General features: G+C 40.5%; 3 protein-coding genes and 32 non-coding genes across 36 annotated transcripts; all 35 read left to right on the top strand.

Annotated features, from left to right (window-relative positions):
* The first annotated feature begins 16,266 nt into the window (after window positions 1-16,266).
* On the top strand, window positions 16,267-23,629 carry thpo (thrombopoietin). Of its 2 annotated transcripts, none has more exons than XM_041995047.1 (5): window positions 16,267-16,511; window positions 17,013-17,134; window positions 17,322-17,411; window positions 19,141-19,305; window positions 22,263-23,629. In XM_041995047.1, exons 1-5 carry the CDS (start codon window positions 16,499-16,501, stop codon window positions 22,428-22,430), a joined length of 558 nt encoding a protein of 185 aa, XP_041850981.1. In that variant the 5' UTR covers window positions 16,267-16,498; the 3' UTR covers window positions 22,431-23,629. The 2 variants fall into 2 exon arrangements, with proteins under 2 accessions (XP_041850981.1, XP_041850980.1); XM_041995046.1 differs by having other exon boundaries at window positions 17,316-17,411.
* A 2,048-nt stretch (window positions 23,630-25,677) lies between these two features.
* On the top strand, window positions 25,678-102,556 carry zgc:153039 (uncharacterized protein LOC767698 homolog). The gene is made up of 13 exons (XM_041994998.1): window positions 25,678-26,244; window positions 29,418-29,552; window positions 31,408-31,545; window positions 32,595-32,921; window positions 34,676-34,783; window positions 34,860-34,971; window positions 58,865-59,022; window positions 63,927-64,009; window positions 81,050-81,174; window positions 89,753-89,945; window positions 96,598-96,772; window positions 98,256-98,402; window positions 100,640-102,556. Exons 1-13 carry the CDS (start codon window positions 26,025-26,027, stop codon window positions 101,590-101,592), a joined length of 2,874 nt encoding a protein of 957 aa, XP_041850932.1. The 5' UTR covers window positions 25,678-26,024; the 3' UTR covers window positions 101,593-102,556.
* A 9,675-nt stretch (window positions 102,557-112,231) lies between these two features.
* Window positions 112,232-112,305, top strand: trnai-aau. The gene has a single exon. It is a non-coding gene; the product is annotated as a tRNA-Ile (tRNA).
* Window positions 112,306-113,172: 867 nt separating this feature from the next.
* trnar-ucg lies at window positions 113,173-113,245 on the top strand. Its single transcript has one exon. It is a non-coding gene; the product is annotated as a tRNA-Arg (tRNA).
* A 450-nt stretch (window positions 113,246-113,695) lies between these two features.
* Window positions 113,696-113,769, top strand: trnai-aau. The gene has a single exon. It is a non-coding gene; the product is annotated as a tRNA-Ile (tRNA).
* A 743-nt stretch (window positions 113,770-114,512) lies between these two features.
* Window positions 114,513-115,993, top strand: LOC121645538 (putative nuclease HARBI1). The gene is made up of 2 exons (XM_041994029.1): window positions 114,513-115,282; window positions 115,363-115,993. Exons 1-2 carry the CDS (start codon window positions 114,993-114,995, stop codon window positions 115,991-115,993), a joined length of 921 nt encoding a protein of 306 aa, XP_041849963.1. The 5' UTR covers window positions 114,513-114,992.
* Window positions 115,994-117,155: 1,162 nt separating this feature from the next.
* Window positions 117,156-117,229, top strand: trnai-aau. Its single transcript has one exon. It is a non-coding gene; the product is annotated as a tRNA-Ile (tRNA).
* A 1,414-nt stretch (window positions 117,230-118,643) lies between these two features.
* trnai-aau lies at window positions 118,644-118,717 on the top strand. Its single transcript has one exon. It is a non-coding gene; the product is annotated as a tRNA-Ile (tRNA).
* Window positions 118,718-119,593: 876 nt separating this feature from the next.
* trnar-ucg lies at window positions 119,594-119,666 on the top strand. The gene has a single exon. It is a non-coding gene; the product is annotated as a tRNA-Arg (tRNA).
* A 463-nt stretch (window positions 119,667-120,129) lies between these two features.
* On the top strand, window positions 120,130-120,203 carry trnai-aau. The gene has a single exon. It is a non-coding gene; the product is annotated as a tRNA-Ile (tRNA).
* Window positions 120,204-121,618: 1,415 nt separating this feature from the next.
* Window positions 121,619-121,692, top strand: trnai-aau. Its single transcript has one exon. It is a non-coding gene; the product is annotated as a tRNA-Ile (tRNA).
* An 877-nt stretch (window positions 121,693-122,569) lies between these two features.
* On the top strand, window positions 122,570-122,642 carry trnar-ucg. Its single transcript has one exon. It is a non-coding gene; the product is annotated as a tRNA-Arg (tRNA).
* Window positions 122,643-123,101: 459 nt separating this feature from the next.
* On the top strand, window positions 123,102-123,175 carry trnai-aau. The gene has a single exon. It is a non-coding gene; the product is annotated as a tRNA-Ile (tRNA).
* Window positions 123,176-124,052: 877 nt separating this feature from the next.
* Window positions 124,053-124,125, top strand: trnar-ucg. Its single transcript has one exon. It is a non-coding gene; the product is annotated as a tRNA-Arg (tRNA).
* Window positions 124,126-124,589: 464 nt separating this feature from the next.
* Window positions 124,590-124,663, top strand: trnai-aau. The gene has a single exon. It is a non-coding gene; the product is annotated as a tRNA-Ile (tRNA).
* Window positions 124,664-126,068: 1,405 nt separating this feature from the next.
* Window positions 126,069-126,142, top strand: trnai-aau. The gene has a single exon. It is a non-coding gene; the product is annotated as a tRNA-Ile (tRNA).
* Window positions 126,143-127,560: 1,418 nt separating this feature from the next.
* trnai-aau lies at window positions 127,561-127,634 on the top strand. The gene has a single exon. It is a non-coding gene; the product is annotated as a tRNA-Ile (tRNA).
* An 877-nt stretch (window positions 127,635-128,511) lies between these two features.
* Window positions 128,512-128,584, top strand: trnar-ucg. The gene has a single exon. It is a non-coding gene; the product is annotated as a tRNA-Arg (tRNA).
* A 460-nt stretch (window positions 128,585-129,044) lies between these two features.
* trnai-aau lies at window positions 129,045-129,118 on the top strand. Its single transcript has one exon. It is a non-coding gene; the product is annotated as a tRNA-Ile (tRNA).
* Window positions 129,119-129,995: 877 nt separating this feature from the next.
* On the top strand, window positions 129,996-130,068 carry trnar-ucg. The gene has a single exon. It is a non-coding gene; the product is annotated as a tRNA-Arg (tRNA).
* Window positions 130,069-130,528: 460 nt separating this feature from the next.
* On the top strand, window positions 130,529-130,602 carry trnai-aau. The gene has a single exon. It is a non-coding gene; the product is annotated as a tRNA-Ile (tRNA).
* Window positions 130,603-131,493: 891 nt separating this feature from the next.
* trnar-ucg lies at window positions 131,494-131,566 on the top strand. Its single transcript has one exon. It is a non-coding gene; the product is annotated as a tRNA-Arg (tRNA).
* Window positions 131,567-132,030: 464 nt separating this feature from the next.
* Window positions 132,031-132,104, top strand: trnai-aau. Its single transcript has one exon. It is a non-coding gene; the product is annotated as a tRNA-Ile (tRNA).
* Window positions 132,105-133,526: 1,422 nt separating this feature from the next.
* trnai-aau lies at window positions 133,527-133,600 on the top strand. Its single transcript has one exon. It is a non-coding gene; the product is annotated as a tRNA-Ile (tRNA).
* An 877-nt stretch (window positions 133,601-134,477) lies between these two features.
* On the top strand, window positions 134,478-134,550 carry trnar-ucg. Its single transcript has one exon. It is a non-coding gene; the product is annotated as a tRNA-Arg (tRNA).
* Window positions 134,551-135,022: 472 nt separating this feature from the next.
* Window positions 135,023-135,096, top strand: trnai-aau. The gene has a single exon. It is a non-coding gene; the product is annotated as a tRNA-Ile (tRNA).
* Window positions 135,097-135,973: 877 nt separating this feature from the next.
* Window positions 135,974-136,046, top strand: trnar-ucg. Its single transcript has one exon. It is a non-coding gene; the product is annotated as a tRNA-Arg (tRNA).
* Window positions 136,047-136,505: 459 nt separating this feature from the next.
* On the top strand, window positions 136,506-136,579 carry trnai-aau. The gene has a single exon. It is a non-coding gene; the product is annotated as a tRNA-Ile (tRNA).
* Window positions 136,580-137,456: 877 nt separating this feature from the next.
* Window positions 137,457-137,529, top strand: trnar-ucg. The gene has a single exon. It is a non-coding gene; the product is annotated as a tRNA-Arg (tRNA).
* Window positions 137,530-137,988: 459 nt separating this feature from the next.
* Window positions 137,989-138,062, top strand: trnai-aau. Its single transcript has one exon. It is a non-coding gene; the product is annotated as a tRNA-Ile (tRNA).
* An 877-nt stretch (window positions 138,063-138,939) lies between these two features.
* trnar-ucg lies at window positions 138,940-139,012 on the top strand. Its single transcript has one exon. It is a non-coding gene; the product is annotated as a tRNA-Arg (tRNA).
* A 459-nt stretch (window positions 139,013-139,471) lies between these two features.
* Window positions 139,472-139,545, top strand: trnai-aau. Its single transcript has one exon. It is a non-coding gene; the product is annotated as a tRNA-Ile (tRNA).
* Window positions 139,546-140,422: 877 nt separating this feature from the next.
* On the top strand, window positions 140,423-140,495 carry trnar-ucg. Its single transcript has one exon. It is a non-coding gene; the product is annotated as a tRNA-Arg (tRNA).
* A 459-nt stretch (window positions 140,496-140,954) lies between these two features.
* On the top strand, window positions 140,955-141,028 carry trnai-aau. The gene has a single exon. It is a non-coding gene; the product is annotated as a tRNA-Ile (tRNA).
* An 898-nt stretch (window positions 141,029-141,926) lies between these two features.
* On the top strand, window positions 141,927-141,999 carry trnar-ucg. Its single transcript has one exon. It is a non-coding gene; the product is annotated as a tRNA-Arg (tRNA).
* The last annotated feature ends 107,169 nt before the right edge of the window (window positions 142,000-249,168 follow it).

The following is a 249,168-nucleotide window of genomic DNA, read 5'->3' as shown; positions in this document are numbered from 1 at the left end:
GCTTAACCAGGACAAAACTGAAGTTTTAATTATCGGTTCCGAGGGCAAGAGAAAGATCATTTAATCAAAAATACAACATTTTAATCCTACTCAGTGTGTGAAAAATCTGGGTGCTTTTTTTTTTTTTTTTTAGTCTGAGTTGGATTTTACTACACACATCATAAATGTAACAAAATTTGTTTTTTTTATCATCTTAAAAACATTGCCAGAGTCCGCCCATTTCTTTTTCTTGTCAGCACGGAGATGCTGATGCATGCTTTTATTTTTGGTAGAATAGATAATTGTAATGCCCTGCTCTCTGGTCTTCCCAACAATTACTTCAGAACTCGGCGGCATGAGTTCTAACGAGGACCAAAGGCCGGTTTTAAAAACGCTGCATTGGCTCCCCGTGTGTTTCAGAATTGATTTTAAGGTTCTTTTTACTGGTCTTCAAGTGTCTTAATGGTCTTGGGCCTTCTTATTTATTATACCTGCTTTTAAATTATGAACCCTCACGGATGCTGAGATCCTCTGGTACCATCATCTTAGTTGTTCCAAGAATAAGGACCAAAATATATGACGAGGCCTCTTTCTTCGTCTGTGGAACAGAGACTGTTCATGTTTTTAAAAAGAGACTTAAGACCTAGCTTTTTAGCTTAGGTTTTAACTGAATTTTATTTTATCTTAATTTATTTTTTTCTTTTTATGTTATTTTATTTTCATTTTACTCAACTTTCATTATTTTATTAAGTTCCTTATGTGTATTTTTATTATTGCTGCTCTTAGTTTATCTTGTTGTTTCTTATGGTTATTAAATCTTTGTTTTAACTCCAGTGTTTTTCCTCATGGGGATCCTCCACGCTGGGGTTTTTTACCTGTTTGGTCTGTGGTGATCGCCTTTTTCTGGGTGGCTGGGGCCCTGCACTGCAGCCTTACGGCTGTGGTGTAGACTGCCCTGATCAGGGTGATTGCTGTGGTGGTGGCCTCTGTGGACATGGGTGGACTGGCTCCTGGTGTGGATGAATCCCCATGATATTGTTTCCTTGTAGCAGCATCAAGCCAGATTTTTATCACTTTTAGTATTTTATACCTACATTCAATTTAGAGTCAGAAACTAGGGAGTCATGTTTGTGCAGAATTGGGGGGGACTGCTTTGTTTGTATGTATGCATATGTGTGCATGCAATTGTGTGTGAAAGAGACTTTAATGAGTGTTTTTTTAATTGCTAAGTAATCTATTTTGATGTGTGTAAAGGCTTGTTTTATTTTTAATATGCACAAATAGCTTTTTTTGTCATGTAAACTTGCCTTCGGCAAGACAAAGTTTGATTTGATTCATTAATGACAGATAATCGCACTCTAACACAAACCAATATTCCTAGACTCCAGCAGCAGGAGCTTCAGACTCTCTCTTTGCAAACCACCACTTTCTTCTTAACCTGGCAGCTCTCCTCTGGCTGACCTTTGTGTGCTGCAGTAAGTATTTCAGTGGTGGTTGGATTCTGGGGTAGCCACTGTTCCATTAGGATGATCACCATGGTTCTCCCTAGCTCCTCCAAAAACAAGCCCTGTCTGTATGTGGCTGTAAAATATTCAACCTCCTGCTCGAGGAGCTGCTGTCTAGGGTAGAGCTGGATGCGGCCGGCTGATGCAGCAGCTACCCAGAAATCAAAGCACTGTTGAAATTGTAACTACAGTGCATGGAGACCAGCTGAAGGAAAACAAACAGAGCGTCCGGCAATTATGCCCAATGGAGGCAAAAGTGATGGTCTGCAGAGAGAAAGAGAGAGTCTATAGCACCTGCTGCTCGAGTGTCGGACTGAGAAATATCAGTTTATAATATTCACTTTGAGACACAATCGCACCACCATCCATCCTAAAAATATATCTACTCCCCTTAAAGAACCTGCAGTGGTGCGGAAGGACAGGAAACTGTCTGCTCTCTGATTGGACAGTTTGATTAGTCACCATTCAATCAAATAGACGTAAAAAGATGGAAAAATTTCACAACCGCAACTTCAGAATCTGTGGACAGGATGATTGCAAAAGAACTTCTATTATTTTCCTCAAATCCAAATCTTTTTTACAACCAAGCAAACCCTTGTCTGCACAATCGCCATCTGAATTTTTCAGGCAGATTTTTTGTTTTTGCAGGATGACAAACTTGATTTATAAATACAAACTCTGAAATTATGTGCAAACAATCATTTACAGCTGCAAAATCTTTATGACTTTACACTGAGCCAAAATTAATATCCCTGCAATTGCAGCTCTTGAAAAATCTTTGTAGAACATTTCTACAACTCAGTTGAAAGTGACTCACACATTATACATATTCAAAAGAAAAAGAGTAGAATAAATGAGCATGTGTAAATTTAACTAAATAACAAGATGCAAAGTGAATGAATGCAAGTCCAGATGAAATATTTTGTTTGTAGCTCCTGCAGGCACAGACCCAAGGCAGCCCACATCCACCACGACATCTTTCCATTCAGTTAATGTTTGGAAAGCAGGAATCCACCCAGAAGCTGCCAAATCCACATACACATGCCACAACGCCTTCACTATCCTTCCTGGCAGACCCCCCTCCGCCTCCCCCTCCTTCTTATGTCGGCACTTTGAAATCTGCATCACTCAGTTCTCATTCCTGTTTACAAGAGTCAAATTGCTTCCACACACTTTATTTGTAAGAGCTGATAAATCTCCAGATAAAAAAAAGCAGTCAAGGCACGCGCAGTTCTTTACCCATGTGGTAAATACTTCCACCGTTAAACATCAACACACAGTCATCCTGATGAGGAGCCTGAGAGGCGACAGTCTAACAGACTTCTTTCTGAATCATTGCTTATTATCCGTCTGAGTTTACTAATTTCACAATTCCACAAAATGAGAGACAGGAAAACTAGAAATCTGACCCAAACTCCTCAAAACAAATTACCATCATCATAATTATTCAATTTAGTTGTTCTGAGTAAAAAGTAAAAGGTTAGTCACTGAGACTGAGCTTAACCTTTCTGTTAGGTTGCAGGTCAAACTGGCCCATTTAATAGGTGTAATCAACATATAGAATGAAAGTGCTCATGCATGCTACAGAAAAAGCAGTAGAAGTCAGCAGGTCGGTGTAATTTCAGTGTCAAAAGAAGATACTCGAAATGCAGTGTGCAGTATTTGCAAAGTCAAAGTGATGGAAGGAGGATGCCATGTCAAATCATTCAACATCACAAATTTGATGTGCCATCTGAAAAACTACCATCCTGAAGCTCACAAACAATGGTGGTCGCCCCTAGTGTTTGCATCACTTTTACTTTGTACAGAATTTGATCATCTTTAACCTTTTGTAATGAGTTGTCAAGAGGGGAACCCGGAAATTCAGCCACACACAGGAGTATTAAACAAGAAATGTGTTTATTGAAACAGGGGCTCCAAGGCAATATCCAGAGACAGTCCAGCAGGGAGTGACAACAAGGTCCTTATATGCTGTGGGGTACAGGATCCTGAAAAAGGGACTCCAGACATGAACAGGGAAAATCCAATAATCCAGAAGAGTTGTAATAAGGCAGGCAGGGTCATACACGGAAAGGCAGAAACAGGTTACTTATCAGTTACAGGCAAGGCTCAGTGGTCAGTCCAAAGCATGGGTCAAAATCCAGAGAAGGCAGACAGCAGGAAAATCCAACAGGGAATCAGGCATGGGGAAATCCAGGAGATGTGGCAAGGTCGGCAACAGGAGTCTAGAAACAAGAGATAAACGCTGGATATCAACAGGGTTAGAAATATTGACCATCTGGCAGGGAAGCAGAGACTGGAGTGTGTTTAAGTAGGACAGGGAGCAGGTGAAGAGAGTGAGTAATCAGGGCAGGTGGAGCAGATGAACTTAATGAGGGAGTGGAGGTTTCTGCAGCGCAGTAATCATGACACTTTTTAAAACAAAATATGCATATCGACATTGGTAAATGTCGTTTATCGGCCATAACAGCAATATTAATATCGAATATCGGTATTGGTCAAAATTTTCATATTGGTCCATTGCTAACTTCCAGTAATGCCAGGTTGAATGGATAGTCTTAGTTACCAGCTGACCGAGGTGGTGAGAAAGAACGAAAATGAATACAACGCTTGGAATATAACATGGACACTATTACGTGCTCAACCCTGCTCTGCCACGGACAATATTCCTTGTTAATTATGAAATCAACAGGTTAGTTATTCATTGCACATAAACACACAGGTATGGATATTACTGGTTTATGACAGACTAAATCAGAACCTGCTGATTTCCACAACTCAAGTACCCGATTCTATTCTTTAAGTCCAACGTGTTAGACTGTGTTGACATATTCCCAAAAATGAAAAGATAAAAGTAATTTCTAAAAAGCATTTTTTTTTTCCTCTTGTGGATGTCCACCACAGTTTTTATTTCCTCATTTTTACCCATTAAGATAACTACTTCTTATACAGGATTATTATGTTTGAGTCTTATTTCCTTTTAGTTGCTTCAGATTTATTTTGTTTCTCTTGTTGGTTCATCCTAATCATCCTGTAACTGGTCACTGGGAGACTTGGAATGCTGGTTTTATCTCAGGACTACATTTGTTAAACATTTGGTACGCTGTCTTTGTGCTATTTTCTAACAGGGTTGCATTCAATGTTGCTGTAAGATGACTTCTGAGGAGCCCCGAGTTGGTTTATCTGTCACAACTTTTTGACATGACAATTGTTTGGAATCCCCATTCAGCTTATTCCATTTCCCCAATTCATCACCTGCTGTCATGCATGCTATTTTTTCTTTCTCCCTCTCCGTTCTCCTGCCTTGTCTCACTCTTTTGATGTCTTTGGGAGTCCTGCAGTTTTCAAGGGGTCACGGAGGGTAGCCCATACTGTCCTAGCGAAGACAGACCATGGGATAAATGCATGCCAGCACCTGTCCTTGCTGCTCTGTCAACACTGCTGGTGTCGCTGTACTCCTCTCACCCCCTGCCACACCAAAATGCATGTGAGACACAGCAAAAGCTCAATGCAGAAACTTGTGTTTCTACAGTGTGGGACCCCTACTGTACGACAACCGTCACACTGAGACAAATCAAGACGTCCAGCTGCTACAATCCCACCCTCTCCTTACACTTCACATGACAGAAGCTCCTTCTATCCAAAACCCAAACCAGCAGGGGTTGTTTAGCTGAGAAAAAGAGCTGCATCCAGCAGAGAAAGTCAATTGCAGGCTGGGTTCAAGCAGAGAGCGGCGAGAGGCAGTTAAAGTCCTTAAAGCTAAAACAGAATCTGCCTTTCAAATGAGAACCAAAGATGAAACCACTTAGATAAGGTTTGGTTGTGTATTTAATGATCCCACTGAGGAGAAAGTTTCAGAAGTTCTTCTTATTCAGCTTTTTTTTTTCTCACTAGAAATGAATGTCCCAGGAACCCCCCACACACCTGTGGAGCAAAATAATCCAAAACTGGACACTAGGTCCAAGTCCGACAGCACGAACATCTCAAAAGTCTGGAAATAGAAGGATTTCTCTATGCTGAGTCCACACGAGAGGGAGGTGGAAGGTTGTAGATCAGGGTTTTCCCTCCAAAGCTGAGGAAAGCCTCATAATCTGGTCCACAATTCCTATCATACACCTACATACAGACAATCTGTTCCTCTCTGATCATTGTCTGAACTAAAAAACATACCTGGAAAGACTCAGAAAACCTATGATTGGATGGATTTGGATGAGTCTTCAAGGAAGAATTTAGCCCATTAACTTTCTCCTGTAGATCTGCTGATTTTAGTCCTTTGGTTCTACAATGAATTATGGACTATTTGAACTCTGGTGAAGAAATAACCCTCAAAGAATAATAACTTCAATCATCTTGCATCATCATCATTATGTCCTAAAGTAACTTTTTTCAACACTATTATGACCAAATACCTGCAATTTGTATCCTGATTGTGTCTTAGTGTGTTTTAGCACTAAGCGGCAAATCCTAACCTGCAGGAACTTGACCTGGAGAACATTACATCTACCCATACTCCAACATTTAGCTCTGTTTATGATGGAAGTGATTAGGTCTGAGCTCCAAACACCTAAATACTGAAGTGTGGTCAGTGGTTGGTAACATTGTTATATGTCAGAAGAAACCCATTAAGTGTTACATTTTGTCCCAGTTTAAGTCAGGAGTTAAGAAACAAAAAACTTTAGATGAAAACACTTGATTGCTCATCTACACATGAAGTTTACTGCAGTTTAATATAGCTCAGAATTCTGTACATCGGATCCAAATCAGTCAAAAATTTGTTTTCACAAATTCACCAAATCTGTAAATATATAAAAGAATTATAATTAGGACAGTCAATTTTTTTTAAATCAGATTAATCACAGCTTACAAAATAATTCATTATAATTAATCAACATTCTCAACTATGCCTAAAATTTGCCTGTTTTTACTGTATCGTACCGACAGAAAGAGCAGGCCAGTGCTCACTTAGGTTTTTCTTTGTGTTTTTACATTAGATGATCACTTTAGTTGTAATAATCATTTCAGTAGTACATAAAATCAAGGCCTTAAAAAAAATCTCATTTGTGCCAACTGGCCAGTGTCCCTGCTTGGCGCCCCATCAGAACATTTCTAGACCCGCCCCTGCATATCTGAACTATAAATCACTTCTACCACCTGTCAGCTACTTTGTTAGAGAAAGGTCCTGTTCTGATTTGTATTTTAGAGCCTGTTCACAATTTCTCTTACCACACAAATGATCAGCCCTGTCTCTCCAACATCAACAGACGTCCCCTTGCTTCCTTTGCTGTTTCACTCTTACTAGATATCTGAACCTGATCCGTCTTCACTGATGTGTGCATGGCTGTCTTATGAGAGGTAGATTTTACAGCTGGCAGCACATACCCTTAATACTGAAAAGTTGTAGGAAATAAAGGCAAACAATACTTGATTGAAATAGACTTTTATCAACATTTTTCCTTCTTCAGCTTCATGTGACAGTGACATGGATCTGAGTGACATGAGACTGATAAATGTTGATTACTTTAGCTAGCGCGTCCAAAAACAACACATTTGGATAAATATGTGCTGACGTGAACCATGAACAGCTAGTTTCCTCCTTCTCAGCTGAACGATAAACAAATGGGAGAGACGGTCTAGGTACCAGATCTGCTCGCGGCCCTGCGCCTGCTGATGAAGTCACACTACAGCAACACCATTTCGACAAACTATATTATGCCCCAGGTCTCTGTTTATCAATAGATATGTTTGCTTTAATTTCACATTTCCTGTGGTAACCTATCCTTCTTTTCCCCATGCCAACTGACCACTTTTGAATGTGCAGATGTACCAGTTTTATTTATTGTGTTAATGGTGTGGGTCTGGCACTATTATTTGTTAGAATAATAATTATATTGAATGTGAATAATTTAAGTTAAAATGACTAACTTAAGCTTTTACCAAATGATACAGACAAATGTTAACCACTGAAAAAGGTACATTTCCTGTAGATCACTGTTCTACTTTTGTTATATGCAGAACATTTAGATTAATGTAATCAGACAGTCATCAAGTTTATCTACATTTTTTTTCTGCTGCATGAAAATAAACCCAAACATACAAGAAAGAAGAGGAACAATGAGTCCTGCAGCAGCTGGTGCAGAGCCCTGATTATAACATCCTGGACTCAGTCTGCGATTACTTGAAGAAAAAAGACAGATGTCAAGTTAATTTTCCACCATAGTATCATGCAGCTAACCTTCCAAGTGCCTTGGAAACTTGTGTGCAAAGGTATTGAAGGGAAACAGCTCTTCTGGACTGATTTGATACATTTTTAAAACTCTTGGTAACAATTCTTTGCACTGTTTTTCACTTGACTTTGCAAAAAACCCACAATTGTACTGTTTTAAGAGCTGGGTGGAAATCACCTTCCCAACATTGCTTAACCAATGATCTGTAATCTTTCAGTGTTCTTGCCAGTTGGTAGAAACATGACCACTCATGATGGGTGTTTTAATATGTGGGTTTAAACAAGCAGAGTCTTGCTGACTAACGGTGAGAGTTTCTGGAAGTAATGAACATGTTGGCATCGACCCAATCCAAACCAGAACCAAGAGTTCTGACTAATGCATGTAGCTGAAGCTGATCCAGACGTCGACCTTTCAGCAGTGTTTTGTTCCCCTGCAATGACAACACCAGTGCACGCATGTTGTGAGAGTTTGGATGACTCAAAATCAAAATATTTCATTTATCATCTATACAGTTTTGAGTGGAGCAACAAAAGCATCCAGTATGAGTCCTGATTTCATTCCTTCCTCTTTGTAGGTCTACAACACCATCTGCTGGTGTCACTAAGGATCTGGCAGCTCTGCTTAACATTTATATTAAAGTGGAGCTAAAATGATCTCTAAGAGGCAAAAAGTGAGGATGAATAATAATTTTAACAATTTGAGATAAATTCTGAGGAGCTAGATGCAAAGAAAGGCCTATTGTTGTCGGCTAGCTTTTTACTTCTGCTTTTATGTATTATTTCATTATGAGGTATGGGAGACCAGTAAATTTTGCACACCTAGCTGCAAGAAAGTTAAATTAAAAACCCTCCATGGACTGTGGAAGAAAGCCTGAGTACAGAGAAAACCCGCCCATAAAAGAACATACAAACTCCACACAGAAAGACCACAGTTCTAACCCCTCCCAGACCTTCGAACCTGCTTGAACTAGCGATCTTCTTGCTATGAGGCTGCGCTGCTAACCATCACATCACTATGCACCCTGACTTCAGATGTTCATGAAATTAATGTTCTAATTTCACAGATTTATCTCTTTGCATTAACACATTCATTTTGACAGCCCTGATAAAAAAGTACAAATTTATTTGATAAATGTAGGCTATAGATATGTATATATTTTTTTACAATGATCTGTCAACCTCCTGAAAGTATCTTGGGACCTCTAATGGACTTGGGACTAAATAATCTTCTTGAGCTTTAATAATTCAGATTGACCAGTAATTGAAACACAGACTTTTACCTACGGCCACAGCATTTATTTAGCTCAAATAAGAAATAAAAATATTTATTTAATGAATAAAAATACATTTTTATATACTCAGTATACTCATCCATGTCACACACACACATGCAAACCAAAAAATGCAAAGAAAGCATACAATTTGTGCCAAACACAATGTGCCACACTAACTGCAAATAATAAAGCAAACGAGGGGGAAGAACAACCATGGTGAGCAACTCCACCACCACCATCTTTTAGGTCCACAAGCCCTCTCTGACCAACCAATGTAGGTAAACATCGGCGCTACAAGCAAATAATAGGAGCCCAGTCTCCCACTTAGCTCCCAGTGACTCAGATGGCAGCAGCTGGTGGGACCAATCAACCAGTCAAAATGTTCCAGAAGCCAAACCTGACACAAAGGACTGCAGGCTACAATTACTGATTAATGAAGACCAGTCACAGCCACAACTTGCTCCAAGAGCCACGCTTCTTAGCATGTCCTACATATACACACACCTTTATATGTGGAGTATGAGGAGATAAGACCTATCTATCATATAGAAGCTCAAGAGGAACATTTTACCAGTGGCTACATTTAAAAGTCCACCTCAGTCCTGCTGCTTGAGCCTTATCAGAAATCCAGTGGTGGGTCTAGAGAATTTTTAATGAGGGGCCCGGGCACAGACTGGGACAAGGGTGGCACTTGTAAATGATGAACCTTTAAAAAGAAATGTTTAGATTTCGGTAATTAATGATGTGACTATTAAAACTGAGATGTTTGAATGTTTCTTAATTTCCTGTGTAGCTAAATAATTTCTTTCCTTATTCTTTTAAAATCCTTTAGTACATTTTCCTCTGACCTTAGTTTTTGCTGTCTTTCTAATGCTTTCGATTTATTTTCCATGTCCTCTTTTTCTTTATCTTTTATTTTGTTCTTTTGTGATGCAAATGCTTTAATTTCCCTCTTGGCACAGCTTTTAAAGTTTCCCATAGGATCTAAGACGAGACACTGCAGTAGTCATTGAAGTCTATTTAAAAGTTAATTTATCTTAATTTATTTTTTTAAATTGAGAATCATGATGTAAACTGGAATTAAATTTCCATGTAATGTTCCTTGGTTGTAGGCCAAATTCAACAGAAAAGTAAGGCGAGGCAAGTTTATTTGTATATCACATTTCAAGTACAGGACAGTTCAAAGTGCTTAAAACAATAAAAGCATTACAGTTGGTGCAAAGAAAGCATTTTAATTACATTAAAATGATTAAAAGCAAGATGAGTTAAAAAGTTACCGTGCAGGTTTCATACATAGGCGCATGAGAAAAGAGATGTTTTTAACCTGGATTTAAAAGTGTCTGCAGTTGGTGAAAGTTTAATCTCCAATGGTAGTTTATTCCACTTGTTAAATACTGCTTCTCCATGTTTAGTCGGGATGCTGGTCTGGACTAGCTCACCCTAACCCTTGGATCTAAGAGCCCTGCTAGGTTTATATTCTCTGAACATGTCGCAGATTTATTCTGGATGTAAACCGTTCTAGGATTTGTAAATGATCAGAATGGTTTTAAAATCTATTCTGTGACTGACTGGAAGCCAGTGTAAAGATTTTAAAACTGGTGTGATGTGTTCAGATCTCTGCAGATGAGATGCAGGGTCATTTAAGTCTATTATCCCAATTTCACAATCACTCATTTTATTTTTATTCTTCCCAAATGTCAAAAATTAATCTATCCTTGTGTACATTATCATCATTTTCTACCATTTTCTGAAAAAAATAATAATAATAAATAAATAAATAAATAAAACAAATAAAAAAAAAAAATTACCTCCTAGAGATGTGTATATATTCAACAAAGTAGCATACTAGAAATAAGTATGGCAACTCTTCTCCTGTGTCCTGAGCTCAATGATGAGAATAATAATTTGCACGAATCCCGTCAAACTAGTTCGTTCAAATGGCAATGAAATCCAAGATGGCGGCACCCCGTTGCCATGGCAACAGGTGCTTCTATGTGCTTTTGCAGAATTGCAGGCGAGTAACCCTGGTCAAAATATATCCTTAGCTCATCAAAAACACCTTCCTTTTCCCCATGCCCTGCGCAGAACATCCTCTTTAACTGTGAAGCAGAGAAACTTTATTATTATCAACCTCTGTCTGGATCAAGCGGCAACCTGCCAAGGTAAAATGTGAAGCCTATGTGGAAGTGCAAAAAATTGCAGTTCATCCCTCATCGGCTAGGGGCTGGCTCCAAAACAGAGTCAATCCCCACAGACTGTATATAACAGATGGACGGAGTCTCACCCGTAGGTTTCTAAAGAGATGAATTTAAGCTCATCGGGCGGTTCCCACCATCGCCATCTTGGTTGCATTATGCAGATCGTCATTCCCGGAAAATCCAAAAATGGGCATAGAGGTGGAGCTGAGTGGTGGACTGTGAAGGTGGGGGTGGATGATTGACGCCCATCAAACTCCGAGCTGCCTGTAGCTAAGAGCTAATGGTAGCTAACCAGCTAATGGAGGTAGGTGGGCTAAAGCTAAAGCTAAGGCTAGAAACCGCGGTTGTGCTGCACTCTTCCTTCTTGCCATGGATATTGGATACATGTCAATCTAAAGGACACGCCCCCTAATTATGCAGAATTTCAAGATTAAACATCTAAACGGATGAGCTAGAAAAAAAAATTCACCCCCCTCACAGTTGTAATGAAAGTAAACTTGACCTATTAATTCTAAAATACATTTTTGTACCAGGCTTTAAACGTGTTTATTTCTGCTGTGAAGTTGGTCTTTTTAACATGGGAGTCTATGGGGATGGAGCCAGCCTCTAGCAGATGAGGGGTAAACTGCAATCTTTTGCACTTCTGCAAAGGCTTCACATTTTACCGGCGGAGGTTGTCACTCGGTCAATCCCCATAGACCAGGGCTACTCAATTCGGTCCTACGAGGGCTGCAGTCCAGCAGGTTTTCCATGTATCCCTGCATCAACACACCTGAGTCAAATTAATGAGTCATTGTGTAGAACCTGATTGGCTGTTAGAGCCACCATAGACTCACTCTGCTGAACTACAAAAACAAAACCAGAAACAGAAATGCAGCAAACAATGAATAAGTAGATAATAAATGACTGACACTCTAAAATAATGAAGACAGGAAAACACAAGGAAAACAAAATTACATCACAAACTATACTGAAAGAAAAATGGCAAGTGTAAAAAATACAGTATCAAATAATACATTAGCAACTACAACTAGTGCAAAATACAATAATAACAAATAATAAGTTAGTGGCTAAAAACAAGTGCAACGATTGTAAGAATTCTTTAAAGAAAGAGTTAGGGATAAATGTACTTAATTTCAGAAAACTGAAAAGAAAAACGACCAAAGGAGGTGTGAACTTTGGGTATGGGAGATTAATAACACTACTAGGCTGCGATTCATGGAGCTACTATTCAAAAGTGACTCAAGGTATAATTGAGATTTCCCAGTTAAAGTTTTGTAGATGAATAATAACCAGTGAGTTTGCCTGTGAGACTGGAGTGAAGCTCCAGTACAACAGAGAGTACAGGTGGCAGTGGTGGGTAGTGAAAGAAGCCCCAGTCATGAAACGGATAGCAGTGTGGTAAATTATATCTCTTTTGAGAAGAAGAGTGTTTAAGGCACACCTATAGACAACGTCACCATAGTCCAGAATAGGGACTATGTTAGGTGAAAATAAAATACAGAAATAAATCATTTTGAGGATAAGAAAATGTAAAAGAAAAATAATATAGAAATAAATACATAGAAAATTAAGGAGAAAAACAAGTATAAAAAATTACCAAATAAATAAATAAACTGAACCAAAAATTACATGGAAAAGTAAATAAACAGGAATATTAACACAAAGTTCAATTAAAACTGTTGAAAATGACAAAAGAAATATAAATTTGTGTCCTGTTTTACAGGCTTCTTCATGGAAAAATTACTTTTTACATTTTTTTTGGCATAATTTATTGGTACATCAGTTTGTTCATTTTAAATTTTCTCTATTTATTTTTACTTTTGGCAGTTTTGGTCCACCATACATCAAACTCTTGTTTGAAAGAAGGAGGGAGGGAGATCTGGGTGAGTAACCTTGTTGACAGAAGAACAGGTTGGGGTGCAGGAGTTGTTGCTAAAGACACAGCCAGCTGTGACAAAGTTTTTTTTAAGGTAGTCTATTAATTTAGATTTGTCAATGATAATAATGCCTTTATTTTTAATTGAGATCGGTAGGCAGGTGGAAAGGCATATTTCTATTTTACATTTTTAATGGTGTTCCAAAATTTAGGGTCAGAACTGTTTGCAGTCAGTTGTTTGAATTAACTTGAGTTTGCCTGCTTAATGGACTAAGTGCATAAGTGTCTCACTTCCCTGTGAAACTGCCAGTCAGATGTCAAACTGGAAGATTTTGCTTTACCCCATAGAGTGTATTTTTGGCAAATAAGCTCAGACAGATCAGGACTCTTTTTATTCTCATCTTTTTGACAGGGACATCTTTATCCAGCACAGCAGTGAACAATTCCTTAAAACACACACAAGCCTCCTGGACATTTGGGATAAGCCCAATTCTGTGCCACTCCACGAATGCCAGGCCAAGCAAGAAAACCTGCTCACTGAAGTTTTTGAGCAAGCAATGAGAAAAAAAATTTCTAAACCTGGTGCCCTTGCAAACAAAGACTATGCCACGGTGATCACTAAGACTTAGGCAGAACATGCCAAGTATGTACCTGTCTGGCCTTTTGGTGAGAATAATGTCTATGAGTGAACCAGACTTTACTAACATATATGAATGTAAAATAATTTTTTTCCACAGTTTGTTTTTCATTTACTCATTCATTCATTGTCTGTACCGCTTTGTCCATTATGAGTCGCGGGTAAGCTGGAGCCTATCCCAGCATTTTGGGGATTTGTTGGGGATTTACTGTTGATCATAAATAAAACAGTTGGTTTGATGATGACTGGGGGCACTCCTGATCAGCACTGCACCTTTGAGAGGTACTAAGAGTAGGAAATATCTCCCTCATGTAAGTAAAAAATATACAAGTTTACAGAGGCTTTGATTATTTTAGTTCCAAATCATCGATTAAAACTTAAATGTGGAAGACATGCACAGACAGTGTACGGCAACATAGACTCTTGAACGTCTGACACCCCTTGGCATGATGTCTGGATCTCATCATGAGAATTCGTGTGAAAAACACTGATTGCATGGTTGCAGCATTGCACAATATCTTACCAGAGAAGTCTGCGACTGTCATGCCACTGAAAAACAGAAATGGGGCAACTTTCAGGAACATGCCTACTCTGAATCAAGACAAGATCACATGATGTGGTGCTGGCTAATGACCAAAGTTAACCCCTGGGTAATCTATTACTATTATTATATTATTATTATTATACTATTACGATCTATTGTGCAGTTGTAGCAATGTGGTGATAACAAGGTTTTGTCTTTGTTAAACCCCTCAAACAGGTTATTTGAGCTAGTTTGGGGATCTCAGGAGCAGTCTCAAGTTTATCTGTACTAATGAGGACAAGTAGAATGAAGACAAGAAGAATAGCAGAACTCACTACATCTAACTACTCTCCCTGCATACCAAATAATATGAGGATTATTAAGACTCAGCCAAGGATAACCTAGCACCAGTGGGAAATTGCGAGAAAGGAAAAGATAGAGAGTTATGTCTTCCAAAAGATTACCAGATTGCTGAAGTTTAACTTGAAGAATGAGTTACTTCAATTAAAGTTCTACCATTAAAAACCATGACACTTCAGGGTTTCTGCAAAGGCACCACTGGAACTCCAGTCTGAAAAGCAAACTCATGATCTTAAAAGTAAACCTTTGTTCTCGAATTGATCCAAGTAGAAAGGGGCTATTTTTACTGACTGAATGTTAAAGGGGCATGAAAAGTAAAATGACAAGAACTGAGCAGCTGACCAGTACCCCCACTGCTCACCAGTAGTGGTGAACAATGTCTTTTGGTTGGTCAGCTAGCTAATGCCTAGAGGCAGCACTGCCTCTCTTTTGGGGTCAGTCTGGTGTGTCTCAGCTGCTCGAGGTTCTCCTTGGGAAGAGAAAGCTTCCTTGCAATGATCATGGTAGTAAAAATCCTAACTTAATTCGGCTGTTAAACTGGATAATGTAAATGTTGTCATGGGAGCTCTGAAGATGAAAATATCTGCCCACTCAAGAGCCCAGCCTTTAAGGGTCTGAGAATGTAGAATACCTCTGAAGTTACGGTGCTACTGAATAGAGGAAAACCCACAAGATTTCTCCAAAATACAAACAACAACAACAAAAAGGTTAAAGGATGTAAGAGTGATGAGGTGACACTTACTGAAAAACAAGTTTTGTTATGACACTGGAGATTAAGACTATTCTGTGGAGATTACACAAGATGAAGCTAAACTAGGAACTAAAAGAGAAACTTGGGTGACATGTTGGATTCAAGTTAATCCGTGACTGGTGGAATGGCTCATTCCCAAGAAGTATTCCAAGACAGGTAATTGCATAATGCAGAGAGCTTGTAATTGAAGGAATTTCCTGTTCATTGTCTGTAGGATCCATTTCCCTTTTGGCTTTTTTAATACTGTCTGTCTTTCTATCTAAACTCAGAAAACAAAGCAACTAGTTGTACTCTAAGGTGCATCTAAACGTATCTTAAGGGTACAAGCAACTGTCACTGTGGTGGTACCCTCAAAAGTACTACTATTGTACCCTCAACAGTGGGTGCTTCTTTGTACTCTTACCGTTCGTACACTATAAAGACCAGTATCATACCTCTGGGGTTTGTCTTGTACTCAAACATTAACTCTGTTGGCCTTTATAAGATACAAAATGCAAGGGTATGAATAAGTTTCCACTATTGATAGTTAAACAGTGGTACCTTTGAGAGTACCCCCCACCCCCACCTCACCCTCCGCCCACCAAACATCTTCTGATGCAATTCCACTTTTTGGTAAACTGGCCAAAGCCATTTGTTTGCTGGGTTCATTAAACACTGTGTTTATAATCAGCGGGAGTGTTACTGTAAGTGGACGGAAATGCTTACTTGGCTTTGAGCATCATCTAAGTTTGTGGCATCTGAACCAACAAATAGAGCCATCTGATGGCCCCTAGAAAAGCCTTGTCAAAACCAAAATGCCTCCTACAGATCTGAATCATCATGTTATAACTGGGTTAGTACACGCTGGGTCTTATTTGCTTTGAGTATCCAGGGTCAAACATTAACTTTGGGGCTAAATCAAACAAAAATCCTCTGACAAACTGGGCAGCCACATGTTAAACTTACCACACGCACTGCAGTCAAAGAGGAAGCAGTAAAGAAATCTGTCTTCATCCAACCTTGTAGGTGGGATTCAGGACTTGGAATTTACAGACTAAAAACAGATTTTTAACAGATTTAATGATTTTCATATAACTGTGATGTGAGCTCATCTAAGGCTAAATGGAAGAGAGAGATGAAGGTTGAGAGCAGACACCTGAGAGACACCATGTATCCAGGAGGAGCGGGTTATGGCTTATAGCAGTAAGTTAACTTCCTCTACTCATGACCTGCATTAAACATTTAAATAACTGGTTTCACTGTGGTTTGGATATCAGTGGTGTCTCAACTTTGGCACAATGTCTCAGTTCAGTAGGAAATTCCATGCACTTCTTTGACCTCTCAGTGACTCATGTAAATTCCGTTTAAAGAAACCTTTTTGATCTATTTCTGGAGCATTTATCTCCTTTCAGCTTTCACACATCAAAAAACAAACATGAGAAGTTTCCTATATGAATGAATTTAGTTGTAAAACCTGTTGGGGCATGGCTTGTGGGTGGAATTTTGGCAAGAAAAGTAAGCGATAAGGATTTGAGTGGGATACAGTTCACACTGCTGACGTTTAAAGACAGGAATACGATGATCACAAATAAAAAGGGAAGTAGGATTCCCAAAACCAAATGTGGGCGAGTTAAATTCTGTCTGCTGCTGTGTCAAGGAGCTTGATGGCAACTCCTCAGTCGTCTCCGTCATGCGCTCCTACAGGACTCCTGCTGCTGCTGATAGGAGTGATTTCCACCAACCTGCCTGAAGTCAACACCAGACCTATAGACTTTTGGTGCAATCTGAACCCCAAGCAAAAGATGATGGAACGGATTAATGTCATGGTGAGGAAAAAAAGTGGTGCTTTAGACTCATTTAACAAAGTTGAAATATGGCTAGATGAGTCAAGAAGTTATGAAAAATTTTATTAAATGAATGTTGTTTTTTTTTCCAGCAATATTTAATAAAAGGAATGTGAAACCTGTAATGAATGTCCTCCCATTTCTGTCTTTTGGACGTGCTCAGGCTCAGGCTCAGGCTAACTGCTCTGGCTTAGATGTGCTGCCCTCTCCTGTGCAGCTTCCATGTACGTGGATTAACACGGAATGGAAAAATAAACCTGTAAGTACCACATTGCATCCATCACTAATATTTCTCATTTTTCTGTTGAAAGGCGAATGTTCTGCATATGTTGAATTGGGTGTGATTCAGAGGCACATTTATTAGTGACTTACAAGCGGCATAACAAAACAGTCTCGTAGCTTGAAGGTGCCTGACAGGTTTAGCGTTGTCTATTGTAAAAACATGTGTGTTTTTCATGGGTCAATAAAGACTTCCAGAGAAGTTGCAAAACTTCTTACCTTACTTGCCAAAATCTGCCTATCATGTGGTCTAACAACCACAGTGATCAGGTTGGGAAACGTTTGTAAGACAGTTATATTGCTTTTGCAGAAAAAATCTAAAAGTGCTGAGAAAGAAGCCAAAGACATTAGTTTCTAGTTTTTCAGTACATCTTTTATAGATTAAATGAGTAATCTGCTACGCAACGCCTGCTGTCTCGCTTGCTTAGAGGACCTCCTTAAAATAATCAAGGAATTTAAAACCCGTACTCACCATTTAACCACCAGCAACAGAACTGATCTTTAGTTTTAATTAAGTGCTCTGTCTCTCTTCTCTGGACAATTTCTTTGCTTTACTGAATTTAGAAAACCTGTAGATAAACATGGAAATTTAGTCTGATTTGTAAATATGCTTTTAAAATAACTTATCCAAGAGTTTTTAATACGTACAGAATTCCATCTGGACCCACAGAGAAATTTGAAATTGAAACTGCAGTTCAAAGCATTTTTTCTTCTGAATGTAAAGGACAGTCAATATGCTGCACCAGGTCTACTCATTTTGGTCCCATGAGGGTCACAGTCCAGCAGATTAATGAGTCATTGTGCAGAACTTGACAGGCTGTTTGATCCATTTAACCACTGCAAGTGCATTTTGTTTACCTTTTTTTCTTTTTTATACACAGAGTAGTAAAGGCCAGCCCAGTGGCATATTTAAGTGTTTTCATGTCAAGCCTTCATGCTATTGATTGTCTATAGACAATCAATTATGAAGTCACAACTCAAAGTTCTCAAAATCTATAGAATAGCATAGCATAGAATAGAATAGAATAGATCTTTTTTGTCCACCAAATGGGAAAATTGTCTTGCTCAACAGTTTGGTTTTGCTCAGGTGAATGCTGCTGGTGTTTCATTATTGTGGATCATGATATCCAGGAGTCACTGTGAAAAAAAATCTCGAAACTGTTTTATACTATCTCATCACTGAATGAAATTCTGTAGAATTCAAGCCCACACAAGTTCTGATGGAAGTTCAGTGAAATAAAATGAAAGCAGCCACTGTGTGACTGACAAGACAGGAATGTAAACTGTCAGATGTTGGAGTGACAGAGGTTTCTGTCAACAAAGTGATTAACGAGATCTGGAGATTAAATGAAAAACTTTACTTGTGAAAAAAATGGTTTGTTTTTTACAAAGTTTTTTTTTCCTGTACTAAATCAAATTTTGGACCAGACTTTCTTAGGCTACAAGCTGCTTTCATATTTTGTTGTGTTAACAGAGCTGCTCTGGTCTTTAATCTCATTTTTCACCCTCTATAATTATCTAACGAAAATTTAATTGCCAGGAGAATGTTTAGTGAGCAAACACCTAGACACTGTTGTCAGGCTCAAGTGGCACTTTGTGCCAACTTGCTAGCATTAACAACATGTTGATATTAACCCTGTAAAGAACCGCAAAAATCCTTTTGTTCCAGACATTTGACAGATTGTGCATGTATGTATGTGTATATCAAGGCCCAGGAAAAGCACGTAGATGTGTTGGAAACCCTCCAGGTGTTTCAACATGGTGTTCGACATGTCAAGAACGAGACCAGTCTGCAGTGCCACACATCTATGCTGGAGGGCCTGGAACAAAGCATCAACCATCTTGTGAATATTGTTACTCAAGCTTATATAAAGGTGAGCTTTTAAACGCCACATGCTTTCAGAGAAATGCAACTCTATGCAAAAGAAAAAGACCATGACAAAAAGAGTATGGGTACGGATGTAAGCATATTGAGGGACTGACCAGAAAAAAATGAAGCAGAAGATATTTAACACCTATTTTCTGTTGTTTGTTTGCATAAATCTAACATACTGTATATGTTTTGCATCCTGTGCTTGGCAAAATATAAAAGATGTTTCTTTTTCTTTCTTTTCTTTTTTTTTAACAACCATTACTTTTATACAATTTAAAATGTATGACCTTTCTGACTTGCCAAAATCACTGGAGCATGAGTAGCTGGGATTACAAAAACTTCAGAGTTGTTAAAAACAACAGGAGAAAGTGTGCATAAGGTCACGCAGGCAAACAAAAGGCAAAGAAAATTCAGCATTGGCCAGCATAATTGAGGACAGAAGGTCAAATTTAATGATGGAGATATTAAACTTATGTGACTTTTTCTGCTGAAGTTTCTGCTGAGTATGTGTGAATAAGCCATAGATCCAGTTTACCTGAACCCAAATATGATGCATGGAGGTAGTTTTATCTCTTTACTTTGGATATTTAAAGGTCCCATATTATACATATTTTCAACCATTCCAAAATCTGGCTCTAGTGAGCTCTAATAAGAACAGTTAAATGTGGAGCAAGCAAGTGAGAGACGAGACAGAATTTTCTCATTTTTGGGCCTCATACACAGGGTATGAGGACACATATGACTGTTAGAAAATATTTAGAATGTGAATGTTGCATAATATGGGACCTTTAAAGAAACTCTATTGAGCTTGAATAGATATTCTCAGAGAGCGATCCCCTAACAAAGGCTAACTCTGCATCCACCTTTTCCTGTCTCTTCCCTGAGATCTCTCCACCTATAAAAGTCAGTCCAGTGTTGACAGAGGCGGTCCTGGCTAGTTTTGCGCCCTGGGCGAACCACCCATCGGCGCCCTCCACACCCGACAAACCACATCTAACCAACCCCATCAACACCCCGACCCACCCCCCACCGACCGACCGAAAATTATTATTATTTATTTATTATTAAATACGAAAATTAACAAGAATAGATAAAACAATAAGATAGATAAAATAAATAGTTTGTAAACACCAATGTAAACTGCATAAATCCTTCATCACACAAATACAAATGAATAAAATAAAATAAATAAAAAAAAAATAATAATAACATAATCTGAATTCAGTGCAGATTTTTGCATCTGGGTCTTTCACCCTGTTTACACCTGGCACACACACACACCTGCACAAATCCTGCAAAGATGTGGCTGCAGAGGGAGGTGGCTCTTCATTTTGGCCAGTGGAAGCTGCTCCAAAATATTTCAGAAGTGCCCCTGAATTTACACTTAAGATATAATATGTACGTTAGATCACACTTAACATGCATCAGTTACCCAATTAAAATAAACCATAATAATGCACAAATTATTATAATTTGTTAACATCTTATTAACTAAGCATAACCACTACAAATTATTTAAAAAACTAAATCACATAAAGCTTACAAAATGAATGTTATATAAGTTATTAACTTAGCATTGACCCATGTATTCCACAGTCAGGATGTACTATTGTTTACCAACTTCCCAGACTAATGGGCCAATGTGAACTTGCACTTGTTGTGTTGCAAACACAAACTAGCCTATTGGTGAAATTAACTGCATGATTTCATGCCTCAAATTTTAATAGTTGTTTAAATAAAGCTAAAAACCAAATACAGTCGTCTTCTGTGGCTAAGTATCAACATATTAGCAAGATGTCAATGTGCCACCAAAGTGAGTCAGAAGCACAAATTTTAATGTCAGGACGGAATATTGTTTTAATATCAGTTTATTAGGGTTTGCTTCTAAGGAGTATATACAAGTTTTGTTTCTCAGTGGTGGTGCCATCTTAACTGTCATGAAGACTAAAGCAGTCATAACAACATTAGGATTGACCCCCACAAAGATCTTAACATGATCGAGCATCTCTCAAAAGCTTTAGTTCTGCAAGTCCAGCATATCTGAAGGAGCCGGTTCAGTGTGAACACATTAAAATTCTTCCAGCCATTGTTCAAAATTTGTATGACTCTTTTCATTGATGTATATAAGCTGTCACTGCTGCCAAACCAACATCAACTCAATATAAGATAGAATTGCTAATTCTCATGGAGTTTCCATTGGTTTGTCCTACCCCTGCATGCTTAAATGTTTTACATTTTCTGCATACTTTGTTATGTTTATTCAGTAAATCCAGAGACATGACTTGTAGATGCCATCTGTCGTAGAGGGATGATTCTGTTTTTTAAGGTGGGCTTGTGTGTCACACTTAGGAGTATTTTTCATCTGACCTGCAGTAGACATCTGTCAGACTGGATCAGATGGTTCCCTGAAGCTAATCAGCAAAACTCATTCTTCACCGCCTAAAACAACTCAAAACTAAAACACTTCATAGCAGTTTGTGATATTTACACCATTTTACTTTTGCCTCAGTTACTCTGACAGGGTTTGTTTAACATGGTGTGTGCTGCTGTTTTTAACGCTTCACTCAGTTTGTTTGGGCTTCCTGAAAAATGTAAACAACTTTTCTGATGCAGAAATGAAATCCTTTCAACCTCTGCAATCTCTTGAGGTTTTAGATGTTTTAGATAATGCGTGTTTCCCTGTCATGAGTAATGTTTAACGCTAGCTAGCCCATCAGGAAAACATGTGAATCTCTAAACAGTCTGTCTCATGTCATGTAAGACAGTTACTGCTCATAACTACTTTATACAACTCTAATAAGAAAGAAAAACACACAAACAAACAAACAAACAAACAAAAAAAAAAACTGAAATACCCTTTTAACCCTTTTAACCCACAAACACCTAAAGAGTTTCTGAAAAACATGTTTGTTGAACCACACTCCCAAGCATGTGTTTAACTGACTCTACTTTTTACAGGGTGATGAAGTGACGTCTTCTCGTCCTTCAGGAGAGATCTGTGGCAGCGAGACCAACTTTACGAAGGTGGTGAACAGTTACAAACAGCTTATCAAAGGAAAGCTGCACCACCTTAGTGTGGACCTCTGCTTATCAATGACACAGGACAATAAAGGCACATCTAGCTAACAGAAAGGACACTGTGTGGACTGGGAGGGTCTGTCATGTTAACAAAGACCCAAGAAGAAAGAACTGGGATCAGCCTGCTTATAGAACATTACTGTGCCGGAATTAAGCTTTGGATTTGTGGTTTGCATTGGATTAAAGGATGATCAAGACATCACCCAAAAGCAAAAACAACATGCTTGAACTACAGACTGAATACAAAGGATCTGACCTTTGGTTGTCACCATGTTGGGTTTTTAGACCCAGAAGCAACTTGCAAGAGATCAATCTGACTGAAAACTATGCTGCACGAGAAAACTGTTAGTTAGTAATCCTCACTTTAGAAATGTCAGGGCCAAAGTGCTTTAGGAGAAATCCTGTGGTGGTCCCTGCTGATGCAATTATGCCAACAACATGCTGCCAAAACAGTTGCTTCACGTGTGTCGACCACTTTTGCTTTCTGTGATAGCATGCTAACATTGCAAACCAACAGGTTCTGTAGTTGGTGCTAGTCCAGCCTCAGTGTTGCACAAATTGGAATTTTGACCTCATGTAGATGCTAGACCAAAAATAAAAACAGGAATGGTTGAAATTAGCTGGCATGAACACCATGAAAATGCTGTATATACAAAATGGTCAAACTTGTGTAAAAAAAATTCAGACTGAATATGGAGCCACCAGCCTCCTGCTCTGTGCTTCAAAGGAAATTATTTATCTTTATATACTGAGAGGTTTTCAGGGTTGTCTCAAAGAAACTAATCTGATAGGAATAACATTCTCATATCTATGTTTTATACAATATCCCACTTATGTTAAGTAAATCTTATAGCATACTAAGATGTGCAGAGGGAGCCACACTGTAAAAATGAGCTCTTAATATATAGGAAAAATACACTTAACTTCAGAAGATTCAGGCTATAGTCAGGTGAATACATCTGCCAGTGTTCTAAGATTAACTGAAATAAGAAAATTTTAAGGTTTTAAAAAAACTAAGAAATAGTTTAAGACAAGTTGTGAAATACTCATTCCAAGTAATTTATTAAGCAGAACAAATAAACCCAAAAAACTAGCAATAGATTTTCTTTCTTTCTTTTTAATTTACTTAACTGACTTGGCACGAGTGTTTTACTTGATTATGGATAGGACCATATTTGATCTAATATGCATCTAAATGACTGACTGTAGGATTTAGTAACTAAATAAAAAATAAAAGACACATATTTTCAAAAAATGATAAATAATTCTGCTATTGGCTAGTGTGTTACACCCAAAACTTGATCAAAAAGACTTTTTGGCTGGATATAAGATTGTAAGACAGCTCAGTGCAGTGATTTTTTTCTGCATCTTATTGTAACGTATGATCAAAACTGTGACAGTGGCTCCCTCTGCGGGTTCTGGATGAGGACTGCTGTGTGCTTTTAAGTCTTTATATTTTCATTCTTGTCCCAAAGGAAAGATTTTCATGATTTTTAGTAACTGATCTCTGTGAGAGAGATAAGCTATTTAAAGTGTGTAAAGACACAGTTTAAAGTAAACATGGAGATATTTTCCCTCCTTGCTCACTGTGATGTGGTGAGCTCAGTAAACCACAGCATGCAGCTGCAAAACAGGAAATCTGTCCGTACACATTTATGTTTTAACATATTTTGATATATCAAATAATAGAAAATATCTTTGTATAGACACAGAATTTATTTGTGTAGAACTTTTATGGTTTAGTTGATTTTATGCATATGCTGTTACTTATGCATGATATGTAATATATGTACAGTTGTAGAGCGAGTATATAAAGTGTAAAGTTGTTGTGTATTGAAAAACCTTTCAGACTGATACTAAGACTTTTATGTGATATTTATTTCTTTGAAATGATTGCGTTGCCCTGCAGTGTATTATTTTTAGGGATTGCAGAGTGGTGTTGTTGGTGTGTGGTGCCCTCACAGCAACAACAACCTGGGTTCAGATTTTGGAGCCTGTGGGACTTTGGGCTTTGTCAAGACAAAGAGATTACCCTTGCAAAGGATATCTTGATCTCAATGGGATTTTAATCTGATTAAGTAGAGTTTAATAATGAAAGAGGATGTGCCTCTGTGGGTTTTCTCAGTAAACTCCCTGTATAATAAAAAGGCTGTCACATTTAAATTGTGCAATACTGGTATTAAGAGGGCCAAAGTGTGCCAAGAGCATATTCCCCACACAATTACACCACCGGTAGTTTGAAGCTTTGATACACGGCAGGATGGATCCATGCTTTCATGTTGTTTCCACCAAATTCTGATCCTACCATTTGAATGTGAAGCTGAAATGAAGACTCATCAAACCAGGCAACTTTTTTCCATCTTCTATTGTCCGCATGTTGTGTGTTCAGAGATGCTATTCTGCATACCTTGGTTGGAACTGTTGCTTATTTGACTTCCTGTTGCCTTTCAAACATCTCCAACAAGTCTGCCCTTTCTCCTCTGACTAAGACATGTCAGTCCAGACAACTTCTGCTTACTGGATATTTTCTCTTCTTCAGATCATTCTCTGTAGAGATGATTGTGTGTGAAAATTTCTGTAGATCAGTTTCTGAAATAAAGCCAAGTACATCGGTGCCTTTCTGATGCTCGCTTAGGACTTTGGCAAGTTGTCTTTTGACCATTTCTACATGACTAAATGAATTGAGCTGCTGCCATGCCATCTGCAATATTATGTAATAAATCTTTTTTGCAATCTCACAATGTACTGTATTCTTAAATATTTCACTTGTCATATTATATGCTAAAATAATATATATATATTTTCTTTTTTTTGCCTGTACATTTAATAATAATAATAATAATAATTATTATTATTATTATAATAATAAATTGATAGTCAAAAATGAGAGTTTCAAATGTGTTATAGCTGTCAGTAGGTAAGGAATGGAAAGCTACTATTTGTAGAGCCAAGCTGATCACATGACTGAAAGCAACAGGCTGGAAAACAGGAACACTTCGAAAGACAACTGAATTTGTCAGGTTACATATATACACACACGATGGAACCGGAAGTTATTCTGTTATAATAAAGTCTTACAAACTATATTAACAAAATAATTTAGTGTCTTTTCAGCTTTTAAAAGTTCGATAATAGACTAAAATATATTAACTGTGTATGACAATTCTGCCTTTGTTTTTCTATTTATATTGTTTGGAAATCATAAATAGTTGACAGCGCTTCTATATTGAAAGGATAAAAACGGAAAGCTTAGCTGCGACGGACGTCTCTTGACGTCTGTGTGTCACATGATTTTTTGTCCGGAGCTAATCACTGAACTAACTCAGAACCTCAGTGACCACACGCTGGTGGACTGCCGGCTTTTGTCAGACATCTCCAAAACGAAGAAACTTCAGCCAGAGACATGTTGTTATGTGGGTTATTTTAAAAGTTATTTTTAGGTATTATTTACATATTTATAAACAAACCACTTCTTCCATATTCTGCCATGTAGCCGGTGAAGTTGATTCTGCAGCAGCTGACAATCAGGATTCGCCGCTGCTGGTACTTTTATTGACGAGTTGTGAGAAAGAGCTGGATTTCTGCGGTAAATCTACGCTGACACATCATCCATCTGTCCAGGACGCTTTTTAAGTTTTCACAATGACAGAGCGGACCCCACTCCTTCACTACCGCCTCTTTTCCAGCGTTAATGAATCTGATCAGCGGGCTGTTCCTGCCCGGGAGGCCCCAGAGCAACTCCCGGGCAGCCCGGGGCAGAGGTCGGCCCAACAGCGGCAACCGAAGAAACTGTCCGTGTTCTTCGGGGTGGTGGTTCCGACCCTGCTGTCCATGTTCAGCGTGGTGGTCTTTCTGAGAATAGGTGAGTGTTTGTGATGACAGACGTCAGCTCCAATCACTGCACACGGCTTGTGTGGGTTTTTAATATTTTTTTTACGTGTTTTTGTGTGTTTTTTTTTTTATGTTTTATTTTTTATTCTGTGTGTGTGTGTTTTTTTATATATGTTTTTATATTTCTATTTTCTATTACATTATTTAATTAACTTATTCACTTTCGTTTTCTGTGTTTTTTGTAATAATATATATCTGTTTATGTTATCTTTAAATAATTTTTGTCGACGGTTTTGTGTGTGTGTGTGCTGTTGTGTTTCTTTATTTTCATTATTAATATTACCGTTTTTTATATAAATATACATTTTAGTTACTTTCTGAACAGCAGAACCATTCAGATTTCAGTCAGTGTTGCATTACTTGTTAGTAAAATATGAATCTGTAACAGGATATCTGAATACTGTTGCATTGAAAGTGTCTATAATTTAACTTTCTAATGTAATTTTATGGGGTTGAAATCTGTATAGCAACAGATGACACTAATGAACATCACTGAAACTTACTGAAGTTGTTTTGTATTTTTTTTATTATGCATTTAAAACCAGAGCTGTTTTCTGTTGATAGCTTTGCTTCATTTCCCAACTTGTGTCTCAATAAGGAAATCCTTTTTAGACTTTTACCCATATTAAAATCACCACATCTCCATGTTTTCCTATGAATTCACTTCTGCTCTGACACGATAACTTGAGGTTATCTGCTGGTTAAAATAATAACTGATAATGAAAAAAGTAAAGGGAGGAGTTGAGAAGGACTCAGATCTCTGCAGGCTTAAACTTTCAAGTTCCCGTCATTGATGTGACTCCGTCTCTGATTGTGATCAGTGGAGTAAAGTTTTTTTTGTTTGTTTTTTTACTAATCAGAGTAAACTGGTAATCTTAATAGCTCCCTGAAAAGTTTGCTGCCACACAGGCCACAGATAAGTTTCATCTTCTCTCTCTTCCAGTCATTCAGGTGCTTTACTTCTCTAATCTTTCTTTTCTCTTTTCCTTACAAATGTTACCTTTCATGCACTCCCTACCTCCGTCCAGTCTTGTGAGATGTCAGCTGCTGGGTAGTGAACACACACACACACACTGTTTTCACACTTGAACATGTTTGACTGAACAGGATATGACGGCAGTTTCAGTGTGGATGTGAAACTGCTGCACAGTCGCGGACAGATGGCGAATTTTCTGCTTCAGTCAGAAGAAAAGCATGTTTTACCCTGTTAAAAAATCTCATCGGGATTAAAGTTCATTGCATTTAAGAACTTGCTGCCTTTTTAGCTGCACTGATCACACAGGCAGACATTATGACATGCTGCTTGCTGAGCGAAGATAAATGTACAGTTGAAAGTCCCAGCAGAATATGATGATGTGGAAAACGTGTCCGTCAGTGCAACATGATCATTAGATCTTATACACATGACTTTGTTCATCAGAGGACAAGATGTTACTGATGTTTTATTCCAAATATTACAAGGAAATATGGAATAGTTCAGAGTGGAAAGTTTTACGTTGAGCTGTGTTATCTGTGGAGGATGTTATTGACAATGCAGATAACAGCAAATACAGTAAATACTCACTTCTTCCAGGTGTTCAGAGAAAGCCGAGGAGCTCTGGAGAAACGGATCTAAAGTTAGCGTACATATTGTCCTTTCTAGTCTACCGTAGAAACATTTGGGAGAGTGATAGAAACTGTTTGTTCTGTGGTTGAGAAAACACAAGGAAACCGGAACCTGGAATTTCTGTCTAAGCGTGATTCTAGTTTTACTTTCTGCAAAGCTGAAATACTGTGATGACTCAACAGACAGCTACTTTAGTTTTCGGTTCCTCAGGGATTTTCAGAATGTTTTACAATAGAAAACATGGATGTTCAGGGATCTGATCAGTGATGTTGTCCTGTGCTTTGTGTGAGTGAGTGGACGCTGATACTGGTGCTGCCTCCCAGATGGCGGGAAGCAGCTCTCACCCAGATGATCTGGTGGCATAAAAACACAGGAAGGGAATTAGTTTATTGGTTTAAGTGTTATAATATCCACTGTAGCTGCTATTCTTGGTCATTTTTATATTTTGAAGTCTTTTTCCAGGTAGTTTTTGTTTCAGTTTTCTACTCTGGAAAAGTGCTAAATAAATAAAGTTATTTCTACATATTGTGTACAACAATCTAAACATAAAAATAAAAACATTGTGTATCAGCTGATCTGATTCCTAAATATCAGAATCGATCACATCGCTCATATATATATATATATATATATATATATATATATATGTGTGTGTGTGTGTGTGTGTGTGTGTGTGTGTGTGTGTGTGTGTGTATGTATAAAATGTTATTTTGAATGAGGTCAGTCTTGTCAAAACCAGACCATTTCCAGAAGGCTACTGATGTGAATCGATATTAAATCATTAGCTGAGACAAAATATTCCTGCATATTTCCTTACGTTGTGCTTTGGATGCCGCCGAGTTGGTATTCTGAATCCTGTGCACTGATTGGCTTCGCCGAGTCACAAGACTAAATCCTGTCTGCTGATTGGCTTCTGAGGCACGCATGCATGAGGACTTTCATGCGCCTCTCCTTTACCGTCTGTACACCATCTGTTTTTTTTTCCTCGAGACAGTATACTCGATAATGTAAAAATTGCACATCGTCAAAGCAACATTTACGATACTATCGTACGCGATATATATCGCCCATCTCTAATAGAGAGGATTCTTTATGATTAAGTAATCATGGCGGTATTAAACGCCATTATTAATGAGTGATGGTGGTATTGTGCAATTAAGTAACCGTGACATCACTAGGTGGTTGTTCATGTTTTCTCGGTCTGTCTTCCTGTAGCTGCTCCTGTTGGTTCTTTGCTTTGCTTTCATAGGATATTTTCCATCAAGTTTCTTTAGAGATGTATTAGCAGGCTGTCTGGTTTTTCTCTTACGGCTGAACGTTTGTTGCTGGTACTTTCTATTTATTGTGTATCTCCTTTTAGTTTGTGTTGGACTTTTTGTGGTTGACCTGTTGCATCATAATTCAAAACAACTTGAGGCCAATTGGTAGCATGTTTTACCATTTAAAAGTTCTGTTTTAGTCAGACTAACTCAATAATTGGATTTTAACAAACTTGTAACGTGTGTTTTAACAGACTTTGGTTCTGTTTGTCTTTTCAGGATTTGTGGTGGGACAGTCTGGACTGTACCAAGCCATCACTATGTTCTTGGTGGCGTACTTCATTATCTTTATGACAGTGCTGTCAGTGTGCGCCATCTCAACCAACGGAGCCCTGGATGCTGGAGGAGCCTATTGTATCCTCTTCACACACACACACACAGACACACACACACACACTTCCCGTCATATGATGATCTACATGTGACAGTCAGCTCTGTATAACATTGTCATGTATGAAGCAAACCCAAAGAGATGTGTGTTAAACAAAGATGATCTGTTTCTGGGTTTTACTCCAGTTTTGTGTGACGTTTACTGAAGCTTGATTTGATTGTCATCTGTGCTGCATAAATCACATTTGTTTGGACTTCTTGTCTTGTTGGAATGTAGGCATAAACTAGTTTGATGTGTTTTTGGTAAATCTGCCAGTCTGGAAGTGAAATGATCTTTTTATGTGTCTGGGAGGGAGACCAGCGTGTCTCCCTTCTATAATTTCAGAAAATTCCTTTAGTCACCTCTATTAAAATCCTAACTGACCATCTCTGATCTAATTATGGATGAAAATGCCTACTTTGACACACAGTACACACACACATACAGCCCAAATTTATCCAGCCTTCTCTGTGTGCTGGTAAAGTTGAGCTTTTGCAGGCTGAAGTTTGGGGATGTCCACCAAAACAGTGTTCACATTTATTTGTGAGCTATAACCTGTACAGTACAATCGGGGAGGTTAAAACAAAAAAAAAAAAAAAATGTACAAGTGCATAAGTGTGGACACCTTTAAACTAACACTTGGTTAAGGAAACCTTTAGTTATAATTTATTTACCACATTTAGTCTTCTTGGGTTCACACCTGCCATTGTCACCCTAAATGGATGAAAAGACAACATATGATCATATAGGTAGGTTACCAGAAGACTTACAGCAACACTCCAGGAGCTGCATGAAGTTCTGGAAGTATGGTTATGTACTAAATGTGACAACTATCTCCTGTGTTCTCCACATGGCTGAACTACAGATAGAAGCTTTTACTAATAAAAGAAGTCTAACTATAGTCTGCAAAAAATACTCCAAGTCTCCTAAAAGCATGTGGGGAAAATGTGTTTCAGGCCAACACTGACCAACGTTGAACCTTTTTGGCCACAATTGCCCCCCCCCAAAAAGAAAAAAAACAAAATTGCTCTGCATCACCAAAAGAACATGATACCCATGGTGAAGCATGGTGGTGGCAGGACCATGCTGTGGGGTTGCAAAGTCACTTTTTCACTTTTAGCCTAAAACCTTCAGGCGTTTGCTAGAAAGCTGAAGCTGAAGAAGAATTTCCCCTTTCAACATGACGATGATCCAAAGCAGACATCCAGCCCACCTAAAGAACGGCTCCACCAGAATAAAATGGAAGTTGTGGGACTGGCTCAACCAGATCCTGGTACCTAAATCCAATAGAAAATCAGTGTGGTGACCTGAAGAGGGCTGTTAACAGGAGATATGTGAAGAAAAATGAGAAATTTCACCAAGTATAGATGTTTCATGCTTAAAGACTCCTTCCCAAGAAGAATTAAAATGTTCTTCAACACATATTTACTTAAAGGGTGTCCATACTTCGGTAACCAGATTATTATATGTAGTTTATTTCCATGCGTTTTTCTCCTTTACAGATTTTTTAGTTTTCACTTGAATTATACAGGTTAAATGTTAAATTAAAGGTGGGGAAAGTTGGGAAATGACTTATTATGGTTACATTTTTTAATATGACAAAAGTTTGTAATATTAAAAGGGGTGTGAATAATTTATATCCACTGTAATCCTGCCCAGCAAGGGTAGACCGAGCCAGCCAAATCGTTTTTCTTTTTTTACACAATTAATACAATTAAATAAAAATTAAATTAAAACCCGTTTCCGGACTTATCTGGAAAATGACCTTGTGACTGAATGGAAACACACATTTAATGTTTCCATCGACAAAAGTCAACCTGACCTTGACGTACGCCTCAGACATGATCAGCCGAGCGTTGGGTCCAGAGTTCGGCGGCAGCATCGGCCTCATGTTCTTCCTGGCCAACGTGTGTGGCAGCGCCCTCTATGTGCTGGGTCTGGTTGAAGCCATCTTGGCCACATTTGGAGTCCCAGAGGGTAATATAAAGTTTTACAAAACAACACACAACATTTAAACTTGGGTTCTGTATTTTAACTAAAAAATGGAAAATGTCTTCTAACATGTGAAGAAAATCTAAACCAGCAGCCTTAACCTGCTTAACCATCTATTAAACGGAAATGTGCTGTTTTTCACTTCCAGAGCAAAACAAATATTAGATGCCTCGTCATATCTTATGGTAATTACGATTACTTTTTAAAGGTGGTGTTTACAGAAGCGATTTGGTTTCCTTTTGAATCTTTTTTTTAATCATTCTGAAGTAGACAAAGCTTCAATAAATAATTGATTAGTATGTAGGTTTACTTTCTGCTGTATTTCAAATAGAAAATGTTAAATACTTACTAGCTTACAACATTCACTTATCAGCTTACATATGACAGAATCAGTTGTTTTTTATCTATTTATATTTTTTGTTAAATATTTCAGAGGCAACAATTAGAAAAAAGCATCATATAATGCTAAAGTAAGGACCCGGCATTCAGTGCAGCCATGTCCAAAACGTTATAAAACACCACAACAGGCAATCTTCTAGTTGCAGCTCCAGATGAAAACTACCACTGCAACTTGTTAAGGATGTCTAAACTCGGTCCTACTGTAGTAAGAGGAGCTGATCATTTCTTCCCTATCTGAGTCTTCCTCATCCATTTGTTGGAGCTTAGCCAAAGATTATTCTGCCTTCATTCTTATGCTTCTGTTCATTGTTTTTGTTATAGCCAGGATTTTTTAAAAGGATTCTTTACTCATGGGAAATGGGGAAAATTTGGCCTTTACAGTTTCTAACTTATTAGATAATTCCCCGAATCAATGGCAAAAAAAGCAAAAAACAAAGATAAATTTACATGACATAATTTTAGAAGTTATAATCCAACACTAAGCCGGAAATGCTCCTCTTTCTGTAACTGATGACCCTAACCCTCAGACGTTTTATGCTGTGAATGTGACCTGTTTCTCCAGTCATCTTCTCATTCTCTGATATAACAGTGATAATTTTTTAATTAAATTAAAAAGCATTTTGTCATCTCCCCAGACGGCACTGTGGCCACGTCTTCCTCCCAGATCCTGCCGTCAGGTTACTGGTGGTCTCTGCTGTACGCCACCGGCATCTCCCTGCTGTGCCTTCTGGTGTGTCTGGTGGGAGCCCACATCTACGCAAAGGCCACCTTCATCATCTTCCTGGTGGTCATGTTTGTCCTGGGCACCGTCTTCGTCAGTTTCTTTGCAGTAAGGCCTCGAACCATCGTGCTGCCGAGCTCTGCGTTTTTCAACCCAACGGCCAACGGGACGGGCCCGAGCTTTCCCACCACGGCCAACTTTACTGGTTTCAAGCTGGACACGCTGCTTGGGAACCTGCGGGGTAGGGTGACTCGTGTTCAGCTCAAATTTAGTTTTAAGTCAGGCGTTTTTATCCATTTCATGTGGTTAACATGATAAAAGTTATTCAGTTTCCCCAGAATCCAGTTAAGCTGTAATTTCAAATGCTCCACATCTGGAATATTTCTAGGTTTACTTTTTGCTTACAAACAGGACAGTGATGATTCAGCCTGTTTTATGCCGGACTTGACCTGAACCATCCATAAACCCGCTTACAGACAGCACAGAACCTTTGTCCTCCTGCTGGCAGAGATCCCAGTTTTCACTCCATCTTTAATTAGATCTTGTGCTCTTTGGATCTCAACGTCCATGAAAACCTGACTGAGCACTTTGCTTTGTGTGCAAGGATTTATATTCAAGCACATGATTACTGAGCTAACTTCTGCTACTCAGGCATGTGCACGTGAAAACTATTACATACACGCAAGCTTTAAGTCAAATCCTGGTTTAACTGGATGTATACACAGACATGTAGAGATAGTTTGGTTTTATGGTTTGTGAGTATTTAACAGAGAAATTGCAGCAGGAGTTTTGCTTTATCAAACATTATTTTAAAGGGGAACTAGTTAATAACTAAGGATTTTTTAAAAGGAAATTAGTGTGATAGTGGAAGTTAAAGTTGGTCATGTTGGACAGATCTGGAAAAGGCTCAGGTTTCTGAACCGAATGCTGAGCACAGATGTTTCCTCTGTAAATAATATGATTTAACAAAATACACCTGTTGTGTTCAGTCCTGTAAAAGATTAGCAAGGTGCTATTTGAACACCGTCCGTTTACATTTTAGCCTTTCTTTCCTGTAAAATTTCTGTTTTATGACGGAAGATTAAAAATCAAATATTTCGAATTTGAATTGAAACAAAGTGAGGAGATGAGTGTTTGGTGGATTATTTCTTTGTTGTAACAAAGCTTCTTGGAAATGAATCATTTATCGTTGTAAAATCTGTAAATTTCCCTTTTAAATGGAGCCACATTTGTAAGAAAATGTATTTGTGAGATGAGCAGCAGAGTTAAATATGTGGGTTGTGTCCATAAAAATCTTCTCTGCTGGAGCCAAACAGGTGATTCTGCTGCCTACTTTTGTTTGATGTCATTTATTGGATGATAGAAGTCTGAGGCAATATGATTTATTGGTAATTTAACAATTTATTCAGTGCCACTACTGAACTTTAGCAATTTTTCTCACTTTGGTGACCCAAAGTGATATACCAGTTCAGCATCCACCTTGCATCCCGTATCTTCTCATTGCTCCTCCTCTTCATGCTGGTCACACACTGCTGTGTGACAGCATCCCATTCTTCATCCAGCATCTGTCACCAGTCAACCAGTGTGCTTGTATTGGTCACTTTGGTATCAAAACCAGCCCAAGATGAACAGTTCAGTGGGGTGAGGTTAGGACTGGACTGCAGGCAGGTCATCCATCTTCTGGAGGTGGTCTCTGATGAACTCCACTCTGTGGAGACCGACGCACATACTCAACTCTGCTGGCTCCATTTGAAAGGAAAATTAACGGGCTTCCATCCGTATAAGATTTATTACCAAGTAATATTGTTAGAACAAAGAAATAATCCACCAGACTCTAATCTTCTTATTTTATATGCTAATTTGACGTAGATCTAAACTCTGTAAGCTTTTTCAAGCCGGCTGAAGTTGTGGTGCCAACAAACTGGAGGAAAGTTTCCTGTGTTCAGCCTGGTGATGTTGATAAAAGCACAGCTTCAGTGTTGCTTCTTTCTGCAGCCGACTACACCATAGATTACACAACAGGAACAATGATGACCTTCGCCACGGTGTTTGCTGTGATGTTCAACGGCTGCACAGGCATCATGGCGGGTTCTAACATGTCAGGTGGGTGAGGGAACGAATAAGGGGAGCTTATTTTATCTGCAAAGGGACGTGATGTTAAAGCTGCCTTCTCCAACAGGTGACCTGAAGAATCCCAGCTACTCCATCCCCCGCGGCACCATCACCGCTGTCATCATCACCTTCATCATCTACAACTTGCTCAGTGTTCTTCTGGCCTGCTCCTGTGATCGGTTTGTAGCAAGTTCATGTTTCTTCCTGTTTTCATTTCCACATTTGTCTTAATGTTCTGCTGTTGCAGCAAAAAGCGGAGGAAGGACCTTGAACATCAGTTCACACATCTCTGATATTAAATGAAAACCTTTAAATACTGATGTAGAACAATTAGATGTTAGCCTGTTGTGTATTCTGCAGATGAAATCCACCACTTAAACACCGTCAGATAATGGATACAGGATTGATTTCCTGCTTCACTGAACACAACAGAACTTTAGAAAAAGATGGTTATAAAACCATTTACTCCAACTAAATGTGATCTGATGCAGGTGTCTGTTAATCAAACTAAAATACATTTGTGAGTGAAAGAGTGGAAATGGCTACACTGTGTGCATTGAGCCTTTAGCTTATTTTAAACTTGACTGACATTATTGTAGCAATATCAGATGTTATATTCGTTACTCAGAAGTTCACTTTTTAAAAATACTTTGTTCCCTTTCTCACAACATTTAAGTCAGGTTGAGGTCTGAATTTTGATCTGTTATTGTGTATGGGATCATTGTCCAGCTGCATGAAACAGTTTCAGACCTATTTATCTGTCAGACAGATGGTCTCACATCTGACTCTAGAATACTTTGGTTTCCAGAGGAGTTCATGGTCTACTCAAAGGGCCTGATCGACTAATGGCTTGCGTGTTTAAAAACATGTCCAAACTTTATACCGCATGCAAAAACACTGGGCTCACCAAGGATTGCATTTGTTAAATGGAAAAAATAATGCGGACAATCCATTTAGCGTGTTTGCCTTGATGAATATGCAACATGGGCGTCTCTGCCAGAAAAAGCTAAATATTGGAATGAGCAGATGCAAATAGATCAACATAGCACACACAGTGTGATTTACCAAACATAAAAATGATTGCACTGGATAATTTCGGGTCTACGTCTGAATGGCAGGTATTACGTGGTAGAATTTTACACAGAAATGGCTGCAGGAGGAGGCTAGACACCTCAAAGGCGACGGAGAGAACACATCTTTTGTGATAGTTTAAATATTTTTGGTTGTGTGTTGAATGCTATGTTATGCAGGATGGGCTGTTGCTGCTGCGTTCTGGGTCTGCTGACATTGAGAGCCCTCACCACCACCTGTACCCCATCTTCCATCCCTCTCTTAAGGGCATAAATGAGCATCATCAGTAGTACAGCACTGACCAGCTGCTGAGCATGCGCTGCAATGCGCCCTCTTTAGTCTACACAGTGTACAATAATTTTGTACAATAAAAATGTCTTGGGCTGAAAGTTTTAATTAGTCGATAAAAACTATTGTGTTGTCACATACCATGCTCTGCAATCAGCTCTAGAGCGTCATACCTGGTATTCCAGCCATCTGCTCTTCACAGAAAATGAACTGCACCACTTGTAAAATACTGGTCAGAGGCATTTCTGTGTGGCCCCCGTTTGTATTATTTGCCAAAGTTTTATTATAAGCAATTTCTTTTAAAGTTTGTCTTATATCTTTTCGCCTCCTCTTAACCTCATCTGGTGTTCTTGTGTTTTGTCAACTGCATTTACTATTTAGTAAATATTCTTCCACATTGAAGTCATTCTAGTGACGTTTAGATTTCTTTGTTGGAGCTCATTAACATTTTTATTTGCCTCATCCATTAATATCTGTATCTCAAATGGGTTGAATTTAATTTTTTGTTTGCAACCTTCCTGCTCTGCTTCTAAACTGTCCATTGTGAAACCATGATTCTTGCTAAATCCTCATGTGAATGCTGCTGTTTACACCTGTTATAATTGCGCTAACATTCTTAGTTGATCACCTGCAAATTTTAAACCACACGTGCAATCTATTTGCATCAGCAAGTTTAGTAAATCAGGCGCTATGACTGCAAAGTGTCTAGTTCCAAATCATCATCCCTCCACCACCGTGCTTGACAGTTTGTATGAGGTGTTTGTTCTGATATGCTGTCTTTGATTTTCTCCAATGTGCTGCTCTGCAATCTGACCAAACATCTCCACTTTGGTCTGGTCTGTCCAAAAGATAATGGGTCTTATTCACTCATATCTTCTTATAAATCTTCCTAAATTTCTTCTTAAGTTGTACGTAACAAGTTTTTTAGTGAAAACCCTCCATCAGATTCATGAACGTATTCATACACAGCAAAACTGTTTGCATCTCTCCTCTTAGATTTCTAAATGCCAATGTCTTGTGAGTTGAAAGGACGGACCAGCCGGCCCTACTTCACATGGGTAAACGCCCAAAAAATGCCCATAAAAGGTCTTGAGACTGATGGGCCCTTTGTAAACAGACAGTGGGATTAATTAACCAATACAATGTCAAAAGAATGAATATAAACAAATAATAATAATAATAGTAGATATGTGCACCGGAACCTGATTGTCTCCATTTTTAAATTGTTAACTTGGTTATAAATAATCAGACAGTGAGATTCAGATCATATAAAATCAACTTTATGTACAAAGGGGTCTTTATTTTCTCCTGAACTTGGACATCAGCCTGAAGTCTGGTCCCATAAATCAGGCGAACATCCTGGTGGTGTAGTGGTTAAAGGGGAAGGTGGTACACTACCAGTCAAAATTTTGGACACATTTTCCTATTTAATCTAATGGGAAAATTACTTTTGACTGGTAGTGTACACCAAAGAATGAATGTAATTTCATAGCCCGCTGAACCTTCTATAGTAGGTAAAGCAAAGGATCTCCTGCTCTGTCCAAACACATGCAGCATCCTTTTAAGATGTGGTGCATCTAATGGTTGGTCAGTGGTGTTACTGAAGGTCAGTGTATAACCATGACTGCCTTATAAAACGAATCATTATAATGAAAATACAGTGTTGTAGTAAATGTAGTAAAGACCACAGTCAGCAGGTGTATCTGGGAGTTGGACACATGCAGTAACATTCTTGCAGTGGTGGTTTCAGAAAGACCAGAAATAGATTTAAATCTAATGAAAAATAGAATAATTTTCCCCTGAGGGAAATTTTTTGTAAAGTACATGACTGCAATTTTATTAACAGTGGAAAACAACAGAAATGCTGATTTTGTTTAAATATTTTGACAATCAAATGCTTATGAAAGTAGTCCTGGGTGTTTGTAGAATTTGTTTATAGCTAAGAAGAAATTAGAAAAAATTCTTTCTCTCTTTAGATTTTTTATTATTTTTATATTGTGTAAGTGAAAGTGGGTGGACTTTTTTTTTAGATATGACATGAAGTATATTCAGAACTAGGTTTCGGTTTTCAGCGTTGAAAGCAGGAACCTATAATTTGTAGTTGAAATATTGAACCGTTGGCTCACTTCTAACAATCTGTGAGGGACATTTACTTCAGTATGAGCATTTTCACTCTTATGATCAGAGCTGTGAAGTCTCTGATTCTTTGATGAGGTCGTTGATGTTTATTTTTTTTCCATTTATCCCCCGTCTCCCTCTAACAGTCTCTCTCTACGTGTCAGCTGCCAGACTTCAGTATTGATGTGGCTTTAAAGTAAGTGTTGCCAAGGTGCTAAACTGAAATGTCAAGGCTGTTAAAGAGCATTGGAGATCAATATACCCATCATTTACCCTGCTCTGTGTCCTCCTGCATCTGCCTGCCACACCTTCACTGATACGTTTCTCTACACAGTTTGTCTTCTGAACTATAATACCAAATATTTTTCTCTGAATCAAACACATTACTTATGTTTTATGTCTTTATGTTAGCCTTTTATGGATGTGTTAAAATGCATTTGTTCACTCACACACTCTCACACACACACACACACTCACACACACACAACTAAGCAGCACTAATGCGGTTGCTGTTATTAAGGTAAAACTGTATTAAGTATTTGTGATGAATTAGTCCACGTGAGCTCCATCTTTGCTGGAGATGTTTTCTCACAGGTGGAATCGTCACGGTGTGGATTCTGGTCACAGCTCAAAGGGAGTCGGATGATGCAGAAAATGCAGCTCACTTAAAATGCTGCAAGAAGCTGCAGTTGACTGGTTTTGTGTTGATATTAATGGCAGGTGACAGACAGAAGAGCAGAAGATTGTGAAGCAGCACACACACTTAGTAGCTGTAAATGCTGCTGTGTTCATCTGGCTGCTGGCTTCATCGTCTCTTTAGACCTGGATGCTGGCCATCCAGATGTGGCCCCTCCATGTCTGCAAAATCAGGACCACACTGTATGAGAGAACGAAATACATGAAATATGAAATATGAAATACTGTGAGTGAGTAAGTTAGTAAAGAGGGGAGTGGATGAATAAAATCAGCAGACTTTTTTCTAGTTGTGGAAATAGTGGCAGAAATTATACATGAGGTGGCATCAGGTTGCGTTACAGTTTTTGGGGCGTGGTATCCTAGAGGGGAATTTGGGTTTGGAAGATGTGGTTGTGAGTCCCCGACCCTGCTACTCTCTAGTACATGCAGAGCTGACATTCCCTTCCTCTGATCCTCTGCAGCTTCCTGTCTATGATGTTTCTGGAGAAACTGAAGCAGGAACGTGGATGGGGTGATTATAAAATACAGAAGGCGTGAGCACATTTGGTCTTAAAGCCTAACCTTTACATTTAGACGAGTCATTTGACACTTTTATCCAAGTCAGCAAACTTCAAGCTTCTCGTCTTCAAGTTGTTTGAGTTTGTTTGGTTTATCTGGATCACTGCAGCTGGACTGATGTGTCAAACGGTCACTCATTGAATATTTCCTGCAGTTAATCTGAGAAAACAGTTTATTTAGCTTTAAATCAGTTACTTAAATTTGGTTGCTAACTGGAATTTGCTGTTTGGACTTCCTGCAATTTACTCATAAATGTAGTTGTGCAATGTTGGGAGAAATCCACCAGATGATCATTTGAGAGATTTCTCAGAAGAAGCTGTTCAGTAATCGGCAAGCAGCCACAATTAGGAAGTGATAACTGAGCTGTTTGCCTGTTGTATTGCCAGCCTCAGTTTTTTCCCTGCTTTAAATTTCATCTGCTGCTTCCAGACGAACATTTCCATTCGCTGCCGTTTCTGCTGCATTAAAGCACCAGAAAATATGAGCAGCAGCATCTAAAGTACGTCATAAACTTTACTGAATGTCTGCAGGGAAACTGAAGATAAATGTTTACTATGGAACAAGAATTGAAGGAAAATTTACTTTTTACTAATTTCTGGTTTCAGAAGAAAAACAACTTATTTGTTATGAATGGAAGATCACTTTATGACATTTTGTTGTAAATTCAAGCACATAGGCAGATTAAACAGTAAAGAAGACTTAACTAAAAATCATAGATTTAAATGTGATGGCTTTACTCTGCATGTGTGAAACAAAACTCCAGGTTTGCAGACAGGATGTCACTGTTCCAGAGTAAAGACCCAAAAAGAACATTTATATCTTCATATTATGAATAATGAACATATTGTAGCTGTAATTAATCATATTTAATGGTATATGATCACAGAAATGGATACTTTATCAAAAATGCACAATTATTTTGCTTTGCAACAGGTTGAATGAACTGTTTTAGTGATACATAATTACATATAACTCATTTTCATATTGATACAATAATTGATGTTAATTCAATTCAGCTTTATTTGTACAATTGCAGCAATCTCACGTCACCTTTACAGACAGTCCAATTTAGTCTAACTCATTATAATCCACTAAAACAAATCAATCATATGATCCACATTTGTCCAGTTTATGAGTGTGGAGTGCTTTCTCCAGGTCGGGAATGAGGTCCTGCCCCAAGTGGAGGAGTTCAAGTATCTCGGGGTCTGGTTCACAAGTGAGGGAAGGATGGTGCGGGAGACCGTCAGGCGGATCGGTGCGGCGTCTGCAGTGATGCGGACTCTGCACCGGTCTGTCATGGTGATGAAGGGGCTGCGCCAAAAGGCAAAGTTCTTGATTTACTGGTCCTTCTACATCCTACCCTCACCTATGCTCACGAGCTGTGGTTAGTGACTGAAAGAAGGAGATTGCGAATACAAGCAGCCAGGGTGGCTGGGCTCTTCCTTAGAGATAGGATGAGAAGATCGGTGATCTGGGAGGGGCTTAGAGTAGAGTTGCTGCTCCTCCGCATTGAAAGGAGCCAGATGAGGTGGCTCAGGCATCTGGTCAGGATGCCTCCTGGACGCCTCCCTGGTGAGGTGTTCCGGGCACGTACCACTGGAAAGAGGCCCCGGGGAAGACCCAGGACGCGCTGGACAGACTACATCTCTTGGCTGGCCTGGGAAAGACTTGGGATCCCCCCCAGATGAGCTGGTGAATGTGGCCGGGTAGAGGGAAGTCTGGGCTTCCCTTCTTAGGCAGCTGTCCCCGCGACCCGACTCTGTATAAGCGGAAGGAAAAGGATGGATGGATGGATGGATATAACTGTTAATATAAAACAATCAATAAATATAATGGCCTAGCCAAGGAAACCAGTGGATTACATGAAGTTTTCTCTTTCATTCAATCCTTCATCCTGAGCTGCATGAGGAGGCAGTGGAGAAGAAAACCTCCATCACACCCAGAACCAGGAAGGAAAATGGATGCAGTTGGTGTTGATGGTGTCTGGTTTACATGTTTGATTCCAGTTTGTGGCACTCCTGTAGTTGCAGGGTTTGTCCACAGTGTGGCAGTCATGCTCTGCAGCTGCCAGGTAAAAAGTAAAGTAGTCATTACAAGTGAGAGGTGGGAGAATTCCCACAGATAAGGGCCGAGGGAGCATTTTCCCAACAGTCTTTGTGTTGTCAACACACTATAACCAGGGATGGGGTCATTTCACTCAGCTAGTCCATACTCGCTCTAAACGTGGAGTTGTTGCTGATTATGGAATTCCTGGAAAATCATGTCAATCTGCTCTGCTTCCCAACACCACACCTGTTTTTAGTGAAGTGGGAACAACAACGGCAGATGCAGCGACAGGACTGTGTGTGTGTGGTGTGTGTATGTCTTCAGTGGTATTTGAGTTTCATATTCATTAAGTCTGTACAGAAAATGCAGCTCATTTGCATCCTGCAGGTCACTGTTAATGCAGCAGCCAAAGATTGTGTTTGCTCTCAGATTGGTCATGTGATCTCCTGATTTGGTAAAAGGGCTACAGATGATGGTGATGATGATGCTGATGAAGGCTAAGGGGATGTGAGATCGAGGCCAATCTATTAACCCTGTGTGACCGACCAGCCAGCCATGACAGATTACCCTGTCGCAACTTTATCAAGATCTTTGGGTAGTGTGTATTTTAATGTGTGTGTGTGTCAGAGGATGCATGATGATTAATTCAGTTGTTTTATAGTTATGTTTTTTTTTTTTTTTTTTAATTATGGTCATCATTTACGAAATGGTTTCATTCTGGAATGTGATCTACCCGAGCCTCCTCTCTCTGCTTGAATGACTTCTTTGTGTGTATGCGTGTGTGTGTGCGCGCATGTGGGTTGGTGGGTGGGTGTGTGTGTGCTGATCTGCGCTGCGCTATAGAAGCTTTTGTATTAACAACCAACTTAATAATTCTATTAATTTGGATCTTCCGGGCCTTCTTTGTCTTGCTATCTTTGACATGCAGCTCTGTGAGTGTGTGTCCAATCTGTACATCCCCCGAAGTGCTTCTGTCATCTTTATTCACATGCCCCCACGCAAACACACACAAGCACATTGAATAACTCACAATGAATTTGACTGTACAGTTTTTCTTGTCTTTGTTCTCCAGAAAACATGTTAGTTTTTCTGTGCATGTTTCTTTTCTTTTTGACTTATTGCAGATTATTCTTTCAGCTTTAGTCCCTTCCTCTGCAAGATTGTACAAAAATTCCCGACTTCTTTCTGTGTGCTGAAGTTTAAAGTTTCCACCTTCACGTCTCGTCCTTTCCATAAAACGTCCCTGCAGCTAGAAGATGGGCCACATTTTTAGCTCTTCTTGTTGTTTTTGGCCCTGTCCCATCCCTCCCTCATCCTCAGGATTCCCATCCTGCTTGTCAGTTTGTAGTTAGTGGAAGGCAACAAGTCCAGCATCCACCCCTCCTTCATCCAATTCTGTGGCACTATCACCCCACAGCAGCATCCTTGGCTTCCACTTCTCTTTTCTCCCTCCACTCCCCATCTATCATTCAGCCATCCATCCACCGACCGTTGTTATTCACCTCCTATCGCTTCGTTGCAGAGATCCCAGTCACTCTTTTTTAACCCCCTCTCCCCTCTTTTTTTCCCGCTCATCACGGTCCCATTTTGTTTTTGAGGAGGGGGTTTAACAATGGCAGCAGCACAGGCCAAGCCTGTAACAGCATGTCCTCCCTGAATGAAAAGCAGCAGCATTGAGTTGAGGAGAGGAATTCATTTAAAATGGCTTGACAGACACTTAATGTTGTCCCAGTAAGATATGAGGCAGTTTATTGATGGATATTTCACCTGTGGTCGACAAGACACACTAATCCTGAATTCTAATTTGAAGTTTTGATCAGATTATACAGAAGGGAGTCGACGTCTTGATGTCACTCATCATTTTGTTATTTGGTGCAATCTCTCATTTAAAATGTCTTTCCATCTGCTTTTCTGAGCAAAGGTAAACATATGTCTGGGATTTTAGTCCAATCACATGATCTACTCGGCAGATGAAATGTGTCATGGACATGGATGTTCTTGAAAAATAATATAAGAAGAAAAGCACAAAGATTATACAGTATGTACAAAAACATTTATGATTAGCATAATTAATGGACTGGTATAATTGTTTCTCAAATGACTGAATATTGAACAAATTAATAAATTTGGAAATTAATTAATTAAATACTAAATGAAAAAAACACTGACTGTCATCCATCCATCCATCCATTTTCTGCCGCTTATCCGGAGTCAGGTCACGGGGGTAGCTGCCTAAGCAGAGAAACCTAGACTTCACTCTCCTCGGCCACATTCACCAGCTCATCCGGAGGGATCCTGAGGCGTTCCCAGGCCAGGAGATGTAATCCATCCAGTGTGTCCCGGGTCTTCCTCGGGGCCTCTTTCGGGTGGGACATGCCCGGAACACCTCACCAGGGAGGCGTCCAGGAGGCATCCTAACCAGATGCCCGAGCCACCTAATCTGGCTCCTCTCGATGTGGAGAAGCAGCGGCTCTACTCTGAGCCCCTCCCGGATCACCGATCTCCTCACCCTATCTCTAGGGAAGAGCCCAGCCACCCTGCAGACAAAACTCATTTCGGCTGCTTGTATTTGTAATCTTGTTTTTCCGATCACTACCCACAGCTCGTGACCATAGGTGAGGGTAGGAATGTAGATCGACCGATAAATCGAGAGCTTTGCTTTTTGGCTCAGCTCCTTCTTCACCACGACAGACCGATGTAGAGTCCGCATCACTGCAGACGCCGCACCGATCTGCCTGTCGATCTCCCGCTCCATCCTTCCATCACTCGTGAACAAGACCCCGAGATACGTAAACTCCTTAACTTGGGGCAGGACCCTGTTGCAGACCCGGAGAGAGCACTCCTCCCTTTTCCGGCTGAGGACCATGGTCTCGGACTCGGAGGTGCTGATTCTCATCCAAGCCGCTTCACACTCGGCTGCGAATCGCTCAGGTAAGAGCTGAAGATCACAGCCCGATGAAGCCAACAGAACCACATCATCCGCAAAGAGCAGAGACCCAATCCTGAGGCCACCAAGCCGGATCCCCTCAACACCTTGGCTGCGCCTAGAAATTCTGTCCATAAAAGTTATGAACAGAATCGGTGACAAAGGGCAGCCTTGGCGGAGTCCAACCCGTACTGGAAACAATTCTGATTTACTGCCGGCAATGCGGACCAAGCTCTAACACCGGTCGTACAGGGACCGGACAGCTCGTACAAGCGGGTCCAGCACTTTTTTACTCCCGGAGTACCCCCCAAAAGAGTCCCCGGGGGACATGGTCGAATTCCTTCTCCAAGTCCACAAAGCACATGTAGATTGGTTGGGCAAACTCCCATGCCTCCTCAAAGACCCTGAAGAGGGTGTAGAGCAGGCCCACTGTTCCACGACCAGCACGAAAACCACACTGCTCCTCCTCAATCTGAGGTTGGACTATCCGACGAACCCTCCTCTCCAGCACCCCTGAATAGATCTTACCAGGGAGGCTGAGGAGTGTGATCCCCCTGTAGTTGGAGCACACCCTCCGGCCCCCCTTTTAAAGAGTGGGACCAACACCCCAGTCTGCCAGTCCAGGGGAACTGTCCTCGATGTCCATGAGATGCTGCAAAGGCGTGTCAGCCAAGACAACCCTACAGCATCTAGAGCCCTAAGGACCACATCCACCACCGGGGCCTTGCCACCGATGACCTTTTAAACCACCTCAGCGACCTCAGCCCCAGAGATGGGAGAGCCAGCACCAGCTACCCCAGACTCTGCTTTCTCATCGGAAGATGTGTTGGTGGGATTGAGGTCTTCGAAGTATTCCCTCCACCGCCTCACAACGCCTAGAGTTGAGGTCAGCAGCCCCCCATCCCCACTGTACACAGTGTTGACGGAGCACTGCTTTCCCCTCCTGAGCCGCCGGATGGTGGACCACAATCACCTCGAAGCCGTCAGGAAGTCATTCTCCATGGCCTCTCAAAACTCCTCTCGTGCCCGAGTTTTTGCCTCAGTGACTGCTGAAGCTGCGCTCCACTTAGCCCGCCAATACCCATCAGCTGCCTCTGGAGTCCCACAGGCCAGAAAGGTCCGATAGGACTCCTCATTCAGCTTGACGGCATCCCTTACTGCCGGTGTCCACCAACGAGTTCGGGGGTTACCGCCACGACAGGCACCAATGACCTTTCAGCCACAGCTGCGGCTGGCCGCCTCGACAATAGAGGCATGGAACACAGCCCATTTGGACTCAATGTCTTCCGCCTCACCCGGGACATGGTTGAAGCTCTGCCAGAGATGGGAGTTGAAACTCTTTCTGACAGGGGACGTTCCCAGCAGACCCTCACAACACGCTTGGGTTTGCCAGGCCTGACCGGCATCTCTCCCCCACCATCTGAGCCAACTCACCACCAGGTGGTGATCAGTTGACAGCTCCGCCCCTCTCTTCACCCGAGTGTCTAGAACATGCGGCCACAAGTCTGACGACACGACTACAAAGTCGATCATCGAACTGCGGCCTAGAGTGTTCTGGTGCCAAGTGCACATGTGGGCACTCTTATGTCTGAACAAGGTGTTCGTTATGGACACTCCATGAGGAGCACAGAAGTACAACAACAGAACACCACTCGGATTTAGATTAGGGGGGCCATTCCTCCCTATCACGCCCCTCCAGGTCTCGCTGTCATTGCCCACATGAGCATTGAAGTCCCCCAGCAGAACGAGGGAGTCCCCGGAAGGAGTGCTCTCCAACACCCCCTCCAAGGACTCCAAAAAGGGTGGGTACTCTGTACTGCTATTTGGTGCATAAGCACAAACAGTGAGGACCCGTCCCCCCACCCGAAGGCAGAGGGAGGCTACCCTTTTGTCCACCGGGGTAAACCCCAAAGTACAGGCGCCAAGTTGGGGGGCAATGAGTATGCCCACACCTGCTCAACGTCTCTCACCGGGAGCAACTCCAGAATGGAAGAGGGTCCAGCCCCTCTCAAGGACAGTGGTTCCAAAACCCAAGCCGTGTGTCGAGGTGAGTCCAACTTTATCCAGCCGGAACCGTTCAACCTTGTGCACCAGCTCAGGCTAGCTTTTGCAGCCGAGGATCAGACTGCCAGGGTCCCGCCTCTGGCAGCCGCCCAGCTCACACTCTATGGCCCCTCCTGCAGGTGGTGAGCCCATGGGAGCCCACTGACTGATTTTGATAAACAGGACAGAAAACTCTATATTTTGCATTTCAGTCTTTATAGTAAATGCATTGCAAAAACACAGAGAAAGCAGGAATTAGTTCACATTTTATCAGATTTTTCATTTCTAAGTGGCTCATTCACCTCTCTCACTTCCAACAAAGAGTCAGGACTCCTGACACGCAACCTCATTTAAGCCATTTCTCCCAACATTGTGCTTAAGTTGGCTTCTGTAATAAATTAACTTTCTTTCGACACCTTTCCAGCTGCGTTCAAAGATGTTCAGTCAACTTCTCTTTTCAGAAAGTTTACTCTTAGACCTTGTCAAGTTCTAAACTATATGCTATTCTTTTCTAAGGTTATTGAAAGTGCGTTCTTTAAGATGGTCCAACATTTCTTCTCAATGATTGGCCTTCTTGATCTAAATCACTCTGACAGCTTCTCTTCTAGTGGAATTTGACTTCTCTGCACCTCTGAATCCACAGTTCATACTGTCATAAGAGGAAATCTCTGGTGATGCGCACTGGTTTGATTTAAAGTATCATTACCTCTCTACAGGTGTACCGCAAGGCTCAGTGATTGGCCCCCTCTTCTTTGCAGTTAAGTCCTCTTCCCTTTTGGGCCATATCTGACTTAGTATACCACTCAGCTACAGCAACTGGTAGAGGCTGTGGTTGTCTTTCACTCCAACTACTGCAGTGTTGTTCCAGCGGGTACAGTAAACAGCAGCAGATCTACTGTTTGATCAACCACAAAGGTCACATCACTTCTCTAGACTCCATCCATCCATCTAGGCTACAGGCTTCTTCCTATTCCTGACCACTTTGTGGTACAACCAGTGGTTTCATGATGGTGGAACAAGCTGCAAATGCTGTCAGAGCTTCAACAACCTCTGAAGACTCATATCTTCAGAGAACACATAAACACTTAAACATAGTTTTCACTTCTTCACCTGCTCTGCTTCTACTGTGGATTTTTAAATGAATTTAATTTTTAATGCGTTTCTGTCTTAAGGATTGAAGCCAGTGTTCCTCTTCATTTTTAAGTAACTTTTTGTACCCATCCTGTTCCACGTATTTAATTTGGTCCCTTCTTGTTGCAGAACTTTCTAGATTTAAACATTTTGTCCTACGAGGGCTGCAATCCAGCAGGTTTTCCATGTATTCCTGCTTTAACACACCAGAATCAAATTAAATGGATCTAACAGCCTATTACAATGACTCATTAATTTGAGTCAAGTGTGTTGGAGCAGGGATACATGGAAAACCTGTTGGATTGCGGCCCTCATAGGAGAATTGAGTAGTCCTGACCAAATGTGTCTAAGACCCTGTTTACATGGCGTTTCCGCACAAAACCCAAAACTTTTAACTTTTCATTTTTTTGGGGGGGGGGCGCATTTACACAACTACAGCATGAAAGCTACCTTCGTGCATATGGAAGACGCAAATGGATCTTGAAACAATGTAAGGTACATGCCAGGCCTGTAGTAGGCAGTAAAGCTTTGCAACGACACGCTCCATTTGTGAACTACATCATGTTAAGACTGAAGCACAACAACTGAGTAATTATCTAATGCATGTAAACTATGTGTTTTTGCTGAAGCCGTTAATGTTGCACCAGAAGGTTTGGTTTAAGTGACCAAAAAACTTAAAAAGCAGCAGAAACAGAACATACTGTAAGTGGGTATAAACAGGGCCTGAGTGAACAGATGCAAGACAACATGACAGACATTATCATCGCCAAAAGACTCCAGTTAACGTTTATACAGGCAGGATTCACCTTGGTTTGCAAAGAAAATTCACTCTACAGCCTGTTGTCAAACCTTTGCGGTTTCATCCACCCAAAACTTTTTCAGTGTAAACGAGAGACTTTCATTTTACTGTCTCAGCATCATTGTGTAACAATAGGGCCCAAAAAAAGTTTATTTCAGTCTGGAGCAACCGAATCATCCTCATGCTGGTAAACCAAGTGGCTGGAAGTTGTTTCAAAAAATGACTGAGGAGAGAGGCTGTAGTCCAGTGTTGTTCATTTGAAAGCATTCACAGAATACGTTAATTTTTCTGTGAAAGCTGAACTGAACGCAACACATTTGTAAATAAAGAATATGAATGTGGACATGAACTTGTTCAGATTAAATGAGGTCCTGTAACAGTGACAGCCTGCATTTTCACCGGCGCTACACGACTTAACACTACGCTAGCCACCATGCATTGCACAGATCTAGCTTAGCAAACCGACAATGCAAAATGCCCCACTCTGGCAAGTGGAGGTGAAAGGAGAGGAGCTGCAGACGCAGCGTGCACATGTTTCCTGTATTAAGTACTATCTGTTCATCAGTAAAAATCAAACATTTCTATCCAAGTTATGTTTGCACTTAAAAAGCAAGTTAGAACGTCAGCCTCTTCTAATTTGAAGAGATGTGGAGTTGAAGCATCCATCCAGTTGAGAGGGTATCTACAAGTCCTTGCCATTAAAAAACATAAAAAAAAAGCCACTGGGAAAGAGCAAGACCCCTTGCCATCAGCCCACATGACCCAGATCACACTGCCTGCAGCCTTCAGGAGTGTGACTTCCTAGGAACAAGTTAGTTGGCTAGTTACAGGTTTCTCAAGTTCAGTCTTTCATTCTCACTTCTAACTTAACCCTTTGGAGTTTTTAACACATGCTATAAATGAGAAATAAATGTTGATTATGAATCAGATTTTAATGATTATTCATCCAATTTTTATATTGTGGCATCACAGGGTGGCAGCCATATTAGATTTCATTAATTTTACTACGAACTATGACTTTAAATTTTATTTTATTTTTACTGTATTTTTATGATTAAAAATAAGGTATTGACGGTGGTAATTTATTAAATTAATTGCGCTACCATTTATAACAGAATTAACACACCTAAAAAATAAAAAATCCCACAGTTTTGTACAAATGTTGCTGCTGCCTTCTCCTCCCCCCTCTTCTCCTCGACCTCCTGTTCCGTGAATCATAACACCGGCTGTCAGTGATCAGCTGATCGGCGTTTCTGTTGCTAGAACCATCTCTCTAGTTTCGCTTGTATATAGTTCAGCTGAGAAGGAGGAAGCTAGAAGTTCATGGTTCACACTGTAACATATTTACCTGAAAGTATTGTTTCTTTTACTGGCAATAGTAAGCTAAATTTGTCAGTGTCATGTCTTATTCAGTACTGAGTTGTGCCAAAGTCTTTCTAACTCACTGACGAGTAGAAGAGATTAAGCTAAGTGCGGAAATGCTCTTTAAACTGGTGAGTCTTTAGTTTGCTCTTAAAAGTGGATAAGGATAATGTCAATCAGGCCCATGTCACTGTCACAAAAAGCTGAAAATGAAAACTGTTAGTAACAGCAGCCGATTTTAGTTGGATATTGTTTGCATTTATTTCATGTAACTTTTCAGTATTAATGAGGTTTGTTAGTGACACAGCTGTAAAATCTAGTAAGAAGCAAGGGGAGATCTTCTCTAAACCATTGATGCTGTGCACAGGGCTGATCATTTAGGGGCCATGAACCCTTCACAACCAAGTAGCTGACAGGACCTTTTTAAGGTCTAGACTTTATGAAATATTGAACCAAAATATTACAACTAAAATGATCCTCGAATGTAAAAAAGTAAAGAAAACTCAAGTGAAGTTTAGTTAACATTAAATATTTGTTAGCAGCTCTTTCTGCAGTAAAAACAGACACAGCTGAGTTTTGTGTTGAGCATTGGAGAAAAGATAAACAGATCCCAAAGAAGCTGGGATATGCAGAGATGGGTGGAGGGGTGATGGAGTAAAGGAAGGAGAGATGGTGGTTGGTGGTATGTTTGCACAGAGCCCTTGTTAGTTATTTAATAATCCTTAACTAGAATCAACTCCCCTCTTTCCCTCTTTCTCTACCTTAGTTTTTCCTTTCCGTTTGCCTCCGTAGCTACACACTAGAAGTACCTGCTGGGTGAAGAAGAAATGAGGCTGAACACCAACACTTAATCCCAGAGGTAAAAGTGTTGGTGTATTTGCTTTTATGGAGTCAGTTTAGATGTCTCAAGGTCTGAACTTGCTGAATGCAGCCAAATCCAGGCTGAAGGTGAATGTGGCTCTTCATTAACAGCTCTACATGTTTAGGCTGTTTCTGCTCAGACTTTTTGAAGTGTGTTCTGAGGGTTTTCATACTGGCTGTGCTTGCAAAAAAGATTTCTTCATTGTTTTTTTCCCCACTGGCACGGTGGAAAATAGTCACTTTTTCAAGTCTTCTGGCTAAGCTGTTGTATTTTATATCTTACACATGACATTCACCAGTGGTTAGCTAAGTGCTGCATTTGTTTTAGTTTTTATGTGAAATCTGATATAAAATGTAAACTGTGGAAAAAGCTAAACCTGATGTCCTAATGTTTGTTTTCTTTTTTTTTTTTTTTTTGTGATTATTCCATCATGGCCTTCAACAAAGCGCTAGAGTTGAATATAAGGTGTCTGAGTTCAGAAAGAAGTTTATTTAGTAAACAGAGGCTTTAACTAAAGTTTTCAGGATCCTGTGTTTTAGATATTTGATCCATGTCAGAGGCTCATAATTAGAACAGATACATCTCAGTAATCTTGTCATTTGTCTGTCATCCTTGTTGATTTCAGTACTGAAGTATTTTATCTAGAATTGTCATTAGTTTTATTATCTGTAAATGTTTGTAACATTGGTAAAATTCAACACATTGTTCTGATGGGTGGTGCACCATGGATGATTCATCAAAGAAACGCAAAAGGACATTAGAGAGAGAGAGAGAGAGAGATAAGGAAAGAGAACGTAACAAAGCACAAGATAGAACAAGAGTCACAATCGCACTGACTTCTGCTCGCTAGTACCTATGATGCAGCATTGTTCCTTCCATTGTTTACCTTCGATCTTACCATGTCCCGGCTCCTCTGGCGCAGAACTGTGATATCGGTCTCACTTCAATGATGTAAAAACTGGATGAAATACAACGTGAGCATTTAGACTGAGATCGCTTAGAAAAAGTTTGGATATGTATCCGATGTAGTCGCACATATGCATGTGGCCTGGGGCGTATTTGGAAAAAAAAATGGATTTGTGCTGTTTTGACTGTAATAAAAAGATCCGATATGGGTCATTTATGGGCAAAAAAGTCTGATTTGAGTCATCTATCACTGCAGTGTGAAAGGAGCCTTAGACTTGAGAATATTTTAATGTTGGCTTACTCATCTAAAAATGCTCGAGTCATTACAGAAAACTACCTGACATCATTTTCTGGTTTTGAAGTAACCAGGAATTTAACTAAGGAAGCTTTTTACAGTAAAAATAAATAAATAAATAAAATATGGTTCTTATGTTGTTGATGGAGAGGTTTGTTGGAGTATTGATTCCCATGTTCTTCAATTATATTTTCCAGAGATATGAATGGTCTCTTACTGGTGGAGCGAGCATGACAGTGATGTTAGTCACGAGCTACTAACATCAGCTACTAACACCCCCTGGCAACTAACTTTGATCCCATTTGGGCTTTTATTAGCTGTTCTGTTGGATCATTAAGCTGACAATCCCAAATCGTTAACTTCAGTGCTGATGAGGTCTGACCTTGCCCTCCAAGAGCAGCACATTTGTGACGGCAGTGTTCATAAACTGAAACACACACACCTGGAGTCAGCGCTTTATTTTTCATCTCATTTGAAAAATCACACGTAATTAATCCATAATGTTCGACCAAAGCGCAGGTGAATTATCTGAAGCACAAGCACACGATATGATGGATTAAGAGATGAATATGCATGAATACACAGTCGAGGGCAAGAATTAAAACAGTAAACAAATGCTCTGCTGGACAGAGCGTCAACAATCGACCGAAGCATCTCTGTGCAGTCCAGCTGTTTCCTCCTCTTCTATTTGATCTGTCATTCGCTCCCTCACACTTTTCTTCTCCTCTAATTTCAATAACAGAGCTCATTTCAGCCAAATGATCTGATCAATAATTACTATCCAGGCCACACGCACACACCCACCCACACACACACACATATACACAATACTGTTTTTGTACTGAATACAGCTTCATAAGATTCAGAATTCAAAGGCATAAAATATTTTATTCTTCAGTATTCCAGCAAATTGGTATTCTTTATCGCTCTCTCAAACACACACACACACACACACACACACACACACACACACACACACACACACACACACACACACACACACACACACACACACACACACACACACTTACCCTCATACCATTTGTCATCGGTGCTGCCCAGTTTGCAGCGTCTTTGTTTTTGAGAGCCAGTTTGGAAATGTCAAGCTTTCAAGATTTATTTACGTCCTGCTGCACTTCAGAGAAATTAATAATCAACCAACAAGTTTTGACCCACATCATCACTCACCTCTGTTACACACACACAAACACACACACACACAGATGCTTAATTTTCTTATCGGAAAATGTCTTTGTTTTTTAAACATTTGGACTTATGATGGCACGTCAGATCATTAACCCTTTAAACTCCAAGCTATTTCTTTGCCATTTCTGGTCTGCCAAGGGTTTTCTTTTTATTTATGTAAAAAGACACCATAAAGCACCATGATAGCCGCATAAAGGCCAACAAAAACAACAAAACAAAATTTATTACTAACCATATTTTGCAGAAATAGCACACAGATTAACAGTGACCAAGCCAATTTTCTCATCTGCAAGTCATTCTCTAAAGTCTTGGCCTTCGGGAGAAAAAATATTGGCATTGAAACAAACACAAGAAACACAGAAACTATTTAAATATTTACACTTTTTCCTCATTTCCAGTAATTTCTCCTACTATTTACCTGCTATCCTCAGAAAACTAACTGTAGTTCAGCTGCTTCTTGGCGCCACCATGCATCCAAAATGTCTTCTTGGCTTTATTCCAGCATTATTTTTCTTCTTTTCAGACAAATATAGAACTTTATGCTCACTTGTTGATCTTTGGCTGCTTCTGATTGGACATTATTGTCAATCTAAGCTACCTGTGTGATGGATGTTTGACAGGACGTGGCTTCATCATCATTTCCAGGTCACTTATTGTAAATTTACCATATAGAGTCTCTGAATAAATACTACATTTTGCAGCTAGATTGTAAACGTCCTGGATGGGATATAAATGCCTGGAAAACTTATGTAGATCACCTACACTATAGGGTTAAGCTATTTATTACAATTTACCAAAGAGTTACACACTACAGTTCCTGAGCAATTGTTGATAATATCAGCGATAGCGCTCGGGGGCTCTGGCAGTGTTTTAAGGGTTAAACAACTTTATTTATTTTTAAGCTTTTTTTCTAGCCTTTATTTAACCAAAGGTGTCTTTATTAAATCAAAGATCTCTTTTTCAGGGGAGACCTGGCCAAGAGGGCAACAGCATAGTTACATGAAAACAGTAAACATACAAAGTTTACAACATTAACACTTGCTCACATAAAACACATGCACACAGACAAGGCAATGATTTCGCCAGAGCTTTAAACTCATTCAATGTAACAAGGGCTTTAAACTGAACTTCACACTGTAATTTATTCCAACTATTAGGTGCTAAAAACCTAAATGCTGTCTTGCCCAGGTCAGTTCAAGCTTTGGGGAGAACGTATTGCAGAGCATCCATAGATGGGAGATTGTGACTTCCTTGTTTGCTTTGCTAAAAGACGAGACAAATAGGATGGAATGATACCCAGAATGGTTTTGTAAATGAACACATACCAATGACTGAGGCGTCAAGCACATAAAGATGTCCAATTAATAGAGCATACAATGGTGAGTAAAGGGTCCACAGTTGGTAATGGATCTTAGTGCCTCATGGTACACGCCATCTAGCATGCAGAGACAATGAGCAGAAGCATTCATATACAACAAATCTTCAAAGTCAGTAACAGGGAAAAAGGTTGCGTCCCCCGGTTTCTCTTTCACATGGAAAGACAAGTAAGACTTATGTTTAAAGTAAATATATTCGGACACATAATGTTGCTGAACTTAGACCTGACTAACTGCAGCAACCCCAGATCATAGACTGTCCCCACTGGTTTGTACAGTAGGCACTAGGCATCACTTCATCTGCCTCTTTTATTACCCTGATGCTCCCATCACTCTGGAACAGGGTAAATGTGGTTTGATTTAATTTTCACTAAACTAAGATAGTGGTCGCCGATGGTTCCCCACTATCTTAGCTTTTAATGTGCTGGAAAGTTCTTTACCCATTTTTAGTAGTTTCTGCAATCTCTTCAGAGGTTTCCTCTCCTCTATGATTTGACCTTTCTCATACAGACTCACATCTTTTATATGACAACAGGATGTGTCTTTTGACAGAGCTGTTTAAGAAATGAGAAGCTACTCATTGCATCAGTTGTGGTTAAATAAATTGTTGCCAGCTAAAAGATAATCGCCCATGCAGGAATTATCTAATAGGAGCTCGTACCTAAATACTTAGTTAAATCCAGGTGGTGACTTTTTCTTTTTGTTTTGGCCAGGCAGTGTGTTTTTACAATGTAAATATAAGCAAGTAGTGAAGAAAAACAAAAAAAACACTGTATTGCTGTAGTGTGTTTATATAATAAGGAGACAGACTGGCTGAAGGGGGAGGCAGAAGTGGTTTCAGTGTGTCCTGTGGAGGAAGGTGAGGCTGTATTAACTTGTTATTTATTTAAACATATAATAGATCATTTGCTCATACCAAACAAATCCTGATAGTTTTTCTAAGACTTTGATCTTGTACTTAATGTGAAAGTCTGACACACATTTTTAACTGAATTCCAGTCTAGCAGGTATCTGTTCCCACAGCTCTGATGCAAACCTGCACACTCAAAGACTGTGAAACTTTATCAGTAGATTAGATAATAGAGGCTGTAATGACCTTCAGCCTCTTTGAGTTGTATGTCAGTATCTTGTCTGTAGTAAATGAATTTATACTGAATGCGTAACAAAAAAGTTTTGGTTGGTAAGCTCACTGGTGATCTTATTCATTATAGAGTCAGAAAGCTGCTTTGTACCAAGTCGACAAAGCAGCTTTCTCATTACCTGACCCATTTTAACCTGTCTTCAACTTAGCAGGAAGTAGTAGTAGACACATGTAGATAAACTATCACATGTTGTCTAATTTCAGGGTTTTGTTCACGCCTCTACAGATCATTTGTGGTAATTCAATAATCTGTTAGTGTGTGAGTGAGTGCCTCCTGGGCTCCATATGAAATAATAGTGTTCTCAGACATTTGGATGGAGTGAACAATACTTAATGGGGCCATGATAATAAGTATTAAAATCAGTGGACCTGAAAGAAAATGTGATGAGAGTATTAATTAGAGGAGAAAAAGAGAGAGGGAGGGAGAGAGCGGTCACTGGTCCAAATAGAAATAAAATGAGGGCTGAGACAGAAAAGTAAGAAAGACCTGCCAAACATCACAATGAAGGCGAGGGAGGTGATACAGGAGGGGTGTGGATGGATCGAGTGTGTGGGGTGGGAATTGAGCCACAAAGAGAGATTGAGATGGATCAGGAGATGGAGAAATAGTTTGTGCTTTAATTCTCATCTCTTGCTGCTTTGTATTGAAAAGAGGTGGGGGGCAGGCCTAATCATGCACACCCTGCTGTTATTTTTTCTTCTCTCTGATCTCTCCTTTACCATGGATACTTCACTATGTCCTACACGTCCCACACACACACACACACACACAAAGATATTTGGTATAATGGACCATATATTTCAGGATCTCATTATTAGACGCCCTGGCAGAGTAATCATCACTTTCTCTTCAGTCATCTTCTTTTCATCGGACATGAGGACGTTTTGTCCCCCAGCATGAAGTAATTTGAACCTTGTTTTTTGTTGGTATCCTGTTGTAAATGTGATAAAGTTATAAGTATTTTCAGTTTGAGGTTGTAGTTTTCATAAGTCTGTCTATTATTTGATCTCTTTATTTTATCTTCTGTTTAAGTCTTATTTATGCTCCAGATTTCACTTCGGTTCTGACGTCACTGTCAGACAACAGCAAACATGGTGACAACGGAGGAGACAGTGTGGTAGACAGCGGCGGTCTGTGCAGCCACATGACACACAAGCTTCTTCTTCTTTGTTCCTTTTGAAGGTTGCATATTAGCTGTGCTGGTGGTACTGCTTTGTTTTTACATCTGGCTTCACATCCAGAAAATCTCTGAAAACAGACCAAAATATACACATAAAGGATGCAGAAGATGAACAGAAAAATCCATGTTTTTGTGTATTTAATGTAGTAAATAAATTGTTTTACACTAAAAGTGTTTACATTTAGAAATATTTATTTTAATTATTTGTTTTTTTAATTATTCATTAATTATTTTAATTATTTATTGTAATTGTTAATTTTTTTTCAATTTTTTTTGTTTACAGAAAATATTTACTGAATAATTTACTAGTATATGTAATATGTATGTATGTATGTATATATATATATATATATATATATATATATATATATATATAGTAGGGCTGGGCACATTATTGCGTTAACCACGTGTTATCGCGCTAATGTGCCGGTCTTAAAAAAATATATATAATATATATATATATATATATATATATATATATATATATATATATGTATGTATGTATGTATTCCTCCACATCGTCCATTTATGTATGATAATCGACACCTGGAAAGGCATTATCCTGCTTATATCATGGTCACTTACGAAAGAAAAAAATATTAAATAAATTATTAATTTTTTGTTACATGACGCAAACATTTCAGAGGGCGGGTGAAGGTCTTATAGCTTGTGTGTGTCCAGAGGATGATGCAACATTTTGTTTCAAACAGTCAAAGTCCACAGATAGTTTCCTACATCGTTCAATAAGCCTTCAGGCTCCTTCCAAAGCGACGCCCTGTCACAGACGTGATCTGGTGTGTCTCCAGCGGCGACTCTGAACCGGCTCTGACACAAAACCTGCAGCTCGGCCGGCAGCAGCTGTTGTATTAGACCTGATCAGTGGAGGGAAGGGAGATGATTGCTTAACGTCATGTTACGTGACACAAAGTATCATTTCAGAGGGCGCACTTTCATCGTAAAATGCTGATTTCCCGGGTCTCTTGGCCTAGTCTGCTTTCAGCCTCCGTAGAGTTTGTGGTCGCTTTTGCACTATCACACTCATTGCTGATCACTCCTCATTCCTCACACTTTGCATGCTGGCAGCCACTGAGTTGTCCAGTGGATTAATACACTATGAGCTGCTTTTTTTGTTTTATCTTTTAAGAACTCCTGATGATTGTCAGCTTTGGTTTTTTTTTGCAAAAGTTGTAGGAAATTCTCTGTTGTGCTTTTGCACAGGTGTAACAGTTGAAGGGTCATTGCCTTCTAGCTGTTTTATCTTTGTCTCCTCTTTCTTCTTTCCTTTTTACTTCTCTTTCCTATTCTCCTTCTCTTTCTGTCTCCTCCGGTCAGGTCCAGCAAGGCTACATAAATTCCATAATCCAAAATAAATAAATAAGAATAAATAAATAAGATTACCAAGAGGAGCCTTATACCCATTAGGCTCCTCTTAGCAAAGCAAGTTTGTTCGGCACAACACAGCAGTCAGACCATCATTCTGCTGCTACAATGCTGTACAGGACGTTTGAAAAAGAAGAAAACTGAGTGAAATATACACCAGGAGGCTGCCAGTATCTGTCACAAGTTGGTATCTTCATAACAATGACAGTATGTCAAATATTAGGAACTGTAGTTCATCTTGATAAAACAGAGTACATGCAAACACACATCCTGCTTTCTAGACTGAAGATAAAACATCTGACATGCCAGGGTACCTCACTGCATTAAAAAAAACCATCTTCATATCTGATTTACCTTAAAACTTCAGTGGATAGTTACTGTAACACCAAAAAATGATGCCACAATCACTTGGGTTTTACTAATTTCATAGTGTTGACCTGTGCTGATTTGTTTATTAAGCAACATAAAGTAGGATGTTACTAAGACAACCTTTTGTGTGACTGCTGTAGCTCATCTTTAACCATCCTTTCGCTGTCATATCATCATTTCACAGAAAATTATGACTGTTCTTTGGGTCGGCCTGCTTCTTACATTGAAAACAAAGCTTCTCTGTTGTGTCTGTGAAAATGTGAAAGTGTTGAAGACATGGGGATTAATCTGTTGGTTTTGTTCTGTAAATGTTGACAGCATCCTCCTCCAGAGGGATTACAGTTTCCTGAGGGACATCAACATCTGGCATCCCTTCGTCATCATCGGGGTTTATTCCTCCACTTTTTCAGCTGCTATGAGCAATCTGATCGGAGCCTCGCGGATCCTCTACGCCCTAGCCAGGGATGACTTGATTGGTGGGTAGCACTACGGTGGAGTGTGAGGTCAGATCTTTTTGAACACTGGTGTCTTTTCTGTAGCTTCTCAGTGAGCAGTAGGAGATCGGTCCACCACTAGAACACTGGAACCGGTCATGTCTGATTGTGAATGCTGATCTCTCCCATCATTAAAGACATTTATGATGAATATTTGTATATTTGACAGTCTTAGCTGAAGTCATCCACTTATCAAGTGGCAAATCTCCATCTTACTTCCATGTGGATCCATTCTGTTTGCTGTGACAGATGTCACCATTATAGATTTTTTTTATATGATTATTGTCAGAAATACTCACGATATTATGATTATCATGATTATTATGCATTCATTTATTTCACAACACTATACATATATAAAACCATATGAACACTCCATAAACAGATGTGGACAATAAAAGAAAGACACACAAAAGTCACTGAAATTACGGAAGCTTAGAGCTGTTACCCAATAATCCAATCCAAATGCAATAAACTATCACGTTATAATGTGATAGTTATAGTATAACTAATGGTTTATTTTAATATTAATAATGGAGTAGATGAGAAAAGATGAGCCACACCCTCACTTTTTCCGCCTTCTTTTTTAAACTTATCCTGCACCAACGTTTGCACCAATGTGTCTGCTCAAGCGGCTCTCTGGTCGTCTCTGTTTGTCCTCCTCATCCTCTCATGACGCTCCACGAATCATGATCAGCTGATTGGCTTTTCTCTCTTGTAGCGTTTGTTTATTGTTCAGCAGAGAAGGAGGAAACTAGCGGTTCATGGTTCACACGGTGCATATTTACCCAAAAGTATTGTTTTTGGCAGGACCTTCTCTAACACAGTAGCTGGCTGTGGGTAGACAGGGTTTATATTTCAGCTATGCAGGGGCGGGTCTAGAAAGGTTTTGATAGGGGGCCAGGCAGGAGCACTGACCAGGAAAAGGGAGGCTAAAATGAGACCTTTTTTTAGGTCTAGATTTTATGAAAAATTGAACTGATTATTATAACTAATGTGATCATCTACTGTAAAAAGAAGTGAAAAAAAGACCTATAAAACAAACATCAGCTTTATCAGTTTCTTCATCAATGTTGGCTGTTTAACATCACATCTGGTGATTTTATGACAGAAATTTTCACCATGGAGACGGCTGATGAGATGATGATATATGAATTCTGAATTATGATCTAGAACATGGTAGAAATTATTTAGAACAACATATACATTACATGCTGTGTTTACCGACCATCTGTTTACTCAAGGTCAGTTAACACAAATTTTTTGTACACATAGGCTCTTCCTGTTGATACAATGCAATAAAAACAGACAACTTTTAGGCATAGTCGCAAATGGTAAGCATGATTAATTTATAAGCTGTGATTAATCTAGATCAATTAATTTGAAACCCATGATTAGTCTGATTAAAATTTTAATTCATTTGATAGCCATAGTTATAACAGGATAGTTAATGTAAAAACATGAAACATTTCATGTTATAATGTGATAAATATATATATATATATATATATATATATATATATATATATATATATATATGATATTATATATAATATGATATAAAGTTTTATTGTAAAAATGTGAAACTTATTACGTTATAACGTGATACGATTTGTGGTGAAAACGTGGACTATAAGCCATATTTGTCTTTGTATGGTGAAACTTTGCATGCTATGGTTAGAGAAATGTCTAAATTCCCAAATGGGATGAAGTTGTACTTCACTGGAGAGATTTGGTGACGCTGTGATTTTGTTGACGTTGCAACAGGTCCTGCAGACAGGACAGCGTCTTCGTGTCAGCAAATTATTTCTCCCAGTCCTTGCAGCGCATATAGCCTTTATAAATTTCATTTTTATTTTCAGAAGACAGCCATAGGTACAATCACTAGCACAAGTTATTAACCAAAAGCAGCACACACACAAATATTCACTGCATGCAGGCAGTGACGTACTGTGTTGCTCATAGCTGTCCCACATTTCTGCGTGACCAGCATTAAATCAGAGTAGAACAATTAATCCCTAACAACAAGAAGTGAAATATTTTATCTTGACGAGAATAATTTCCCTAAAATGTATTTTGCTCCAGTATCTCTACGTTGCAACACCTGCATACAGTAGGTACTTTGATTCATGTTCTTAGAATAAAATGTGTAACGTTATAATGCGGTCCGTTTCACATCTTTTTTACGTGATAAGGTACCAGTTTGTTTTTGTAGTTTTTTTTCGGGTGGCAGTTCTACGCTTCTGTTCTGTTACAACTAAAACTGATTAAATAAAATAATAAATAAAAATTTCCTGAAAATGAACCAATTTGCGTTTGAATTCTTCAAAAAATAACACCTTGATTCTTTTACTTCTATAAGCCAAGAAATCTGACAAGGATAAAAGATTTGTTTGGAGGGAATAACTCTTCCTCTGCTATACTTTTCCACTCTGACAGTGAATGAAAACAAAGCAACACAAATGGTTATACGTTACATGCATGTTGTGTAGTTTTCTTTTAATCCATGTGCGAGTTGTGTGCTGATCTGCCGATATAGTTCAGACATCATCTTTTATGGAAAGTGATGATATTGAGGGATCTTTACGATGAATTAATCGTACCGTTTAACACTGTGATGAATTGGGAAATCAAGTAATTGGGACTTCGATACCAGCTGCACAGTCATTATTAACGACTCAGCAGTTTCCTTTTCCCATCCTCTCATTCTTTTTTAAGTATATTGCAAATTGATTTGCCCTTTTTCTGTCCAAGCCTGGGGTAAGGCAGTGTGTGTCAGGAGGGATTAATGGCGATAATGGCCCTGTCTGCTCACCAGCAGCTAAAGGGTTAACACAAACCAGATTAATCTGTTTCAATAAGACTCTGATTGTGGAACCTTAAATGTGTTGGGCTGTTATGGTGGAGAACAAATAGTTCAAACAAGTGGTTACTATGACAACACTGTAAGTATACAGGTGTGTCGTTCACAATATTAATGCATGCAGCTCACTACTTAACCTTCCCACTGTCCTATGCAAACTGACTGATAGATGTGTCAGCTTCCCAACACACACACACACACTCAGGAGTTTTCTTCTCACACTCCTCCATCACTTTCTCCTCAATAACTCACTAATCTGTAACTCCTTCACCTCCGTCCTGCCTCTCTCCATCCTCTCCATCACTCAGCTGCATTGACCGACCTGAAAGTCTCACTGATTTAATTCGTATCCTTCATCAGGTGTGAAATTCACTCTGAAACTCTGGCTCCTCTCCTCCATCCATCTCTCTTCCTCCCATCCTCCCCACCTGCTCAACTGCTTTTTGTCTCTGTTGTTAGGTGTGTGCGTATGTGTGGAAAAAATGGGTCAAATTTGAAACTTCGCCTGGGAAAAATGCATGAATGTATACTGCCCGTCTACACAAATAAAAGCAAGCTGGTATATCGTGCATTACAAAGGGGTGCATCAAATTGTTCTCCCTTCATAACTCGTTGCCTCAAGAGCTCCACGAACCTACTTCACCAGTTATCAGAGATAAGAGAGAGGCTGAAGTTGAAGTAATCCACAACATCGGCACCAAGCTGATGGAGGAAAGTAGTTCAACACGCCAGTTCTTCATTTTGATATTAGGCTCATTTTTCTCTTGTATGCATTAAGAAACCAGGGGCTGTCTTCATAAAGAATCTTCGGGCTAAACGTAGCTCCTAACCTGCTGATTTTGGAGTGACTCGTAGTTAAAGTGGGCATGTTGGTCCTAAATGTAGGACTCCTAAATTTTTCACCTGAGTGTATGTCACAAAACATTTTACCTCACTGACGAACAGAAATAACGCACTAACACCGGAGATCAAAGTTGTGACTACATTACGTTATTTGGCTTCAGGAAAAACTGCAGCTTTGCAGCGCAGATGAACTCACATATCTCAACCATCAGTAAGCAGATTTATTCATCAAACAACAAACGCCCTCTGCAGACCCCACATCATCCGACAATTTCTACGGTTTCCGCGGCAACTGTTCTGGCTCAAAACAGAGTTTATGGCCATAGCTAGACTGCCCGGTGTGATGGTGCTATAGATGGAACATATGTCAGAATCATTGCACCATCAGCGGACGAACATGCTTTCGTCAGCTGTAAAAAAGTTCCATAACATTAACACACAGATAGTGTTTTGATTAGTGTGTTGCACTTTGTTGAAGACTGATGAATCGTCGCTGAGCTGTTAATGAAATGTACTGTATGTTTTTTTTTTTAATTGAAAATCAAACATAAATGTTGAAATAAAAAAAAGACACTCACAGCCTACATTTTAATTCATATCTTTGTTTGGATCCAGCATCACACCTCCTGAAGTATCTCTGTCATGAACCAAGACCTAAAACACCCAAAGACCCAAGACAGCAAATCAGTGTCAGGAAACATGACGTCATCTAGGGAGGTCACATCCACCCTTTCTCTTAGCTCTCTCAGTTCCTTAGTAAACGTTACTCTCAGCTGCTTTGTGAATAGGTTTTAAGAGGGAGCACTTAGCTTAAAAACTTTCACTGCTGTTTAGGAGTCCTCCTAGTGGTGAGATAAGATCCTCTGTGAATACAGCCCCAGTATTTTAGGCTAAAAACCTAAACCGGTTTTTACAAATCGGTTAAAACATCTAGAAACTCAAACTCCAGTACCTTTACAACAAGCGACACTAGATGAAAAAAAGTTTAAACTAACTTTGGAAACTACACCACATCAAGAATTGTCTCTGTGTAGTTAAACTGTGAACTTCCGAGGACAGGTGTCATTCCACCTGAACCAGCTCTGTCCATGACTGTCCAGCCTTTTCTAACTGCAGATGCTAATTAGTTTTTTCTACCCATTTTACTAATGTTGAATGTTGTCTTTCTTCATTCCTGCAGGTAAGGTGTTGTCTCCAGCCAAGAAGACGTCCCGCAGTGGTAACCCCTGGGTCTCTGTGCTCATCTCCTGGTTCCTTGTGCAGGTTAGTGGAGATCCTGCTCCTCTATATTTAGTCTAAAACCTTTTTTTCTGAGTTGGGACAGCATATAACATCTACACAGTTTTCCTAAAATATAAAGCACAACAGATCAAGAACTCAGTTACATGAACAAAAGTTCATGAGATTGTATAACCAGGTAATTTTTTACTGGTTTATGAAAATTTTAAGGAGGTGTTTTGTCATTTCTGGATCATAGATAAATGTGATTTTGTGGAAGTGGTGGCCTAGTGGTTGCAGAGGTGGAGTTTAGTCAGTCAAACCTGGGTTCAAATCCCCAGCTTGCCAACAGAAGCGACCCACTGCTCTCTGGCACATCTAGAGATGGGTTAAATTCCAAATTTCCCAGTTGGGACCAATAAAGTATTGTTATTATTTATATTTCATATCTTTGTTTTTGTGACTTCTTGCTGTTTCTGTTGATTCTGCTCTTGTGTTTGACAACAGCATCCATAACTGGTCATTTTCTGGATAAAGATGTGTTTCTTCACCGAAGTGTGTTGGGTTTCAAGCCCCTGCTCAGTCTTTTGTGACCATGTCCACCTTTTTCTGCTGGTGCTGGAGTTGAACCCTACAAACTTTAGTACGACGTAGGGCTGGGCGATATGGTCGATAACTGATTTTTTTTTTTCTTTTCTTATCCCGATACAATATATATGTATCTCGATGTTTTGAAATCTCCTTTAAAACACAGTGTAAATAATAAATTCAACATTATCCTTCATAAAAAGACACCAGTAGGATTTAAGTAAGTTCTGCTTAATTTAACTTCATTGTGATTTTTCACTTTGAACAAACTTTTATTCTGAGCCAGGAACCTGCTCTAATAAACTTAATAAATGCCAGTGTTTCCCTGACCATCATATTAGGGGGTCACCCCAAACCCCCTACATCAACCCCTGCCACCGGTAAAAGATCAAGTTTATTTTATTTTCTATAATTACTCAATTAAAATCTGATTTTTTTTTCATTCAATTATTTTATATTCAAATATTATCATATATTTTTTTATTGGATTTATTAAATTTGAATTGATTGGGAACGGGAAGGTGAGAAAAACAGCAGGTCCTGAATTTGGTAGTTGATGGAGAGTGCAACTGAGGTTTGTAACAAAATTAAGGCTGGAGAATACGAAACTAAAGAAAAATAAAAGGAAAATCAGACAAGGATACATTTTAAAATTGTTATAAACTGAAAGTAAAGAGATGAACTTGTGTGCTGTGACAAGTTGTAAACAACAGGCTTAAATCTTGAACTTCAGGATTGAGACGACACACCTGCTCCACGTTGCCTGGTCAGACGAAGCTGTTTTTCAGGGACAAACAGCAATTCTTTCAGCAAAAGTTAAGCAGAAAACTACTGAAAAAATGTGGTGAACTGTGCTGTAAAGACATTTGTCCTTATGGTGTTGTTGGTGTCAGCCATCTTTAAACTTAGAGACCTTTATGTTTCTCCACATTTCCTTTTGCCAGTGTACCAAAGCATCATCTAACCCTTCCTAATGTACTGCGCCACCTGTTTTTATAACATGCTCTCTGTTAAAAACAGGAGTAGACTTACAAACATAACCAGCACTGCTGCAAAAGTCATTGGTATGCCCACATCCAACTTTACTGAACTCAAAAATAAGGCCACTACATGCATTGCAATCTCAATAGCACACATCAGCTACATCAGCCTTTCCCAAACTGGAGGTCCCATGATCATTTTTAGGGGATCGCCAGATCACTGTAGAAAAAAAAATATATATATATAACCTACATTTATCAAATAATTTGGGATTTTATTTGGGTTTGCACAATTAAGATTAATCTGTGAAATTAACGTGTTAATTTTTTAACATATTAATACATAAACAACAAAGTTATGACTCATGCCATGTTAAAAATCTGTATTTAGCATCATCTCTGAGAGAGAAATTGATTTTCGACATTTAGGTGTCTTGTTACAGCGGTTAGCTAAATACATCAATAACCACTTTATCCTCCATATTCATGAAGTTATATTGGGTGTCATGACTCAGAAAATGTGGGAACCACTACACTACATGAACACCTCACCCGATTGCCTTCAGGGCATAAAAATAAGACATTGCTGTGCAGGAAGGCTCATTTTAGAAAAAGTCTGATTCCTGCAGTCACAGCTGTCCAAAGCAACAGGCCTTGCTCAGAATGCCATGGACTGGTTTTGTTATATAGTGTTATGTGCAGTATTGCCAACTTGGTGATGGGAGTCCAGGGGCTTCGGTCTGTGGGGAAGAATTTCCTCTTGGGGACTAAAAGTCTGAAAAAGTCTAAATAAAAAATGCTTCTGTCTGGAACACACACATTACCACATTTTATAATTTCACCAGAAAGTAAAGTATTTTTCATTTCATTATTGATGATGTCACAGTGACGTCACGACTAGACAACTTATCAGTTTTAACTGGCCTGACTAGTCGACTAAACAAAATCACTTAAAATGCTCATCCCTTAAAAATACCAAAACATTACAGTAAGAGTTAGTTTGTGGAATTATTTTATAATATGTAAAACTACACAGAATCCTATACACACACACACACACACAGTCCTGCCGCTGCATCTGCAGTTGTTCCCACTTCACTAATGTGTTTAGTCAAGTATATATATTTATATATATATACCAATAAAAATACTATAAAAAGTTTCCTGTATGTGGGCAAATTTAATCACTTCATCGTCCCTTATCAGTGTTGTTTTCGTCAACGATGACAAATTTATTTAGTTGACAAACCTTTTTTTCATGACGATAACGAGACGGTGACGAGCTAAAAATGGCTCTCTGATGACAAAAACATGAGGAGACGTTTGTGAGATTTCGTTGACGAGACAACAATGTTCAAGGGCTGATTGTCCGACATTAAAAATGCACGACATTTCTGCCTATTGTGAGCGCAATCTGTCAGTCAGCAATACTGCTGCACCTTGGCCACGCCCACCACCAGATGTGCAGCGCGCAAACAGACCAGCAATTTATTCTTTCTTAGACGAATCATGGGGTCAGTTTGGACGAAGGGGTTTGGTGCTCGAAAGCAACAAAACAATACATAGACATATTTTAACTATAATCCATCATAATTTCACTGGCAGACCAGGTCAAGTTGAGCATGTGTTCCTCATCCTTTGCTCATATTTTGGGCGTGTGCATGTTCAGGGTGGAGTATTGCACTTAAGAAAATTCTCAGAAATAAAGCCACAGTTACCAAAGTGAGGATGTTGTTGCTCTTTGCTTTTTTGGAGTAATTGATTCCACAGTTAGCATTTTATCAGTGCAATGCATAACCCAAAGTAGGTCAGAAAGTATTTGCTGTTGGCTGGGAAACCTTCTAAGTCTTAAACCATTCCTTTTAATTTAGTAATTATCAATCAAAATAATCAAACAAGCTCACAATGTGTTGCTATATGTTGCAGTTATAGATCTGCTATTTTCTTGTGTGACATTTTTATATGATGAAGTAGGGCATCACTTCATGAAAAATGTTGAAATATAGAAATAAAATGTTTCTGCCAAACGGCAATTAAGTATCACCCTGTTGATGGGAAAGTCTATGCTGAAGCTGTCAGTCTGGTAAAGGATCTGGTTATTATGCAAAAACATTAAGGTTAACTTCTTTAATGAATTGCAATACTTATTATAACCTGTCAACCTTGATTAACTTTTTAATAAGTATTATTGACCTAAATTAATTTGTTAAAAAACTACTTTTTTTTGTTTGACTAAAACTAGACTAATATCTTTTTGAGTTTTTGTCGACTAAAACTTGACTAAAACTATCAAACTTAGAAATGACTAAAATGTGACTAAAACTAATAAGACTTTTTGTCATGACGACTAAAACTAAGACTAAAACTGAGATGCCTGCCAAAAACAACACTGTCCCTTATTTCCTTTCCTGAGATTTCCTGAACATTTTTTCAAAAGCCGTCAATAATTTTTTGAGTTATGTTGCTGACAGACAGGCAGATAAACCAGTGCTGCCAAAAACATGACCTCCGCCTCCGAGGTGATAAAGTTAAGATACATAACTTTACACAGGTGTTTAAGGGCGCGTTCACATTGGTGCTGTTTGATGCACTTTAAGCGAACCCTGATGCTCATTCATGGATAGTCTGTTTGGAGTAGTCTGAACATGCATTCAGACTCTGATGTGGACCAAAGAAGCTAACTCTGGTCCGCTTGAAAACCGGGGGTTTTGGTCCGCCTGAACTTTGGCTTGGTGTGCTGACAGCAAATGGACCATCCAATGAACCAAAGAGGAAGTGATATATGAGACAACGTACTGCAGCATGTTGGACGGGGCTGGGTTTCACCACTAATTTGCTAAATTGATTCGATTTAATTTACAACAGCCTTAATTAATTTGATTATGGTTAAATCCAATTCGATATCAATTCATTTAAAGATATTTATGTAATACCAATTTTTCTTGATATCTGGGGGTAATACAACATATACGTATCATAAATGTACCATTGCTCCATTATTTACTTGTGGTAATGGGCTGTTTTCAGTCCTGGCCTATCGCTGAGCTAGATTTTCTTCTTCTTTCTTCTTGGTCAGCAGTCATTTCATTAATACTGCCCCCAGGTGAGCAGATGTTGTAAATGCATTAGTCCCTGGACTATCCTGGTGTGAATGTATTCTTAGTTTACTTGTTTTAAATAAAAATCCAATCCAATCTAATCTTTTTTTTTTTTTTTTTTTTTTTTTTTTTTGCTGCAGAAGAATTTGAAGATGCTTCTGTCTAATAAGCAATCTTCTGCATCAGGTTGTGCAGGTTTGTGATTGAGGGAAAATGTAGAAGTTTGCTAAAAAAAATGTAAGAAGATGAAACACAGTGTCATCTCACTTCTTTCACTCTGCCCAAAGAAAGCAAGAAATGTGGTTGTGGTATTTTCTCCTCTCTTGCCTACTAAATGAGTGGAAGGAAGTCAATTTATAGCGAGGAGAAAATATTGGTAGAGGATAGGAGGCTGGGGATGGAGAGACAAAGAGGAGGCGGAGGATTTTACGAGCACATAGTCCTGACTAAACCATTATTATCTGAGGTGAGTGTTAAAGGCTGAATGGCTTGTCATTATTTGCTCCTTCTCTCTCCTCATCCGTTGCCTCTCTCCAGGAGATGAAGACAAGCATTTAGATTGAAATCGTTAGCTGCTTTGCTGCTGCTATCAGAGATCATTTACTGTCCTCCTCTTCCTCTCTATGTCCTCCTCCACCATTTGAGTGATTAACTGATGACAAAGGTCTGATTGTAATCTGGCCTTGAACACTCAAGACTCTGCGGGATGGAAAAGGAAGGGATAGATCTGTGTTATTGAAGCTCTTAGTTAAAGAAAAATTACCAGACTACTCTGAAAAGAAAAGACTGAAGAAAATCTGGTTAGTTTGAGTTTTTTAGAAGGGTTGTAACAATAAAAGAGTTAAAAAGATCTACATTGTTGTGGCAAAGTAAATAAAGATTCAATCTCTACTATAAGTCTGTCTCAGTGAAATTGGCACTGATTTTACCTTCATGAATTCCCTCCATTTTCCACCTGGGATCCAGATTGGAATGATTGGTAGTAAAAGAAGTACAGCTTTTGTTCCTTATCACTCCTTCTCAGACAGTGTTGAATTTAGGTGAATTCAGAGTGTAATCTGCTCTGAGCTGGACATGTTCAGTCTGTTGATGTTGATGGACAAATGATGCTGCCTCTTGATTGGGCAGACTGGGGTGGTGGTCCTTGTCTTCAAAAAGGGGGACCGCAGGATGTGCTCTAACTACAGGGGTATCACACTCCTCAGCCTCCCAGGTAAGGTCTATTCAGGGGTCCCAGAGAGGAGGGTCTGTTGGAAAGTCAGACATCAGATTGAGAAGAAGAGTGTGGTTTTCTTCTTGGTCGTGGAACAATGGTCCACATGTGCTTTGTGGACTTGGAGCTCCAGGAATATGGAGTGCTTGACCCCCTTCTATGAGCTGTCTGGTCCCTTTACGACTGGTGTCAGACCTTGATCCGCATTGCCGGCAGTAAGTCGTACTTGTTTTTAGTGAGGGTTGGACTCTCCCAAGGCAGCCCTTCGTCACATTTACTGTTTGTAACTTTTATGGACTGAATTTCTAGGTGCAGCCGAGGTGTTAAGGGGATCTGGTTTGGTGGCCTCAGGATTGCTCCAACTCTCGCTGGAGCGATTCACAGCCAAGTGGGAAGCGGCTGGAATGAGTTTTTGGATCATCTATAGTTTCCTGTGCTTCATCATCAAAATCCTAGATGCCACTTGGCTTTAGCTCCTCTGTGTTTGTTTTGCATTTGGGTCTTCTTCAACACCTCATTCCCCTTGGACCGTGACATGGGATTCTGCTGAATTTCCCTCAGCTGCATGTGAGTCGAAGGATCAATAAATCAAAGAATCAGGAAAGATGTGAGTCAAAGCATCGGAAAACTGGAAGCTGTGGTTCTCTGAAGGAAAATGAGTCACTGCAAGTAACATGGTTCCGACATCTAATGAGGACTTCTAGAAACTTTCCTGTGGAACAATGAAGAACATGTTCATCAAACCAGATTATTCTAAATTCACTTAAATTAAATGCTGTCTGAGATAGACTGAGGAGGAGCAGAAACTGTGCTCCTCTTAGCTCCTCCCAGACATTTAAACCTGGATCCTAAATGAACCTTGAATTAAATTAGGTGTAATTGGGGCCAAATTTCACTAAACATCATGTGGTGTTTGGCGAACTGTTGGCAGAGATTGAGTCTTTTTTTCTTCTTGTCTTTGCCACAACAATGTTTAACACTTTTACTGTTAGAATTCTTGTAGAAAACTAAAACCAACCTGAATCACTTCAGACTTTTCATACATTTCTGTGGCCATTTTTCCTTAACTACAAGTGCCAGTAACAGAGAGCTGCCCCTTCCTTTTCCATCCCACTGAGTCTTGAGTGTTGAAAACCAGATTACAATCAGACTATCAATCAAACTTAAAGTGAAAAACTGTCCTCTTGATTAAGAACAGTCAAGTACCCCCATAAGTGGCAAGAGGTCAGAAATGTTTGAATAAGCAATAAACATGCACATTCATGTCAAACAAAGGAGCGGTGGACAAACCATAATGGCAGAAACCAGACATCTCATGCTCTTGTGGCCACTTGTGCTTGTAAGGTGTCTTGAAATAACCACTAGGGGGCAGTGAAAATGTTGTGCTGCAGAATACAGATACACAAATCAAGTCACTGACAGTGCAGCATTCTGGCACAGAAAACATGGAAATTGTTGGACTCAAATGTTTTTACATGTGTGAATAAAGATGATCATGATGATTTAGAAAAGATAATTTGAATTATCTCAAATAATCATGATCAGAAGATTACATGATAATTGTGACACAGTCATAACAACATAAACCAGTTTAATAATTAACAGGATAAAGAGCCAGGAAGGATAAATACCAAAGGGTTTTAGCAGGAAAGCTCAGACTCTTCTTTAGTGAACACTTGTGTTACCAATCATTAAAACGCTGCCTCATATTTTGGACCAAAATGTCAGGGGCTGATTTTGGCCACCCCTGGTTTACTGAATCTACAGTTATGATTGTAGACTAGAATGGTATACGCCATTCACATCTCAAGAAACTTAGCTTTCCAACAGTGTATAACGTGTGGGTACTTGAAGGTAGACTGAATCAAGTACATATTTTTTTGTCTTGTTCTTGCCTTGTCCAAGAAACATCTGGCACCAACAGGTTAAACAGGGACATGACAGAAGTACACAAAAATAAAGACTGAAAACACAAACTGACAGTAGTATTGAAACATGATCAGATGGAATTATATTATGTGCTATGCTTGACATCAGGCAGTTGTAGGTGTATGGATGGCCTTTTCTTCAAGGTGCTCCATGAAAAAACTGCTCATGGTTGCTGAAAGTGGATCTCCCATTGTGAAGCCTTGTTTTTCTCATTAGATTTTGTTTTTGAATTAAAAATATGTGGATTCTGCAACAAACTAGGCGTGTGGTCTGTGCGTTTTTTGAGTGTCCTGTCATTCCACAGGTGTTCCTTTATAATGTGTAATGTGACGTTGACGGGGGCTTTTGTGAATAATGATAGTAGATCGTGTGAGATGAGTATTTTGTCTGCTTAGACTTTCATGTTGTTTAGTTCTTGTGCCATTTATTTAAAGTTTTTGCAGTAACGTTTTGTTGTACCAAGGAGGGGTTTTATTATTTCTACCAGAGCTTTTGAGAGGTTGTAAGTTACTGATCCAATGCTGTTTACTGTAGGTTGGAGCGGGGTGTCCTTCTTGGGTATTTTGGGGTAGTGATGGGGTAGTGTTGTAGGAATTAAGTGATTTCATGCTTCCTGTGTTATTTTTTGGCATCCTTTATTGGTTTTAGTAGAGATTTTATTGTTCTTTTCTTTTCTCTTTTAAATTCTTAGATTCTTAAGATGTTAAACATATATATTATAATTTCTCTTCTACTTACCTGTTTTAGATGTATAGGCAGTGCTGTGTAGACAGATTTTAGCATGCTGGAGTCACTCTGTCCTGTAACCTGGAGCAGAGTTTGTGGTACAAAGCATCACCAAAGTGTTTCTTTTTATTTAATGGTGTGTGCATGTGCATGCGTGTGTGTGTTTATGTGTTAGTGTGTGTGTGCATGTGTGTGCACACATATTGCAGTGAAATGTGTGGGAGGTAATGTACATGACTTTCCAGTTAAGTCTTTTAGATGGGTACACAAAAATGTATCTAGGAGAAATTTACTGTGTTCATATGCATACACACACACGCACACACACACACACACAGTGGGTGTGCTGTCACTGCGGCCGTCCACGCTGGCCCGTGTCTGAGTTAATGACTAATTAATGCTGCAGTAAAGCCGACTCCCCGGGGAGTGCTGGAGAGACACCCACTAACTCTGACTGCCAGAGGTCAACGATGCTCCTTTTCCTTCTTTCTCATTTTCATTTGTCTTTATTTCTCTTCTCTCCTCTTTCCTCTTCTTCTCCTTAGCGCTCCCTTGGTGTATCTTGTGGAATTTTCTCTCTGGCCGACTGATGATGATACGTCACTTATTCCTTTTTTAATAACAGAAACAGAAAATAAACTAAAAAAAAAACAGATATGGGATTCAACAAGAGGTGCCACCATTAAAAAATGACTAATAAACCTTTTCTAACAAAAATAATACAAAAAATTTAATCAGATACATTGTCACAGCTTTCTGAGAGGTATATGTCCCACTTCTTCCAAAAGGCATCACCCTATTCTTTTTCAATCCTTAAAACCTGAAGGTCAATCACTTCATACTTCAAATGTTATTTACAATGGCTTTCCACTGGCAAATAGTAGGAGGGTCCCTGTTAAAGCACCTTTTAGTTATGGCTTTTTTACTAGCTGTCATAAAAAGTTTTAGAAGGTATCTGTTAGCTTTGGGCAAGTCTGATTCTATGATCTCCAAATAAAAGGAAAGACAGGTAAAGATTATGTCATAAGCCAATACATCTCTAACTATCTGGTGAACTCCTTCCCAGAAAGGACTGAGAGCAGGACAACCCCAAAAGATATGCGTGTGGTCTGCAGTGCATTGACCACATAACCACCAACATACGGGCAAGTAATGAGTTTGTTTGGCTTTTTGATTTAGGCTTATAAAATATCTAACACAATTTTTCCAGGAGATAGTTTCCCACTCTTTAGATGAGACCACAATTCCTAATTCCTTTTCCCATTTCTCTTTAATGTAGAGTGGCCTCTTAATTTTACAATATTCCAGTATAACTCGCCAATAGTTTCCCTGAGCAGTTTAGAATGATAAGCCTTTATAAACATTTGTATGACACCTGATATATTCTTGAATAAAAGGTTTTAAATATTTTTTTTCATAATAATGGTTGAGCTGAAGATATTTATAAAAGTCCTGTCGACCAAGGCCAAATCTGTCAGACATAGTTTTGAAGTCTATAAAATCTTGGTTATCAGAATTGTGGGACTTTAACAGGTAAAGACTGGAATAAGTAGAGCAATCTGGGCAGGATATATTTTAATCACCACTTTTTTATTACCTAGTCCAGAGTCTATCTAAATCTTATTTTATATGTGTGTTAATACGTAAATCATTTTTATCATAGAGTTTTAGTGAATCTTTTCTTAATCTTACACCTGAATATTTAATAGAGCTAAAATCCCAGTTAAAGTTGTATTTTAACTTAACCTGTTAAGGCCCGACCCATGAAAAAATGGTAAGAAAAGTCCAATTTTTTAAATATGAGGTCTTTATTTGGCCTTTTAACAAAATGTAACAAGAAGTTAACATTTTTTGGGGGGATATCCACCATTTATTACCATGTGATATATTAAAAAGATTATAATATGGTTTTCTGCTTCTGGGTATCTATTAGGGGATAGAAGACGAGTATCAGATTATTTAATCCTGATTTAAAACACTAGTAGGTCTATAAGATCCTCATTGTCAGGTCTTTCCCCTCTTTGGGGAACACAGAGATCGTAGCCTTCTTCAAAGATAGAAAGGGGACTCCCTCCTTAAATATAAAATTGAAGCTCTTTGCGAATATTGGGTGGTCAGATAAATCCTTCTGTCCTTTTTCACATTCATTTAACATATGTCTCTAAGAATTATACACAAAACAGAGGATGAACGAAAGTCCTTGTTTCTCCTCAGCAGAAGATGAAGCTCGTCCATTTTATTGCCCAGTGAGCGCACATTAGAGAGAAATATTCCATCATCATTTACCCTCAGTCTGCACAGAGGAATGATCAATTATCAGGGATAAGTGGTGTCTGTATTTATGCTTCACCGAGTCATGGCTGTGTGGGAACATCCCGGACTCCGCGCTACAGCTGGATGGATTCCAGCTTCACCGAGCGGACCGTGATACGCGGCTCTCTGGCAAAACAAAGGGTGGAGGTATTTGTTTCTACACCAATGCTGGCTGGTGCAACGACGTAACAGTGATACAACGGCACTGTTCTCCCCTCCTGGAAACTTTTATTATCAACTGCAAACCATTCTACTCCCCACGTGAGTTTGCCTCCTTCATTCTGGTCGGTGTTTACTTCCCGCCAGAGTGCAACGTGCAGGACGCACAGCGCGCACTCGCCGACCAGATACTGGAAGTGGAGCGGACCAACCCGGACTCTTTGGTTATTGTCCTCGGGGACTTCAACAAAGGCAAACTCAGTCAGGAATTGCCTAAATACAAACAGTTTATTAAATGTGCTACCAGGGAGGGGAACATTCTCGATCACTGTTACACTACCGTCAGTAACGCATATCACGCCGTCAGCCGCGCTGCACTGGGACACTCCGACCACAACATGGTCCACCTGATTCCTGCCTACAGACAGAAACTAAAACTTTCTAAACCTGTGGTGAGGACATCAAAGAAGTGGTCTAGTGAAGCTGCAGAAGACTTAAAGGCGTGTCTGGACTGCACTGACTGGGATGTCTTCAGGGCTGCTTCCACCAGTCTGGATGAGTACACAGAAGCTGTAACCTCATACATCAGCTTCTGTGAGGACTGCTGTGTACCAACACGCACCTGGGTGACTTATAATAATGACAAGCCCTGGTTCACATCCAGACTGGGACAGTTGAGGTCTGAAAAGGAAAAGGCTTTCAAAAGTGGCAACAGAGCAGAGTACATAGAGGCCAAGTACAGGTTCAGCAGGGCGGTGAGGAATGCCAAACAGCTGTACTCAAAGAAGCTCCAACATCAGTTCTCCTCTAACGACTCTGCTTCTGTCTGGAGGGGGCTCAGGCAGATCACCAACTACAAGCCAAGAGCTCCCCCCGCTGCTAACGATTGACGTCTTGCCAACAACCTCAACGACTTCTACTGCCGCTTTGAAGACCACCTGGACAGCTCTCACACCTCCCCCCACCACACCTCACACCGGCTCCAGCCTACCAGCCCCTCCCCCACCACCACCACCACAATAGAGACTGTACACCTCTCACCATTACAGTGCCCCCTCCCCACGTCCCCCCCACCGTCACCTCTCTCTGTCCTTGAAAGAGATGTAAATAGGCTCTTCAAGAGACAGAACCCCCGCAAAGCTGCTGGGCCAGACTCCGTGTCTCCAGCCTGCCTGAAGCACTGTGCAGACCAGCTGTCTCCTCTGTTCACGGACATCTTCAACATCTCACTGGAGACATGCCATGTACCAGCATGTTTCAAGGCATCCACTATCATCCCAGTCCCCAAGAAACCAGGACCTACAGGACTGAATGACTACAGACCCGTCGCCCTGACCTCTGTGGTCATGAAATCCTTTGAGCGCCTGGTTCTGTCCCACCTCAAATCCATCACGGACTCACTCCTGGACCCCCTACAGTTTGCCTACAGAGCCAACAGGTCTGTAGACGATGCTGTAAATCTGGCCACTCACTTCATCCTCCAGCACCTGGACTCTGCAGGATCCTACGTCAGGATCCTGTTTGTGGATTTCAGCTCCGCATTTAACACGATCGTCCCGGCTCGTCTGCAGGACAAGCTTTCACAACTCAACGTGCCCGACACCACTTGCAGGTGGATCACAGACTTCCTGTCGGACAGGAAGCAGCGCGTGAGACTGGGAAGCCACACTTCGGACTCCAGGACGATCAGCACCGGCTCCCCACAAGGCCTGTGTTCTTTCTCCCCTGCTCTTCTCTCTGTACACGAACAGTTGCACCTCCAGTCACCAGTCTGTCAAGCTCCTGAAGTTTGCAGATGACACCACCCTCATTGGACTCATCTCTGGTGGGGATGAGTCTGCTTATAGATGGGAGATTGACCGTCTGATGGCTTGGTGTAGCGAGAACAGCCTGGAGCTCAATGCTTCCAAAACAGTAGAGATGATTACGGACTTCAGGAAGAGCACAGCCCCCCCCTCCCCTGTCATCCTGCGTGGCTCCCCAGTGGACACTGTGGAGTCCTTCCGCTTCCTGGGCACCATCATCTCCCAGGACCTCAGATGGGAGCTGAACATCAGCTCCCTCATCAAGAAGGCTCAGCAGAGGATGTACTTCCTGAGGCAGCTGAAGAAGTTCAATCTACCACGGACAATGCTGGTCCACTTCTACACTGCCATCATGGAGTCCATCCTCACCTCCTCCATCACCGTCTGGTACGCTGCTTCCTCTGCCAAGGACAGGTGCAGACTGCAGCGTATCATACGTTCTGCAGAAAAGGTGATTGGCTGCAGCCTTCCTTCTCTCCCAGAACTCTACTCCTCCAGAACCCTGAGGAGAGCAGGGAGGATAGCAGCTGACCCCTCCCACCCTGGACACCATCTGTTTGATCCTCTCCCCTCTGGCCGGAGGCTGCGGTCTATCAGAACCAGAACCTCCCGCCACAAAAACAGTTTCTTCCCCTCTGCCATCAGGCTTTGGAACTCACCTAAAGACTTACCTGACTGACAACGCATTAACACACTCCCCCTTCATTGGTCACTTCAATTTGTACATTTTTATTTTTATACTACAGACTGCACATTTCATTTAATGTAAATACACTACTTTACTCTTATTTATTTTTATGTACATCATTTTTATTTCCACTCTTATATAGTTTTTCAGTCTTAATGTTATATGTTCAGTTGGCTTGTTCATATCTTTATGGTTCATATTTATCTATTTATTTATATGTAGGCACCGTCAAATCACAACAAATTCCTTGTAATGAAAGTTACTTGGCAATAAATCTGATTCTGATTCTGATTCTGATTCTGATTCTGATGTGAAGTAGGTGTTACAGTTGTTGTAAAAGTGCAGAGTGTATTTATCATGAATTATAGGCTTTTGTTTCCTGTTAAGATTATTAAATATTATTTAGTTTCAGCCAAACTTGTTTCTGAAATGAAAAAGACAAAAAGATCTACTGAGCACATGAAGGGAGAAATTAATTTAGATGCTAATGTGCGACAATAAAATGTTAATCATGTTAATCCGACATGAAAAGATCTGCAGTGAGGATTAAAAAAACAAGTCGAAGACATCAAAGCTCTCAGAAACAACTGCTGATTGTTTACTGGTCAGATATAAAACAAACAATTTATATTTTGATCTCTGGCCTTTTAAAACAAAATGAATAAAATGCGGTTTTGATGTGATTTTTGATACTTTGTGGTGTCTTTATGTGGTGGGAGATGTTTAGAAAAAAGAGAAGGTGTTTGAATGACATCTGAATATCTTCTTATGCTACTGAAGACATTACAGTTTTGTTCTTTAAACCAGAGACATAAAAACCTTTGAAGTTCTGATTATTATTTGCGGATATGATTACAAATGTACAAAAATCTCTTTAGTTTTCTGCAGATTTGCTGAGTTCTTTGCTTCTTTTAGCTTCTCAGAAAATTCATTGTCAGTAATAATAAGAATGAGCTTCATCATCATAGCCAAATGCAATAAAACTGTTTGAAATTATTTTCCTGTACAGAGATGAAACAAAACAAAAGCGATAACTTTTAAACGAATCTACTCCCCTTTACGAGCCTGCAGCGGACAGGATGCTGTCTGCTTTCTGATTGGACAGTTTGATTAGTCACCATCCAATCAGACTGACGTAAAAAGACAGGGACAAAATTTCTAAACTTCAGAGTCTCGCACGCAGTTTTTTTGCTTGGCGTCTGTGGACAGGACGTTTGCAAAAGAACTTCTATTAGTTTCCAAAAATACACATCTTTTTTTACAACCATGCAAATCCTTTTCTGCACATTCGCAAACATAAATTTTGCGGGCAGATTTTTTTTTGCAGGACAAACTTGATTTACAAATACAAACTATGAAATTATTTGCAAACGTTCATTTACAGCTGCAAAATCTGTATAAATTTATTCCAAACATCAGACCAGCAACGTTTCTCCATTTTCTATTGTCCAGTGTTGGTGAGTCTCTGTGAATTGTAGCCTCAGTTTCCTGTTCTTAGCTGACAGGAGGCACCTGGTGTGGTCTTCTGCTGCTGTAGCTCATCTGCTTCAAGGTTACTTGTGTTGTGTGTTCAGAGATGCTGTTCTGCAGATCTTGGTTGGAACCAGTGCTTATTTGACTTCCTGTTGCCTTTCTATCGTCTCTAACCAGTCTGCCCATTCTCCTCTGACCTCAACAAGACATTCTGGTCCAGACAACTGCTGCTCGCTGGATATTTTCTCTTCCCCAGATCATTCTCTGTAAACCTTAGAGATGGTTATGTGTGAAAATCCCAGTAGATCAGCAGTTTCTAAAATATACCAATAAACATGCCACAGTCAGAGTCACTTAATCCCCGTTCTTCGTCATTCTGATGCTCAGTTTGAACTTCAGGACGTCGTCTTTATGTGTTTGGGGTTGGACCTAGTAAACTGGCTGGTGAGTGTATTTAAGGTTTTAGTTTTGAACAGCTAAAGTGGCTCCGACAAAAAAGCTGGATTTGTGTTAAACTGGTTTTTATAAACACATCAGTGTCGTTTCCATCTCCTCTGGATACATAATACATAACACATTCAGTAAAGCAACTTTAAGATGATTTGTATTTTCACTCCAAGGACCAAATGAAGCTTAAAAACTTCCAAGATGATAATCTTTTACTTATTTAATAATAAGATAATCTTATGTTTATATATATATATATATAATTCTATAGAATTTTAGAATGATAGTGCTTTAAATCATTTATTGAGAAGTATAAACACACCTCTATTAGCTGCATGTAACACAGATCATCTTCTCTGACATGTTAACTTCTTTTCTTTTTTTTAAGGATTAAAAATAAATAAAAGTGCTTAAAACCTTGCAGAGCCCCCTGAGCACTATTGCCTGCTTTGTCAAAAACTGCTCAGGAATGGTATCGTACAACTAAAGGTGGTCCGATGAAATATTAGTGTGACTTTTTATTTATTTTTTTGCCAGGCAATGTATATTTTGTATATTTTTAACAGTAATTTGCTGGTAACATCATATTACTGTATTAGATTTCTGAAATGCAACTTTTAAATGTTTTTTTGGCAGCTTTCACTATTTTTCTACTAATTTCTAATTCATTTGTTACAATTTTCGACTAGAAGACTTGCTGTGATAAATCGAAACATGAATTCTGCTGTCTACCGAACAATCCTGAAGGACATTGTCTGGCCATCTGTTTGTGACATCAAACTGAAACGAACACGGGTTCTGCAGCAAGACAATGATCCAAAACACACCAGCAAGTCCACCACGAAGACTTAATAGTGGCCTAGTCCTGACCTGAATCCTATTAAGGTGCTGTGGCATGACCTTAAAAAGGTGGTTCATGCTCAAAAACCCTCCAGTGTGGCTGAATTACAACAATTCTGCAAAGATGAGTGGGCCAAAATTCCACTGTTATCATTGCAAGCTATCACAAACACTTGATTGCAGTTGTTGCTGTTAAGGGTGGCCCAACCAGTTATTAAGTTTAGGGGGCAATCATTTTTTCACAAGTAGGCCAAGTAGGTGTGGATTTTTTTTCTCCCTTAATAATGAAAACCTGACATTTTGTGTTTGCTTGAGTTGCCTTTGACTAATATTAATTATTTTGATGATCTAAAACATTTAAGTGTGACAAACATGGAACAAATTACGAAATCAGGTAGGGGGCAAACACCACACACCGCTGTATTTGCAGCATAATGCAGGACATGAACAGTTTTCATCAGCATAAAGCCAACTACAGGATTTTTACCCTGGCGAGATAGGGATAATTTTGCCATTACAGCTTCAAACTCAAAAATAATGCCCACAATCACTGGCAAAAACAAATTAGAATGTGGAGGTATGAATCTATAATTCCAAATATTTATGGTGCTGGTTTGGTTTGTGAGTCCAGTGGTTTAAATCTGGTTCAGAAATGGAAAACTCTCAGAACTGTTCGAGCTGAGAGTCCAATAAAAATCTCTTTGGCTGCAGGTTTACATGATTAATCTCCTTACATATTTTTCCATTTTAGGGCCTGAAAGGAGTTGGGTGATGGAGGTTATTGAACGCACCGTTCATGTTAACCTTGCCTCTGTTTCCTCTGTAGTTGGTGCTGTTTGCAGGGAAGCTGAACACCATCGCCAGCATTGTGACCATCTTCTTCCTGTTGGTCTACGCGGCCGTGGACTTGGCTTGCCTCGCTCTGGAATGGGCCTCTGCACCTAATTTCAGGTAAAGATATCACCATCTCAGCACACACACACACCTCCTTTTGTCTCTTCTGACTGTGCCTTTGTGTGTATGCTGTTGTTTGCAAGCTGGAAGCCTGTGAAGTGACAGGATGCTAATTAAAGACATAAAACTGGGCCGTGCATACAGCCCTGTATTGGACAGGGACTGACAGTAAAACAGTGACTGTTTGTTTTCGTGGGGGCACAGCCTGAGCTGGATGTTGGCGTAACGGTATGTGGAGATGCTCGGAGATTAAAATTTAAAGTGTTTGCGTGTGCATCTGTGAGTGTGTTTGTATTCCTTGGACACTCACAGTAAGCCTAATTTATAAAAACTATAACCTGAGGACAGCGTTTATGTGGCTGGGCGACATCATGACACAGCCAGATTTCCACATTTGATTCACTCTGCACCTTTTTATGAGTCATCCCACACTTTCAGTCTGAGCTGCTGATAGTGTCACCCACTAAATATCCTCCAAAATCCAATAACCAGGTTGTTTTCTAGCAGCAGCACTGAAATACATCTCAAACATTAAAACTGCTTCTGTTTTATTGTTTTGAAGCAGGGAAAGTGTTTAAATACCACACGTTGCTTCATTGTTTTGACAGATTGCCTCCAACACTGTGTTTACTGTTAGATATTCTTCTGCAGCTGGAAATGAGTCACATGGCCTGAAAAAAGCTTCCCGTATCCCAGACACATCACTGGCAGGAACGAGGATCCAGCAGCAAACAGTGTAAACATGCTGCATGTCTGAGAGCCAAAGAGGCTGATCAGTAATTCAGTTTGACAAAAGCCTTCTGTAAGGATTTATTTAACAGAAGGATTCATTTAACTTCTCTGAAAGTGGAGATAGAGGCTGTGGGTGGATTAAGCTGATATCTGTGTATTGAAGCTGCAAAGAACAACTGTAGTCTCATCTCACTCCAACAGGAGATCACTTAAAACTACAGATGAAGCAGCTGTTTCTTTAATATGATGCTGAAAAAATGTATTTGAGTAAAAAAAAAACACAGAAATAGCTGAAGTTAAATGGTGCATGTTTGTTGTCAGTGGATGTTTTTATCCAGGGCTCTGCAGTCATATTTGGTGCAAAAAAGCCTCTAAGAATGAAATAAAAATAGACTTAGAAAAGAAAAAAAGTCGTCAAACAACTCATACTCTAGAATAGACTATTTTGTAGTTAACAGCTCTTAAATGAATATTGGAAACTAAAATCCATCCCATCACTATCAGTGACCATGCACTGGTCTCATTTACTTTAATTGATAAGAAAATTAAACCACCTTTTAGAAACTGGAGATTTAATACATCATTACTTGAAGATCCTAATTGTATCAGTTACCTCAAAAGGGAATGGTCTTTGTAAATAAAAAATGACCTACCACGGACATCAGCATGTGTTCTTTGAGAAACAGGAAGTGCAGTAATGAGAGGGAAAATAATCTAATTTTCTAATGTTTTTTATTACTCTAATTATGTGTTTTAACAGGAATTCAAACTTTGCAGTAAACAGGTTCTGTGTTTTCTTTTCATTTATTGATTTATTTCATTAAAAAAATGTGTTGCTTGCCTGGAAAAAATAAGAAAAAAGCTCAGTTTAACTGAATTAACAAGACAAGTATGAGCAAGGACATCCACCATGATGAGTCGGGGGTATCCACAGTACCGGAGGCTGCAGGATCAGAACCAGCAATGACTACTGTGTAGAAGTAGAAATTATTATGTGCTTCTACCCTAACTATTTCACTCTAACAATTTGTGTCAAAAACCGAATATGTGTGGGAAGGTGTTAGCTCAACTGGTTGGCATGAACCATATATACAAAGACTGCAGGTCCTTAATGCAGCCGACCCAGGCTTGAATCCAAGGCCTGGCGCCCATTGCTGCATGTCAACCTGTTTTTGATCCCTGTTCTCATCAAACAACTATCTACAAGATGCCTTTGGAGCCCAAACATTCTTAAAAAAAATAAAAGAATTGAATGCGCCGTTCTTCACCAAGTTAGACATATTGAGCTTGTATGAATGAACCCATCATAATAAAGCAAAAATGCACTATATCCTTTTCTATTCTATTGTTTTTTTCTAAACTAAATTTTTTATTTTATTTTATAGGTGCCACACCATCCTTTTTGTTTCAGATTTTTTTTTTCTTTTTTGTATTAAAAACTAGTAGTACCTGAAAAACTGAAGGGAAAATAAAATTAAGATATTTTTAAAAAGACCTGAAGATTTGATTTGAAAAGAAATGCTGCCATATGACTGCTGTGCATGTGTACATATTAAGTAGTTTAAATGTGGTTTCCTTGAATTATTTATTATAAAACATCAGTTCAGCTGAATAATATATTTTGCTTAGTCACAGTGCAGCCATGGGGGTTCAGAGAACAGACCCAGTCCCACAGCTTAGTAATGGTTTAATCTGATGGGGGCAGTATTGATCGCAGATTATATTAATGAAGACAATCTCAGTCCTCAGCAATATACCAAAATACTTTCAAGCATACTTGCTTTATTACACACAGAAATGTGCTGGAACTTCAGTCTTATACAGCTGCTGAAGAAAACCTTTTCTTATTGTGCATGATGCATCATTTTCATACTCATCAAACTGTTCAGTGACCCTTTGTGCTCTATTGACAGTCATTTTCCTGGAAGACACGACAAACTTCAGGTAGAAGTGTTTTGCAGGATAAAGGTGGTCAGGTTGTTGGATCTGTCTGCAGTGACGGAGCGAAGCTTCGGTTGCCTTCCTGCAGCTTAGTTTAAACATATTCATCTTTCTTTATCCTTATGTTTCAGAAGTTTTGTGGAAGACATCATCTTGGTGGTGTGTGCACGTACTTTATAATTATCCCTCTTTGTGTTTTTGTCTTGCTGACCGAAACATCTCAGAGACTTTCTTGCAGACTTAATTTAAACTTAATTCAAATTTCTAATTTGGTCTTTTCCTGTAAAGCTGATCACGCAGACTCATAAATATGAGGAGTATGCAGCATTATTCTGGGACAACAAAACACTAAAGGAAAACTTAACCAATAACTCAGCACTAAAAGGCTGCAGCAGAGGTTTAAGCACACGTTGGAATTCTGGTTTGAGTGCATCATCGTTAAAATGCAGGTCAGTCAGTGCCTGGTCTTTCCTCTGGTTTTTTCCTTCAGTGTCCAGCGCTGCGTACTATCTCCTCCTGCCTCATTATCACTGTATGACCGCTGGCAAAGGCTGACTTAAAGTCGGTTGCAAACTTTTTCTTACTGTCCCCTCCCTGTTGGCTGAGGGACCCTGGGCTCCCGGAGCTGATAAGGCGGCTTTTTGTCTGGCTGGCTGCCTGGTTCAGGGCCTCCTCCCTGAGCTGTTCATTCAGTTTGTTGATTGTTGCTTTGTCACCAGGCAGATTTTAACGCCAGTTGTTTATGTGTTTATTGGTTTAATTATTTTTTTCTGTTTGTTGTCTGTGCTTCTTTCTCTGTGCTCTCTGTCTGGCGCTCTCACACATCTCTTTCCAGGCGAAAAAAGAATTAAAAGCCATTTAGCGCCTTCTCTCCCCCTGAGAGCTGCTCTGTAATTAGCATAACTAATTTAGCAGAAATATTTCCCTTTTCTTTGAATTTCCTGTTGTGTATGGGAGGGAAGGAGCTGAAATTATGATGTAGCGGAAAAGATGCCTGCTTGTTAAGTGTGTGTGTCTGCACAAACAGTAGATGCATCTACACAGCTCTAAAGACTTGAGTGTTTTGACTTCGTAGTCACCTTTTTATTTATATGTGTTTTTCCATCCTCTGAATGTGTTTGCATTTTTATCTTTACATGTGTGTGTTTTGGGAAGAGGCTGGTGCTGGCTGCAGCTTTATCAGTGGTGGTAGCAGCAGCATAGAGCATTCCTCAGGGGTAGATTTACACACACATTAACACACAGTATATAAAGCGCACTCACAATATCACAGGGTCACTGGCCAGCATTCAAGATACAACTGAGTGCTCGGCATCGATGCCAAATAATGTTTGTGGGAAGCTTGAAACTCGGGAGCTGCAGTGACCTTCAGTTGAAGTTAAACCGGCAGCTCAACACAAACACACGTTTTTTACTTTTTTTTTAAATTATTATTTACTATGTAAATTACAGCAATATTCAGCTCAGCCTGATTGTCTCTGATTGAGCTCCACCATAATTAGCTTAAAAACCTAAAGGTTTGTCCTCTGCTGCAATTGTCCTTATCCAAATATGAGTCTGGGTGATTTGGATGGAATGTGTTTGTAAATGAGATGGTGGGTATAAAAATCCAGATGGATCATCAACCACATCTGGATGGATGAGAGAAACGGGTTGTAAAAGACTTATTATCTGTTACTGGAGGGTTGTGACCTAATAATGGCTACAGATGAAGTGATGTGTATCAGTTCTGACCAGAAATTCAGATCAGGTCTTTATGGTGTGTCCTATGCTGACCCTTCACTTCAGCTCTGATGGTGTATGTAAAATATTTGTTAAAAATGTTCTAGTTTTAACCTTGTTTCTAAGTCTGTTGTTCTGACTCTGGAGAGCAGTGTTTATAGTCTCAGAAAGGTGAGATGAGAACCATCCGTATGTTCCACGTAGACCATTTGAGGATGCGATCCTACCTGCAAGGTGGGACTGTACAGGAACTGATGAGCCCTAACTACCCCCATTAATCTGCATGACTGGACAGGTTTAACTTGCATGATGGTCCTGATGTGTGATAATATGGGGCTTCACTGTGGAGAAATTTAGGTGTTTGCATCATTTTATATTTTTGGGTTTTAGTCTTGCAACTCTTGCAGGCTCACATGCTTAGTCAAACAAACCAAAGAAGCTAATGTTTGGCAAGAAGATGTGAGATTTTTTTACAGCTTAAAGGTGAGTTAAGCACTTTAAAAAGTTGAGTTATGTGATGTCACACATCCTTCTATGTCATCCAAGATATAAGCTTTGAATTGGAGAAATACCAGTCAGTTCAGTTCTCTGATATCTGAAACAATCTGCTTCTTCAGTCCAGCTTATACAAGGCCAAGCAGATAAAACAACAGACAAAGCAGATTCACAACTAATTGATTCGGATTCAGAACAGGTTGATCCATAATCAGGTGATTTCAGGTTTCTTGAAGTCTGAGTCCTGACGTAATGTCTCGTAGACTCACTAACCTCTCACCCATTGGCCGTATCTCTGTGTGTGAGGATAAAGGTTCCCACTTCCCCTCAGCATGACGTGTTTTTTGGCTGCAGTCTTAACCTCCTCTCTCCATCTTCATTGCGCTCTGATTCTTTTTCTAAGTGTCTCTGAGGACTTTATTTTTTTTCCTGGAGGAGCGTTTGCTGTGTCAGCAAAGTGACATCAGTCGCTGGAGTAGCAGGAAGTCTGGAGAATGGGTGAGGTGACCGTGCTGCTGATGATAGAGGGGCTACAGAGACAAAGAGGATGGTGGGGAGGGTGAACTGGGTGGGCAAGCTTTTATCGTAATTACACCCTCCCTCTCTTTGATGGGATGGAGAGAAGGATCCGATTAAAGAACTGTGGGCAAACCTTGTGCTTAGTGAAGTTTGAAGCCTGTATTGTTCAGCTGAGAGTCAGTGTGTTTAATTTTCCTCTTACAGGAAGGTTTTTACTTGATTGTCTCAATGGTGTTGTCAGTGTTTTGTGTAGAAAAAACGTGTTTTTACATTTAATTCATTATTGCAGTCTCTGTGATCTTTGTGGTCCTTTAGAAACTGGTGACATGACTGTTCATGTAACATATCTCCATGTTGTAGACAAAAAACACACCAACTGTCCCATTTATCAGGTCCACCTTGCTACCGGCTTAATTATTAGTGTTCATAGATTCAACAAGGTGTTGGAAACATCTCTCAGAGGTTTTCTTCCATATTGACATGACAGCATCACACAGCTGCTGCAGATTCGTCGGCTGCATCCATGATGAGAATCTCCCGTTTCACCACATCCCAGAGCTGCTCTGTTGGATTAAGATCAGGTGACTGTGGAGGCTGTTGGAGTCCAGGGAACTCATTGTCGTGCAAGGAAGCAGGTGGAGATGATCTGAGCTTTGTGACATGGTGCATTATCCTGCTGGAAGTAGCATCAGAAGATGCTACACTGTGGTCATAAAGGTATGGACATGGTCAGCAACAATACTCAGGTAGGCTGTGGTGGTTAAACCAGGCCACGTTGGTACTGAGGGGCCCAAAGTGGGCCAAGAAAATACCCCCCATACAATTACACCACCAGCAGCCTCAATGTATCCATGTTTTCACGTTTCTACCAAATTCTGAGCCTAGCATCTGAATGTGGAGCTGAAATGGAGACTCATCAGACCAGCAACGTTTCTCCATCTTCTCTTGTCCAGTGTGGGTGAGTGTGTGTGAATTGTAGCCTCAGTTTCCTGTTCTTTGCTGACAGGAGGCACCCGGTGTGGTCTTCTGCTGCTGTAGTACGTCTGTTTCAAGGTTGAATGTGTTGTGTGTTCTTCATACCTTGGTTGGTGAAATATTAAGACACCGCTGCTGTTGGTTAGTAAAACTGATTTGATGCATAGATGATTTAAATGTCTGTTTCTTCCTAAATATGTGCTCCATCAAAGGTGTTTCTCCACGTATAAACTGATATGCACATCTACGCTCTGAGTAAAGGAAATTAAGCTGTTGCACTAAATTGTATATTCACACACACACACACACACACGCACACACACTGAGAAGTCTGCAGTAGTGAGCAGCTTGTTATCTTCATTCTGTTTTAACTGGTCTTGTCTCAGCATTAAGTCCACATTTGTTTTGATGCTGCTGTGAAATTACACATTAGAGATGTGTGTGTATGTGTGTGGGTAGATTGTGGGGGTGGATTTTTTAATTGTCATCTGTCCAACATCCCATCCATCCATCCATCCATCCATGCATCCATCCATCCATCCATCCATCCATCATGTTCCCTCTGGATGTGTGATCTCTCAGGCTGAGCCTGGCCACCTCAGGAAGCTCATTTCAGATGCTTGTTTTCATGATCTAATCTTTTTTGGTCACTGCCCAGATATTGTAACCATACATGAGGGTTGGGATGTAGATAGAGCAGTAAATAAAAAGCTTCGCCTTTCAGCCCAGCTCTTTATTCACCACAAAAGAGTGGTGCAGCACCCTCATTGTTGCTGACAAACCCCCCACCCGTCTGTCCATCTCTGGCTCCATTCTACCATCAAGATCACTAGATACTTAAACTCCTCTGCTTTAGGCAATGACTCATTCCCAAACTGGAGGGAGCTCTCTAGTCTTTTCTATTAGAGAACTATGGTTGACTTTCATCTCAGCTGCTTCAAAATCAGCTGAGAACCACCCCAGTTCATGTAGAAGATCTTGGTCTGAGGAAGCCAAAAGAACTACATCATCAGCAAAAAGCAGAGATGCGGCCATACACCCTGCTCTCCCTGACTGTAGCTTGTAGCCACAAATGTTTTATTGCATCAATATGAGCCATTAAGCCTTTTTAATTCATCTAAGAGTGATTCTGTTGTTTGATCTGCTTGATAACCTATCAGGAAACCGTTGGAAACAATAATTCAGGCCTTTATATCAGCATGGCTGGATTACTGTAATTCTCTCTATCTTGGAGTTAGTTAGTCCTTGGTATGTCTGCAGGTTCAGAACACCGCTGCATGACGTTTAACAGAAACCCTGAAAAAAGAGCAAATAAGCTTTGTTCTGGCTTCTCTAAACTGGCTGCCCGTGCACTTTACAGTCCATCCTTGTGTTTGTTTTAAGTGGACTTTCCCCACCTCATTTATCTATAATTCACCACTACTATACTCCGAGTCAGTCCTTCAAGTCACCAGGTCAGCTGCTCCTGGTTGTCCAGGAGCTCAGGAAAGACGTGGTCCTGAGACGCCCTCAGGGCCATGCACTCTATCCATAATAAAACCCATATTAACCATTGGTCTTTTACCCAGCCTGAAACTTGATCTTATTTTTCTTTTTGTTTTGTTTTTCATTATTTGTAATTGATTTAACCTGTTTCATAACTTTTATTCCTTGTACTGATATTTAATTGTTTTTATGCTTTCATTTTAATCATCTTTGGCCAGTATTAAAGCACATTAGAAATAAATTGATGATGATGATGATGATGATGATGAGAACCTGTAAACAAACACATTCTGTTATAGACTGAACACATTGGAGCTTCGCTGATTAAAAAGCTGTATGATTTAAAAGTTCAGCGTCAGATGCTCGTCAAACTTTTTCCCTGTTCCTGTTTAGAAGTCAAAAGAAAAAATATGCTGAGAGAAAATCTAAACAAATTAAAGTTATCAACTAATAACAACTCATTCTGCAGATGAAAAACATACAAACTCATTTAGAGACAAATATCCTCTGGGGAATTTATATTGAAATGGTCTACAATACTCTGGGCTTCACCTCTGATATAATAAAACCTACACACACACCCATGATACACACATTCATGAACAATCAAGCCTGCCATCCTGACTTTTTTTTTTTACCCTGTGTTTATAGTTTCCTCCAGCTTCTCCTGTAACATTCACGCCTCTACCTCTCCCCTCCCTCCCAGGCCCACCTTTCGGTACTTCACGTGGCACACGTGTGTGTTGGGTATCATCGGTTGCGCCATCATGATGTTCCTGATCAACGCCATCTACGCCTCAGCCAGCATCGCCTTTATGCTGCTTCTGCTCCTGCTGATTCACTACCTCAGCCCCACCTCCAGCTGGGGATACATCAGCCAGGCTCTCATTTTCCACCAGGTCTGACACACACACACACACACACACACACACACACACACACACACTCAGTACTGCCCTGTCATTACTATAGCAACTAAAATCTCATCCCTTCTGCTTTACAAGAGCCTGTACCTCTGCCAAGCAATCGTTCTATCAGGTTTATAGAGAATCACTCACACACACACACACACACACCTCCTCAGCCAGTCACTTTGCATTTATCAGGCAAAGACACACATTTTCCACTTTTTTTCCCTCTTCCATAAGCATTTACCATGCCATCCTCACAGCAGCTATCTATCAAGTTTATATCAGGTTTACCAGATGCAAACACACACACACACACACTCATATTCCTCAGCATGTATGGCACAGATCCACACACAGAGAGCTTTGTATCATCCAGCTTTCTGTGTCCTCTATCTGGTGTGCCTGTTGCTCTCAAGGAGAGGGGCCACTGCTGCCAGGAGGGCTCACAGTCCAGGAGCTGCTGCCAAGGCTGCAGGCTGGCAGGGGTTAGGGGCAGGGAGGGTTAGGCTGGCTGGGTTTTCCTGTAGCCTGTCAGGAGGCAGAACATTATTATAACCACTTAACTTATTGTGCTTTTCCTCCTCATTCTTCCCTTTTTTCTCAGTGTGTTTCCCCTCCACCTCCTCCACCCCATGCAGCCTTTCTCATCCTCAGACAGAAACCACCATCTCTGGCATCCCTCCCTGACATCATCAGGGGGGACTGGGTTTCAAATGAGTACCCAGGCCAAATCAGCCAGATTGACTGTCAGACTCTCGGTCACTTTCTGAGTTTTGTTGATTTCACTTATTTTTGATGAAGACTGGCAGAAGATTCTGAGTATTTACATTGTGTGGACTTAAGTTAAGACGACTCCTCTTCCTCCTGAGCTACAGCCACCCACAATAACAAGCTGTTGGATCCACTGAATTTGAATTGGGTGTGTTGGAGCAGGGAAACATCTAATACTTTCATCAACTTTGACTGAAGCTCTAAAATGTTTCATAATTATTTTGCAAATGAACTTCATGACTTCCCTAAAAATCTCTACTTATAAACCTAAAGCTTGTTTGGATAAAAGTGTTGGACCTGGATAAAACAGAGCACATATGTGCATGAGCGCTGTACAACATATGTAAGCTCGAGCTGTGCTGCAGGCAGAGTGCCAGGTGGGAGACACTCCGAGATGAGAGACACAACAGCTCATCACAACAAAGAAACACAACTGGAGGTGGAAGATGATCAGCAGCAGAGTTCAGGAGAGAAAAGAAAAGAAAAAGACAGAGCAGAGCAATACTGATTCGTATCGTGGGAGAGAACGGGATGCAGGATATCAGCAGGGAGAGGGGATGAGTGATGGATGAGACAGAAGCAGCATTGAAATGATGATAGCCTGATGGATGAGAAGATGGAGGAATGGAGAGATAAAGAGAGACGTATGATGAGATGAGTGGAGGCAGTTGGATCTTGCCTCTGGGACCTTGTTTTTCATCTTTTACAACAGTTATGGTGATTATGACTGTAATAATGTTGGCTCCATCTTTATTTTTGATGGATCGCCATGGAGACACACAGCAGCTTCAGGAGATCGAGCTGAACTCGGATTGTTAAATCGGTCATTATCAGAATGATTTTTCGGGTCTTTTCAGGCTAAATCCTAAATGGGAGCTCCAACACAAAGAAAGTGTTTTTTTCTTTTCTCTCTCTAACAATACAGTATCATTACCAGGAGCCAATAAAACACACCCTGAAAGTGTTTTCATGTGAAAAATCATTTTTAAGTATTATAGTCATTCTGAAGCTCTTTATTTGGCTGTAAGTACCTAAGGCTCTACCACCCCCTCCTAACCTCTCAAGTTTCCTTTTCCACATCACATCACTGCTGTTCCTGCCTCTTCAGTTACACCAGTAACATGAGTTCCAATAAGAAACAGTACTTCACAGAACACCACCCCTACCTCCAGCCCACCAGACCACACACCCTCTGTAAGCCCACAGCTTTCCTGTCACACCTCCAGTCTCTGTCACCCTGCAGCTCAGTCATGGACTTGAACACATCCTCATCTCCCTCATCTTCAGATCATACTGAACATACCTCTTCTGCTTCCACCTCTAGCCTGTCTATCTCCTGCGTGAAAAAACAACTGGAGAGACTGAACCGGAACAAAGTGGCCGGTCCAGAAGGTGTCAACCCCAGGGATCTGAAAACCTGCTCAGAACAACTATATTGTATTCTTCAGCACCTTTTCAACACCAGCCTGAATCAAAAAAATCCCTGTGCTATGGAAAACATCCTGCTTTGTTCCAGTACCTAAAAGATCCCAACCATCTGAACCAATCTCGCCTACAACCTTTAACCCTTTTTCAACTCATCTTTTGTCCACTGAATTTCTGCTACATTAGGGGTGCAACAACACACAAAATTCACGGTTCGGTTTGATACTTTAGTGTCATGGTTCAGTATTTCTTTGGATACATAAAATAAATTTTAATGCTTTTTTAAACTTGTAATTTATTGAAGTTAAATACAAATATTTGTTTAAACTCAAAATTACAGTTGTTAAATTAAATGTTGGTGAAACAGCAAAATGATAAATGAATAATAAAATAAAAGTTTCTGATCACCCATCTTCTGTAGAAAACAGAATAAAGAATTAATTTATAATTAAATAATATTAAATAATAATTCAAGTCAAGTCAAGGAGGTTTATTTGTCACATGCACAGTTATACATAGTACAATTGTACAGTGAAATGTGTTTTCTGTACCTGCATCCTTTAAGAATAAAAAAGAATAAGCTAAATATTTATAAAATAGAATAAAAATAGAATAAAAATAGAATAGAATAAAAAAGGTAAATCTTAAGAGTTTTAAATAAGATAAAAAGAATAGCAGCATACTTATGCATATTTACAAACATATTTACGTGTACAAATGGGAGTGAGAAGTGGCTTTTTGTTTTGTTCAGTGCTCAGAGTTGAGCAAGCGGACAGCCAGGGGGAAGAAACTCTTCTTCAGCCTCTCAGTCTTAGTCCTCAGGCAGCGGAAGCGCCGGCCTGATGGCAGTGGAGAGAAGAGAGAGTGTGCGGGGTGGCTGGGCTGACTGAGGATCCTCTTAGCCCTTGACCTGCAACGTTCCACATAAATGTCTTGCAGGTTGAGGAGAGTTGTTCTGGTGGTCCGCTCAGCTACTCTGACCACCCTTTTTAGGGCCAAGAGGCCCTGCTTTGTGCAGTTCCCCATCCCCATAATTAATAATATTAATACATTTTTTAAAAAATAGCACTGCTTTTCATCTGCCATTCCGGATCAGTATAATGTGTGGTGATGGTTAGGTTCTTTAGTGGGGATAACTGTGGTTCTGGTTCTGTGCTGGGGATAACTCTGGTTCAGGTTCTGTAGTGGGGATAACTGTGGTTCTGGTTCTGTGCTGGGAAGAACACTGGTTCTGGTTTTGTGCATGGGATAACTGTGGTTCTGGTTCTTGCTGGAGATAACTCTGGTTCTGTGCTTGGGGATACCTCTGGTTCTGTGCAGGGAATAACTGTGGATCTGGTTCTGTGCTCTGGATAACTCTGGTTCAGGTTCTTTGCCAGAGGGAACTCTGGTTCTGGTTCTGTGCTAGAGAAAACTGTGATTCTGGTTCTGTGCTAGGGATGACTCTGGTTTTGGTTCTGTGCTGGAGAGAACTTTGGTTCTGGCTCTGTGCAGGGAATAACTGTGGATCTGGTTCTGTGCTCTGGATAACTCTGGTTCGGGTTCTTTGCCGGAGGGAACTCTGGTTCTGGTTCTGTGCTGGGGATAATTGTGGTTCTGGTTCTTGCTGGGGATAACTCTGGTTCTGGTTCTGTGCTGGGAATAGCTGTGATTCTGGTTCTGTGCTAGGGATGACTCTGGTTTTGGTTCTGTGCTGAAGAGAACTTTGGTTCTGGTTCTGTGCAGGGAATAACTGTGGATCTGGTTCTGTGCTCTGGATAACTCTGGTTCGGGTTCTTTGCCGGAGGGAACTCTGGTTCTGGTTCTGTGCTAGAGAAAACTGTGGATCTGGTTCTGTCCTGGGGATAACTCTGGTTCTGGTTCTGTGCTGGGGATAATTGTGGTTCTGGTTCTTGCTAGAGATAACTCTGGTTCTGGTTCTGTGCAGGGGATAACTGTGGTTCTTGTTCTTTGCCGGAGAGAACTCTGGTTCTTTACTGGAGAGAACTCTGGTTCTGTGCTGGGAATAGCTGTGATTCTGGTTCTGTGCTAGGGATGACTCTGGTTTTGGTTCTGTGCTGAAGAGAACTTTGGTTCTGGTTCTGTGCAGGGAATAACTGTGGATCTGGTTCTGTGCTCTGGATAACTCTGGTTCGGGTTCTTTGCCGGAGGGAACTCTGGTTCTGGTTCTGTGCTAGAGAAAACTGTGGATCTGGTTCTGTCCTGGGGATAACTCTGGTTCTGGTTCTGTGCTGGGGATAATTGTGGTTCTGGTTCTTGCTAGAGATAACTCTGGTTCTGGTTCTGTGCTGGGGATAACTGTGGTTCTTGTTCTTTGCCGGAGAGAACTCTGGTTCTTTACTGGAGAGAACTCTGGTTCTGTGCTGGCGATAACTATGATTCTGGTTCTGTGCTAGTGATGACTCTGGTTTTGGTTCTGTGCTGAAGAGAACTTTATTTCTGGTTCTGTGCAGGGAATAACTGTGGATCTGGTTCTGTGCTCTGGATAACTCTGGTTCGGGTTCTTTGCCGGAGGGAACTCTGGTTCTGGTTCTGTGCTAGAGAAAACTGTGGATCTGGTTCTGTCCTGGGGATAACTCTGGTTCTGGTTCTGTGCTGGGGATAACTGTGGTTCTTGTTCTTTGCCGGAGAGAACTCTGGTTCTTTACTGGAGAGAACTCTGGTTCTGTGCTGGCGATAACTATGATTCTGGTTCTGTGCTAGGGATGACTCTGGTTCTGGTTCTTTGCTGGAGAGAACTCTGGTTCAGGATCTGTACTGGGGATAACTGTGGTTCTGGTTCTTGCTGGAGATAACTGGTTCTTGTTCTGTGCTGGGGATACTTATGGTTCCGGTTCTTTGCTGGGGATAACTGTAGTTCTTGTTCTTTGCTCTAGAGAAATCTGGTTCTGGTTCTTTACTGGAGAGAACTCTGGTTCTGGTTCTCTGCAGGGGATAACAATGATTCTGGTTCTGTGCTGGGGATAACTCTGGAGCAGCTGGTGCTGATTGTCCAGAGCAGAATGCTGCACAAGCTGCTGAAGATAATGGATGATTCTTTACATCCTCTACAAAACACAGTGAACAAACATTAGTGAGTTTAGTGTTAAGCTTTGTTAAGTACACTGCAAGACAATGACTATTTTAAATTAATTATTTTTATTTAATTAAAAAAAAATACCTACTAAAACATTGTAATTTCCCTCTGGAATAAATAAAGTATTTTTCATTTTATTAAAGCCATCAGAGCTACAAAGTGAGTGTTAATCTCTCCCTGCAGACAGTAGATATAGATGTGGTGTTCGGTTCAGCTTGGTTACGTCTCTTTGCTGCTACCTCGACAACACGCTGAGAATCCTGATGATGGTGTGTTGTAGTGTGTTATACATATTAATACACGCTGGTATTTTTATGTACATTCATAAGCTGTAACACACGCACATTTGTCATCGTGACAACCTGAATGTACACACACAAACACGCACACACACACACATTACCATGCTCATATATCTTTATTCATATTTACATACACACACAATCCTGGCAGTTTTAAGTCCTAATGGTTACCAAACAACAACATGAATACAGAAGACACACAAAAAAAGATTGTGGGGAATGTGATATATTGTTAGTAAATAGGCTAGTCAGTACGATTAAACTGAAGGTGTTTTTAGGATGAGGATGGACATTTAAGGGATTTTTGAAGTCGACTATTCAGGCCATTTAAAATGGATTAGTCATAACGTCTCCATAATGAAATTGTAAAATGTGTGTAAAATTTCTAATTGTATGAGTGTGTTTTGTTTTTTTTTTTAAAGTGTGTTCCAGTAGCCGTTATGGTACAGTAGGTAGATGGGAAAGGGGTCAGGATTGGAAAACTAAAGAGAAGGTGCAGTCAGAGTAATTTTTCAACATCCTTCAGTTTTAATCAGCCAGTCAGATGCAGTGATGACCAGGAAAATCTTCAGACTTGATTACAGATAAATCTTAAATAAATGTGTGAAACTTCTTCTCTGAACCAACTTCAGACATCAATTATTAAAGTACTTCTGAGCAACAAAGATCAGGCCATGAAATCACCCAATTTGTGTCTGGAGAAAAGTTTTTTTTTCTTTTTAGCTATTTGGTAGAAAAAAAAACTTTTTCTTTCAGTCCTTCTTAATTCTCATAATATTTTTCTAAATATTGATGTGTGAAATTAATTTAGATGAATTACTCCGCCAACTCTATTCAGCAAATGTCACTAACAAATGATGAACATGTTTGTTATGTTTCTTTATTGTTTAAATCATACAGGCATTACACTCATTACAGCATTTATTACAGTTGAGTGTTTTCAGCTCTGTCTGCTCTGATGATCAATAACACTTTTTTACTCTTTCTGTAACTTTCACTGAATGTGCACACTTCTTACGCAGTAACTTTGTGGTTTAACATCAGACGTCTTTCTTCCTGCCCGTAGGTGCGTAAATACCTGCTGATGCTAGACGTGAGGAAGGACCACGTCAAGTTCTGGAGGCCTCAAGTCCTTCTAATGGTTTCCAACCCTCGCAGCAGTGTGGGCCTCATCACCTTTATCAACGACATCAAGAAGAGCGGCCTCTATGTGCTGGGACACGTTCATCTAGGAGACCTTGGTAAGGACATCGAGACTGATGGGAAACTGGGACGGACCCTAAATGGAGTCCCCTGAATCTGAATTCTCTTCATAGTTCCACAGTGGGAACAAAAGATATGTTCATTATCCACTGAAGAGCCCTTTTCTCCATTACTTGGAGCTCACATAAAGGAGCCTTTCTTTCCCACAGGAACACAGAAGTGGATTTTCTTGTTGAGGATTCTCAGCTACTTCCACATTATCCTCCTAATTTATTTTATCTTCTTCATTTATTCTCTAAGCTTCTATGTCCATTTGAACAGTCTTGTTAAGAGCCGAGGTTCTTAACAGCTGAGTGTGAGAAGTCTTGAACCAAACCTCTTTGTATTTATTGACAGGAAAGTTGAAATGGCTGCAGCAAATTATTAAAACATAAATGTAAACACATGCGTTACAGGAACAATTGTCCACTTCCTGAAGACTGAAAGTTTTCAACAATGTCTAAACCTTTTCAGAAAAGACCTCTCTTTATTTTTTTAAGTAGACTTCAGGAATATGTCTCCAGGCTTCTTAAAGGACTTTTCAAAACTCTCCTTTAAATGTTTTGGCCTTTTGTTCCATTGTCTGCCCAGATGATACCACACTGCTTCAATATTGTTGAGATCCGGGTTCTAGGGAGGATCCATCAGACCTGTTGTCACAGATTTTAAGTCCAGTTTTTGTGTCATGTGACATACCTCAGCCTTTTTTTCCCCTGTTTCCCTTCCTAAAGAATGGCTTCTTGACAGCCACCCTTCTGTTGAGACCATTTCTGATGAGGCTTTGTCCAACAGTAGATGGATCAACTGAAGGTCCAGATGCATCTCTCAGGTCCTGGTTCAGATCTTTGCTGGATTTGTTCCCATTTCTTCAGGACATCACTTTCACATCTTGTTTATCTGCTGTAGTTAGTTTTTTTTAGTACTGAAACTTCTTCTTTTGTCCCCATTTTTTCAGGTTTGCTCACGTTTTTAGGACAGACTGCATGTCATGCTGACATTCGCTAAGTTTCCCGCTAACAGCTCTTTGGGAATCACCTTGTTGCTGCTAATATCCTATTTTATGTGAAATGGTCTTATCTTTGCTGTTTGGAGTTGAAACTAAAGGGAGCAAAGGATGTGTCTCTCTGACAAGCTGCTGGTAACAAAGAGTCTAATGGTCCAGTTTATAACTGGTTCTTCACTAAGTAGTCTGTCATGTATCAACACAACACTGGTTCATCTCGAGTTAGAACCGTTTTTTATGCATGATGGATTCATAGGTCAGTGTGCAAAGTAAAACTCTGAAAGACTTTCATAAAGCTGGAGAATTGTTGGTTTGGAGTATCCTGATGTTTCTGAGGATGGCTCCTCACCTCCAAGTCTGTTTACTCTGTTTTTTTTTGTTTGTTTGTTTTACTTCCTCTGTGTTTCAGTTGTTTTTCGACAAGAAGTTACTACTGTTGATCTTTATTTCTGACCCTTTTGTCTCCTCCTGGCTCTCAGACACGTTACCATCTGACCCCCTGCAGTCCCAGTATGACTCCTGGTTGTCCCTGGTGGACCATCTAAACATCAAAGCCTTTGTCAACCTGACGCTGGCAGACTCTGTTCGTCATGGTGTCCAGCATCTCCTTTTCATCTCAGGACTGGGTCAGTACCACTGCCAACAGCACACAGTCCATTTAAAAGCCTGTTTTTATTTTTATTTCACCTGCAAATAACATGTTTGTACTTTCTGATGTGATTTAGTCATTTTCATCTTCCAGCATTAACACAGCTTATGCAAATACCCATGTTTAAAACATTTTTTTCTAAGTCAAGGGTTTTACCAGTAAATCCCTGACAAAATCCACTTCCTCTCCTTCAGTGTTAAAAAAAAAGTTATGTGAAAGTACTTAATTAGCAAAGCTCAGCTAAGCTAGCATCACGATGCTAACTCCACTGAGAATGAGCTTACTTTAACCTGCAAACTGACTTCTGATGAACCCCACAGGAGCATGTTCAACCAAACAAAGATGTCTACATCTGATTACAGTAAAATGATCCTTTAATTTATTTATATGTAAACTGAATTAAGACCATTGATGTTTGATTCAATGTGGCAGATGCAGAATTTTTGTGCTAAATATTATGTTAGAAATGTAACTTCTGAGGACAGTTTCATTTACACCCACAAAAATGAGGATAGTACACAGTTGCTCTCCGTTAAACTACATATCAGTCAAAAGTTTCCCTTTCCCATTACAGTGGTCCCTCATTTATTGCAGGGGTTACGTTCTGAAAACATGCTATAAATAAAATCCGCAAAATGACGACCTTATTAATTTTTCACAATTCAAATGCATGTTAAGGCCTAATTATCCGTCCTTGGAATGTTTATAGACCTTTCCCAAACTATAATGAACATTTTCAACATTCTCACACACTTTATACACTCTCAAAAACTTGCATATATTTAACAACGTGAATCTCTTAATAATTATTCTCCCCATAAAATATATTACAGCTTCTCTGCGGGCGCTGCATCCCCACCCTCGTCTGCAACGTTTTTCAGAAGAACACGGTTATTGGAAGTTGCTGGTGCTCCTTTTTTTCTGGGCGAGAATGTTCTTGTATGCATTGATGTTTACCGACCCAATCAAAAAACAAAGCCCAGTGGGCTGATTCCTACAGTAAAATTTGCACATAAAATGGTTGAAATAGGATTTAGATATACTTAAATATGCAGTGCTGCATACAAAAAGATCTTCGACACAGCGAGACCACAGAAGATGGCGAGGGACCACTGTATATTTAATGCGTTAAATCACATATGAATTTAAGTATCTTGATAGTTGTGTGTCCGTGGTCCAGTACTCTATAATACTATGTACATATAACAAGGACAAATCTAAAGAACTCCTAAAAACAGTGAGAAATTAACATGAACTAGTTCATTGTGGGACTGTTAACTTAGTTCAGAAGAACAAAATTTGGGTCAGGTCCAAAGTCTATTTTCTCCAGGAACCTTCTTCACTGACCTGAATGTTTCCAAGCAGCAGCCATGATAAAACTCAACAAAAGGAGCTCAGGTACCTCCTTTATTATCTCCTTCAGGAAACACTGGAGCATCATTTATGAAAGAAAGGGGTTAATTCTCTCCCACGATTCCTTGCTGCTTTTGAAACAATGCTGGATTATGGTAAACATGAAGACAGAAACTGAAACATGTTTCACTTTTCAGGGTTTTTCTTTATAATAAGTGAGGCTATTCAGAGAAGCAAATTTTCAAAAGTAAATTTTTAACACCAAAACAGAGTTTGCAGCAGCTGCAGATAGTCCTGAAACTTGTTTTTTAAGTGTTTAACTTTTAAATCATCCTGCTTAAAACAGGTTTTTCTGCTAATTTAACACTAAGACTAACATATCTACTTTAATTTTAAGTCTCAGCTTTTTGCATTTAATTTTTCAGTCACGTCATGTGCTTCATGTTCTGCTGGAGTTTCTCATTTTCCACATTTTATCACCTTCCACTTTAACCACCAGCTCAATGTCCAGGGGTCATTTCCTTTTACTGATGGCTTTTACAATCCTTTCATCTTTCTGACATGCAAATTTATATATAAACATTTCCTAGACTGGTCATTAGAAATGATTTTTTGCATTTCTTGATGGTTTTTAAAGAAGCCTTTTTAATTTGTTTCTTTATTTTTTCTTTTTAACATTTTCTTAACTTGTATTTCAAATTTAGATTTTACAGAAACTAAATTTTAGCTGATTTTTTCTCATATGTAACAACCAGGATCAGTTTGATTAATATCTGAAAAAATCAGTGATGATGATGATGATGAAAAATTTGTCATCTCATTTCTGTCTTTCTATCATCTGTTTTTCTTCTCCTCTTTTAGGTGGAATGCGTCCCAACACCTTGGTTCTTGGTTTCTATGACGACTGTCTTCCAGAGGACAGGCTGATAAATCCCTTCCAGTCTTCCATCCAGTCCTCAGACCCCCTGAGCTTCTCTCAGGAGCTGGAGCAGCCTCCTCTCTTCCACTTTTCCTCCCTACGAGGGTCCAGTGACAGACCAGATGGTGGTGAATTTGGGGATGGGAAGGTTTTAGGGCCTCAGGAGTACGTGGCGGTCATTTCTGACGCCATGAAGATGCTAAAAAACGTGGTGCTAGCTCGATACTTCAACAGCTTTGACCGAGCACAGGTCCTCTCGCCACCACCCTCGTCTTCAGGGAAGGGGGTTGTGTTTGTTGACGTCTGGCCGGTGAACCTCCTGCGCCCAGACAGCTGCAACTACGTGGACACCTGTTCTCTGTTCCTGCTGCAACTGGCGTGCATCCTCAACATGGTGAGAGCCTGGAGGAAAGCGACGCTGCGTCTCTTCCTGTGTGTGGAAGATGGGCGGAGCGTCAGGGCCTCCGAGCAGAAGCTGGGCCAGCTGCTGAAAGATCTGAGGATCAAAGCTCACGTCTGCTCCGTGCCCTGGGACCAAGTAGCGGCGCTACACTGGCAGCGTCAAGGCAACTGGAGCAAGAAGCAGCCGTCTCCAGATGCCACCACCGACGAGAAGACGGCGAGGGCCGATGATCAGGAGAGTGAAGACGACTATGTCAACAGCTTTCCGAGCAATGCCACTCGTCTGTCTGATGACTACCTGTCAGCTGTCAACAGGGTGATCCTGGATCAGGCCCGGCCTCCTCCGGCTGTACGTTTCCTGTACCTGCCGCGGCCCCCAGCCGACACACGCCGCTACACTTCCTATTTACACCAGCTGGAGCTGCTGACTCGTGACTTGGGCCCGACGCTCCTAATCCACGGTGTCACGCCCGTCATCACCACAGACCTCTGACCTCAGACATGTTCAGTGTGACCTCACGCCACCACCAAGAGTCAAACGTCTCCTCACTTAACTTTTTCTTTTTTTTATCTATGCTCCTAACTTCCAGCAAATTTTCCTGATAACACTGCTGGTTGATTCCTCGAATCACACAGTGCCTTGTTGATCAGCAGCCTTATTGATCAATAATAGCAGAGGTGCTGCTCCTGAATGAACTTGAAGGTTTTATCCCAAAATTTCATGTTGGATCTCATGGTGACATTCCTTTAACTCTGTTTATCCAAGTGCACTTATTTCCTTCCTCTGACATACTGCATGTCATGCAGCTTTTATATGTTTACAACCACAGAGACGACAGTGATCGTCCTCGATTACATATTGATTTGTTTGTAAGTCAGTTAGGTAGTAACTCTGTCACTTTGTCACTCTGTTTTCACTTTGCGGCGACCTCGCTTCTCCACAGGCCTTGTGTTAAATCGTCTGAACAAATTTAAATACCTGTTTGCTTCTGCAGCTTTTAGTCATTAACGACCTGCAGCATTTAAATTAATTCCTGTAAATTCTGCTCAACAAAGCTGCTTTTGGGGGATTTTTATACCAGCTGAAGTGCGGCCGACAAATCATGTTTCTATTAATTGATTGTGCACTCTGTTTCCTGTTTATCAATAATCTGAAGGTGTACGATTAGTAATTTTCCTCCTCACGTGGATGTGAAGACGTCTGTGAGGCTCAGACTCGGATAGCAGCTGGTGTTTTTGTTGTGGTTGAACTTGACTTCTTTGTTCAGAATGAAATGTCTTTATTGGGTTTCTGCAGATCTTTGGACACTAAACTCATCACACTACTGGTACAACGGTCCTTCACATCTGGAAACACTTAAAGAATAAAACATTCAAAGTTCCTGTTGAAAATTTCAATATGTATAAAATGTAAACTGAAATAATAGAAAAAATAAACATCTTTTTGTCATTTTTTACTTTTTTCTTTTTTTCTTTTCCTGAACGACAGCTCTGGGATTCTGGATTTTGTGCATCTCCAAATAGAGCCGAGGGCTCTTTCTGTTTGTTTGAGGTAAACATGGGGAATCAGGCCTGAGATGGCTCAGCAGCTCAGACATGGCGATACAAAATGGAGCCTGCCAACCAGATTAGCTCGTCCTGCAGTGTCCCTAACCGACAAGCAGGCAGAAATGGATTCCATCTCAGCGCCAAGGTGAACAACAGATTGGAGAAATAAGACCAAATAACTGCTGATATTTCTTCAGGAGGAGGGTGGCTGACATTTATCAGTGAGTGATAGACCCCAACCTGGAGAGAATTTGATGTGTGTGTGCACCGATGGGTTCAGGTTTTCTGGAGTGTTGGTGGAGATTCTTCTTTGAAAAGAATCTGTAGAAAACCAGTTAAAACAACCTATGAAAATTATTATACATTAAACACTAGGTTACCCAAATTTAACTCAATTTGAACAGAAGTGGCTTAAAACTTTAACGCCTGGTAAACTTTGGGGCTGGATTTATCCGAACACCCTCAGCTACATGTATTCCATTCATTTACACAACTCGGGCCTTTGACAGTGCTCTTAAATAAAAAGCCTAAATATACAAGGACACAAATACACACACCTTATCTGGGTCTGTCCTCAGAAAGTCTTCAGCCTGCTGATGTTGAACTTGCAGTTATTCATGAAAGCATTCATGCTCCTTTTAGCTGGACCAACAACTTGAATTGAAGGGATGTTGCCTTCTATCGGTTCTGTCTCCTCTTTCTTTTCTCTACTCTCCTTTTCATTTCTGTTCAAGCTTCTCTCCTTTTTTCTGTCCCCTCTGTAATATTGTTTTAACAATATTATTTAAATTCTGTAATTCAAAATAAATTATTTAAATAAAAGATCTGATTATCAAGAGTAACCATAAAGCTCCTCCTGGCAAAGCATATTTGTTTGGCACAACACAGCAGCCAGACCATCATTCTGCTGCCACCATGCTGAACAGGACAAGTTAAATAAATAAAAAAAAGATGGACTGGCAACCCATTGTCCTCCTGAAACATCTTCTGTTTCTTCAGGGCTTTGTTCTCCACCTGCCGGTGCGCAGAGCTTTGATATGAAAGATATGCTTTGCTGTTGGAGTGCAAACATATGTCTGTACATCCTCGCTGTTAAAGCTGTTAAAGATACGATGTAGTAAAACGCTGGTTGGAGGGGCCCCCTTTGAAATTTTGCCTAGAGCTGCAGAAGTCTGTAGAATCAACTCTGACCAGAGGTCCTGTCAGCTAAGAAACAGGAAACTGACTACAATTCACACAGACTCACCAGAACTGGACAATAGGAAATGGAGAAACGTTGCTGGTGTGATGAATCGCCATTTCAGCTCCACATTCAGATGCTAGGTTCAGAATCTAGTGGAAACATCATGAAAACATGAATCCATCCTGCCTTGAATCAATGCTTCAGGCTGCTGCTGGTGTAATGGTGTGGGAGATATTTTCTTGGCTCCTTAGTACCAACGTGGCCTGGTTAAACCAGCACAGCCTACCTGAGTATTGTTGCTGACCATGTCCATCCCTTTATGACCACAGTGTCACTGCTATTTCCAGCAGGGTAATGCACCATGTCACAAAGCTCAATAAACAAGTTTAATGGTGGAACAACAAATTAAAAACACAATGAACATCAGATCCAACAAAAGTCTGCAAAGCTGTTCTGATTTAAGTTAAAAAAAAAATGCCTGTGGGATTGTCAAGGAAAATATTCCAGACTTTATGTTCCTGGTCTCTGATATCTACAGGGATGCTTCAGTTTCCCTTTAGCAAAAGCAAATTTATCTTCAGAGACTACTTCTGCAGACATTCCTCAGTCAGAACCTGATGAAAGAAATAAAAGTTCTCAGTTAAATCTCAGCAAAGAACAATGAGAACTGAGAAAAACAAGTTATCTAACAAATGTTTGATCCGTTTTCTGACAATCTATGATTTTACTTTTAAATAAGAATTTATAAAAGAGAAATTATTTCTGTATTCATGGAGTGAAAGATACACTTTAGAATTCTTTATCAAAACCACATATCAGTGGTTTTGATAAAGCTGATAACTTAAAGATTTAAATAAAGTTCATTTGGTTTGTTAAGAAGTGAAAAATACTAAGTTTTAAATATTTTTTTTAGTTTCAGCTCAAACAGCTGAGTTTTGATGGAAGAAAACATCAACATTAAACTACTGAGATTTATTGACAAAAAGCAAATCTTTAGTTGACATTTGCATCTGAAACAGTTATCACTACAGAGTATAAATGATTTTGCTGCTGTTAGTAGTGGATTTTGAGAATTTTAACATCTTTAAATGTAAATCTGAATGCAAACTCCAACTTTCTGCACATTTAAATGAAAAACATGATTCACAGGAAAAGCCAGAGGTGTGTTTGGTCGAAACGTCTAATAAAATCTGGGTGTCACTGAGACCAAATCCTATTTGACATTCCTACCTTCATCTCTCTCCCTTCATCTGATGACTCTGGCGATCTGCATGCCACATACAATTAAGTGGATATAAAATTAGGGATGGAGATGAAATTTAAAGTGCAGCAGAAATTCTCAGCGATGACGTGTGTGTGTGTGTGTGTGTGTGTGTGTGTGTGTGTGTGTGTGTGTGTGTGCACCGACAGCATCCCTGCTGGTTTTGGACCTGACGAGCCGTGGAAGTGGCAATGTTGTGACAAGGTTCCTCTGATCAGGCTCCTGACATGACAGAGCAGAGTTTTACACTCTGAGGCAAAAACACACCCATGGTTTCCATCTTAATTTTCTCTTCTTCACACACGCACACACACACACACACACGTATATTTCAGAAATCCCCCATGGGGTAGCGGCTCTTCTCCTCGGCTGCACTCACCCTCCACCCTCCTGTCATCATTTCTTGTTCTTTTTGCCTTGCAGCTTTTTTTTTTTTTTTTTTTTTTACAGCAAGCTGAACACTTAAAAAGCAAAACTTGTTTCTTGCTTGAATTTGAGACAAAAATAAACACTTCATGCAAAATTATTGTTTTGATTAATAAAATCAATAAAGTTCAAATTTTAAATGTTTGATGCAACGGAAGTTGTTCATGAGCGTGTGTATGTCAACACAGGTGGCCTCCTGCTTTCCACAAAAAGGATTGGGCAGGTCTGGATGGAGGATTGAATCAATGAGAAGATTTGATGTAATCTGTTGGTTTTCTTAGCATTTTAAATTGCGGTGATTAGTAAAACTAAATAAATAAGCAAAATTTAAATGTGCAGAGAGTTAGCATAGCAGCTAATTTGCATCTGTTGTCTCATGACATATATGATAACAAAGTACGTATGTACTAGTCATAGACAATATTGTATAAACCAGGGGTTCTCAAACTTTTTGAGACCAGGACCCCTTACAGGGGAGAAAATTTGCCAAGGACCCCCATCATAATCCTGACACCAATCATAAAATATTTAGTGTCATATGAACTACAAGTAAAACACAAAAAACAAAACAAATAATAATACATATAATAAATAATATTATTTATAGAGCAATTTGCAAGATACGCTACAATGCTTGACATACGAAGTTGGTTGGAACTATTACATTTTAGAATTTAAAAATTTGACCTCACTGCATTTGTCATCTTTATCTAACAGATCTGAAATCTTTCAGGAAAATGGACAATAAAAGAACCGGCAAAGTCCAGATAAACTTGATTCAATGTAAGAAAAAACACTGTAAAGCCTACTAAACTATTCAGCTCTAAGATTTTTTATTTTTATTTATTTATTTTTTGCAAATTAGGGTCATTTTTCTGTTTTACCTTTTCTTTGACTGATGCATGGGAAACTCAGATCATCCTCCACTTGTGAGAGAACTCTATTGATTTTTTTAGCAGCAGAAAGAGAGGTGGGGGTATTCTTTGTCAACCACATGGGTAGGACATCAACGCGATGACAAACTCCATCACAGATACCATACCATACCATCCTTTACATTGTGAATCCATTATTCATCCACTCCTCACTCATACCTGGTGATGGTAAGCTACGTGTGTAGCCACAGCTGCCCTGGGGCAAGCTGACGGAAACGTGGCTGCCAGTCTGCGCCTACAGCCTCTCAGACCATCACCGAACATTCATCCACACATTCATACACCAGCGATGCCAACACTGGAGGCAAGTGAGCTGTAGTAATCCAAATGGGATGTGATGAAAGCATTAATTAGAGTTTCCAGGTGATACAACACCTGGATACAACAGGTTTTATTTTAAACAGAAGCCTGAGATGGAAAAAGCAGGATTCAATCACTTCATTTACATATTTATCCAATTTCAGATCAGCATCTATTTTCACACCTAAATTGGTGATTACAGGCTTTTCATAGGGAGCAAGCAAAGAAAGATCAACACTGGGTGTCCTGCAAGTACTTCTGGGTCTAAAGGAAATTACTTCAGTCTTCTTTTCACTAAAATTCAAAACATTCAAAGCAATCCAGTTCCTAATCTCTGAGAAACAATCGAAGAGGGGCTGAACAGAGCAAGCACCTGTACGCATGAGAGGAAAATAAACCTGACAATCGTCAGCATACAAATGAAAACAGATGTTGTGCTTCCTGAAAATTGGACCCAGTTGCAAAAGGTACAAAGAAGAAAGGAGGGGCCCCAGAACAGAGCCTTGTAGCACCCCCCAGGGAAGGTTGACACTGGAGGAGCTAAACTCCCCAAATCTTACAGAGAAACTCTGCTCCGGGAGGTATGACCTAAGCCACTGGAGGGCGGATTCTGTGATGCCCACCCATTGTTCTAACCTCAATATGAGGACCTGATGGTCCACAATGTCAAAAGTAGTAGTCAGGTCTAAGAGTACAAGCAGAACACTATCACCAGAATCCGTTGCCAAGAATATATCATTAAATACTCTTAACAAGGTGGAGTCAGTGGTAAACCTAGACTGGATTATCTCCAGGATATAGTGTTCTTCAAGAAAAACCATCACCTGACTATAAACAATCTTTACAGAGAAGGGGACTTTAGAAACAATCCTGAAGTTGGCCAACACTGAAGAATAAAGACCAGATTTCTTTAACAGGGGATGAACAACTGCTTGTTTAAAGTTTTTAGGTACCACACTAGAAGACAAGCTGCTATTAATGATGTGGAGAATAAAAGAACCTAAGGTTGGAAAGACCTCTTTAAAAAGTCAGAGGAATAACATCATATTGAGAGCCAGAGGGATTCACACTATGAGTCAGGTTCTCGTGAGGTCAATGGCCTCAAAGTGATCAAAGGATATCAGAATGAGGATTCACAATAGATAAGTCAAGGGAAGGAGGTCAAATGAGGGCACTATTGTTAACAACTTTGTTCAAAAGGAAAAGAAGAAATTTACCAGACAGAGTTGAGTGTGTTAAACAGAATACAGGAATTATGGGAGTTCACTGTGATAATATTAGGAAAATACATTGCCCTGCAAGCTTTCACTGCTCCCTTATAGCAAGACAAGCTTTATCTAAGCATCTGCAAAAACACCTGCAATCTGTCTTTCTTCCTCTTCTGCTCAGCTCTCCTACACTCATGTCTAAAAGCGCGAGTGTTATCATGTAACCATGTTTCAGTTTTGAGTTTTTGTTTCCTACTTTTTAATGGAGCCACCGTATCCAGAACAATACGAAGACAAGATGAAGTGAACTGCAGGGTTAATTCCTCAGTATCCGAGGATGTCAAAGAATGCAGAGGACATTTATCATTAAAAACCATACAAAACCGAGCAGCGGTAGAAGAGTTCAGGGTTCGGTAGTGCCAAGCAGAGATGCATGGTTTTACAAAGTTAGCAAGACTAAAATTAAAAAAGCATTGGCATATGGTCAGAGAATACAACATCAACGATTTACACAGTGAAAACAGATAAACCATATGATAAAACCACGTTCATGCGTAGGTGTTTTGACAGATTGAAAAAGGTTAAAAGAGTCCGCCAAGTCTAAAAAGTCCTTTACCAGAGGCTTCCAAGGACAGCAAATGTGCATATTGAAATCCCCAACAATTAAAATTTTGACATACTTTGGCATAAATTCAGTCAGAAAATCTGTGAATTAGAACTAAATCCACTATTTGCCAGAGAAACCTCAGGTGAGCAGGCCAAGCAGTCCCTCAACTTCACAAGATCATTTGCATCTGGATGGTGATGGCAGCACTTTCAGAGCCATTTTCTTTGATTTCTCTAATGCTTTTAAAAACCATCCAACCACTGCTGCTGGGTGAGAAGCTGCAGTCAATAATCTGGGTCAGATTGTATTCAGGATCTGACAGGCAGGCCACTGATGTCCGTCTGGGCAACATCCTATCTGACGTGGTGGACAGTTATGAAAGCTGGATTCATACTCGTGTAGTGTAGCTATTTACTACGTCACCACCATAGGCACCGCGTAAGTCCATGGAGGCCCAACGCACATCTCATCCAGACCTGATGTGCACCCCTGCTACGCAGATGGGTACGTGGAAACACTTCCTTGTGACTGGCTATCCATCACAGATGCTTTGTAGAAGAAGGGCATTAGCAGACTTTACTTCTTGAGACAGCTCAGATCCTTCAATACCTGCAAAGCAAGTTTATTCATGCAAAGGACAATTTAAAGTGTTTTAAAATGCAATAATTTATTTTAAAGTGTGTTTTACTGCACTTGTTATTAAGTTACATTGTAGGGAATTTAACAGTTGTTTTGATAATAGATAACAGAAATAGAACAGAAGGGTTTTTAATCTTGATTTAAAGTTTCAGTAGACCTGCAGTTTTCTGGGAGTTAGTCCACATGTGAGGAGCATAAAAGCTGAACGCTGCCTCTCCACGTTTAGTTCTGACTCTGGGTTTAGTAGTTTACTCAGAAAGTAAAATTGACCCTGATGACCAGAGGGATCTGGTTGGTTAATAACAAACCAGAAGATTCTGAATGTAATTCGGTCCTAAACCATTCAGTGCTTTGTAAACTAACAGCAGGATACTGAAGTCAACTCTTTGAAGAACAGCAAAATGCTAGAGATCTGTCCCCTCCAGTGTGCTTTTCTTTGCTGCTGTGTGCTGGGGAAGCAGCATCGGAGCCAGCAACACCATCAGACTGAACAAACTTATAAAGAAGACTGGCTCCGTCACTGGGTACAAACTGGACAAACTATTTGAAACGATGGTGTGGTTGTTGAACAAACTGGTTTCCATCATGGATAACACCAACCACCACACACTGGTCAGACAGCAAAGCTCCTTCTCTACCAGACTGAGACGCTCTACTGTCATGAGGACAGATACGGGAAATCTTTCCTGCCACATTCCATCATTCTGTTCAGTAAGTCATCTCTGGCAGACAGGGAAGAGCTGCAAACACCACCGCTTTTATCCACTTGCCATTTTATTGTTCTTTTAAATTCTACTTTGGTTTGTAAATTGTTTTTCTTACTTTTGATTTTGCACATCCTTATTTAAATGCATATACTTCTATAGCCTATTCTACTTACTTATTCTCTCTTGCACTGTTGATTCTATCTATCTATCTATCTATGAAACAGTAAATTATTAAAAGTATGTTTTTAAATATTATCATACACCTCTGCAGGTTCTAATGTTTGTTATAAAACTGCTTAAACAATCAGTATAAATCCCTTTTATTTGTCTTTAAAGTTGCAACTCAAACAAAGGAAAAACAACAACAACAACAAAAAAACAACTATTACAGTTTAGTGCTCTGCTCATTTTGGTTTTGTCATATGTCATCATCTTTCATGTCTCTTTTCACCTCCTGTCTCCACCTGCTTTCTCCCTTCCTTCATATAACTCCCCAAAGATTATAATCACTCCTTTTGAATGAAGATTAAATTGCCCTTCATCTCCTCCTCCACCCACTCATTTTTGTTGAATCGTCGTTGAAGGAACAAACAACTTATGTCTTCTTACATAGTCAAGACAGGAACGATTGCTTGGAAGAAATCAGGCAGAGCAGAGGGAGCCCAGACAAGACAGCTGCAGCACAGTAAAACCAGTTAATTGTTAGCTGTGTTTGTGGTTACAGCCGTAATTAGGAGCAGAATGTTCACGCTAGCATGCAGAAGGAATGGACGAGTAATGGAGGGTTTCCTAAGCCAAAGCACACCCACAGCATTCATTTAGTCTGCACAAACGAGTACAGTAGTTATGGATGCAGTCACAAAACACAGAAACAGAATGTCACACAAGCTAATTGTGGGGTAAATGACCGAATCTGTGTGTTTTATCAAACTTTTAAGGTTTAGAGAAAATTTAAAGCCATGTAAATCATGAAATGGTTTCTGCAACAGTGAAGTAAGGGTCAATGAAGAGATTAACTCTTTTTTAGGGTACAAAACTGGCTCCAAATGAGGCCACTCAAGCCAAAAATTGATGCACTAATGGCTTGTAAATGTGAAAGGATGAAAAGGGTCATTTGACCTTTAAAACCAAGCACAGACAGTATCCACAATGCTTCCTGGAAGTGAAGGACTGGTTGACTTTGAACTTTTTAAAGCTCAATGAATCCAAAACATAAATTGTGTGTTTTGTAAATACTTTTGATTGATCTGTTCTGCCCATTGAGTCACCACTGCCACCAAGCTGACAGAAATCTTGGTGTGTTTATTGATGGTTCCTTGAAGTTGGATGAGCAGAGGTAGTAAAAAAGCTTTTACCAGCCACGCCTCCTTTACCTTACCCCCCGTGGGCTGATCTGGAGCATGTAATGCAGGGGTCTGCAACTGTTATGATCCAAAGAGCCCTTTTCCCCTCAGCTGAATAAAACCTGTAAAGAGTTTGTTACAAGAATGTTTCTCATGAAATGTTACTAACTTATAAATTTTGAGAAATACCTAATATTTGTTGTCGTGTTTGAAGAACAACATTTTTATTTCTATTTTTAGGTTTTTTAAAAAAAGTACATCATAAAATTTTAAAGCCAAAAGAGGATAGACAGACGTGTCTACGGGAATTAGATATTTGTAGAAAATGATGCCCATAGTTTCCAAACTAATGGCAAAAAAGTTCAACTATTAAAAATAAAATATAAAGAAATATTACTAGTACTTTTAGTGTCATTATGTTGTTGAAAATCAATGCAATTACTCCATGAAAAAAAGACTGAAAAATTGATAAAACCCTAGGGTTGTTATTATATCTATATTTTAAAACATTTAGCATTTTTAGCCATGTATTAAGAGCCATTGAGGAAGATCCAGGGAGCAAATTGCAGCTTGGGAGCCTTAGATTGCAAACCCAAGGTTGGGGGTTAAAGTCCCTTCATGGTTAACTGTTCAAAAGATGTTGTTATTGTGAAGATAGCTGTCCATTTGGAGAGTAAACCTTCAACCAGTCATTAATTAGAGTGTAGGTAATATCCTATCACGTTGAGCGTGTTGTTACTTCTGTTCCATCTGTGGCAAAAGGTTTTTATGTAAAACAAGAGATAACAGTGTTACCGCCTACCTACCTATAAAGGAAGAGCCCCTTGATTTGTTCTCAAAACATTGTACATGGGGTAATGTTGGTTTGATTGCAAACTGAATTCTGCTGAAGTATATTTGAAGAAAGCTATTTTAAGGTGTTGTTCATTGGTGTCAGATCTGGCTAAAAAATGCTCTTAAAAAGGTCCACTCTTGGGCCGGTTAGCTCAGCTGGTTAGAGCGTGGTGCTAATAACGCCAAGGTCATGGGTTCAATCCCCATACTGGCCATGCCATGTACAGTTTTGCGAAGACATGTCTATGGAAAACCATCAAAATATTAAATAGGTAAGAGCTAAGTTTGCTAATTCCACATGTGGCCGAAAACCCTCAGAAAGTCACACCATTCAAGTCAGAGCAAGCTTACTTGTGTACAATGACAGGAAGCTTTACCAATGACTATGTGGATGTCATGACTGCAACTTCAAGCTATCTAAAATGAGAAAGCAAAGTGTGATTGCCTACCTGCAAAGCAAGAGCCACTATGATTCTTCATCCAAATTCTCTGAATAGCCTAAAGCTGATTTAATGGGCAACTAAATGCAGTCAATTGAAAATGGAGCCCTTAGGTTGATGAAAGAAACCTATAAGAATGAGCAACCCTGGAGGAGATCAACATGTCTATGTCATGACATGTACATGTCTTCAAATGTCTATGAATTACAGTCAGTGATGGCAATCATCTCCTTGCAGTGGAGTTCCTAGTGAACAACAACTTGCATCAAAAGGTTTGGTGGTCTATGCTCCATAGGGATTGAGCAAGGAATACAACTGCAATCTTGCTCAAGGTCTACAAAGGACATGCACCCTCCTGGGTTCTGGGAAAACTTTTAAGCTGTTCAAGTGTCACCAGGAATCCACGTTTGACATATGGCCAAACACTTCTCTCTCAGCACTCTGCCCTTTGGAATAGATTTAGTCTAAAAAGTGAAACCTCCCTGTAGTATGAACATGCCCTTTGGGGAATACCACTGACCTGGTCTGCCAGGTCAAGGGCGCATTCAACAATGTCTGTGCAATGTTGTAAAGGCGTGTGAACACCCAACGCACTGTCATGCAATTTACGTGTGATGTCCACAGAGAAATCAAAAGTTCTTTGACCATGTGGCCTAATGGACAAGGCGTCTGACTTCGGATCAGAAGATTGGGGGTTCGAGTCCCTTCATGGTTGATTGTTCATTAGATGTTGTCTTTGTGGAGTTACCTGTCCATTTGGAGAGTGAACCTTCAACCAGTAACTCTATGAAGTGTAGCTAATATCCTATCCCGTAGAGCGTGTTGTTACTTCTGTTCCATCTGTGGCCAAAGGCTGTTGGATATTAAATCCTTTCAGGTCAGAGGAGGCAGGCATTGCTTACTAAGATGCCAGACCTTGAAGTCCTCTGAGTTGATTTCATGACTATTACTTTAAGCTATGTAAAACAAGAGAGACCACCTACCTACCTACCTACCTACAAAGGAAGAGCCCCTTTGATTTGTTCTCAAAACATTGTACATGGGGTAATGTTGGTTTGATTGCAAACTGAATTCTGCTGAAGTATATTTGAAGAAAGCTATTTTAAGGTGTTGTTCATTGGTGTCAGATCTGGCTAAAAAATGCTCTTAAAAAGGTCCACTCTTGGGCCGGTTAGCTCAGCTGGTTAGAGCGTGGTGCTAATAACGCCAAGGTCATGGGTTCAATCCCCATACTGGCCATGCCATGTACAGTTTTGCGAAGACATGTCTATGGAAAACCATCAAAATATTAAATATGTAAGAGCTAAGTTTGCTAATTCCACATGTGGCCGAAAACCCTCAGAAAGTCACACCATTCAAGTCAGAGCAAGCTTACTTGTGTACAATGACAGGAAGCTTTACCAATGACTATGTGGATGTCATGACTGCAACTTCAAGCTATCTAAAATGAGAAAGCAAAGTGTGATTGCCTACCTGCAAAGCAAGAGCCACTATGATTCTTCATCCAAATTCTCTGAATAGCCTAAAGCTGATTTAATGGGCAACTAAATGCAGTCAATTGAAAATGGAGCCCTTAGGTTGATGAAAGAAACCTATAAGAATGAGCAACCCTGGAGGAGATCAACATGTCTATGTCATGACATGTACATGTCTTCAAATGTCTATGAATTACAGTCAGTGATGGCAATCATCTCCTTGCAGTGGAGTTCCTAGTGAACAACAACTTGCATCAAAAGGTTTGGTGGTCTATGCTCCATAGGGATTGAGCAAGGAATACAACTGCAATCTTGCTCAAGGTCTACAAAGGACATGCACCCTCCTGGGTTCTGGGAAAACTTTTAAGCTGTTCAAGTGTCACCAGGAATCCACGTTTGACATATGGCCAAACACTTCTCTCTCAGCACTCTGCCCTTTGGAATAGATTTAGTCTAAAAAGTGAAACCTCCCTGTAGTATGAACATGCCCTTTGGGGAATACCACTGACCAGGGTGCTCATTTATAAAGCTTGCTTACGCACAAAAAGCGGCGTAAGTGACTTTCTACGGAAAGTTTCTGATTTATAAAAACTAACGTGGCGGGAAAATGTGCGTACCGGTACGTAAACTCTGAAACTTGCTTACGAACATTTTGGAGACGGGAAACTGGCGGTGCTGCTGGTGAGGTGATGAACTTCACCTTCATTCATGCATGCCATCATGCCATCATGCCATCATATCCGACACTAGTGCCATAGAATCATAAACACAGAAGCCTGAAATATAGATGCGTTCCTGAAATCATACCTGTAGCCGACTTATAGGCACCCCATAGGAATTTAATGTTGTCAGTGCAGTATGGTCTTACTTGTTTTGATCGTAAAGCAAATGCACTCATTTGTTCACAGAAGCCTAATTGTGACAAGGTGTGTAGTAATGAGTGTAATTACTGAGTAAACATAAATAGGTGAATTACGACCGTGCGTAATGCAGAACTTCACAATGGATGCGCTGGCACTCCTTGAAGATTACGCAAACGGCAGGATCAGGATGGAGAGAGTTTTTAGAGACCATCAAGATTTCCTGGCCAACGATGATGACTGGCTGATATGCCGATTTAGATTTCCTAGAGCAGTGCTCTTAAATCTATGTGCTGAGTTGGGCCCAGTGTTGGAGCGATCAACCCGCCGGAACCATGCCATACCCGCGCATATGCAGGTGCTGACAACTCTCGGGATTCTGGCAACCGGCTCTTTCCAGCGGGAATTAGCCGACAGGTAATTTTAATTTAATCTAAGCTGACATGTTCCAGCCCAACACTCAGTGGGTTTCAATAAGTTGTTACATTCCATTTTAGGTCTGGAATATCTCAGCCATCGCTGAGTAATGTAATGCCTGCCGTTTTGGATGGCATTATAAAAATGAGCAGTCGATACATAAAGTTTCCATACACTGTAGGGGAACAGGCCAACATTAAAAGGCAATTTGCAGCATCAACAGGTTTCCCAAATGTAATCGGCGCGATTGACTGCACTCACGTTGCTATAAGGGCTCCAAGTCAGAATGAGTTTGTCTACGTTAACCGAAAAAATGTGCATTCAGTTAACGTGCAAGTCATTTCCGACTCAAACTTGCTTCTGACAAATTTAGTGGCACGGTGGCCTGGGTCAACCCATGATTCATTCATCCTGGCACACAGCAGTGTAGGGAATAGACTGCAGGCAGGTGCTTCGCGGGATGGGTGGCTTCTCGGTAAGTATCAACATACACTGTGGAAATCTCAACAAAGTCTCTGTTCTGAATTAATCTCCATAACCTGCAGGTCACAGTGGCTATCCCCTGAGACGCTGGCTCCTCACGCCTTTTGCGAACCCGCAAAGCGCAGAGGAGGCGCGCTTCAATTCCGTCCACGTTCGTGCGCGCTCTGTTGTGGAGCGAGCCATCGGCCTCTTTGCCTCCACCTTGAGATCCGACCACTTTTTTTTTAATGTCTGGCACGGACCTCTCCGTCACCCCCACACTATTGACAGCTGCAACAACGTGTTGCCACTCTTCTGTTTTCCGTTTGTTGATGATTCCACTACCGAGGCCGCTAAATAATATGTTTTTGCGAGCCTCCACCTCACCAACAAGTACCTCCACCTCCGTCTCCGTAAAATTACGCTTCCTCGTCTTTTCGGTTGCCATGATTTAGGTTTAAATAGCAGAGATCAGCTGGTTCATTTATATGCAGAAATGTCCATGAGGTGCTTTGCATTGACCATTTATAGTAGAATGTGGGCGTGTAGGGGGCGGGCTAGCAGCAGAATTCACTTGCGCAAGCTTTCAGGCAAAGTGTGATTTATAAAGGGAAAATTGCTTGCACCTGTGCGCACGCACGGTTTTATAAATCAGAATATTTTGTTGCTTACGCAAACTCTGGATTCTTGGCGGACGTCCACTTTTAGTAGGAATCCTACGCAGAGTTTTATAAATGAGCACCCTGGTCTGCCAGGTCAAGGGCGCATTCAACAATGTCTGTGCAATGTTGTAAAGGCGTGTAAACCACGGTGAACACCCAACTCACTGTCATGCAATTTACGTGTGATGTCCACAGAGAAATCAAAAGCTCCTTGACCATGTGGCCTAATGGACAAGGCGTCTGACTTCGGATCAGAAGATTGGGGGTTCGAGTCCGTTCATGGTTGATTGTTCATTAGATGTTGTCTTTGTGGAGTTACCTGTCCATTTGGAGAGTGAACCTTCAACCAGTAACTCTATGAAGTGTAGCTAATATCCTATCCCGTAGAGCGTGTTGTTACTTCTGTTCCATCTGTGGCCAAAGGCTGTTGGATATTAAATCCTTTCAGGTCAGAGGAGGCAGGCATTGCTTACTAAGATGCCAGACCTTGAAGTCCTCTGAGTTGATTTCATGACTATTACTTTAAGCTATGTAAAACAAGAGAGAACAGTGTGACCACCTATCTACCTACCTACCTACCTACAAAGGAAGAGCCCCTTTGATTTGTTCTCAAAACATTGTACATGGGGTAATGTTGGTTTGATTGCAAACTGAATTCTGCTGAAGTATATTTGAAGAAAGCTATTTTAAGGTGTTGTTCATTGGTGTCAGATCTGGCTAAAAAATGCTCTTAAAAAGGTCCACTCTTGGGCCGGTTAGCTCAGCTGGTTAGAGCGTGGTGCTAATAACGCCAAGGTCATGGGTTCAATCCCCATACTGGCCATGCCATGTACAGTTTTGCGAAGACATGTCTATGGAAAACCATCAAAATATTAAATAGGTAAGAGCTAAGTTTGCTAATTCCACATGTGGCCAAAAACCCTCAGAAAGTCAAACCATTCAAGTCAGAGCAAGCTTACTTGTGTACAATGACAGGAAGCTTTACCAATGACTATGTGGATGTCATGACTGCAACTTCAAGCTATCTAAAATGAGAAAGCAAAGTGTGATTGCCTACCTGCAAAGCAAGAGCCACTATGATTCTTCATCCAAATTCTCTGAATAGCCTAAAGCTGATTTAATGGGCAACTAAATGCAGTCAATTGAAAATGGAGCCCTAAACTTGATGAAAGAAACCTATAAGAATGAGCAACCCTGGAGGAGATCAACATGTCTATGTCATGACATGTACATGTCTTCAAATGTCTATGAATTACAGTCAGTGATGGCAATCATCTCCTTGCAGTGGAGTTCCTAGTGAACAACAACTTGCATCAAAAGGTTTGGTGGTCTATGCTCCATAGGGATTGAGCAAGGAATACAACTGCAATCTTGCTCAAGGTCTACAAAGGACATGCACCCTCCTGGGTTCTGGGAAAACTTTTAAGCTGTTCAAGTGTCACCAGGAATCCACGTTTGACATATGGCCAAACACTTCTCTCTCAGCACTCTGCCCTTTGGAATAGATTTAGTCTAAAAAGTGAAACCTCCCTGTAGTATGAACATGCCCTTTGGGGAATACCACTGACCTGGTCTGCCAGGTCAAGGGCGCATTCAACAATGTCTGTGCAATGTTGTAAAGGCGTGTAAACCACGGTGAACACCCAACGCACTGTCATGCAATTTACGTGTGATGTCCACAGAGAAATCAAAAGCTCTTTGACCATGTGGCCTAATGGACAAGGCGTCTGACTTCGGATCAGAAGATTGGGGGTTCGAGTCCGTTCATGGTTGATTGTTCATTAGATGTTGTCTTTGTGGAGTTACCTGTCCATTTGGAGAGTGAACCTTCAACCAGTAACTCTAATGAAGTGTAGCTAATATCCTATCCCGTAGAGCGTGTTGTTACTTCTGTTCCATCTGTGGCCAAAGGCTGTTGGATATTAAATCCTTTCAGGTCAGAGGAGGCAGGCATTGCTTACTAAGATGCCAGACCTTGAAGTCCTCTGAGTTGATTTCATGACTATTACTTTAAGCTATGTAAAACAAGAGAGAACAGTGTGACCACCTACCTACCTACCTACCTACCTACAAAGGAAGAGCCCCTTTGATTTGTTCTCAAAACATTGTACATGGGGTAATGTTGGTTTGATTGCAAACTGAATTCTGCTGAAGTATATTTGAAGAAAGCTATTTTAAGGTGTTGTTCATTGGTGTCAGATCTGGCTAAAAAATGCTCTTAAAAAGGTCCACTCTTGGGCCGGTTAGCTCAGCTGGTTAGAGCGTGGTGCTAATAACGCCAAGGTCATGGGTTCAATCCCCATACTGGCCATGCCATGTACAGTTTTGCGAAGACATGTCTATGGAAAACCATCAAAATATTAAATAGGTAAGAGCTAAGTTTGCTAATTCCACATGTGGCCAAAAACCCTCAGAAAGTCACACCATTCAAGTCAGAGCAAGCTTACTTGTGTACAATGACAGGAAGCTTTACCAATGACTATGTGGATGTCATGACTGCAACTTCAAGCTATCTAAAATGAGAAAGCAAAGTGTGATTGCCTACCTGCAAAGCAAGAGCCACTATGATTCTTCATCCAAATTCTCTGAATAGCCTAAAGCTGATTTAATGGGCAACTAAATGCAGTCAATTGAAAATGGAGCCCTAAACTTGATGAAAGAAACCTATAAGAATGAGCAACCCTGGAGGAGATCAACATGTCTATGTCATGACATGTACATGTCTTCAAATGTCTATGAATTACAGTCAGTGATGGCAATCATCTCCTTGCAGTGGAGTTCCTAGTGAACAACAACTTGCATCAAAAGGTTTGGTGGTCTATGCTCCATAGGGATTGAGCAAGGAATACAACTGCAATCTTGCTCAAGGTCTACAAAGGACATGCACCCTCCTGGGTTCTGGGAAAACTTTTAAGCTGTTCAAGTGTCACCAGGAATCCACGTTTGACATATGGCCAAACACTTCTCTCTCAGCACTCTGCCCTTTGGAATAGATTTAGTCTAAAAAGTGAAACCTCCCTGTAGTATGAACATGCCCTTTGGGGAATACCACTGACCTGGTCTGCCAGGTCAAGGGCGCATTCAACAATGTCTGTGCAATGTTGTAAAGGCGTGTAAACCACGGTGAACACCCAACGCACTGTCATGCAATTTACGTGTGATGTCCACAGAGAAATCAAAAGCTCTTGACCATGTGGCCTAATGGACAAGGCGTCTGACTTCGGATCAGAAGATTGGGGGTTCGAGTCCCTTCATGGTTGATTGTTCATTAGATGTTGTCTTTGTGGAGTTACCTGTCCATTTGGAGAGTGAACCTTCAACCAGTAACTCTATGAAGTGTAGCTAATATCCTATCCCGTAGAGCGTGTTGTTACTTCTGTTCCATCTGTGGCCAAAGGCTGTTGGATATTAAATCCTTTCAGGTCAGAGGAGGCAGGCATTGCTTACTAAGATGCCAGACCTTGAAGTCCTCTGAGTTGATTTCATGACTATTACTTTAAGCTATGTAAAACAAGAGAGAACAGTGTGACCACCTACCTACCTACCTACCTACCTACAAAGGAAGAGCCCCTTTGATTTGTTCTCAAAACATTGTACATGGGGTAATGTTGGTTTGATTGCAAACTGAATTCTGCTGAAGTATATTTGAAGAAAGCTATTTTAAGGTGTTGTTCATTGGTGTCAGATCTGGCTAAAAAATGCTCTTAAAAAGGTCCACTCTTGGGCCGGTTAGCTCAGCTGGTTAGAGCGTGGTGCTAATAACGCCAAGGTCATGGGTTCAATCCCCATACTGGCCATGCCATGTACAGTTTTGCGAAGACATGTCTATGGAAAACCATCAAAATATTAAATAGGTAAGAGCTAAGTTTGCTAATTCCACATGTGGCCGAAAACCCTCAGAAAGTCACACCATTCAAGTCAGAGCAAGCTTACTTGTGTACAATGACAGGAAGCTTTACCAATGACTATGTGGATGTCATGACTGCAACTTCAAGCTATCTAAAATGAGAAAGCAAAGTGTGATTGCCTACCTGCAAAGCAAGAGCCACTATGATTCTTCATCCAAATTCTCTGAATAGCCTAAAGCTGATTTAATGGGCAACTAAATGCAGTCAATTGAAAATGGAGCCCTAAAGCTTGATGAAAGAAACCTATAAGAATGAGCAACCCTGGAGGAGATCAACATGTCTATGTCATGACATGTACATGTCTTCAAATGTCTATGAATTACAGTCAGTGATGGCAATCATCTCCTTGCAGTGGAGTTCCTAGTGAACAACAACTTGCATCAAAAGGTTTGGTGGTCTATGCTCCATAGGGATTGAGCAAGGAATACAACTGCAATCTTGCTCAAGGTCTACAAAGGACATGCACCCTCCTGGGTTCTGGGAAAACTTTTAAGCTGTTCAAGTGTCACCAGGAATCCACGTTTGACATATGGCCAAACACTTCTCTCTCAGCACTCTGCCCTTTGGAATAGATTTAGTCTAAAAAGTGAAACCTCCCTGTAGTATGAACATGCCCTTTGGGGAATACCACTGACCTGGTCTGCCAGGTCAAGGGCGCATTCAACAATGTCTGTGCAATGTTGTAAAGGCGTGTAAACCACGGTGCACACCCAACGCACTGTCATGCACTTTACGTGTGATGTCCACAGAGAAATCAAAAGCTCTTTGACCATGTGGCCTAATGGACAAGGCGTCTGACTTCGGATCAGAAGATTGGGGGTTCGAGTCCGTTCATGGTTGATTGTTCATTAGATGTTGTCTTTGTGGAGTTACCTGTCCATTTGGAGAGTGAACCTTCAACCAGTAACTCTATGAAGTGTAGCTAATATCCTATCCCGTAGAGCGTGTTGTTACTTCTGTTCCATCTGTGGCCAAAGGCTGTTGGATATTAAATCCTTTCAGGTCAGAGGAGGCAGGCATTGCTTACTAAGATGCCAGACCTTGAAGTCCTCTGAGTTGATTTCATGACTATTACTTTAAGCTATGTAAAACAAGAGAGAACAGTGTGACCACCTACCTACCTACCTACCCTACCTACAAAGGAAGAGCCCCTTTGATTTGTTCTCAAAACATTGTACATGGGGTAATGTTGGTTTGATTGCAAACTGAATTCTGCTGAAGTATATTTGAAGAAAGCTATTTTAAGGTGTTGTTCATTGGTGTCAGATCTGGCTAAAAAATGCTCTTAAAAAGGTCCACTCTTGGGCCGGTTAGCTCAGCTGGTTAGAGCGTGGTGCTAATAACGCCAAGGTCATGGGTTCAATCCCCATACTGGCCATGCCATGTACAGTTTTGCGAAGACATGTCTATGGAAAACCATCAAAATATTAAATAGGTAAGAGCTAAGTTTGCTAATTCCACATGTGGCCGAAAACCCTCAGAAAGTCACACCATTCAAGTCAGAGCAAGCTTACTTGTGTACAATGACAGGAAGCTTTACCAATGACTATGTGGATGTCATGACTGCAACTTCAAGCTATCTAAAATGAGAAAGCAAAGTGTGATTGCCTACCTGCAAAGCAAGAGCCACTATGATTCTTCATCCAAATTCTCTGAATAGCCTAAAGCTGATTTAATGGGCAACTAAATGCAGTCAATTGAAAATGGAGCCCAAAACTTGATGAAAGAAACCTATAAGAATGAGCAACCCTGGAGGAGATCAACATGTCTATGTCATGACATGTACATGTCTTCAAATGTCTATGAATTACAGTCAGTGATGGCAATCATCTCCTTGCAGTGGAGTTCCTAGTGAACAACAACTTGCATCAAAAGGTTTGGTGGTCTATGCTCCATAGGGATTGAGCAAGGAATACAACTGCAATCTTGCTCAAGGTCTACAAAGGACATGCACCCTCCTGGGTTCTGGGAAAACTTTTAAGCTGTTCAAGTGTCACCAGGAATCCACGTTTGACATATGGCCAAACACTTCTCTCTCAGCACTCTGCCCTTTGGAATAGATTTAGTCTAAAAAGTGAAACCTCCCTGTAGTATGAACATGCCCTTTGGGGAATACCACTGACCTGGTCTGCCAGGTCAAGGGCGCATTCAACAATGTCTGTGCAATGTTGTAAAGGCGTGTAAACCACGGTGAACACCCAACGCACTGTCATGCAATTTACGTGTGATGTCCACAGAGAAATCAAAAGCTCTTTGACCATGTGGCCTAATGGACAAGGCGTCTGACTTCGGATCAGAAGATTGGGGGTTCGAGTCCCTTCATGGTTGATTGTTCATTAGATGTTGTCTTTGTGGAGTTACCTGTCCATTTGGAGAGTGAACCTTCAACCAGTAACTCTATGAAGTGTAGCTAATATCCTATCCCGTAGAGCGTGTTGTTACTTCTGTTCCATCTGTGGCCAAAGGCTGTTGGATATTAAATCCTTTCAGGTCAGAGGAGGCAGGCATTGCTTACTAAGATGCCAGACCTTGAAGTCCTCTGAGTTGATTTCATGACTATTACTTTAAGCTATGTAAAACAAGAGAGAACAGTGTGACCACCTACCTACCTACCTACCTACAAAGGAAGAGCCCCTTTGATTTGTTCTCAAAACATTGTACATGGGGTAATGTTGGTTTGATTGCAAACTGAATTCTGCTGAAGTATATTTGAAGAAAGCTATTTTAAGGTGTTGTTCATTGGTGTCAGATCTGGCTAAAAAATGCTCTTAAAAAGGTCCACTCTTGGGCCGGTTAGCTCAGCTGGTTAGAGCGTGGTGCTAATAACGCCAAGGTCATGGGTTCAATCCCCATACTGGCCATGCCATGTACAGTTTTGCGAAGACATGTCTATGGAAAACCATCAAAATATTAAATAGGTAAGAGCTAAGTTTGCTAATTCCACATGTGGCCGAAAACCCTCAGAAAGTCACACCATTCAAGTCAGAGCAAGCTTACTTGTGTACAATGACAGGAAGCTTTACCAATGACTATGTGGATGTCATGACTGCAACTTCAAGCTATCTAAAATGAGAAAGCAAAGTGTGATTGCCTACCTGCAAAGCAAGAGCCACTATGATTCTTCATCCAAATTCTCTGAATAGCCTAAAGCTGATTTAATGGGCAACTAAATGCAGTCAATTGAAAATGGAGCCCAAAACTTGATGAAAGAAACCTATAAGAATGAGCAACCCTGGAGGAGATCAACATGTCTATGTCATGACATGTACATGTCTTCAAATGTCTATGAATTACAGTCAGTGATGGCAATCATCTCCTTGCAGTGGAGTTCCTAGTGAACAACAACTTGCATCAAAAGGTTTGGTGGTCTATGCTCCATAGGGATTGAGCAAGGAATACAACTGCAATCTTGCTCAAGGTCTACAAAGGACATGCACCCTCCTGGGTTCTGGGAAAACTTTTAAGCTGTTCAAGTGTCACCAGGAATCCACGTTTGACATATGGCCAAACACTTCTCTCTCAGCACTCTGCCCTTTGGAATAGATTTAGTCTAAAAAGTGAAACCTCCCTGTAGTATGAACATGCCCTTTGGGGAATACCACTGACCTGGTCTGCCAGGTCAAGAGCGCATTCAACAAGGTCTGTGCAATGTTGTAAAGGCGTGTAAACCACGGTGAACACCCAACGCACTGTCATGCAATTTACGTGTGATGTCCACAGAGAAATCAAAAGCTCCTTGACCATGTGGCCTAATGGACAAGGCGTCTGACTTCGGATCAGAAGATTGGGGGTTCGAGTCCCTTCATGGTTGACTTGTTCATTAGATGTTGTCTTTGTGGAGTTACCTGTCCATTTGGAGAGTGAACCTTCAACCAGTAACTCAATGAAGTGTAGCTAATATCCTATCCCGTAGAGCGTGTTGTTACTTCTGTTCCATCTGTGGCCAAAGGCTGTTGGATATTAAATCCTTTCAGGTCAGAGGAGGCAGGCATTGCTTACTAAGATGCCAGACCTTGAAGTCCTCTGAGTTGATTTCATGACTATTACTTTAAGCTATGTAAAACAAGAGAGAACAGTGTGACCACCTACCTACCTACCTACCTACCTACAAAGGAAGAGCCCCTTTGATTTGTTCTCAAAACATTGTACATGGGGTAATGTTGGTTTGATTGCAAACTGAATTCTGCTGAAGTATATTTGAAGAAAGCTATTTTAAGGTGTTGTTCATTGGTGTCAGATCTGGCTAAAAAATGCTCTTAAAAAGGTCCACTCTTGGGCCGGTTAGCTCAGCTGGTTAGAGCGTGGTGCTAATAACGCCAAGGTCATGGGTTCAATCCCCATACTGGCCATGCCATGTACAGTTTTGCGAAGACATGTCTATGGAAAACCATCAAAATATTAAATAGGTAAGAGCTAAGTTTGCTAATTCCACATGTGGCCGAAAACCCTCAGAAAGTCACACCATTCAAGTCAGAGCAAGCTTACTTGTGTACAATGACAGGAAGCTTTACCAATGACTATGTGGATGTCATGACTGCAACTTCAAGCTATCTAAAATGAGAAAGCAAAGTGTGATTGCCTACCTGCAAAGCAAGAGCCACTATGATTCTTCATCCAAATTCTCTGAATAGCCTAAAGCTGATTTAATGGGCAACTAAATGCAGTCAATTGAAAATGGAGCCCAAAACTTGATGAAAGAAACCTATAAGAATGAGCAACCCTGGAGGAGATCAACATGTCTATGTCATGACATGTACATGTCTTCAAATGTCTATGAATTACAGTCAGTGATGGCAATCATCTCCTTGCAGTGGAGTTCCTAGTGAACAACAACTTGCATCAAAAGGTTTGGTGGTCTATGCTCCATAGGGATTGAGCAAGGAATACAACTGCAATCTTGCTCAAGGTCTACAAAGGACATGCACCCTCCTGGGTTCTGGGAAAACTTTTAAGCTGTTCAAGTGTCACCAGGAATCCACGTTTGACATATGGCCAAACACTTCTCTCTCAGCACTCTGCCCTTTGGAATAGATTTAGTCTAAAAAGTGAAACCTCCCTGTAGTATGAACATGCCCTTTGGGGAATACCACTGACCTGGTCTGCCAGGTCAAGGGCGCATTCAACAATGTCTGTGCAATGTTGTAAAGGCGTGTAAACCACGGTGAACACCCAACGCACTGTCATGCAATTTACGTGTGATGTCCACAGAGAAATCAAAAGCTCCTTGACCATGTGGCCTAATGGACAAGGCGTCTGACTCCGGATCAGAAAATTGGGGGTTTGAGTCCGTTCATGGTTGACTGTTCATTAGATGTTGTCTTTGTGGAGTTACCTGTCCATTTGGAGAGTGAACCTTCAACCAGTAACTCAATGAAGTGTAGCTAATATCCTATCCCGTAGAGCGTGTTGTTACTTCTGTTCCATCTGTGGCCAAAGGCTGTTGGATATTAAATCCTTTCAGGTCAGAGGAGGCAGGCATTGCTTACTAAGATGCCAGACCTTGAAGTCCTCTGAGTTGATTTCATGACTATTACTTTAAGCTATGTAAAACAAGAGAGAACAGTGTGACCACCTACCTACCTACCTACAAAGGAAGAGCCCCTTTGATTTGTTCTCAAAACATTGTACATGGGGTAATGTTGGTTTGATTGCAAACTGAATTCTGCTGAAGTATATTTGAAGAAAGCTATTTTAAGGTGTTGTTCATTGGTGTCAGATCTGGCTAAAAAATGCTCTTAAAAAGGTCCACTCTTGGGCCGGTTAGCTCAGCTGGTTAGAGCGTGGTGCTAATAACGCCAAGGTCATGGGTTCAATCCCCATACTGGCCATGCCATGTACAGTTTTGCGAAGACATGTCTATGGAAAACCATCAAAATATTAAATAGGTAAGAGCTAAGTTTGCTAATTCCACATGTGGCCGAAAACCCTCAGAAAGTCACACCATTCAAGTCAGAGCAAGCTTACTTGTGTACAATGACAGGAAGCTTTACCAATGACTATGTGGATGTCATGACTGCAACTTCAAGCTATCTAAAATGAGAAAGCAAAGTGTGATTGCCTACCTGCAAAGCAAGAGCCACTATGATTCTTCATCCAAATTCTCTGAATAGCCTAAAGCTGATTTAATGGGCAACTAAATGCAGTCAATTGAAAATGGAGCCCAAAACTTGATGAAAGAAACCTATAAGAATGAGCAACCCTGGAGGAGATCAACATGTCTATGTCATGACATGTACATGTCTTCAAATGTCTATGAATTACAGTCAGTGATGGCAATCATCTCCTTGCAGTGGAGTTCCTAGTGAACAACAACTTGCATCAAAAGGTTTGGTGGTCTATGCTCCATAGGGATTGAGCAAGGAATACAACTGCAATCTTGCTCAAGGTCTACAAAGGACATGCACCCTCCTGGGTTCTGGGAAAACTTTTAAGCTGTTCAAGTGTCACCAGGAATCCACGTTTGACATATGGCCAAACACTTCTCTCTCAGCACTCTGCCCTTTGGAATAGATTTAGTCTAAAAAGTGAAACCTCCCTGTAGTATGAACATGCTCTTTGGGGAATACCACTGACCTGGTCTGCCAGGTCAAGGGCGCATTCAACAATGTCTGTGCAATGTTGTAAAGGCGTGTAAACCACGGTGAACACCCAACGCACTGTCATGCAATTTACGTGTGATGTCCACAGAGAAATCAAAAGCTCTTTGACCATGTGGCCTAATGGACAAGGCGTCTGACTTCGGATCAGAAAGATTGGGGGTTCGAGTCCCTTCATGGTTGATTGTTCATTAGATGTTGTCTTTGTGGAGTTACCTGTCCATTTGGAGAGTGAACCTTCAACCAGTAACTCAATGAAGTGTAGCTAATATCCTATCCCGTAGAGCGTGTTGTTACTTCTGTTCCATCTGTGGCCAAAGGCTGTTGGATATTAAATCCTTTCAGGTCAGAGGAGGCAGGCATTGCTTACTAAGATGCCAGACCTTGAAGTCCTCTGAGTTGATTTCATGACTATTACTTTAAGCTATGTAAAACAAGAGAGAACAGTGTGACCACCTACCTACCTACCTACCTACCTACCTACAAAGGAAGAGCCCCTTTGATTTGTTCTCAAAACATTGTACATGGGGTAATGTTGGTTTGATTGCAAACTGAATTCTGCTGAAGTATATTTGAAGAAAGCTATTTTAAGGTGTTGTTCATTGGTGTCAGATCTGGCTAAAAAATGCTCTTAAAAAGGTCCACTCTTGGGCCGGTTAGCTCAGCTGGTTAGAGCGTGGTGCTAATAACGCCAAGGTCATGGGTTCAATCCCCATACTGGCCATGCCATGTACAGTTTTGCGAAGACATGTCTATGGAAAAACCATCAAAATATTAAATAGGTAAGAGCTAAGTTTGCTAATTCCACATGTGGCCGAAAACCCTCAGAAAGTCACACCATTCAAGTCAGAGCAAGCTTACTTGTGTACAATGACAGGAAGCTTTACCAATGACTATGTGGATGTCATGACTGCAACTTCAAGCTATCTAAAATGAGAAAGCAAAGTGTGATTGCCTACCTGCAAAGCAAGAGCCACTATGATTCTTCATCCAAATTCTCTGAATAGCCTAAAGCTGATTTAATGGGCAACTAAATGCAGTCAATTGAAAATGGAGCCCAAAACTTGATGAAAGAAACCTATAAGAATGAGCAACCCTGGAGGAGATCAACATGTCTATGTCATGACATGTACATGTCTTCAAATGTCTATGAATTACAGTCAGTGATGGCAATCATCTCCTTGCAGTGGAGTTCCTAGTGAACAACAACTTGCATCAAAAGGTTTGGTGGTCTATGCTCCATAGGGATTGAGCAAGGAATACAACTGCAATCTTGCTCAAGGTCTACAAAGGACATGCACCCTCCTGGGTTCTGGGAAAACTTTTAAGCTGTTCAAGTGTCACCAGGAATCCACGTTTGACATATGGCCAAACACTTCTCTCTCAGCACTCTGCCCTTGGAATAGATTTAGTCTAAAAAGTGAAACCTCCCTGTAGTATGAACATGCCCTTTGGGGAATACCACTGACCTGGTCTGCCAGGTCAAGGGCGCATTCAACAATGTCTGTGCAATGTTGTAAAGGCGTGTAAACCACGGTGAACACCCAACTCACTGTCATGCAATTTACGTGTGATGTCCACAGAGAAGTCAAAAGCTCTTTGACCATGTGGCCTAATGGACAAGGCGTCTGACTTCGGATCAGAAGATTGGGGGTTCGAGTCCCTTCATGGTTGACTTGTTCATTAGATGTTGTCTTTGTGGAGTTACCTGTCCATTTGGAGAGTGAACCTTCAACCAGTAACTCAATGAAGTGTAGCTAATATCCTATCCCGTAGAGCGTGTTGTTACTTCTGTTCCATCTGTGGCCAAAGGCTGTTGGATATTAAATCCTTTCAGGTCAGAGGAGGCAGGCATTGCTTACTAAGATGCCAGACCTTGAAGTCCTCTGAGTTGATTTCATGACTATTACTTTAAGCTATGTAAAACAAGAGAGAACAGTGTGACCACCTACCTACCTACCTACCTACAAAGGAAGAGCCCCTTTGATTTGTTCTCAAAACATTGTACATGGGGTAATGTTGGTTTGATTGCAAACTGAATTCTGCTGAAGTATATTTGAAGAAAGCTATTTTAAGGTGTTGTTCATTGGTGTCAGATCTGGCTAAAAAATGCTCTTAAAAAGGTCCACTCTTGGGCCGGTTAGCTCAGCTGGTTAGAGCGTGGTGCTAATAACGCCAAGGTCATGGGTTCAATCCCCATACTGGCCATGCCATGTACAGTTTTGCGAAGACATGTCTATGGAAAACCATCAAAATATTAAATAGGTAAGAGCTAAGTTTGCTAATTCCACATGTGGCCGAAAACCCTCAGAAAGTCACACCATTCAAGTCAGAGCAAGCTTACTTGTGTACAATGACAGGAAGCTTTACCAATGACTATGTGGATGTCATGACTGCAACTTCAAGCTATCTAAAATGAGAAAGCAAAGTGTGATTGCCTACCTGCAAAGCAAGAGCCACTATGATTCTTCATCCAAATTCTCTGAATAGCCTAAAGCTGATTTAATGGGCAACTAAATGCAGTCAATTGAAAATGGAGCCCAAAACTTGATGAAAGAAACCTATAAGAATGAGCAACCCTGGAGGAGATCAACATGTCTATGTCATGACATGTACATGTCTTCAAATGTCTATGAATTACAGTCAGTGATGGCAATCATCTCCTTGCAGTGGAGTTCCTAGTGAACAACAACTTGCATCAAAAGGTTTGGTGGTCTATGCTCCATAGGGATTGAGCAAGGAATACAACTGCAATCTTGCTCAAGGTCTACAAAGGACATGCACCCTCCTGGGTTCTGGGAAAACTTTTAAGCTGTTCAAGTGTCACCAGGAATCCACGTTTGACATATGGCCAAACACTTCTCTCTCAGCACTCTGCCCTTTGGAATAGATTTAGTCTAAAAAGTGAAACCTCCCTGTAGTATGAACATGCCCTTTGGGGAATACCACTGACCTGGTCTGCCAGGTCAAGGGCGCATTCAACAATGTCTGTGCAATGTTGTAAAGGCGTGTAAACCACGGTGAACACCCAACTCACTGTCATGCAATTTACGTGTGATGTCCACAGAGAAATCAAAAGCTCCTTGACCATGTGGCCTAATGGACAAGGCGTCTGACTTCGGATCAGAAGATTGGGGGTTCGAGTCCCTTCATGGTTGACTGTTCATTAGATGTTGTCTTTGTGGAGTTACCTGTCCATTTGGAGAGTGAACCTTCAACCAGTAACTCAATGAAGTGTAGCTAATATCCTATCCCGTTAGAGCGTGTTGTTACTTCTGTTCCATCTGTGGCCAAAGGCTGTTGGATATTAAATCCTTTCAGGTCAGAGGAGGCAGGCATTGCTTACTAAGATGCCAGACCTTGAAGTCCTCTGAGTTGATTTCATGACTATTACTTTAAGCTATGTAAAACAAGAGAGAACAGTGTGACCACCTACCTACCTACCTACCTACAAAGGAAGAGCCCCTTTGATTTGTTCTCAAAACATTGTACATGGGGTAATGTTGGTTTGATTGCAAACTGAATTCTGCTGAAGTATATTTGAAGAAAGCTATTTTAAGGTGTTGTTCATTGGTGTCAGATCTGGCTAAAAAATGCTCTTAAAAAGGTCCACTCTTGGGCCGGTTAGCTCAGCTGGTTAGAGCGTGGTGCTAATAACGCCAAGGTCATGGGTTCAATCCCCATACTGGCCATGCCATGTACAGTTTTGCGAAGACATGTCTATGGAAAACCATCAAAATATTAAATAGGTAAGAGCTAAGTTTGCTAATTCCACATGTGGCCGAAAACCCTCAGAAAGTCACACCATTCAAGTCAGAGCAAGCTTACTTGTGTACAATGACAGGAAGCTTTACCAATGACTATGTGGATGTCATGACTGCAACTTCAAGCTATCTAAAATGAGAAAGCAAAGTGTGATTGCCTACCTGCAAAGCAAGAGCCACTATGATTCTTCATCCAAATTCTCTGAATAGCCTAAAGCTGATTTAATGGGCAACTAAATGCAGTCAATTGAAAATGGAGCCCAAAACTTGATGAAAGAAACCTATAAGAATGAGCAACCCTGGAGGAGATCAACATGTCTATGTCATGACATGTACATGTCTTCAAATGTCTATGAATTACAGTCAGTGATGGCAATCATCTCCTTGCAGTGGAGTTCCTAGTGAACAACAACTTGCATCAAAAGGTTTGGTGGTCTATGCTCCATAGGGATTGAGCAAGGAATACAACTGCAATCTTGCTCAAGGTCTACAAAGGACATGCACCCTCCTGGGTTCTGGGAAAACTTTTAAGCTGTTCAAGTGTCACCAGGAATCCACGCTATTCTGATCCAAGTTTACATATGGCCAAACACTTCTCTCTCAGCACTCTGCCCTTTGGAATAGATTTAGTCTAAAAAGTGAAACCTCCCTGTAGTATGAACATGCCCTTTGGGGAATACCACTGACCTGGTCTGCCAGGTCAAGGGCGCATTCAACAATGTCTGTGCAATGTTGTAAAGGCGTGTAAACCACGGTGAACACCCAACGCACTGTCATGTAATTTACGTGTGATGTCCACAGAGAAATCAAAAGCTCCTTGACCATGTGGCCTAATGGACAAGGCGTCTGACTTCGGATCAGAAGATTGGGGGTTCGAGTCCCTTCATGGTTGATTGTTCATTAGATGTTGTCTTTGTGGAGTTACCTGTCCATTTGGAGAGTGAACCTTCAACCAGTAACTCAATGAAGTGTAGCTAATATCCTATCCCGTTAGAGCGTGTTGTTACTTCTGTTCCATCTGTGGCCAAAGGCTGTTGGATATTAAATCCTTTCAGGTCAGAGGAGGCAGGCATTGCTTACTAAGATGCCAGACCTTGAAGTCCTCTGAGTTGATTTCATGACTATTACTTTAAGCTATGTAAAACAAGAGAGAACAGTGTGACCACCTACCTACCTACCTACCTACCTACAAAGGAAGAGCCCCTTTGATTTGTTCTCAAAACATTGTACATGGGGTAATGTTGGTTTGATTGCAAACTGAATTCTGCTGAAGTATATTTGAAGAAAGCTATTTTAAGGTGTTGTTCATTGGTGTCAGATCTGGCTAAAAAATGCTCTTAAAAAGGTCCACTCTTGGGCCGGTTAGCTCAGCTGGTTAGAGCGTGGTGCTAATAACGCCAAGGTCATGGGTTCAATCCCCATACTGGCCATGCCATGTACAGTTTTGCGAAGACATGTCTATGGAAAACCATCAAAATATTAAATAGGTAAGAGCTAAGTTTGCTAATTCCACATGTGGCCGAAAACCCTCAGAAAGTCACACCATTCAAGTCAGAGCAAGCTTACTTGTGTACAATGACAGGAAGCTTTACCAATGACTATGTGGATGTCATGACTGCAACTTCAAGCTATCTAAAATGAGAAAGCAAAGTGTGATTGCCTACCTGCAAAGCAAGAGCCACTATGATTCTTCATCCAAATTCTCTGAATAGCCTAAAGCTGATTTAATGGGCAACTAAATGCAGTCAATTGAAAATGGAGCCCAAAACTTGATGAAAGAAACCTATAAGAATGAGCAACCCTGGAGGAGATCAACATGTCTATGTCATGACATGTACATGTCTTCAAATGTCTATGAATTACAGTCAGTGATGGCAATCATCTCCTTGCAGTGGAGTTCCTAGTGAACAACAACTTGCATCAAAAGGTTTGGTGGTCTATGCTCCATAGGGATTGAGCAAGGAATACAACTGCAATCTTGCTCAAGGTCTACAAAGGACATGCACCCTCCTGGGTTCTGGGAAAACTTTTAAGCTGTTCAAGTGTCACCAGGAATCCACGTTTGACATATGGCCAAACACTTCTCTCTCAGCACTCTGCCCTTTGGAATAGATTTAGTCTAAAAAGTGAAACCTCCCTGTAGTATGAACATGCCCTTTGGGGAATACCACTGACCTGGTCTGCCAGGTCAAGGGCGCATTCAACAATGTCTGTGCAATGTTGTAAAGGCGTGTAAACCACGGTGAACACCCAACGCACTCTCATGCAATTTACGTGTGATGTCCACAGAGAAATCAAAAGCTCCTTGACCATGTGGCCTAATGGACAAGGCGTCTGACTTCGGATCAGAAGATTGGGGGTTCGAGTTCCTTCATGGTTGACTGTTCATTAGATGTTGTCTTTGTGGAGTTACCTGTCCATTTGGAGAGTGAACCTTCAACCAGTAACTCAATGAAGTGTAGTTAATATCCTATCCCGTTGAGCGTGTTGTTACTTCTGTTCCATCTGTGGCCAAAGGCTGTTGGATATTAAATCCTTTCAGGTCAGAGGAGGCAGGCATTGCTTACTAAGATGCCAGACCTTGAAGTCCTCTGAGTTGATTTCATGACTATTACTTTAAGCTATGTAAAACAAGAGAGAACAGTGTGACCACCTACCTACCTACCTACCTACCCTACCTACCTACAAAGGAAGAGCCCCTTTGATTTGTTCTCAAAACATTGTACATGGGGTAATGTTGGTTTGATTGCAAACTGAATTCTGCTGAAGTATATTTGAAGAAAGCTATTTTAAGGTGTTGTTCATTGGTGTCAGATCTGGCTAAAAAATGCTCTTAAAAAGGTCCACTCTTGGGCCGGTTAGCTCAGCTGGTTAGAGCGTGGTGCTAATAACGCCAAGGTCATGGGTTCAATCCCCATACTGGCCATGCCATGTACAGTTTTGCGAAGACATGTCTATGGAAAACCATCAAAATATTAAATAGGTAAGAGCTAAGTTTGCTAATTCCACATGTGGCCGAAAACCCTCAGAAAGTCACACCATTCAAGTCAGAGCAAGCTTACTTGTGTACAATGACAGGAAGCTTTACCAATGACTATGTGGATGTCATGACTGCAACTTCAAGCTATCTAAAATGAGAAAGCAAAGTGTGATTGCCTACCTGCAAAGCAAGAGCCACTATGATTCTTCATCCAAATTCTCTGAATAGCCTAAAGCTGATTTAATGGGCAACTAAATGCAGTCAATTGAAAATGGAGCCCAAAACTTGATGAAAGAAACCTATAAGAATGAGCAACCCTGGAGGAGATCAACATGTCTATGTCATGACATGTACATGTCTTCAAATGTCTATGAATTACAGTCAGTGATGGCAATCATCTCCTTGCAGTGGAGTTCCTAGTGAACAACAACTTGCATCAAAAGGTTTGGTGGTCTATGCTCCATAGGGATTGAGCAAGGAATACAACTGCAATCTTGCTCAAGGTCTACAAAGGACATGCACCCTCCTGGGTTCTGGGAAAACTTTTAAGCTGTTCAAGTGTCACCAGGAATCCACGTTTGACATATGGCCAAACACTTCTCTCTCAGCACTCTGCCCCTTGGAATAGATTTAGTCTAAAAAGTGAAACCTCCCTGTAGTATGAACATGCCCTTTGGGGAATACCACTGACCTGGTCTGCCAGGTCAAGGGCGCATTCAACAATGTCTGTGCAATGTTGTAAAGGCGTGTAAACCACGGTGAACACCCAACTCACTGTCATGCAATTTACGTGTGATGTCCACAGAAAAGTCAAAAGCTCTTTGACCATGTGGCCTAATGGACAAGGCGTCTGACTTCGGATCAGAAAATTGGGGGTTCGAGTCCCTTCATGGTTGACTGTTCATTAGATGTTGTCTTTGTGGAGTTACCTGTCCATTTGGAGAGTGAACCTTCAACCAGTAACTCAATGAAGTGTAGCTAATATCCTATCCCGTTGAGCGTGTTGTTACTTCTGTTCCATCTGTGGCCAAAGGCTGTTGGATATTAAATCCTTTCAGGTCAGAGGAGGCAGGCATTGCTTACTAAGATGCCAGACCTTGAAGTCCTCTGAGTTGATTTCATGACTATTACTTTAAGCTATGTAAAACAAGAGAGAACAGTGTGACCACCTACCTACCTACCTACCTACCCTACCTACCTACAAAGGAAGAGCCCCTTTGATTTGTTCTCAAAACATTGTACATGGGGTAATGTTGGTTTGATTGCAAACTGAATTCTGCTGAAGTATATTTGAAGAAAGCTATTTTAAGGTGTTGTTCATTGGTGTCAGATCTGGCTAAAAAATGCTCTTAAAAAGGTCCACTCTTGGGCCGGTTAGCTCAGCTGGTTAGAGCGTGGTGCTAATAACGCCAAGGTCATGGGTTCAATCCCCATACTGGCCATGCCATGTACAGTTTTGCGAAGACATGTCTATGGAAAACAATCAAAATATTAAATAGGTAAGAGCTAAGTTTGCTAATTCCACATGTGGCCGAAAACCCTCAGAAAGTCACACCATTCAAGTCAGAGCAAGCTTACTTGTGTACAATGACAGGAAGCTTTACCAATGACTATGTGGATGTCATGACTGCAACTTCAAGCTATCTAAAATGAGAAAGCAAAGTGTGATTGCCTACCTGCAAAGCAAGAGCCACTATGATTCTTCATCCAAATTCTCTGAATAGCCTAAAGCTGATTTAATGGGCAACTAAATGCAGTCAATTGAAAATGGAGCCCAAAACTTGATGAAAGAAACCTATAAGAATGAGCAACCCTGGAGGAGATCAACATGTCTATGTCATGACATGTACATGTCTTCAAATGTCTATGAATTACAGTCAGTGATGGCAATCATCTCCTTGCAGTGGCGTTCCTAGTGAACAACAACTTGCATCAAAAGGTTTGGTGGTCTATGCTCCATAGGGATTGAGCAAGGAATACAACTGCAATCTTGCTCAAGGTCTACAAAGGACATGCACCCTCCTGGGTTCTGGGAAAACTTTTAAGCTGTTCAAGTGTCACCAGGAATCCACGTTTGACATATGGCCAAACACTTCTCTCTCAGCACTCTGCCCCTTGGAATAGATTTAGTCTAAAAAGTGAAACCTCCCTGTAGTATGAACATGCCCTTTGGGGAATACCACTGACCTGGTCTGCCAGGTCAAGGGCGCATTCAACAATGTCTGTGCAATGTTGTAAAGGCGTGTAAACCACGGTGAACACCCAACTCACTGTCATGCAATTTACGTGTGATGTCCACAGAGAAGTCAAAAGCTCTTTGACCATGTGGCCTAATGGACAAGGCGTCTGACTTCGGATCAGAAGATTGGGGGTTCGAGTCCCTTCATGGTTGACTGTTCATTAGATGTTGTCTTTGTGGAGTTACCTGTCCATTTGGAGAGTGAACCTTCAACCAGTAACTCAATGAAGTGTAGCTAATATCCTATCCCGTTGAGCGTGTTGTTACTTCTGTTCCATCTGTGGCCAAAGGCTGTTGGATATTAAATCCTTTCAGGTCAGAGGAGGCAGGCATTGCTTACTAAGATGCCAGACCTTGAAGTCCTCTGAGTTGATTTCATGACTATTACTTTAAGCTATGTAAAACAAGAGAGAACAGTGTGACCACCTACCTACCTACCTACCTACAAAGGAAGAGCCCCTTTGATTTGTTCTCAAAACATTGTACATGGGGTAATGTTGGTTTGATTGCAAACTGAATTCTGCTGAAGTATATTTGAAGAAAGCTATTTTAAGGTGTTGTTCATTGGTGTCAGATCTGGCTAAAAAATGCTCTTAAAAAGGTCCACTCTTGGGCCGGTTAGCTCAGCTGGTTAGAGCGTGGTGCTAATAACGCCAAGGTCATGGGTTCAATCCCCATACTGGCCATGCCATATACAGTTTTGTGAAGACATGTCTATGGAAAACCATCAAAATATTAAATAGGTAAGAGCTAAGTTTTCTAATTCCACATGTGGCCGAAAACCCTCAGAAAGTCACACCATTCAAGTCAGAGCAAGCTTACGTGTGTACAATGACAGGAAGCTTTACCAATGACTATGTGGATGTCATGACTGCAACTTCAAGCTATCTAAAATGAGAAAGCAAAGTGTGATTGCCTACCTGCAAAGCAAGAGCCACTATGATTCTTCATCCAAATTCTCTGAATAGCCTAAAGCTGATTTAATGGGCAACTAAATGCAGTCAATTGAAAATGGAGCCCAAAACTTGATGAAAGAAACCTATAAGAATGAGCAACCCTGGAGGAGATCAACATGTCTATGTCATGACATGTACATGTCTTCAAATGTCTATGAATTACAGTCAGTGATGGCAATCATCTCCTTGCAGTGGAGTTCCTAGTGAACAACAACTTGCATCAAAAGGTTTGGTGGTCTATGCTCCATAGGGATTGAGCAAGGAATACAACTGCAATCTTGCTCAAGGTCTACAAAGGACATGCACCCTCCTGGGTTCTGGGAAAACTTTTAAGCTGTTCAAGTGTCACCAGGAATCCACGTTTGACATATGGCCAAACACTTCTCTCTCAGCACTCTGCCCTTTGGAATAGATTTAGTCTAAAAAGTGAAACCTCCCTGTAGTATGAACATGCCCTTTGGGGAATACCACTGACCTGGTCTGCCAGGTCAAGGGCGCATTCAACAATGTCTGTGCAATGTTGTAAAGGCGTGTAAACCACGGTGAACACCCAACGCACTCTCATGCAATTTACGTGTGATGTCCACAGAGAAATCAAAAGCTCCTTGACCATGTGGCCTAATGGACAAGGCGTCTGACTTCGGATCAGAAAATTGGGGGTTCGAGTCCCTTCATGGTTGACTGTTCATTAGATGTTGTCTTTGTAGAGTTACCTGTCCATTTGGAGAGTGAACCTTCAACCAGTAACTCAATGAAGTGTAGCTAATATCCTATCCCGTTGAGCGTGTTGTTACTTCTGTTCCATCTGTGGCCAAAGGCTGTTGGATATTAAATCCTTTCAGGTCAGAGGAGGCAGGCATTGCTTACTAAGATGCCAGACCTTGAAGTCCTCTGAGTTGATTTCATGACTATTACTTTAAGCTATGTAAAACAAGAGAGAACAGTGTGACCACCTACCTACCTACCTACCTACAAAGGAAGAGCCCCTTTGATTTGTTCTCAAAACATTGTACATGGGGTAATGTTGGTTTGATTGCAAACTGAATTCTGCTGAAGTATATTTGAAGAAAGCTATTTTAAGGTGTTGTTCATTGGTGTCAGATCTGGCTAAAAAATGCTCTTAAAAAGGTCCACTCTTGGGCCGGTTAGCTCAGCTGGTTAGAGCGTGGTGCTAATAACGCCAAGGTCATGGGTTCAATCCCCATACTGGCCATGCCATGTACAGTTTTGCGAAGACATGTCTATGGAAAACCATCAAAATATTAAATAGGTAAGAGCTAAGTTTGCTAATTCCACATGTGGCCGAAAACCCTCAGAAAGTCACACCATTCAAGTCAGAGCAAGCTTACTTGTGTACAATGACAGGAAGCTTTACCAATGACTATGTGGATGTCATGACTGCAACTTCAAGCTATCTAAAATGAGAAAGCAAAGTGTGATTGCCTACCTGCAAAGCAAGAGCCACTATGATTCTTCATCCAAATTCTCTGAATAGCCTAAAGCTGATTTAATGGGCAACTAAATGCAGTCAATTGAAAATGGAGCCCAAAACTTGATGAAAGAAACCTATAAGAATGAGCAACCCTGGAGGAGATCAACATGTCTATGTCATGACATGTACATGTCTTCAAATGTCTATGAATTACAGTCAGTGATGGCAATCATCTCCTTGCAGTGGAGTTCCTAGTGAACAACAACTTGCATCAAAAGGTTTGGTGGTCTATGCTCCATAGGGATTGAGCAAGGAATACAACTGCAATCTTGCTCAAGGTCTACAAAGGACATGCACCCTCCTGGGTTCTGGGAAAACTTTTAAGCTGTTCAAGTGTCACCAGGAATCCACGTTTGACATATGGCCAAACACTTCTCTCTCAGCACTCTGCCCCTTGGAATAGATTTAGTCTAAAAAGTGAAACCTCCCTGTAGTATTAACATGCCCTTTGGGGAATACCACTGACCTGGTCTGCCAGGTCAAGGGCGCATTCAACAATGTCTGTGCAATGTTGTAAAGGCGTGTAAACCACGGTGAACACCCAACGCACTCTCATGCAATTTACGTGTGATGTCCACAGAGAAATCAAAAGCTCCTTGACCATGTGGCCTAATGGACAAGGCGTCTGACTTCGGATCAGAAGATTGGGGGTTCGAGTCCCTTCATGGTTGACTGTTCATTAGATGTTGTCTTTGTGGAGTTACCTGTCCATTTGGAGAGTGAACCTTCAACCAGTAACTCAATGAAGTGTAGTTAATATCCTATCCCGTTGAGCGTGTTGTTACTTCTGTTCCATCTGTGGCCAAAGGCTGTTGGATATTAAATCCTTTCAGGTCAGAGGAGGCAGGCATTGCTTACTAAGATGCCAGACCTTGAAGTCCTCTGAGTTGATTTCATGACTATTACTTTAAGCTATGTAAAACAAGAGAGAACAGTGTGACCACCTACCTACCTACCTACCTACAAAGGAAGAGCCCCTTTGATTTGTTCTCAAAACATTGTACATGGGGTAATGTTGGTTTGATTGCAAACTGAATTCTGCTGAAGTATATTTGAAGAAAGCTATTTTAAGGTGTTGTTCATTGGTGTCAGATCTGGCTAAAAAATGCTCTTAAAAAGGTCCACTCTTGGGCCGGTTAGCTCAGCTGGTTAGAGCGTGGTGCTAATAACGCCAAGGTCATGGGTTCAATCCCCATACTGGCCATGCCATGTACAGTTTTGCGAAGACATGTCTATGGAAAACCATCAAAATATTAAATAGGTAAGAGCTAAGTTTTCTAATTCCACATGTGGCCGAAAACCCTCAGAAAGTCACACCATTCAAGTCAGAGCAAGCTTACTTGTGTACAATGACAGGAAGCTTTACCAATGACTATGTGGATGTCATGACTGCAACTTCAAGCTATCTAAAATGAGAAAGCAAAGTGTGATTGCCTACCTGCAAAGCAAGAGCCACTATGATTCTTCATCCAAATTCTCTGAATAGCCTAAAGCTGATTTAATGGGCAACTAAATGCAGTCAATTGAAAATGGAGCCCAAAACTTGATGAAAGAAACCTATAAGAATGAGCAACCCTGGAGGAGATCAACATGTCTATGTCATGACATGTACATGTCTTCAAATGTCTATGAATTACAGTCAGTGATGGCAATCATCTCCTTGCAGTGGAGTTCCTAGTGAACAACAACTTGCATCAAAAGGTTTGGTGGTCTATGCTCCATAGGGATTGAGCAAGGAATACAACTGCAATCTTGCTCAAGGTCTACAAAGGACATGCACCCTCCTGGGTTCTGGGAAAACTTTTAAGCTGTTCAAGTGTCACCAGGAATCCACGTTTGACATATGGCCAAACACTTCTCTCTCAGCACTCTGCCCTTTGGAATAGATTTAGTCTAAAAAGTGAAACCTCCCTGTAGTATGAACATGCCCTTTGGGGAATACCACTGACCTGGTCTGCCAGGTCAAGGGCGCATTCAACAATGTCTGTGCAATGTTGTAAAGGCGTGTAAACCACGGTGAACACCCAACGCACTCTCATGCAATTTACGTGTGATGTCCACAGAGAAATCAAAAGCTCCTTGACCATGTGGCCTAATGGACAAGGCGTCTGACTTCGGATCAGAAGATTGGGGGTTCAAGTCCCTTCATGGTTGACTGTTCATTAGATGTTGTCTTTGTGGAGTTACCTGTCCATTTGGAGAGTGAACCTTCAACCAGTAACTCAATGAAGTGTAGTTAATATCCTATCCCGTTGAGCGTGTTGTTACTTCTGTTCCATCTGTGGCCAAAGGCTGTTGGATATTAAATCCTTTCAGGTCAGAGGAGGCAGGCATTGCTTACTAAGATGCCAGACCTTGAAGTCCTCTGAGTTGATTTCATGACTATTACTTTAAGCTATGTAAAACAAGAGAGAACAGTGTGACCACCTACCTACCTACCTACCTACAAAGGAAGAGCCGCTTTGATTTGTTCTCAAAACATTGTACATGGGGTAATGTTGGTTTGATTGCAAACTGAATTCTGCTGAAGTATATTTGAAGAAAGCTATTTTAAGGTGTTGTTCATTGGTGTCAGATCTGGCTAAAAAATGCTCTTAAAAAGGTCCACTCTTGGGCCGGTTAGCTCAGCTGGTTAGAGCGTGGTGCTAATAACGCCAAGGTCATGGGTTCAATCCCCATACTGGCCATGCCATGTACAGTTTTGCGAAGACATGTCTATGGAAAACCATCAAAATATTAAATAGGTAAGAGCTAAGTTTGCTAATTCCACATGTGGCCGAAAACCCTCAGAAAGTCACACCATTCAAGTCAGAGCAAGCTTACTTGTGTACAATGACAGGAAGCTTTACCAATGACTATGTGGATGTCATGACTGCAACTTCAAGCTATCTAAAATGAGAAAGCAAAGTGTGATTGCCTACCTGCAAAGCAAGAGCCACTATGATTCTTCATCCAAATTCTCTGAATAGCCTAAAGCTGATTTAATGGGCAACTAAATGCAGTCAATTGAAAATGGAGCCCAAAACTTGATGAAAGAAACCTATAAGAATGAGCAACCCTGGAGGAGATCAACATGTCTATGTCATGACATGTACATGTCTTCAAATGTCTATGAATTACAGTCAGTGATGGCAATCATCTCCTTGCAGTGGAGTTCCTAGTGAACAACAACTTGCATCAAAAGGTTTGGTGGTCTATGCTCCATAGGGATTGAGCAAGGAATACAACTGCAATCTTGCTCAAGGTCTACAAAGGACATGCACCCTCCTGGGTTCTGGGAAAACTTTTAAGCTGTTCAAGTGTCACCAGGAATCCACGCTGATATTCATGATTCCAAAGTTTGACATATGGCCAAACACTTCTCTCTCAGCACTCTGCCCTTTGGAATAGATTTAGTCTAAAAAGTGAAACCTCCCTGTAGTATAAACATGCCCTTTGGGGAATACCACTGACCTGGTCTGCCAGGTCAAGGGCGCATTCAACAATGTCTGTGCAATGTTGTAAAGGCGTGTAAACCACGGTGAACACCCAACGCACTGTCATGCAATTTACGTGTGATGTCCACAGAGAAAGCAAAAGCTCTTTGACCATGTGGCCTAATGGACAAGGCGTCTGACTTCGAATCAGAAGACTGGGGGTTCGAGTCCCTTCATGGTTGACTGTTCATAAGATGTTGTCTTTGAAAGCTGAGTTAATGGGCAACTAAATGCAGTTAATTGAAAATGGAGCCCAAAAGTTGATGACAGAAACCTACAAGAATGAGCAGCCCTGGAGGAGATCAACATGCAACATACAGTAAATCTTTATGACCTGTTTACATGTGATGTCCGATAATCTGCTCTGAAACGCGTCGTAGCCACCAATTTGGCATATTGAAAGTTCAATATTTCAGAGCTGTTTTTCGAGGCACGCCGACAACTTGTGCATTGTGACTGCTTGGATTGTCGACTTGAGCCGGAATGTAGCCAATTAGAGAGTGATCTGCTGGGGACCAAGGTAGTAAGTAAAGCCCGTGTTCACCATGTCTCCTGTCTGCTATTTTTTTATTTCTGTAATTGTCTGTTGACAGTAGTCCCAAAACCATCATCATTGCCTCTTCCTATATATCCCCTTTCATGCTGTGCATTGTGTTTTCTGATTGTTACGTTAGTTTTTCTTTTGCTGGTTGTTGCCATGGTTCTTCCTTTACGTTTTGACGTTTGTCCAGCTCGGAGGACTAGATTGTAGATGATTTGTGGGACAGCATCGTCATGTTTGTGTTGTTCTGTCATTACATTATTGGAGTACACTACACACAGTACGATCAAAACTGAATTTTTTTTATCTTCATATGTGAGGACTCAACCAGATAAAAAATCTCATAAGATTAAAAAAATTGTTAGGTGTGTACTAGGCTTAAGATGCCAGATCTTGAACTCTACTGTTATTTTTTCACGACTATTACTTCAAGCACCTAAAAAAAGTGAGAACATTCGACAGTTTCAGTACAGGACAGATATCCGCTGTGTCTTAGGATACCTGAAGATGACAGGTATGGTGCTGTGCAGCAAAACATCTCACGAATATCTATGTCTAGTACTTTTGCAATACTAAGGACAACTAAATTGCTCAGATAATCATCTTTGTTTTTTGAGAGATATAAAAGATACATAGTGATAGAATTATCTAAAGGAGTTTTACAGTGTTTCTTTCTTATATGATCTGTATCATATTTAGTTTTTATCATAATTAGATTAAACAAATTGATTACATTAGTAGAGCTTCACATATCTGACCTTATACGGTACCTGTAGGTTTTGACTTAAAACATGTCATAGCATTGTGGAACTAATGTCACTGCACTGCATTTATACAGAGAATAAAAACTGACCATGTGGTCCAGCTGGATGAAAGGATGGATTCATGTAGACTACTTATCATTATAAAAGCCTAAAGTAAGGTAGGGAAGCTATTTTTGCCAAGATTGTGTAGTATTTAAAGGTCAAAACTTTACCCTTTTTACAGTGTAAAGGGCTGTTTAATCTTGTTTATGAAGGATCACTAGTTCAACACCAAAGTCACTGTATACCTTGTCCTCTTTGTAATACTGAAGCCACATGGCTGACTGCTGAAAGAATGTATACATGTCTAGATGCTCTTGCTTTCACAAGGGATGTGCAGCATGACTTCTTTCTATATAAATTAAAACTTTGTTATATACAGTACCTCAACAGTAGGTTAATTTATAGTACTGTATCTAACTCACTTCTTGAAAAAATCACATCTCCACATCAAGTTGCTTTGCTCAGAAAGGCAAACTCCGGTACTCATTTTGACAAAATCACAGATTTCTTATGATGGCAGCATATGAGAAGCAGTAAATGAGAAATAGAGTCAGAAGATGAATGTTTCTGAGAGCGTTTAAACAAGCCAAGATGATATATCTTATAAAAGAATGTGTGTATGCCAAGATGACTCCTCCAAGCCATCCTAATATATCAAATTCCCCCCCCAGTTACAGGACTAGTCACTTTGATTCTTTATGAAAATTATATAAACATGACAGCAAAAGTAAAAATGTTCTGTAAGCCTTAATGATTTATCAGACAAAGAAAAAGCATTTCAAGGTTTAAAAAACTCCAGTTTCCCAAAGACAACTAAAAGCAAGGAAAGAAAGGAATAAAGGAAATCATTTGTCAAACAACTCTTTTAGGATTATAGTTGTAAACTACAGAGTATAGCTCATCTGTCAAACTTCAGCACACAGCTAAGTGAAAAGGCATGGTAAGTTAAGTCCAGGGTGAACATTACGGTTTCTTTTCACGATCTCGGTTCACATTCTCTGCCTCCACAAGCCAAACATGGTGATAACTAAAATCGGGTGATATCATGCTTGCTATGTCATTCTGTTATTCAGATTATATTTAATTCCAGAACCAGTATAGCTGCAGACTGCAAGAGTGTGAACTTAAAGGTACATCTGTGTTGAATGAAACAAAATCTGAGTTGCAGGTTTCAAAAGCAACTGTGGATGTGAGCGTCAAAGGCAGACAGTAAAAGAGATTTGTAACAGGATTATGGAGAAGATGCTTATTTGCCTTATTGAGCCTCAAGATTGTTTTTCACATCTTTATCCACATATGTATTTTCAATTACAGCTTTTTCATTTCAACAAAATATGAATCCTCAATGATCTTGTGTTGAGGCATCTCAACAGTGCTCAAGATATCTTAAATATTTTAACCTAAATCAGGATGTCGTGTTTATAATTTGCCCTTTGTCTTGTTGCACAGGAGAAGTTGAGCAGCTTTTGTAAACATCACTTAAAAGTTGTAGCTGAAGTGAGGCTGTCATTGAGTGCCTGATGATCACCTCCACACAGACTTTGTTCACGTCAGGACTCAGTCTCAAATTTAGAAGTCACCAGAGTCACTTCCTCCTCACTGAAAATACAAATCTCATTCAATAGAAATGATCACTCAATGATTGCAAATCAAACCTCTGCTAGAAATGACACCATGTTTGCTTGATGGATGGAGTTGTCACTTGTTGAAAAATCCAAGGTCTGAATGTGAAAAAGCAGTGTATGTTAGTATATCGTGGTGGCTGCAGAGGTAGACTGATGTCTTCTGACATTTTAATAGTGTGTTCTTTTGCCCCTGTGGAAAATGGGACTGTCGCATAAAAGGCAGTCGTGCAGAGCAGAGTCTATACTGGGAAGAGGAGGGAAAAGAATTAAGGGCCAGAGAAGGTAAAGCAATAAAAGGGACACAGTGATCTTGAGAGAAGAGCTGAAAAGCTGAGGGGAATGAGACAGGACATCTTAATTTTGTTTTAACATCTTCCTGCTTCACTCAGACAACAGCAGCAGCCTCGCACTGTTAAACCAACTCATGGATTTAGACTCAGACGCTTGTCAATATTTGCTGCCTTAGGTGAGGTTTCAGAATTTGGTATTATATCAAGTGAATCAAACCAGTTTTGAGATATGAAAACTTGATGGGTAAATGGGATTTTCTTTTTTGATTAGTCAACCTGCTGCCATATTGCAGAGCCCATCTGTAAAATTTGATCCTTGAGGCTGAGTTGTGTATTTTTCAATTAGCTATCATGAAAAAAGATAATAAAGACGACGTCAACAGCTGAGCCCATATTGTCACACTTTACTTATGTGCTCTCACTGCATCAGTCACATAGCGTGCTGTTGTGGTTATGTTTACCAATAATTATGAATGATACTGAATTATGGAAATCATACTTTAAGATGTGGAGTTTATAACATTGAAATTTGTCTCTTAAAATGAACAGACATAACTACATTTCATCCCTCCAGCATGTTGAGTTTGACTGTATGAGTCAACAGGGATGCAATGCCCCCGTGCTATACTTAACTGTTGTTGGGCAGAAACCTTTTATTTCAATATTTCAACAACTGTTCATGAAGTGATGCCCTACATCATATAAAAAATGTCACAAGAAAATAGCAGATATAAGTTCAACATAGCATTATGAGCTTGTTTGGTTATTTTCATCAATAATTACAAAATAAAAGGAATGGTTTTAGACTTAGGTTTCCCAACTAACACAAATACTTTCTGATCTACTTAGCACTTTATCTGTGCAATGGATAACCCTAACTGTGGAATCAATTACTCTAAAAAAGCAAAGGGCAACAACATCCTTACTTTGGTAACTGGCTTTGAAAATTTTCTGAAGTGCAATCCTACACCCTGAATATGCCCATTGCTCATATTTGCCCAAAATATGAGCAATAGATGAGGAACACATCGGCTCCACTTGATACTGTGGTACTGTGAGGAGAGTGTAACTGCACCACTAGAGGATATGATGTGAGTGTGATGAATAATCTCCAAACACAATAATGGCGTCCGTGACCAGCTGTGTTGTGGAGCTGCTCCAGACAGTATCACACTACTGTACCATCAACAGCGATAAGCAGATAAGTCATTATCTGCGCACGCGCTACGTCTTGTTCTATTTCCGGAGTGTTATTCTTTAATCATTGTTGCGCCCCCACACAGCCTTGTAGTATGTATTTCATGGGGATGTTGAAGCCTCTCTCTAGTTTTCACCACCGTTTTCACACCTGAACCGGCTTCGGTGCCGTGTGGATGTCACAATAGTGTGAGGGTTCTACTAAATACCAGCAAAAAAGGATTTCCACTGTCGAAGGAGAGTACACAGAGCAGGGTTTACAATTTTATTAATGAAATTGTTTCTCTATAAAAAGAAAACCAATTCCAAAGAAGTGGAGGCAAAATAAATAAAACCTCTTTCCTTGAGCTGAAACTGGCAAGCATCCAGAAAATGCCAGTGTGCTCCTAATGTTCCTCAGGGGAGACAATCCAGTTTGACCAGCTGGCCTGGGTCTGTGATCATCACCCTGTCAGCTGGATATCCTCGACACACTGCTGTGGGAAGCGGAGAAGAAAGCGTAACTCAATTGGTGTAGTTTTCTAGGAGGAAGAAAGAGGTTGCACGCCTATGGTATCCACAAGCTCTTCCACTTTCCCTTTACTTAGCTGGTAACAGGTGTTGCATAGTCTCCTCAAAGCCTGGGCCAACCCTGCAGCTTCTCTGGTTTGCAGTCCGTGCAGCTTCCCCTGACTCTTTCAGTCCTGCCTGTACTGCAGTTTTGTCTCTATTCAGTCCTTCTTCACTTCTGCTCCACTTGGTCTGCTGCTTGTCCCCCTGCTCATCCTACCTCAGTCCTAAAGAGAGGCTCCTTATTACCTATTGTCCAATCCAGAGCCAGGGAGCGTGGGGACCTAACTGAAATCAGCTGTTCTCAATCATGTCCAGGTGTCTACTCTCATGCAATTAGTAACACAGCAAGTAAAATATAAAACCCAGTATAAAAAAATCCACACACATTTCAATAGCCAAACTCATGCAAAAAACAAAAACCCATTACTGATCAATAATTAGTTAAAGAAAAAAAGGTCCCACTTTGGACCTTATTTGGACCTTAGTGCTTAAGCTGGGAAACTCCTGACATTTCGTTGTACTTGCATAATGATTTAGATCTTGACTTATGAATCTTAAACATGGTTGACAGCCAGAGACAAGTTTCACTGCCACTTTGAAGGACAAGTTGCTGGACCCAACATCCCCCAGCAGTCCCGGCAAACCAGACACTCACCTTCCCCCAACTCAACAGGAGATGATGCCTCTTTGACCTCTCGCCCACCTCCACCACACCAACACCTAGGGCTGAATGATTTTAGGAAATTATCTAATTGCGGCAAATATTGCAATTTCAATTTGATTCACGATTTTTTCAAAGCAAGCTTCAGTACAATATTCACAATGTACAGTAGCATATACAAATATGACAGAAAATGACATTATACCAAAGCATTAAAAGCTATTTCTCTAATACAAGGATTAAAGTTAATGACTGCTTTCAAATGTGTCATTTACAAAAACATGAATGCACATTCTTTAAAGTCCTTGACCAATGGCAGTTATTACAACTGCAGAACTACAAGAGCAATTTTTGTGTCATTATGGAGAAGAGGACCCAAAAGCAGACTTCACAAGAAATAAAAGAGGGAATAACAGGTATTTAATAATAATCTCAATAGAGGTTGACTTGGTCCTGCTCCCAGAAAATCCTCTGGAATCCTAGATGCCGTCCGATGGTGGAGGAGGAGGTACTAGAAGTGAGATCTCAGATAGTGTGAGCTGAGTGCAGCAGGAGGCAGGATGAATGGGCAGTGCGAGCAGGCAGGTCTGAACCAACAAAGCAGGAGGAAGTCCTGATCCAGAGTCACTAGAATCCTTTCCAGGGATTGCATGAATTAACACCAAAAATGTCCTGAGGAAAAAAAGGTAGATTTAAGGTAAGAGCTTTGCAAATAACCATAGGAAAAATTACTAGTGGCCAGCCTGATTACCACACAACAAGAAGAGACAATCTGGCAAAGACTGGAGGTCAAGCATGTCCTTAAATAGCAGAGTGATTAGCTGCAGGTGGTTCCAATCATAGCTCCAGACTCTGCCCTGAGTCTCCCTGGCAACTTGCTCAGCCCCACCTGAAACTCAGAACACACTTTGGCTGTCTTAACTTAAAAAATTAGTGCAAAAATCCTTAATAATTTTAAGGTAAAAAAAAAAAGTTGAGTAAAATACAAAACAATTAAACAACGTTAAATTAGTAATTATAAGAAAAAGAAAATTCAACAATTCCAATAAAATAAAAATGGGTCTTGCCCAATGGTCTTACACTTAAATAGATAAGTCAACGTCAGGCTTTTATTGGTCAAAAGAGCCAACTACCAATATCTATAGCAGCAGTTAAAGTACTTAATTCAATCCTAGATTAAGAAACCTGGACTATTATTTTAAGCGAAATTGAAAAATAATTGTAATAAAATAAAATTCTTAATTAAAATAAAATGACCCTCCATCTGCCCTTCTGAAAAATGGCCATTCATTTATGGCTCAGCAGTACCCAAGTATTGTACATCTACTATGTAAAAAAATGGAGTAGTTATCCTAAAAAGTCAGGGTGTACAAGTGTACAAGTCAGGGTGACATGCAGAACAAACAAAATTTCAAAAGTACTTAATTAACAATGATACTTGCTTCCCTGATATCGCTACACCACTCTTTCCAGAATTCCAGACACACTTACATAAGCTTTACCAGACAGGGCATCTGTAAATTCCTAAAGAGGACCAATTGCATTGTTTATTGATTCAGGACATTTGTGTCATGCATAGTGGGGACCAAGTGACGTGTCTTCAGACAAAACCTGAGACAATGCTTTCCTCTGCTCCAACACTCTCCCAACCATTTTGTGGCTTGAGTCCCATCTTGTTGGATAATTAGAGAGTGCTCAGGTAAATGTAATTTTTGCAGTCTTCTTTTTCCAGCTATGAGAGAAGACACCAACCATCTGTTTGCAAAGTTCTGTTGCCCATTAAACTCTTGCATCTTCCTTTAATAGCATTTTCTGGACAAAAAAAAGAACAAGAACATAGACACTGAATTAGCCTTACAGGCTGATAATGTCATAATAATAATGGAAGACTTTGCAAGGCAGATTTTCTAGCGAGAGAACAAAAGAAATCCAAGAAAACTATATTATAGACAGCATTAAAGAAGTAAGTGATCAACAGCACATAATAGGTACATTATTCATCATCTAACAGACTGAGACTTGCGTTTGTAACTATAAGAGACTAATGATGGAAATAAGCTTTGGTAAAATCCTGCATATTTACATTATAAATGTATATTAATATACACTGTCCCTTTAATAAAAAAAAGATTCAAACTCAAACAAAGAAACAAGCATTGTTACTGATCCTCTGCTAAGGCTGCAGGTCAGTGGAGAAATAAGATTTACATGCTTTGGTTTCTGTAAAGATTTTTTTCTAATGATTTCACAATCATGAACTGAAATGTTGCAAAACATAAATGTTAATATTTCAGGGCACTGTGCAGCGTTTCACCAAAATATGGACAAGATGATGGAAAACTGGTCCTGACTGAAATGCTGGAAAACTGGAGGCCAACTGGTGGTGGTTACTGTAACAGCAGCAACTGTGGAACCACGCACTCCACAGCATATTTCTACAGCCCTGTCTGTCAGCCATTTACTAAGGGTGTGTCTCAATCCGTGCACTTCTATACTTCGAGCACTATTTTTAAGTGCATAGTGTGCTGAAACTGAAAAATCAGTAAAAACTCAGTGCACTGAAAGTACCTGGATGTTGCCTTAAACTCGGCCAAAAATCTAGTGTGAAACAATGAACACTATGCGCACTAAACTGAGGCCATCTTGCTGATGTAGCGGAAGGGGCGGAACTTTTGACCAGTTTTACAGCACACGTAAATGTTAGCAGTTTTATTATTGTCGGTTACATAGACGTAAATAGGCTACAAGTGTTAGAAATTATGAATGCTATAGGTTCTGTATGTTTGGCCTACATTGTTGAACCTCCAGATTAAGCAGTGTGGTGTCTCTGGCGTACACTAAATGGCCCTTGATCTGAAAACTGATTTGGAAACAATGCTGGTTAGAGAACTGCTGACTAAGCCATAGCTGATTGTATATCACTTTTGATAAGAGTCCTTTGCATGAATCATTGTGTTATTTTGTCTCATGACAGAATTAAAGCTTCCAGGTATAGTGAGCTAACTGAAAACCTAAAAGTCTAGTTTAATTAATTAATTATAATTAAAATTCTAACTAAAGGGCAATTGTTCAGAGAGAGGAGATGTTAAGTCAGATGAGCTTTAGTATTCAAAGCTGTAACTTGACCTACATAATTAATTGAAAATTAAAGTCATAATATGCCATACTAAAATGTTTACCTGACCTTCACAGCCTGAAAAATGTGAATACTTCACAAACTTCACAAGCCGTTGGACTGAAAGGTAACCATGCCACTAACACATCCTCACATGAAAAATCTAAATGTGGAAAAACGTTATCTGGTCTGATGAGTCTCCATTTCAGCTCCACATTCAGATGCTAGGCTTAAAATTTGGTGAAAACATGAAAACATGGATCCATCCTGCCTTAGATCAATGCTTCAGGCTGCTGCTGCTATTGTAATGGTGGGGGGGGGGGATATATTGTTGGCACAGTACCTTGCTGATTCTGTGACACAAAGAATTAAGGCAGTTCTGAAGGTAAAAGGGAGTCTAACCCAGTACTAGCAAAGTGAATCTAATTAAGGTGGCATTTTGTGTATATATGAAATACACATACATGTACTTGATATCTGACATCAACAGTAACTTAACATCTGCAATTTCTCCTCCACCTTTCTCTTTGTGTTTGTGTAGGCTTCCTATATGTCTGTGTTTAGTTTAGCTGTGAAAGCTGTGGAAACTTTCGGACTGAAGTTATTTGGCTCCAACTGAGGTTGTGTGTGTGTGAGATAGAAAGAGAGAGTTGGGAGAGGAAAATAAAACAGAGATGAGGGGAAAAAAACAAAGGCTCTACTCTGATTGAATCTGTTGAGGCGTAGCATTGAGATAGATCAGAAATAGTGGTGTGTGTGCTGTGTGTGTTATCTGGTATGACCAAAGTAAAGAATGATAGACCTTCCCCTCTATATCTGAGACACGTGTCAGTCTGGATTTGGAAGAGTGTGTGCGCACATGATAAACACATTAGGGTGTGCATCTGCATTCATGCAGCTCAGTGTGTATGATTAGATATTTACTCAGCACTGCAGTATGTGATTAAGCACAGTTTGAAGCGAGCAGCTTTACGCTACGATGCGTCCTGGACTCTGCAATCACAGTGGCTCACACAGGTGGACAGAAACTCTGCGGGATCATTTTATTTTTGCTCTAAAAGAGTTTTACCCACTTGTGCGATTCACAAACCAACTGATTACAGATGAGACACTAATGGTCCTGATGTGAAAACTGTCTGATGCTGCTCACATAGGATTTAAAGAGGAGAGAAGAGACCCTGAAAATAACCCAAATCTAAGTTAACAGAGAAACACTTTTTGTAATGAATACATTGTGCTTCCATACAGGTGCAAAACAAACTTTTAAAATGTTGCTTCATAGAAAAATCCTCCTCAGGCTTGTTTCTATTACCTGGTTATGCATTAATAAGTCATTGTGCATAGTGTCAATAACAGGCAGTGGTATGGGCTACAATGTGGATGACTGTGATAAACAGAGTCGTATCTAACAGGATATTAAAAAACTTGGAGGATGAAAACAAACAGAACTGGTGGCCTGGCATGTATGATAGAGAAAAGGAGAGAAGTCTTTAGGATTATTTTTAATCTGCCATCCAGGAATGGTGACATTTCTTTTCTAAAGAAAAAGCAGTGAATATAATCTTTGGTACCCCATGACTGACTTATAAATCAGTCTTTTAAAAGGGTAAACAGGAACCAGAGGTAGGCAGGAACGAGAGGCAGAGGAGAAGCAGTTCGACCCAGGGCCCCCTCGGAGACAGGAACCTCGAGAGATGATGGAGGTGCGTACAGATTCAGGACCCCTTCATATGCAGGAACCAAAGGCAGAGGAGGAGTTTCCCGGCCCGGGAGCCCCTCAGTAACAGGAACCTCAAGAGGCGACGGAGGAGCGTCCTAACCCAGGGCCCCCTTGGATCCAGAAACCAGAGGCAGAGGAGAAGCAGTCTGACCCTGGACCCCCTCAGAGACAGGAACCCCAAGAGGTGATGGAGGAGTGTCCCAACCCAGGACCCCTCGGACACAGGAACCAGATGCATAGGAGGAGCGTCCTGACCTGAGACCCCCTTGGAGACAGGAACCAGGAGGCGGTGCTGGAGATGTGGGCCTTGGAGCTGGAGGCAGCGCCATAGACGTGGGCCCTGGAGCTGGAGACTACACTGGAGACATGGACCCTGGAGCTGGGGGTGATGCTGGAGGATGTGGCTTTCTGCCTTGCCTCTTCTTGGAGTGCCTCTGCATGCCTGGAGGGGCTATAGAGTCAAGCAAAACGTGATCGAGCTGGGGGTTGGTGAACTGGTTGCTAGAGGTGTGGATGCTGATATCAGGGATAGGGATGGACTTGGGACTGGATGGCTGGCTGATTTCAAATAACACATCAATGTCCTGTGAAGTGCTTTATAAATAAATTTGTATAATATGGTATTTCCATCAACTTTTTCTTTTTGCAAATTTAAAATGCACATAAAAATCAAGATAATTAGTCTGGTCCAACGGCCCATCCAGTACACCCTGGATATCTGGATCACCAGATCCAGAATATCAACATGATGTTGGATTATATAATATATAATATATACTTTTATAAAATATTTAATAATGTCATAATAATGTCAATTTGTAATTTTTTTTTTTTTTTGACAATGAGTTTGGGTATTATTTAATGATTTAGCAGATTTAATGGCAAAATTATCCCTATCACCCAAAAGTAACTGATCATTAAAATATTCCTGGATCCAGACAGTTATCCAGGTCACCCCTAAAATGTAATCCTTTATAATTTCTTTATTCCATTTATGACATTTCCTGAAAATTTAGCTTTGGCTAAGCTCCAACAAATTAATGAGGAAGATTCAGATGGAGAAATGATTTGCTCTTCTACAGTAAGACAAAGTTAGGAGTAGGCATCCTTGACAAGATGCTGAAGTAGTATTCACCCCGAGCTGCAACTAGAAGATGGTCAGTTGTAGTGTTTTATAACATTTTGGACCTGCCTACAATGAACGCTGGGTCCTCAATGGATCGATGCCAGAATCACCCGGCGTGCATTAATTTTTGAGCTCTCATTTAAAATTTTTTTAAATTTTGTTATATGTTAGCTGATAAGCGAATGTTGTAAGCTAACATTTGACATTTTCTATTTGATATCAAAGCCCACAGTAATCCCACATGCTAATCAATTAATTATTTATTTATTGAAGCTATATCTACTTCCAAATGAAATAAATAATAAATAAATAAATAAATAAATAAATAATAAATAAAAAATATTACAAAAAATCAAAGGGAGCCAGGTGGTGATCCGGATCACCCCCATTCTGATCAGTTTTCCTTATTCCATTTCAGAGATTTCCTGAAAAATCTGTCCATTACTTTTTGAGTTATGTTGCCAACAGACAGAAAAAACAAATGCACCCTGAAAACATAACGTTGCTTTGGTGGAAGTAACAAATGCACAACTGACACAGGGAAATTAAAAATGCAATACATGTTTTTTAGTTATTGAAAGATTATAACCTTACGATTCATCAAAGCGGTTTGGTCCACTTGCTGTTTTCCATCGGGCGGGGCTACTAGCAGCTCATTGTTTCAGTGAGCAACCGTCTCACAAGATGAGGAAACCCCAGCAATGTGTAAAAACCAGTAAGTAATGAATCACATCAGAAACACAAGGATGTAACATGGAAAGTAAAATTTTTCCTGTTACTTTTCAAAATTAACAGCAAACTGGAGCTGACAGGAGCTTGTATTTCCATAAAACTGCTGTAGCTGGTTTTCTGTATTAGTTCAAGATTTAATGTCTTCTGCCTCTTTTACTATAACATTACCTTACTTCCTCGCTGCTCGATGGTTAACTTATATACTGGGCATGCACCCAGGTATGTCTGGTGACACCTATGGTGAAGAGGACAGGACAGAGGGATTGACAAACACCACAACTTATGGCCATAGGTTGAATTTCGGAATCATGAAGATCAGTGTGGTATCCTGTTGACAATAATTTCCATCCATGCACCTTTAATGTTTCACTATCCAGGTTTCTGGCCTATAATTTCTCTAAACTTTAATTTTCAGCCTCCGCTACTGGGAGTTAAGGGGTTAACGTCTCGTTTCCGGGTGTAGCGTCAGGTCTGTAGATGTAACTGTAAACATGTGTGGTATCCACAGAAAGTCCAGAATCTCAGCTACCAGCTCAGCAAAACCATTTCTATCACCAACAAACACAGTTAAGACAACTAATTATTTAAAGAGCAGCTACACAAAGTTTGAAAAATATGTAAACACAAATTATGTCTCCCCGTGTCCACCCCATGGCATGAACACGAACAAACGACTCCTCTACTGAAAGCTCATCTCACAGATTCCACAGCTGGAAGTTTCATCTCGCTATGACCAAGATTCACCGAACCAGAGGCAGAAGAAGACCCGATTTATGCTGCACGTTTGTATTAGTCAGAAAGCATGTCTTACTTTTGCTGTCTTGCATAAATTAAAACCACATTTATTAAAAAAAAAAAAATGATAAAAAAAAGTTTCCCATCCAAAAATTAAGATGTTCTGTCCATCTGCATGCATTTTGACAAAGAGAAACGTCGGTTCTTTTTTTCTTCTTCTTGTTCCAGACAGAAAACATCTCTTCATTTTAATAAACCCGCTCTCTCCCAATCACGTCAGATGCACCCCTTCAGCAGGGAAGGGAAACATGGACGCCATGTTTCTGTCATCAAAGCCAGCGGCCAAAAAAAAAAAAAAAAAAAAAAAAATTAACGCGCGATTAAAAAATTAACGGCGTTAATTAAGCGTTGCATTAATGCGCGATTAACGCGTTAACGTGCCCAGCACTAATATATATACATTGTTTCTTGTGTGCATGAGACTTTACCTGGGTATCTGGGAATGGCTGTTGATCAGTTGCTGTGTATTGAATTACTGCAAAGCCGCTACTCCGGGTCTCCTGAACTGCATGCGTTTGCCCTTTGAACATACAAGTTAAAGACAATCCTGTAGATGTTTTCATCACCCTTGAAATTTAGCTGTCCAGCTACCAGTTTCTTTGTCTCCTCTACTTTATTCCCTAAATATATATAAAATGTATATATAAAATATCTAAAATGATTGTTTTTTTTTTTGTTTTTTTTTACTTTTCCCATCTTTTTGCCACTCATGTTTGTTTTTTTATATATTGAGAATGTTGCTGTCACCCAGTTATATGTTTTTTTTTTTATTTTTCCTAAACACAGTGAAATTGGGAGTGTTAAGCTGACCGAAGCTGTTAGCATATGTGTGCATGGATGTTTGTGTTGATGGGATGGACCCCTAATTTTGTTACAGCTATCAGTAAAGAGGATGAAATGGATAGACAAAAGATTAATGCATTGATAGATGCAATCGGAAAATGATTTCCTTGGTATGTCACGAATTACAATATTTCTCAGGTGCTACAACACTGTTTTGGAAATATGCTCTCATTTTCTCACATCTTTGAACACTAAACCCATAATTCAAACTGCTTTCATAAAACTTCTGACAATTGCTGCAAAAGTAACTTATCACCTCAAAACAGTTTTATCTGTGCTCAACCAAACACTGTTGTCAATGTATGCCCCAAGTAAGTCAAAAGGTAGAACACGCTACGCAGAAAAATGCAAAACACTATGCTCAGATGTTATAGAAATAAACTTTAATGATCACAGTAGGCTGAATTCCTACAAAACAAAACCTGTCCATTTCCAGGTTATAGTGACATAGACCCAGACCTTGTTTGACCAGGTGACATCTGAGCCGGTATGTCTCTCTGTTCGATTGCACTCATGATGAGTTAGTTAGACGATAGTGCTAAAGGTCTTGCCTAAGGACCCAAATGGAAGGTGTTACAGTTTTTGCCTATTCATTAAACACTTTTTTGCAAAACTTCGGCTCATTCTGTCAAAACTTTTTACAGAAGCACACAAGACACAACACTGCGAAATAAACCATAAACATCTATGTTGAATTGAAACGCTGCTATCAAAACCAAACAATCCTTTGTCAAAATGTCACTCTGATGACAAAATTATACACACTTGCATCATATAAATACACTTTACAGATTAGCAGCAGTACACTAGTGTACTTTATATAAAACACTGCAGTCTTTATTTTCACTGTTTCTATTCAGTTCATCAGTTAGCCTTCTGTGAAGCTCAATGTAACACTTTTTTTTTTTTTTTACAAGAAAGTACCAAAAAGTAGTTTTTTTTACATCACAGTACTATACTTTACAGTACAATACTGTGGGTGGACTCTCTGCCCAGCTTCCCTCATTGTCAGGCCATGATTTACTGTACTGTATGACATGATCCACCAATGTTGCTCTACAGTAAATATCATCTGAAATATTGTTCTGTGCATAACTTCTTCGACCATGTCCTACTACTCTCTTTCTTTGTCTTCCTCTTCCTCTACCACTTTCTCTCCCTGCCTCCATGCTTGCAAAGTTCTCAAAATGGCTCAAATGAGGCCTGTTTGTGGTTGGCTGATTGGTGTTTTCAGGTGTGTGTCAATCACCCAATGTCTTTTGGTTTTTTTAATAGATGTGTTTTCCCAATGGTACCCATGAGATTTATTTTATGTATGAAATAGTGTGTAGTGTGCAGGAGCAAGTGTGATGCAGAATTGCAACTGAAGTGCAAAGCAGCGCTTTTGTTTAAGGTATGGCTACACTGTTTAAGGTATAGTAACAAAAGCTTCAAGTTTTGTTACTTTGGTCTAAGCATGTGTCTGTAGTGTTCAAGCAACAGGCAAAAACTGTAATATTTGCCCCACTGTAATATGTCCCTGTGGGATTTGAAATTGGGTCTCCAGCATGGGAGATGGATGCCCTACTAAATGTCCTCTAGCCAGGCCATATAACCTCATCCACATCATCTTCCTATGCATCCTCCTCTTACCTGTACTCTTTGCCTTCCCCTCAGATTGCCTCTGTTCATTGTAAAATCCTCACCTACCAGTGCTTCCTGAACTGGCTTTAATTGATTCCCTCGTCAAAAGCCAAGGGTGAAATCAATTTTGAGTCGTGTTTAGCTGCTGACACTTGTGCTTTGTGATCAAGGTGTGTTGCATATGTTTACCACTTTTCACCACAAGTGCATCACAATGCAAATGTGTTAGTAGGTAGTGTCTAACAAGGTAAACCATGCTTAAGGTTTTGACCACAGGGGGTCTGATTTGATACCCATGTTTAGGCTTCAGACAATTTAGCTTTGAGAATGTGGTTTAGTGGTTTAGTAATTGAGAAATGCTGTAACAAATTATAGATAATCTGACCATTTTAGAAAAGTTCTCATCATATTTAAGAACTGTTTGACCTTTCCTTTAGATTTCAGATCTGTTGGTTATTGCACTTCTGGTCATAAAATCTCATTTATGAGCCTTCCTTTGCTTCAGCTGCAGCACAAGGTTAGGCTTTGCAGTTTTAGCCTCAACCCCTGGAATCATCTTTCCTGAGAAATCTCTGTTAAATCTTTGGATTGCTTTAAGCAGCTTAAAAAATTTATAGATCTTTTTTTTTTGTAGACCTCCAGAATTCTTCTGACTCAGTGAGACAATAAGTTCATATTTCAGAGCAACTTCTTGTAGGTGGTTTTTTTTTCATTTTTTCATTTTTATATTAAAGCATTGGACTTTTTACTTATACAGTTCAGTGTGTTTAAGCAGCATGATGATGGAAGAAACATTTAGCTCTGCAAGCAAAATATTTGCCCTGGAAACACATTTAGCCTCTACAAAAGAAAAAAGAACAATTCTTCAGCATGTTCTGCACACAACTTTGTTCAAACAAGACTTTTCTGCAAACAAGGTTTTCTAACAGCTCGTGATTTATGACATCCTGAAGGCCACAAGGCAAACATCAGTCAGCTGGAAATCTTTTTAGCATTTCAAACAGATTTACGTGTTTGGACTTTGTAAAAGAGGAAATGTGTCAAAATGAGGATGAGCTGTCATTTTACAATGAGTTGGAGGGAACAGCTGTGTGTCTCACAGATTGTCCCACTAACAGATAAATCACAGCTTCCCAGGATATGAGACTCATTCTCCGGTCTCCAAAGTGTGTGTGGGTGTATTTGTGTGTGTGTTATAAGCTGCACTTTATATTCTTCATATCATCCATGTCCCTCACACAACAGTCTAGTTCTGACTGGAACACTCATCACCTTTTTATTATGTGAGCAATATTGTGCAGGTAAATTCCCTGTATTCCAATCGGACCAGTGAGGATCAGAAAGATCACATCCACCTCTTCTCATCCTTTGCTTCGTCTCTGTGTATGTACTTACATCTGAAATACTGCCGTGTGTCCTTGTGTGTGTGGAGAGACACACAATGTTAGATTTGTAGGCCTCCAACATATGCTGGAGACGTCACCTTTAACTCATATTTAATAAAACAAACAAAAAACAAACATCAGCAAGAGAAGAGGCTGAGAGAAGAGAGCAAGAAGGAGAGAGGGAGAAGGAGAGGAGGAAAAGACCATGGACAGATGGAGAATTGAGTGAAGAGTGAAGTGGGAAAGAGCTGAGAGTGGATGGGTGCTGAAAAGTCTGGACTGTTTTGGAAAGAATTTATTGAAAAGATAAAAACAGTTTGGATGAGAGGATGAAGAAAAGGGTCTAACTCAGGATGAAGGAAAGAAAGTCAGAAGGGAAGGTTGCACGCATGACAGCATGGGAATGAATGATATGGTGCATATTCATGTGATATTCAATCAGAGTAAAAAGTGATACTTAGTTTAAACATTTTAACCATCAACCTCAATCCCCATCAATCAATTTTCTACCTATTTGCATGGGTTTTGATGGACAAAGAGAAATGTCGGTTCTTTTACTTCTTTCTTAAGTGCCAGACAGAAAACGTCTCTTAATTTTAATAAGCCCGCTCTCTCCTGATTACATCAGACGCACAGCTGCAGCAGGACCAGACATGGAGGAAGAGGCATGGACTGCAGCGTCTGCATGTAGCCAGTGAGCAATAAGTTTAAAAAGAAAGAAAGAAGAGAAAAAAAAACCTGTGTTAACGCACATTAACACAATTAACAGCTTTAATCAATTAGTGTGTTAACACGATAATAGCGTGTTAATGTGCCAAGCCCTAAAAGTAATAGAAAACCAAATTTACAATTCCACAAACAATTTTTCACCTCAAGGAAAAGGGAGTAAGAAAATTATTATTATTATTATTATTATTATTATTATTGCCATTATCAGATAAAAATCCAAATCCAAAAACCAAATTAACAATACCTCAAAATCCATCACCGTATAAATCTCACAGGGCCCAGCAGCTTGATATCACTTAAGCTGCTGCTTTATTATGGTTTGGACTGAGAAAAGAGGTTTCAAGGACCACAGAGTCTTTAACCTCTATGTAATAATCTGAAAATGAAGAACATCCTGAAAAACTACTCCATGGATATGTTACTTCAAACTGGACTACTGTAATTCCTTGTTATTGGTAGAAAAAAAATCATATTTCTCCAGAATTAGCTTCTCTTCTTGGCTCCATCTAAAATACAGAATAAAATTTAAAATTCTTCTCCTCATAAATAAATCTTTGTGACTAGATGTCATAGTTTACTTGTGGTTCCTAGAGGTTCCCTGGGTACTTCAGGATTATGCATTTCTAACTCAGGGAAACCAGACCACTCTTGACCACTTTAAATCTTCATGATCCTTTTTTAGTAGAAGGGCACAATTTCTTTGGGGGGAGGGATACTACATGCTTGATTATCAATCAGCCAAAGCTTCCTTAATCTCTAATAGATATGCGAAACTCTGCTTTCCAGAATTTGCCTTGAGTATATTGAAAAATTTCAACTTTTGCAGTGGATATTTGAGACCGACCCTACTGTATGCCAAGAAGTTTAATAAACTTAGCACCAAACATGCTAACAAAATGTTAGCTTTACACACTGATATCTATACATTGAATACAGTCAAGTGGAAAAGTCAGTTGTGATTAGCCAACATTGGTATTTAAATAACAGGACGTTGTAGAACATATCAAGTGGATGTATCGCATTTCATAAATCTCTCAATAAAATCTTTGATGAGTTTGGTCTTACCTTCCTTAGGTCATCTGTGGCTATTAGTGATGCACATATGGAGTTATAAGTGATGCTCTGTAAAAGTAGACTCATGTGCATATTCCTTCAAACTGGGAGGAAAAGCTGTTAAAATGAACTTTTGTGGAAGTGAAGTTTTATTTCATGAAAAATATGAGCTAATTTTTAATTTAATTTTTGACTTTAATGTTTTATTAGCAGTTTCCTTCAGTTCACATATTTCATGTTCATTGATTTAATCTGTGATCCTGAATAACTCAGTTCTTATTGATTCTCCGTCCAACATCTGCTGTTCCTTTTTTTACCCAACATCTAAGTCTTGTCCTCCCCTGCATCCTCATCTTCTGCTCTTCTCAGTCTGTCTTTCTCATCTGCCTCACCCAGCTGAACCACAGTCTCATTAAGGCAGGAAACATGACACACACACACACACACACAACACATGTACACTATGACATCATACAGTGGGTTACCTTTTATCTCTTTTTTTTCTTGTCATGTTGATAATTTTGACCTTTCCACTCACCTTTTTATTTCTAACCTTTGTTTTGGTCATTTCTGACTTAATTTGTGCTGAAAAAGCTTGTCAGTTTATATCTGCTAAGCAACTTTTTTCTGCCTGACTGCTGCTTTCACTTTTTTTTCTTTGTTTGTTTCATGTTTTCTAAATCACATAATTTGTCCAGTTGTCAAACTTGAGGTTGCTCCGATACGGCAACACAAGCTGGAGGTGTAAGAAGAAGTTTTAACAATATGAGATGAAGAAAACTATAAATGCTTGAAGAGAAAATTTATATTTATTGAGCCATAGTCACAGGATGGGGGTACTGGTTTGGGATAGGTTTCATCACACGCCTCAACTGCTTAGAGCAGACCTGGGCATATTACTGCCTGCAGGCCACATCCGGCCCTTTGTGCGTCCTTTTCCAGCCCGCATAAATTACAACATAGATAGACTATCGAAATATCTATGTTGTGCGTGCACTACAACTGTGCTGCTTTTATTTTGAAAAGCGTTACGCTACTTCCGTATTGATATATGTGCGTGATGCGAGCTTTAAGTGAAGGTGAACAGTGACAAGTGATGCTAGCTAGGTTACCCTCAAGATGTCAGCTCACGCTAAGGAAAGAAAAGTTGATAATGTCGTGTTTTTAGCAAGACATGGAGTGACAAGTACTTAACAGAAATTAAAGGTAAAGCTGTGTGCTTGAATTGTGGTACACAGGTCGCTGTGTTAAAATATTACGATTTGAATCACCACTACACAAACAAATCATGAGGATAAATACAAAAAATCCGTCTGAAAAATAGCGCAAGGGTGTCTGATGCATTACTAGCAAAACTGTTAACCCAGCAAGGACTTTTTACCTGCCTTTTTTTTAAACTTCACACCACCAGAGATGCAGCATTTAGGACAAGTTATGTCATTTCTCACAAAATCACCAGAAAAAATAAAGCATTTTCTGATGGAGAGTTTATTAAGGAGTGCTTATTGGACTCTGTTGCACGGATATGCCCAGAGAAAAAGGACGCATTTGAGAAAGTCTCACTCTCTTGATGTACTGTAACAAGGCGAGTTGAGGACATCCCTGGAAACTTGGAGCTTCAGCTGAAGAACAGAGCTGCAGACTTTGACTTTGGATGAGAGCTGTGATGTGCGTGACACAGCCCAGCTTCTCATCTTCTTACATGGAATAACTGCACATTTTCAAGTCACAGAGGAGCTGGCAGCCATGCAGTCAATGAAAGGGACACCACTGGTAATGACTTATTCACAGGTAAATGCATGTTGGACAAGCTCGGACTGAAATGGGACAATCTGGCAGGTGTTGTCCAAATCTGACTGGGAAAAATGTTCTTTCAAAGAGAATGCATGATAAAGTGACAGAAATCAACCCTGTACAGAAATGGACATTTTTGTGTTGTATTGTACATCAGGAAGTGTTGTGTAAGACAATGTTAAAGATAAACCACGTTGTTGATGCTGTAACTAAAACAGTTAACTTCTGGCAAAGCACTTCAGGTCAGTTGCACTGCTGGACTTTTATTTCTTCCTCAAAGAAGAGAACTTTCCACACCTAAGGAGGCATGCTCAGAGGATTCTAGTCCTCTTTGGATCTACTTATGTATGTGAACATCGTCAGTGATAATTTTCAACAAATCCAAACACAGATCCTTCAGCCACCTCAAACAATCAGCCAGATTTCAATCTCCTTGTTCAAGCCCAAAACAGACTGGATTATTATCACTGAAATGGTAAAATGAGGAGGGAAACATGGCATTGCTATAAACTTGTTGTTTGTTGCTTTCATTGTCTGTGGAGAATAACAAGTTAAAATTAAATTGCACTGATTAATTGATTGTTTTTGTTTTCTTATTTGACCTATACAGCACAATTTCACATAGCCTCATATAAATATTTACAAAATAGTTTTATTCTTCTGATTACCAGTACCAGCTATTCATAATATATCATTTAGTGAATTTTACAATGGAAGAAAGTTGAGCAGAATTAAGTTAAGCGACACTCAAACAACACAATGGCACATAAGTGCAAAGATTGTCTATTAGTGACAGACATCGCACTCTAACATAAACCGATATTATTCAGTCCGAGACTCCACCGCTCACATCATTACTATAAAAGCTGAAATGACATCTCTTCATTTAAAAGCTAATAAAAGATTATATTTTCCAAATTACCCCCCCCCCCAATAAATACCACATATTTCCATTGTTTCTTGTTTCTTTATACACCCAGCTGTATATTACGTTCATTAATGATAATTAGATGATAATTAGAAAATAATTATCATCCAGATTCACCCCCCCCCCCCCCCCCCCCCCCGTTAAGTCAGAGAACAGGACCATGTGGTATTTCAGATAAGCACAGCATTATTCTCTCAGGAAGCCACACACACACACACACACACACACACACACACACACACAAGTAAAGCTGGCAGAGATGGTGCATAGATGTGTATTCCTGGTGTGTTTCAGCCGATTCAGACCAGATGCTGCTCATAAGACCAAACCACCTCAGTGCAGCCAAAAAAAAAAAAAAAAAAAATAAAGATGTTGTTACACGGCTACCACACAACTGCTGATTTGTTGCAGCAGTTTTACATTTTCACATCAGATGTCAAACAGCTTTGCTTATGATTAAAGCACATCAAGAAAACACATCTGAGTGGTGGAGTTAGTGGTCCAGGAAAATAAGTGATGTGAGACAAATCTCCTAAAAATCCAACATGACAATGAATCTGAAGTGTGTGTCAGCTGGTCCTCTGCCCTCTGTATGGCACATTTATGGACACAATTTATTGTTCCCTCTCTTCAAAGAAAATATTAATAGGTTTATAGGCTGGGAAACTTTCAATCTATCTAACCTGTGAAGGAGAAAGAGATGTAATGTGTCAGAAAAAAATTCGATAGTGAGAGGAAAAAGAGGGGATTGTTGATTAAATAAGAGCATTTCTGATCAATGAGGTTAATTAACATTTAACCACCTGTCAGACCAGTAAATAATCCTGTGTATTTTTTGGTAGGGAACCAGGGGCCACATTCTTAAAAATTCGTAGTGCAAAGAGTTGCTCTTTTGGCCAAATTCTAAGAAAATTCTGAGAATTATTTTGTTTTCATGGAATTTCTTCTAAAAGTGAAGAGTAGATTCTAGTAAAGATAAAAGGCATCCCTAAAGAATCTTAGCTCTTAAGGGTGCCCCCAAGGTGAGATCTGTTAAGAACAGGGACAATGACTTTTAAGAGGCTTAGGAGATCCCTAAACAGAGGAGAAAATAGTGGACAGAAAAGGCAGGACAGATATTCTCCAAACACTGGATGACCGTGAATTAATTAAACACTACAGATTAGATCGTGCAGGAATCATGTTCGTGGCTGTTCATTACGTTTGCCTCTCAAATCACTTTTACACTCATTGACCAGTTGAGCCAGGAACAAACAACTGTTCCTCTGCCCAGTTTGGGTTTTCTTCTCTGTTCACTGGTTTGTGGTAAATACCGTATGAATGCTAACCAACATTGCTTCTTATAGGCCGATCAACAGTTACCCCTGTTACAATTTTTCTCAATTGTTAACACAAAAGTACTGGTACATGAGGCACAATGACTACAACATGTAAGAAGTGCACCAACTCACTGAACCATTACTGCTTATATACAAGCACAATTCCTGCTTTACATTCAAACTGCAGTTATAAACCACATTTTTATCAAAACAATACACACAATTCTCTGCATGTGCTGCAATTTTCATGAAGAAAATCTATTGTTTTCACAAGGAACACACTGTCATTCAAAATCCTAAACTTAATTGAGCTCCTCTGCACACTGACTCATTACATGGGCAAACATCTGTGTCAGGGACCAAGCAGCAAATCAGCAGGACACAGGAGATTTTTGTTCAAAAACCTGGGTCTTTTTATTTACCCCAAAAATCTAAGTTTTACAAAATCCCAAAATTCAGCTAAACAAACTGATAAAAGAGGTCAACTAAATACAACTACACTCAAAATCAGAACGCAGTAGAACTTAAGCAAGCACACAACTGAATGAACATAACAAACAAACTGACCTCCCGAACAATCAAACAGGTGAACTTAAATACAAGTTGAGCTAAACCAAGAGTGCAACACAAAAAGGGGAAATACAATGGCTACTAAAAATTGCACTAACCAAAACCTCAAAATAAATCCCCAAACACCCCTATGACACTGCGGCATGTGGTCAAGTCCACTGGAGCTGGCAGCAGCCTATCAGAATCCTCAGCCCTTGGCCACGCCTTTGCTGCAGCATGAAGGAGAGGCTGAACTCTAGGTAACTCAAAAAAGAAATAAATATTAATACAAAACAATTTAATCTTGTAGTGCCTAGATGTGTTTATACGGAAGCGTGGAGCTGCCACCCAAATTAAAAAAAAATCGGACCTTATCACGTTATAACGTGATATGTTTATTGTAAAAACGTAAAACGTATCACGTTATAACGTGATAAGTTTATTGTAATAACGTGAAACGTATCACGTTATAACGTGATAAGTTTATTATAAGAACACAGCCTGTACTGTATGCAGATGTTGTTACGACCTATATTGGAGCAAAATACATTTCATGGAAAATATACTCATCAAGCAGAAACATTGTTCTACTCTGGTTTATTGTTGTACAGAAATGTGGGACAGTTATGAGAAACACGTAGGTCACCTGCCTGCGCACAGTGAGACGGTGCGTGCGTGTGTGTCTGAATTGCCACAGAGCAGGCATCCCCAACTTGGGACCTCTTGAGCCAGTGTCCTGCAGGTTTTCAGTATGTCCATACTGCAGCACACCTGACTCAAATAATGCGTCGTTAAGAGGCTGGTGCAGACCTGGTTTATTCTTTCACACAAGACCGTTATAAGCAACACGGTGCGGCACCTGCCTGCACGCAGTGAGACGGTGCGTGCATGTGTCTGAGTGGCAATAGAGTGTGTGCGCTGCTTTCAGTTAATAATATGTTGTCTCCTGACAATAAAAATGAAAATTATAAAGGCTTTATGCACCGCTGGGACTGGGAGATATAAGTTGCCAACACAACGACGTGGTCCTGTCTACTTAAAGGGTGCAACGTCAACAAGTGTCCTCCAAGTTTCATCAAATCTCTCCAGTGAAGTAAAACTTAATCCCATGTAGTAAATTAGGAATTTCTCTGGAAATAATAAACCACACTGAAAACCTGCAGGACACTGGCTCAAGAGGTCCCAAGTTGGGGATGCCTGCTCTGTGGCAATTCAGACACACACGCACCGTCTCACTGTGCGCAGGCAGGTGACCTACGTGTTTCTCATAACTGTCCCACATTTCTGTACAACAATAAACCAGAGTAGAACAATTAATCATTGTCAAAAAGAACTGAAATGTTTCTGCTTGATGAGTATATTTTCCATGAAATGTATTTTGCTCCAATAAAGGTCGTAACAACATCTGCATACAGTACAGGCTGTGTTCTTATAATAAACTTATCACGTTATAACGTGATACGTTTCACGTTATTACAATAAACTTATCACGTTATAACGTGATACGTTTCACATTATTACAATAAAGTATCACGTTATAACGTGATACGTTTTACGTTTTTACAATAAACCTATCACGTTATAACGTGATAGGTTTCACGTTATTACAATAAACTTATCACGTTATAACGTGATACGTTTTACGTTTTTACAATAAACATATCACGTTATAACGTGATAGGTTTCACGTTATTACAATAAAGTATCACGTTATAACGTGATAGGTTTCACGTTATTACAATAAAGTATCACGTTATAACGTGATACGTTTTACGTTTTTACAATAAACTTATCACGTTATAACGTGATACGTTTCACGTTATTACAATAAACTTATCACGTTATAACGTGATACGTTTTACGTTTTTACAATAAACATATCACGTTATAACGTGATAAGGTCCGATTTTTTTTTTTATTTGGGTGACAGCTCCACGCTTCCGTATGTTTAACATTGTTAGGTATGAAAAATGAAAGTAATTTAGTAATGAAGTGAAATGGAATGTGTGGTATTTAGACTCAGGGCTGCAAATAAAATGAAAGTAGATCTCCACTTGTGGTGAGGTGTGGATATTACCATGTGTGGCGGGCCATCACAATCTGTCATACAGTTTTACAACTACCAATCAGAGCTGTAGCATACAGTATAAGCAGGGCCAGATTAAAAGTGCAGGGGCCCCTGGGCACAGAGTGTCCAAGGGGCCGCTACTCATGGCAATATTGTGAAAATTATACATGACACAATGTAAAACTACATTTCTAACATTTCTCAGTCGGTGGTGCCAATAGCAACACACTGCACATTGTGGTGTAACTCACTGGCTTATGTACATTTTGTTTTATGTCCATCAAGGCGGTCTACATTTCAGATTTTTCCATTACTCAATCACAAACACAGTCACACCTACTAATGTTTTATACATGTGTCTGTCCTCCTTACCTGACTGTCTCTCAGTGCATTTCACTTGGAAGTTTTTTCTAACTTAAATCCATATGAATTTATATATTTGATTAGATTATAAATTCTCTATTTGTATGTTTCCCTTTTGTTTGACAACTCACGTACAAGAGGATTTTTTAGAACAGGGGTAGCCAACGTTGGTCCTCGAGGGCACCAATCCGGCAGGTTTTCCAGATTTCCGTGCCCCAACACACCTGACTTAAACTAACCAGTCATTGTGGAGATGCTTATAGGCTGTTGGATCCATTTAATTTGAGTCAGGTGTGCTGGAGCAGGGAAATCTGGAAAACCTGCCGGATTGGTGCCCTCGAGGACCAACGTTGGCTACTCCTGTTTTAGAAGGTCTATTACAACCGTATTATTATTATTATCATTATCATTATTATTATTATTTATATTTTTTATTGTTTCATTTACAGCAGCAGTTGTTTGGAAGCAGCACCAACAGTCGGGTTAGCAAAGGGAAGCAGATGGAACATAACACTGTTAATTTATAAACATAGCAGGTCTTTATAATACAAAATATAATCTGAGTAATGGGGGACCTGGGCCCCTGTAGAGCTCTGTGTCTAGCAACACCCCTGCCCTCACAGTCTCTGTAGGCATAACTTGTTGAAAACAAAAGTCTTTTTTCAGGCTCAACAGATAGATCCAGAATAAACTTAGCTGTCAGCAATGTGGCTTATATTTATTATTACTGCACATCTGAACTAAACCGGAAGTCTTAGTTTCAGTATTGTAGGGAACTCCAGTTCTACATGTTATACAGCTCTACATTTTCTTCCTGTGATAGTACCTGATAGTACCTGCCTGCAGCACCAAAGGACTTATCTGTCTCCGCCCTGCACCTGTCCTCCCCCTCCGCTTTAGTTTGCTTCATCACCTCTGTTTCTGTGTTATGGTAGATTCTTTGATGTTTAATGAAGTTTGTTGGCTTCACACACACATTAAACTGTGCATTGTTGCTGTTTGTGGAGCTAAATATCTCCACTCAACATTGCGTGTTGGACTGATTACTGAGCAGTGAATGAACTGTTTAAAACGTTAGGTAACTGATCTACAGACTGCTCAGTCAAAATGTAGGCCTGGACTGAAATAAGTTGTTTACACAGATAAGCAACGTGCAAAGATAATCTTGATAGATATAGTGCATTTCTTCTGAAATGCGTTTCACTGCACCTGGTCAAAGCCACTGAACAGGAATAATAAAAGGAATGTTTCTGAAAACAAAATTATTCTAACTTTATGGGAAACAGTGTAAAAGTAACATCCAGAGGGATGTAGGTCATTATATTAAAAACAAAATGTCTTTACCAAATAATAAAACTGTGAAACAGTAGGTCTGAAAAGTGAAGCAGTACCTGTGTAAATTATCTCATTTCTCTGCATGTCGACTGCAGCCTAAATGTTCCCACATGAGCAGTGTTGCTACTTTTAACAGATACCACCTGTGACTGCTTCTGTTTCTGCTTTCTGCGTCCTCGTTATATTTGAGTCACATTTGTGAAAGCAGTTAATCAGCTGATCATAAATGGTTTCACAACTATGCCATAATGAGACTGCTGGCCATCAGAAATATGCTCCGAGTGAGTATAAACAGAATAACTCACAGCTGCTGTTAAGCTATTTATTAAACACGCAAAACTGGGACAATTAAAAATTCAATTGCTGAATTTTTTCAATTTTCCCACCAGCACTGCTGTCGCCGTCGCTGAGTGTGTTTGTATGTGTGTGTGTGTGTACATGTGTGTGTGTTGGCTCACATATAAAAACCATGGATATGTAGATAGTTTGTTTATAAGTGTGTGTATATAGGAGATGTTTTAGGCCACATTAACTGAATTTATTTATTAATCAAACTGATTGAAGGTTGTTGAAAGGATGGTACTTTTTTTGTTTCTTTTTTTAATTTGTTTTTTAACTTTGCCTCTTACTCCATCTTAAGGAATTCAATACTTTTTGTTGGCTCACTAAAAGCATGAATAAAACACGATTGGTTTTGGCTGAAAGTGGGGCCAATGTTTTAAGAGTAGAATAGAAGACAGAGAGGACATAAAGGATGAGAGGAAGAGGACAAAAATCATACTGGGAGCCATAGGGTTTGTCTTGCATAACAGCTCAAGTAGTATTACTACGACTGGTTTGATCCTGAAGTGGTTCTCTGTACAGCTGAGCTGAGAGCTGCATGCTTTATGGACTTAAGCCTCTGCTGACTCACTGCTGGCTGAAAAGGATCCCAATCAGCTCCGACCTCACACTGCAGCAGCTATAAACACAGAGCAGAAACAACATTTTATTGTCAAAGGGGGTGTTGAATGTCATGCATGCCACATTAGCCGTTGATCATGAAGTTAGCACATCCAAACAAACAGAAATCATCTTTGACATCAGAAACATGGCGGTCTATTTGTGGCACACCACTTTCCATCAGGTATACTTCACCTCTGATGTTAAATGTAAACTAAATCAGTCATTTGTCCAGGCAAAATAGCTGCATTACCTGATCAGCTTCTTGGTTCATAAATGAGCTACGTAATATGAAGGCAACACTGTGTGTATAATAAAAGGTGTCACAGGAGGCGCATTCATATGATTAATATTTCTTGGGGCGAAAGATTTTCCAGTCATTTGCTCCTCACAGTAAGTGAATGCTCTAGCTGGGCCACACTGCTTGGACAATTTGACCATACAAGAAAACCTGGGAATTATTACATGGTTGCGGCCAGGGTGCTGAAATGAAGTATTATAAGTGAGAGTGTAAGGATTGGATGAAACCAGTCCTGTTTTCCAGCATGAGTTCCAGCAATGGGTGATGTTTAAGGTGATATTACATTGCTTCAACACTGAAGATAAGCCATAAAGTATGTAAAAATATACCTTTTTCATTTCCTTAAATTTTTGCAAACATTACATACCTGAATGGCATGTGACTGTTTTATTCTGATTACATTGAAAATGTGCGTGTAGCCAGTTTAACCTTTATTATATGCCTGGTTTTGTGTATCTTACACAGTAGAAACCTTACTGTCAAATCCCAAGTATGATGATGGGCAGTGTTCTTCTCTGAAATACATTATATGCTTGCTGACCTAATTCTAGGCACAGCAGTGGATGAACAAATACACAAATTTCCCTCATAACATGGAGATAAACTGTTATCTGGCAGTAAAATGTGAATGCCATGAATACAGTGTAAAACTGTGAGTTGTTAGGAAAGAAGCAAACACTAATCTTTATCAAGCTTTCAAAAGCTGAATTTCAGAAATTTTAGGCTGTGACTGAACAGCACAAATGCTGATTTGATATTGAGTCAGTGGACATAACAACAGGGTTAAAATAAACTATACTGCAACTATTCTTATGTACCAGCTTTAATGAAATGTATTAAATGTGCACATTTTTCCAACTCATACAGAAAACTGGCTTGAGAAATTGTAATATTCGTTCCACAGAGTTCATTCGGCTCCATATTGAGTACTAAGAGCAAACATTAACTCCTGAACTGCATTAACATTAAATATGTAAAGTTAAATGCGCTCACTTTAAATTAACTTATAAATTGAATGTTATTAAAGTTTGAGGATGGATATGGGGAGGAAAGTGGCTGGAGCGATAAGAGACTTTATGATAGAAGTTGCAGTTTAAATGCAAAGAATCTTTAAAAATAAACCCTCTGAATGAGATACGACATGTGTCCATTGTAGGTTCAGCTTCTCAGATGAGTTCTGTTAGTGCTGGAACTTGTTTGATTATTATTACTGTTAAGACAAAACTCACATTCATTTAATACAGAATGAGTTTTTTAGGTGTCTTCATGAGAAAAAAGCTTTACTATCAGCTTTCTCTGCTGGAATATACAGGTATTGCTGGAATGAAGAAGGGGTTTTGGGCTTGGGTTGTAGGACACCTTCTAAATTTGATAAAAGAAACTCTGCAGAGAGAGTGGAACACTGATATGAACATAGATATTAATGAAGCAACCCAGACACAAATACAGAGATTAGCAACATCCCAGTCTGTAATAGGATAAAGGAAATTCACTTTAGTCAAATTCATCATCTTCACCCATTATTCCTCAGCTTAGATACCAAAATGTTTGTTTATGCAACAGCAGCATCACCCAAAGTAAACACATGCTGATAAAATAGATCATTGGCTGTTTGTTTTATAAGTTTTCTTTACTTTTTTACATTAGATGATCACTTTAGTTGTAATAATCAGTCTGATATTTAATAAAATCCAGACCTAAAAGAAGTTCTCATTTGTGTCCCCCTTTTCCTGGTCAGTGCTCCTGCTTGGCCCCCCATCAGAACTTTTCTAGATCTGCCCCTGCATAGCTGAAATATAAATCCGTTCTACAGCTACATCCTTTCGTCAACTACTGTGTTAGAAAGGGTCCTGCCAAAAACAACATTTTGGGGTCAATATGTGACCGTGTGAACCACGAACCGCCCGGTTCCTCCTCCTCAGCTGATAGATGAAATCAACAGGAGAGTTAAACCGATCAGCTGATCACCGACAGCCGTCACAACCAGAGATCCACTAGAGCAGTCATGTTGGTGCAAAACGGAGCTGGGCTGCCACAAATTTAAAAAAAAATTATGCGAAAAGTGCGCACTCTCACCAGGAAAAGAATATGTATTAAAACACTCTCATTCCCCACGGAGGCGACGTCCATGTGTTGCTCCATTAATGCTGTAAGTCCATCCATAGAGCCACCCAACAGATCTTTTCCATCGTGCTTCTCCACGTCCCACCTTCATAACAGAGAAATAAAGGATGTATGGGGCTTGTCATGCTAATTGTGTTATGTTAATTGTGTTAAAAATGTTAACACAATTAATTACATAAATTAGTTGACACCGTTAATGTGTTATTTTTGACAGTACTAATATATATATATGTGTGTGTGTGTGTGTGTGTGTGTGTGTGTGTATGTGTGTGTGTGTGTAGTATATTTTATATATATATATATATATATATATATATATATATATATATATATATATATATATATATATATATGTTGCAAATTTTTCCATTTTGGCCTACTGTGTATTTGATTTTGACACCCCTGTCTTCAGCCTGTCTGTTTAAGGCGCACTACCTCTGTCCTGTCCCAAATGACTTAATGTGCAACTCACACAGTGGTCTTGCTGCATACACACATCCTTACAAAGAGACTACTACAGGTACCTTCAGGGCTTTATGGACTTCACATATAACCCTGCTCTGGGATACGATGTACTGTCTGTGTGTGTGATGGTTTCTCCAGATGTCTTGAGGTTTCCTCTAGAATGAACTGTAATGGTAGACAGCGGTGCAGGGGAGCAGCAGTGGTCTTCCTCTGATCTCAACATTTAAACACACAGCGTCATTTCTGATATTCACATTACAGTGGTCATACATATTCACACCCACACATGATGACTTTAACACATGTCAGCCATTTCACATGCTACACACATACACACACACTATAGTATACACTCTGAACCCAGTGTGTGTCCCTCAGGAGCAGAGTCAAGTCTAACTGATTGACTGACTCTTGCCGATAGCCACAATCTGATCTGTTTTTAGTTACAAAACACACACACACACACACACACACACACACACACACACACACACACACACACACACACACACACACATGAATCAGAGCAGCAAGCAGCCTTTCACAGCAGAATGAGCTCTTCTCAGATTGCTGTTTGAGCTCAGCAACACTGATGGGTCTGGCACAGAGGGTCTAGACCATAACACGCTCCATATGTCTCCTGGAAAGCATCAAGAACAAAACAAAGTCATCAATAAGCTGCCAGCAGCGAGCAGACTAAACTCATTCACTCCCAAACTGCCTCAAATTCACTGTAGCTCTGTCTGTGTTGACAGAGGATTCTTCAAAGTTTTCAGCTCAGTGCACAAATGTGAAATTTATTCTTGCTGTGGAGTCCAGTCACACTGAGACACACAACCGGACCTTATAGGCGTTCACCTGCTGTTATTCATTTCTGAAGCTCCACAGATGAATAACCAAAAACTTAATCAGGTCTGTCTGCTCTCAGCTCTGATGAATGTGATTTTGTTTTAGAGCAGACTCTCTTAAGTAAACAGATGACTTTTCTATTTCATCTTACCCACATACTGATATTATTTTGTATGTTAAGTTTTAATCTAGACACACTCGTGTTCAGAGTACATAGCTGACATCACAGTTTATATATACATCTGTTGTTACTATGCTTCCCATTTTGCCATTTCAGCCATGCATGAAACATTGTGGCAATATTTCAATATTTAAAACAAATCATTTATCAGTATCCAGTATTTTTATATAAACAAATTAAAATACTTTACTTACTTTAGACTTTAGAGAAATGATCACTTTTGACTTTACCTTCATGTAAAATCTGAAGAAAAAGAATCTTAAAGCCTTGCTGGTCCCTAACTTTTCCTGAAACTATGTGAATTTTCATTAAAACACATTTTAATATTTAGTATGAAAACAACAGAAGATTTAATTTTTATTAATTCCAGTAACGGTATGTGACAAAGAACGAAACATGACATGAAGACTACAATGAACCGGCAAGGAGGAACTGAAACCAATGTGCTTAAATACACAGAAGACAACAGACAAGAAACAGGGAAAGTGAGTTAGCTAACCAGGTGCTCAAATGACAGGAAGCAGAAAGCAAAACAAAACACAGGGGAAAACCTACAAGACAAGAAAACAGAACTAAACATGACAAGACTGCAAAAACCTAAATCAAAACCCACAGATCAAGACACTGGCAGTACAGAACAGGCTTTCTCAACTTGATCATGGTATTCTCATGAAAGGAGAAAAACTTGTGATACCACCACCCCTGTGATCAGATAATTTACAGCAGTGGTTGGCAACTGGCAGCCCTTGGGCCAAAACTGGCCCACCACCAATTATATCTGGCCCGCCAGATTTAATTGATAAAAATAAACAAACTGTATATATATATATATATATATATATATATATATATATATATATATATATATATATATATATATATATATATTGTTACGGTGTGTCAGGCAGGAATGCTTTCTGGACCCCCAAGAGGCAGATGCTGAGAAACCAAAAACAGCAGAGAGTGGTTGGGTTAAGCAACAAAAGGGAATTTAATAGAGTCTCTTGAACAGTATCCAAAGCGCAGTATAAGCCACAGGCAGGATCCAGGAATCACGATGGTTCACGGGAGGCAGAGTGAATGACAGGCTGAGCGCTTGTGTGGAGCTGGCTTGAGCTGGGGATGGATGAGAATCAATGCAACAGGAAAGCAATCCAGGAGGGAGGCGTAGCAGGCAGGGCTGACAGAATCCAACGAACCAGGAACCTGAACACAAGACAGCGTTAGAAGACACGAGTTGGGATTTTAAGCAGAGATCTAGAGAGGCCACGATATACCAGGAAGTAACTGGACGATCCGGCAAGGAATGAGGAAAGATCCGGTGTTTAAGTATGCAGTGGTTGATGGGATGAATGAGGTCCTGGTGTGAAGATCAGCCCAGGTGAGGCGATTGCTGCTGCTGACACTCTCCTGGCTGGGGACAGACATGACGCACAAGACAGACAGAGGGAGTCAGACGCACACACTAGGGCAATCCAGAAACATAAACACACATAGGGGGGACAGACAGGGACCCTAACAGTACCCCCCCCTCAACGGTCACCCCCGGGTGACCCACCGGGCTTCCCAGGGTGGTCCTGATGAAACCGGGAGACCATATCGCGGTCCAGAATGAGCCGCCGAGCAATCCAGGACCGCTCCTCCGGACCGTACCCCTCCCAATCCACCAGGTACTGGAGGCCCCGACCCCGACGCCGGACATCCAGGAGGCGACGAACCGTAAAGGCAGGAAGATCGTCAATGACCCGGGCGGGTGGAGGGGGTCCGGCCGGAGGGCACAAAGGACTGGAAGCAACAGGTTTCAGCTGGGAAACATGGAAAGTGGGGTGGACCCTCATGGAAGGAGGCAGTTTGAGGCGGACAGCCGAGGGATTAATTATCCGCTCGATGACAAAAGGACCCAGAAAACGGGGAGACAGCTTGCGGGATTCACATTTCAAAGGGATGTTCTTAGCAGACAACCAGACCGACTGACCTGGAGAGTACAGGGGAGCAGGTGACCGGTGCTTGTCCGCCGAGCGTCGGTTCCTTTGAGAAGTGCCCTCCAGAGCCGCCCGGGTACGCCGCCACACGGCCTTGCAGCGCTGCAGGTGATGCTGGATGGAGGGGACCGCCAATTCCCGTTCCTGACTGGGAAAAAGCGCGGGCTGATAGCCCAGGGAGGCCTCAAAAGGAGAGAGTCCAGTGGCTGAGCTGACCAGGGAATTGAGAGAGAACTCCACCCACGGCAGATACGTACTCCAGGAGGAGGGGTTGGCTGCAGTGACGCACCGCAGAGCTGACTCCAGATCTTGATTGGTCCTCTCCGCCTGTCCGTTCGTCTGTGGATGAAAGCCAGAGGAGAGACTTACAGACGCCCCCAACCCCTTACAGAAAGACCTCCAAACCTGGGAGATGAACTGTGGACCCCGGTCCGAGACAAAATCCACAGGGATCCCATGGAGGCGGACAACATGGGACGTGACCAGATCAGCTGTCTCTCTGGCAGAAGGCAATTTAGTGAGCGCAACAAAGTGCGCTGCCTTGGAGAAGCGGTCCACGATGGTGAGGATGACGGTGTTGCCATCGGATGGAGGAAGACCAGTAACGAAATCCAGAGCCACGTGGGACCAGGGCCTCCCAGGCACCGGAAGGGGCTGAAGAAGACCGGCTGGAGGTTTGTGGGAGCTCTTCCCTCGAGCACACACAACGCAGGCCCGGACGAAGTCCCTGACGTCCGCGTCCAGGGAGGGCCACCAGAAGTGACGCTTAATCAGGCTCAGTGTGCGGTTGATACCGGGATGACAGGCGAACTTGGAGGCGTGGACCCACTGCAGGACCTGGGACCGAACCGAGTTCGGGACGTACAAGCAACCAGGAGGTCCACCACCAGGATCAGGGTCATGTTGCTGAGCCTGTCGGACCGTAGACTCAATCTCCCAGGTGAGCGCAGCAATGACCTTGGAAGACGGAAGGATGCACTCGTTCCCCTGTGGCTTATCCTCGACACAGAACTGTCTAGACAGGGCGTCGGGCTTGATGTTGCGGGAACCAGGGCGGTAGGTGAGGGTGAAATCAAAACGATCAAAGAACAGAGACCACCTGGCCTGTCTGGAGTTTAATCGTTTTGCTGTCTGGATGTAGGCCAGGTTCTTGTGGTCGGTCCATACCACAAAGGGCTGGGATGCGCCCTCTAGCCAGTGACGCCATTCCTCCAGAGCCATCTTTACCGCCAACAGCTCACGATTGCCGACATCGTAGTTGGCTTCGGCCGGCGAGAGTCGGCGGGAGAAGAAGGCGCAGGGGTGCAGCTTGGCGTCCGGACCCTGCCTCTGGGAAAGAACGGCTCCTACCCCCACATCTGAAGCATCCACCTCCACCACAAACTGCAGCCTGGGATCAGGCTGAACCAGAATCGGAGCCGAGGTGAACAGCGTCTTGAGTCGTCCAAAAGCCCCCTCAGCCTCCTCGGTCCAGAGGAACGGACGGGACGGAGATGTAAGCGCCGTCAGTGGTGCCGCCACCTGGCTGTAGTTGTGGATGAAACGACGGTAGAAGTTGGCAAAGCCAAGGAAACGCTGCAGTTGTTTCCTATTGGCTGGGGTCGGCCAGTCCACCACCGCCGTAATCTTCCGGGGGTCTGCTTGAAATTCACCACTTCTCAGAACGAACCCGAGGAACCCGACCTGCGAGGCATGGAACTCACATTTTTCCTTCTTGACATATAACCGATTCTCCAACAGCCTCTGCAGTACCTGGCGGACGTGGACCTGATGATCGGCCAGAGTCTTGGAGTAGATTAAGATGTCGTCTAGATAGACAAAGACAAACCGGTTAAGGAAGTCGCGTAACACATCATTAATCAATGCCTGGAAGACTGCGGGAGCGTTCGTCAGCCCGAAAGGCATCACCAGATACTCGAAGTGGCCCAAGTGAGTGTTGAATGCCGTCTTCCATTCGTCGCCCCCTCGGATCCGCACCAAGTGATAGGCATTGCGGAGGTCCAGCTTGGTAAAGATGGTGGCACCCTGTAGGGGGGTAAAAGCAGAGTCTAGCAACGGCAGGGGATACTTGTTTCTGACTGTTACCTTGTTGAGCCCCCGGTAGTCTATATAGGGCCTGAGAGAGGAGTCCTTCTTCTTAACAAAGAAAAACCCTGCTCCGACGGGGGACTTGGAGGGACGAATGATCTCAGCAGCCAAGGAGTCTTTGATGTATTTCTCCATCGCCTCCTGCTCGGGTTTGGTCAGGTTGTACAGACGACCAGAAGGAAGACAGGCCTCAGGAAGCAGGTCAATAGCACAATCATAGGGGCGATGTGGTGGTAGGGAGAGTGCTTTGTCCTTATTAAAAACCTCCTTTAAGTCGTGGTAGGCTGCAGGAATGTCAGACAGGTCTACTGGCTCCGCAGGAGGGCTCGAGGGCAGCGAGACCCCTTCCATGGGTGACAGTGCAGACCGCAGACAGTGTTCATGACAAAATAAACTCCAGTTAAGAACCTTGCCTGGAGACCAGTCTATCTGAGGGTTATGTTTAGCTAGCCAAGGATAGCCCATGATAAGAGGTGTATTGGGAGTAGGAATTACCAGAAATTGAATTGTTTCCACATGGTTACCGGAAAGGATGAGGGTTACTGGAACCGTGCGATGGGTGACCTGGGCTAACATACGCCCATCCACAGCGAGAGCGGTGCGGGGCTTATCCAGGGCTTCGAAGGGGATACCGATTCTTTCTGCCACCTGATCGTCCATAAAATTCCCCTCTGCTCCGGAGTCAATGAGGGCCTGGAGGGGAAACTGCTGCAGCTGAAAACAAACAGTGGCAGGAATCTGAAGGCGAGGCTGAGTTGTACTGGGATTCTGTATTTGGCTCGCCAGAAGCCCCAGTTTTATTGGCGAGCCTGGTCTTTTGGTCGCCGAGGACAGACAGATCGAAAGTGACCGGGTTTGCCGCAGTACAGGCACTCACCCGCACGAATCCGACGGTGCCGCTCCTCCGGGGAGAGATGAGCTCCACCCACCTGCATCGGCTCCTCGGGGGGCTGTGCGTTTGAGGACTCGGAACCTGGGCCATCAGGATTCGGTGAAGCTGTCATAGAAAAGGCAGAAGTGGTGTGAGAAATGGGGGCGGTTCGGCGCTCGCGCTGGCGAGTTTGCAGCCGGGAGTCAATGCTACAGGTCAACGTGATTAATTCCTCGAGACCCGCAGGCTCCTCTCGGTAAGCCAACTCATCCTTCAGATACCCCCTCAGGCCATGGTAGAAGGCAGCAGACAAAGAATCCTCAGTCCAGTCGACCTCGGCTGCCAGAGTCCGAAACTCCAAAACATACTCCTCCACTGAGCGCCGGCCCTGAGTGATGGCGAAAAGGCGAGTGGATGCACAAAAGGGAACAGCTGGAGCAGCGAAAACCCGGCGGAACTCCTGGAGGAAAGCAGAAAAAGAGAGAACCGAAAAATTTCGTCCAGCGAACCTCGCCTCTGCCCAGGCGAGAGCTTTTCCTCGAAGGAGTCCTAACATAAAATGAATCTTAGAAACATCACTGGAGAAGGACACAGGTTTAAGTTGAAAGAATAATTCACACTGAAAGATAAATCCTCTGCACTGAGACGACAAACCTGAAAACGGTTCAGGAGTGACCGCCTGGAGATCCTGAGGTTGAGTGGTTCTGGAACCGGGCTGATTTGGCTGAGCGAGCGGAGCCGCTGCACCCTGTAATGAGGCCAGCTGAGCCGTGAGTGAGGAGACCTGCTGGGTGAGCGTCTGATTAGCGGAGATTAGTGTTCGGATGTTGGAGTCATGTTGGCCCAGCAGAATCCCTTGCTGAGAGACTGCTTGCTGAACTGAGGCGGTTCTGGAATCCAGGTCTGCGGGGTCCATGTTGGCCGGATCGTAATGTTACAGTGTGTCAGGCAGGAATGCTTTCTGGACCCCCAAGAGGCAGATGCTGAGAAACCAAAAACAGCAGAGAGTGGTTGGGTTAAGCAACAAAAGGGAATTTAATAGAGTCTCTTGAACAGTATCCAAAGCGCAGTATAAGCCACAGGCAGGATCCAGGAATCACGATGGTTCACGGGAGGCAGAGTGAATGACAGGCTGAGCGCTTGTGTGGAGCTGGCTTGAGCTGGGGATGGATGAGAATCAATGCAACAGGAAAGCAATCCAGGAGGGAGGCGTAGCAGGCAGGGCTGACAGAATCCAACGAACCAGGAACCTGAACACAAGACAGCGTTAGAAGACACGAGTTGGGATTTTAAGCAGAGATCTAGAGAGGCCACGATATACCAGGAAGTAACTGGACGATCCGGCAAGGAATGAGGAAAGATCTGGTGTTTAAGTATGCAGTGGTTGATGGGATGAATGAGGTCCTGGTGTGAAGATCAGCCCAGGTGAGGCGATTGCTGCTGCTGACACTCTCCTGGCTGGGGACAGACATGACGCACAAGACAGACAGAGGGAGCCAGACGCACACACTAGGGCAATCCAGAAACATAAACACACATAGGGGGGACAGACAGGGACCCTAACATATATATATATATATATATATATATATGCATGATTTCTGTTACACTGATTAAATTGATGGACACGTCAGAGCTCAGCTAAATCAATGTTGCTAATTTAGGTATTTTGCCGCTATATTTAGCGAGTTTTCTTTTTCTTTTCTGGTGTTATTGGAGACTTTTGGAAACTGACGTGAAAGCACGTTTCTACTCAAAGAGCAGCTTCCGCCCCTTCCCCATCCATTAGCACTCACAGTTGCAGTCAGAGCAGAAGACGTTCACCTCTGCTCCAAGACCAGACTGAAAATAGTACACAAAGCTGCTGCTAGCTGATCCCACCCTGGCTTACTGTCAGATTTTAATGTCTATTAATGAAGAGTGTAGACGAAAATATTTTAAAAGTTAAAAGTTCTGTAATGTGTTGTAGACTCTTAATTAGAAAACAACCAGAGCTACTTGTCATTTAGGCCAAATTTAGTCTTAACCCCTTGTCTTAAAGTGTCCCCATCAGAGGATTTCAAAATGCATGGTCAGGACTAAAGATATGGTAGTCTGGCATTACTGCATAGATAGATCAAATGGTGAAGAGATGTGAAATTTGTCAAAAATACAGGACAAGAACTATGAACCACTATTGCTAACTCCAGTCCCAGACTGTCCTTGGCAGAAGGTCGGTATGGATCTGTTTGAATGGTCAAGAAAACAGTACATTTTGATCATAAACAGTTTGCAATGGACAACCAGTACATACACATCACAAGCAGCCCATGTTACCCACAAGTCAACAGGGAAGCTAAATGTGTGGTTCGAACTATTAAAGACTTGTGGAAAAAGGAAAATGACCACAGCAGAGCACTGTTGGCTAGAGTATGAGTTGTCGACAGCTCAGCTGCAAATAGGGTAAAACCTGCACACCTCTCTACCACAACCAACATCTGAACTGGATCATAAGTGGCGTTTTGCAAGGATGACGAAGGAAGGCGTCAGCAGGCACAACACCTAGAGGACGCCACTCAATCTACAATGCAGAGTAAAGACAGTTCTCAGCAGACTCAAACTGGTCCCATGTTATCTTTCTTATACATGGTGTCAGAAGCATTGGACTGCAAGTCTCTGTGGTATTTTCAGCTGCAATAACATTTAGTTAAGTAGCAGAAGAAGTTTTCATTTAGTTTTATACTGAAAAAACCTGGCAATTAGACAAAAGCAGAAAGATAAAAAAAACCAGTGTACTGCTGCCTCTGTTTAAGTGTTGTTGGGATACAGCCCACTCGCCACATGTTGGCAGAGTGAGATGTGCAGAGAAACAACGCATCTAAAAGTTCTGATCCTGAACATGACTAAACAAGAGATGTAATGACAAAGACTGTGCTACAAATAACTCCCCCAGAGCCATTTGACTTCGTCCTGCGGAATGGCCAAGGTGAATCTGATGATTTGCGAGGTTTCATGTTGCAACAGCTCTGGACAGAAAATCTGAGAAAAATCAGCTGAATTCAATCCCTTTTTTCCATGGGAGACACTGCTGATGGTTTTTTGGCTGTTATACCACTGGCTAATGCAGAAAAATAAAAAGAATTTTGGAGCTGTTAAAGCAGCATTTGAGCAGCACTATGTAGGAAAACACAACGTGATCTTTGAAAGAGCACAGTTCAATTCCAGGCGTCAATAAGATGGAGAAAGTGCAAAAACATTCATCACAGCTGTACACAAACTTGCAGAAAACTGTGGCTTTGGAGTACTGAAAGAGCAACTAATAAGGGACAGGACTGTAGTAGGAATAAAAGACAACAGGCTGACAGAACAGCTACAAATGGACTCTGAGATAACACTCACAAAAGCTATACAAAAGGTCAGGCAGAGTGAAACTGTGAAGAAACAACAAACAATTCTGCTTAGCACAGCAGCAGAGGACAAAATATCAAACTTGGATGCCATAAGGACAAATAGGAAAAAAAAGAAAGAAACAGACGAGGAAACAGTCATAAAGGGGACAAAAGTTAAGTCAGGTGAAAAAAAATGTGGCCGGTGTGGGTGAAAGAATAAACACTCATGGAAAGACTGCCCGGCTAGAGATGTCCAATGCTAAAAGTGTCAGACACAGTTCCTCCCAGCGAAACATTGTTTTTATAGTATATTTCAGATAATTCTGCATAGACAAGTGTCCAAAAATATTTTACTTTTCGACAAGTCTAACATACATGAAAAATTTTCTACATGGAATTGTGGTTTTCTCTGAGCCACATTTGCTCAGCAAGTGGAGGTACCTAAAATATATGGTTTTTGAACTAGTGTAATGAAAAATCTATAGGCTTCCAGCCAAATGTTTTCCAAAAGATTACATTTGTAATTTTCCATTGGGATTCACAATACTTTCCCCACTTTTTTTCTCCACATTTTTGTCTACAGTATATGGGATGAATTTAGTGTGTTAGTTTCCTGAAGACCTTTGTATAATCTTGAAATTACTTTGGACTAGGCAGCGATAAAAACTTCCCGCAAGTTGTTATCAAATTCCAACCTATGTTAAATATTGGAATGTAGGAATGTTAAAATATTGCTGTTGTCTAAACCATTAATTTTTCAAAACTGCATAACTTCCCTTTATCAATGCATGTTCTTTTGAGGAGCTGTTGGAGGTATTGGTACATCTAACTATTGCAATCACACATCTCCATGCTAATTATGGCCCCATTATTTTTTGCACTGTTTTCTTTTAAAAATGGTTGTTTCTACAAAGTAATGAAAAAGAAGGACTTAAAAAAAGGAAAGTCACAAAAGAGTAATCAAGAGGCTCAGATAATAAAAAAATGTTTGTTTCATTGAGCCCAAATGTGCTGTTTTGGTTTGGCCAATTTGACATTGGCCGATGGTGTTGACACTATATGAGTGTGGCTGCTGAAACCCAGCCACATCGCCACCAGATGTGACCAACATCTAAAAATTTCTTTTGGCCCTTCGTTGGTATTGGCTCATGGTATTGACTTTCCAGACTAGGCTCTTCTAGGTGAATGCCATGTCCTTTCTAATCGCCTTAAAGTTTGTTTCGTAGCTGGGAATTAAACCACAAAACTTCTTCTGACTGCTATTTTTTTATTTTTTTAAACACATCCATACATCCAACTAATTCATTCATGGCTCCTAATATTGCACAGAAAAGTTGAATGTTGCATTAAAAAGGCACTCAAATTATGGCAGCATTTAAAACTACAATGGCTCTTGGATAAAAACTGTTTAGTCTATTTGTCTTTGCTTTAATTGTCCTGTATCTTCTGCCCGAAGGCAGCAGTGCAAAGAGAGAGTATCCGGGGCCGGATAAGTCCCGTAAAATGTTTTCTGCTTTTTTGAGGCAGCGGGAACTGTATAGTTCTTCCAGAGATGGGAGAGGGCGGCCAATGATCTTCTGTGCTGTGGTGTTTCTCAGTTTCTCACCCAGGTTGTTCTTCTTTAAGAGTCTGAGAAAGTACATTTTCTGCTGGGCCTTCTTCACCGGAGCAGTGGTGTTAGCGCTCCAGCTCAGGTCCTGCTGGATGGTAACGCTCAGAAACTTGAAGGCAGCCACCCTCTCCACACAGTCCCCGCCAATGTACAGAGGCTGAATATCCGTTTTCTTCCTCCTGTAATCCACTACCAGTTCCTTGGTCTTGGTGGTGTTTAGGACCAGGTTGTTGTCCCCACACCAGACACAGAGCCGCTCCACCTCGTCCCAATAGGCGGACTCATCCCCCCCGGAGATAAGTCCCACCACAGTGGTGTCATCAGCAAACTTGATGATGGTGTTGCTGGGGTGAATGGAGGTGCAGTCATGGGTGTAGAGGGTGTAGAGCAGGGGGCTCAGCACACAGCCCTGTGGAGAGCCAGTGTTGAGGCTGAGGGCTGTGGACATGTGGGCGCCTACTCTAACCCTCTGAAAACGGCCTGTCAGGAAGTCCAAAAATCCAGAGGCAGATGGAATTGGAGAGTCCAAGGGTCTCTAGTTTGGACTTCAGTCTGTGTGGGAGGATAGTGTTAAAAGTGGAGCTGAAGTCTACAAAGACAACTACACAAAGGAAGTGGCACTGAGACAAGACACAGGGAATTTCACAATAATAATAATTTGTCAAGATCTGTGTGTAGGACTGACTTCCCCACAACCCTGAATTGGAATAAGCAGTATAGGAAATGGATGGATGGATGATTCAGAAAGCTGTCCAGCATGCATCTTATAATATCCCAGTCAGACAGTTCTCAGACAGTTCTCAGTCAGACTGTTCCCAGTAAGACAGTTCGCAGTCATACAGTTCCCAGTCAGACAGTGCACAATCAGACAGTGCCCAGTCAGGCAGTTCCTAGTTATGCTTCTGATAGTACCTAATAGTACCTGATATTACCTGCCTGCAGCACCAAAGTGCTCGGAGTAACGTCTTTCTTCACCCTAGCAGCACCTGTACTCCTCCTCTCCTCTTTCACCTCATCACCTCTAGTTCTGTGTTATGGTAGATTCTCTGATGTTTAATGAAGTTTGTTGGCTTCACACACACATCAAACTGTGCATCATTGCCGTTTGTGGAGCTGAAATATCTCCACTCATCACTGCACGTCAGACTGAGCAGTGAATGAACCATGCTGCTGCGACGCGACACTATGTCTTTTTCCACACATGCCTACAGGCAGATGAAGAAGTAGTTCCTACGTATCCTGAAAGTTTAGTTATATAAATGTTGGTATAGGAGGAATAGATATTTAACTATTGATTCACACATCATTACTGTTTATTCTTCTCATATACTTAAATAAATAAGTAGGAACAGGCCTATAATATGATCCATTAGTTTCACTGGGACACCGGCGGTAGCCCAAGAGTAAGGCACCCTGTCCTGTCAGTTTAGCATACTCATCAGTGTAGCATACATTACATTAATGAGCATGCGGGTTAGGTTTAGGTGCATTTGTCAGTTTGTACTATATATACTGATCTGATCTGACAGAACACCAGTATTGCTCTTGATGTATGTTTCAGCGTGAGAAATCGGAGGATTAGCGTGAGAGCGTGAGAATTCACTCAAATGCAAGAGTCTCACGGCCAATGCATGAGAGTTGGCAGCCCTGTGAAATCACATACAAGGCCCATGTATTTATTTATGTATTTTTGCATCTAGACCACAGTATACACTTGCTTTAACCCCTGGAACAGAGAACATTCACCAGGTCATAGCATATCATATCAAATACCATATCATATCATGGCCAAAGCATTTGATGACATGTAGTGAAGCACCTGCACAAACTCTGACTGCTTATGGGGATGTTTTGGTGTTTGGATGAAGTATTCTTATCAATCAACAAAAACTAAAACTCTATATATAATCCCACCAAATTATAATCCCACCAAATTTTCTTCCAATATCTAATATAATGAAAGAAGACAGTGGTTTTATCTGACAGATGTGCACTTGTAACCATGGATCCAAGCCAGTGATGGATGGTCCAGTTTAGCTTCTGCCCATCAGTATTTAAATGTCCCCTTAGAAACACTTGCATGGTGGCCTATTTGTTTTTGCATCTCACTTTTGTTTTGTTTTTTTTTTTTTGTTTTTTTTGCAGCAGCAGTTGTTTCGAACACCTGTCTTGTCTAATTTGTGAGGACACTTTCTTAATTTGATTGTTTTTGTTTCACTTTTTTAATTGTGTATATTTTGTCAAACTGAGCTTCTGCTTGAGTTGCATTGTTTCTAATGAGGAAAACAACTTCACCTCAACTTTTTGTTGTCAAAACCTCATACTGCTTCAACAGCAAACGTGTCACCTGAGTGAAGTTAAGTAAATCAAATGCTCCCCAGCTTTGTACGAAATGTATTCAGCTATTCGTTGGAACTTGATCTGCCAAGACATTAGACTGTGGCTGAGTCATTGTGCTGCATCTTAATTAATGAGGCCACTTTGGAGATTTAGTTTTAAGACCAATTACTGCATCTATGACTGTATGAAGAAATCAATCACCACAGCTATTATGACATCATAAGTGACTAAGCAGTTCTCCTGAATGACATTATGGCATCAGTGAAGAAAAATGGCTGAGTCAGAGCTACAGAGTGAGGCTGGGAGCTGGGTTCAACCAACCTCAGTAATATCTGACGTTCTGAACTCATCATGAGGCTGAAGAGTCTGTATCTTAGATATTGTTTTCAGTTAATAAGACACAAAAAACTAATAGTGACAATTTGTTTTTCTTTTACATTGACAAACTATGCAACGTGGTTTCTTGGCATGCTATTAAATAGTCAGAAGACAATAAGTTTTGTATTTGCATTGACACACATATATCTTATATATATATGTCTTTTCTTGCCTTTAAAATGCACAGTATGTGTTCTAGTGCTTGTTGCAGGGTGTGTGAATTGATTACATGGTTAGACATTATCACAGTGTGCATTTTAATGCAAACTATAATGTCTTCCTAACACTAACCACATAGTTTTTAATACCTGAACCCACCTAAACAGTGGCTGAAAACAGAAACGAACTTTAAGAGAAAACAAACTCTGCTACATACCATAAAGAAATGTAAAAAAAAGCAGATTTTATACCTTATGTAAATGAGGTGAAGCCTGAAAAACCTAATAGTGTTTATTTAAAAAATTTGTGATCTAACTGGAATGTTTTACAACCCCAATACAAAAAGAAAATAAAACCCTCTAAATTCGCCTATGAGTAAGTGTGAGTGGTTGTTTGTTTCTGTGTTGATCTTGCCTGGCGACCTGTCCATGGTGTATTCTTCCTCTCGCCTTGTATCTGCTGGGATATTCTGCAGGCCCCCTGCAACCCTGCATTGGAATAAGCGGGTGTAGGAAATGAATAGATGTAAACAAGTGAGGAGACCAGTTGTTGGAGTTTCAGGAGAGGAATGTTGTCCTTGTCTGGTCTGATGCAGGATTCTAGCTGCTCAACAGTCCTGGACCTTTGCTGCCGGTTTTTGGGTTTCATGATGTTCCAAATGTTTTGTATTGGTGAAAGGTCTGGACTGCAGGCAGGCCAGTTCAGCAGCAGAACTCCTGTGAAGCTATGCTGTTGTGATGGATGCAGTATGTGGTTCAGAATTGTCTTGCTGAAATCTGCAAGGCCTTCCCTGAAAAAGATGTCTGGGTGAGAGCAGATTTTGCTCTAAAACCTCCATGTTCCTTTCAGGTGTAGAAGCTGCCCACATCATAGGCACTAATACCATCAGAGATGCAGGCTTTTGAACAGTCCACTGATAACAAGCTGGATGTCCTTTTTGTAGAATGGGGCTTGTATGATTCAGAGATGCATAAACAACCACTGAAACAGACAGACAGATGGAAACAATGTTCCAAAAGGATCACATGGATCCAAGACAGGCAAAGGGCAGAATAAGGTCTTGTCTCTGCAGCACCAGCTATGTGTATTACTGTAAGATACAAAACTCACAGACTTTTTAACTCACGAAACTACACTGAGAACAAACATTTCAGACCCTACACTTGGAGATGTCTAACTTTCTTTTTTAGGAGTAGTGATAATATTTGGTCTGAATATCCTTTAATTTACCCTGAGGCTGATAGTATTCCTGGTAGTTATCGGAATTCATTGTGATGAAATTTGGCCCAGAAAAAAAAAAAAGATCTCTAATTGGAAGTATGATGAAATGTCTGAGTTTGACTTTAACCTCCAAATATAGTTTAAAGTTCATTTTAAAATGTGTGATTTCATGTTGTTTTTTGTCTAGAATTACTAGAAGGTTCTGATGAAAAAATAAACAGATGAAAATCAGATCACTTGACCAATAAATATCAGTGAAAGCTGATGGATATTCCAGATACGGTTTAAAATGGAATGGGCTTCACAGATGAATGAATGAATGCCTTTTATTGTCATTATACACATGTACAACGAGATTAAGCCATCCCCAGTGTCAGTGCAAAGAGAGCAGTATAGAAATAAATAATAAATAAAAGATCTAAGGTATAAAATATTTACAGAAATAAAACAGATGTGCACACTCTAGTTATTTGCAGATATAAGTATGATGTCTATGTCTGAAAAAATAATATAGCTCCACTCTTGATCCAGATCCGAGCTGGCAAAGTACCTGGTTTGTGGCAGCCATCCAGTCCATTATGAAATCTTTTATTTGTGTTATTTTTCTCTGACAATACACACATCTGCAAAGAAAGTAAAAAAGATGAATAAATAAAAAAAAATATCCATATTCCTTTATGTAGTGTGCTGTTGTTGCGGGATAATTTATAGCAGATTTGTTAAGTCTGCTTCAAACTGAGTTTGTTGTTTTAGTGGACTTGCCTCCAGCCAGCAGGAACACATATGTATTCCCTAATGGACACTGACATTGACTAATTAATTAGTCTACACACTATAGTTGGACTTTCTTGCTGGATTATGTTTTTGCTTTTTACATAACCACAGTTTTTTTTTTTTTTTTTAGTAAATGTACTTAATATCCTTTTCAACAAGGTTTTTCAGTCGACTTCTGATGGTATGCACCTGAATTCAACTGCAGATCCGGTTTGAGTTCATGATCTGTTTTTTTTTTTTTTTTTGGCCTTAGTGAAGTTTTGTAATGGAAACTGCAGATGGTGCAGCGCCTCCGCTTACCTAGAGCTGAAGCATATGAGAAGCACTATGTTCACCTCTTCTCTACATTTTAGGTCTTACTGCAACTAAATGCTGAATTTAAAAGTACAGTGACAGCTTTAGTACAGAGTGACCCAACTATCTCGACAGGGGTGCATAACATCTGCAAACTGATGCTTCGGTGGAAGCCTGAACTGAGGAGGAAGACTCTAGCTCTGTGACTATTTTAAACCAACTAGGTGTGAAAATACCATTAGTAAAAGAAGAAGCGAAGCTGTGACTGCTCCTGAGAGTCTGGGATTGAAGACAGACTAAAGGTAAGAGGGAAGGAGAAGAGAAGAGAAGAGGGACACAAATTAGATGAAGAATGAATGTAGGGAGGGAAAGAAAGGCAGGGTGGGAAGGAATAAGAAAGGGGTCAGAGGAAAATAGACAAGAGGATTGGAAGAGGTAGGAATGTGAGGGGTGAGAGATGGAATGAGAGAACTGATGGGATGAGTGAGGGGTGGTGATACATAAATGAAATAAATGGGGTCAAAAGCAAAGAAGAGTATATGAAGAGAAGCAGGAAGGAAGAGGAGGAGGAATGTGTTTAGAGCTTCAGACTGTGTGTGTGTGTGTGTGTGTAAGAGGGGAGCTGCTGCATGTGTGTTAGAGAGTGTTTGAAAAGGAGAGAAAGCATATGAGAGAGGTTTATCCAGAATGGTGTTTATCCTGTCTGCTCACATGGGGAGAGAGGAGAGCACAGGCCTGCGTTTGACACAACAGATAGCAGCTATCAGCGGCCACAGCACAGCTGTGTGTGTTTGTGGGTAGTTCATTTCTAGTATGTATTAAAAACATTTGTGTATTTCCAATTCTGGTCTTCCATGTATAGGCCTTCCATTACAATCCATTTACATATATATATATATATATATATATATATATATATATATATATATATATATATATATTTAAATTAGGACTGTCAAACAATTAAAACTTTTAATCAGATTAATCACAGCTTTCAAAAGAATTAAACACGATTAATCACCATTCACGACTATGCCTGAAATTAGCCCAATTTTACTGTATTGTATCAACAGAAAGAGCAAATGCTTACAAATATTTACTGTTAACTGTCATGGTTTATGATTTCGGTTCTGACTTTGTGTTTAGTTTTGGTCATGTTTCTAGTTTTTGTTCTTGGTTTTTGATGTTCAGGGCTTAGTTTTGTGTTTCTTTGTTTTCTGTTTGTTAGTGCACCTTGTTTGATTGCTCATGCATGTCACCTGTGTTTAATTTGTCCATCTGTGTATTTAAGTCCTGGGTGTTCAGTTACTCCTTGTCAGATCCTTATTTGGTTAACTCCCCTTCATGTGTGGTTCCCTGTCCTGCGGTTTGTAAATAAACCCTTTACCTGCACCAATTCTGCCTCCTGCTGATTCTGCCTGTAATTGGGTCCTCACCTCTGGCACCACCCATGACAGTTTACTGACTTTCTCTTGAGTAAAGGTCAGATGTCCATCGTCAAGTAAATGCAGCATAATTTACTTCTACATGCTGTTCTAAAACATCTCCACCATGTTCTAGATCACAATTCTGAATCAAAACCTTTTTTTATTAATTATAAAAATAAAAAAATAAAATCAGCAGATGAAACGACTGAAGTTAAACAGCCAACATTGATAAAGAAACTCTGATAAAACTGATGATCTGGATAAAAACAGATTTTTCCTTCTATCATTGAAGTGTAAGTGTTTGTGCAGCAGTGATAAAAGTCCTACAGCAGCATCACCCAAAGTAAACAACTGTTTATAAATATCATTGGCAAGTTTTTCTTTTTGGTACTGTACTTACAACTTTTGTACATTATATGATCACTTTAGTTGTAATAACCAGTTCAATAACTCATAAAATCTTGACTTACAAAAAGGTCTAATTTGTAGCTTTCGTCAGCTACTTTGTTAGAGAAGGTCCTGACAAAAACAACACTTTGAGGTAAATATGTGAGGGTGTGAACCATGAACCGCTAGTTTCCTCCTTCTCAGCTGATTGATAAACACACCCAACAAAAGTCTATCAGCTGTTCACCACAGCCGTCGCAATTCACCAAGCAACATGAGAGGAGAGAGAGGAAGCAGCTGTTGCACAAACAGACGACCAGAGTTCCTCTAGAGCAGACACGTTGGTAGAAAACGCAGGATAAATTTAAAAAAGAATGCGGGAAAAGTGCGGGTGTGGGACCCTCTCACCAGTAAAAAAGTGTGTGTTAATACACCCCCATTTTCCACGGAGGCGACGTCTATGGGTCACTCCATTCATCCTGTTTATTGTCAAATCCATCCATAGAACCAGCCGACTGATTTTTTACATCGTGCATCTACATGTCCCGCCTTCATAACAGAGAAATTACGGATGTATGGGGCTTGTCATGTCGCTCATGCGTTAATTCTGTTAAAAATTTTAACGCAATTAATTACATAAATTAATTAACGGCGTTAACGCGTTATTACAGCTGTAATGCGCGTCACAGACATGATCAGGCATGTATTTTTTTCTTCCACAAGCTAATAAAGACACCGAATCACACAACAGGAAATACCTACTGAACTGAATTACTGAAGCCCCGGCCGGTATGTAAAAAAAAAAAAAAAAAAATATGTATGTATATATAAACACAGAGTGTGACACTATCGCTGCAGAGAAAATGTTGTGAATCCCTCCTGACTGTCTCAGTGCTCTTTTGGAAAGTGGCTGACTCTATTGTCTCCACAGCAAAGCGGAGGTGGTCTAATACGGCAGAGTCAGAGGTAAAATAAAGGGAAATAGGTAGACTGGGGGACAAATGGAAGTTAGAAAGCAAACAGTGTGTAAGATAGGCTCGGAGCTGAAAACATAGTAGAACAGAAAATAAAAAAGATCAAAGCTTCAAAAGAATGTAGAGCAAAGCTTTTACAAATTAAAAATTATTTTAAGCTTCTTTAGAGGAAAAAATGTTGCAGCAAAGGTTCTGATGATTCCACATTTTCCCAAAAGAGCTCTTCACTCTCAAACTGCAGGTTTACTTGTAGTTCCAGAGATTCTAAAAGTAGAATCAGAACCTTCAGCTATCCGACCCCTCTCTGTGGAACCAGCTCCCAGCTTGGCTTCATGAAGCAGAAACCCTCTCTAACTTTAGATCAGGTTTCAGGCTTGCCTTGTTGATAGTAGGTCTGGCTTGCTGGCCCTTATCCATCCCTTAGGCTCTACTGCTATAGGCTGAGGCTGTTGGGGGACGTCCCATGATGCACTGGCATCTTCTTCTTTCTTTGCTCTGCATGTATAATGGTCTGACAATTTACTCATCATTAATTTCTGTTTCTCTTCTTCTTCTGCAGCAGGTATCCCTGACTTTGAGTTATGCTGATTGGTGACCTCTCCTTCCTGTCCTCTCCAACTCCAACCGGTTCAGGCAGATGGCCGTCTTTCCTGGTTCTGGTTTTGCAGGAGGTTTTCCTCCTGCTAAAAGGGAGTTTCTGAGAACTCAGCTCAGGATCGAGGATTGAATCAAAGAGAAGATTTGATGCAAGGTTTTTTTTTGTTGTTGTTTTATTTTTTACTAATTTATTTATATGAACACAGCTATTATGAATTGGACCAGTGTGAATCACATAATGGATTTATTTTAATTGGATTACAATTGGAGTACAATGAATTTGATTAAATTAGCCTGTGTGTAAAGTGCCTTGAGATGACTTTGTTGTAAATTTGCGCTGTACAAATAAAGTTTAATTAAAGTGTAATTAAAAAATAGGAAGCTCTGAATATGAAAAATCATTAGGATCAGAAATACTCTTAGTGTGGAAAAAAGATCAAATTTCTGAAAGATTAAACACTTTCTTGTATTTATACAGACTTTCTAATTCTAATTAGGATGGCCCAAATCCTTATTGATAAATGATTACCTCAAATTTAATCTGTCATATGGTTCGGTCCTATTTATGCCTCCTCCCATGTATTTATGGATCTACAAGGAGATAATAGAGGAAGGGATTTTCTTTGTTTTCAGACTGGATCTGTGATCAGCAGATCTTACTGTGTCTGTAGAAAGTAGCTTTCATGTTCTCTGTGAGTGTGAAATTAAGCGCTGACGAAAAGAAGATGCAGAATGTGAAAAAAAGGAAGAAGTTTCACAACAGTAATGTTTAGATCTGATGGTTATTCCTACTCATCTGCAATATATATATATATATATATCTGCGCCACAGATGCAGAGCATGTGATTAACTGCAATTGGCATTATTATCTCCTTGATTAAAAACATTAGTAAAATTAATTATAACCCCCACAGCCCCTGAAGTGTTTTTGTGTTTGGATGGAGGTTCTCCTCTTAGATTATATCTTATCTTCTTACTCATTGTTTGGTATAATAGGTCATATTTTTTTCTATTCATAATCCTCTCAAAATGTGACAAATGTGAATGGATCAACAGAAATTCCCATTAAATGTGTTCCTCCCAGACACAACCAAATTGTAATGGTATTTCAACTTTTATTAAGTCTGAAATTGAACCAAAATTCCACACTTGCTGAAATATTCTCAGCAGTGTGTGAACTAGTTTAACACTTCAAAGTTTCAAAATTGCAGCTCCAGCAAATTAATTATAAGTTACTGTAGTAATCATGCTAGGCTAGTACAGAACCAAAAAGTATGTACAGGGAATGCATTTATGGAGGACTGATGGGTCTGCAATATATAAACTGTGACACTGGAGGCAGGGCTGTTGCTAGACATAGAGCACTACTGGGGAACAGGGTCCTCAGTACTCAGATCACTTTTTTAAAATTATTAGTAATATCGTTTTTTCTCATCATCATGAAGACCTGCTGTGTTTACAAAATGGACGACATGTTACATCTACTGCCCCTAGCTGAGCCCACTATTACTGCTGCTTCCAGACACCTGCTGCTGAAACTGAAACATCAACTGATGAAGGTTAAAGAAAAAGAAAAAATAATGTGAACATGACTGAACCTTTTAAGGCATAAATAAAAAAAAAACTCTGCAGGTGCAGAAAACAGACAAAAATGTTTTTTTAAACCTATTGCACATTTAAATTATTTTCATTCTATTTTTGAAAGCATGATCTGATGTATTACATCCATCTTTCTGTCCACATTGCCACATGCTCTGTTTTCCATCTACTCCATCTTCATCTCTCTTCTTCTCTGTGAGATGTTAATAAAAAGTGAAAAACCAGTTCATTTATTGGCTAATCAGATAATATTGCACATTTTTAAAGGGATGAGAGAGGCTTCAGAGAGCATCTATAATTTAGAGCAATGTAATGCTTGTATTTTCATGAAACTGCTTTATTTGGCTTTACAGATGAGTAGAAAAATAAATATCTCATGCCCATGTTACTGTTATATCACAACATCTTTGACCACTGGATGGTTAGCTTCTCAGAGCACAGACATCCCTTTTCAGAGGACTGGAATGACTGGAGGTTGATTTTCTGATCGGCACTGAAAACCCCCTGATTTGAATGAAGCAGGATGCAAAACCACCAATTTCTCTAAGTGCACTATTCACTTTATACTTTAACTAATTTTGCATTATTTAATCTTTCCGCAGACAGTTACGCGAACGTACTCCCTTCTGATTGGTCAGTTTGGGATGATGTTTTGCCGGATATCTGGATCTTCTCGCTGAATTTATGTGGTAACCACCATTTTTAAAAACAATAACCAGTGGATCAAGTTGATGAGAGGCTGATCAAATTATTTCTGCATTTTCTTCCACAAGCTAATAAAGACAGAACCACACTGGACGCCATTGTTGTTTTAAAACAGGAAATACCTACAGAACTGATGTATTATGTGAGAGCATTTCGGTATATTATGTGTATAGTGTATAAGAGGCAGTTTCAGTATAGTGTATAAGAGGTTTTACTATAATGTGTGAATGATTTCAGTATAATATATGAGAGGTTTCAGTATAATGTGTGAATAACTTAAATTTCACACGTGTCTGTGAGAGGGTAATTCTGAATAATGTCTCAAACGGCCCCTCATAGAAATCTGTGTTTTCATAGAAAGAAAAAGGAAATTTCAAGAACAAACAAAGACATATAAAGTTTTGCACAACACCAAAACTGACCATAGACACATAGCAATATTCCACCTCTGGATCCTGTTTCACCATGTCCGTGTAGCTGAAATCAGAGCCATAATTGCAGCTTTGTCAGACAGAAACAGCCAGCCCATCATATGGGTGAGCACTGCATCTCTGAGACACAGATTTATTGGACAATTTCACAGCAGTGTCCGCAGTAATGGGACAGGATAAATGGCTGACCCCTTAGTGACTGAGATGACTCCTGAGGAAGAGCAGAACTGGCTTCCACAGTGTAAGTGTGTGTTTATTGTGCATGTGCAGCTTGTGCTAATGCGCCTTCTCTTATAAAGTTCATGTTTTAGTTTCTTTTTTAGTTTGTTTCTCAGTTTGTTTTTTGTGTTCAGGCTCATGATTCTGTTGGTTTAACACCTACATTTTCTTTCTTAATGTCTGGACTACCACCTGCCAACACTCACCAACACAAACACATAAAGTTTATCTATCTCATCTAGTCTTCATCCCTCCTCTACTATCGTATCATGACTAATTGACTGTCTGCCTGTCTCATCCTTTAACTCCAGCTCTGTCCTCTTGCCCCCTGAGTTTCTACTGTATGTGTGTCTACACTCCTGCCACACAGTCATCCTGTACGCTTCATTACTCTCTCCTTTTACTCATTGTCATCTTCTGTTTCTTTGTTTTTTCACTGCAGCCATGCCTAAAGGATTTCTTCATTGTAGGTGTGTGCTCCTGTTTTCATTCTACCTGTGTATGCTTCAGGATTTAAAAGCTGTAATTTTTTTTTTTTTTTGACATAAACACATAAGTTCCTCTGATACATCATCTTCTGCCAGTATTCAGTATGTTGGTACAACAGAACTTTTGTAGAGAAGGGAAAAGTCTGTAACACAAAGATAATTAAAACACAACTGAAAGTCTACAGTTATAAAGCCACAGATATCACAGTGCTGTTGCTAAGATTTCTTCGTCACTGTTTGAGGATGATGAGACCATGTTGATAGTAGTAGTGGAAACCAACAGTAGGCACAGAGGGTTTGAGCTGGGTGAAGCAGGCAGGATAAGAATCACCACCTCTCAGTCTGTTGGATGTCTGGGTGGAGTTCCCTCTTTGGTTGGAGGTGAGTCGGTCCTCATTTGTCTTATTCACAGATGGTGAAGAATGGAGCAGGTGGACTGGAGCGGCATATGCAGAGATGCATATGTTGTGCGGGTCTGCTGTGGTAAGGAGGGAGCTGAGCTGGAAGGCTTACCAGTTGATCTTCTTCAGTCCTTGCATGTGGCCAGAAATAAAAGTTCCCAAATACAAGTAGAAAAAATGAGCTTCCTTTGAAGGTAGGTGGACTGAAGGATGGGATATACTTATTAGTGACTCCTACTGCATACGTATCATGGCTACCGAGCATTCCTATCATTTGTTTGGCACATAGGCCGCTCAAGTTGATGCGAGGTAACTTGTCGCGTGCGCGAGTTGCAACATTGACTTGAACACTAGAGGCACTTGAAGTGTCTGATCCTTGCATAGGCTTATAATTAGATTTACTTAGCGTTGCATAAGTTATGACTATATTGGCTGTTCAGACCCAAAAGAATCAGGTTCTAACAATTCCAACTGTAAAAGTAGTAGTAAGCCTAAGAGTCTGTGGATTCTGGGCTCCATTTATGGACAGAGTTATAGATTTCTAGTAGGGGTCCATATATAGCACTTTGTGTTTCCATTTGCAAACCTATATAAGACCTTGGGTAGGAATGATTGCTAGGATCCTTGACATTGGCTAAGAGACCTCACAGATTCTGCAGATCTGTTTTTGATGCCAGACTTTTTGTAATTAAAGCTGGTGTCCAGAGCTCTTTTTAACCCAACTATTTTTGTTACATCACCTGCTTCAAAACGCCATCATGAAGCAGAAATGTCACCATATGCTCATGTGAACAAGAGCATGAACATGACAGATAAGAAATAAACACAACGGCAGATATTTTTGAAGACCACCTCTTGAACCTCTCTCAAAGAGTGAGAAGATGTGGATATGCAGGGAAGAAACTGGGAGTCTCTATCAGATCAATACCAGATAAGAGGGAGATAATGGATAGATAGATGGATATGAGCAAAACTTCAATCTGAAGGGAACATCATGTTTCATAAAGTAGTTTGTATTTCCCATTGTACACTATCCCAACTTCTTTTATCATCAGTCTGTAAATCTGGACTGAGGCGATCACCTGCTGGACCTTCAGGAGAGGAATGTTGTCCCAGTCTGTTCTGTAGAGGATTCTAGGAGCTTAACAGTCCTCTGCTTTCTTTGTGGTGTTTTGCATTTCATGATGCTCTAAATGTTTTTTACTGGTGAAAAGTCTGGACTGCAGGCAGCCGTGTTCAGCACCCGGACTCTTCTCCTGTAAAGCCATGCTGTTGTGATGGATGCAGGATGTGGTTTAGAATTTTCTTGCTGAAATCTGCAAGGCCTTCCCTGAAAGAGATGTTGTCTGGATGGGAGCATATGTTTTTCAAAACCTGTACATACCTTTTCAGGATTAATGGAGACTTTCCTGATGTGACAGCCGTCAACTCCATAAACACATTTCTTTGGATTTTTGTGTATTTATTAAAGATTCAACTGATAGATGGAAAACTGGATTTAAATTTCTATGATCTTGTAGAAAATTTACAAACTGTACTGTTTGCAAAACTACCACAAAAAAAGATTTAAATTAGCAGAGATACAAATCAAAGGAGCCTTAACTTTGATTCCACATATACCAAAAACCTGAAATAAGCTCTCCATTGCACAATAAAGTGTTAAAAGCTATTAGTTCTGTATCTGTATTTTTTCATACTACTTTGTTATATATATATTTGTCCATGTAAAATTTTGATTTTCTCTAATCAGACATGAAACAGATTTGATGCAAATTCATCAATGTGCTTAAAGCATATAATATAAACATAGAAACAAACAGCTCCTGAGAAGATTAGCAACTACAACTCTTTTAACAGTCAGTTGGTTTGATCTTATATTAGGATGATGGATTGGAGGGTTTTTCTAATAAATAAATAAATAAATAAATAAAAGAAAAGTGGCTTTGGTTTGAAGTGGGGGATGAGGATAGTAGGGCTGTTATTGTTAGAAATGCAGTTTTCATGATAAATAATATTAAAAATAACACATTTTTCTAGTACATTCAACACTTCCCAAATATAAAACTAATTCTCTTTTGAATAAAAGCTTTACCCTTCAATTTACACAACCGTGAATCAGGAAAATTTTACACACTTGGTGCTTTTTCAAACACATCCAATCCTTTCACAAGACAGGACGAACTCTGACACATTGCAGAAGGGAAACGCTGCCTCTGTGGCTGCTGTTCATCTGATCAAGTAGATAAAAGAAGAATCTCATGGAGTGGCAACACAGAGAAACACTTCTGCTCATCCATATTCCATGTCTCGTCCCTCTCTGTGGTCACCTGTTAACCTCTTTAGTGAAATCCAGCCGTGTCTCTCTGCCTGACTGAGCACGCTGCTGTCTCTGGAGATGGGATCTGTGATGCGGCCCGGCTCATATTTAGTGGGTTGGATTGTGACAGGAAGGAAGAGACGGAGCATAGTAAAGACAGGGGTGACAGAACAGTTTTTCTCTGTGGGAGAAGTGCAAAAATATTGAAACCAGTCTCACAGAGATTTTAAAAACACAACAGCTGTAACTGTATAAATTAGCAGCGTCTGAACTGAAGCTCCTCAGTTTCAGTGGCTAATGTTTTATACTGACAGACAAATTAAACACTCATCAGCAACTTTATCAGGTCCAGTGCTAATACTGGGTTGGACCCCCTCTCTCCTTCAGAACTGCCTTAATTCTTGGTGTGATCGATTCAACAATACTGACATGACAGCATCACACAGTTGCTGCAGATTTGTCAGCTGCATATCCATGATGAGAATCTCCTGTTCCGCCACATCACAAAGCTGCTCTATTAGGTTAAGATTGGGTGACTGTGGAGGCCACTGGAGTCCAGTGAATTCATTGTCTGTTCTAGAAAGCAGTTGGAGATGATTTGAGCTTTGTGACATGGTGCATTATCCTGCTGGAAGTAGCATCAGAAGATGCTACACTGTGGTCATAAAGGGATGGACATGTTCAGCAACAGTACTCAGGTAGGCTGTGGTGGTTAAACCAGGCCACGTTGGTACTAAGGGGCCTAAAGTGGGTCAAGAATATATTCCCCACACCATTACACCATAAGCTGTCACAAGGGCAAGATTGCAGACCCAAAGAGCAGTCAGGAATCTAGAGCTGTGAGACAAAAAAATTTATTTACTGTGTTTGGAATCCAGAATATATTGCCAGGCTTCAGCAGGTGTTTATGTAGGGACAATACACACATTTGGCCTGGCAACACCAAAAAGACAATTCCCAAAATATATTAGACCAGATATACCACGTAATGTAAGTTCAACAATCTGGTGTCGAATGAAGGAAGGACTGTGGTAGATACTGCATGTGTGATGAGTTGATGAATAGCAGCTGTGTCTCATCCCCAATTTACATCGGATGCATGTGCACCCTGGCCTCCGCAGCTATTCGCGGCCGTTATAGTCAGTGGTTTGGTTCACACCGGGTGCACCACAATGTGTGTCAGAAGCGTCCCAGAAGCACCTTGTCTCGGCTCTACACTGAACATAGAGGCTGAGTCTATTTTTTAACAGAACACACATCCAGAAACTCAGCAGTTCAGGTAGAGGCAGACAGGAAATCACACACGGGAGCAGTGTAAAAGCTTCTGGTAATTTTCAAAATAAAACCCCAGATGCACCCACCAGGCTGGCCATGATGGGCCCGGTAAAAACTATAAACAGCTACACTCATTAATAAATTCTCATCAGTATCTAACTACTTTATGAACTGGTCTAAGACTAGTTTTGCCCATTAACTGTGACTTACAAAACATAATACTACAATACAGTCTGGAAACATTAGGTATTTAGACATAAACATTTCCCCCAAGTTATCAGAACTAACAAAGCTATATTATGTCCAGCTACTTAAAACAACAGAGCAGGGGTATCCAAATTCTCTATGTTAAGAGGGCCAAAAATGACTCGGTGTGGATGGCCACAGGCCAAACATAAAAATTCATGTTGCAGTGTATGAAATTCAATATGCTTAGCCTATAGCATAATTGTCCAAAATAAAACTTCATACAAAGTAATGTGTAAAATGAATAACACTATTCTTTATTGTGTTCACAGCCTGTGCATGTTTGCAGATCTTGGCATACCTGTGTGCAGAAACAGATCTGTAAAAGTCCTGCAAGGGAAGCTCTCTGAACTTGCTGTGGAGGTCTGAATCAGACTGTTCCAGAAGTTTCATTTGAAACTCCTCACTGACTGCATCCACGTGTACAGAGTAGGGCTGCACAAACAGCTCGAATGCTGTTGCATTTTCTTGAAAAAGCGATTATCAAACTCCACCACCAGATCACTAAGAATGTTGAGGTATTTTGGTGTGCTTTTCTCCATCAACCCAACTTCCTTAAGCCTTGAAAAGTGTGCCAAATTTCATAAAGTAGACACATAAAACAAACAAACAAACAAACAAACAAAACAAACAAATAAAAAACAGCTTTAGATGTTTCATTGACACAAAATATGAACTTGTGGAACTCACAGATAACATGGTTAGGATTTAATATAAAAGTAATTAATTGTTTTGTGTTGATTAGAATAATGAAATCAAACCTCACCAGTTGAACGAATGTCTGCTGACCAACAGGAGTTTTTACTGAAAGGCTCTGGTGTGATTGGACATCTGGCTGATGATCTGGGGCCTTATTTATAAAGCTGGCGTAGGTACAAAAACCGGCGTATGCCAAATATAGTCAGCTTTGGGGATTTATAAAAACCAAACTTGGGGGAAAATGTTCCTACCCCCATGCAAACTCTGACCATGGCATACACCAGGGGCGTTGCTAGGTATAAAGCTCTACTGGGGCACATCTCCCACACACACACACACACACACACACTGCCCCGTGCCACTGCCACATTCCTACCAAAAATACTGACTGAGACATTAATGAATGTAAGAACATATTTATTTTAACAAACATGAACAGTTTCAACATGGCAGCAAAATTATGAATGCCATAACAAACGATGGCCAGTCAGAACTCTCCTCATACATATTCCACATTAATGGTTATTACCTGGTTTTCAGGGTGATAGGTTAACTCATTCTGAAGAGTTTGTTTAATTTTTGAGCATTTAAGCGTACTGCCTATTTTTCAATTCCACAAAGTAGTCATTCGCTTGACTGTGACTCAGCTTAAGAAAGGTAGAAAGAGTTGTGTCTTGTTTGGACGGTCATCTGCTTCAACTCAGCTTTGGTTTGAAGTGACTGGGTCACTTGGTTTAGAAGTTATTTAAGAAAATAGGCCTCCAATAGCGATTATTGATTATTTTAATAATAATATTAATATAAAATATGACAAAAATTGAAGAAAATTGGGAAGAGTTGTGTCTTTTTTGGGTGGTCATCTGCTTCAATTCAGCTTTTCTTTAGTATGAAAATATTCTTTTATGTCCTTTATGAGAATTTCCATTTGACGGAAAGCCATTTGTTGATGGTCCCTAATTGACACGCTGGTTGCTCCAGTGCAAATATCTGTCAAATATCCAACCTAAAACTGATTTCATCACGGTCTTACCTCTCTCTTTCTCATCTCTATTTGCTTCTTCCCTGTTTCTGCTTCGGGTAAAGAATTTCCTGATATCCATCTACAGAAGTCACGCAATAATACGTTTCAGTTGGTGCAAAGTTGTTTGGTTTCTTTAAAAAATATATATATATATATATATATATATATATATATATACATATACATACATACATACATATATATTGGCTGTTTTTGTGGCATGTTACGAGACCTCACACTGTGCTATGCACTTACCGCTCACCCAACACAAGGAAGAGCTGCATGACGTGTGTGTGGTTTACCTGCTCCTCATGCTCGATGACATGCAGGGACAGAATGTGCCCCTAAGCTGTTTCCTCTATTTAGAGTTAACGCTCTGGCAACCCGTTTGAGTTGAAATATATATCTTTTTCCATCTGAATTATCTGAATTAATGTATGATAAATATTTATTGTCAAAAACTAATTGTTGTATTTACACGTACCCCAGTAAATGAAGTCTGGCAACGCCTCAGGCGTACACACAGAATATGGGAAAACGGGAAATTGCGACACCAACGGTACAGAATAAAATCAAGGAAATGATGAGGTGGAGAGTCTGCTGCCAACATTTACTGGTCAGTAAAATAAAATTCAAAAAGAAAGCTTCGGTCATTTATTCTGAGATCCAATAGAGTGGGACAGACTGGAGCATCTAGAAGTGATGCAATGCTTATGAAACACACAAGAGGGGGATTTCCTTTATTTATTCTCACACAATCCTTTTGTAATTGTTGTTTGAATTTCTGTCAAGACTGTCTCCATTTCCCGCAATTTCTTGGCTACATTGTTAATAGTGGTGATCGTGTCCCCCTGCAACTGCAGGACTTCCTCTGAGGACACGTCTGCTGAGGTGCTGGGTGGAGTCTCTAGCCTCACCCTCTCCGATCACAGCTGCAGCACCGCTGACCCACTTGGAAAACCCAGGAACTATAAAGAAATATTATTCAACACTGAATAAACTGCCACAGATCTCAGATGTATCTGTACATATTTATTTTATACATTTAAACAAAAGACTACATTACTGGCATCATTACTGTCATTTAGCAGACGCTTTTCTCCAAAACTATTTACTGTGGGCTGTAGCATCTTGCCTAAGGTCCCAACTGGCAGGTGTTACTGTTCACGTCTGTGGCATTCAAACTTCGATCTCCACATGGCAGACAGATGCCCTACTGGCTGAGATAACCAGCCGCACGTTCCGATGCTTCTGGCATGTCTTGCCATCTGACACTGCAATGACAACATCTGCCCCCTGCTGCCACAATTCTGCCTTTGTGACACCAGTAATGCCCACGCCCACCAATTAAACATTTTTATGTTTGTCAGCCTGGTCCATCAGGATCTTTGTCTCACACCCCGAAAAATTCCACTTATTCCCTCATTTTCCTTTCCAAGCCATCAAGCAAATTATGTGATAAAGATGTATTAAAGGCATTCATATGATCATTTATAGCAACCATGTGGGCATGGGAAGGCGTTCCATTATGTGTGCCCACTTTAGAGTTGATTCTGATTTCTAAACAGAAACAGGCATGGGACGTGTGTGCGCAGGCTTTTACAAATCTGAAAGTTGAAGTGTGCCGCATTTCCTTTTTGCAGCACAGACGTCACCTGTAGTGTGCTTTACTATGCACAGTTTTATAAATGCGGCCCCTGGTCTTTCCCTTGAAGCTGAAGATTCAGGATATTCAGCAGCTCAGTAATGTCCATGAGAAAAGCCAAGTTGGAAATCCAGCGTTTGTCTGAAGGCACTTGAATGTTGTTTGTCCATGTTGTCTGAAATGCCCCTCCTTGCGCAGTTCGAAGAAATTTCATAAAACTTTCCCCCTGCTTAGCCACCAGACCTCCTGGTGGTACAGTACGTCTCCATACTGTGCATCCATCTCATCCAGGAGAGCTCGGAACTGACGATGTGAGAGCACTTTTGATCGAATGTTATTGACAATGGCAATCACATCTTACATCACATTTTTCAGGCCAAAGAATTTATTGCACAGTTGTTCTTGGTGTAAAATACAATGGTATTTCAAAACTGACCCGCAAAACCCGCAGACTTTGTCTGACACAAATGCCCTTTATCGTATCTTATCTAATCTACCATAGCCAGGACTCCATCAGTAGTGATGCCACATAGGTTTTCCTACTTCCACTCCCTGTCAGAGTCTCAAGGCCCACTAGTTCCTGATACACATCAAAGTCCTCATTAACGCCTCAAATGAAGACTAGGAGTTGGGCCGAGTTGGTTGGGTCCGTGCTTTCATCACAAGCAATGGAGAATACAGAAACGTGACTAGCTCTCTGGACAATTTGGCCCCTATCATCTTAAACCAAGTCCTTAGTGCAGTGGGTCACAGTGTTCCGTGACAAGCTTATTTTTAAAAAAAAGCCCACGTTTAATTTGGGCACACGGTCTTAGCCCTAAATGGCCGGTGCCTGGCCGGGCCGGTAGCTGCCAATCTTTGCCCGCTGGGGCCTGTGCCCGTGACCGCGGGGGGCCCGGGTCCCTGGGCTGCCCTAGTCTGCCTCTAGCCTCTGTAGAGGCGTGATCACACTCATCTCTGATCACTCCTCATACTCCGCATGCTGACACAGTCCCTGAATTGTCTAGTGGGTTTATACATTAGGTTTAAACACAAGCTACTTTTGTTTAGTTTTTTTTTTTTTGTGTGTGTGTGTGTGTGTGTGTGTGTGTGTGTGTGTGTGTGTGTGTGTGTGTGTGTGTGTGTGTGTGTGTGTTTGTGTATTGTGTACTTTGGTTGTTATGATGGTTTTTTGTTTGTTTTTTTCCTTTATCTTTTGTTGCTGATTTGGTTATTATTTAGAAACTCTTGATGATTATCAGCTTTGTTTTTCTGTAAAAGCTGGAGGAAATTCACTGTTGTGCTTTTGTACAGGTGTAGCAGTTGGTTGTCTGGTGATTGTTTGGATAGAAGAGTTGTTGCTTCTATCTGTTGTGTCTTTGTCTCCTCTTTCTTCTTTCTGCTTTCTTTTTTGCTACTTTTCACTGTCTTCCTCCTTTTTCTGTCCCCTCTGGTCAGGTCCAGCAAGATTCCATAGATTCCATAATTCAGAATAAATACATAAGATTAAATAAAAAATTAAATGATTCAGATTATCAAGAGGACACATATACACATAAAGCTCCCCTAGGCAAAGTAAATTTGTTCGGCACAACACAGCAATTAATTAATGTAATTGGCTGGAGAAAGTAAGGTACACTTCCCTGTGAGCGTGGCTCCACCCTCCAAACTTAGAACAAAGAATTTTTGGTCTTGCCGGGAAGTTGTTTTGGAGTTGAATCTTTGCCATGTCATCTTTCCCACTTTCCACTTCCCACACCTTTCTAAGAGGTGGAGGAACTGGAGAGAGAATGGACTTTGCAGAAGAATGAGGTTTTGTCACCATGCATGAAGAGGAAACGCTGATCCAGAAAATAGTCAGACCTGAGGTGCAGAGTCCATCACTGCACATGCTTAATCTCCATTTTTGTAATGTCCTTTTTCTTTTGTAACTGGTTAAATCAAGCCTGAGTGCTTCAGTGCCAGTTTACTAAGTTTTTCCCTTTTCAGCTCATTTAAGCTGGACTTTTTGATCTTTTGCCATAACATGGCAGATCCCTTTTACTACACACCCTCTGTTGATACCTCCGACCAAGCAGCATCTTAGGATGACACTGAATGAGAGGGAGAACCCTGCAGACCCCAAAACCTGTTGACCACCACCAATGATGGATCTTTGGCCTTCATGGGCACTTTAGTCAGGACTCAAGCACCAGCAAGAGTTCCTCTGTGCACTGGAGTTGTTCACCAGAAACGTAAGTGGGTCGACTTGGTCCAAATGTAACCAGATAAGTACTAACGGTCTCCTCTCTACTTTTACTGTTAAGAAGTATGTTTGTTGTCTTACAGAATCTGCTATAGTAAAATGATTTGCTCTTTCCAGTTGTGTTTCCATCTTAAAGATTTAGCTCCATAGGATTGAGAAATCCTTTCAGCTTCCTTTTTTAACATTAGTTTAATTAACGCCACAGGTTAATTAACTTCTGTTTTCATTTTTGCTCCACGCTTTAGATTGCCTTACTATAACAGGACTTAATAATTAAATGACAGACTGTCTGAGACCAAGATCTGTTAAGAACCAAATCAGCGATAATATGAGAGTTCAGCATCATGGATCACGTTTCACACTGAACAACACAGATGCTAAGCACAGATGTTTTCATCAGGCTCACTCAATAAACTTTTACATCGAGTCAACGAAGAACAATGGAGGAACACTCAGTGTAATCCAGCAGCAGACGATGCCTCCAGAGGCAGAGGATGAGGAGGGACACACATCTGTGGTTATTATCTTGCTGGGTCTAGTCACATTGCCGGAATCATCCAAGCTGTTGGAAGGGGCTGATTCTTGCAGCATGACATATGGTCCTTTCTTCATGTTATTGTTAGACCATTTTCTCATGTCCTAATGTATCAATCTACTACTACTTCACTAAAGTTAGTTAATGACTTGGTGCCAAATATCTCAACAACATATAGAACATAATGTGTCCTTTAGGTTATTGTGAGATTTGATGTTTATATTTGCACATAGATTAAATATACAGACACATATGCACACACACACACACACACACAACACGCAAACATTTCAAGAGATAAATCTTCTCAGCAACACAAGAGTGCAAAAACTAATTTTCAAAATTATACAAATTAAAATAAAAAAGGCTAATTCCTGGATGGGAGGGCCTGATTTGTGAATGGGTGGCCCATGCCCACTTAAGCCTGTCCTTAGTGCCAGGTTTGGGAAGACCTGATATAGTGTATGAAAAGTTTTTTTTTTTTTTTTTCACCCTCAGAAGTAAAGTATCTGGGCTACATCATGATAAGTTTAAGGACATATCATCATAAATTTGGAGGAACAACAATTAGATCATTTACATTTACATGATGTACCTAATAAATTGGCCAGTGAGTTGATATGAGTGTAGTGTAGCTTACTAGCCAGTAGTGGAGCTTTCACTTTGGCAGTTTCCAAGAATCCAACAGAGCCAGTTTAGTTTATTGGTTCTACACATAAAGCAACCATTTTCATCAGTTACTGTATATATGAATCATCAGTCAAAATGCCTCATATCCATCATGAAGTGGACCACACTAGCTTGGCAACATCTTTATGAACATCTAATAGCGATGTGATATATTGCTCTGTCACACACTTGATGGATGCAGAATAAATATTGAAAACAACAGAGAACTGCCTCACCATGTTTGTAGGAGAACAGATCTATGAGCCATAAATGTGGAAAGGAGGTTGTGAATGAAAAAAAAAAACCAAAAAACAAAAAAACATAAACTAGCTAAAGAGAATTAAAGTAGCCATGAATACCTGACTGAGAGCTGTGGATTCTATTGATCCACTCAGCAGTGCCTGCTATTTGATTTGGTCCTCCTGTTATTCACTCATTTGACTGATGTTGTTTCCCTCTGTGTGGGTTGGGGGTGTGCAGTCAGACCTCCTGTGCAGTCATTCAGGAAACCATGAAAGTTATGAGTCTGTGGGAGAGTGATAGAGCTGTGAAGTGCTGAAGACTGGACAAATGGTTGGTTTTAGCAATTTTAAACATGTCTTTATACACTACTTCCAAAAACACTTCATTTTAGTGGTTGGCACATTTTCATTTCTTCATGCATTTTTCATTTTTTTTTTCTCATTTTCTGGCTCTCAACATGCATATTACCAGAGAGAACACGCATCAGAAGTGAATTGAAAGTCTAAAATAAAACCTACTTTGCCCTGAATCCAGTTGTGACTAAAAGCTTTCTAATCCTGCCACCCAAATTACAGCTTCAACATAAACATATGGTGCCAGATGGTGACATTTTTGCTTTTGAAGAGCTCTTTCAAAAAGTTTACACAACCCTGAATGAGAAATATTTGCAGATTGGGTTGGTGATATTCTATTCTGTCTAAAAATCCTATAAAGTGACCAAAACCTACTAAAAAGATTAAAGAATCTCTATGTGTCATAAAGACACACTATTGTCTAAATCTATTTGAAAAACAGCAGTGACTGAACATATTCACTCATCCTGCTGTCCCAGATATTCACAGCACCCCTAAATGTGAGCTTATCTAACGTTGCTCAATTTAATGAATGAAACAGTATACTAATTTTATATTTTTATAAATAAATTAATTAAATTTAACCTGTTTTTGAACATTGGAAATATCAGAAGCTGTTGCAGCCACATGTGTTCATTGATGATCATTTTAGCTGCAATTTAAAATGCTAATTCACAACTGAGAAGATAATCGTCAGAAAGCTTATCAGTGGGAAAAAGGTTTCTCTTGTCCCTGCAGCTGCCAACAGCTTGTTCAAATGCTCACTTTTTTTTTTTTTTTTTTTTTTTTTACCAGACTAACATTTTCATTCCACATATCAGCAAAACATAGGCATGAATCCATTTCCAAACCAAAAGAGACATATTAGTGCTGTGTTATGACCCATAGGTAACATTTTTCTTTATTTTGTCAACATACAGAGTTTAGAAAGGCCATAAGTTAAGCAAAGCCACAATCTTTTCTCAATCTTTGGCAGATTCCAAATTTGCCAAGCCTATCAAACTTCCATGTTGGGGAGACGAACAAGACACCTTTCTGCCCTTTTTGCTTTAGAAGAAGCTCTTTGAAACGTTTTTTTTTGTTTTTTTTCCGCAGCCACCCAAAGGCTCTGGTGGACTGCTGTTATTGGTGGCACCACGACCAGCTGCTGAAGGCAGTAAGCTGAGAGTCCAACCTCAGCCACCAGCACCACCAAACAACATCATGCCCCAAAACGATAATTCCTCTTGTCAAAGATGGATGGAAGCCCCATGACCATTGACAAAACTCCAATAGCCTTTCTGTGTGACTAGCAACCACACGTTGCTCAGAAAGCAACTGAGGAATCACTCAAATCTGATACAACCATCACCTCTGAAGCCATGAAACATCAGATCATGCTCAAACTACACCACCATGGGCAGAAAACATGGAAACAAGAGAAAATGCATCTGGCTCAGGAACTAGCAGTGAAGTGCAAAAGAAGCTTGAGAACCTTTTATGAGCCATTGAAGGTTGGTTGCAGGGGCTTTGCAGGATACTCATTCTACAAAGCCTTTTGTGTCAACTTGATTGAGATTGTTCAGGATTTTTCTTCATCCAACGTTTCCTTCTTCCTTCCCATCTTTTACAGTTATCCCAAACTGTGCGTCGACTCACATATCTGACCTTGAGAATACAGGCTATCTCAGTATTTAGGTTAGTCCTGTTGTCATTTGCCATTAGCGTCACATTAGTCTTGGGAGATTTATGGACTGACCCCTCATCAAATCATTTACTTCAATGAATCAATTTAGACTGACACGTGCAGTATATTAATCAAGCAGCCTGGCTGGCTTAATGGCTCAATCAGTGGCAGAGGAAAGAGAGAGAGAGAAAGAATTAGAGGTTTACAGAAAGTCTGATTGAAATACACTCTCCTTAAATAAGCTGCAGCTGCAGTCTGTTTGGATCACACACATCTTTCACAATGGATTCCCTTAAATTACAACCTGAAATGAAAATGGGGGGGGACCACCTGGTCCACTTGGTCCTCCTAGGCATTATGCAGGCCTTCTGCCTTAGGGGAAGGGTCAGCTTTCAGGCTCTTCGGGCCCTGGCCCCTGCTCTCTTCTTGCCCTGGATGGCCGGTGCCCGGCGGGGTCAGCAGCTGCAGATCTTGGCCTGCCAGGGCCTGGGGCCTGTGAACACTAAGACGACCTCGGAACTGCCACCTTCTGGGCAGTTTCATGGTCGTCTGGGTGGTGGGGTGGCTGGGATTCATGCTCCGGTATTGCTGCTAATTGCCTGGATCTCTGAGTGTCTGCCTCTAGCCTTCATGGACGCATGGTGGCATTTGCACAATAACACTCATCTTTGAGTTATTTTGTAAGTTTTTACAGTAAGAGCTACTTTTGTTTAGGTATTGTGTATGTGTATGTGTGTGTGTGTGTGTGTGTGTGTGTGTGTTTGTGTGTTTGTGTGTTTTGTAAACTGGATTTTGCTGTGATATATGTTTGTTTTTGTTTTTTTTGTTTTTTTTTTTCATCTTCCTCATCTCTTATAGGTGCTCAAGATGATTGTCATCATTGTTTTCCTGTAAAAGCTGTAGGAAATTCTCTGCTGTGTTTCTGTACAGGTGTAGCAGTTGGTTGGTGTTTGGATTGAATGGTCATTGCCTTTTATCTGTTGTATCTCTGTCTCCTTTGTTTTTCTGTCCTCTCCTTTTCACTTATATTCATGCTTCTCTGTTTTTTTATGACCCCTTTGATCAGGTCCAGCAATAATATTTAAATTCTCTAATTCGACACAACCCAGCAGCCAGACCATCATTCTGCTTGCGACGACACTGGACAGGACAAGTTTAAAAAAAAAAAAAGAAAGTAAAAGGATCCTGTTATCATTTATTGTTTGTTATATTTACATAGACATACAAATGATAAATATATTTGTGAAAAATATTTTAATTTTAATGAGTCATATGACTTTAAAAGAAAACATGTATCTATATTTTTAAGAGATTTAGTTGTCTCTCTTTTCAAATAAAATCTTACAGTCACTCCGTATTAGTATACCTGTTATTCTTCATCTTATATCGCAATATTTAGTCCCATTTGGAGCACTTTTTTATCTGGATTTAGTTATCCTGGAAATTCTGTATCTTGATCAGAGTAATCCAATCTAATGCTGCTTTAAATAACCAGGATAAAAGTAAGATGGATTACATGATCCTCCATCGTGGAAAATGGGATTCCCAAATCTGGAAAGCTTTTATTTGGATTAAATTTTTTTAACAACTCGGTCTGGTCCTTACTTTTAGAGCTCTACATGGTCAGGCTCCTCCCTACAGCTCTGACCTTCTTCATTTCCACTTACCAGCCTGTCTTCAAGTATGAGGTTACAGGTGGTTCCACACACACACTTTAGCACTAGAAGGGATTGATCCTTCCAGGCACCTAAACTCTGGAATGAGCTGCTTTTTTCTTTAAGATGCTTAAACTCTGTTGCTTCTTCCAAACTGCAGTTGAGGATTTTTTTTTAATTATTATTTAATCAGGCTTTTAGTAAAACGAAGGTTTTATGTGTGTATTCTCGTGTTCATATCTGTTTTTATTGTCTTTTTGACTATTTTTTTTATTCTACTGTAAAGAATGTTGTAGTTTTTCCTGTGAAAGATGCTATATGAATAAAATTTTCTTATTTCCTTCCTTCCTGATCAAATATTAATCTCTCTGTAACTGTTTATTGTTTTGTTTAAACCCTACAAAATCAGCAGCGCTATCTTGTCTAAATGCTCTGTTGTCATTCATGTCACAGTTGTAGAAGATATCCAAAGACAACAGTGAACTAAACTATTTTATTTAGTTGACAAAAACTACTATGTGACTGAAACTGACATAATTCAGATCGCTAAATTGAGACTTAACCATAAGACTAAAATTAAATCCAAATTTGTTGTTGAAAGCTGATAGAGGTATGGGCTCTATCAAAGTCTTCATTTCTTTAAATCTTCACCTCTTTAACAGAACAAACCCAAATTATAAGCTGTTGCTAGAGTTTTGTCCACCACGTTGGTTGCGCTTCAGTCTGAATGGCCATATCGGCTCATTGGTGTGGCCCATTGTCCTGCATCCTTCAGCAAATTAAACTCTGTAGCCCTCTGCCATCGTCATGTTATGCTGACCATTATATATTTTAAGCTACTTCTTTGTTTTGCTTTCCTCTCTGTCCATCCCTGAGACAAACAAACATGAGTTAATTGTTGGCGGACATGGCAAAGCCTCGTGTTAACATGCAAGCCTGCATGCTGCCTCGTCATGGTCCGTTAATTTGTTGACTAATGGTGGTATTTAGTGCCGTCGATCTATCTTGTCATCCATCACAGCTCTCTCCATCTGTTCTTCTACTCTGTCTATTCTTCTTCTCCTCCCTTGCCTTTGTCACTACAGAGACAAAAAAAGCAAATTAGTGGCAACTTTATCAGACATTTATACACACCTGTCCCCCAAACCTCCTCCACTCAATCTACTATTTTTCCCATCTCCATTCCTGTACATGCTCCTCTGACTCCTCAGTGGATCACTCCACTGGCCTTCTCTCTTTTCACTCTGGACCGGGCTGCTCATGCACATGCTGAGAGACACTCTGGCTACACTGATGTCTTTGTGTACAACAAGGCTTCACCATGCCAATTTTTGGCATGCACTCCATGGGGGCCTGAAAACAGCACATTTCTGATTCCATGCAAGACCACTGAGAATAGAGCTTATGCTCACATTAACACTGTAAGCTAAGACGGTGGTCGGTTTATTGGCTGGCTTTCAGGGCTTAGCCAGCAAAACCAGGTTCTATCCTGCAGCCAGTCTCCATAAAGGCTTTGTCTAAAAAATAATAATAATAATAACTTATTGTAGGCAGGAGGTTGTGAAGTGTTTAATGTGTTTTTAAGAAAAAAGGAAACACAAAAGCTTAACATTGCTTGTTTTGGTTAAGATATGGGAAAAAGGTTGACATTTATTTCATTCTTCATCTGAATGAAGATGTCTGTCTCTAGTCTTATGTTTGTCTCATAGTTACTCACCTATTTGAACTTTGATGGACAGGCAACTCAGAAACTAATCATGCAGTGATTTTGTTTGAGCTGAAATAAAGAATAACTCAGGTGTGTTGTGGTTAGCAAGTCTGGGAAGTCTGACCTTTTTCTGTTAATTTATGTTCATTCTGTTAATTTATGGAAATAAAAATACACAACAATAAATCAATCATTGGACATGATCCATGCCTACTGGTTAAAGACGCTAACTTCACTCCATGAGTGCGTAGTGACACAAATGAGCTGCTGAGGGATGGGACCCACCGTGAATGGCTGATCAAAGGATGGACAGTCCTGACATTGAAAGGTCCCCCAAAGGGAACAGTCTCATCCAATTATCGGCCGATAACCTGTCTTTCCACAACATGGATGCTCCTGTCGGGCATCATAGCAGCTTAGATAAGTGGGCACGTGGATCAATACATAACAGAGACACAGAAAGGCATTGGTGAAGTTACCAGAGGAACCAAACACCAGATGCTGGTTGACAGATCTGTTGCCCGAGAATGCAAAACCAGACAGACAAACCTGTGCACTGCCTGGATTGATTACCAGAAAGCCTATGACTCAATTCTACCTTCTTCCTTGAATGCCTGAAGCTGCACATGATCAATAACACTCTAAGAGCCTTCATTGCAAAACCAATGAAGCTTTGGCAGACCACACTTGAGGCCAACTTTAAGCCAATTGCACAAGTCTCCAACAAATGTAGCATACACCAAGGTGATAATTTGTCCACACTGCTGTTCAGCATAGGCCCAAACACCCTCAGCTAATTAATCAACAAGTGTGGCTATGGCTACCAACTCAGGAATGGGGCCACCATCAGTCACTTCCCCTTACATGGATGACATCAAGCTGTACGTTAAAAGTGAGCAAGACATTGACTCACTGATCCTCACCAGGATCTACAGCACACCCGAGACAGTGCCTCTCAATGGAGATTCTCCAGAGCCTGAGCTGGTGCACGAGGTTGAGCGGCTCTGGCTTTGTGGACTTGGAGAAGGCATTGGACCATGTGCCCTGGGGACTCCTGTTGGGGGTGTTCCGGGAGTATGGAGTGTTGCACCCCCTTATAAGAGCTGTCCAGTCCCTGTATGACCAGTGCCAGAGTCTGTTCCATATTTCCAACAGTAAATACCACCAGTTCTGTTCATAACGACCTAACGAATGTAGCCAGGGGGAGGAATGTCTGGGCTTCCCTGCTTAGACAGCTGCCCCCACGACCAGACCCCGGTTATGCAATTAAAATGTGAGTAATCAAGATTAATTAATCATTAATTAATCATAAAGCTTAGTTAGATTGTTTTAACCAAGTCCCACCACTTATATATATATATATATATATATATATATATATATATATATATATATATATATATATATGTATATATATATATATATATATTTTTTTTTTTTTTTTTTTAAAGAAACCAAACAACTTTGCACCAACTGAAACATATTATTGCGTGACTTCTGTAGATGGATATCAGGAAATTCTTTACCCGAAGCAGAGACAGGGACAAAACAAGGAGAGATGAGAAAGAGAGAGGTAAGACCGTGATGAAATCAGTTTTAGGTTGGATATTTGACAGATATTTGCACTGGAGCAACCAGCGTGTCAATTAGGGACCATCAACAAATGACAGGCTTTCCGTCAAACGGAAATTCTCAAAAAGGACATAAAAGAATATTTTCATACTAAAGAAAAGCTGAATTGAAGCAGATGACCATCCAAAAAAGACACAACTCTTCCCAATTTTCTTCATCTCTTGTCATATTTTATATATATATATATATATATATATATATATATATATATATATATATATATATATATATATATGTATATATATATACATATATATTTAAATAATAGGGGTGGGACTCGATTAAAAAAATTGAGTTAAGGGTGGGATGTGTTGTGCATTCAGACATGCTTTTCTGCATACCTTGGTTGGAACCAGTGCATATTTGACTCCCTTTCTATCATCTCCAACCAGTCTACCCATTCTCCTCTGACCTCTGTCATCAATAAGACAAATTAATCCAGACAACTGCTGCTCACTGGATAGTTTCTCTTTTTCAGAACATTCTCTGTACTCAGACCAACAGCCATATGAAACGGTTGTGGATTGCCATTGTGTGCAGTATAATAGCTAGCACAGACCTAAATACCTTTAGATTCAGACCACCCATTACAAGACCAGTTCAGATTGCTTCCTTCTGGATCCAGGTACCTGTTGCCGAGATGTAGGACAAAGATTCATGCATTCATACAACAATTAGGTTTTTAAATGATTTGTTGTAATATGTGTGCCTGTTGTTTTTTTATGCATGTTGTTCTACTGTCTGTAAAACTAATTTCTCCCAGGGGATAATAAAGGTTCTTAAACTTAAACCATGCCACGTTCAAAGCCACTTAAATCTTTCTTTCTCATTCTTATGTTCATTTTGAAATTCAGAAAGTTGTCTTAACCATGTCTGTGTGTATCAGGTTATCATATATCAAATATTTGTGTTAACAAATAGTTAAACATGTGGACCTGATAAAGTGACCAGTGAGAGTATTTTTAAATGCATATAAATATGTCACACTTTGACACAGCAGTCTTTATTCAGATTTTTTTTTTAGATGCTTTTCCTCGTCTAGTGTTTTATTTGGGTGCAGCAAAGATAAAATGCATGTCATCATGCAATGGTTGGTGAAACATGCTATAGTGCGGGATGGGATCTTGGCACAAGTGTGAGATGCTGAAGCGCAGGACGGCACCTGGACACCAACATGGGACACTGAAGTGCTGGACAAGACCTGGGCAATGGCATGGGACACTGAAGCGCTGGACACAACACAGGAGACGTGGGGCGTGGAGCTGGAGGCCTAGGTGCTGATAGAGATAGCGGTGCAAGGCAAGCTCTTTTAGAGCCTGCCCTCCTTCTAGCCACCTCAGCCATCCCTGCAGAGGCATGAGACCCAGAGTTTCCAAACTGCATTGTCCGTATCGCCAGTCAAGTCCCCCAGAATGGCTATTCCACCGGAGTGTCGCACGGTTCAGGATCCAGCCCCAGCAGCATTCCGACCAGTTCATTGCAACTAATGCTCCAGTAAGGCTTGTACCCTGTTGGGTCCATGGTTGGTCTTTTTATTCTCATGTTTTGTCCATATAATGTTCTTGTTTTTCAGTTTTCCCGTGTTTCCAGGTTCTTCTGTGTGTTTATCATTAATATTGTTCCTGCACTCGCTGCCTCAGACTCCTCGTTCTGCAATTGGGTCCCACTCATTGTGACAGAATGATCTGACCAAGGAAAACTGAAACCAAGGTTACGCTGAAGTCAGTGTAATTATACAGCGTATTTATACATACACTAAAGAAGAAACAGGTGAAGAAAATGAGCAAGTCAAACCAAGTGTACTACCAAACAAGAAGCAGAACAGAATACACAAGGGGAAAAACTACTAAATGAAAATAGGAAAGACAGAACTCAAAATGACAAGACTAAAGAACCCAAACCAAAACCCACAGTTCAGGACATATGATCAATCAATGAACCACACTGATATGGCTGAATGTTTTATCAAGACTACTCGTTGTGCAAGCCCAGTGTTTTAGAAGGTTTTGCATGTACAGTCTGTGTTTGGAGAAGAAATAATATAGGCCTGGTAGCTTCCACTGAATCACACTCCAGGACGGGTGCATGCTGGAAACATTGTTCTTTCTCAACCAGAACATTGTTCAGTGTTACAAGACAGTGTTGCCCAACTCAGTTTTGGAAGTTTGAAATCAGCCTTATACAGTCCTAACTTCACGATGAGTATGAATGCCATTTTTAAAGGTGTTCATGCTGAACACTGACCACAGATTTGCCTTGGAGTAGCTTCTCTAATCCAGCCATCAGCTATCATCAAGTACAGCAATGTTTGCACCTTAACCCAAGTAAAATCTATCACATCATGGAGCAGATCCATTTTCAACAGTATTAAGAGGCACCACTTATGTCATCTTTCTAACATACATCTTAAATCAGAAAACTGTACATTGATCAGTTTAGGAATCATGGAAACATTATTATTCTGTCTTTATTTGGAAAACTTCTACCCGGGATGAACAGACCACTATGCTGTATAATATTTAGTTATGCATTTAGATGTTTTGGTGATAAACAGGTTTTGTTAGACAAAGTTTCTGAATTAAGCGCTCATCCCATTATTTATTACCAAACAAATGTGTGTCTTGAGAGAACGTAGTCATGTTATTTTCTTATCGTCCTATTCATATCAAATGCTAAAACATGTCAGGAAGCCCTGATGCAGTCTTAATCCACTCTGGCACATCTCATAATGGTTTTAATATGTTTATGTTGTTCCACAGGAGACCACCTCCTTAACTGTGTTACAGACGGACCATCCATTAATGCGTAGAGCTGCTTGTGATTATTTATGCACACTTAACCCAGAGTGCGTCGCTGTGTAATTCACTGTAAGCAGGCTTCATTGGAATTGCAAATCAATGCCCCAGCATTCTTTACCTCAGCTCCGTTTGGAGCTATCCCCCCACTTCTGAAACCACCCCTGTCCCTGCTTTTTTTCTTTCCCCTCCAGCCACAAATCCCCCCCTCTGTCCCTATCTCCTCTCAGCTTGTATTGGGTAGTTTGTCTTCCAGCTCCTGCCTTGCCAGAAAAGCTGGCCAGTAGTTGTTGCTGGGCACAGAGCCAAGGCCAGTCTGGACAAGATGAAGAGGGAAGACAAGAGGAAAGGAAGGAAGGTCTGGTAGGAAGTGAAGAGAGCACAACCTAAAAGTTGATTTTGCCCTTTTGTTTTTTGCAACAAGTCGCACTGCTCAGATATTTTGCAGATGATTCTTGTTGAGTTACTGCGAGCGACGTTGGGAGGGGGGTGGAGGGCTCTCTAAGTGCTTTGCTGGCATGCAGTCCCTTGTGGTTATGAATTGATGCAGCATGGTTTACAGTTAAAATGTCTGGACTGCTCTGTCTTTGATCTCTTTGATCATCATGTGTAATTGAAAAGACGTCTTCTTTTCATGGCTTCGATTTCAATGAGAGCACAGATGGAGCTGAAAGAGCAAAAAGTCCAAATTAATGGAAGAGGAGGGTGATCTGTGGGCACAAAGACAGAGATGGATGAGTAAACAACAACAGAGAGGGAAGGCTTGTCTCAAAACAGGGTGGGGTTTCAATGAAGACATCAGGGGAAATTGTCTCTTCTCTTTCTCCATCACTTCTTCAACTCTGCCACTTTCCTTCCTTCATCTTCTTAGCATCCTTTAGGCTTCTTCGCACCGATTTCCTCACCACCTGCTGCCTCAGCCGAATCAGTCACACCAGCTTTCTCCTCTATTCCTCTTTTCTTTTACTTGCACAGAAATCCCCCCCCCCATTCTTCCTCCCTTTCTCAATCACTTTTTCCTGTTACCCTCTTCTTTCACACCATATTCTCTGATCATACTTTTTCCTCCTTGTTGTTTGTTCACCTTAGAGAATGCCACATCTCTCTGTCTGCCTCAGAACGAGCTGCTATCTCTCTCTATATCCCTCTTTAACCTCTATTTACTCGTTCAATCCACCCTGCCCTGAGGACACATCTTCAACAATCCCCCTCCTTGTTAACACTCTCTAGCTTCTTCACTCTAAAACTACTGTCACATCTTCCTCCCTCCCTTCCACACTTTTTGGATTTCTTTCTGCAATTTCCTGCCATTTCCTCCCATCCGTTCTCCTCCTCCCATCATCGAGCTCAGCTCCACGGTATCCCCAACCCTCCTTCACACTCATTTTTGGTCCCGTTTTTACCTCCATCGTCTCATCTCCAGCCCTTCCTCTCTGCTCTTACTCACTTTTTTTTTTATTACTGAGTCAGGCCTCAGGTCCCTCAGCCAAATGAGATTTGTAGGCCGAGGCCCATGTGCTCCTCTCCTTCCTCAGATTGGAGTCAGTTACGTTGGCTGCATGCAGGTATAAACCATTTATGCCTCCAAGTACATCTAACAGAGCCCATGACGAAGAAGGGGAAGAAGACTTGCTTCCTCTCATATTATTTTACTGATATCAATTGTTTTCCTTTATACATGTATAAAATAATAATAAAAAAATAACTAAAAGCATAAAACTATGAAAAAGAAATATTGAAAGCAAATTGATAAACCACTGAAGGAGAATTTTTGTATTGAATAATCTTATGACTGCTTCAGTTTCCTGTAGTTATAGAGACAAATACATAAAAGTGCTTTCAATAGCTTTTGGAAAAAAATTATGCTGTTAACTCAGTTTTAGTGCATACATGTTTTGTAAGTCTGACATTTCTCAAACATTCAGTTTTTCTGACGTTTTCATTGGTAGTTTTTGCTCACTTGTGCATTTGTGTGCTGGTGTGTATCAGCTGTCAAGCTGAGCTAAGACACAGAAATCTTGAATCTTGTCGAAAAGAGTACCTGTAAGAGCAGCCATAAGCAGGGGTTAAAGTGGGCTTTGGGTGTAGCCATGCTGAAGTCATGCTCACAGTTACAGGTGAGCTGCACAGTTTGGAAAACAAAAAGTCACTGCTCAGGGGACTCTTACAGGCATTTCTGTGGATTAACTTTGGATTCTGAAGTACAAACTAAAAAATAACTGCTTCTGATTTGCTATCAAGCTAAAAGAACAGTGAATGATGACCACCTTCTAGTACCAGGTTGCACCCCCTTTTTAATTCTTGGTGTCATAAAATCAACAACATGTTGGAAACATTGCTTTAGAGATTTTGCATATTGGCATGATAGCATCACACAGTTGCTGCAGATTTGTCGTTTGTTCAAGAAAGCAGTTGGAAATGTTTTGAGCTTTGTGACATTGTGCATTATCCTGCTGGAAGTAGCCATCAGAAGATGCTACACTGTGGTCGTAAAGGAATGGACATGTTCAGCATCAATACTCAGGAAGGCTGTGGTGGTTAAACAATGCCACGTTGGAACTATAGGGTCCGAAGTAGGCCAAGAAATTATCACACCATTACTCCACCAGCAGTGTTGATCCAAGGCAGGTTGGATCCATGTTTTCATGTTTCTACCATCCTAGCATCTGAATGTGGTGTTGTGTCCCGTTGTGTTTGCTGTTGTCTAGTTTGTTTCCGGTCTTAGTTTGTGTGTTTTTATTTTGAAGTTCTAACTCTCCTCTCAGGTGGCTTGTCCTTCCTGCCTTCGTGTCTGTCCCGCACTGACTGATTTCACCTGGGATCCATTTCCTCCTGTCTTTATATAGGCTGTGTGTTTTCCTTAACCAGTGGCGAGATTGTTAATTCATGTTCCATGTGTCGTCCTTTCTTGACCAGCAACATTTTTCCATCTTCTATTGTCCAGTTTTGGTGAGTCTGTGTGAAATGTAGCCTCAGTTTCCCGTTCTTAGCTGACAGGAGTGGGACCCGGTGTGGTTTTCTGCTGCTGTAGTCCATCTGGTGAATGTTTTGGACATTATAAATGGTAAATGGACTGTACTTTTATAGACCGTTTCTTGTCATATATTGACCACTCAAATGGCTTTTACACTACATGTCACAGTGACCCATTCACACACATTCATACAGTATTTCTATTAAATACTAAGTGCTTTTCCTATCACAAACATTCATACTCCGATAGGCACATTAGTAGGCAATTGGGGGGGGGTTCAGTCTCTTGCCCAAGGACCCTACAACATGTAGTCAGGGGAAGCCTGGAATCGAAACTCAAACTTTCCAGTTGGTAGACCGCTGGACTTTTTTTGTCCTAAGCTTCAGCCATCGTTGTGTGTTCAGAGATGGTATTCTGCATACCTTGGTTGGAACCAGTGCATATTTGACTCCCTGTTGCCTTTCTATCATCTCCAACCATTCTGCCCATTCTTCTCTGACCTCTAACATCAGCAAGACATTGTAGACAACTGCTGCTCACTGGATATTTTCTCTTCTTTAGATGTGTGACGTGTACCTCTGTTAACACACTTAACCAAACACACATTCATTCACATTCCATGTGTGTTTCAGTCACAAGTCAGGAGTCGTTGGCTTTACCCACACACATAAAGATTTTTGGTTGTAAACACTGAACATGTTTAATACTTACAATAGGATAATGTTATGAGTAGTGCTGGGCAACAATTAACATTTTTAATCGCGATTAAACGCATGAAATGTTGTGATTAATCGCGATTAATCGCATTGTTACGCACAAAATGTCCTTTTTCTTTAAAAGAAAGTCTGTAAATCCTCTTTTTTGCTAAATTGTTATGTTTTTCTTTATTTTAAAACCTAAAAATAGAAATAAAAATGTGGTTCTTCAAACATGACAACAAATGTCATAGAGTAGATATTTATAAAAAATGATAAGTTGTCTTTTTTCCAAAGGTCTTGTAACATTTCTGACTCTAAAAGATTTTTATTTAGCTGGCTGAGGGAAAATGGCTCTTTGGATTGGAAAGATTGCAGACTAAACACAAACAGATTTAGCTGCAGTTTTCTCTTTAAACAGCAACAATTAAAATATTACTTAATATATGTTAAGGTGTCCCTGAGCCGCCGCCAGCTCGGTGGAGGAGTTTGCGTGTCCTGACGATCCTAGTGGCTATGTGGTTGGGGGCTTTTTGCCTGTGGTAGGGTCACCCATGGCAATCAGGTGTCTAGGGGAGGGACCAGACAAAGTGTGTTTCAAAACATCGCCTTGATGACGACAGACCATGGACCCAGGTTTTCCTTGCCTGGACGTGGGTCACCAGGGCCCCCTCTGGAGCCAGGCCTGGAGGTGGGACATGGAGGCAAGCGCTTGGTGGCCGGGCCCTTGCCCATGGGGCTCAGCCTGAAAGGGTGACTCCCCCCCCCCTTCCGTGGGTTCACCACCTGCAGGAGGGGCCATAGGGGTCAGGTGCTGTGTGAGCTGGGTAGCGGCAAAAGGCGGGGACCCTGGCGGTCTGATCCTCAGCTGCAGAAGCTAGGTCTAGGGACGTGGAATGTCACCTCTCTGACGGGGAAGGAGCCTGAGCTGGTGCACAAGGTTGAGCGATTCCGGCTAGATATAGTTGCACTCACCTCAACGCACGGCTTGGGCTTTGGAACCACTGTCCTTGAGAGGGGCTGGACCCTCTTCCATTATGGAGTTGCTCCCGGTGAGAGGCGCTGAGCAGGTGTGGGCATGCTCATTGCCTGTAACTCTAGGTCGCAGTTCGATGATCGACTTTGTAGTCTTATCGTCGGACTTGCACCCACATGTCTTTGACACTCGGGTGAAGACAGGGGCAGAGCTGTCAACTGATCACCACCTGATGGTGAGTTGGCTCAGATGGTGGGGGAGGATGCCGGTCAGGCCTGGCAGACCCAAGCATGATGTGAGGGTCTGCTGGGAACGTCTTCCGGAGTCCCCTGTCAGAAAGAGTTTCAACTCCCATCTCCTGCAAAGCTTCCACCATGTCCTGGGTGAGGCGGGGAACATTGAGTGTGAGTGGGCTGTGTTGCGTGTCTCTATTGTTGAGGCGGCCAGCTGCAGCTGTAGCTGCAAGGTCTTTGGTGCCTGTCGTGGCAGTAATCCCCGAACTCGTTGGTGGACTCTAGCAGTAAGGGATGCTGTCAAGCTGAAGAAGGAGTCTTTTTTTTGGCCTCTGGAGTCCCACAGGCCAAAAAGGCATGATAGGACTCCAAAGGCAGTTGATGGATATCGGCAGGTTAAGCAGAATGCAGCTTCGACGGTCACTAAGGCAAAAACTCGGGCATGGGAGGAGTTTGGAGAGGCCTTGGAGAATGACTTCCAGACGGCTTTGAGGGAGATTCTGGTCCCCCATCCAGCAGTAGGTAGCTGAGGTGATTAAAAAGCTCCTCAGTGGCAGGGCCCCGGGGGTGGATGAGGTCTGCCCAGAGTTCATTAAGGCTCTGGATGCTGTAGAGCTGTCTTAGCTGACACGCCTCTGCAGCATCGCATGAACATCGGGGACAGTTCCCCTGGACGTTCGACCATTTCCCCTGGGGACTCCTGTGGGGGATACTCCGGGAGTATGGAGTGCCTGACCCCTTGTACAAGCTATCCGGTCCCTGTACGACCGGTGTCAGAGCTTGATCTGCATCTCCGGCAGTAAATCAAAATTGTTTCCAGTGACGGTTGACAGGAGGATCGGTGCGGTGTCTGCAGTGATGACTCTGCATTGGTCTATCGTGGTGAAGAGGGAGCTGAGCCAAAAGGCAAAGCTCTCGATTTACTGGCTGATCTACGTTCCTACCCTCACCTATGGTCACGAGCTGTGAGTAATAATAATAATAATAATAATACATTTTATTTTAAAAAAGCGCCTTATCAAAGCACCCAAGGACACTGTACAAACATAAGACACTAAAAGTAAGCAAAACATTAAAAGCACAAAACAGAATAAGTGATAGGGGAAGGAAACACTGTGGAAAGATGTATATGGACTTAGGGGGGATAAGACTGTCTGAACAGATGAGTTTTGAGTCTGGATTTGAAGAGAAGGAAGGAGTCCACTGTACGGAGATCAGGAGGGAGGGAATTCCAGAGATGAGGAGCCGAGCGACTAAACGCCCTGCTCCCCATTGTTGCCAGACGTGCCGGGGGAACGGAAAGCTGATGGGTATGGGAGGAACGCAGTGTGCGGGAAGGGGTGTGTGGATGAAGGAGATCAGAGATGTAAGATGGAGCCATGTTATGGAGTGCCTTAAAAGTGATGATCAGTATTTTGTAGATGATCCTTTGTTTGATGGGGAGCCAGTGGAGTTGTTGCAAGATGGGAGTGATATGATGAGCAATGGGGGTCCGAGTGATAACACGTGCAGAGTTTTGGAGGAGCTGCAGCTTCTGGAGGGACTTATTGGGGAGGCCAAAAAGAAGTGAATTGCAGTAGTCAATGCGGGATGTGATCAGGCTGTGAACTAGAATGGCAGTAGTTTGGGAAGTGAGGGAAGGACGGAGACGAGAAATATTACGTAGGTGGAAATAGGCGGACCGGGTGATGTTATTAATGTGAGACTGGAAGGACAATGTGCTGTCGAGGACGACACCCAAGCTCTTAACCTGAGGGGAGGGGAGGACAGTTGAGTTATCAAGAGTAATGAAACATTTATTGGCTTTGGATAGGGTGTGAGGTGTGCCTACCAAGAGGACTTCCGTTTTAGAGCTGTTTAGTTTTAGAAAGTTGGATGAGAACCAAGACTGGATTTCTTCAAGACAGAGGGTGAGGGCGGTTGGCGGGAGCGAGGCAGATGGTTGAGTTGAGAGGTAGAGCTGGGTGTCGTCCGCGTAGCAGTGGAAATTGATATTATATTTACGAAGGATGTGGCCGAGTGGGAGTATGTAGATGATAAAAAGGAGGGGGCCCGGTACAGAACCTTGGGGCACTCCAGCGGAAACGGGGTAGGAAATAGATTTATGAGATTTGAGTTGTATGAACTGTGTTCGATCAGAGAGATATGAAGTAAACCAGGCTATTGGGGTGTGAGTGATGCCAAGAAATGAGAGGCGACTTAGAAGAGTAGCGTGAGAAATGGTATCAAAGGCTGCTGTGAGGTCCAGGAGAATGAGGATGGAAAGCAGTCCAGAGTCGGAAGCCATGAGTAGGTCATCAGAAATTTTGATAAGTGCAGTCTCGGTGCTGTGGAGGGGACGGAAGCCAGATTGAAACTGCTCATAAATATTGTTGGACAGCAGATGAGTATGAAGTTGAAAGGCAACAGATTTTTCTAAAATTTTGGAAATGAAGGGGAGATTGGATATGGGACGAAGGTTGATGAAGTTGGTTGGGTCCAGGCCAGGTTTCTTCAGAATGGGCGTGACTGAGGCCGATTTGAGTGAAGAAGGGACCAAACCAGAACTCAATGAAGAGTGGATGATTTTGGTAATGAGAGGCGCAAGTGAGGAGCAGCAGGATTTAACCAGGATGGAGGGAAGTGGATCAAGGTGACATGTGGAAGGTTTGGATTTATGGATAATGTCAGAGATGGTTTGGACTGAGGGAAGGTCAAAACTAGAAAAAGTGGTTGTAAGAGATGGGAAGGAGGTAGTGGGGTCACCTCCAGCGACTGCAGCTCCAGTTGAAGTGAGGTGTGTATGGATATCTGTGATTTTGGAAATGAAAAAAGACATGAGTTTGTTGCAGAAATCGTGAGATTGCATATGGTGGGGAAGAGAATCAGGAGGTTTAGTGATGGAAGTGAGAAGAGAGAAGAGGGTTTTAGAGTTATGACTGTTTGAATGGATTAAATTGGAGTAGTATGCAGATTTGGCTGAGTAGAGAGCGGCCTTGTACACAGTGATGTGGTCCTTGTACATATTATTATGAATAGTGAGTCCAGTTTTGTTGGCAAGGCGTTCCAGCTGACGGCCGCGGGATTTCAGTTGACGTAGGGCAGGAGTAAACCAGGGTGCTGAGCGGGTGAAGGAGACTGATCTAGATCGCAGAGGAGCATGGATGTCCAAGAGAGTGTGAAGACTTTTGTCATAAAAAGAAACCAGGTCATCAGGTGAGCAACAGGAAGATACACTGGGAAAATTATTGATATCAGATGTGAAAGTTGTGACCAAAAGAACAGGATCGCGAATACAAGCGGCTAAAATTAGTTTTCTCCGAGCTCTCTTAGGATTAGGGTGAGAAGCTCAGTGAGGGGCTCAGAGTAGAGTCGCTGATCCTCTGCATCGAGAGGAGCCAGATGAGGTGGCTCAGGCATCTAGTCAGGATGCCTCCCTGATGAGGTGTTCTGGGGACGTCCCACCGGAAAGAAGCCCCTGGGAAGATCCAGGACACGCTGCATGGACTACATCTCTCGGCTGGCCTGGGAACAACTTGGAATCCCCCCAGATGAGCTGGTGAATGTGGCCGGGGAGAGGGAAGTCTGGGTATCCCTGTTTAGGCAGCTTCCCCAGCAACCTGACTCTGGATAAGCAGCAGACAATGGATGGATGGTAATATTTATGACAAAGAAGGATGAAACTTTCATGATTTACTAACTAAAAGGTAAAAAGTCAGCAGGATGAATTTATAGGTGTGCAGCTGCTTCCTTCTAAGCACAGAAGGAATAATATCTGATGAATATCAGCCATCAGGCGAGCTGGCAGAAAGCAGGATTACAATCTCACAGCTTCTAGATTGTGATAAATATTCACAATATCTTCCGTTCATGCATCTTTAGTCTTCATTGTCCAGATTTCTTGCCTATAAATTCTCTAACTTTGCATTCTCAACTTGACTGTTTAGCTTAATCTCTTGCACCTGCATCCTCCACTACCGGTAGTTATAAGGGGTTAACATTCGGTTTTACGGTGTATCGTCAGGTCTGTAAATGTAACTATAAACGTGTATGGTATCCACAGAAAGTTCAGAATCTCAGCTAACAGCTCAGAGAAACCATTTCTATGACCACCAAACACAGTTAGGACAACAAACAATTAAAAGAGCAGGTATACTAGGTCCCAAAAAATATGTTTATAAAAATTATGGCTCTCTGTGTTCATACCATCGGGTGGACAAATGACACGTCTACTCAAAGTACACATCTCACAGATTCCTTGCTATGACCAAGATTCACCAAACCAGAGGCAAAAAAAAGACCCAATATATGCTTCATGTTTGCAAAACATAGTCATAAAACATGTTTTTTGCACAGCTGCATGGGTTTTGACAAAGAGAAGTATCAGTTGTTTTACTTCTTTCTAAAGTGCCAGACAGAAAACTTCTCTTTACTTTGATAAAGCCGCTCTCTCTCCTGATTGTTTACATCAGATGCACCGCTGCAGCAGGGCATGGAGGAAGCAGCATTGGACTGCAAGTCTCTACATGTGTTTTTTTCTGTGTTCAGAACCAATGAGCAAGAACTTTAAAATGAAAAGAAAAGAAAAAAAAAAAAAAAAACTGCAATAACATGCGATAAAAAAAAATTACGTGTTAATGAATTAATGCGTTAACGCGATAATAATGCATTAATGTGCCCAGCCCTAGTTATAAGACTTAAGATATTCAGGTGTTTGCCTTTCCCCTTCCTTGGACAGGATGGGGAAAATCAAGGACAAAAACAGCAGAATAATCTTTATGTGTGTACCCAGCTTAACCCATTTCACCCTTAGGGTCACCTTCGGATATTTGCCTCCAGGAAATGATTTAAAGAACTGGAACTATTTTGATGATATTAGAAGAGCAAAATCTACCCTACTGCTGAAGTAGGGAAAGGGACTATATCATCTGACCTTTTTTGATCATGTCTGCTGGTGGTTGTGTGACAACAGGAGGGTCAACAATCTCATTTTCACCAGGTGAGATTGTCTCAAAATCAGGGTGCTCCTCAACAAAATTATTTATCTCAGACCCATTCTCCTCTATGTCAATTTTACTGTCAAAGAGGCTTTCCCCTGGGAAACAGCTTACTGTCAATGATGTTTTCATTACTGACAGTAAACCTTTTCACAGAGGACATTTTCAAAAGAGAGAGAGAGAAAGAGAGAGAGAGCAGACTACAAATACAACAAGGAATGGCATAGAGGGCTGTCGCCATGCCAGCCTTTACATGTTTGCTCCTCCCTTATTTTGCATGAACTACCAATGTCCTTGCAGGAATACCCCGCCCTCCATAGCGCGGGAAATATCATTTCTACTTCGGCAGGTCTGATTAGTAGGTCACGCATACACAGACCGACACACAGACATAATTTCTCAGAGGACATTGTTTCTTCTCCCCCATGTATCAGCTCCATATCAGCTTGAAAGTATCAACTCGGCACTTGCAGGTGTGTGTATATTAGGTCACACGTGGATCACACACACACACACACACACACACAAGTTTTACAAAGCTAAAACAGCTTGGGGTCTAAATGACCCCAGATGAACACCAATGCATGCAATATCCATTTAGCACACTGAAAAAATATCATCATGATAATTTTATGCTTAATCAAGTAAAGCTCATGAAATATGAAGCAATAACCAGAAGTATTATTTTTATGAATCATAATAACTGAAAGGGTTAAAATTAACCCAAAGAATAATAAGAGGGTTAAGACTGTATCATGAAAAAAATGGTTAGCTCTTTCACATTAAATGTAAATGAGCATGCATAGTTTAAAAATCCATTGATGCTCAAGAAAAGGATAAAAAAAAACTGCAAAGGATTTTCTTCCTGTGGAAAATTATAACAAGCATAAAAATCAGATTTGAAGCATGAAACTGTAAGCTGTGTTTGAGTTACAGAAATCTACACTTTAAAATAAACAGTGTGTATTTGATCTATTGTGCTTTTCCTTGTTTATTAGAAAAGTGACACACTGCACAATAGTAACAGATATTTTGTCTGATTAAAACTGATTAAAATGTATAATTTGTCTAAAAAGAGTGAGGCCTTTCAACTGCAGCTTTCATTCATTCATAACAGCTCTGATGGAGCTTCTCTATAGCTGAAGTCATTTCACTAATAACAGACCCTGTAGTACAGAATACAAACCACCACCGCATGCAGCTCTGTGTTATTATCATAAGCTGATTATACTGTTATTGTATTTGGACATCAAAGGATGGGCTGCTTTCTCCAACCAACTGTATATCAGTCTCAGTGATACTTCTTGTAGCTAAAGTTGTTTGTGTTATCTCAACTACTGTAAGCAGCATTAAACTGTGTCATTAGTACCCAGCATGCAGTGCAGGTGAGCTGCTGTTTGGTCATATGAAGCTGACAGCAAACAGAATCTCCATAAAGGAGCAGATTCTGCACAAAATAAATATTTGTTAACGTGGAAGTTATGATGTTCATGTGCAGTTTCAGCCTCAGTGAGCTGATTCTGATTGGTCTATTACTGTCTGTGTGGATGGATTGTTGTTTTCCAAGTGAGTCCAAAACTTCTCCTTTGCTCTGAAACCAGTGCTGCCAGTCGAACGGCAGCTTTGGGTTTAGAGGAAAATAATACTTAACTCCTGCCTGGAGAGCCAGCAGGATCCTGGTCCGAGTTACTCAAAAACTAACTGCGCCTGACAGGTCATGGTGGAAAGGTGTTCCATGTTGGAAAATGGAGCTTGACCTATTTAGGTCAGAGAGAATTGTGGGACAAGAAAGGTTTTTCTCTGCTAGCTATTTATTCTTATATGTGGGAGACAGCCGGGCCTGCTGTGTGCACATGTGTGGCTAACAGTGAGCGGCACATCAACAGCTATTTTTAGAGGGATTTCACAAGACCGACATCCAAGCACTGATGTGTGGAGATAAACTATGTATTATCAGCTGTGTTCTGTTCACTCCTTCAAGCTAAAACTATTCTTGTTCTAAATACTTTGATGAAAAAAAAGGTTAATTGAATATGATGTTCAGCTTATCTGTGATCCTGAGCTGAAAAGTGTTGACAGAAGATTGTTCAAATAATAATAATAAACTTTCCCCTGGCATTTAGGCATTAATACTATTTAAAAAAACATAGCACCATAGCTGCTAAATTATCTCAAAACTGAGACTTTTTATTTTATTCATTTAGGACTAGAATTTTTCAGTTTCCTCAACACTGTAATTATCACTAATCATCTGCTGTTTCTTACTTAAATAAAATTTAAACCTTCTAACTATGTCAAGTGCAGTTTACAAGCTTCGCTTAACTTCTTGCCAAACTTCATGTGCATTAAATGTCTTTGACTTTTTAAACAAAATCTTAATATGATGCTATGCAGCTATAAAATATTTCACACCAGTCTAAAGAGCAGCAGTCTCAGTAATGTCAGGATGAAGTCACAAAACCTGTTCCATGATGCCAGCTGTTATGCACAGACTCTTCGGAGACAAAGGGCAGATAAACCACTCTTTATTAATCACACTGAACACAAGGTGATTGTCTTACTGCTACCGGTACTGCAGGAGTTGGCTGGAGGAACGGAAACCAGGGAGCCAGGAATGGGGAAGAGGGTGAGTCCATAATGTGCTTAAGTTAAGGTCCGACAGGGTGCTGGAGTATATAAGGGCTGGTGAGCCAACGGGAGACAGGTGTGACTGGTTAGGGATCCGGGGAGTGACTGGCTAAAGGGCAGGACTGGGGTGAAAGTGGCAGGGTGAGATGATAAGGAACAGGTGTGGATGATCAGGGAAATGGATGTGGAGGCGTTGGAGCCTGGCTGGACCAGGTGAGGGCGTGACACCAGCCTGTAACCATGCATTTGTTAAACTTAAACATTTAGTTATTGTTCCTAACCTTAACCAAATAAAAACAAAAAGGAAAAAAGTAGGAAGTAAGAAGTAAGAAGACTTGCTTCCTCATGAGTGTTTTTAAACATGGAGTTTTACAATTTTATTTTTGAGAAAGTTCTACGTTACAGTTTGAAAGGGAAATTCAGATGTCGGTGTGGCATGATTTTGTGCCCAGAAATTTGTATTGTTGTATTTTGGCTTTTTGAGAAATTGAAATGCAGATCTCTGGCATTCTGACATGTCATCCACCAATCTACTCCCAACTTGAGTGATATTATACACATTCTTAGTAATGCATGTAATTACTTCCCCAGGTTGACATCAGGCTCAAATTTCTGAGATGCCAAATCACAGCAAGTAGACACATTCTTAATTCCCAGTGCAATATTTCTGGAATTATGGAAATATAATTGGATAAAACATACCTAATCTCTTTGGGGGAAAGACTTGATTAATTTCAAATCCACATCTTGGTTTGCACCAGTTCAGGTAAAATTAAGCAAAAGCTACACAATACCAAATTATATTGGCTTAGTTTTTGTTACAGGCTAAGTTTTAAGATCCAACTGACCTGTTCAGTTTCTGTGGTCCTGTGGTTCTTTGTGGTCACCAGTAAGTACTGGTTAACTACCCATTAGTTCCTGATTCACCCCTAAGGTGTTCCCTAGTAACTAAGCAAATAATTAACCAGTAGTGTCCTAATAAGCCTAGTCTTTGTGGGCACCAGTAAGTACTCGTTAACTACCCATTAGTTCCTGATTCGTCGCTAGGGCGTTCCCTAGTAACTAAGCAAATAATTAACCAGTAGTTCCCTGATAAGCCTGTTCTTTGTCTGCAGGTACTGGTTAACTACTCATTAGTTCCTGATTCACCCCTAAGGTGTTCCCTAGTAACTAAGCAAATAATTAACCAGTAGTGTCCTAATAAGCCTAGTCTTTGTGGGCACCAGTAAGTACTCGTTAACTACCCATTAGTTCCTGATTCGTCGCTAGGGCGTTCCCTAGTAATGAAGCAAATAATTAACCAGTAGTTCCCTGGTAAGCCTGTTCTTTGTCTGCAGGTACTGGTTAACTACTCATTAGTTCCTGATTCGCCCCTAAAGTATTCTCTAGTAATGAAGCACATTTTTTCCAGTACTGTAAAGTGTTACCGAAAAGAGAACATTTAAATTTATAAACAACAAAGTCAATCTAGTCATTTCAACCAATAATCAGACTTTAGAATTAAATGACAGACTGTCAGAGGTCGAGATCATTTCATCAAAAAACCTAAACAGCAACATTATGTGAGAGACGTTCGGATCCATGGATCAAATTTTACACAAAACAACCGAAATGCTTAGCACAATGCAGATGTTTCCATCAGCACTCAACAAACTTCCACATCCCAGCCAAAGCAGCACTGTGGCAGATCACTCAGCTACTAACCTGCACAAGTTTACATAAGTTTGTGTCAGAGAAAGGCAACTAGAACACAACCAAACTGATCCTGGTTCATTTTGTGCAACTTCAGCTCTGTAAAACATCAGGAAACATCTGCAGCAGACAAAAACCGGACATATTAAACATGTAATTGTGAATTACTACTTTTGGTAAGGACGAGTCAGACTGCATTTTATCCAGGTGCTGTCAATGCCACCAGAGGAAGAGGAGAAGACGGGACACATGCACCTGTGGTTGCTCCAGCTGTTGATATCTTGATAGGTCTCATCACATTGCTGGTATCATCCAAACTGCTGGAAGTGGTTGAGTCTTACTGTGTGACACCTGACACATCTTCCTTTCTTCATGTTATCATTGGAAGGCTTTCATATGTTCATTGTCCAAAGGTATCAGTCTGCTACTACTTCACTGAAGCTAGTTAATGACTTCACATCAAATATAACTTAAAGAATGCATTATGTTCTTTAAGATATTGCAGGATTTGGTGATTACATTGAAAAGTGTTTAAATTAAAATGAAAAGGCTTATGCTTATTGTGTGTAACAGAGTGAAATATAATAAGTATTAAATAAAATGCTTTCACCTGTGTTGTTGAGGCTTTTTGAGATACGGCGGATACCATTGTTACAATATGTGTTTTAGAAAGTGAGGTGCTAGAATGCGCTTTATGTTAGAATGCAATACATGATTTCAACGTTGGATGGCAGTAATTCTTACACAAGGTCTCTTTAAGACAGAAACTTTCAGAATTTACTTACAAGTCTGACGAACTGGAGATTAGAGCAGAGATTAGATTCAAGGAGGTTGTATGGTTTCGTTTTATTTTTCCATCACTTACTCTCCTCCTATTTGTTTTTGTTGTTCTGAATCTTGTTTGAAATATATCAGCAGTTTGGGGGATTTATCTCACAGACAAATCATTAATAACTTGACAGTTATATTACAGTACAGATACAGTATGTAGGAGCAGTAAACATTCCTCCTGGCAGGTCTGTATCACATTGTTTGTCTCTGTCTCTTTGCGTCACCACTTTCTCTGAATAAGCTTTTCCCCACTGGCTGCATTTCCCACCTCTCTTTTACCCAGCAGGAGGCTGATGCGCTGAGGCAGACGCAGCAGGATGCCAGCTTTGGCGGTTGCCAGTATAAGTCTTGGCACAGCGGGCCGGCCCCTTGCCACCTCATGCCACAAGAGCAGATTAGAGCCACTTCACCTCATCCTGCTGGTATGCCAGCTTTTCTTCACCTCAGCACTTGCCTGCGGGTGCAGAGGTGTCGGTCCAGCTGTGTCTAGTCTCCTAAAACACTTGGCTCTGTGTCTGTGTGTTTGATAGAAAAAGAAAAGGAGAGATAGGTGAACAAGCTTCTCTGTTTGACTGATGATAAATAATATGAGAGTTAAATTTTACAATGATATCAGTGGATTTATTTGATAAATACACCATGTTGTACAGTGTACTTTCACTGATGTCTCTAAATGAAAAGTGGTAAATGTTGTTAAAAACGCTCCTTACAGGGATGATATATTTCTGGGATCTGGTCAGGATTACTTCCTTATGCCTCCTTATACCTTGATGGAGGTATTTTGGAAGCCTCAGGGCAGACCAAAGATTCACTTGAGAGGTCATTAGAAAGCTTCAGTGTTCCCCCAGAAAAGATACAGGATGTGGGAGATCTGGTCATAGATAAGAACCGAAAGAAAGAAAGAAAGCAAGAAAGCAAGAAAGAAAGAAAGAAAATTCATACTTGGTGATGGTGAGCTACATGTGGTGCTACAGCTGTCCTGGGGCAGACAGAAAGTTGGCAGCGAATCCATGTCAATAGCCTCTCCACCACTAATGAAGCTTTCAACCACAATCATACACCAGCGATGCCAACACTGGACAGTGAAATGCCTTGCCCATGGACACAATTTACTGGAGCAGCGAGGTTTGAACCACCAACCTTCTGATCATTGTACCCCCCACTCAACCACCTGTGGCACTGATACACCCCCAACATTGATTCAATAATCAATAATAATTGTAATAATGATCAATATCATCGACCCTAAAGGAAAATATAGAACATTAATGTAATAATAATAATATTTTTCTAACAAGCAAAGTGCCTGTGGTGTGTAACTATGACAAAAGCAGTGGTTGGGAACTGGCAGCCCGCGGGAAAAAAACTGGCCCACTGAATGAAAAAAAACAGATTGCACGAGTTATGTGTCATTGTACAGAGACAAGGTGCTGTTTACAGCGCTATGTTAAAAGAACAGTGTGGCCCGTTTAAAAATGGTCAACCTAGAGAAAGGTAGACGGGGTCCCAATTCAGGGTCTACACACTTAAAAGTGCAGGTTCTTTGGCTATAGTCAGTGGTGTGTCAAGCACTGTCCCATTTGAAAGGCGCCTCCGAACCCACCCCACAAACCCCCACATTGTTTTTACATTATTACTCAGTCGGTGTTAATGTTCATTGAAGTGTCCGATTATATACAAACTTAGTACTTTCAGAGTTTTAAATGATTTAACATCCTACATTGCTGTTATAGGAAATTCTTGTCAGCTAGGTAGGTTGTCGCATTTTACAAATGGTAAACGGCTTCAAAGTGCACAGACTATGTAGGATACTCCGTAGGCTACATAATCTGTACACTCCAAAAGTCCTGTGTCTTCTTCACCACTGCTGGATAAAGTGAAGGGAATTCATCCTGAAGCTAGCTTATGCTTTACCCAGGAGCAATCACCTCCCCAAATGTCTCTGCCTCCTGAACTCTGTTTGGAGGTGGAAGCAGGAAAGTTTAGCAGCTGTTTCTGACAGACTGGGTGTGTCTCAATCAGCTCACTTCTAAACTTCAAACACTACATTTAAGTGCACAATGCGCTGACACAGAAATTTCAGTAAAAATTCAATGCACTGAAAGTACCCAGCTGGTTAGAGAACCGGCCCATTTTTGTGGTACTGCCGATTATGCCGTAGCTGATTGTACATCAGTTTAGATAAGAGTCTGAAAAGTACCCATAAAGTGCATATAAACATAAATAATGTTTGCTTTCATATAAACTGCCAATGTGTGTTCACCATAGGTCACTGTGGCATGAAACCACAGAGCCAGCAGTGGCACTGAGGGATTTATCACCTGGGGCTAGCATGCTGCTGTGAGGAGGCGGCAAGAGAGAACTGTTTCAATAAAAACTTTTCTGCATCCCTGTGTTTTAGCCTCTTCATTACTGCATTTCATATTTTAAACGATGATTTCTAGATGTGAACTGCATCAGTGTAAACACCAATGAAAACAGATGTATATGATGTAAAATACTTTAATATCTTTGCGTATTAAAAAGCTGTTTTACTAGTGTTTTAAATTGCACTTCATACTAACAGGTATAGGGGAGACATGCATAGACATATGAACATGTGTGCTGATGGTTTTTCTTGTTACCAACTGAGGTAGATTAATACAGTGTAGGCAACGGTACTTTGTTTCACAAATGGGGATTTTTAAAGGCATTTAATAGCATAAAGTATGATGACATGCAAACACGTATGTGAACGTGACTTTGGATTTGGATTTTGGAAGAACTTGAATGGATTGTCCTTAAAAAAAGGTATATTAATGGAGCAGTGCTGCCATTAGGCAGCATGTAGGAGGGTCATATACCTTAAAATAAATAAATATGCATAAGTTCTAACTCATGTTCAGCCCAAGGAGGATCCAGCATCGGTGTTGGATGCAATGTAGTTTACAGGTAGGGTTACGTAAGGACTAAACAAAAAGTAAAATCAAGAGTTGGAAATTCATTCTGTAAATTAAAGTGGGCAGAAGAATCACCATCAAATGCTGGTACATCACTACCGGTAAGTGCAAAACGTTAGTGCTCCATTTGGGTCAGCACTTACCCATGATAGTGTGCACTACAGAAGGTAGTGCTTAGTGCAGACAATGCACTACCTTCTGTAGTGCACTCACTTAAGTGCATGGCTTGAGACACACTCACTGAGTTTTCCCCAACTGTGGAGTCAACAGACCAGAGCAGCGCAGAACTGTAAAAGAAATGTTGTTTCAGGAGCAAAAAGGCCAGACGGAAAGACAAGGAAAATGTTGCTGTGGGCGCAGTGTTTAATTAATCTGGCAAAGGGCCACAGTTACATGGTGTTTTTAAATTTGGAATTATTATTCTGAATTAAACTATTCTCCTTCGAGGTTACATAGAAATAGTAATTCCGATTTGAGATTTACATGGAAAACATGTTTAATTGCCTTCATTCAATTCCGCTTAAGATCTGGGGGTTGGGAATGGTTCTGATTGGCGGTGACATATACATCTACCGAAAGAAAATCTCTAGTTCCTGATTATTTTCGTTTTGTCTACAACATGGAAGACTGCATAATAAGAATCATTTTTGCTTTGATTTTGAGTATAGTTTTGAAGCAGCAGCTCCAAACCAGAATACTACTTCACTTTGGTCAGCTGATGCGGAGAAGGGAGGTAGATGCCGTACCATCATCGCGACAGGACAAGGGAACGAGCATGCCCAGTACCACTTGAATTAATTTAAAGCAGAATGAACATTTACAAGATCAAGGAATTATTTACTTTGTGTTTAAAATCAGAATAAACCACCCACTTACATCGGATTTAAGTTTAATTTCAAATGGCCATTTTCGTTCGGAATTAGGTGTTAACAAGGATATTTTAAAGAGGATTTATTTTTTAATCTGAATTAAAGGAGAATTAAAACTCTCATGTAAACGTGGTCAAAGAAGCAGCCCAATAAGCCGTCTCCATGACCCACTTTCTCATCTACTTGTTGAACAATGAAGGACACTGGAGGCCACAAAATGGTAAATATAAAAGTAAAAAAACACCTCACACATGTCTTATTCTAATTTGGCCTGCCATTCAGCTAGTCAGAAAAAAACTAGCCCCAGGCCAACCGCTGCTATATTACTCTTGTTATTATAACTAAGACATAAAATTTTTACAACTTATAAAAATAAAAGGAAAATGGATTAAAATGATTTACATGATTGCAAAGGATTTTGCTAAATCAGTATGTGATAATGTCTCATATCAATCTCTGAATAAAATCAAATTGTATCGTGGTGGGATTTGTGATATCTGCAACAACTGAATCATTAACCGTTAAATCAATAACATATTGTGATCCATCACATGATTTTTTTTTTAAATTCCTTAAGAGATAGGAAAGTAAGTTGGACAAGAATGTGCAGCCTAAGAGATGTTACACTATTCTATGAAATTTAACATGTACTCAATAACATTTCAAAATTTCCACCAACACTCATATGATTTCATTTTGGGAATTAATAAAGTTTTTTTTTATATATATATATATATTTTATATACATTGGTTATTGGGTGCATTTCGTAGCATCATAGTCACTTATACACTCATACACCCTTTTAATCAGTCTATAGAACTAGAAATTTTTTAGAGCTCTAGAATTTTGAGACCACGGTCTTCAGCTTGAAAAGGATCTGGTCCCACCTCAGGGTCGTGTTTGCAAAATGGATTATATATATATATATATATATATATATATATATATATGGCAAATACTCCCTCTATCTCCCTAGAGAGAGGTTGAGACACTGTCATCAGAAAAGGGCCCAGAGTAGAGCTAATACAGACAATGCAGATGGAAAGGCATCTGGTTCGGACACTGCCTAGTCCACATCTCTTGGCTGTCCAGGGAACACTCCTGGATTCCCTCAGACAAGCTGAAAGACGTGGTCAGGGAGAGGGATGTCTGGGCTTCTTTGGTCAAGCTTCTACCAGCAACCAACCTCAAAATAAAAATATATAATGGATGGATGGATGTTTTAGAGCCAGCACAAGGTGGGGATATGTGGAACTGCACATTAAGCCAAATGCTTCATATTTCAGACAGATGGTACATCTTTTAAATAGAGTCTGTGTTTTCTCAGGTGAAAATTCTAACACTCTTACAATGGGTTTCTCGACTACTGGCAGTTTGTTTAATCACACCAGGGATGCTGGCTTCTTTGTGCAGCATCAATATTAACAGTCATTGTACAGCGTTTGTTAATAAAGCTATACCTTTTCAAACATGTCTATTTAGTTTTCTCCTTTCTACATTTGTTTTTAATGAGCTGTAGAGAGCAATAAAAGTAATGGACAGAGGAAGAAGGCGACTGCCTGAGGAGGTAAAAAAGAAAGAACAGGTGAATAGAGGTGAGGAAATAAACAAATGGGGGATACATTGAGAAAGACAGATGTCAAGATGCAGACATTGAGATGACAGAAAGGAGGAGGTTTGAGGATGAGAAACACAGACGGGGAGAGAGATACTTATTCAGATTTTTACCATCCTTTCAGTGTACCACTGCCACTCAGCTGGAAGCATGGGTGATGTAAAAACTAGAGGAGAAAATGAAAATCCCAAAATAAAAAAAAATGAAAGTGTAGAAGCATAAATTAAACAGCTAACCTTAATGAATAAAAGAGAGAGGAGAGGTAATTTCAGTTGTGGAGAGAATTTGTGCTGGCAGATATGGAGAGATAAAAGAGTGGAATATTAGAAGTTTATTTGGACAGAAAATGAAAATTGAATCTTCACTAACATGTAATGAGTTCAAAAAAGATGAAGGGATCAAGAGAGTAAAGAATCAGAGTCTGAAATGGAGATCTTGCTGGTGGTGAAGATTATGAAGCATCATGGTGGGAAATAAGACATGTTAAGAAAATATGTAAGGAACAGTGAGTGACCAACAGGAAGACAGACTTGATGATGCTCGTAGACAGTTTTGGTTCTTCTTTCGAACCTATTACTGGTCCCAGGCTCTTCTCACATTTCCAGGATATTGTGATATTTCAGGGAAACACTACAAAACTGGAAATGGCAAACCTTTTAAAAACAAGCCATCAGTCAGAGATATATCCTGAAATGTTTTCCCTGCATGATGCCATTGATTCCTCTCTGAATTCTCATCTGGACAAAAACAATCTTATGGATGTCATGGATAATTATGAAATCAAGTCCATTCATTGTTAAACATTCAGATAAAAGTTTAGGTAACATCTAAAGAATTTGAAGGACTGCAGAGTATATGTCAAAAGAGGTTAAAAAGGTTTAAGCCCTATTTTCTTGCTAGCCTCTTTCCCATCAAGTTGCACAGTAGTCATAGCAAAAATGCTTGAATAAGCCCTCCATGAGTCACTATTGACCATATTTGACAAGAGGATGGAGCTGGGGAGTGATACTTGAAAGCTAATCAGCAGTGGGCAAATAAGACCAAAAAGAGTTGTTAAAAAAACAAAACATGACATTATTTCATGTTTTTTTTTTCTTTTGTTTGTTTGTTTGTTTATTTGTTTTTGTTTTTTTTTGTTTTTTTTGCTTTGGTGATTTGTTTGTTACAAGCTCATTGCATCCATTCTGGCAGGAGAACAGGAAAATCCTGTGTTTGTACCTGAAAACAATTTTCCATTTTACAAGACGACACACTGAAAGAATGATGACTAGCTATTTCAGATCAGTCTTAAGATTTGATGTCCATATGTTAACTATTTGATGATGACTGTATTTAATGTACAAATTGTAAACTTTAACTATTTAAAAAGTGTAATAGAAATAGTTCACCTGTGCCTACTCTGTTTTGTTTTTGTTTAATTTTTTTTGTGCATAGTTGTGTCATTTCTTGGAGTCTTCTCACATGCTTCATATTCCTTTGATCAGTACACCTTAAGCTAAAATATTATGAAAATCAATGGGCAATAATAACTTATAAAATTGTTGAAATTATACCATAAAGATAAAAAAATTAACAATTTAATTGATTAATTAATTTCACCTACAAAACATGAAATGCAAAGCAACTAAAATACATACATGGGCATATTTTTCTCTCTCCTGTCATTTGGTGGAGCATTTTTAAGTGCTTTATATCTCTTAGATATGTACAATAGAAACAAAACAGTCATGGAGCCTTGAAATTCTAAAAAAAAAAAAAAAAAAAAAAAAAAAAAAATTCTGATGTTTTTTTCTTTTTCATTAAACTGGGTTGGAGTTAGTTTTGCTAAATAAACAGACAAAACAATAAAACAAAACATTGTTAAATGCAGAAAAATATTAAATAGTTTATAAGTTATTTGAACTATTTATCCCTTTTTTTATGAAGCAATGAGAGTGCAGGTAAAAAAGACAGGGGACGATGCTAAGACTTATTTAACCTACACTAGTGTAAACAAAGCTAAAAATAATTGATGTGCTAAAAATAAACAAGAAACTGTGCTGCTGAGAACTGTGGTGAAAGTATCTAAAACACAAAATAAACTGCAGATTAAAATACTCTAACCATCGCTCTCTTCCGCTCTATCTCTCTAATAACCACCACTGAATGCTCCTTCTCTTCTAATAGAAGTGTGTGACGTTGCAGCCAAGTTTCACTTTGCGGACCATGTGATATGTTAGCAAATGGATACATGGATATAAACACAGTGGCTTTCAAGGTGTGGTGGAGATGAGGACCCAAATGCAGGAGAGGCAGGAGGCAGACGAAATGCAGAAAAAATCCATGAACCGACAAACTCAGGGACCACACAACAGGGAAATACAACAGGAAAACAGGAGAGATGATGTGACAAAGATCAGATTTGCATATCAACGCTCTTTTGCTATTCAAGCGGTTTTGTTACATCTTTCAGCCAATGAGCAGCACATTCAAGTAGAACCACAATGCTGCAGTCTTTTGGATTGCAGGAGATGAAAAAGAGCTAAATCATGGCTGTTAGAGCACATTTTAGGAATATTTGCTAAAGAGCAACAACAAGGACACTTCTGAGAGTTCTGATTCTGAATCCGAACAAGCTGAAGAAATTGATAATAATGACTGCATAACACTGAAGAACATTCCTAGTCTACAGTTGGAATTACCTGAAATTAAAGAAGACTAAGAATCTGTTGGACTCTTAGTGGAGAAGCTGGAAAGTAAGATATGTAAGGGATAATGCCCAACGAGGTGTCCATTATCATAAATTAACGGACAACGCGTAGGACGGTTCACGCCTCCGCGTTGTCTATTAATTTATAATAATGGACACCTCGAAGGGCATTATTGCGCTTATACCATGGTCACTTACAAAAGAAATAGATATTAAATCAATCATTATTACGTTAATGTTGTTTTTCACCATTAAAATCCTAAGTTATTCACAAGAAGCGGCTAAGTGGACTATTTTTGTTGCCAAGGTAACCGGCTCTGACACAGAACCTGCAGCTCGGCCGGCGGCAGCTGTTGTATTAGATCTGATCAGTGGAGGGAAGGGAGATGATTGTTTAATATTATGTTACATGACACAAAATAATATTTCAGAGGGTGGGTGAAGCTTTTACAGCTTGTGTGTGTCCAGAGGATGATGCAGCATTTGGTTTCAGTCACAGATTGTTTCCTAAATCGTTTTTATTGCAAGTAAAATTATACACCATTCACCCTGATCATTAAATGTCAAATTAAGCAAGTAAGTCTATCCTAAATCGTTTTTATAATGTTAGCCACCATTCACTCTGTATCAAGTAAGTGTGGTGGAGTAGGTTTTTCTTACTCCAATCTCCTCGCTCCCCCATTGAAGGTGTTGCGAATATAGCAGTAATTGCAGGGGGGAGTAGAGCGCCTTTATATCCGGGCAGGTGTTTGTCCCTTTAGTAAGCGCTGTAAGCTGACAGTTGTGTGGCTAGCGTGCCAAAGTGTCAACATTACCTCCTTGCGATCTTAAGTGCCACAATGTCTTTCTTTCGCCGCTGGGGCTGTGGCGGTCCTTGGGTATTTACACCCGCATGTTTTTTGCAGCATTGCAGTGTGCTGATTGTCGCAGCTGTGTGGAAAGCCGCATGATGGGCACTTTCACCTTTGTGCACTGCTGGGTTGTGATTGAGTTTGGTGCTGGGGCAGTTCATCGGGACCTGTGATGGTATTCCTGGTCTCCCCCTCCCCATTTTGGAATGTACTGGTAAGACTGTTTTCACTCGTCAGATGGAGCGGGACCTTAATCTGCATCATATCATTGGTGTGTTTTCCTCTTTTTTTAGACACGTAAAGTAGCATGCCCTATGCTATACTGTGCTTGAGAGGTTGCTGTTTTGTCTCTGCTTGGATTTCCGCCAGCACCTCCAGTTCATCGGCCCTCCGTATGATCTAAACCCCGGCATATAGGGTTGTTTTGGGAAATTGTCAGTTTTTAAGTTTTATTATTAATTGTTTTAAAAGAAACTATTTAAATAAAACAATTATTTGAACCCACTCTTTATAGGCTCACAAGGGGTTTTAACTTTTAAGATGGGTTGTCATCCTCTTCTTTTTTGTATAGAAATGATTGCTTTTTTCACCTTACCAACACCACCCCGCTACATAAGGTAATCAAGAAAGAAAGACAGGTGACGACCTAGTTAAAATTAAATGCAACATTGCCGTTGATCGCAACATCTCATAAAGATGCTGCCATGTCCACAGTGGTGTTTGAAGGATGGAGTTTAATGTTTATGGACCCTGACCACTGCTGGTTGCGAAGTTGCGGGACAACAAAATGTTGCTCCATTCTCGTCTCTCCTGGGCTGACGGAGCCCAATAAGCCTGCAAGCTGCTTTCACAACAATGCGCCGTAAGTGACATAGTTCTGGTGAGATGGCAGATTCAAACCAAGTGCGCTCAAACATTTATTCATTAATTCATTTTTGTTTTTCGCCAATCAAATCAAAATATTATTGAAAGTAGGAAAATAGTGTCTTTTAAGGGACACTCTTGAGCACAGTAGGGAGGATTTGGCCATCCTGACAGATTTCATAGATTGGTGCTACAACAGAATCGTCATGGGGAAGCCAAACCAAACATCTACCCCATCTACCTCATCTAAGACTAAGAGACAGCAAAACGAGGATTCAACTGGAACTATATCACCACCGTGAAATGACACAACAGATGTTCTTATCTCTATAGATGAGAAATTAAGTAGTTTTGATTCATGTTTGAGCCTGGTGAGATTCTCCACAAAGATTTCCAGGCGTGAATCACTGGAATTCAGCAAGAAGCAGGTGGAAACCCTGGCTGCGGAGAAAGCCGGCCTCTGAGTCGGTAAGAGCCCTCACCGAGGGGTTGACACAGATCTCTGAGGAAAATAAGAAGATAAAAGAAACAGTGATCAATCTGCAGGCGCAGAGCATGAGAGAGAATCTAATAGTTGCTGGGATCCTGGAGCAGATGAAGGAGGACCCCAAGACCACGGTGAAAAACTTTATCCAAACTCACTTCAGGTATGTGAAGACATGTCAACATGGCTTAAATTTAGTATTCCTGCAAACTCAACACTGTGCCTACTATGTGACAGTAATTAACTGCACCCATGATCCTCACAGTCTTATGTATTGCAAAGAAAACTATTCTTGTGAACTGGAAAACTAAACATAATCTGTGTGTTCAGCAGTTTAGGAATCTCTTAATACACCGCATCAGTACCGAGACAATGTCTGCCTCCTCAAAGAATCAGTTTGCTGAATTTCACTCCCTCTGGTCCCCTGTGATTAGTTGCATCATTTAGTGTATGTGGAGGATTGTGACCTCGTCGCTTTGGGGGTTGGATGTTGGCAGGGTGTGCCTTATGGCTGTGGGTCCTTGGTGGTTAGGTGGGGACATGGGCTGCTCCGATATGGGGGCTCTTAGGGCCCTAGGCCCTTCACTCTGCCCCCCTGGCCAGTGCCTGGTGGGGTCAGTGGCAGCCGATCTTGGCCCGCCTAGGCTTGTGCTCCGTGACCGCAGGGGTCTCTAGCTGGGGCCTTCTCCTGCCTCCCTCTGGGAGGGTCCAGGATTAGTGCTAATCACCCAGGTTTCTGGAGCTATATAGATATATCTATCGATCTATAGATCAATAGTTTTATTACACAGAAATTACAAAGAACAAACAAACAAAGCCTATTGTAAATCAGATCCAAATCAACCGATTTCAAGGTGTCATGGAATCACATTTATTAACTTTAAGCCTTATGGTGCGAACATGGACATGAAAAATAAAACAAATAAATAAAGATATAAAATAAGCTCCTTAAAACATAAAGAAGTAATGAGTCCCATTTAGACTTATTAGATTTATAAAAGAGAATATTGGTTTCAATAAGCTTATCACTGTTACAGTAGTCTGCATCTAGCTGTAGCGGTAGAGGGTTTACACATACAGTTAAGTATGTGTAAACTCTACCTCTTAAGTAAGCCAGATTTATACTTATGTGGCATCTGCTTAAGGTTGGTTATAGTGTAGCTGACTATGGTGAAGTGTGCTCTCACACATGAGAGTAGGGGGTACGCATTTTTTTGATGTTGTGTTGCAGTTTCTCTGTCTAATCTGAAGGTGGCTGTAATGATGGTATCGGATGGTAAACTCAACAGGACGGAGTTCTTTTGATCATTCACTTTAGTTCTGGTAGGTATTTCCTGTTTTAAAACATCAATAGCATCTATAATCGTGCAGTGTCTTCATGAGCTTGTGGAAGCAAACAAACAATTCTTCTGTTAAAAACTGTACAGCACAAACAAATGAGAAGAAGACAAAGACGTAAGAGATGGTATATATGCGACCACTGAATGAAAACCAATTCACTGACAGGGAATCTTGTCTGCCCTCTTTGAAATATGAACGAAGAGATGAACTTCACCTATTTCAGAATGTCCGTACGTACATTCTATGATCTGGCTTGTGGCATTGTAATTTATGTTATCCACCAAAATACCCACAACATGCCTATTACCATACACGAGAGACTATCAGCTATGCTTCAATCCTTGGCTAGTGGTGGAAGCCAGCAGGCTGTAGCCACAAGCTACCAAATGTCGAGCAGCACGGTGTCTGGCATAATCTTGGAAATATGTGTGGCTTTATGGAAGGCACTGCAGCCAGAGTTCCTCTCTCATCCTACAGTCATGCAATGGGAAGCCATTGTCCTTGAGTTATGGAGACTATGAAACTTTGTGTTGAAAGTGTAGATGGGAAGCGTGTAAACATTTGCGCACCACTGCTTCTTCAATTACAAGGGCAATCACTCCATTACTTCAATACAGTGGATGTTGGAGCATATGGTGTTCAAGGAGGGCAGATTTGGTTTCATGCTTCTGGGACACCAATCCAACCTTCCCTCTCTGACCAATCTACCTGGAACAGCAATAGTCAGTGATGCTACTTTCCCTCTGCACGGCAACTTCATGTGTCACTATCCAGGTATGCAAAAAATTTTAAAAAATGTGTGTTATCTCAAAACCTTTATGTTAATATTGTTATAGATTATCTCTGTATATATTATGATCCATTCATTATGTTACCTTCTCTTTTGTAATTTTGGCATCATGGAATTATCACACACACAATTTTAGCCATTTAAGTAGAGGATTATTAACATTTTTAATCCTTTTACTTAAAACTATGGATATAGAATGGCCTGCAAGTGCTTATATTCTGTTTTGTCTGTGGATGCAGGTGCAAATCTACCAGGAGAGAATTCATTTGGGATTGTAGTGACAAGATGGTGGATCCTTGAACGGTACCGCGAGTGCCTCCTTGACAAAGTGGTGGAAATCATCAAGGCATGTCTTGTCTTACATAACTTTTTGGCCTACACTGATGACAACAATGCATGCTGTTTTCAGACAGGTCTCACAGTTCCGCAGGTCAATCCTCAATCCTTTTACTGCTGGACTTGTCCGCTGCCACTTACACGGTCAACCACCAGATCCTCCTTTCCACACTCTTGGAGCTTGGCATCTCAGGATCTGTCCTCTCATGGTTCATGTCCTACTTTACAAGAAGATCCTTCAGAGTAACTTGGCGTGGAGGAGTGTCCAGATCACATGGGCTGACAATAGGGGTGCCTTAGGGCTCGGTGCTTAGCCCTCTTCTGTTTTCACTATACACCTCATCACTCGGTGCAGTCATTTGCTCTCATGGATTCTCCTACCACTGCTATGCAGATGACACTTAGCTTTTCCTTTCCTTCCCGCCTGATGACACAACTGTCAGTGCGAATATCAGCATGCCTTGCTGATATGGCCGCAAGGATGAAGGCTCACCACTTTCAGCTTAATCTGTCAAAGACCGAGCTTATTGTCTGCCAGTCCTTCCTTACTTCCACAGATAAATGTGCAGTTCGACTCTGTCACACATGTGCCTACATCTTTTGCCAGGAATCTTGGTGTCATGGTAGACAGCCAGATGACCTTTAAGGTCAATGTTACCTCGGTTGCACAGTCTTGCCAATTTGCTCTTTACAGTAGCAGGAGGATCAGACCCTGCCTGACAGAACACATGGCACAGCTCTTGGTCCAGGCTCTGGTCATTTCTCATATTAAAAATTGTGTACCATGTTTTAAGATTTGCTATGGAAAAAAGGAAATAATGTCTAGGCTGGAATCAGAAGTTTCTAGATATCAGCTCAGGGAGGTGCAGGTACAGCAATCACACAGGCAGAATTTTGTCTTTCAGTGAATTTCTATCATAATAATGTGGAACCCCCCAAAAAAGTAACAGTATGTACAATATTTACAATCTGCAGAATAAAGGGGGAAAAACATGTTCACAAGATTCAGTTTCAAGAGTTGACTTGTTGCATCCAAATGATTCACAACATATAATGAGCCAGTATGCAAACTCAACCCAGCTGAAATTTCTCCATCATCATCACCAAGTTAGGTTACAATCATTCTGTTCACCTTTCACAATGCAGTATGTATGAGTTGTCCAATAATAAACAGAGTCCATGAAAATTGACTTAATGTCCATATGCGCGCTATTCAACCAATGTAAATGTGAGCGGTGAGCAGGGCAAAAAGATGGGAGTGGGCTGGCTTTCAAATAGCCTCCTACCAGACTGCAGAAGGTTGTTGTGTGTTGCAGGGTTCAAACTCTTGAGTCTAGCTCGCCATTTGGAAGGATCTGTACCCAACAGGGCACACCTGGCCTGCATCAGACAAACAAGGCCAACATTCAATCATTCAAAGTTCATAACCACTAGCTAGTTTTATCTTGGTGTACACCCATTAAATAATTAAATTTCATTGAATCATAAACCATCGACCATCAAACATTTAAAGTCATTTCCATGTGCATACAAAAATGCAAATACAATTCAAAAAGTGTTGCACCATTTGAAATCAAAGTGTATTGACAGAAATACTAATAAAACCAAAAGTAAATTTAAAATACATGCTAGGCCAACATGGCTTTTTAAAAGGCTCTAGCCTAACAATGAACATAACTTATTCAAAGCAAAGCTAATGTAGTGTAATGCTACACTAGCATTATGGTAGTGGGCCAAGGCACAAGCATGCTAATGCTAACAGCATGTAGCAAACCAAACAGACAGGCAGAATGGGGTATGGGTGGATGGGGGGAGTGAACATACAATTTGTTTGTATGTTTGTGAGTGTGTGTGTGAAAGAGACTACTATGAGCTTCGTTTTAATTTTTTGTTATATACTCTGGTGTGTAAAGGCTTTTAATTTTTTTTTTTAATATGTATAATTTGTTTTGATTATGTAAAGCACTTTATGTTGCTTTGTACATGAAAAGCGCTCTACAAATGAAAGAGGACTCACATACTCCATGGCAAAGATCTGTGTCATTGTGCAGAATTAAGCCTGCCCTGACTTGAACGGTGTAGCTCCCCAAGGGCTTCTGGTCATGTGTGAAGTTAGGAAGGCTCTTGGTTATAGAATATTTGGGAGGTCTTCCAAGGATGTGCATGCAAGAAATGTAGATTTAATGGCCAGTATGGGGATTGAATCCATGACCTTGGAGTTATTAGCACTACACTCTGACCTGCTGAGCTAACCGGCCTGCTTGCGAGGAAGTTTCAGAAGATTTTTCTGCCCACATTGACACCAATGAATAACACATTTAAAAGTATTTCCTAAAACGCACTTCAGGAGAGCTGAGTTGCATGAAATTGAGTTTACGGTATTTACAGTGTTTTGATCAAGAATCAAAGTGGCTCTTGCTATATAGGTAGGCAGTACCACTTTTCTCTCGTTTTAGGTAGCTTGAAGTAGCAATCATGGAATGCACACAGTCTAGTTTAATAGCTTTTATCAAACTCAACCATGCCTGCTGTGACTTGAATGGTTCAGCTATCAAAGTGCTCCCAATACTGGCCATTAAATGTACATGTTTTTAATTTTTTCATCTTTGGAAAACCTCCAAAATATCAAATCACCTAATGCCTTCTTACGGCCACACGTGGCCAAAATGCCAGGGGAGTTATAACATTCAAGGGCTTTTGGCCACAGATGGAATGGAAATAAAAACATGCTGAAGATGATCCCATGTGGGTCCCATTTCAACCAATCACCGCCAAAACACAGCTAATATCACTGGCAAAATCTCACATGTCAGAATCAAGACGGATGATTGCTTTTACTGACTGTAAATAATAAAAATTTATGTTGCATGTTGAACTCTTCCAAAGCTGCCCATTCTGTTTTTTGGGGTTTTTTTTTTTTTTTCATAAACTTTCATTCATAAACAGAATTTCTAGTAACACCCAGGGTACTATAGAGATTTTTTAAAGTAGGCCAGGTCACAATTGCTCCTCTTTGCTTTTTTTCCTTTAGACGAGGTCGAACTGGTCTCATCGAAGTGAGACCTTCAGCATTCACAGGGGTGACTTGCACCATGTGTGAAGCAACATGGCTGCATTGAGGTACCGACTGAATAAAATTTTCCTGATTTACGGCATTTTGATTACGAATTATGAAGGCTCTTGCTTTGTAGTTAGGGAGTCACACTTTGCTTTCTTATTGCACATAGACTGAAGTAGCGATCATAGCATTTTAACAGATCTGAACCTCTGCTTGATTGTAATGTAAAAAGAAAACTGAAATTGTGTCAGGTAAGACTCAAAAAGTTACCTCCTGAAACATCAACATTCAACATTCATGTTGGGTGTCAGTACATTTATTTTTATCAGTAATTAGAAAGCTCCACTGCCAGTGAGGTAAGGTAATACTCAAAGAACCCCTCATCCTTCATGAAGCCAAGTACTTACCTAGGGTATCTCAAACTTTGTGTTACCAACCAGGATAGGGCTATGAAAGGGTGTAACAAATTAATGGTGGACAGATGGTTAAAATAAGTAAATGGGTGTTTATTATATTAAAAACAAAGACCCGCTCAAGTGGCAACACAACGGGCGTTGGGGTTCTAAACCAAAATGCCGCCAGATAAACAAAAACACTAAAAAAAGGTGAACTTAAACTGGCGTATTACCTTTGGCTAACGAACATGCAGCAGTTCCATTAAACAAACCAAAAAGACAAGAAGTTATTCTTAAACCCAAAATAAATGTCTTCTCTAGCCCAACACGTTCTAACTTTACTCTAATTTAACACAAAAAGCTTAATCAAAACCGGAAAACAAAAATAACTTAAAGAGCAGCCAAACAAGCTGAGAACAATCAATATCAAAAAACCGAGACTACTCCTTAAACTAGAACACAAAATACAGTCAGGTTTAACCCTGCTGGAATTAGGGATGCTATGCTCAAGCCGATCTGCTCGATCACGTGTCAAGCATGTGACATGGAAGTGTTGTGAGCATTGTCTCTGAGCAGGATTCAGCATGCCAAAAGTCATGTGATAGACCAAACAAGGCCTCCTTACGTCTTCAGCGCGTATCGAGCAGCAATCGGGATCTTCAGAGGAACCAGGCTTGTCAATCTCTCAGAGATTCCAAACGCTGAGGAGATTGCAGGTTTTTGAGAAGAGATTCTGCTAGCTATTGTGCGACATTACATTTTGACAACAAAATTTGAGAAAGCATCACATCAGCATCAACTTGTATTGGATTACATTTAGCTTTTAGAGATTTTGGGAAACAAACGTCTGCTAGGGTAACTGCTGAAGGAACTTGGAGTGTGAGAGAAGACGGAGCGGACGGTGCCTTCAACACCACAGGTAAGTTTTATTTTGCTTTCTTTATATAGATGTTTTTTTAAATAGCCTTGCAAAAAGCAGACTTTAAAGTTAAAGTTAATCATAAACTACAACCAGAAGCAGAAGAAAAACCACAACCTGCAGGACCTTAGACAGCCGAGCTGGTTTCTGACCACCATCAGCAGAGAATTTAATGATTTTAACGT

Source organism: Melanotaenia boesemani, chromosome 9, assembly GCF_017639745.1.
Source record: "Melanotaenia boesemani isolate fMelBoe1 chromosome 9, fMelBoe1.pri, whole genome shotgun sequence".
Classification (NCBI taxonomy): Eukaryota; Metazoa; Chordata; class Actinopteri; order Atheriniformes; family Melanotaeniidae; genus Melanotaenia; species Melanotaenia boesemani.
The sequence above is the reverse complement of the archived record's forward strand: the minus strand, read 5'-3'. Positions and strand labels throughout refer to the sequence as shown.

What these genes read in the sequence shown, in the direction of transcription:
- thpo (XM_041995046.1), top strand. An exon ending in TGGAACGGATTAATGTCATG is followed by an intron (nt 17,135 to 17,315) that starts GTGAGGAAAAAA and finishes GGACGTGCTCAG; the next exon opens with GCTCAGGCTCAGGCTAACTG. An exon ending in TTACTCAAGCTTATATAAAG is followed by an intron (nt 19,306 to 22,262) that starts GTGAGCTTTTAA and finishes TACTTTTTACAG; the next exon opens with GGTGATGAAGTGACGTCTTC.
- zgc:153039 (XM_041994998.1), top strand. Translation starts at nt 26,025, where the DNA reads ATGACAGAGCGGACCCCACTCCTTCACTACCGCCTCTTTTCCAGCGTT. An exon ending in GCCTCTGCACCTAATTTCAG is followed by an intron (nt 81,175 to 89,752) that starts GTAAAGATATCA and finishes CCTCCCTCCCAG; the next exon opens with GCCCACCTTTCGGTACTTCA. An exon ending in CGTTCATCTAGGAGACCTTG is followed by an intron (nt 96,773 to 98,255) that starts GTAAGGACATCG and finishes CCTGGCTCTCAG; the next exon opens with ACACGTTACCATCTGACCCC.
- LOC121645538 (XM_041994029.1), top strand. Translation starts at nt 114,993, where the DNA reads ATGCAGAACTTCACAATGGATGCGCTGGCACTCCTTGAAGATTACGCA. An exon ending in CAGCGGGAATTAGCCGACAG is followed by an intron (nt 115,283 to 115,362) that starts GTAATTTTAATT and finishes ATTCCATTTTAG; the next exon opens with GTCTGGAATATCTCAGCCAT.